Raw genomic sequence first — 288,358 nt, forward strand, 5'->3', positions numbered from 1 at the left:
ATATTCTTAAGCTTTGGGTATTTAGGTTACTGTGTAATCCTGATCTCATTACTGGGTGTAGAGCATTCTGTGTTCGTCCTTGGATGGGTGCTGAGTAGGAGGCCTCATTCAAACGTCAGTGTTTTGGTCAGTGATTTCCATCAGTGATTGTGAGCCAAAATCACGTGTGGCCCTAAACAGAGAACAGGTGCAGATCTTTTCCTTATACCCTATGTCTGTGTAGGCTCCAGTCCTGGTTTTGTCTCACAATCACTGATGGAAATCACTGACCAAAACACTGATGTGTAAATGAGGCTTAACAACTTGAAGTTTCACATAAGGCTCGAGTAGATCAGGATGTTCTCTTCTATCATATAACATATGAGAAGGCGCTCTAAGTAGTGATGAGCGGCAGGGGCAATATTCAAATTTGCGACATTTCGCGAATATTTGGCAAATATTCGTCATAAATTCGCAAATTCGCCATTATTTTCTTGATTGTGAAAATCGGCAATGTAATATGCGCGTATTGCGTTCGCAATACAGCCGTGGGTCACTTTTGCTAGATTTTATAGGCTAGAAGTTTCCTGAGACTGGAGAAAATGGTTGGCACGGCAGAACATCACAATTGCTTTATATGCATATTTTGGCGCAATACGTGCAACTTCACATTTTAGCAGGTCTGACTACATATTACTGATTGGTGCACTAAGTATTGTTGTGAACTTGTGACATCACAGCACTATGTCTGTAGCCTGTATGTATGGACAGCAGAGAAACAGTAATTCCTATCACACTACCTAACACCCTGCACTGGAACCTATCAGCTACACCAGGGATGCCCAACCTGCGGCCCTCCAGCTGTTGCAAAACTACAACTCCCAGCATGCCGGACAGCCTACAGCAAAGCATAATCGCGAGATTACGGCAATCTAACTGTGAAGAAAGGATGCGATTCGGAGGACGCAGGCGGCGCTGGGCTCCTTCACAGGGGGGCATGGCTGGGCACCAAGAAGGTTAGTACAGCGCCTTGGGCACCTTACAAGGCTCATTTACATATCTCTAAAATCATTTTTTAAACTAAATAAAAGGACACAGCCCTATAGGACAGGTAGACTGCGGACATGCTAGCGGCGATCTAGCCGTGCATGTCCGCATCTCTATAGGGTAAAAAGAGGTGACAGAATCCCTTTAAAGCCTCAAGTGAAGCAACGAACAAGAAACATCACACGCAACCATTATGTGATTTATCAAATGTTCTTATTCTGTTTTATTAAAACATTACACAAAAGTCATATTTTTTTATAAAATGTCATTTTAGTATTTCCATTAACAAAAGGCTTCACTTAGGCCTCATGCACACGACCGTTGTTGTGTTCCGTGTCCGTTGTTCCGTTTTCCGTGATTTTCTGCGGACCCATTGACTTTCAATAGGTCAGTTGAAAACTCGGCTAATGCACCGTTTGTCATCCGCGTCCCTGATCCGTGGTTCCAGTCCGTCAAAAAAATATAACCTGTCCTATTTTTTTCACGGAAAACGGTTCAAGTCAATGGGACCGTGAAAAAACGCAGAGGCACACAAGATTGTCATCCGCGTCCGTTTTTTTCCTATCATTTGCATGGCAAACTTGACTTAGATTTTTTTTTTACTTTCCTTCATGTCTGGTGATCCTCCAAAAATAAAGGAAGACACACGGAAACAAAAACGGAAATGGATCACGGAACAACGGAACCCCATTTTGCGGAATGGAACACAACAAAGGTCGTGTGCATGAGGCATTAAAGGGATTCTGTCATCAAGATTTTCAATATGGAGCTGTTCATATCATCCTCTCAGTCTCCATTATCTAATTAAAAATATACTAGTTTTACCCCACCTGTCCTTTCATTTTGGATAAAAATCGGTTTTATTAATATACTAATTACCTTACTAGCGTGCCCAAGGGGCTGTCCTTCCGGGCGTTTGTGCCCAGCCGCTCCCCTTATCTCGTAGCCCAGCGCCGCCTCACTGCTAATTATGCCCTCCTCTCATCGCCGATGGTGCGCCATAATCTCGCGGATGCGCCCTAAATCCACTGGTCAGCGCCTGCGCGGTGTCCTGGCAGCAGCCTCAGCGAACGAAGCGCGCATGCACCAGCTGTCTGCGCACTTTGCCCGCAGGCGCTGACCAGTGGATTTAGGGCGCATGCGCGAGATTAAGGCGCACCATCGGCGATGAGAGGAGTGCATAATTAGCAGTGGGGCGGCGCTTGGCTACGAGATAAGGGGCGCGGCTGGGCACAAACGGCCGGAAGGACAGCCCCTTGGGCACGCTAGTAAGGTAATTAGCATGTTAATAAAACCGATTTTTATCCAAAATAAAAGGACAGGTGGGGGTAAAACTAGTATATTTTTAATTAGATAATGGAGACTGAGAGGATCATATGAACAGCTCCATATCGAAAATCTTGATGACAGAATCCCTTTAAGTAAATCTGCCCAAATAATTAAAAGATAGACATGCTCATGAATTTGCTTGCTGCACTTATTTCACTTTTTATGCTGCAGTTTGTGCTCCAGAGCTGCTCTATTTTTTACTTTGTGATCTAGTCAACCAGCTGCATACATACAGTTAGGTCCATATATATTTGACACAAATTTATTTAATTTTTTTACCTGTTTACTAAAGCATATTCAAGTTATAGTTATATAATAGACATGGACATAAAGTCCAGACTTTTAGCTTTCATTTGAGGGTATTCACATTAAAATTGCATGAAGGGTTTAGGAGTTTCAGCTCCTTTACATGTGGCACCCTGTTTTTAAAGGGACCAAAAGTAATTGGACAATTGACTCAAAGGCTGTTTCATGGGCAGGTGTGGGCAATTCATTCATTATTTCATTCTCAAGTAAGCACATAAAAGGCCTGGAGTTGATTTGAGGTCTGGTGCTTGCATTTTGAAGATTTTGCTGAGAAGTAAACATGCGGTCAAAGGAGCTCTCCATGCAGGTGAAACAAGCCATCCTTCATCTGCGAAAACAGAAAAAACACATCCGAAAAATTGCTACACTATTAGGAGTGGCAAAATCTACAGTTTGGTACATCCTGAGAAAGAAAGAAAGCACAGGTGACCTCAACAATGCAAAAAGACCTGGACACCCACAGAAGACAACAGTGGTGGATGATCGCAGAATAATTACCATGGTGAAGAGAAGCCCCTTCACAGCAGCCAACCAAGTGAACAACAATCTCCAGGATATAGGCGTGTCAATATCCAAATCTACCATAAAGAGAAGACGGCATGAAAGTAAATACAGAGGGTTCACTGCACGGTGCAAGCCACTCATCAGCCTCAAGAATAAGAAGGCTAGATCGGACTTTGCTAAAAAAAAAAAAAACATCTTAAAAAAACCAGCACACTTCTGGAAGAACATTCTTTGGATAAATGAAACCAAGATCAACTTCTACCAGAATAATGGAAAGAAAAAACTATGGTGAAGGCATGGTACAGCTCATGATCTAAACAGCATACCACATCATCTGTAAAACATGGCGGAGGCAGTGTGATGGCTTGGGCATGCATGGCTGCCGGTGTCATCGGGTCCCCAATGTTTATTGATGATGTGACACAGGACAGAAGCAGCCGGATGAATTCTGGGGTCTTCAGAGACAGACTGTGTGCTCAAATCCAGCCAAACTGATTGGTCGGCGTTTCACAATACAGATGGACAATGACCCGAAACATAAAGACAAAGCAACCCAGGAGTTTATTAAAGCAAAGAAGTGGAATATTCTTGAATGGCCGAGTCAGTCACCGGATCTGAACCCAATAGAGCATTTCACTTGTTAAAGACTAAACTTCAGACAGAAAGGCCACAAGCAAACAGCAACTGAAAACCGCGGCAGTAAAGGCCCTGCAGAGCATTAAAGAGGAGGAAACAGCATCTGGTGATGTCCATGAGTTCAAGACTTCAGGCTGTCATTGCCAAAAAGCACCAGCCTACGTGCGCTCCCATGGTCCCAGCCACCAGAGAGGCTGATGCTTTTTCCTATAGTGTGCAAGTACGACCACCATTGATGGATTGCAGGGTGGTCTGTTACCATGGAAACGAGCAGTGTATAATGTGACAGAAAAATTAATCCAGCCAGCAAAGGAAGCAATATCGATAATAACAGTATATTAGTAAGTGGTTTGTATTAACTTTCTCTACATGATAAATGCAACTTACTGAAGTGAGACAACCCCTTTAAGGGGGGGGCGCTCTTTTAATGTTCGCCCTGTTGGTAAAATTCCCTAGAAACAACCAGCAAATAGATATGGACCTAACTTAACTGTATATATGCAAGTATAAATGTCTTTTAATCAGCCTGTTAGCTCCATGGTATGTGTCTAAAGGAGGAACAGGTCGTGCTCCAAAATGCGTCAGCCAAATATTTTACATTGAAAACATTTAATCGACTTCTTCTGTGAAGAACTGTGCATCGTCTGGATTACACATTGTTTCTTCTGAATCTGGTGAGCTATTTACACCCATAACCAATGGATTTGGATATTGGCACTTATCCAGGTCGGCAGATTGTCAATCATAAGCAACAAAATCAGGGGGCGATCAACACAACAAAACCAGCGGAGCGCCTGTCAGCAGACACAACATATCCATTCTTATACACAGTTAACCCCATATTTTGCGCTCCCCTTCTCTCCTAAGGTATTGCCTTGTGCTACCTACTTGAGTTTGTACACAAGGACTCCCTTTGATTGTCAGGGTGCATCCTCCATTTATAAAGAGCATGTGCATGTCTACTTTTAATCGCAATTGCATTATGATCTTGGTCGCTATCATTGTACACACAGGACATATCTTCCATAAAATCTAATACAGTTTAGAATCTGACTATGGAACGCTCTGACTATGGCAGCACTCATACTTCTATTTTGAATAGACAACCTCTGGATATGACATTGAGCACGTGCACTCAATGTCTTTGGTCGACCATGATGAGGCATGTTCTGAGTGGAACTGGCCTTGTTAAACCGCTGTATGGTCTTGGCCACCGTGCTGCAGCTCAGTTTCAAGGTGTTGGCAATCTTCTTATAGTCTCGGCCATCTTTATGTAAAGCAGCAATTCTTTTTTTTAAGATCCTCGGAGAGTTCTTTGCCATGAGGAGCCATGTTGAACTTCCAGTGACCAGTATGATAGAGTGTGAGAGCGATAACACCAAATTTAATTCACCTGCTCCCAATTCACACCTAAGACCTTGTAACACTAACAGGTCACATGACACTGGGCTGGGAAAATGGTTAATTGGGCACAATTTATTGACATTTTCACTTAGGGGTGCACCCACTTTTGTTGGCAGCGGTTTAGACGTTAATGGCTATGTGTTGAGTTATTTTGAGGGCACTCCAAATTTACACTGTCATGCAAGCTGTACACTGACTACTTTACATTGTATCAAAGTATCATATCTTCAGTGTTGTCCCAGGAAAAGATAGAATAAAATACTTACAAAAATGTTATGGGTGTGCTCACTTTTGTGAGATACTGTAGGTCTTTTCTCAATCAACTTTAAGAAATGGACCTTAGAGGGTCGAAAAAGGGAAGGTCATATAGTCAGATTCTAAAGTAATTGTCTTCTGCTTGAACCATTGGGATCATTATTGTGCAAAGTTTGGGCCCTTCAGAAGATCCTCTGGCATTAGTATCAGTCTGGAGTTCCTTGGGCACACCAGAGGAAATTATTCTCTGAACCAAAACCCTATATCATCAACCAAAAAAATTGTGAATAAAATTAATTGACTGTAGTGTCAAGTGATTAGCTTCAAAAGCAGCTCAAATAGGATTTTTCTCATGGACCTTTGGGGGTCCACTTTGGCTTCGGAGACTTGGCCCACCAGAGGATCCTCTCGTACTCCCTTGAACCAGTTCGATCCTGTCTGGCATTCTGGCGAGCCAATCGGATCCTGAAACAAACACCAAAAAATCCACATGTTCCCAAGGAATAAACAAATCACTCTCCTACTTTCTGGTCAAAGGAGGTTGCAGTACTATAAGTAAAAAAAAAAAAATCTTCCTTTTAGGGTTTCGATTTAGCTCAATGGGGGTCATAGTCTACAAAACTGCTTTACAAATATAGTGAGAAAATATGAACCATGAAAATAGGCTGATTTAATAGGCACATCTCTACGAGCAGCAAAATATTATACTGTATATACATTGACAAAACGTAGAAACCGTTAATGTGATATATAACTCACGCGTGGTACGGTGGGCGGCGGTGACATCAGGGACTCAACATCTCCCTCTGTTTACCATTCACTTCTGTGCTCTTATCCAAGTCTCTCATCTGAATTTACATTTGTTGATGCACTTACAATGTACAGGGCTAAGTACCATCCATAATAACGTCTAGTGTAAAAGGTGACCTTCATCCTATTACAATCACTGCTGTCTTTATTATAGTTAGCACAAACCTCCCTTAAACAACAAGATGTATTTTGTGAACCGTGACCCTCTTCTTTGTTCACATCGAGCAGCAATTATTATTATTTTATTCCTACAAAAGCAGCCGGAGAAGGGAGCTCTTAACGGTATTATATAAAAAAATGTTAACAAAAGAGGTCGTGATAATGTCAATGATTATTTTCCCATAATTACTCTAATGACATATGGACATCATTGTAGGAAGCCATCAGCTTATTTTTATCTTATTGCTGTTTTCAATGTCGTCAATCATGTGTTCAATGGCAATAGTATAAAAACATCCCAAACAACAAGCCGGATCCCAGAGTCTCCGTACATCCGCATCAAGCAGCACTGCGGTGCTCCAGCCTCAAAAATGACATCAATAGTTCATGTAGAAAATAAGAAGTATGATAGGCGGCACTCACCGCTGCGAAATAAATGAAGTCCTTTATCCCTTCCAAAGACACAAAAAATACAAGGCCGAGGCACTTTGTGTGTGAGCTGTCTTGCCCCGGCCTTGTATTTTTGGTGTCTTTGGAAGGGATAAAGGACTTCATTTATTTCGCAGTGGTGAGTGCCGCCTATCATACTTCTTATTTATACAAGATCTTTGCCCTTGATTAATGCTATTTCCATGGCATGTTTAAATAAAAAAAGGCCTATTAAAAAATAATCTAATAAATATGATATTGCAAAGACCTTGTTGAAAAATGCAAGAAACCATTGAATGAAAACTAGTTTTTATTTTTTTTGCATACAGTTCCCTCCCTTATGTTACAGCTCTGCAGCTCTGAACTATACTAAAGTGAGTGTACAGGTCACTGCCTCCTCCAAGATCAACACATTTGTCTCCTGCTGTCATCATCATTCCCATGATGTTAATGATGACAACTTATTCTAACTGCTTATTTATGACACTACCTCTGTCACATACAGTCCTGTTCTCATCAACGTAATCCCAAGTGGACTGGTCACTGACTCCCACAAGATCATCACAGTCCTCTACTGCTGTCACCATTCGTCTGATTGTATTCACTACACATTATTCTAATTCTGTTCTCCTCATTATACTGTCACACACAGGTGTGTCCTAACTTATACAGTATCACACCAGTGGGCAGGTCTTGCTCAAGATTCTCTACAAAATACTCTACTGCTGATGCCATCATTGTTACACCAAAAATAAATAAAAAAACCTTCAAGAAGAGACTGTGCCTTGTATATCATCAACAATATAACAATGTTTTATTAGAGACTTCATTGTGATATTTAAAAACCATGGGAAATTATCTCTGATCTCAATCTGGTCAGAGCTCCTCCACTAGGTAATGACAGAAATTATATGCGGCTCCGGAAGTATGAGAACGCCAATTGTCGCGCGTTCCCAGAAGTCTATGTACGGGAACGCGCGACACTACGCCCCAAAGAAGTTCCTGTACTTCTTAGGGCGTAGGGCATTTTACAGCGCGTTCACAGAAGGTTGTGTAGATTGTATTATTTTCCCTTATAACATGGTTATAGGGGAAAATAATTGCATTCTGAATACAGAATGCATAGTAAAATAGGGCTGGAGGGGTTAAAAAAAAATAAAAAATTATTTAACTCACCTTAATCCACTTGTTTGCACAGCCGGCATCTCTTCTGTCTTGTTCTGTGAGGAATTGGACCTTTGATGACGTCACTACGCTCATCACATGGTTCGTCACATGATCCATCACCATGGTAAAAGATCATGTGACGGACCATGTGATAAGCGTAGTGACGTCATCAAAGGTCCTATTCCTCACAGAACAAGACAGAAGAGATGCCGGCTGTGCGAACAAGTGGATTAAGGTGAGTTACATTTTTTTTTTTTTTTTTTAACCCCTCCAGCCCTATTTTACTATGAATTCTGTATTCAGAATGCTATTATTTTCCCTTATAACCATGTTATAAGGGAAAATAATAATGATCGGGTCCCCATCCCGATCATCACCTAGCAACCGTGCGTGAAAATAGCACCGCATCCGCACTTACTTGCGGATGCTTGCGATTTTCACGCAACCCCATTCATTTCTATGGGGCCTGCGTTACGTGAAAAATGCACAAAGAGGAGCATGCTGCGATTTTCACGCAACACACAAGTGATGCGTGAAAATCACCGCTCATGTGCACAGCCCCATAGAAATGAATGGGTCCGGATTCAGTGCGGGTGCTATGCGTTCACCTCACGCATTGCACCTGCGCGGAAATCTCGCCCGTGTGAAAGGGGCCTTAGTCTTCTAACATCCTAAAAAAATGACATTTACAAAATGATGCCAACATAAAGCACACATATGGGGAATGTTGACTGATAACTATTTTATGAGGAATTACTGTCTTCTAAAAGTAGAAAAATTAAAATTTAGAAAATTGTGAATTTTTCTAAATTTTTCAAGGAATTTTTTAATTTTTTTCGTCAATTTGGGATTATTTTATAAATAAAGATGAAATATATCGACTCAAATGTACCACTGTCATGAAGTACAATGTGTCACGAGAAAACAGTCTCAGAATGGCCAGGATAAGTAAAAGTGTTCCAAAGTTATTACCACAGAAAATGACACATGTCAGATTTGCAAAAATTGGCCTGGGATTTAAGGTGAAAAGCGGCCCGGTACTGAACGGGTTAAAGTATAGGTCATGCTCTGCCTATTGTGCAAATATCTGGCTTGTTATATTTGAATCCAAAAGGATTGCTGGGATCCACTTTAGATGAGAAGATTGGATCTTTTTTTTTACTAGACACAGAAAGAGATTTGTATCTCAGTAATAATGCCATTTGCCGATGTGAACGGCTCTTCATAGAAATGTTTAATCTCCCGCCTGGTAGAAAAAAGCGCTGGGTCTGTTCCTGATATTTTTTTAGAATCATTTTACATAAATCATAGGGAGGATTTAATCAAGACAAACACGCAGAAATGATTTCTCTTTAACTCAAGTGGCTTTCCATGGTGTCGAGGCTAAAATGGTAAAATATAAGTATGAGATGTAAAATAAATGATAGGAAATTGTTTTTATATAAGGCAGCATCCCGAATCCTGTTCATGTGATCAGATTAAAGCTCCAGTAAAGAAACCTAAGCCTATGTGGACAAATTCAGACGCTTCAATACATGGCGGACTGCTGACCATATACCCAGGGGTGCACCATCAATGAGGCCAGGTGAGGCGATCGCCTCAGGCAGCACCAGGTAGGGACAAGAGGGGGGCAGCGGAAAGGCCATGGACAATGAGCGCTTTTCATTGTGGCATAGGGGTTAGGTTAAGAAATTGGCGTGCAGTTTCAGTTTTCGCCTCAGGCAGCAGAAAGGCTAGGTGCACCCCTGCATATACCCTACAGGGAAATATCCTGGTGGGCTGATGCCCTTGGGGCCGCCAGAGCCCTCCTCATGGCCGCTGACCAGGTAAATTACTTAATACTAGGAGCTTCAGGTACTTATGCAATGGCCAGCGGCCACAGGTGCCCTCCTGAACTTAACTGTATCGCCATCCTGAATATGGTGATAGGACGGTATTTTATGCTGCACTGTGGTATTTGGTTTTGCTGGGGTGGTAGTTTGTGCTGCACTACGTTATTGCTGGCTCTGTCTTCTTCTGGTGGCTCTGCCTTCTTCTGGTGGCTCTGCCTTCTTCTGCTGGCTCTGCCTTCTTCTGGTGGTTCTGCCTTCTTCTGGTGGCTCTGCCTTCTTCTGGTGGCTCTGCCTTCTTCTGGTGGCTCTGCCTTCTTCTGGTGGCTCTGCCTTTTTCTGGTGGCTCTGCCTTCTTCTGGTGGTTCTGCCTTCTTCTGGTGGCTCTGCCTTCTTCTGGTGGCTCTGCCTTTTTCTGGTGGCTCTGCCTTCTTCTGTTGCCCCGACTTCTGTCATTTTTTACTCACTTACAACTTGCTGCTGTTTTTTTCCCAAGGCCACTTTAAGTTCCCAATCCGCAATGGGTACCATGGGCCCATTTGGTGACTAGTAATGGTAAAATGAGCCTTCCCTGATATGGTACCATATATTTTTTTTTTTATGTTTTCTACAATTTCTGGTGGGGATATAGGAGCAGAGCATAATTTCCACCGTATAAAGGTTCACGTTGGAAGCTGCAAAATCCATTTCACATGTTTTATATTCTAGGCATTCCCTGAGCTGTCAGCATAGTTTAGGAATAAACATTGATTTAATTTACTTCAATTTAATTTACCTGAAAGATACTTCGCCAGTCTGCCGACGACACATTTCATATAGCGGCCGTAAATTACTGTAAGTTACTTACAGCATCAGGAAGAAAGGGAAATAGTCTGGGAAGGAAACACATTCTATGAACCCATCACCTGGACTGACGTGTTATATGGTGGTATTGTTAATATTTATTTTTGTACTAGCAGAAGGACCCGGCTTCGCTCGGGTATATTTCATTTAATGTTTGTGTGTGTCGTTAAAAGATATCAACCGTACCTACTATAGGGGCCATTCACACGTCCGCAAAATGGCTTTGCATCCGTTCCGCAATTTTGCGGAACAGGTGCGGACCCATTCATTTTCAATGGGGCCGGAATGTGCTGTCCGCATCCGCATTTGCAGATCCGCACTTCCGTTCTGCAAAAAAATAGAACATGTCCTATTCTTGTCCGCAATTGCGGACAAGAAAAGGCATTTTCTATTAGAGTGCCGGCGATGTGCGGTCCGCAAAATGCGGAACGCACATTGCTGGTGTCCATGTTTTGCAGATCCGCAAAACACATACGGACGTGTGAATGGACCCTTAGGGCTCGTTCCCACGAGCGGATGTCGTGCGGGTAATCCGCTGCGTGAAAGAGATCCAAGCCCCGTTCCGGACAGCAGAGACACGGAGCAGTAACATGATTGATAAAGCTCCGTGCCTCTCTCTGATCTTTTTACTACAAAATCACGGGGACAACTTTATCTCACTGTGATTTTGTAGTAAAAAGATCACAGAGAGAGGCATGGAGCATTATCAATCATGTTACTGCTCCGTGTCTCTGCTGTCCGGAACGGGGCTTGGCTCTTTTTCATGCAGCGGATAACCCGCACGGCATCGGCTCGTGTGAAAGAGCCCTTAGGGTCCATTCATACGTCAGTATTTTTCTCTTCCAGATTTTCGTTCTGTTTTTTACTGATCCGTGTTTCCGCAAAAACCTTCCATTTTTTCCAATTGCACATCCCCATCCGTTGATTGAAGAGTACAGTCGTGGCCAAATGTTTTGAGAATGACATAAATATTGGAAATTGGAAAAGTTGCTGCTTAAGTTTTTATAATAGCAGTTTGCATATACTCCAGAATGTTATGAAGAGTGATCAGATGAATTGCATAGTCCTTCTTTGCCATGAAAATTAACTTAATCCCAAAAAAACCTTTCCACTGCATTTCATTGCTGTCATTAAAGGACCTGCTGAGATCATTTCAGTAATCGTCTTGTTAACTCAGGTGAGAATGTTGACGAGCACAAGGCTGGAGATCATTATGTCAGGCTGATTGGGTTAAAATGGCCGACTTGACATGTTAAAAGGAGGGTGATGCTTGAAATCATTGTTCTTCCATTGTTAACCATGGTGACCTGCAAAGAAACGCGTGCAGCCATCATTGCGTTGCATAAAAATGGCTTCACAGGCAAGGATATTGTGGCTACTAAGATTGCACCTCAATCAACAATTTATAGGATCATCAAGAACTCCAAGGAAAGAGGTTCAATTCTTGTTAAAAAGGCTTCAGGTCGTCCAAGAAAGTCCAGCAAGCGCCAGGATCGTCTCCTAAAGAGGATTCAGCTGCAGGATCGGAGTTCCACCAGTGCAGAGCTTGCTCAGGAATGGCAGCAGGCAGGTGTGAGCGCATCTGCACGCACAGTGAGGCGAAGACTTTTGGAAGATGGCCTGGTGTCAAGAAGGGCAGCAAAGAAGCCACTTCTCTCCAAAAAAAACATCAGGGACAGATTGATCTTCTGCAGAAAGTATGGTGAATGGACTGCCGAGGACTGGGGCAAAATCATATTCTCCTATGAAGTCTCTTTCCGATTGTTTGGGGCATCTGGAAAAATGCTTGTCCAGGGAAAAAAAGGTGAGCGCTACCATCAGTCCTGTGTCATGCCAACAGTAAAGCATCCTGAGACCATTCATGTGTGGGGTTGCTTCTCATCCATGGGAGTGGGCTCACTCACAATTTTGCCCGAAAACACAGCCATGAATAAAGAATGGTACCAAAACACCCTCCAACAGCAACTTCTTCCAACAATCCAACAACAGTTTGGTGAAGAACAATGCATTTTCCAGCACGATGGAGCACCGTGCCATAAGGCAAAAGTGATAACTAAGTGGCTCGGGGACCAAAACGTTGACATTTTGGGTCCATGGCCTGGAAACTCCCCAGATCTTAATCCCATTGAGAACTTGTGGTCAATCCTCAAGAGGCGGGTGGACAAACAAAAACCCACTAATTCTGACAAACTCCAAGAAGTGATTATGAAAGAATGGGTTGCTATCAGTCAGGAATTGGCCCAGAAGTTGATTGAGAGCATGCCCAGTCGAATTGCAGAGGTCCTGAAAAAGAAGGGCCAACACTGCAAATACTGACTCTTTGCATAAATGTCATGTAATTGTCGATAAAAACCTTTGAAACGTATGAAGTGCGTGTAATTATATTTCACTACATCACAGAAACAACTGAAACAAAGATCTAAAAGCAGTTTAGCAGCAAACTTTGTGAAAACTAATATTTGTGTCATTCTCAAAACTTTTGGCCACGACTGTACATGTTGCTAGGGTACCAAAAAAAAAAAAGATGAAAAAAAGATGTTAAAACAGAGAACATGTGACATTACAGGCGTCATTTTATTGTGCTTTTGGTGTCGTTCAGAGCTGTGTGAGAAAACTCTGCTTGGCTGGCATTGATTTCTTCCTATTACTCAGCGATCATCATGGCAGAAGACCTTTTGGGTAACGTACTATTTCACTGGATTATTTCTCAGCGATTCGGACAGCAGTCAGCGATGCTGGACGAAAAACCGGGGAGGAAGAGGAGACGGCAGTGGGTCTATCTTATTGTCGCTCTGCGCTTTCAGAAAGGGCAGTTCCATACCTTGTATAACGATCTGCGATGTCACCCCATTAAGTTCAAAAGCTATTGCCGGATGTCCATGGAAGCATTTGATCACCTGTTGGTCTGTCTTCATCCTGACCTGACTTGGAGGAGCCACATATCTGCTGAGAAAAGGTTGATTGTCACCTTGAGGTAAGTGAATTTTCCCTATTTAAATACTATATATTGAATATTAATATATTAAAATGAATGTTAAAACGTATTATTTTTCTTTCTTTTTTTTAGATTCCTTGCTACCAGAAACTCATTTGCTTCATTGCATTTCGAGTTTCTCCTTGGGATCTCAACAATCTCTGGGATCGTCTGTCATACCTGCAAAGTTATCTGGCAGCGACTCAGAGAAGCGGTGATGCCCACCCCAAGGAGGAAGATTGGCTTCGTATCGCCCAGGGATTTTACCAATCAGCGCAGTTTTCTACCTGCATTGAGGCACTGGACGGTAAGCACATCCGTGTAAAGAAGCCGCCTCACTCTGGGTCCCGGTACTTCAATTACAAGCAATATTTTTCTGTAGTGCTGATGGCCTTGGCTGACAGTAATTACAGGTTTGTAATTGTGGATATTGGGGCCTATGGGAGCACTTCAGACGCCTGCATCTTTAGTGCTTCCAGAATGGGTGAACGGCTTCAGACAAACCAGCTTGCCCTGCCAGAGCCCAGTAGACTTCCCGGGTCTGCAGGTCCGCCGGCTCCATTTGTGATCGTGGCAGATGAAGGATTCACATTGTCACCCCACCTGATGCAGTCCTTCCCTAGACGCGATCTGGATGACCGGAAGCACATCTTCAACTATCGATTGACTCGCGCCCGTCGGTGTGTGGAAGGCGCTTTCGGAATACTGTCCACTAAGTGGAGAGTGTTCATGTCATCCATACAGATGAATCCGGACAATGCCACCCTGGTGATACAGGCCTGTGTACTGCTACACAACTTCACCAGGGTTCACGATGCCTCCACAGATGCAGAATTGGGCCTAAATATTACATCTTCTGTCAATTTAGACCTGAGCCGGCCTGGACGCCCTGGAACAGCTGGAATAGCTGTTCGGGAACTCTATGCGGACTACTTCTGCAGCCCTGAGGGGGCATTGTCGTGGTAGTTGGATGCCATCCGTGGAAGATGTTGATTTCAGTTGGAATCTGGTTTAAAATTTTAATAAAATTAAATTTTTCTTAGTCTAGTTAGAGCCCCTGTTGTTAGTTTAGATTAGGGACTCGCAAGAAAATGAGGACCCTTGACGTGGGCTTGCGGGCTGAGGTATTTTGTAAAATCAAAATTTTATTTAAAATTTGGTGTAAATACCTTCCATTACCTCATTTCTAATTACGTCTTAAAAAGTAAAAAATTTTTTTATTTTTAATGTAAAAAAAACTTGTTGTCCAGGTTCAGAGCTGAACGCGAACATGTCCCATTTATCTAATCATTCAGGCGATATGTCTGGGTTCAGCTTTGAACTCAAACAACACATGAAGTAATCAGACCCGCAATCCACAAAGAATAAACTTCTATGCAGATAAGGTAAGTATAGAACATCAGCATTTTAAGAGGACAGCACATGATGATTTTTATTGTTTGTATTCAGCTAAATGCTGGTAATGCATTGTCGTTATTGAAACAATACAAGCCACCATGTTCCGTATCATCATAAGCTGATTTCTAGACTATAATAATTAATTTTTTTTTGTTAAATCATTTTATATTGGTGACCTACACAGATAGTAGATCATCAATATAAAGTGCAATTCCACAATTCTTTAAGCTAATTTCATACTGGCGGCAGCATGTTCAGGCGGGGGAACAGCCAGCTGAATCCGTGCTGAAGCTATACTACTGTGCTGCTAGATTTCCGCTCCAGCCCCATTCACTATATTGGGAATGGGCCGGAGTGAATGGGGCCAGAGCGGAAATCAAACGTCATGGTGGGCTACCTTTAGAATGGATCCAGAAGGCTGAGCCCCCGCAGGAAGAGCCAGGCGGACCCTGCTGCCGCCATTGTGAAAGTATACAAAACTATACATTTAAAAAAAAAAATACAGACATTATTTTGAATATGAAACAAATATGAATAATTAAAAGTCATATAATTCTCTTGTAAAAGGGCCAGGGGTCTGGATTATAGGGGGGTCTGATCGACATAATCTAGAGGTTGGAGTCTCGATGTCTAAGATTCCGATCCCAAAGAATTTCCATTGTATGGACAACCTCAATCAGTTCCACATTGCCTGCGAATAGGTCCATTAACAAGATCACCGCAGAGACACAACGTGGTTGCCGTTCATCAGGCACATGACTAAGATATGGCGCAAGACTTCTTAGTGTCCTTTCTTCTTTAGTATCTGACCGATTCTGATTTAGATATTGGAGAACCCGAGAATCAATCAGGCCTCGAACATCCAAATCAGAATCGGCCGCGGGTCTTCGCTGGCATCTGCCTGATGAACGTTCTTCAGAAACAGGAGTTGTTTCAACGTTGGCCTCATTTTTAGGAGGTTGCATAATCTGTGGTTCCTCTTGCGTATCCACTGTCTCTTCTTCTGGCATAGCTTGAGAGGCCTTAGATTCTAATTGGGAAACATTCCCTGCAGACTCTGAATTATTTGGATTAGAATCCAAAAAAAGATTGTCCACAGTGCTGTTGAAAAAAAATTATTATAATTATATCATAATTTTTTATTTACATTTAAAAAAATTAAAAAATAAAAAATTTTCCCCCTTAGTTCCATTATAGGTTTTAAAAATTGAAGTTATTCCTCAATGAGCCTTCCCCACTACACTGCTTTATGTTCAGTTCCCGCCTGAATTGATCCCAGCAGGAATACCATCTCTTCTTGACATCTTTTACTGTTAAAAAAGAGAAAAATTATTTAACAAATATACAGTGGCGTGTCCCCCCCAATACTCAGGGCCGGCGCCACCCATAAGCAGAGTAGGCCACCGGGTAGAGCACTCTGCCTGGGGGCGCCGTCACTCTGGAGTCCGAATCCCAAGCAGTTAGCACCCGACCGCCACCCCCATCTGACATCATCTCCTTCTGTTGCTGTACTTGCCGGCCGGATGCGCTGCGAGTATGAGTTTGTTCAGTCACTTCAGGCAGAGCGATCAGCTGACAGCTATGAGACTGGTGTATTTAAATCTCATTTAGGCTGTCTTTCAGAAAAGTTTCTCCTGGGATTCGAACTCACGACCCCACACAGCTATGAAAGCTGTATTGACAGTTACTTTAAAAAAATAATATATATATATATATAATACTTCTACTGTAGGTAACTTTGATACCTAGTATACATCCATACACATGACAGCTGCTCCAACACACCCAGCTCTGCTACATCCATACACAGTGTACTGGGGCAGCTGTCATGTGTATGGATGTACACTACCAAAGTTATCTACAGTAGAAGTCTTTTATATATATATATATATATATATATATATATATATATATATATATATATATATATATATATATATATATATATATATATATATATATATTTTTTTTTTTTTAAGTAACTGACTATACAGCCCTGATAGCTGTGTGGATAAATGCCTTGCCTCTGATGTGAAAGGTTGTGAGTTTGAATCCCAAGAGAAACTTTAGTGAAAGTGTTGTTTTTTTTAAATACCGGACTGTTACTTTAGTTTTTTGTTTTTTTTTAAGTACCTGGTTATATTGCTCTCATAGCTGTGTGGGTAAATACCTTGCCTCTGATGTGGAAGGTTGTGAGTTCAAATCCCAGGAGAAACTTTTCTGAAAGTGTTTTTTTTTTTTTTTTAAATACCGGACTGTTACTTTACTGCCACGGGGGAGGGGGGGCTATTGGCGCCATGATACTGGCACATGGAGGGGGTAGGAGAGAGGCACTTGATACTGGCACATTAGGTAGCAGGGGGAGAGGATGGCACTATGATATTAGCACATGGGGGGGCAAGAAATGGACATGAATCATGAGGGGCAGAAATGTGAAATGATGGGGGGGGCAAGAAATGGACATGAATCATTAGGGGCAGAAATGTGAAATGATTGGGGGGGGGGCTTGTGTTGACAAAAATCCTTGCACCGCCTCTGACTTCGGGCGCGCAATCCCGCAAGACCAGTGACCTCAAGAGGTGGGTGTCGCGGGATCACGCGCCGAAGACACATGATCTTGGCAAGAGCCAAGGCAATGTGGACCTGGAGCACAGCGAGGAGCAGAACCTGGTGAGCACCCCTGGCAACCGCACTCTGACAACCTGCACTAGGGTGTCAGAGGCTGCAGGACAGTGACTGGCAGCAGGGTGGCACACACTTGTGTACAGGGGTCAGGGCACACCTGCTGCTTGACTAGGGACCATAGATTCGGACTGGCACAGGGTGCCCAGCAGTGGCACATGGAGCCTAATAGGTGGCACAGACTGTCTAAAGGGCTATGAATGGTACAGGGTGCAGGACAGTGCCAGACTGGCAGAGGGCACAAGACAGCATACTGTTTTATGTTGCCCTGGTGGCACAGGATTTCAGACAGTGGCTGAATGGCGCCTGGCAGTGAATAGGTGGCACTGCTCGTGTTTGGTGTGCAAACCTGCTGAACAGCGCAGAGTGATTGGCATCACTGGGATGGTACTAGGTGGCAGACAATGGCTGAATATTATATATACATGACCATAGTCAGACTGACACAGGGTACGCGACCATAGTCAGACTGGCACAGGGTACATGACCATAGACTGGCACAGGGTACACGACCATAGTTAAATGTTGCATGCAATAGGTGGCTGGAAAAGGGGTGGGTAAAAGGGTGTGGACAATGGGCGGAGTCAATGGGCGGCAAAATTAGCTTTTGCCTAGGGTGGCAAAAATACTTGCACCAGCCCTGCCAATACTTGACCACATACCTCATACATCCAGGGACATCTCCTGTCATGTAGACCTTCTCTTTCCTCTTCTCTTTCGTCAGACCGCCATGACAAATTCTTTCAGCCGCATCTCGTCTCTACAGAGTTTGAAATACAGACACGTTAGATTTCTCAGTTTTTCCATCAACCTCCCCATCCTGGTGTCCCCACAGTGTCATCCTGCTGCCACCCCCAAAACTGTGCCCATTGTGCCCCCCATTGCCCCAGGTACTATACTGCTGAAAAAATAGTGACATAATTGGGGTAATTTATCAAACTGGTGTAAAGTAGAACTGGATTTCCAAAAGAGCTGTCAAAAATGAAAGGTGGAATCTGATTGGCTGCTATGGGCAACTAAGCCAGTTCTACTTTACACCAGTTTGATAAATTACCCCAAACGTCCCTATAGTGTCCACAGCAGCTATAATGTCCCCTAGAGTGCCCCCAGTAATAATAACACCCTATATTGTGTTCCAAGTAATAATCCCTGTATAGCAGGGGTGCACAACGTTTCCTGGTTGGGGGCCACATTGCCAGACTGAACCAATGACGAGGGCCGAAATTAAAATTTAAAAGTGTATTAACAACTGAAATATTGTACTTATGGCATATTGAACACAGATTATATAACATTAATGTCTAGTTATACTTCCAGGACTCCCATCTAATGGGAGAAATACATGAAAAATATATGTGAGCAGCCACAAGACATAGGCATATATGTCTGTTACCAGATGGTTGGGGGCCGCACAGAATGGTATCAAGGGCCGCATTTGGCCCCCGGGCCGCAGGTTGTGCACCCCTGCTGTATAGTGTCCCCAGAAATAATAAAATTGCCCCTACAGTGCCACCCAAATAACAACACCCCCATATAGTAATTTCCCCCCACACTGCCCCCATATAGTAATTTCCCCCAGACTGCCCCATATAGTAATTTCCCCCACACTGCCCCATATAGTAATTTCCCCCACACAGCCCCCACACAGTAATTTCCCCCACACAGCAATTTCCTCCACACTGCCCCCACACAGTAATTTCCCCCACACTGCCCCCACACAGAAGTTTCCTCCACACAGTAATTTCCTCCACACTGCCCCCACACAGTAATTTCCTCCACACTGCCCCCACACAGTAATTTCCTCCACACTGCCCCCACACAGTAGTTTCCCCCACACAGTAATTTCCTCCACACTGTCCTCACACAGTAATTTCCCCCACACAGTAATTTCCTCCACACTGCCCCCCACAGTAATTTCCCCCACACTGCCCCCATATAGTAATTTTCCCCATACTGCCCCCATATAGTAATTTCCCCCATACTGCCCCCCACAATAATTTCCTCCACACTGCCCCCATACAGTAATTTTCCCCACACTGCCCCATACAGTAATTTCCCCCACACTGCCCCCATATAGTAATTTTCCCCACACTGCCCCCATATAGTAATTTTCCCCATACTGCCCCCATATAGTAATTTCCCCCATACTGCCCCCCACAATAATTTCCTCCACACTGCCCCCACACAGTAATTTCCTCCACACAGCCCCCACACAGTAATTTCCTCCACACTGTCCTCACACAGTAATTTCCCCCACACAGAAATTTCCTCCACACTGCCCCCACACAGTAATTTCCCCCACACTGCCCCCATATAGTAATTTTCCCCATACTGCCCCCATATAGTAATTTCCCCCATACTGCCCCCCACAATAATTTCCTCCACACTGCCCCCATACAGTAATTTTCCCCACACTGGCAGTGGCACCCCCGTAAGAGCACATGGGGCAGGCCTTATTTATTTTTTTTCTATTTCCTGTAAACGGATCCGCAATTGCAGACGACATGCGAAACACATTGCTGCATTCCGCATGTCAATGGGACATTGACTACAATGGGACCACGGAACGTATTATGCGGACAATATTAGGACAAGGTATATTTTATTAGCGGATCCGCATAACGGAACGGAATGACGGATGCAGACAGCACCCTGAGTGCTGTCCACATTTTACAGGGCCATTGAAAATGAATGGGTCCGCATTACGTTCCGTAATTTTGTGGAACGGATGCGGAATACAAGTACGGACGTGTGAATTGACCCTAACAGTGACATCTACAGCACCCCGCCCCATTGACTCCTTAAGGACACAGCCTTATTTCACCTTAAAGGGAACCTGTCACCGGGATTTTGTGTATAGAGCTGAGGACATGGGTTGCTAGATAGCCGCTAGCAGATCCGCAATACCCAGTCCCCATAGCTCTGTGTGCTTTTATTTAGTGTTGAGCGCGAATATTAGAATATCAAATTTTTTTTGCGAATGTCGGCACTTTCGCGAATATTTTGAATATAGTGCTATAAATTCGATATTTTGAATATTCTTTTTTTTTTTTTTTTATTGTTTCCCACTTCCCAAAAGTAGTTCTTACCTGTCCTTTGGATTCCTGGCTTCCTGGCTGCTCCAGTCAGTGCCCGTTGCCGCTTCTGACGACTTCCGTGCTCATGGAGCGTCCCCGTCACCATGGGAACGTCTCCATACTAGAATGTACTGTCAGATTTGAGAATTAGGTTGAAATCACAATTCGATTAATTCAAGTTATAATAATCGAATTGCGATTTCAACTTAGCACTGCTATATTCCATATTAGGCTAGAATTAACGAATATGGAATATAGCAGTGCTAAGTTGAAATTGCAATTCGATTATTATAACTTGAATTAATCGCATTGCTATTTCAACTTGGACCTGGTTTACTATGGTTGGCTTGGTAGAATTAGCGAATATGACGAATGTATTCGTCATATTCCTCAAAGGAAGATAACGAAGTATTCTCCATCTTCGTTTTAGCTCCATATTCGTCAACTTCGCTAATTCTAGCAATCAAATAGGAAAGTTGACTATAGAGACAGCTAAGTTTAATTCGCTATGCGATTATATTACTTAGCTTTTTTTTTTTTTTATTGATTAGTTAAATACTTGATTATTATAATGATTCTATTTATAAAAAAAAGCAAAGTAATATAATCGCATAGCGAATTAAACTTAGCTGTCTCTATAGTCAACGCATATGTATCAAATCGTTTTTTTTTTACACAATAAAAGCACACAGATCTATGGGGACTGGGTATTGCGGATGTGCTAGCGGCTATCTAGCAACCCATGTCCTCAGCTCTATACACAAAATCCCGGTGACAGGTTCCCTTTAAGGACCCGGCCATTTTTTGCAAATCTGACCAGTGTCACTTTAAGTGGTGATATAACTTTAAAATGCTTTGACTTATCCAGGCCATTCTGAGATTGTTTTTTCATCACATATTGTACTTCATGACACTGGTAAAATAAAGTCAAAAGATGTTATTTTTATTTATAAAAAAATACCAAATTTACCCAAAAATTTTAAAAAATTGCAAATTTCCAAGTTTCAATTTCTCTACTTCTATAATACATAGTAATACATCCAAAAATAGTTATTACTTTACATTCCCCATATGTCTACTTCATGTTTGGATCATGAAGTTTAGAAGCAAATCTTTAAATTTTTCAGAAATTATCAAAAACACAATTTTTAGGGACCAGTTCAGGTCTGAATGTGAGAAAGATTATTACTTTACACCAGTCTTTGTCAAGCCTAATGACATACATTCTGGTAGGCATATATATCCCCCCCACATAAAATACACCCCCCATTACATCATTAGTGCACATCACTGGGCAATAGAATACACATGTTCATATTGTCAATGTCATGTACACCAAGTCCATGTTGTTCGCCTCGGCGTTCCCTTGTCTGTAATGCGCAGCCGCATCTCAATGTATTTGCATACCGGAAGTATCATGCGTCGCCATGGCTCCCGGCGGCGCCCGTGTCTCTAGCCAATGTACTGCAAGAAGCACTCACTGACGTCACAGCCTGCGCGTCCATCCTGTGACACTCATTCTAGTGCGCGCCTCAGTGCGTCGATAGTATTGGTCACATGGGGTACGCGGCCAATGATAACACGGCGCAAACATCGGCGCCATGGCAACGATGACGCCACAGTTACTGCTATTTACTATAAAGTAACTATGTGCAATCCGTATCAAAAAGTGAACAGGTCTATGCACTATAGAACCCCTGCCCACAACGATGATCACCTGTATATATAGGGATATCACTCCGGATTGCACATATTCACCTACATGACAGACATGGAAAAATACATATCATAATAAGTGTGGTTTACATGATACAGTGCCCTTGTAGTTTGATCTACGTGGGGGAGACCACGATGGAATTGAGGGAAAGAATTAACAAACACAAAAGCACAATAAGAACAGGTGCTCTCGGCATATGCTTAGGAGGGTGAGGAGGAATCAGCTCTGGGTACCCAATTAATACAAAGTGCTGCATAAATATACATAAAATGACGTACAAAGACAAAACATTTAACGGTTTCCTCGAGGTTCCTGCCCGCTAGCATAAGGTGTCCAACACACAGTTTCCTTATCTTGGTATAACCAGGTAACCTAATACTGCACAAAGCATGCATCGCTGACTGACTTTGTATGTTCTGGCCCTGAACATCAAAGAAAGCATGGGGGTGTCTTTACTCCGTAATCCCATCATTGTGTAATGCAAAGCCGGCAAATGAAAGGGTGGCTTTATCCTGTATTCCCTTCCCTGCATCATAGCCTGAAGAAATTTGGCTTATAGCACGATCACTATGATGTCTATGAGCAAGATAGAATATATGGCTCTAAGGTTTGAGGCGCCTTACCTTAGGCGAAAAAGGCTCAGAAGGGGAGGTATTTATTGTCTACATGTCTTCTGGCAATGTCACAGGAGGAGGGCAGTACGTTCCCATGGATCTCCTGGAAATGAGACACCTCCGGATGGGAACAATCCAGAACATAAAACAAGCGGGAAGGAGCAGCCTAGGGCTTCTAATGATTCCCGAAGCAGCAGGGGTACCTGTGAAGTAACTAGACCTGTCAGGACTTACCACTTGGCCCTACCCTGGGTACCTATGGGTATATATAACCGGGTGTAGGCCATGGGTGTACAATGTCCCTTTGATGACAGCCCGTATAAGGGGGGAGAGAACAAGAGCTGTGAAAAGGCACAGTTTAGGTAAATTGCGACATTTTTGTTAAGTGCAATGGTCAAGTGCAATTATTGGGAACAGTGCATAAATTCACATTGTGGCATCAAGAATGATAATACACACAATGGGCATGTTACTTTGAACGTTACATAACAGTAAATTAGTACAATAGTGCAAAATTGTCATAGTAGGAAATCACAAAGAGCTCAGGTATCACATTTGAGTCTTTTCTTTGGGTGCAAGATTTTATGTTGCAAACATTTGATATAAAATAGTGCAAATCTTATAAGTGCAAGGATAGGCTCAACAATAACTTGAGTCCTTATTCCTGGAAGTGCTTGAAGTTGTAGAATCCTCTGGAAATTGATAAAAGTTCTTTGCAATGCACAGGGCAAAAGAGTTCATTGTAATCCAAAGGGTTAAAATATTTAATAGTAGCAACAGGCTATCAAGTAACCTGAGAAAGGGGATAAAACTTTCAACTTGGAGGTAAGGGGTTAAGTGCTGATGGGGGGAGTCCTAACTAGCATGACCATCTGAATGAGGACAAACAATGGCAACCTGGAACAAAAGGGTTAAAAGCACACAACAATGCCAAACAGGTCCTCACCCGTCAGGTAGCAGTCCACGGAGTGGCTCCCAGAACAATGTCACTGGTTGTTTTTCTTGTAGTGGGGACACCTTACAGGTAGGTGTCCAGCTCTTCGTCGCTACTAGAGCTGCTGAACTTCATTAGAGGATGTTCTAGCCTCTGCTGGTAGCTCAAAGTAGTGTTGGTGGTGATGCGCCACTGCCCTCTACCGGTTGCTGTAGGGGTTGGCTGTGCAGACAGCCTGGTGAATACTGCTGTTGCTTGCCGCAGACCGGGATCCACAGCCGGTGCAGGTAGTGGCAGAATCTCTGGCTGCAAAGGTTCAGGGAGGCCTGTAGCAGATTGAGAAGACTGCTTTCTGGGCAGCATATAAGGCGGCATAAAACACGGCTGCACCTTAGGATTAAATGTCAGCACACTATTATTTGTCCCACCCTCAGGGTTGGTGGCGGTGACAAGTCCGGTATTAAAGGTGCAGGGGCTGGTTGAACCTTCTCCTTGAAGAGCAGGCGGCCATCCAGGGTTTCCTGCAAACAACGGGTCCTGCCCGCAGAGCCTGGATCCTCCTGCCAGGTCTCTGGGGTGACGGCAGGGGAGAGTGGCTTTTGTAACAGGGTGACTCCCGCAGCAAAGAGTCCCTGCATAGAACGCTTGGGTGTGTATTCCACCTGGTCCCAATATACAAATTATGCCTTTCCTGGGGCAAATAGTGTCGCTTCACGGACCGGCGGCCTACAAACACCTCAGTCCCAGAATAATTGTCCTGGAGGAACCCCACACCTCTCTCTACCGAGAACCATAGAACTGTCCCGGTTCTCCTGGCTAACTTGGGGTCGCCTGGTTGGGGGTCATCGATCACCTGCTTCGCCCATTCCTCAACAGCCGACTTGTACTCCCACGCTGTCTGGGCAAAAGCAGCAATCTCATGTGGGACATCTGGGTTTAGGCTGCGGAGCTTGGCGTAGCTGGGCGGTGGAGTGGAATCTCCAGTCGCCTCCGCCGCACCAGGATGCACAGAGAGCGGTGCATGTTGGGGTCAGGTGACGTTGGCGGGTGTTGTGGGATGAGATGCAGGCCTGGGCCTGACGGCAGGTACTGGGGTCTCAGGACGTGGCGGTGGGACGGACACGGACCGGACCTGGGCCTCAGGGAGCGGGGTTGCTCCTACCTGATGGCGGTTCCGGTGTCCTCTGGTCACGCTCCTGCAGCTCCTTCTTCATCTGCGCCGCAGACTGGATGTTGGTGATGTCAGCGACGGTCCCTGCGGTGGATGGCTCGATGTCCACTTCCATCTTCATGGTTGCGTCGGCTTCCGCGGGGATACTTGCGTCGGAGGGATCCACGGCCTCCAGGTACTTGAACATTTCCTCATCATCAGCATCAGGGATCGGGGCTTCAGTGGCGGCCTTCTCCGATTCCTCAGTGATACTGGACAGGACAGGTGAGACACCGTCTTTGGGCACGAAGGAATCCACGGCCTCCGGCCTGGCACCAAAGATTGACGGTCCACGTCTCTGCATTAGTTGGGAGACTTGGATCTCCAGCAGCTGCTCTGGGTAGACATCCTCTCCGTCAATGGACATTTCGTTCCACTTGGGACGCGGGTACGCCATGCTTGCTTCTCTCCTGCATACACTGATCGTTAGAACTAAGGGAGGGGCGCAGAGGGTGGAGCATTTATCACCTCGGGCCAGGTCAGTGACAAGTTCATGGAGGGCGTTCTCTATTTTTCCCACTCCTGAAGGGGCGCATTCGACATCTTCGCGCCTTTCTTGAGGGGGTGTCGCTAGGTTTTCCTGCTTCTGGGGGGCGTAGACAGCATTTTCGCGCTCCTGGGAGGGCGTTCTTTTGTTTCTTTGTTCTTTGGCATGAAGATGAAGCGCCATTTTAAAACGAATATGGCGAATCTCCACAATGTCGAATTAACTCTTTGTGCTGTAGCGCACGTGCAGCGTTTTCTTGGCACAGCAATACAAGTAAGAAAGTCACTTTTTTAGCGATCTTTGTACAATCTTCAGCCCTTATTATACTGTGAAACATGCGATTTTAAGTCCGTTTTTAGTGCACAATTAGATGCGGTTCTGTTGTTAGGGATGGACACACAATAAAATCCGATCCTGTTCGTGACGCCACTTGATGCAATGAACAGGACACTGGGTCAGTGGGGATGCTATGCAGTGGGTCAGTATTTATGTATATAAGTTCGTGACGCCAGTTGCAGCTTGCACAGGTACTGTAGCAGGGCCCTTTAAGATGTTATGAGCTCACGTACTAGGTAAGGAATGCCAGAGGGGGATAATGTCTCTGTATAGCAGATTTGGTAGTGTCAACTGTGTCTCCTACCTTGGTACGGCTGGACTCCTGTATCCTGGCTCACATGCAACAAAATGAGTGCTGTTAATAGGAGTAGAATGATGGAAATCCACACAGATAATAGGGTCCAACTTGTCTTTACTTGGTAGTATGATATGCAGCTTTTGATCCATACAAGTTACAGCTTCAGTCTAGGGTCCCAGCAGGTTGTGGCAATATGTGGCAGGAATTTATAAGTATTCTGCATCTGATCATACGCCTATTAGAATCTGGCAGGTATCTATCTTCTGCTCTGTCTTTAGTCTGCTTAGTTTGGGCCTGACTAGCTGAAGAGGTACTTATCTTCTCTTTGTCTTTAGATCTTTACTTACAGGACTGCTCGCAGGGTATGATGGTGGCTTCCTGGAGATCTGATAGTTCTGTGAAGGGCTGCTTTCTCTATCCACCAGCTGAGGTAAGGAACTCAGGCTGGGAAGGTTGATCTGGGGCCTCAGCAGAGGCTTGGATCCTTGGTTGGGGTCCCTGTTTCTGGGAGCTCCTACTAACACAGCCTACCCCAGCAGGGGGGCTGGTTACACTGCCTATAACTTTCCTTCCTCCCCCTGAAGTAGGATGTGGGAACTTTCGAATACCTCCTCAGAAAGGGGTGAGCTAGCCTGGAATGAACTATTCCAGTCCAGGTCTATTAACTAGCTATGGTCTACTTACATATTGCTGCCACCTGCTGGTGTACATTGAGAATTACAGTAAATATATAAAATACAGGCATAGAAATACATACATTGGTAATGCACGGTTATATTACATCAGATGGAAATACACATGTACACCTAACATCATAAAGCAGGGTGAAAGAGTTTTAGTGACATACTCTGGGATGTTACATATTCTGGGGGTTGAATACGGGAATCTCACCCCTCGTACACACGAAACTTGTAAGTGTACCCTGAGGTACTCTCACAAAGTTTGTACAGCTTCACGCCATACCTCGCCCGCTTAGAGGGAACATACTGGCGGAAAAGGAGTCTCCCCTTGAACGCAATGAGAGACTCATCAACCGCGACCTCCCTTCCAGGTACATAGGCCTGTACAAATTCCTGCACAAATTTGGCCCCAAAGTGATCGATGACTGGCCTGATTTTGTACAGGCGGTCATAGGCAGGATCACCTTGGGGGGGACATGCTGCATTATCTGAATAATGCAGGCATTTCCGGATGGCCTCAAACCGGGAGCGTGTCATGGCCGTACTGTAAAGTGGGGCCTGGTAGAGGACGTCCCCACTCCAGTAATGCCTGACACTAGGTTTCTTGACTAGGCCCATATGCAGCATGAGGCCCCAAAATGTCCTCATCTCGGCTTCACTGACCGGCGTCCAGCCACCGGGCCTAGCCAAAAAGGAGCCCGGGTGTTGTGCAACAAACTGTTGGGCGTACAGGTTTGATTGCTCCACCATTAGATTTACAAAGTGGTCACTGAAAAAAAGACTAAAGTAGTCGTATTCAGTGAAGCCCACTGTGGAAATCTGGATTCCTGATTGGCCTTCAAAATCAGGAATCACGGGCTCATAACGCTCTGGGATACACCAGACAAGTTAACCGGCAGGGGGCTCTGGTGGACTTAACTGGTGGGCCGGAAAACTAGTACGAGCCAGAGAGGTGCTCGCACTAGGGTGGACCACAGGGTCCCTAGCATGGCGGTCCCCTTGCTCCGCCTGGCGGTGTCTCCGCCACCTTGGGGGCTCATCATCATCACTAGATGATGAGGAGGACACGGATGACAAAAGGAAAGTGGGGTCATCCTCGTTCTCACTGGGACTCTCGGACTCGGAGGCAAGGTGGGCATATGCCTCCTCGGCCGAGAACATACGGCGGGCCATAGGGGAGTGTGTGTCTGCGTGTGTGTGTGTGTGCGTGCGTGTAAATCTTTATTTGGTGTGCGTGTGTGTGGGGGCACGGGTGTTCGCAAACTCACCCTAAACCTAACAGACCAAAAAAAAAAAGACTAACTAAAAAAATGGGAAAAAATTTGAATTTTTTTAAAATTAAATTCTAAATCGCTGATCAACCGTCCGAAGTTGATCAGCGGTGGGGTGTGCAATGCGCTAACAGTGGCCGAACGCTAAGAGTGCTGCCCACAGTCAGCGTACGCACACAAAAAAAAAACTGCCTGCACCCCAAAAAAGTTGGGGGGGGAGTGGGGCAGGGGGGGCAAGCTGCAGCACAGTCACACAGCTGTGCTGTGGACCCCAGACACCCAATTTAGGGTGATGCAACAACCAAAACAGTTTTGTTTTTTTTCTTCAACTAACTTTCCCTAAATATCCCTGCCTAATCTAACTTGTCCCTAGCCTTTCCCTAAATACCTGGGGGTGCTGGGGCACAGATGGGGTGCTGGCTGGAAATCGTGCAGCTCTGGATCCGACCATCCTTAGATCCTGAGAGGTGATGGTGACATCACCTCTAAGGATCGCTCTCATTGGTCGGCTGGGCGGGCGGGTTATTCAAATTATCGCAGCACTCCTCTCCTCCACCTTTTGTGTCCGGGAGCCGAGGAGAGGAGTGCTGCGATAATTTGAATAACCCGCCCGCTCAGCCGACCAATGAGAGCGATCCTTAGAGGTGATGTCACCATCACTTCTCCGGATTTAAGGATGGTGATTGGTGGTGTATTATCACACCACCGATCACCATCCTGTTCCGGGTTATCGGGTCCCCAGAGACCCAAATAACCCGGAAACGCAGCAAACCGCAGGTCTGAATTGACCTGCGGTTTGCTGCGATCGCCTACACGGGGGGGTCACAGGACCCCCCCTCGCATTTAGCCAAGGTGCCTGCTCAATGATTTGAGCAGGCACCGGGTTCCGATTACCGGTGGTGATCGTAAATACATAGAACGTTCCGGTATGTCCTGGGTCCTTAAGGATCGAGAAATCAGGGCGTACCGGTACGCCCTATGTCCGGAACAGGTTAACAGTGACCTCCACAGTACCCTGCTACCTTAACAGTGACCTCCACTGTACCCTGCTGCCTTAACAGTGACCTCACAGCACCCCGCTGGTCCTTTAATAGTGGCCTCCACAGACCTCTCCTCCCTTAACAGTGACCTCCACAGCGGCCTGCCCTCTTAACAGTAACATCCACAGCGCCCTCCCCTTTAACAGTGACCTCCACAGCAGACACCCCTTTATTAGTGACCTCCATAGTACCCTGTTTCCTTAACAGTGATTTACACAATATCCCGCCCCCTTAACAGTGACCTCCACAGAGCTCTGTTCCCTTAAAATGTGACCTCCACAACACCCGCCCCCTTAACAGTGACCTCTACAGCACCCCGCCCCTTAACACTGACCTCCATAGCAGACCACCCCCTTAACTGTGACCTCCACCGTTCCCTGCCCCCTTAACAGAGACCTCCACAGAGCCTGCCCCTTTAACAGTGACTTCCACAGCAGCCCACCCCTTTAACAGTGATCTCCACAGCAGCCTCCCCTTTATTAGTGACTTCCACAGTACCCCATCTCCTTAACAGTGATTTCCACAACACCCCACCCCCTTAACAGTGGCCTCTACAACAATCTGCCCCTTAACACTGACTTCCATAGCGGACCGTCCCCTTAACTGTGACCTCCACAGCAGCCTTCCCCTAGGGTGGCCTAAGGTCCGGTTTTAGGGCGGACAGTCCAGCTTTCAGACTTCCTGTCCTCTGTCCGGTCCAGGGCCTGGACGGACACAGGGATGTCCTTTTGAACAGCTCACTCTCAGACAGCAGCACTGTGCTGTCTGAGCGTGAGCTGCAGGAAGAAAGTCACCCTCCCTCCCACCCGTGCAACTGACAGAAATTGATTTTTACCTTCATTTTTTCAATACCCGTCAGCTGTGGAGTGGGAGAGGGCGTGGCTTAGTGAGACCATGGGCAGAGTTTTTAAGTCCGTCTTTTGAGGGTGGTCTGAATGGCCACCCTACCTGCCCCTGAACTATGACCTCCACAACACTCCGCTAACCTTAACAGTGTCATCCACAGCGTCCTGCCCCTTTAAAATTGACCTACAGCAGTGGAGAAAAATGGCTGGGTTGTTTTGGAAACCTGGTTTAAAACTGTGTGTAGGTAGTGACTAAGGCTACACGCACACGACAGTAAAAAAAAGTCAGTTAAAAACATACATTTTTAACGGACGTTTATTTCACTGATGCCTTTATGAGAAACGGATATTAAAAATGGACCCATTCAATTGTATGGGGGAAGTCTGTCAGTGAAAAATGGACAAGATAGAACATGTTCTATTTTTTGACGTTCGTTTTTCACTGACAAGTCAAAAAAACTGCAGTGTGAATAATCCCATAGACTACCATTGGTCTTAAAACAGACTTGTGATGCTCGTTAAAAAAGTGTACATGCCTTGTCCGTTTTTCACTGTCATGTGCATGTAGCCTAAGGGCCTGCGAGCTTCTATTGGCTGATAAGGGTCATGTGACAGGCTTCTATTGGCTAATGCATTTTTTGGGAATATCTCAGGAACGGTACGTCCTAGAGAGCTGAGACCTGGTCTAAAACCTTCCCGGACACATGATGTACCCAGGGCCGTCTTTAATATTGATTGGACCCTGGGCAAAAATTTACTTGGGCCCCCTGGATCCCGCCTTCCCACACCTTAGCAGGCAATCACGCCCTCCACCACAACACACACACAAAAATTCACACATCTGGTAGAGTACAGTGAGTACAGTGATATAAATACTTCCAGTTCTGAAGACTCCAGCGGCTCAGGATCAGTGCTCTGGGCAGCTGGGCTCAGGCTGGAAGTGGGCACCGCTCTGTAAGAAGGAGACCAGGACTCGGCTCACCCTAGTGTTACAGTGCACCCCACAGTATGCAGTATAGCACCCTATAGTATACAGCAACCCACATTAGGCAGTATAGCACCCTATAGTATACAGCACCATACAGTATGCAGTATAGCACCCCAAACTATACAGTACCCCACAGTACATAGTAGAGCAGTATAGCAGCCCACAGTATACAACACCTCACAGTATACAGTAGAGCAGTATAGTACCTCATCGTATACAGCACCCCAAACTATAGACGATACAGCACCCCACACTATACAGCCCCCCACACTATACGGTACAGCAGTATAGCACTCCACAATATACAGCACCCACTGTATACAGCCCCCCACAGTATACAGTACAGCAGTATAGCACTCTACAATATACAGCACATACAGTATACAGCCCCCCACACTATACAGTACAGCAGTATAGCACTCCACAATATACAGCACCCACAGTATACAGTATACAGCCCCCCACCGTATACAGCCCCCCACAGTATACAGGCCCCCACAGTATACAGTACAGCAGTATAGCACTCCACAATATACAGCACCCACAGTATACAGCCCCCCACAGTATACAGTACAGCAGTATAGCACTCCACAATATACAGCACCCACAGTATACAGTATACAGCCCCCCACAGTATACAGTACAGCAGTATAGCACTCCACAATATACAGCACTATTTAAGAACTATCTTACTTCACTTCAGGGCAGACTCTCACGCTCTATCCCTGCTGTGGCTTGGGCTGGGTCGTGACACAGTGCTGTGCTGCTGCCCGCGCTGCTCCTGGTCTCCAGAGGGTGCACATGTGACCTGACTGCGTACAGCGCGTCAGGTCAAGGTGCTACCAGGAGTGTTGCTGTAGAAGTTTGCCTTAAAGGGGTTCTGCACTTTCATTTAACTGATGATCTATCCTCTGCTGCTCTGGTCTCTGCTCAGTCGCTTGCCTGACTGGCTGCGTACAGCACGCACCTTGACCTGACGCGCTGTACGCAGTCAGGTCACATGTGCACCCTCTGGAGACCAGGAGCAGCGCGGGCAGCAGCACAGCACTGTGTCACGACCCAGCCCAAGCCACAGCAGGGATAGAGCGTGAGAGTCTGCCCTGAAGTGAAGTAAGATAGTTCTTAAATAAAGATAATATTATTTTCCGTCTGATCTGAGGTCTGATGGGGTTCTGGATGGGGTAAAATTACAAGGAACGCCCCGGGAGGGGGCACACTTGGGCAGCTCAGCCTCTGTTGGTGGTGGACCTTGTCCCAGCCCTGCCCTGTAGGCTAAGAAATGGGAGGGGCGTGGCCTAACTGAATCGGGGCGTGGCCTAGCAGGATCTAGAAGTTGATTTTTTACTTCATTTTTTCAATCCCTGTTAGCTAAGTAGTGGGAGGGGCGTGGCCAAACCGGATCAGGGCGTGGTTTAGCGGGACTTGAGGGCGGAGTTTTAAGTTCGTCTTTTAAGGGAGGACACATTGTGGCAGGGGCTGTGTCTGGGTTCCTTCCTGCAAGACTGACGCCCCTCTGGGCACCTTACTGGCTCATTTGCATTTCAAATCAACTGGATTTTCAGAGGATAAAAACATCTATTGTTGGAACAAAGGCAAATCTGGAAATAAGGTACTAAGTGCAGTGGCGACTCTAGGAACAATATACAGGGGGGTCACAAAGATACCACAGTCAAAAAATGGGGGGGGCTCTAATAATTTTCACCACTTAATCATACTACTGAAAAAAATGAAATAAGTATATATAAATAAGATTACAAAATACAAGAATATTGCGGTATGCAGGGATACATTTATAATAAAACAATTTACTTACAAAAGAAGCTGTTAAGTCATCTGCTGTGCCGTCCTCTGCTTGCTTCCGCGGATTCTTCAGCACTTATGCCTCATTAGCCCCCATATGCCTTATTGACTCCCATATGCCTTATTAGCCCCCATTATGCCTCTCATTAGCCCCCATATCAGCCCTTATGCCTCATTAGCCCCCATATGCCTCATTAGCCCCCATTATGCCTCTCATTAGCCCCATATGCCTCATTAGCCCCTATTATGCCTCTCATTAGCCCCCATATGCCTCATTAGGCATTAATAAAAAACCACTTACCTCTCCTTCTCCTGGACGCCGCCGCTCCTCACCGCCCTCACGCTGTGCGCAGCCCTGCACAGCTGACAGTCGAGGACTAGGAAGCAGTGAGTACAGAGCGTTCATCGCTTCCTGGTCCTTTGGTACTAATGAGCACTTCCATAATTAAAGCGCTCATTAGTATTCGCCGGCCATTGGGGCTCAAGAGGCAGCGCAGCTGCCTTGGGGAATCAGCGGGGGGGCACCCGGGGGGCAATTGCCCCCCCCTTGCCCCCCTGTAGCGACGCCACTGACTAAGTGCTATTAGGCCATGGCTTTACTTCAATAGCAATTATCATGGTAACAGATTTTCTTTAAAGCTGACCTACAGCAGTGAAGAAAAATGGCTGGGTTGTTATGGAAACCTGGAGTAAAACTGTATGTGGAGACTGGAGGACCTGAGAGCTTCTATTGGCTGATAAGGGTCATGTGACCAAGCTTCTATTGGCTAATGCATTTTTTGGGAATATCTCAGGAACGGTACGTCCTAGAGAGCAGAGAACTGATCTAAAACCTTCCCGGACACCTGATGTACCTGTGTGCCAAATTTCATGATTGTAAATGCGATGGTGCGGATTCCTTTAGCGGACACACACACACACATACACTCAGCTTTATATATTAGATTTCAGTTATTCAATTGTGGAACAGCTAATACTTCTATGTGACATATTAATACCCTGGTACCCCCTCAGCCTTTCTTATCGAGTCCTAAATCCTCCTTCATGGGGTTACCAGAATATACAGATATTCAGGTGTTAGGCCGGGTTCACAGCACCATTTTGTTTTCTATTCTTTTGATCCATCATAAGAGCAGAAAAAAGAAATACAAACCAGATCCTGTATTTTAAGCATCTGTTATGCATATTTTACATCCATTTTAGCCATTTCCGTCTGAGGATCTGTTACTTTAGATGGAAAAAAGTCCTGCATGCAGGACTTTTTTTTCTGTCTAAAATAACAGATCTCAGACTTAAATGGCCTAACACCAGCAATATCTGTATTGTCTGGTAAGGCTATGAAGAAGGATTTATGACCCGATCAGAAGGGCTGAGGTATGAGAAACAACCCCATATGCCTTACTGTCTTCACAGTGTGCTGGGGCGTGAATCCAGTGCTCTCTGTACTCTGTGGCCACCAGACCCAAAAAAAAAAAATTTTGCTTTCATCAGTCCACAAAATGTTTAGCATTTTCTATTTGGGCCAGTGTGTTCCTTGGTGAATTTTAACCTATTCGGGACATATCTTTTTTTCAATAACGGGACTTTTCAGTGAGTTCTTGCTGGTAACTTGGCTTCGCTACATCATCTTCTGATTGTTGTAGGACTCACTGGTAACTTCGGATCTTCCATGATCTTTCTGGAGATGATTATTGGCTGAGCCTTTGCCCTTTTGGCTATTCTTTGATCACTTCTCTATATGTTTTTCCCTCTCTAATCCACCTTGTAATCAAAGTACATTCTTCATCAGAACAGTACCTGGAACAACCCCAGTATTTCAGAAGGAAATGCACTATAACCAATATGTGCAACGTGTGCTACCCTCCTATCTTAAATAAGGTTAAAAAATTACACTGTTATTCCACAAAATGAATGACTCCAATTTAACTCCTCACTGCTATTATTTTGAGCACGCCCCTTTCAATTAATGATTCAATTACTTGGAATGAGCGGCATGCATGTCTTAATTGTTGGGTCTGTTTTTTTTCTATTACTCTATTACACTTACAAGTAAATTATTTGCTATGTAGAAATATTACTTTTACTGTACCAAAAACAGTGATTTATCAGGTTAATGATGTTGGACGGCTATTTATGAACAGTACTGTACATATGAATGCAATCCCTATAATGAGATCTCAAGACTGCTCTACATCAAGCCAGCATCAGTGCTTCAAAAGGAGAGTCAGCCACAGTATACATGACAGCCTCAGTGCTTCAAAATGAAAGCCTGCAGTATCCCCATAAGGGTTAGTTCACACAGTGGATGTTTGTCAAAAGCCACTGCATATTTCATGGCAGAAATTGTCTGGTTTTGACCATGGTTTTTTAATTTGAAGGCAACGGACCTTAATGGGACTCCATTGGTTCCCATAACCCCCTCATGGTATACAGTCCTGACGAAGAGGGCAATCCAGCCCTCGAAATGCGTAGACTATATTGCAAATAAAAGATTATTCTTTATTATAAACATTACTCCTGAAGCTTTATCCATGCAAGTCCTGGCAGCGCCTTCAAAGATCCTGGATCAACTTATTTTACAGCTACCTACTTAACCTGGAGATCGCTCCAAGCATTACAGAGGACCACGGCCGCAGCCTAGGACAACCGCCCACGGGTCGGGATCCCAAATAACCATTAGTGCAATCTACATTTGTTGAGAAATCTGGTAAGCAAACTCTTGCCTTTTAACCCTCATTTAAACAACTGATACCACACATCTGGCGCCCAATTCTTCCTATTTTTATCTTCACATATTCTCATGTTTTTGTTAGATTTTCCTTTTTTAGAATTAAGTCATTTTTTACACATTAGCGTAAAATGAGTAAACGTGCATTTAATTATAAACATCCGCCCTTTACCCAGCCAATTACAACCTGCAAACGAGATGTCAGTGAGAATAAATTTAAGAAACACGTCAGCATACCTGCATAGCAAAACACAGAATTGTAATAATAAAATTGCCTCAGGTAAGAATGCAATGTAATTCCAAGCTAATCTATGCAAGAGCTCCTGGGACTTGGACTATGCACATATGAACACAAAGCACTAAAATCATGTAAACTAAAATGTCTGTACCGTCTAGGAGGACTGTGTATAATCGGCACCATGTTGTATGTTTTATCATCTGTAATGAGCTAGACCTTACTTTTACGTAGTATAGACGACGCTCAACACACAAGGCAAAAATATAACTCTTCAATAATAAAAAAAATCTAAACGTTTTATTGGCTGTGTTGACTGTGTGGGCGCCAGATGTTGGTATTACTGTGACTCGATTTCCACTGTTTGACTGGCAAGGGCCCAGGAGTTACCTAGAGACTGGACTAAAATAGAAAACTTGGCAAAATACAAAAGATATCACGAATGTTGGAGTTTTGCTTTCACCTCAAGACTGGATTCAACAATTCCCCACATTTATACCGAGATTCTATGAGCGGCTTTCACTCAAGGGCAGGAAGAAAAACTTTCTGTAGGTTTCATCTAAGTCTGCAAAGTATTAAAGCGAACTAGGTGATGGAGGCTTCTGCTTTTTATACCCTCTTTATCTTCTGAACCTGACACCTTTGGGCAAGAGACATACGCTGTGGAGTGTGGAGCCTACAGCTAAATGAAAAAAATGATCCCTCCTGAATTCCAAACACTAGAACACCCATATCCCCGGCAAGCGTAAAAAATAGTCAAAAACCACAAGGCCACCCCTCATCCAGCAAGTCATTACTGGTCTTGATGGAAATGTGTAGTAAATATAGTAGAATGTAACCCCATGTACAATTTACCACATCTTGCACATCTGAGGATGTGAATCCACTGTTCCCACCACCCACAGGGATCAGGAGCACTAAAGGTAATAGGCCAACTCATGGTCAGGAACAGGAAATCCAGAATGGCAACTGTCAGTATACCGACAGGTAGACGGATTATAGCTCAAATAGCTAGGTAAAGCAGAGTAGCAGGACCTAACAGGACCTGAGTTGATCAGACAAGGAATGAGAGAGACAAGTAGCTATTTACAGGGTCATTAATGAGCTACCGTAGATAGTCAGAAGCTGGACAGCAGAACCTGGGGCAAGGTGAGAAAGGGTCGGAACCCCTACAGTGCTGAACCTGAGGTGAGATACACTGAACTAAACTCCTGTTCACACAGACACATGGTGAGTGGAGAAGTGGACACAGACCAGGAGCGTAACAGGTAGGAGCCCAGTGCAGAAATATTGCTAGCATTGATTTCTCACTATAAGAAGGTTCAGCGCTATGGTATGCTGTAGCACACTAGGTTTTAAAAATAAAGGTAGGTTTTAGGGGCCAAAAGTCTTCTTTTAAATAAAAAGTTAAAGGGGTTGTCTCAATAAAGCATATAGCTAACTGGCAAGTGCACACATAGGAAGAACGGGAAGAGCTGGAGGGCACAAGAGATGTCAGAGGACCAGAGCTGAAGTGGAAAGATAAAGTACATTGCATAGTATTTTTCAAATTTTTTTTACATTTTGAGCCCAGAGTTTTTTTATACACAGCCATTTATATAACATGTCTTCTTATGTGGAAACACTATATAATCTGCCCCATAGATTACTGGAGCTGTGGTCACTTAAAGGGGGCGTCCAGCCAGTAAAAAAGTGGTTTTAAAGCCAGTGTAATCAAAATCAAATACATTGTCTAATATGCTTTCTGTAGCAATAGGTGCCCCGTTATCCCCCTGTATGTCCAGTTTGGTTTATGGACTGCTGTAATACTGAACCAGACAACCAGGCCCCTTCAAGTGCTTCACTAGATTCATGTGCTGATACGGGGGAGAAGATATTTCTGTGGCAGAACCTATGGTACAGAAGAGCACTCAATTTTAGAGGCCATTCTTGTGTATAGACTGCATCCGGTTTTGCTTCTCAGCCTCATTCATGGGGCAGATTTGCAGTACCAGACCTAGCGCCATGGTCAAGACTGATGCTGTTGACAAGAAGTGAAAAAAAAAGCAGAAGACTTTTTTTTTTCAATTTCAACCCTTTCAGGTAGAACCGACATCCCTAAGATTATAATTATCTGGACTGGGAACCTTAGGAAAAGCTGATTCTCTTGAAACTATCAAAATGGTTGTTTTAAAAGTACAGTGAAATATTCAGATGTAATATTTTATAGTCTTTCCATAGTTTCCAGCTAACATGCACTTTGCTTATTCTCTCTCTTTTGAATATTCACCAGGCAACTTTGAAGCTCCACTTTGGAATTTTTTGATCTGGCAGCTTTCAGACATTTAATGCATTGGCAGAATAAAATAATGACTTCAGTTACTAAGTACATACATAATAAACTCTGTCTACCCATAAATTCATATACTAGCAGGCCAAATTCATATCCCCATTTGGAATTCTCCCAGTTGAGACAGGTCTGTAAAGTGTTCGCCCATCGGCCGTAAAAACCCCACCAGCCAGCCGAGCCGGACAAGCGTTGACGGATTCTACCCATACAGTTAAGGCTGTAGAAGCAGAAGGAGATTTCAAGGTCGATATTAATAGTTGCCCCCCCCCCCCCTCTTTAGGGACAGCTTTTTAAATGTTCAATATTTTTTACATTAACAAATTTTAAAGACTAATTACAAGCAAATGGTCTCAACCGATGACACAAAATTGGACAGACATGAATACACAACAAAAACCCAGTGATTGCAGGCGAATAAATCACGAGTTCTGGAAAGAAAAAATTCCCCTGATTAGAAAACAGAAGACGTTACAGACTAGAATTGCATCATTTTCTTTTTATTGCATCAATTATACAAAGGGTTAAGTGCATCCAGATGGAAAAAATTTACTGTAAATGCAGAATTCTAGTCAAAGTATTGATTTTATTCCAACTCCATTTTTGCTTTTTAGCCTATCTTACAAACAAGGGCTACATTGGAACATGTAACATACATACAGTTGTATGTACTATAGCTGTAATATACTATACAGCTGTCATCAATGGAGTTTTTTTGGTCCCACAACCCCATTTTAATTATACATAACTTATTTATAGAAGAGAATTTCTAATATACCTACCGCTCCGCAGATGCATGGATTGGCAGCTTGAGAATCCGGTCACACGACCCTGATCTTCTGAAAAACCTGCCTCTGCCAATGTAATGCCCTTTACCAGGTTTCCAACCTGGGCTACAGATAGGACGTCACTCCCACTGTGGACAGGGCCAAAACTATTTATATCTGTCCCTGGTGCATGCACAAAATCATTTTCATCCGTGCATCTGCCCGGGAGAGGAATAGTTCTGGCCCCGTCCACAGCAGAAGTCCTTAGCACTGCTTTTGTAAAGGTTTCCAACTTCATGCATTTCTGTAACACGTCTTGACATCTTCTGAAAATGATTTGTTTCAAGGCATAGTTCATGCTAAGAAGTCTTTCTTGAGAAGAACAAGTATGTCAGTAACCAGGCTTTGTGTGCCTTAATTTAATGAGTAAAGCATAATTTTCTTAACTGAAACCCCATTTGGCAATTAGCTTTTGGAGAAGTCATCAAAGCAGAGGTTCACTTACCTTTCCCACTGAACTGCGGTCAATAACAGGCATGAATGATAAAGCGTTTTATGTGCTATTAGTTTAGTTAGATTCTGTAATTCCAAAGGTAATTTGAGTCCGCAACTGTAGTCAGCAGATTAACTTTTATGTACAACCAAATTGGGTACTGTATCGGTGCTGCTTCTGATGCCGAGTGCCGTGGTCAAGGTAAGGCCAGAACAATGCTTCAGCACAATGTGAAAGAGACCTGTCTGACACACAGGAATATTCTTTCACTAAAGAACAAAAGCTCAATATAACCAATAAGTGCTTCCCTGTATATGTAAAGTGGTGTATTGAAGAGAGAAAGGACTGGGACGCACTGCATATGTTTATATAGTAAAGAATTGAGCTTGTGGAGAACTGAAGGAGTCAAAAGGACTTATCACAGATATGTGGAGGGGTGACCAGCTGGCTTTACGTGGAGAACTGCACATGTACAAGGAATAGAGGCTACTTCATAACCCCCAGTGAATAGAGAGAAAGAGCTGTGCACAAGTGCAGCAACAACAACATTCATCCTCTACTTGGATGCAATGTCCTGTGGTCACCTCCCTGGGCTGGTCAAGGGACCCCATTCTTCACAAAGCTGTGAGTTCCAGAGAAGGAACCCACATTTATCCAACATTTATGGCACAACTTGTGGATATACTACCCATGTTGCAAAAATCACTTTAATTTGGTTCACAAAATAATATTAGGGTAACACTGGTACAAGGTTATATAACATGTATAAAGAGAATTGGTCCATCTGGCAGATTTGTTGGAATGAATAGATTCCCTGATAACAGTATTTTCCTTGGCAAAAGCCTTATTACAATCCCTGTCTCCGTCCCTTATTTAGGCAGAATACCAGTTAAAGGTGCAACTATGGTAAGGGCTCATCAACTGCTGCTAGTGTAGGACTTGCAAACTCTATTTCTAAAGTACTGTAGTAGCGATTGAGAATCTCCTACATGCACTGCTGAATACTTTATACAGAGATGACCCTGGCATAGGTTAGTAGAGAACCACATAGGAGATTCTCATCTGCAACTATTTGCTTCAGAAATTGAGTACATGCAAATACTTGTGGAACCCCTTTCAGGGGGAAACACGAATTGGTATGTCACCAAGCTAGGTGAGATAAATATTACAAAATAATGTAATAAAGAGATCCATTGGTGGTAAAGGGGAGAAACAAAGGGCAAGTAAATGAACGTTTGTCCAAGAGACCCAGGAGGGGTTGCCAAATTGTGAGGCCCATGGCTTGGACACGAACAGAAGCTGTCCCACCTTTGGTTTACAGTGTTAGGATGGACCATGGGTTATTCAGATTTAGTAGTTAGGGATGAAATATTGGTCCACCACTGCGGCTGATCCTTTTTGGACTGTTGGAGGACCGTGTGGAGGCTCTAAAAGGAATACCCTGCCTTGCATAAAATACCAATACACCTTATTTCTGTTGTAAAAATGGTAACAATGTATACCCTGATAATAAAATAAGGTGAAACCGACTTGAGACAGTGCCCAAAATTGCTTTGATAAATGGTCTTCTAGAGAGGTGACCCTCTCAAAGAGGCCAATATGCCTAAGATGTAGGTGAACATCTGGTCCTGATAAAGAGTTTTTTTTTTTTTTTTAATAGAAGTTCCGCTTTATCTGGTCTTTAGTATGAAGTCTTCAGGCTGGACCATCTAGACTCATTACTCATACTAAACATTCAACCCCAAGGAACAGTGCAGTGCAGTGACTCCAAACCTTAGAGCAGTGGTCTCCGACCAAAGGCTGTGCAGCTGATGCCACAGATTTAAGACCACTGCCTTAGAGAAAGGCAGATGATGGAGTTTTAATAGACCTAATTTTCTCCATACAGATCTCCAGGGTGAAGCTGACAAGATTGATACTTTGAAGCACCATGTGAACTTAAAGCATAAATTGTAAGCACGGCCAACACAACGTCCTCCCCCGTGATTTGGTCGGCTCTTTTTTAGGAATGTATTAGTCTTGTGATACCTGTGTACTAATATTTTATTCTTCCATTGCTCTGACAGTTTAATCAGTGTGTTGTGGTGTAGAGAACATTCGATAAACTGGTCCTTTCATGCCGTACTGCAACCGTAATAAATGTGCTCTTGTTTTGGATGGTAATAAGCAGTCTGCTGTTATTGCACTTGTCCAACTGTAATAGACTGAACGAATGTGTATCCCAAAATGTGTGAGAGGCTGCCAGAAGGGAGAACTGTGCTGTGGGTGTAATTGTACTGTTATTGGGAAATATTGGATGCAAACATAACCGTTCTTCACCTTTTATTAAATAAGGCATTAGTATTATCCATATTCTTATGTTTTTTAGGGGGGCAAAATGATTGGTCCTGCAGTTTTGTAACAACATGGGGCACATGGGTTTGTAAAGAGGGTGAGCTACATACTCTCCATGTTTGCAGCAGTATCCATTTCAGATAGTTGGCTATTTCTTTAAGTAGACTGACCGGCTAGCTGAGACATTGCTTGGTAGTTTGTGCTTTGCTTATGGACGTGTATACATTTTATTTTATTTACTGCATATGCATATTGTTTTTGTCACTTTATTTTGAAGGTTGTCAGGACAGAACATGATGATACCCTGCGGCAATGGCTGGATGGGGGTATTACTGTCTTCTTAGATGTTTGCTACAGAGGAGGGAAATCTGGTTGGCCTGTAGGACCAGGAACCAGGTTCTAATGCAGGGTTTTTCAACTCCAGTTCTTGGGACCCACCTACCAGTCACGTTTTTGGGATTTCCTTAGTATTGAGCAGGTGATATAATTAGTGTCCATGCATCAGGACTTTCCACAGGTATTCATTCTGTGGGATATTCTCAAATCCCGACCGGTAGGTGGGTCCCGAGGACTGGAGTTGAGAAACCCTGTTCTAATGGGACATAGGTGTCTGATGATGTCAACAACCTGCACCATCACACAGTGCCAGGAAGCTACTTCAAGGAGCAGTGGGGCCAAAATAATGGGGAGAGTTCTGGGGACAATAGGGAAAAAATTGAAGGCCATCGTGTGGTGCCTATTGGAGTTGCTGGTCTGTGTAGTAGTTAGGCCCCATGGACTGAAGTTGGATTGGAGGCTGAGTGGTGTTTTCAGTCCGCAGATAGCTGCAGTTATCTAGTGTATTGAGGTGAACAGTTCTGCTTTCAACTGGGAAAATAAAACTGAGTCTTTGTGGGAACAGATGGACAACTACTCAAGTAACACCACCATACAGGTTTGAATTTAACCAGGTCAACATCTGCATCTGAGTTTGTCAAGTGCCTCAATATGGTAATGCACACACCTTCAGCCACATAATAAAAGCTAAGATCTGCGTAACATGCACATATGTCTGTTGGCTCAAAAACGTATTTGGGGGGGCTAGGCAGAACCTTGGACTTGTCTACCAATGTTCTGCCCCCTTTCTGACTGTCTTTGCAATACTGGCTGGTAACGTTTTTGGAAATGTCGTGTCCGCCACCACTAGTCCACTATGGCGGCCCTTGTATTTAAAAGGGGATCCCTCCTGACCATCCTGCCATTCTAGAGAAGAAAAAGGCTATTGAATTCACCACCTGGTGACTTTGATTCATCCAGATAAAGAACCTATTTAAGAAATCCCAGAGATATCTCTAGAAATATTGGTTTTGAGAAATGGAAACAAATAGACTGTATTTTCTTGCCTACTAGAAAAACACAACCTAGAAGAAAATGAGATGCGAAAATCTCCTCTAAGCCTGTCCTAACCCAATACTTCACAATTTCACCATTGTGTTAGTCACACACCAAGAATGTAATGCAATTATAGCGAGATTCAGATATCACTGCCCTCCCCGACTCACACAAGCTGACTTTGAAGAGGCAGCTCAGCTCTCGGAAGGCAGAAAAACCAGAACATCTAATTACTTTCCTCATATCTGAAATTGTTTTTTGTTTGGGGTTTCACATATTGTTCACAGGGAAGACAGAGAGGTTGAGTCCTTATTATTATTACTTTTTTATTTTTTAGTTTTTTTCCTGAATAGTTCCCCCACCCTCCAAAGCCTGACAAACGACTCGTGGAGAGGGCAGCAGATAGAGCGAGGATGTGCTGTAATGACATAGCGGGTGAAGTTTCAGACTAACGAGGTACTTTATGAGAAGAAATAGCATCCGATGATCTCAGCCACCAGTCTGCCAGCTGTGCAGAGGCTGAAACTTTTTTAAAACTTGGAAAGAAACAAAGAAGTCGAACAAAAATCTGTCAACTGTAGAAAGTTTATTCTTTACTTAATAACCGTCCTCTTTATTTCTTTTCTATATTTAGAATAATTTTTCATTTTTATTCTGTTGAAATATCTTGATTAAATTTAACTAAAGACAGAGTCACTTGGTTCTAGAGCGCCGCATGTCTGGATCCTGACACCACCAGCAAACATTTGATGTTTTCCGATGAAATCTATGGCCAGACAGACATTTCCCCTGCATCATCCAATGTAATACTTCGGCTGGAGCAGCGCTCCATTCTGGCTTATTGAGGGAGCTGCAGAGTGGGGGATCCCCCTATATAACATCCATAAGCAAACGGGCAGGGCAAGTTTTCACAGGACAATGCCTTAAATATGCCAGTCACATGCAATGAGGTCATGTTGTCATAAAGAATAGTGGAAAAGTTCGCAAATAGCCCCCAAAAAACACACTAATGTATATGAGAATATGGTGCATATTGTCCAAATTTTGCAAGTTGGTTAGAAGAGAAGAGCAAATCAATTCACCAGTCCATACAATGTAATATAATGTGAGAATAGACTCTACCCTGGCTAATAGATTTGGCAAAACCTTGCAATGACTGGATTGTCAGGAAATTTCAAATAAGGAAAATAAATTTATTCATGCTTTGGTTCTTTCAAAATTATGCGAAATATGGCAGGAAAATAATTAGTCATTTATTGACTTAACAGAGTGTAGTATTGGTGAATCTGAGCCATATTACTACCATAACCTAAAGCAGATTCTCCAGTGATAACAGCTGACTTTCCAAGCCACTGGATATTGCCCCTACAGGCAAAAAATTAAAGTACTATAATACTGCCCCCTATGTACAAGAATATAACTGCTATAATACTGCTTCTATGTACAAGATAATAACTACTATAATACTGCCTCAAGTATACAAGAATATAACCAATATAATACTGCTCCTTTGTACAAGAATATAACTACTATAATACTGCCTCCTATGTACAAGAATATAACTACTATAATACTGCTCCTATGTACAAGAATATAACTAGTATAATACTGCCCCCTATGTACAAGAGTATAACTACTATAATACTGCTTCCTATGTACAAGAATATAACTACTATAATACTGCTCCTATGTACAAGAATATAACTACTATAATACTGCTCCTATGTACAAGAATATAACTACTATAATACTGCCTCTTATGTACAAGAATATAACTAATATAATACTGCTCCTATGTACAAGAATATACCTACTATAATACTGCTCCTATGTACAAGAATATAACTACTATAATACAGCCCCTATGTACAAGAATATAACTACTATAATACTGCTCCTATGTACAAGAATATACCTACTATAATACAGCCCCTATGTACAAGAATATACCTACTATAATACTGCTCCTATGTACAAGAATATAACTACTATAATACAGCCCCTATGTACAAGAATATAACTACTATAATACTGCTCCTATGTACAAGAATATAACTACTATAATACTGCTCCTATGTAGAAGAATATAACTACTATAATACAGCCCCTATGTACAAGAATATAACTACTATAATACTGCTCCTATGTACAAGAGTATAACTACTATAATACTGCTTCCTATGTACAAGAATATAACTACTATAATACTGCTCCTATGTACAAGAATATAACTACTATAATACTGCTCCTATGTACAAGAATATAACTACTATAATACTGCTCCTATGTACAAGAATATAACTACTATAATACTGCCTCTTATGTACAAGAATATACCTACTATAATACTGCTCCTATGTACAAGAATATAACTACTATAATACTGCTCCTATGTACAAGAATATACCTACTATAATACAGCCCCTATGTACAAGAATATACCTACTATAATACTGCTCCTATGTACAAGAATATAACTACTATAATACAGCCCCTATGTACAAGAATATAACTACTATAATACTGCTCCTATGTACAAGAATATAACTACTATAATACAGCCCCTATGTACAAGAATATAACTACTATAATACTGCTCCTATGTAGAAGAATATAACTACTATAATACAGCCCCTATGTACAAGAATATAACTACTATAATACTGCTCCTATGTACAAGAGTATAACTACTATAATACTGCTTCCTATGTACAAGAATATAACTACTATAATACTGCTCCTATGTACAAGAATATAACTACTATAATACTGCTCCTATGTACAAGAATATAACTACTATAATACTGCTCCTATGTACAAGAATATAACTACTATAATACTGCCTCTTATGTACAAGAATATACCTACTATAATACAGCCCCTATGTACAAGAATATAACTACTATAATACTGCTCCTATGTAGAAGAATATAACTACTATAATACAGCCCCTATGTACAAGAATATAACTACTATAATACTGCTCCTATGTACAAGAGTATAACTACTATAATACTGCTTCCTATGTACAAGAATATAACTACTATAATACAGCCCCTATGTACAAGAATATAACTACTATAATACTGCTCCTATGTACAAGAGTATAACTACTATAATACTGCTTCCTATGTACAAGAATATAACTACTATAATACTGCCTCTTATGTACAAGAATATACCTACTATAATACTGCTCCTATGTACAAGAATATAACTGCTATAATACTGCTCCTATGTACAAGAATATAACTACTATAATACTGCCTCTTATGTACAAGAATATACCTACTATAATACTGCTCCTATGTACAAGAATATAACTACTATAATACTGTCTCCTATGTACAAGATTATAACTACTATAATACTGCCTCCATTGGGTCCAGTACGTCAGGGGCCCTGTAATAACAGCAGGAATGATACTGGTGTGAACAGAGTCAGGTTTCTCAGTAGGTGGCACGGCTACTGTGGTCACAGGTTAGGAGGCGAGAGATTCTGCCTGGAATGTGTCAGACATGTTGCGAGCAGGCAGCGGGACTCTTGACTAATCAATCAATGTTGTTGCATCTAGTTAACGCCTTTTCTATATTCGCTCACATGCTGAAGTATGGAACTGATTTTGCTCTTAGGTTCTGCCAATAACAGACAGCTTGACATGCCGTCCTCTTAAAGGGAAATTATACAGAGCAAAAAGAGATGGGTGTAATTACTATTTAATAATGTGCATTTTCTCTTGCTGCAGTCTGCCTGATGTGCATCGCTAAAATCGTCTGGCACTGATTCACAAAACCACCAAAATGAGACAGAACTGCCTTGATTGCAGATGTCAATTGATGCAGTCTGTTACTTGTTAAGCATTACACTGACATCTTAAGAATAAAGCTGTGTAAAAATATTACTTCCCCATCTAAATTTATTTTCTCAGCATAGCAGTGATTGAAGTGACAGGTATGTGTTTAGAACTACATATGCTTTTCCACTTGCTAAATGCCTGTACTCAGTGCAAAGGTTTATATCAGCCGCTCTCCAGCACCACCTGGTGGACAGAGAATTAGAGACCGCTGGAAGAACAAGCAAATAGGCTTTGCCATGATCATTAGTGATATAGAAGGTTGCTGCTAATATAAAAAAAAATAAAAAAAACTGGATGGTCATGATGAGAACACTTTTATATTATGGTCACTGATTCAAGTAAACCAAAGTCCGATCACCAAATTCTATTTCCTTGTGCTAGGGCTGCAGCTATCAATATTTTAGTAATCAAGTATTCTACAGATTAATCCAACGAGTACTCTAATAATCAAAAACGAATTAAAAGAAAATTTTCTAATAAAAATCATACCCCCCCTGTCATCAGTTCTCTGTACCATCAGCCCCCCTCCATGCCATCTGTTCCTCCCCGAGTGTCAACAGCTCCCCCTCCTCGCCATCAGTGCCCAGACGCAGCGCCAGTGAAATCAAATACTTACCTTTCCTGCTAGGGGCGCCATGACACTCCACACCTCTTCCATCCTCTCCTTCCCATGATGCACTGGGACCCGACGTCACACAGCGTCAGGTCAGTGCGCGTTTATGTGCACTACATCCTGTCGATGTGTGTATGTCAGGAGGACAGGCGGCGGGAGATCACAGAGCGGTGAGTAATAGCAAGCGCTTCACTCACGCTCCGTGGTCACATGGTACAAACGAATCATCGATGCAAAAAATTAGCATTGAGGATTTTTTTGTGTTGAGTTACTTGATTTACTCGAGTAATCGTTTCAGCCTCACTTGGGGCTGCAATACCGATGCTAAAATGCAGCTGCACCACTGTTATACGAACGAGTCATATCTGCGGCGGGAAAAGATGGATGGCAATCAATATGGCCATCTATACCACTCTCAGAAGGATACTTACAGCTTTTACACCAAAGGAATGAGAGATGAGAAGTTCACTTTGTAGCGGGGGTCGAGAAGTGTGAACAACCAGTAATCCGTGTTGCCTAAAATGCGTATAACGCGTGGGTTGCGGAAAAGGCAGCCTAACATGAAGTCAGCCATGTGTGCCAGAGGCAAGGCCAACAGGCAAGACATCGCTGTCATCATCAGGAGGATCACTCTCAATCTCCTCATCCTCTTCTACCCACCCACGCTGAACAGATGGAATTAAACTTCCATGGGTACTACCTTCTATAGCGGAGGCAACCGTCTCCTGCTCCTCCTCCCCCAATTCGCGCTGAAAAGACTAACTGAGGGTGGTCTGGCTATCACCCTGTGTAATGTCTCCCCACATTTCCATCTCTTCCACATGCAAAGCGTCGTCCTTAATTGTGAGCAGTAAGCTTTTGAGTAGACACAGAAGTGGGATGGTTACGCTGATAATAGCGTTATCGCCGCTCATCATCTGTGTTGATTCCTCAAAGTTTCTTAAAACCTCACAGAGGTCAGACATCTATGCCCACTCCTCGCTTGTGAAGAGCAGAAACTGACTGGAAAGGCGATGACCATGTTGCAGCTGGTATTTCACTACTGCCCTCTGCTGCTCACAACAGCCGGTGTGCTGGCAATTTCAAGCACTGCTGCATCGTTGACAGACCAGCTGAAGCTGTCCATGACTTGCGGAAATGTGCACAAATGCAGCGCTCCTTCACCAGTAGCTCAGGCAAATTGGGGTAGGTTTTGAGAAACGGCTAAACCACAAGGTTGAACACGTGGGCTAGGCATGGAATGTGTCTGAGCTTGCCGAGCTCCAAAGCCGCTACCAAGTTAAGGCCATTATCAGACACAACCATGCCTGGTTCTAGGTTGAGTGGCGAGAGCCACAGCTCAGTCTGGTCCCTTATCCCCTGCCATAGCTCTGCGGAGGTGTGCTGTTTGTCACCTAAGCAGATCAGCTTCAGCTTGGCCTGTTGCTGCTTCCCGACTACAGTACTACACTGCTTCCAGCTACAAACTGATGACTGACTGGTGCTGCACGCGGATAATTCGGAGGTGGATGTGGAGGCGGAGGAGATGTGGGGGGTTAGAGCCACTTTGCTGGCAGAAATCCTGATCGACGTGGGGCCCGCAATCTATGGCTTCGGTAGCACCTGTGCCATCCCAGTGTAAGACTTGCTCCCGGCCTCCACAACGTTCACCCAGTGTGCTGTCAGGGAAACGTAGCGGCCCTGGCCAAATGCACTTGTTCATGTGTCCGTAGTTAAGTAGACAGGGCACGTGTGATGTTACGAGACACATGTTGGTGTAAGGCGGGCACGGCACACCTTGAAAAATAGCGGCGGCTTGGGACTGTGTAAGGTAGGACGGCCACCGACATGAGGCTGCGTAAGGACTTAGTGTCCACAAGCCTAAATGGCAACATTTCCAGTGCCAGTAATTTGGAAAGCTGCGCATTTAGTGCTATGGCCTGTGGGTGGGTGGCTGGGTATTTGCGCTTGCGTCCAAATGCCTGGGGTAAGGACATTTGTACGCTGCGCTGGGACATGGAAGTGGTCGCTGATGGTGCTTGCAAAGGTCCAGGTGGAGGGCAGGAGGCACCCAGGCCTGCGCCTTCGACAGGGGATTGGCCAGCACGTAACACAGGGGAAGAGAAGGCAGTGGTGTGACCCGCAGACAGAGATTGTAGACCCAGGCGTTCATCCCACTTATTACAGTGCTTGGATGCCATGTGGCGGATCATGCTGGTGGTGTTGAGGTTGCTAGTGGTCACGCCCGGCTCATTTTCGTATGGCACAGGTTGAAAACAACTATTCTTTGTGGTCCTCACTTTCCTAAAAAAAAAGCCCCATACTGCAGAACATCTACCCCTTGGCAAGGGAGATTTACGCAAGGGGTTGCTCTGTGGAACAGTTGAAGGCCTGTGTGGTGTGGCCCGTCTTCTCCCTTTTGCCACCCAACTGCCACTTCCAGCCTGTTGCGGTGCTGCAGATCCCTCCCCCTCTGTACTGCTGTTCTCGCTCGGCTTTCCACCTTCCCAGATTGGGTCAGTGACCTCATCGTCCACCACCTCCTCTTCCACTTACTCACTCTGATCATCCTCCTGATTTGTTGACCTAACCACAACCTCAGTGATTGACAACTGTGTCTCAGACTCTTCATCAACCTCTTGAGACAGTAATTGCGGTTGACTCATTGGCAACTGTGTCTCATCATCATCCACCTCATTAAACACTAATTGCCATTCCCCAACGTCATGTTCTTGTGATTGTGAATGTTCAAGAGGTTGGGAATCAGGGCACAAAATCTCATGTCCCTCTTCAAGCGTGCTTGGCGAGAGGGCCAAATCAAGTAATGGTGATTAAAAGAGGTCCTCGGAATATCCAAGTGTGAGATCACTTGTTTGGCCAGACTGTAAAAGGTGGAAGGAAGGAGGATCAGGGTGAGGATTGTGTTGACCAGACTCCTGGCTACTGAGACTGGACTTGGTGGAAGACATGGTGGTGCTTAACTGACTGGAAGCATTATCTGCTGCAATCCAACCGACCACCTGGTCGCACTGGTCTAACTTCAAGAGTGGTGTCCTGCGCTGCCCTGCAAACTGGGACATGAAGCTAGGTATCATGGATGATTGTTTTTCTTGTGTTCTGGCAGCAGACACAGTTTCACAGCGCCCAGGGCCACAGCCTCTGTTGCAACATCAGCATTACGGCCACTGTCCCATCCCTTACTGCTCTCCTTCTTCATATTAAATGTTATATATGATTGAAAGTCTGTCACACGTACAGTAGCGTAGGATTTGGAAGTGTATGCGCAAACAGATTTAAAAAGGTATTTTGGATGTGGAAACGTCACACAGGAGATATCTCACAGGTAATGTCAATGCTGTCACCAGCGGCTAATGAAAAATTACAGGGAATGTCACAGGTGTTTGGGATGTGGAAACGTTACACAGGAGAGGAACCTCCAGTAATGTCACTGTCCGCAGCGTCTACACAAAAAAGTACACTGTATGTCACAGATACATTTTTGCAGCGCACACGTTACACTGGAGATGTGGCCCTGGTAAGGTCACTGTCAGAAGCGGACACAGTCTACGGAAAAAGTACACTGGATGTCACAGATACACTTTTGAAGCTCACACATTACACTGCAGATGTGGCACTGGTAATGTCACTGTCAGAAGTGCACACCGTCTATTGACAAAGTACACTGTCACAGATATTTTTTGGATGCGCACACTTTACACTGGAGATGTGGCGCAGCTAATGTCACTGTCCGCAGCGGACACCGTCTACGGAAAAAGTACACTGGATGTCACTAATATTTTAGGGATGCGCACACTTTACACAGGAGATGTGGCGCAGATAATTTAACTGTCCACAGCGGCCTATTAGATTCTATTTAGTACTAAAAATATATATTGCTGCTGTCACACACAATAGTCCTTAAAAGGACTTTTGGGTCTCTGAAAAGTTTTTCTAATAAAAATCTTCCAATAACACTCCCTACACTGTCTGTCCCTTCCTATGCTCAGCTCACCCTGACTAAGACTGAGCCGAACACGCGTCATTGGGTGCTATATAGCACCCGATGATGAGTTCCGGCCAGCCAATTACTGTAATGCCAGTAACCAACATGGCTACGGCATTACAGTGAGGGCAGTACTTACCTGCACGTTTATTGGCTGCGTAGCAGCCAAGAAAAATGCGGGGAGGAGACTCGAGCATTGCGCTCGAGCACATGCGGTACTCAGCCGAGCACCGCCATGTGCCGAGCATCAAGATGCTCTAGCCGAACTGATGTTTGGCCGAGCATGCTCGATCAACACTAATTGACACCTCTTTTCTACCCTAGATCACAGGGATGCTTGCATTAAACTCTTCAGTAACCTACAGAACCAGGGTTGGCAGCAATAATTCTTTCACCACCCCAGAAGGAATTTATCATGAGGGGGAATATTTGAAGTCAGTTTTGCTTGAGTCTGAGTTGGCGTACTTTATGCCACATTTATCAAATATCACGCGTTTTTGAGTTTTGAAAACATTTGCATAATGGCTGTACTTTATACAATCATGGCTGCGAAGGAACAGGTCTTTTACGGGGTACCTTAAGGCCTTTTTCAGCCATATTATTCCCTGTTTCAAATGCACAGCTAGATGCATTTCACTGAGAAGCAGGGGATGTCTCCCTTCTGTGGAATCTGCTAGCACTGTACTGCTATTGATGTTCTTTTCCTAACTTCCCTTGTTTTCAGCTCTGGAGCTCACAGAACAGATAAGGAGAGCTAGAACACACAGAAGGCTCCTGTGATGTCCATATGCTGTGCAGTAGCAGTTGTTTTATCAGGCTCAGGATCTCAGCTAGCTCTGACATGCTCCCACTTCTTTTCAGCCGTCTTCTGAGTCTGCTACCAGGGGCAGATTTTACTTGACAACAGGCAGTGGACTGCAAATTAGGTGGAAGTCAGACCTCTACTGCCCATGACTTTAGAGCTTTCTTTAGGTGGATAGAGGCACATTTTCTAAATGAAGTGACTTAGAAATGTACTATTTACACCATTCTCTAGTAAATGAAATTGTGTGAAAGTGCAGTGACTCTGTAAACCTGACACTTTTGTTTAGAAAAGGTACTGCTGTTTTCTTATTCCACATTTCTACAAAAATTTATATTTTTTTTTTTATTGGCTAAAAAGTCAAAGTCTCAGTAATCAGGCTGGAGTGGAACTCATTAACATAGCTAAACAAGTCCACTTTCCCACCCGTATTTCAAAACTGGAGTGAGGGGTGTAAAAATGCAATGTGTTGCAAAATGTTTGCGCAAACGAGCCAAAAAAGTAGCAAAATCCTAATTTTCCAACTTTTTGGAGTCAGAATTCTGGAGAGAGGGCATGATAAATCAAGGCCCACAGGTTTTGACATTAACCCATTCCACACCATAGACCACAAGAGATGTATTTATAAATCCCTTCACAAGCTGGGATCACTAGGCTTAGCACCATTAAAGGGGTTTTCCAGAATTAATTTATTCATCACCTATCATGATTATAGATCAGGAATACCCAACCTGCGGCCCTCCAGCTGTAGCAAAACTACAATTCCAAGCATGCCAAGAGAGCCTACAGCTATAGGGACATGTTAAAAGTTGTAGTTTAAACAGCTGGAGGGCAGCAGGTTGGGCATCCCTGTTATACATCATCAATATCAAACCTGTGGGGGTCCAATTCATGGCACCCTTGTGATCAGCTGTTTTCACTGGCTGTGGTGCTGGAACCAGGTACTTTGTAGTGGCAGCTCTACTGCAGTACTGTTACTACACACTGTATAGAGCTGCTTGGTCCAAGTGAATGGGAGGCACGGCTATTGCAGTGTGCATACGGAGCGGTGTATTTCCGATGCTTTAGTGACAAAAGCTGGTCAACGGGGGGTGCCTCTTGGCTTTGATACTGATGATCTATCCTAGGGATAAGGTCATCAGTACTGACGAGTTTACACTGCCCTATTGTCAGGCAGATTATCAGGAAAGAATATTACTATGAACGCTCGTTCCTTATAGTCTGCCCGTGTAAAGAACCTACAGATCACCTGATGAACAAGCAAGACATTTATTGGGTGAATTAATCTTTCAGGAAACCTAAATCATCTTTAGACAGACAGCAGATCGTGCTGTGTGAACAAGCGATAGCAGCAGTGGAAGTGATCGTGGCAAGTAAATAAACTCCACTAAAGAGCAGCCAGTTATTTGGAAATAACACTCCCCCTTCCTGATAACTGTCCTCTCCATTGGGCGTCCACCTTTAGTTCTAGAAGACTTTCTAAGGCACATTTACACTAGCAGACAATTATCAGGAAGGACCCATTCCTTCCCAACGACTGCCTGCTTGACAATGGAGGTGAAGCGATGCATTTACAGTCAGATCCATAAATATTGGGACATCAACACAATTCTAACATTTTTGGCTCTATACACCACCACAATAGATTTGAAATGAAATGAAAAAGTTGTGCTTTAACTGCAGACTGTCAACTTTAATTTGAGGGTATTTACATCCAACGCATAGACATCACCAGACGCTGGGTTTCATCCTTGGTGATGCTCTGCCAGGCCTCTACTGCAACTGTCTTCAGTTCCTGCTTGTTCTTGGGGCATTTTCCCTTTAGTTTTGTCTCCAGCAAATAAAATGCATGCTCAATCGGATTCAGGTCAGGTGATTGACTTGGCCATTGCATAACATTCCACTTCTTTCCCTTGAAAAACTCTTTGGTTGCTTTTGCAGTATGCTTTGGGTCATTGTCCATCTGCACTGTAAAGCGCCGTCCAATGAGTCCTGAAGCATTTGGCTGAATATGAGCGGATAATATTGCCCAAAACACTTCAGGATTCATCCTGCTGCTTTTGTCAGCAGTCACATCATCAATAAATACAAGAGAACCAGTTCCATTGGCAGCCATACATGCCTACGCCATGACACTACCACCACCATGCTTCACTGATTAGGTGGTATGCTTAGGATCATGAGCAGTTCCTTTCCTTCTCCATACTCTTCTCTTCCCATCACTCTGGTACAAGTTGATCTTGGTCTCATCTGTCCATAGGATATTGTTCCAGAACTGTGAAAGCTTTTTTAGATGTCATTTGGCAAACTCTAATCTAAGCCTTCCTGTTTTTGAGGCTCACCAATGGTTTACATCTTGTGGTGAACCCTCTGTATTCACTCAGGTGAAGTCTTCTCTTGATTGTTGACTGACACACATACACCTACCTCCTGGAGTGTGTTCTTGATCTGGCCAACTGTTGTGAAGGGTATTTTCTTCACCAGGGAAAGAATTCTTCGGTCATCCACCACAGTTGTTTTCCGTGGTCTTCCGGGTCTTTTGGTGTTGCTGAGCTCACCGGTGCGTTCCTTCTTTTTAAAAAATGTTCCAAACAGTTGTTTTGGCCACGCCTAATGTTTTTTCTATCTCTCTGATGGGTTTTTGTTTTGTTTTTTTTCAGCCTAATGATGGCTTGCTTCACTGATAGTGACAGCTCTTTAGATCTCATCTTGAGAGTTGACAGCAACAGATTCCAAATGCAAATAGCACACTTGAAATGAACTCTGGATCTTTTATCTGCTCATCGTAATTGGGATAATGAGGGAATAACACACACCTGGCCATGGAACAGCTGAGAAGCCAATTGTCCCATTACTTTTGTTCCTTTGACAAGTGGAAGGCACATATGCAAACTGTTTAATTCCTGCACCGTTCACCTGATTTGGATGTAAATACCCTCAAATTAAAGCTGACAGTCTGCAATTAAAGCACATCTTGTTCATTTTATTTTAAATCCATTGTGGTGGTGTATAGAGCCAAAAATGCTAGAATTGTGTCGATGTCCTAATATTTATGGACCTGACTGTATATGCGGTGATCACCTCCACTGTATGAGGACGAGAGATGGCAACTGCCATACAAATCCTCATACAAAAATATTGCTTCTGTTCAGACAATCGCTGGTTATACAGCACAATCTGAGTGAGGTGAAACTATGAGTGAGGTGTCTGCATCACTGATCATTTCACCCAATGAAGAATCATTTTACACATTCATCGGGGATCTGCGCCACCTTTAGTTTAAAAAACGAGATTTTTGCGGACTTGCCTGTAAAATCTCTTTCTCGCTTAGTTCATTGGGGGACACAGGACAGTTGGTATAGCTGCTGCTGGCACTAGGAGGCGACACTAGGCTGAAAAGTTTTAGCTCCTCCTTTGCCGGCTATACCCCCTCCAGCCAGGAGAGAGCATATCAGTTTGTGCCCAAACAGTAGGAGTAGGAGAAAAAAAACATACATGAAATAAGTCCACACAAATCTCATTTTCTCGCTTGTATCATTGGGGAATACAGGACCGTGGGACATTACAAAGCAGTCCACGGGGCGGGAAGAACACATTCCCATGGAAAACTGCCTCGCAGAAGCTCAAGACACTGCTGCCTGCAAGACCTTGCGGCCCAGCGCAGCGTCCGCTGATGCAAAAGTATGCACCTGGTAAAACTTGGTGAACGTGTGCAAGGACGACCGAGTTGCTGCCTTGCACAGCTGTGAAGCTGAAGCCTGGTGGAAGTGAGCCCAAGACGCGCCCATCGCCCTGGTCGAGTGTGCTGTGATACCGAGGGGCGGCGCCTTGCCCCGGGAGCAGTATGACTCAGTAGTTGGCAAACGAATCAACCTGGCAATTGTGACCTTGGAGGCCGCCAAACCTTTGCAAGGACCTTCCGGAATAACGAACAGAGAGTCCGTATGGCGGAAAGTGCTCGAGACGGATAAGTAAATCCTGAGAGCCCGCTCCCTAGGATGCGAAGGAGAGGGGCAGGACAAAGGAAGAGCAATGTCTTTGTTGACATGGAAGGCAGAGGCTACCTTCAGCTGAAAAGAAGCTATAGGTTGGAGCACCGCCTTATCTTGGTGCAGAATAAGGATGGGTCCCTTACAGGAAAGCACTGCCAACTTCGAGACGCGCCTGATGGAAGTGATAGCCACCAGGAATGCAACCTTCCAGGAGAGAATACGGAGGGGAACTGTGTTTATATGCTCAAATGGAGCCGATTGGAGGGAACCCAGAACCAGGTTCAAGTTGCAAGAAGGCAAGGGGGGACGATAAGGAGGGACGGTGTGGGCCACCCCTTGTAGGAAGGTCTTAACCGGAGCCTGTAGTGCCAGAGGACGGCGGAAAAAAATTGACAGCGCCGACACCTGCCCCTTCAAGGAACTAAGGGCAAAACCCAAATCCAGACCAGATTGCATAAATAAAAGGATGGTGGGAAGGGAAAAGCGTAGTGGGGGGAGGTTACGTTCCGCACAAACGCAAAAAGGACCTCCAATATCTGTAATAAATCCTGGACGACACTGGTTTCCTGGCTTTAATCATGGTGTGGATGACCCTGTCCGGGAAACCTCACTGCTTCAGAATGGCGGTTTCAACAGCCACACGGTCAAATGAAGCGACTCTAAACGCTGGTGGAAGACAGGGCCCTGTGAGAGAAGATCGGGTCTGAGCGGAAGGGGCCACGGTGTGTCTCCTAGAAGACTGATGATGTCTGTGTACTACGCGAGACGGGGGCCAATCCGGAGCGATGAGGATCGTCTGGATGCCCTCCATCCTGATTCTGCGTAAGACTCGAGGCAGGAGAGGAAGAGGCAGGAACATGTACACCAGGGAGAACCCGTCCCATGGTGCCACCAGCTCGTCTACAGTGCATGCCCTGGGATCTCTTGTTAGAGAGAAGAAGACGGGGAGTTTGTGGTTGAGCCGGGACGCCATCAGATCCAACTCCGGTTGACTCCACCGGAGACAGATTGCTTGGAACACCTCGTTCAACTGAGGAAATCTACCGTCCAATTCTCCACTCCCGGAATGTAGACCGCTGAAAGAGCTGAAACATGGGTCTCTGCCCATCACAGCATTTTGGTCGACTCCGCCATCACCGCTTGACTGCGGGTTCCTCCTTGGTGATTGACATAAGCCACTGCCGTGGCGTTGTCTGACTGTACCCGGATCGGCCGGCCCTTCAGGAGAGGGGCCCAATGTAGAAGGGATAGATGAATGGCCCGGAGTTCCAGAATGTTGATGGGCAGTTTGGACTCCGACTGAGACCATATGCCTTGGTCTGCCTAAAGACTGGCGTCGGTGGTGATGACAGTCAATGAGACCGGGAGAAAGGATTTCCCAGACTCCAAGGTTGGGGTCGAAATCCCCCACCTGAGTGCCGAACGCACTCCTGGGGGCAGGGCGATGTGACGGTCCAGGAAATCCAGTGACTAGTCCGACGACGACAAAATTGTCTACTGAAGTGAACGAGTATGAAATTGTGCAAAAGGAACCGCCTTGAAGGAAGCAACCATTGCACCCAAGACCTTCATGCAAAAACGAATTGAAGAGTACCTGTGCCGGAGGAGAAGACGGACTGACCGACGAAGGGCTAGTCGCTTGTCTAGAGGGAGGCGCACCAACACCGCGGCCGTGTCGAGGATCATGCCTAGAAAAGTGATTTGTCTGGTGGGGCGTAGGGAAGACTTCTGGAAGTTCACCAGCAAGCCGTACCGCACAAGGGCATCCAGAGTGATATGCAGACTGTCCTCGTTCTGATCAAAGGAATTCGCCTCGGTCCAGTGAAGCAATCACAGAGCGAAGGGATTCCATTCTAATGTGTTGAACCCGGAGGACCGGTTCAGCAACTTGACGTCCAGCACCGGGCGAACTGATCCTTCTTTCTTGGGGATGACAAACAGGTTTGAATAAAAACCCGTGAATTGTTCCGTCAAAGGAACCGGGAGATCACCCCCCACGCGAGATGAGATTGAATTGGCTGGAAAAAAGCGACAGCCCGACCTGGATCCCTGGGTGGTTTGGAGAGAAAGAAACGTTGTGGAGGAGGGGACGCAAACTCGATCTTGTAACCCGAGGTTACGATTTCGAGTGCCCACACGTCTGAGATGTGGGCCCGCCCCACTTCCTGAAAAAGGAGTAGGCGACCCCCCACCCAAGAGGGTGGGGGCGCATCTTCATGCGGAGGACTGCTTGCCGGTCAAGGGCTGTGCCCGCGGGTGCCAGGCTGGTTGAGGCCTGAAGAATGGCTTCTTCTGCTGGTCCTGCGTGCCCAAACCTTAAGCCAGAGTTCACGCCTTAAGGTTACAACAAGAGCCGATGAGCGGGCAACAAGTGCACCCGCGTCCAAGGAAGCCTCACAGAGGTATTTCCCTGCCTGTGAGATCTGCAGAGCTAAGGACTGGAGGTCAGTTAGCTGGAGGTCCGCCGCTAAATCTTGGTTTAACTGGAATGCCCACGCCGAGACCGCCTTAGCCACCCAAGCGGAGACAAAAATGGGCCAAAGCGCTGTGCCACTTGCCGCGAAAATGACTTCGCCCAAGACTCCATACAGCGATCCACGGGATCCTGAAGGGCTGAGCCATCTGGCCAACGGAATGGCGGTGTGTTTGGCGAGGCGCGCTACCGGAGGGTCCATTTAGCCCCCCAATCTGCCGGAAATATATAAAGCAGATCAAGCCGCATTTATGTGGTAAAGCGATGATCTGGATAGTCCCACGCCTTGGCAATGACAACCGAAAAGTCGTCATGCAAGGGGAAGGCTTTAGGAGTTTGCCTGGAACGGAGAAAAGACACTCCCTGGTGACTCGTGGAGGGGGACTCATCCTGCACCTGGAAGGTGTCACGGACAGCAGAAACTAAGCTGTCCACCATGGAAGCAACCTTGGAAGATTGTTCCGGATCCATATCCGAATCTGAGTCACCAATCTCCCCATCGGACAGAACTTCCCCTGGAAGGAAGGATGCGTCCGAGCGTGACCCATGGGGGGGGAAGGGGGGAGGAGATGCTGAGGTGTCAGAGGAGGAATGATGTCCTGCTCTGGGCCGTTTGTGTGAAGGTCTGCCCCTAAGGCACTTTCCTGAGGAGGGCACAGACTGCGCAGGTGGAGATTTATCAACCAAACGACCCATGAGAGAGAGGGTGGATTGGGATATTTTAGAGAGGTCCTCGATTGCCCGAGATAAGGCACGGGCCCAATCCGGTTCCACGCGGTCATTAGGCTGCATAGGCTGGGGGGGGGGGGCAGAACCTGAGTGGGCGCACAGCATGCGGAGCATACAGAGTCCAGCTGGCCGCGAGGGAACTTAATTTAGCATTTAACACATGCATAATAAGTGGCTGCTTTTGGCATGTGGGGGTCACTTGTGGGTTCGGACATGGCTGCCCACTACTAGTCTCAAGGATGGAGAGGGAGGTAACCGTCCTACCAGCATGCAGGGGATCCCAGGCCCTGTGGTCCCTGAAGAATCGTGCTGCAGGGTGAAGCTGAGTCCACACAGAGCTGCGCTCCTGCTGAGTCTTCTGAGCCGTGTTGGGAAGCCTAGCCCTGCCCCCTCGTGTCACAGTGGGAGGCAATGAGTTGCGGCCTGCACCCCTCTGAAGCCGGGGCCTAAATTTGCGGCACGCGGCCGACCGGGAGGCACTTCCGGTCGGCCGGAGAACAAAGGGACCCGGAGCGGTGTGCGAGAGAAAGAATCCAAAGCAGGCTGGAACTCGAAATCGGGTAGGCCCGAAATTAAGCCGGGGCCTAAAGAGTGGCCGGGAGGTAACTGGGTGAACTATAAAAGTGGGGAATTGCAGGAGAATACTCACCCCATCTTCATCCTCTTCACACCGCCCCCTCAGAGGACCAGCAGGGTCACCTCCTCAGCAGCTGACACCCGAAGTGGCAGGAGCCTGAAATGGTGGTAGGGGGGGGGGTGTCTCACCGGATCCAGGTGACCCTTTGGCTGGCGCGAGGTCTACCTCCTATGACACTAAGCTAAAAAAACGAATATGCTCTCTCCTGGCAGGAGCGTGTATAGCCGGCAGAGGAGGAGCTAACACTTTTCAAAATGTACTGATCCCCTAGGGGACAAAGGAGTAAAACTTAGCATTTAATATAAATATTTCTAAAATAGATGAGCGCTAACAGGAAGAGCCTCTAGAACAAACAAACATAAGACATCCCAATAGGGCCTAAACAAGACATACGCAGTATGGTAACAAAAAAGAGATATAGCAAAACAGGAACGTTCTCTTAGAGAGTTACCCGAATAGGGTGTACTAGGGATTCCGCCACACACAGGGATAGGTATCCGGACGGGGAAGCTCCTTGCGGGGCAAGTACTTTGTATAGACAGGTAGGGCGTTATAGCCCCTGCCCCTCCAGTAGGGTGTTCTAGGGCCTGCTGCTCCCGATTCCTGTCTATGCTGTGGTTTATACGTTGGCACTGATTCGGTATGGTGACACATCAACAATGTTTACCGCCTGATATTTGCAACACGAAAGAGACTCCACCACCCAGGTTTACAGCATACATGGGTGAGAACGTTCCTGTTTTGCTATATCTTTTTTGTTACCATACTGCGTATTAGGGATCGATGATTAATACTGGGGGGTTTGGGGGGGCACACTGCGCCACCAATGAACATAAATCTCTCATTTATTCATATACAGGAGGCGGGAGCTGGCTGCAGAATCACATAGCCGGCTCCTGACCTCTATGAGCGGTAGCTGCGATCCGCGGCACCTGAGGGGTTAACTACCGTGGATTGCAGCTACCGCTCACAGAGGTCGGGAGACGGCTGTGATTCTGCAGCCAGCTCCCGCCTCCTGTTCAATTTGAATGAATGAGTAAGTTAACATCATTGGTTGCGCAGTGGCCACAGCCCCCCCCCCCCCCTCCTCTTGTCTTCTCTACTCTCATTGGCGGCAGCATCATCACAGGGGGAGGGAGACACTGCTTCCTTCTCCCCTGTGCTGCTGAGAGCAGCGCGATCTGTGTTCCCCATACGTTATCGGAATATCGGCAAAATAGATGCCGATACCGATAACTGTCAAAACCCTGAATATCGGCCGATATCGGTAAAACCGATTATCGGTCGATCCCTACTGCGTATGTCTTGTTTAGGCCCTATTGGGATGTCTTATGTTTGTTTGTTCTAGAGGCTCTTCCTGTTAGCGCTCATCTATTTTAGAAATATTTATATTAAATGCTAAGTTTTACCCCTTTGTCCCCTAGGGGATCAGTACATTTTGCCATTTAATTTTTGGGAGTAATTGGTCAAGCCTGCTCACTTGGCCTCACAGATCGTCATATATAGCTAACACTTTTCAGCCTAGTGTCACCTCCTAGTGGCAGCAGCAGCTATACCCACGGTCCTGTGTCCCCCAATGATACGAGCGAGAAAAATAAAAATAAAATAAAAAAACATGTACTACAGGGATTTTTTTTTCCTGTGGAAAAGCCAGCAGAGGTCACTCTCTTTAATGAGAAGGGTGAAATCTGCCGTGTAAATTGACAAGCTGCAGATTTTAACCACCTCCGGACCGCTGTACGCACAGACGCGTCCTGGAGGTGGTTGATTCATTCCTCCTGGACGCGCCGGCGCGTCCTCTCGCGAGACGCGAGATTTCCTGTGAACGCGCGCACACAGGCGCGCGCGCTCACAGGAACGGAAGGTAAGAGAGTTGATCTCCAGCCTGCCAGCGGCGATCGTTCGCTGGCAGGCTGGAGATGTGTTTTTTTTAACCCCTAACAGGTATATTAGACGCTGTTTTGATAACAGCGTCTAATATACCTGCTACCTGGTCCTCTGGTGGTCCCATTTGTTTGGATCGACCACCAGAGGACACAGGTAGCTCAGTAAAGTCCCACCAAGCACCACTACACTACACTACACCCCCCCCCCCGTCACTTATTAACCCCTTATTAGCCCCTGATCACCCCTAATCACCCCTGATCACCCCATATAGACTCCCTGATCACCCCCCTGTCATTGATTACCCCCCTGTCATTGATCAACCCCCTGTAAAGCTCCATTCAGATGTCCGCATGATTTTTACGGATCCACTGATAGATGGATCGGATCCGCAAAACGCATCCGGACGTCTGAATGAAGCCTTACAGGGGCATGATCAATGACTGTGGTTATCACCCCATATAGACTCCCTGATCACCCCCCTGTCATTGATCACCCCCCTGTCATTGATTACCCCCCTGTAAAGCTCCATTCAGACGTCCGCATGATTTTTACGGATCCACTGATAGATGGATCGGATCCGCAAAACGCATCCGGACGTCTGAATGAAGCCTTACAGGGGCATGATCAATGACTGTGGTGATCACCCCATATAGACTCCCTGATCACCCCCCTGTAAAGCTCCATTCAGATGTCCGCATGATTTTTACGGATCCACTGATAGATGGATCGGATCCGCAAAACGCATCCGGACGTCTGAATGAAGCCTTACAGGGGCATGATCAATGACTGTGGTTATCACCCCATATAGACTCCCTGATCACCCCCCTGTCATTGATTACCCCCCTGTCATTGATTACCCCCCTGTAAAGCTCCATTCAGACGTCCGCATGATTTTTACGGATCCACTGATAGATGGATCGGATCCGCAAAACGCATCCGGACGTCTGAATGAAGCCTTACAGGGGCATGATCAATGACTGTGGTGATCACCCCATATAGACTCCCTGATCACCCCCCTGTCATTGATTACCCCCCTGTCATTGATCACCCCCCTGTAAAGCTCCATTCAGACGTCCGCATGATTTTTACGGATCCACTGATAGATGGATCGGATCCGCAAAACGCATCCGGACGTCTGAATGAAGCCTTACAGGGGCATGATCAATGACTGTGGTTATCACCCCATATAGACTCCCTGATCACCCCCCTGTCATTGATTACCCCCCTGTAAAGCTCCATTCAGACGTCCGCATGATTTTTACGGATCCACTGATAGATGGATCGGATCCGCAAAACGCATCCGGACGTCTGAATGAAGCCTTACAGGGGCATGATCAATGACTGTGGTGATCACCCCATATAGACTCCCTGATCACCCCCCTGTCATTGATTACCCCCCTGTCATTGATCACCCCCCTGTAAAGCTCCATTCAGACGTCCGCATGATTTTTACGGATCCACTGATAGATGGATCGGATCCGCAAAACGCATCCGGACGTCTGAATGAAGCCTTACACGGGCGTGATAAATGACTGTGGTTATCACCCCATATAGACTCCCTGATCACCCCCCTGTCATTGATCACCCCCCTGTCATTGATCACCCCCCTGTCATTGATCACCCTCTGTAAGGCTCCATTCAGACATTTTTTTGGCCCAAGTTAGCGGAATTATTATTTTTTTTTCTTACAAAGTCTCATATTCCACTAACTTGTGACAAAAAATTAAATCTCACATGAACTCACCATACCCCTCACGGAATCCAAATGCGTAAAATTTTTTAGACATTTATATTCCAGACTTCTTCTCACGCTTTAGGGCCCCTAGAATGCCAGGGCAGTATAAATACCCCACATGTGACCCCATTTCGGAAAGAAGACACCCCCAGGTATTCCGTGAGGGGCATATTGAGTCCATGAAAGATTGAAATTTTTGTCCCAAGTTAGCGGAACGGGAGACTTTGTGAGAAAAAAATAAAAAATATCAATTTCCGCTAACTTGTGCCAAAAAAAAAAAATTTCGATGAACTCGCCATGCCCCTCATTGAATACCTTGGGGTGTCTTCTTTCCAAAATGGGGTCACATGTGGGGTATTTATACTGCCCTGGCATTCTAGGGGCCCCAAAGCGTGAGAAGAAGTCTGGTATCCAAATGTCTAAAAATGCCCTCCTAAAAGGAATTTGGGCCCCTTTGCGCATCTAGGCTGCAAAAAAGTGTCACACATCTGGTATCGCCGTACTCAGGAGAAGTTGGGGAATGTGTTTTGGGGTGTCATTTTACATATACCCATGCTGGGTGAGATAAATATCTTGGTCAAATGCCAACTTTGTATAAAAAAATGGGAAAAGTTGTCTTTTGCCAAGATATTTCTCTCACCCAGCATGGGTATATGTAAAAAGACACCCCAAAACACATTCCCCAACTTCTCCCGAGTACGGAGATACCAGATGTGTGACACTTTTTTGCAGCCTAGGTGGGCAAAGGGGCCCATATTCCAAAGAGCACCTTTAGGATTTCACTGGTCATTTACCTACTTACCACACATTAGGGCCCCTGGAAAATGCCAGGGCAGTATAACTACCCCACAAGTGACCCCATTTTGGAAAGAAGACACCCCAAGGTATTCCGTGAGGGGCATGGCGAGTTCCTAGAATTTTTTATTTTTTGTCACAAGTTAGTGGAAAATGATGATTTTTTTTATATATTTTTTTTTTTCATACAAAGTCTCATATTCCACTAACTTGTGACAAAAAATAAAAACTTCCATGAACTCACTATGCCCATCAGCGAATACCTTGGGGTCTATTCTTTCCAAAATGGGGTCACTTGTGGGGTAGGTATAATGCCCTGGTATTTTAGGGGCCCAAATGTGTGGTAAGGAGTTTGAAATCAAATTCTGTAAAAAATGACGAGTGAAATCCGAAAGGTGCTCTTTGGAATATGGGCCCCTTTGCCCACCTAGGCTGCAAAAAAGTGTCACACATCTGGTATCTCCGTACTCAGGAGAAGGTGGGGAATGTGTTTTGGGGTGTCATTTTACATATACCCATGCTGGGTGAGAGAAATATCTTGGCAAAAGACAACTTTTCCCATTTTTTTATACAAAGTTGGCATTTGACCAAGATATTTATCTCACCCAGCATGGGTATATGTAAAATGACACCCCAAAACACATTCCCCAACTTCTACTGAATACGGAGATACCAGATGTGTGACACTTTTTTGCAGCCTGGGTGGGCAAAGGGGCCCACATTCCAAAGAGCACCTTTCGGATTTCACTGGTCAGTTTTTACAGAATTTGATTTCAAACTCCTTACCACACATTTGGGCCCCTAGAATGCCAGGGCAGTATAACTACCCCACAAGTGACCCCATTTTGGAAAGAAGAGACCCCAAGGTATTTCGTGATGGGCATAGTGAGTTCATAGAAGTTTTTATTTTTTGTCACAAGTTAGTGGAATATGAGACTTTGTAAGAAAAAAAAAAAAAAAAAAAAAAAATCATCATTTTCCGCTAACTTGTGACAAAAAATAAAAAGTTCTATGAACTCACTATGCCCATCAGCGAATACCTTAGGGTGTGTACTTTCCGAAATGGGGTCATTTGTGGGGTGTTTGTACTGTCTGGGCATTGTAGAACCTCAGGAAACATGACAGGTGCTCAGAAAGTCAGAGCTGCTTCAAAAAGCGGAAATTCACATTTTTGTACCATAGTTTGTAAACGCTATAACTTTTACCCAAACCATTTTTTTTTTACCCAAACATTTTTTTTTTATCAAAGACATGTAGAACAATAAATTTAGAGCAAAATTTATATATGGATGTCATTTTTTTTGCAAAATTTTACAACTGAAAGTGAAAAATGTCATTTTTTTGCAAAAAAATCGTTAAATTTCGATTAATAACAAAAAAAGTAAAAATGTCAGCAGCAATGAAATACCACCAAATGAAAGCTCTATTAGTGAGAAGAAAAGGAGGTAAAATTCATTTGGGTGGTAAGTTGCATGACCGAGCAATAAATGGTGAAAGTAGTGTAGGTCAGAAGTGTAAAAAGTGGCCTGGTCTTTCAGGGTGTTTAAGCACTGGGGGCTGAGGTGGTTAAAGCCGCAATACCGCAGCTTTTCTGCTGCAGTTTTTATGCAGCATGTGGGTGATAATTTGGAAATTCTCATTCACTTTGCTGGTACTTTACAACACTGCAGGGTTTTTAAGGGTTTTTCACATGCAGGTTTTTAGTAGCATTTTTTTTTTTTTTTTTTTTAACACTTTTAGTGGGGTATTTTGCTGCAAAATACCTGCTCTAGATGTTAGCTAAAGGTCTATGGGAGATACAAAACACAGGGCACAAGCATTTTTTTTGCTCCTGGTGTGTTTGTTCATTAAGTGACTTTCTTGATTTATTTCAAAAGCTATTCTTTTCAGATGTCTTGCCAACACTTCTATAGGGGAAAAACACCATGAACAAAATGCTAGTGGCGAGCTACAATTTATGCAAATAACGCCCAAAAATCCCACCAGAACCAAATTCATGTGTGTAAAAACACTAAGGCTGGTTTCACACGAGTGAGTTCAATGCGCTGAACTCGCAGCGTGTGTCTGCGAGAGCTCCTGTCCTGACCCAAGTAGCCCTGATAGGATCGCATAGCATTATATTGATTTATGATGCTATGTATTGGATAAGACTGGCAGCATTATGTCAGTTATACAATACATTCCAGAACTCTATGGATTACATAGCACTATGCGACCCTCATCAGTGTCACGTAGGTCAGGATGGGAGCTCTTGCAGACACGCTGCGAGTTCAACGCATTGAACTCACTTGTGTGAAACCAGCCTTCGGGTTTACACACACACACGACTTTGGTTTTGCTTTTTTGCATAAATTGTCTCATCACTACCAATTTGTTGATGGCGGTTTTTCTTTTTTATAGAAGAAAACCAGCCTAAGTCTTGATAAACTAAGATGGCAAATAGAGTAGCTTTTTATGCAGCCTCGGAGCAAAACATGAAAACACACGCAGCCGTAAATATAGAAAAATTAGAACTGGTTTTCATAGCGGAGTGGCGGGCAGAATACATTGCTGACACTGCTTTTCGACTATAGAAAGTTTCGGGAGCTGAAATGATAGACATTTTTTTCTTCACCAAAAATGATAAAAAATAAAAAAAATAAAAGATTAAAAAATACAGAGCTTTCTAATTTCCAGGGCACAGAAATAATTCTAATTATTAAAGCAGTGCCTGGTTTGTGTTACTGTGGAAATTATTAGGCATTCCGTAACAGGATTTTATTGCTGGGACCTCCAAGGCATTACAGCCGCTCTCCAAATCCCTCTGCTCTATGAGGGAAGGCGCTCTGCTCAAGAGATTAATTTTTCTTTAGTTTAGCAGATATACCTCCAGAAGATATGCACGGAAAGTAATAGGATTGTCAGAGCCACTGAGTAATAGGCACGCGTGCATCCACATTAGCACCTGATGCTGGGATTTACTGCGGTAACATGATGATGGTTATAGTTGCTCGTGACCTGACTATTATCCATGTGCTGTAACAATGATCACGGGAGACTTCGAAATGGTATAAAATAGTCATCGTCAAGAAAATTCCTGAAAAGGGTTAAATGGGTTGTCCAGAAAAACATGGCCGCTTTCCAACAGAAACAGCGCCACTCCTGTCCATGTGCTGGGTCTGGTATTTCGGATCCATACTCGAGAATGGGGCTGAGCTCCAAAACTACAACACACGACCTTGTGTACAAGGTGTGGCACTATTTTTTGAAAGAAAGAAGCCATTCTCTGGGCAGCCCCTTTAATCTAGCTTAAAGAGGACCTTTCACTAGAATAGAAAATCTAAACTAAGCATACAGACATGGAGAGCGGCGCCCAGGGATCCCCCTGCACTTACTGTTATCCCCTGGCGCCGCTCCGTTCGCCCGGTATAGCCTCCGGTATCTTCATAGTTAGGCTCCACCCAGTTGAGCCTGCCGGCGTCTCCTTCTCCCAGGCTGTAGCGCTGGCCAATCACAGCGCTCAGCTCATAGCCTGAGAGGCTTTTTTTCTCCCAGGCTATTAGCTGAGCGCTGCGATTGGCCAGCGCTACAGCCTGGGAGAAGGAGACGCCGGCAGTTTCCCCTGGGTGGAGCCTAACATATGAAGATACCGGAGGCTATAACAGGAGAACGGAGCGGCGCCCGGGGATAACAGTAAGTGCAGGGAGATCCCTGGGCGCCGCTCTACATGTCTGCATGCTTAGTTTAGATTTTTTTATTCTAGTGAAAGGTCCTCTTAAGCTATAGCGCCTTCAAAAAGGGTTCAGGATGCTGCACCTTGTGAAATAGAATGGCCTGCGGGGGGTCCCTACCTGTCAATCAGCACTGCCAATAGTGGTCCTTGCTGTAAATGGGGCAGCATGGTTTCAACCAACGCCAGATATTTTTCACTTCAGTGGCTAAAATGGCCAACAGACTCCCAAAAACTCACAAAAGCAAGTCAATAGGGAAGCAGCCCCCTAGATGCTCATAACTTGAAATTCTCTAAAACTGATTTATGCCCCAGGTTTGTAATTTATAAGGAAACGTTGAATGTCATGACTGGACAAATGAAGACCTATTCCCTTCTAAAGTGACTAAACTGCGTCAAAGTGACCTGACGCTGCAAGTTCCAGCCTGACCGCAGGTCTACTGTCTCGTACTCAAAGGGCATCTGTCAGCAGTTTTGTACCTATGACACTGGCTAACCCATTACATGTGCGCCTGGCACCTGAAGGCCTCTGTGTTGGTCCCAGGTTCATGTGTCCGCATTGCTCAGAAAAATTATGTTTTAATATATGCAAATGAGCCTCTAGGAGCAACGGGGCTCCTCTTTCTCGACAACTGATGCACGCTCTTCTTTGACAGGGCTCGGTGTCACTACCAGGTCCTGTCAAAGTGCAGAGGGCGTGGCAATAGCTGAGAAAGCAGAGGCTCATTTGCATATATTAAGACATAATTTCTCTCAGCAATGAGGGCACATATGATCAGCTGCCAAGCGGACATGCAACAGGTCAGTTTCAAGAAGCCCTTTAAATAATTCTATTTGCACAGTACATTAGACCGGCAGTTTGGCGGGAACTCAAAGCATCATAAATCACTATGATGCCGTGAGTTCTGGTCAGCCAACACACAGTAGATCCAGGAAATGAAGCTGTTAGGGTCCATTCACACGTCCGCAAGTGTTTTGCTGTCCACAAAACACAGACACCGGCCGTGTGCGTTCCGCATTTTGCGGACAACGCACATGGCCGGCCCTATAATGGAAAATCCTTTTCTTGTCCGTGTCTGTGGACAAGAATAGGACATGGTCTATTTTTTGGCGGGGCCACGAACAGAAGAAGTGCGGATGCGGACAGCACACTGTGTGCTGTCCTCATCTTTTGCGGCCCCCATTGAAAATGAATGGGTCCGCACCCGTTCCACAAAATAGCGGAACGGATGCGGACGTGTGAATGGACCCTTAGGAAGCATCTTCTGGACAAAACACACTCATGTAAAACTGGCCTCAGATGGGAGGTCCAAGCAGGTACCCCCCTACTATGATTTGGATATATAACTGATGACCATGTATGGTGAGATCCTCAGCCAAAAAGGTTTGGGGCTCACCACAGAGGAAATTCTAATATACTGCTCATATTTAGGATATATTAAAAAATAAATAAAAAAAAAGTGGACAAGCGTTGACAAGTTGCTGAGTTTACAATTGTCTTATCTGCGCCATATTGCCAGAACATAGCACAATTATAAAGATGACCTTTTTGGATGGGGTCTGCAGAGGTAGAACAAAATCAAAATGAATGACATTTTTACGAGACACGACCAACAAGTTGGTAAATGACGTCTTTATTGAATCTTATGGATAAACTTTGCTGCTATTAAGTCATGGCAATGTTGTTTTGCTTGGTGGCTTGGCTAGTTGACCTGGTCTTGTAAAGCTTCGGCCATGAACAGCTTTCCTAGGTTCTGAGAGGTGAATTCTTTAATATTTTGGATGTATGTGTCAATTTGACCTGTGGACAGAACATAAATTTGGTCAGAAATGGACATTTATGAATGTGTTGGTTAAAAAAAACAGAAGCAATTACACCTTAGTCAAATAGCAAGAAAAAAATAAAAATAAAAATTGCAACAAAACACCAAGGGTAGAGCCACCAGCACCGGATCTTTAGGATTCATTTTAAAATCAAAGGCACTGGTTCATCTAAATTATGCACAGGAGGCACCAGCACTTGGTTCCTCTGGACCATGCATGGGTGATATCTGTACCAGGTCCCTCTGGACCATACAAATAAGCTCCAGCACCAGATCCCAATCAAGATCATGCATAGGAGGGACCAGTAGGGGGTGCTTCTGGACCATTCCTCTGGACCATGCATAGGAGGCACCAGCACTGGAGGGATCATGCATAGGAGGGATCTGTACCAGGTCCTTCTGGTCCATGCACAGAACTACCAGCACAGTGTCCTCTGGACCATGCATAGGAATCCTTCAGATCGTGCATAGGAGGCACCCAACACCAGGTCCTCTGAAACAGACATCAGCACCAGGTCCCTCTAGACTATGCATAGGAGCATTAGCACTGGTCCTTCTGCCCATGCATAGGCGCATTAGCACGTCTCGACCATGCGTCTCGGGTCGTCTTGACCATGCGTAGGAGGCACCAGCACTGAACTCTGGACTATGTCTGATTTAGGAAGGGGCATCATGCTACCAATGCATTAGATCCATGTATAAAACAGAAGTACATCTGTGAGTCTTACATTTTCTTTAGGTCGGCTACCCCCTATGGTTTCTGTTGTGGTGTTGGCAAACGTAACTGCAAGGCTACAGTAATAAGTGTTGCCCACACTAGAGGAAGATTACAGCTCACAGAAATGCATAAAACCAAGCAGTTTTGTTTTTCTTCTTCCACGGAAACTTGTGTGCATCTTAAAGCCCTGAAGTACACACCCAAACTTATGGCAAGCTATAGATGATGAAAACGCACAACCCTTTAAGTGGCAGCTTTACAGCCATTAATACTCTCTCCATCAGCAGATGCCTCGGGAATTGATCCAACGAACCTTTCCAATTTCCTAAGTGATCCAGACCCAGAAACGGTAGTTGACTTTGAGCCTGTGACATCATAACTTTTTCCATACATGTGAAGTCGGGACAATGAGGGCCGTTTTCTCGGTAATGGGCACAGTTGCTAGCAATTACCAGCCATTTGTATATATACATTCAGGATGATGTCACGAGGAGAATGCTTTTTTTTTTTTTTTGAATGGGAGTCTTTGTATTTTTTCTTCCATCTTCAGAAACTTGTCATTTTAGCAGGAAAGCAAATTACCGTAGGTTCCAATTTCTGACTTGCAGGATATGAGAAGTTGCTTTGTCCAGATTTATGAAGAATAACTAGGTGCCTGGAACGTCTTGAGCTCGCACAGGCATAGAACATGATTAATATGTTCATGGCACGAGTCGGACTGTGGGAGTAATGGCGGCTACCTGGGAATAACTGCAGACTCCTTACAGACAACCTGCTCCTACATAGCGTAGATGCCAAACCTATGGTCACAAGACCACATCCAACCAATTCCCCAGGTGGCATGTGCTACAATCAACATTTCCATGGCATGTGTCCAGGATCTCCATAGACGCACCCCGCCACATGCATGGACTTAACCCATTACGCTACATGTACACGTAGTGAAACTGCTGCGGAATCCTGTAAGACTCTGCTGCTGCAGCAAATCTGCACAAAATTATGTGGATTTTGGTGCAGATTTGTTTGCAAATTTCAACAGGTGAGCGACAAAAATAGAACTACAGAATCCTCCCCTCTCTTACCGGGCACTTGTGTGGCTTGTATAACCCGTCCTCCTGCAATTACGTCTCAATCCATGTGGTCGCTGCACGGGAAGAGACGTCATTGCAGGCACCAGGGGAGGGGGTATAGTGTGTTTTCTTTAGATAAAAATGATTTTTTTACTTTTATTTAGGACGTGCAGATTCGCATCAAAAATATTTATGCAGCTATGGTGCAGAAGAAAAGCCTCCCCGGTGAAGTCAATGGGGGAGTTTCTGCATCAAACCTGTAACATAAATCGAAATGCTACGAATTTAAAAACCAGCACTGCGGGTCAATTCACATGCAGATATATTCCGCAATGTGTCACAGACTTTATGGACCTAAAATTTGGTTTAAGGCCTCTTTCACACGGGCGTCCCGGATTTGCTCCGGATAAGTTGCGCGTGCATTGCAGGGAAACCCGCGCGAGTGCGCACCCAATTTCAATCAGTTTGGACTGCGATTGCATTGTTCAGTTTTTATCGCACGGGTGCAAAGCGTTTAATAAAATGTGGCTTCAGGGGTTAAAAAAAAAAAATAATAATTAACTCCCCTCATCCACTTGATCGCGCAGCCGGCATGTCTTCTTTCTTCATCTTTCAGGACCTGCCAGCGCAGTGACGTCAGCGCAGGTCCTGCTGAATGAAGATAGAAGATTCTATCTTCATTCAGCAGGACCTGCGCTGACGTCACGACGTGGTGAGCGAGATTACGTCAAAGGTCCTTTTGCAGGTCCTGAAAGCTGAAGAAAGAAGACGATGCCGGCTGCGCGATCAAGTGGATGAGGAGAGTTAATTATTATTTTATTTTTTTTAACCCCTCAAGCAACATTTTAGTAAACATTCTGTATTAAAGAATGCTATTATTTTCCTTTATGACCATGTTATAAGGGAAAATAATACAGTAAATGGACTTTTATCAATTTACTAACATCTCCTAGCAACCATGCGTGAAAATCGCACCGCATCCGCACTTGCTTGCGATTTTCATGCAGACCCATTCATTTCTATGGGGCCTGCGTTGCGTGAAAAACGCAGAATATAGAACATGCTGCGATTTTCACGCAACGCACAAGTGATGCGTGAAAATCACCGCTCGTGTGCACAGCCCCATAGAAATGAATGGGTCAGGATTCAGTGCGGGTGCAATGCGTTCACCTCACGCATTGCACCCGCACGGAAATCTCGCAGGTGTGAAAGGGGCCTAATGGTCTTAAGACATGGAATCTTAAAAGGCTGCATCCCCCATGATTAGGCAAACTGCGCTGAGGATCTTCGTGCACTGCTATTCACGTAGAGCAGGGATGCCCAACCTGCGGCCCATCAGCTGTTGCAAAACTACAACTCCCAGTGTGCCTGGACAGCCTAAAGCTATTAGGGCATGCTGGGCGTGGTAGTTTTGAAATAGCTGAAGGGCTGCAGGTTGAGCATCCCTGACAGAGCAAAAATAAAATCAGCAGTCACGTCCACTGAACGCACTCAGCCGCCCTGTCGGCCTCTCGGTCTTTACTGTATACATCAAATAAAGGCATGCCCGCTTCTAAATGGGTAATATGGCTGTGATGCCAAGGTGCAGCGTTCTAGTCCGGTCTTCTGTAGAGACAAGATGGGGGTTAAAACCAAGTCCTTGAAGCCTTTTATGTTTCCGATAACCGGAAGAAAACACAGACCCCTAATTCCAAAAATGTTTACCCCCAGTCTGTTTCGCAGCACTGGCTTGGAGCAATGCCATGAGATGTCTAATGCTAAATTATGGTTTATACTGCATGCACTTTAGGGACAAAGGTGCACTGGAATTTGAGGTCCAAGGAAAATAAAAATGCCAATGGTAAAAAAAAAAAAAAAAAAGTGCAAAAAGGGAAGTGTCAACCAAAATGTTCAGTTATAATATTTCCACGGTTTCACACTTGCGGCAGAGGATTCCGGCAGGCAGTTCCATCACGGACGCAAACTGATAGCATTTGTCAGATGGATCCGGAAGCGGATCCATCTGACAAATGCATTGAAACACCGGATCCGTCTCTCCAGTGTCAACCAGAAAAACGGATCCGGCATTAATTTTTTTTCCATTTTTAAATGTCTGCACATGTGCAGATGGGAAAGCCGGTTCAGTTTTGCCGGAACACTAATACACTTGAATGTAAATGAATGCCGGATCCGGCATTCCGGCAAGTGATCTGTATTTTTGGCCGTAGAGAGAATTGCAGCATGCTGCGGTATTTTCTCCGTCAAAAAAACGTAAGAGGGACTGAACTGACGCATCCTGAACGGAATGTTCTCTATTCAGAACGCATTAGGAAAAAACTGATCAGTTTTTTTCCGGTATAGAGCTCCTGTGCTGGAACTCAATACCGGAAAAGAAAAACGCTAGTGTGAAGGTACCCTAAGCCAGTATATTTCAGAAGAGCAGGCGTTCCAGATTTGCTCCTCAGGGAGTACACAGGGTCTAGGGGGTATGTCTAGTAAACGTCCATTTTCTAGTCAAAATACCAATGTCAAGAAAGCAGTACCAGCGATATAAGTCTGCACATTATAGTACCAACACCACAGCGTTACCCCCAGGAGTCACTGGTAAACTGGGGTCGCCCACAAAGCCCTTGTAATACAGCACACTTTCGGAGGGGTGAATGGCCACAACACACAATCAGAAAGAGAACAAATAAAGATCAAATGCGGGGAGGTAAAAAATAAAATCCAACAAGTCCTATAAGGATGGCCATAAATTGTACCGCCACCGGATCCTGAAGGAAACGAGACCTGCCAACAAAATGAATGTGTAAGGGCAGCTCTACAGCCGCGGCACTAAACATTCTCGTGCGATTAGAAAACCTATACTCTACGTGTTGGAAAGCCGCCCACTCCGTCCTCCTCTTCCCCGTGGGGGTCTCTCCTTGACCACACAATGTATTACAAGGCGTCGTTTGTCTCCATCTGTATAGTGAGAGGCGGGCTGCGCTGGTATGATATGTGCTTTACCAGTGTCTAGAATGTAAATACACAATGTAATTACGGCACAATAATTGATTTCACTCACAATGTATCCCGGGGTCTCAGAGGCGCACGAAAAGCACCGAAAGCATAATTGAGATTCTTGTTTTTTGCTTTTTTTCCACTATCCCTTATAAATCCGCAGCTAGAAATCCTCTGTTGCTGCAATGAGTTTTATTTATTGGAAGCTGAATAATAAGTGGTCGTTATTTACCCATAAAACGCTGCTCGGAGAGTCTATCCAAGTAGAAAATGAAGCCTGGGCCTCACAGAGCATCACGTGCAATCCATTTCATTCATGTATCGGCAACACCCCTCGAAGGAAGCCAGCGGATCTAATAAATAAATTTCCTCGCTGACTTCACCCCGTACATAGGAAACGCTACACCGATAATCAGCGCAGGCCTGGCCGAGGAGAAAATCATTACATGCAAAGGGCGAACGCATTCAAAATCATCTGCTTCATTTATACAAGTGATGCTGAAAAGTTTCCTTAACCATTACGTGTAATTAGGCTGCAATTATAGAGGGGCGGCAGACCCCACAACCTTGTCAAGACCAGGAAGAAGCGGAGGAGGGGAAGCGATCTCTCGAGAGGGGCAGTCAGGCCGAGAAATGAGCAGAGGGGGCTCCAGTCCTGTACAGGTGGGTCTTCACCAGTTATCATCATCATCACCACAGGCAGGATCGCAATGACAGGCAACACCTCTATATGGATAACAGGGGATCCACCATTCACAATAGGGGATATCGCAGCTTAGGCTACTTTCACACTAGCGTTAATATTTTCCGGTATTGAGATACGTCATAGGGTCTCAATACTGGAAAAAAAAACGCTTCCCCTTTGTCCCCATTCATTGTCAATGAACAGAACGGAATGCTCCAAAATGCATTCCGTTCTCATACCGGGTCCGTTTTCTCTCACACAATAGAAAACGGATCCATCCACCATTGACTTTAAATGGAGTTCATGACAGATCCGTCTTGGCTCTGTTAAAGATAATACAACCGGATCCGTTCATAACGGATGCAGACGGTTGTATTATCAGTAACGGAAGTGTTTTTGCTGAACCATGACAGTTCCAATGTGAAAGTAGGGCATGCCCAGTAAACTCTCCCATAGAAGTCAATGAGACTTCCTCCTGTCCATTGTGTTTAAGGCTCAAATGAGAGTCTTAACATATGTCAGGCCTAGCGGCTAGTGCGACAGTTTTTTAAATTTAGATAGTGACTTGGAAATTTTAGTAAAAAAAAAAAAAATCCACAGTAATACTACAAAAAAAAAAAAATAATAATAATTTAAACAATAGGTCATTTTTCAGAAGACACATTCCCCATATGACACTGGCGACATGAGGACAACAATTTATACAGTTTGTGTGTTGGAAGACCGTAGCAGGCTCCCTCTAGTGGTAGCTATGGGCAGACAGAAATGTAGGATTTAAAGGATCCTGAGTTTAGGTCATCAGATCGGTGGAGGTCCAACTGCTGCGGCCTCTCCCTAGGCCAGGGACTTCATTGTTCATAGGTTACATGGGTCTAGGTGCAATGGGCCTGGGTTGCAATACCAAGCACAGCAATGTGTGGCGCTGTGTTGGTAAGCTGTGAGGAGGCTGCAGCGCTCACCTCAGTATAGGGCATCAATATCAACGTCAGGGGTTCTATCCCTGAAGACAGTGATCGACTGCTTCCGTTTCTCGTTTTGCCAACAATCAGTGGCAGGAAGATTGGATCAGGCAGAGTGAACGGCGCTGGAGAGAGATCGGTATAGCCTCCTTTTTTATTTTAGGCCATGTACCTGTTCCTAAAAAAAATATATAAATTATATATATATATATATATATATATATATTTAGCCAAAGTATAGACCTTAGAACGTGACGTTCCAAAAGGTGAATTTTTGCTGTGGACATTCAGGCACTGAATGGCGTTGGTTTTGAAGGGGTTAATACAGCAAAATGGTGGCCGGATTTGCCGCAGTTACCCTTGGTTACATTGTTTCTTCAGATTCTCAAAAATTATTATTGATTTCAATTTATAAAACTGGTCTGTGTGCGCGCTGATGACCGCCGAGCGATGGGAGATACCTTCTCTATACACTGTACTGGCGGACTGCCATGGCCATCTATGACCATACCTACCCATCAGTTTAGCATGTGAGGGTGCAACCATTACCTGCAATGAGAAGGGAATCCATTCTGGGTGGAGGAAGGGGCGGCTTGAACAGCTTGCTGACGTCTTCTTCAGGCAGCTGCGGCTCTCCGCGGCTCTGTCGCTGAATGTTTTCCTGCTGCCGCCTCTGAACGTACTGAAATAAAAAAGAAAAACGACATTAATACTACATGAAATGAGTGAATTTCTCAGTGCAGAGCATCATCTGGGGCCCGGAGCCTCCAGCCTTTAATACGGGTGTGGCAGTACTGTGACGGAGGCCTCCGGCTCTGGGAATTCCCTCCGGGGCCTGTGGATCGTACAGCATTAAGAGATGTCACCACTTTATGAAACATAATCAATAGCACAATATGTGCAGATGTCCCTCACCATGATGAACGCATTAACATCAGACACACGTGTGAACGGAAAATGTTAAGACGCCGGCTGGCCACGTGACAGATAGTGGTCAACTGCTTAAGACTGCCCCCAAGTCCACTCCAGACAAGTAGGAAGAACTTCCCTAAACGGGTGGCCCCAACGCCTCACGTCCATATGCACTTAAAGGGCAATTCTCCAGCGCTGGCAGCTCCTCTCACCAACAGCGAGTGATCACCAAAGGTCCGAGCTCCGGGATCCTGTGATCAGCTCATCCTGATGGTAGATTTGGAAATTATCTCCAACCTCCAGGGCCTCCACTGATCTACGCTTCCGTAGACACTACACGCAAATCAAGCATGTCATTGTGTCTCTGTTCACATCTGCATCCTACAGAGCACAGCGCCGGATGCGTCCAACTATGGGAACCAGTGCTGCCGATGGACTGTCCGATTCCTCTTAGGAGTCCCAAATTCTGCCTGGAGCAAAAGTGTGCTACATGCAGGGCTATATATATATATTAAGTGAAATGTGATGAAATCCGCGAGCCTGTGCTGCCTAAGAGCCGTTTCACATGAGCGAGCCCATTGTGGGAATGAAGCTGTCAGTATGATCCTGTAGTAAGATAAAGCAGAGGCACACAGCAGTTGAGAAGGCCTTCTCGCAGCACGTGGCCTAGGTGCAGCTTAGCTCCATTTAAGCAAAAGGGGCTGAGCTGTGATACCAAGCACAGCCACTGTACGGCGCTGTGCTGGGTAAGCTGCAAGAAGGCCGCTGTGCTTACAAGAGCGCCGGCCATCAATTAAAAAGTCTTGGGAAACCTCTTTAATAAACTGAGCCGAGCTGCAATACCAGACACGGCCTATACAAAACAGTGGCACTATTCCAGAAAGTCCCCGTCCCCCCCGCTTTTTTTTTTTTTCTTTTAAAGGGTACCTGTCACTTCAAAAAACCATCCCAAGCTGCCAGCAGTGTTTTTCTGACAATCATTTTCTTCCTGAAGGCAGATGCGGTGGGATTTTCTAGTCCTGCTTCAGGTCACGGTAACCACGCTCCATTCCCTGCCCCTTCGCTGTGACTGACCGCGCTTATGCAAGGAGCTCGGCTTGCTTTGCCGAACTGCCGGCTGTCAGTCACAGCAAAGGGGCAGGGAAGGGGGCGCTTGGTTACCGTGACCTGAAGCAGGACTAGAAAATCCCGCCGGCAGGGGATAAAGGAACGTTTTCAGAGCTTTTGCTGCATCTGCCTTCAGGAAGAAAATGGGATGGGATGGTTTTTTGAGATGACAGGTTCCCTTTAAATTTCATTCAACCACTTAAAAGAGGACCTGTCCCCTCTCCTGACATGCCTGTTTTAATAGCTTCATAGATTCCCTGTGTAATAACAATTATGTAACATCTATGTTGTACATTCCTTTATTATTCCTACTAGAAGTTGTGAATGAATTGCTAGCAGTCTGCAGTAAGGGTACAGAGGGGAGGTAACCAGTTGGAGGTGTGTACCTTCATAGTCTGAAAATGGCAGCACTGATTGGATAGAGTCAGTCTGTGCAGGTACCCCCCCAACTTGTCACCTCCCCTCTGTGCCCTTACTGAAGGCTAATAGCAATTCATTCATAACTTCTAGCAGGAATAATAAAGGAATGGCAACACAGAGCCATAAGAAAGGTCAGAGTGCCAGAGAAGGGAACTAGTTCTTGTAATCTTCGAAAAGTCCCTTTCAATTGCCCCCAGCCTGAAAATGTTTTATCCAATATGGCTACCACTATAGATTTCCGTTTAACCTGGCTGCTGACCTATGCAGGATTGTAATGGAAGTCTTACTGGCTTCTAAGGAACAGATACACAAACATCTAAAACACAACAACTTGTATATAAAATTGAAATGTATTAATTTGCAAGAATAAAAATAAAAAATTATATATTATTTATATATAACATTTTGCAAAAGAAATAAAAAGCATGGCGGCTTCCACGTGGCAGTTACATTAGATCTTCCAGCTAACAGAGCAGTAAAACAGGTTCTTCACCTCTCACCAAATTAAGTTTGATCTTTTAATTACCCTCAATAATGATTTAGATTTCCTTTGCTCGGCTGCTCCTGCAGGGATTGTGCTCGGCTGCTTATTACCTGCCACTGGATGAGAGCGGCAATATTGCAGGAAATGCTGGAACGTGTCCGTGGCTGTGACCGCCGTTCGCACGGAGAAATTGGCCGTACGCACAGCTGCTGGACTCTGCACCTGGCCTGCGATGCGCGGGGTTATTAATGCTCATTTTCAATCATCTATACATTACAGGTCACAGATGGGAGAATTTTTTTTTTTTTCTGGGAAACATTACACAATATAGAATTTCTCATCCGATAATATGGATGTGATTTAACACTAAAGTAGTCGGTTACAGGATACACTCGGGGACATGAAGGAAAGATGGCGCATGGGAATAAAAGAAAGGAGCGCTCACGTAACAGGAGAACATTGCCTCATGGTCTAAACCACCGATGACCAACCTTGAGGCCGGCCATTTAAAGGGCATGTGTACGTCTGCTATTAATTATGTAATTCTCCTAGAACACTATTGCTTTAGGTGTACAGCTCCCATGCAGACTTGTCTCCAGGGTGACAGAAGCATTACATGCCAAGTGTTTATTCTGAACCCGTCACCTTGGCCTCGCACGAAGCTGACTGTACATATTAGACCTGGCAGCATGAGCGGAGCCTTGAAGGGCATCTGTCAGCAGTTTTGTACCTATGACACTGGTTGACCTGTTACCTGTGCGCTTGGCAGCTAAAGGCATCTGTGTTGGTCCCATGTTCATGTGTCCGCATTGCTGAGAAAAATGATGTTTTAATATATGCAAATGATCCTTTAGGAGCAACGGGGGCGTTATCATTACACCTAGAGGCTCTGCTCTCTCTGCAACACCACATGCTCTGCACTTTAATTGATAGCACCCAGCAGTGAAAGCGTCATCACCTCTGGCCCTGTCAAAGTGCAGAGGGCGCAGCATTTGCAGAGAGAGCAGAGCCTCTAGGTGTAATTGTAACACCCCCGTTGCTCATTTGCATATATAAAAACTTCATTTTTCTCAGCAATGTGGACACACATGAACATGGGACCAACACCGACGCCTTCAGCTGCCAAGCGCACACGTAACAAGTCAACTAGTGTCATAGGTACAAAACTAAGGATTCATGTGCGGAGAATCCGCAGGTGTACGCAGGGAAATCCATGCAGTCAATCCGCATCAATTGGTGCGGATTTTACTAAGTGAATGGAGAAATCTGCATTGTGTGCCTTGAGAATGTCTAATTCTCATAGAATACAATGTACATGACCTACGGTGCGGATTTTCTGCACGCAAATCCACAAGGAAAATCTGCACGCAGTCCTGATTATGTGCATTTAGCCTAAAAGGGAAAAAAAAAAATATTCTATCGGAATAAACGGCCCCGGAACAAATGAGAGTTGGGCTGATTGACGCCGGATAAATTAAGCACGCTGTAATAAAGCAGAAACGGAGCAATTAGGAATAAACGAGGCCTGCATGGATGAGCCTTCTCCTCTGCTTTCATACGATAAAACTCTATTCTTCTGAGTGATATTCTGCGAGAGATAACGTTGTAAACATATTTAATGACCGCGGTTCCGCTCGTCTCCTAAGTGCCTTTAAAAGAGGTTGTTGTTCTCCAGAATCAAATCCGGAGAAAAAAAAAAAAGTTTATGGACTTCTGGCGGGATGGCTTCATTATTCCACAAGTGATCATAAAGAGCGAGTGAGGAAGTCTGGACGGCCGATGAAGAAAAGGTCTCCAAATCAGATGTGGAGAGAGAGAGCGCACAAATTCATACAATACTGGCCGGGGCCGAACAATAACTCAAGCCTATGGACACCTCTGACATAGGGTAGGATCTGCCCTATTACATCATGCTGATTAAAACTGTCCCTTTCCTTTGTCTGTATGCTAAACAGCTGCAGAGAAATCTGAGATTTTATTTATATGCAAATAAGCTATTTGAGCACTCAGAGGCGGGGCTGAATACTCGGAGCACTGCTCTGTAACACCCCCTGTGCTCTGCCCACGCCCCCTCTCCAACTGATTGACAGGGCTAGACATACATATCTACTGTATATACAGTCCTGATCAAAAGTTTAAGACCACTTGAAAAATGGCAAAAAGTTCCAAGTAGAGCTTCAACATGCAACAAGAAGAAATGGGAGTGAGACAAAACATTTTTTGAGCATTCAATTTAATGAAAACAACAAATAAACTGAAACAGGCTGTTTTTCAGCTGATCAAAAATTTAGGACCACACCTCCAAAAAAAACTAAACCCCCCCAAAACAGAAATCCAACTTCCAAACATGAACTCAGTAATGAGTAGCTCCGCCGTTATTGTTTATCACTTCAAAAATTAGTTTTGGCATGCTTGATGCAAGCGTTTCCATGAGGCGAGTGGTGAAGACGGCAGCACGAAGGCCATCTACTGTCTGGAACTGTTGGCCATTTTTGTAAACTTCCCTTGCCATCCATCCCCAAAGGTTCTCAATTGGATTTAGATCAGGGGAACACGCAGGATGGGCCAAAAGAGTGATGTTATTCTCCTGCGGGCATTGTGTACTGTAGCGTTGTCCTGTTGTAAAACCCAGTCATTACCACAGACGAGGGCCCTCAGTCATGAGCAATGCTCTCTGCAACATCTGGACATAGCCAGCGGCCGTTTGACGCCCCTGCACTTCCTGAAGCTCCATTGTTCCACTGAAGGAAAAAGCACCCCAGACCATTATGGCGCCCCCTCCACTGTGGCGCGTAGAAAACATCTCAGGTGGGATCTGCTTGTCATGCCAGGACCATCAAGGTTAAATTTTTTCTCAGAGAATAAAACTTTCTTCCACCTTTGAATGTCCCATGTTTGGTGCTCTCTTGCAAAGTCCAAACGAGCAGTTCTGTGGCGTTCAAGGAGACGAGGTCTTTGAAGACGTTTTTTGTTTTTGAAGCCTTTCAGTCTCAGATGCCGTCTGATGGTTATGGGGCGTAAGTCAGCACCAGTCAGGGCCATAATTTGGGTCAAGGATCGTCCAGTGTCTTGACAGACAGCCAATTGGATCCTCCGGCTCAGTGCTGATGACATTTTTTTGGGTCTTCCACTTGACTTTTTTGTTCCATAACCCTCAGGATCATTTAAGAAATTCCAAATGACTGTCTTACTGCGTCCCACCTCAGCAGCGATGGCGCGCTGTGAGAGACCCTGCTTATGCAGTTCAACAACCCGACCACGTTCAAAAAGGGAGAGTTTTTTGGCCTTTGCCATCACAACGTACGACTACCTGACAGAAAATGACAATGAATCCACATCTTTGCACAGATTTGGCCTTTTAAAAGGCATGTGGTCCTAAAATTTGGATCAGCTGAAAAACAGCCTGTTTCAGTTTAATCGTTATTTTCGATTAATTGAATGCTCAAAAAATGTTTTGTCTCACTCCCATTTCTTCTTGTTGCATGTTGAAGCTCTACTTGGAACCTTGTTAAGATCCAACAATGTAAAATATGATTTTTTGCCATTTCTCAAGTGGTCTTAAACTTTTGATCAGGACTGTATGTGTATTATACATACACACTATGTGCAGGATCAACCCTATTAAACCTACTACAAAGACTTGTGTTCATCTGGCAGGGATGCCGATATATTCTGAAATATGATTCTTAGGGCTCATGCACACAACCGTATGTATTTTGCGGTCTGAAAAACACAGATCCGCCAAAAATAAGGATGACGTCCAGGTGACATCCATATTGCATTTGTTTTGTTATTTTGTGGATCCATTGTAACAATGCCTATCCTTGTCCGCAAAATGGACAAGAATAGGACATGTTCTATCTTTTTTGTGGGGCTAAGGAACAGACATACGAATGCAGACAGCACACGGCGCGCTGTCCCCATTTTTTGTGGACCCATTGAAATGAACGGGTCTGCATGTGATGTCCGTGTTGCATCAGGTTTTTGCGGATCCATGTAACAATGGACATGTAAAAAATGGAAAAGGGAGAAAAATATGTTTGTGTGCATGAGCCCTAATACTGAGGTATATATTGGGGTCCATCATTTGGGGATTTAGAACACCTACCTGGTGCTTCTGTTGCGTCTGCTTGCTGGCGTTCCTCAGGAACGTGTTGTACTTCACGATATCCTGGCTCATTTCATCCACTCGGTCCATGAGGAGCTGAAGACTCTTCTCCAGATGATTGCTGTGCAGGGAAATAAAAAGCAGGTATTAGAATTCAGAAGGACTTAGAGGCCAAAGTGGGGCACCTAGTGATTACACAGCCCAGAACTCCAACATTTGATGGGGGGGGCCTTACATGTGATGACGTTTGAACACGCAAAGACACGGTAAAGAGCTCTTCACTGCACATGACTAGACAGAGCAAAGTACAATATGCAGCATTAACGAAGAACGTAAGACTCGGGGAAGAGTGAAGAGACACTTGGCATGAAGGCCGCTGAGCATTATATACCTACAACACAAGTGCTTAACATAATGTGAACTGCGGTGAAGAAAAGGACAAAGCAGCTTCATAAAAGGCAGAAAGCCTTCAGTCTGAGTCATCCCACATCTTGGAGGCAGAGTTTGCATTCGGTGTGGCACAAGGTCGACTGTTCATTTCGAGAGAAGTCGTTTTCTTATTTCTTCATTTCCACTGACATCTGGTTTATTGTTTTGTGATACAGACATAATTCTGGTTCTTCAGCGTTCTTGTGCGTTCCTCAGACCGAGCTTACATAAGGCACGGAGAGATTGAACTGCATGTGCACGGTTGTCAACAGAATCGAGGATCTGAGCCCCGCTCTCATGACTGCACCGAAAACAAACTTCCAACTTTGGGGTAAATTGCCACAAACTCGGCTCCTTCCCAAGCTTTTCCCTGGACTTTTGGCAACTGACAGCAGAGGCAACCCTCCAATGCTCAGAGGATCCTATCGATCAGAATAGGACCCATTGGATGCCCAGGCCATAGGTGCAGTTGTCTCTCCACATCCGTCAGATTGGGGACCTGAACCCAAGCAGGAAATACACACTAATTACCTTTTATTTTTCCTTCTAACCTGACACAGAAGACTATATGAGAGTCCGCGCCCCCTTCTTCCACAAAACACCCATCTTGTCCATTAAACAGAAAGGGGCTGTGCTGCAATTCCAGCGTCCCCATCAGCTTCAAGTGTGAGAATCTCTAAATGGCACACATTAAAGGGGCTGTCCCTTGAAAAATACCCTACCCTTTTTTAAAGTAGCACTTGGATCTACTTTTGTAACTGCATGCAATTTCGTATAGCAACTCAATAAAATGTATCTATATAGTGCCACCTGCTGCTTGGCCTATTCCTTACATCTCTGTCCATCTCAGTAATATTGTTGAGGTGGTCACACGTGCTCAGTTCCATCCTTCAATTGCCATCAGCCAGATCTACTGTTAGAAGCTGTGAGTGGAGAGAACTGCAGCAGAAAGGACACACCTGAGGAGTGATAGGATTGCAGGCTGCAGCAGAAAAGACACACCCCTGAGCTGTAATAGGGAGAGATCTGCAGCAGAAAAGACACACCCACTGAGCTGCGACAGGCAGAGAGCTGCAGCGAAAAGACACACCCACTGAGCTGCGACAGGCAGAGAGCTGCAGCGAAAAGACACACCCACTGAGCTGCGACAGGCAGAGAGCTGCAGCGAAAAGACACACCCACTGAGCTGCGACAGGGAGAGTGCTGCAGCGAAAAGACACACCCACTGAGCTGCGACAGGCAGAGAGCTGCAGAAAAAGAGACACCCACTGAGCTGTAATAGGGAGAGATCTGCAGCAGAAAAGACACACCCACTGAGCTGCGACAGGCAGAGAGCTGCAGAAAAAGAGACACCCACTGAGCTGTAATAGGGAGAGATCTGCAGCAGAAAAGACACACCCACTGAGCTGCGACAGGCAGAGAGCTGCAGCGAAAAGACACACCCACTGAGCTGCGACAGGCAGAGAGCTGCAGCGAAAAGACACACCCACTGAGCTGCGACAGGGAGAGTGCTGCAGCGAAAAGACACACCCACTGAGCTGCGACAGGCAGAGAACTGCAGCGAAAAGACACACCCACTGAGCTGCGACAGGCAGAGAGCTGCAGCGAAAAGACACACCCACTGAGCTGCGACAGGGAGAGTGCTGCAGCGAAAAGACACACCCACTGAGCTGCGACAGGCAGAGAGCTGCAGAAAAAGAGACACCCACTGAGCTGTGAGAGGGAGAGAGCTGCAGAAGAAGAGACACACCCACTGAGCTGTGACAGGCAGAGAGCTGCAGAAGAAGAGACACACCCACTGAGCTGTGACAGGGACAGAGCTGCAGAAGAAAAGACACACCCACTGAGCTGTGACAGGGAGAGAGCTGCAGCAGAAGAGACACACCCACTGAGCTGTGACAGGGACAGAGCTGCAGCAGAAAAGACACACCCACTGAGCTGTGACAGGGAGAGAGCTGCAGCAGAAAAGACACACCCACTGAGCTGTGACAGGGAGAGAGCTTCAGCAGAAAACATCCCCCAAATCTGCCGGCTTGAGAAATCTAGCAAAGCAACTGGAGCAAAGAATTGGGAAGATCTCTGGATCCATGTGTGGTCCAGGGCTGGTTCTAGCTTTGTTAGGAATAGATCGTCATGTGTTATATGATTTTCATTATTTACATTAATTATGGTACAACCCCTTTAACAGGGTAAGGTAATGAAGTACCATAGACCTTATCTGTAAATTTTGATCTTTTAAATCTATGACTTTGGAAAGAAAAGTCAAAGTCGCAGATGTGTATCTCGTCACTATACACGTGATAAGTTGTAGAAAAGAGGTAGGCTCTGTTCACACTTCCTATCTGCTCCGCCATTGGAGCAGAAAACTGATAAGTGTTGGATTTTTATCTACGATTGGCATCAATTGTGCCAGACGGGTCCACCAGGTTTCCACCATTTTGATGGAAATGTGAGCAGATCCTTATTCTGGATTGATACCTCTAAGTTTATACCGAACTATTCATATGACACTTCCATGCCGTGAAATGGCAAAACCAAAAAGAGTACAAAAACCCACGTTTCCCATGACCGGCAGCCCTCCCAGTATAAAGCCACATTCACACGCCCATTACAGAGGACAGCGCACAGCTGTGAGCACATACTACACAGGGTGGACACACGGCTGCACGGTCTGGAGCCAAACACATGCTTCTGGGAGCCAACACAGGAGCCCGTCCAAGCAGGCCTATATAATGTATCCAAAAAGCGGGACAACGGAGGGACTACTGGGACGCACATAAACATTTAATGATGTGCGGCAAGTGGAGGAATGTACTGGTTATTAAGAGGTTTCCCTTGCTCTGAGCATTTACAAGGTAATGACTGTAACGTTGTGCATGTCAGCTGCCAAATACACGCGTCCAATAATGTGATTTTTATATTATCTTAACGTAGGAAGAAAATAATATAATGGGACGCAAATCAGAACTGCAGAGCTTTCCCAGTACACAGAGGGCATTGTACAGAGGTGCACTACTACAGTACTTAAAAAGGAGCCGTCCACTCTCCTGGCACAGCCGTAAAAATTGACATTCACCAGGAAATGTCATTTCTGGGGTATATTTTCTTAGAACATTGTGACGTCCCTCTGTTATTCCTCCTGGAAATGTGAGAAATAAAACCGATCTAGGTGTTGCAGGTATTCTTGTCAATGGGAAGTTGTTTCTTTATGATCAGAGGTGAGACCACACAGAGATGGTGTTAACAGCCGCACGGCAATGAGATTAAAATGGCTGCAAACTCACGCAGCCATTAACGATTAACTTGAAAACCGTGTCGGCATGCTGTTCGGTGAAGTTTTCTGCCACGCGGCTTCCGCTCCATGCAGCATTAATTAGACTATGTAGGGACACACCCTATTACGCAGGGGAATGGAACAGATTGTTCACTAATTTCCAGGAAGAGTAACAGAGGAAGTGGACAACTCCGGCATCTCAACGGTGTAAGGCCGTTGTGCTCCTGTGGCCTTATTAGCGGGCCGCATACATCGGTTCCGCAATACACGGGGCACCGGCCGTATGCATTCCACATCACGGATGCAGACCCATTCACTTGAATTGGTCCGCAATCACGGAGATGCGGAACGGAAGCACAGATCGGAACCCCTACGGAGTGCTTCTGCGGTGTTTCTGTCCCTGCCTCCGCACCGCAAAAAAATAGAACTTGTTTTATTTTTTTTGCGGTGTGGATGGATCACAGACCCATTCAAGTTGAATGGGTCTCGATCCGTCCCGGCCACCGCAAGGACATTGCCCGTGCATTGGGGACCTAAGGCCTCTTGCACACAAACGTATTTTCATTCCGTGTCCATTCCGTGTTTTTTTAGTTTTTTTTCGGAAGGTACTCTGTGCATTCCGTTTCCGTATTTCCATTCAGCAAAAATATAGAACATGTCCTATTATTGTCCGCATTACGGACAAGGATAGGACTGTTCTATGACGGGACAGCTGTTCTGTTCCGCAAAATACCGAATGCACACGGATGTAATCCGTGTTTTTTGCGGACTGCAAAAAACATACGGTCGTGTGCAAGGGGCCTTATGCGGGCACTGTGGGAACACTATCCACGCCACATCTACGTGTCTAGTTTATACTAAAAAGGCTGCGACACGGGAGCCATCAGTTACCATCTGGTTTATTTATACACCCAGGGACTACCCTAGGGACCAAAGCCAGGGGCCCCTCAGTCCAAAACACTACCTTTCCCAAATCTATAAGTGACATCAAATCACCTCCAGACTATTATGTCACGCTGCCATGCTATCGTGTGTGTTGGGGGGTGAGGGGGCTATAACAAAGAGATGCCCTCCCATTGATTGCAAAGGGACTACTCTTACCTGGACAGTTAACCCTTTCAGGACTTACCACAACATGGTGTCTTATGGTCGACCATTCCAGATTTTGATTAATCTGCCCTATATTATTAAATAACTACATAACAAGTTTTATTTCTATTAAAATATATATAGTAAGATTTATACAAGATCGGACCCTTTCTGCAGAACCTCCTGAGCCAGGCGGACACGTTCCACCTGTTCTGACCTCAGCAGATGGCCTGTATGAACCAGATCTGAGGTAAGGCGTCCGAGGAGACCAGGCTTCCTGACGGACAGTCAGCGAGGACCTGCGTCAAGACCTCTTACCACCGCTTGTATTTTCCTGCCTATATTCTCGTCCTGCATCTTAACATTTACTTCAGGAAGACAAGTGACCAGGTAGAAGCGACGAGCCAGCGATCCCCTGTGTGTCACCGCCATAGATCACTTTTTCTTTTTAGGACACCAACACTACGAGAGAAAACGAGCTGCATGAGCGGATTTTATAGGAAACTCTGGGACTCCGGCCGTGGAACAGGGAGTCATTGTTAGGACTTTGTGGTAACGCTGTGTTTGCTTCCATTGCCAGGGAGACCGAGGCCGGGGAACAGATAACTAAAACAGATGTGCTGCGAGACATGAAGTAACTGATAAGTCCGCTCCAAGTGTCCGGGCCCCTGCATTTTCCATAGATCTCAATAGTGCGTTACGCCCCCGGTGCTCCTATACAAGGGGCGCCGTCGATTGTCACCCCACTATTTTATTAAAAGGAGACATGATTAGGGCAAAAAAAAGCAAAAGAGAAGGGACTACTCCCAGACTAAGGCGGGGAAAGTCCTAAAATTCAATACTACCGAAAACGGAAGGAAAATGTAGACACGTGCTATACTGCAAACACACAGATGTAGCAGAGACAAACTGCATTTAAAGGGGTTGTGCAAGCAGTTTATGCTGATGACCTACCCTCAGGATTGTATCTGATCGTCAGGGTCCGACAGCCCTGCTCCATGCGAGCGCCACTTCCTTTTCATTACACTGCCCGACATCTTGGAAGTGCAGTGTAATGACAAGTACTCGCTCCGTTCACTTGAATGGTGCAAGTACTTGTAATTACACTACGCAGCAAGGGAGACGACGCGTAGGATAATGAAGAGGTTGCAGTGCTCGCATGGAGTGCTGCCCCCTATTTAAACAGCTGATCGGCAGGGATGTCGGACCCTCGCAGATCAGGTATTGCTGATCTATCCTGAGGCTAGGTTATCAATATATATCACCGGCATAACCCCTTTAACTCCTATAAGAGACTACTGACAGGAGTCAATGATCCATGCATCAGTTAAAGGGATGGTCCAGTTTAGAAAATCCATTTTTCATATATCCTATTAGGGAGTTCTGAGTTATATATTGCTGACCTATGACCATCAATATCAGATCAGCGGGCATCCCACTGTCAGCACTACCACGGGCGAGTGCTGTGACCTTCCCATAGTACATCAAGCACAGCGCCATACATTGTATAGTGGTTGTACTGGGTACCTAGGCCATGTGACCGACTTATGTGACGTCATAGGGCAAGGAAAAGGTCACAGTGCTCAAAGTGCCAAAGCCATTCACTGATTGGCGGGGTGCTGGGAATCAGACCCTCACCAGTCAGATAGGGCTTAGGCAATGAATATTTAAGTCTCGGACAACCTCTTTAATATGGGGGGGGGGGGGCCTGTTCAGGAACCTCATGTTTTGGTCAAAGTTACCGGTCCACTCCTGTATTACACCAACAAGGTATTGAATTAACAGGGTGTAATACTTAATTTGTCCAGTGGTGGCACTGCAGGGAAACTGAACACTTACTGCCAGGATTCACCATAGACTAAAAATGATCAATGGGGATCCTAGCAGGGGTATAATTTACGATTTGCCCATTTTTAAATCATCCTTCTAACACAAGGATTCCCAACCTACGGCCCTCCAGCTATTGCAAAACTACAACTCTCAGTATGCCTGGACAGCCTACAGCTATAAGGGCATGATGGGAGTTGTAGTTTTTCAACAGCTGGAGAGCTGCAGGCTGAGCATGCCTGTTCTAACAAATAAGGAGAACACGTTTAAACGGGTTTTCCAGGATAAAAAAAAAAATCATATCCTATTCTTAGGGTAGAACGTTGATATTTGAGTAGCGGAGGTCCGACTAACAGGCTTCAAATAGGCGGTACTGCAGCCCATCCCATTCAAACAACTGTAGCACCAGATACAATGGCGCGAGAGCCTCAGCCTCTGCATTTAGCTGAACGGAAGGCGTGTTATATCTGGGGCCCCATCGACCAACGTTGATAGCTTGCCCAGGGATAGGCCATCATGATAAACCTCATTAACAGCATCGACTTTCCCTTTAACACGCATGTGAGAACGTGCAAGTGAAGTCTATACCGTGAAGGAGATGGAGCTTGACAACAGGATTGGAGGGGTAACAATGGAGTCAAGGTCCTCCCCACAACAGTTATACAAGGGACTAAGTAACGTAATCGGTTGGCGACCGTCAGTCGGTAATGTAGATCGTTCCACTGCAAAATATATGTTCCAAATTACTAGCGATTTTAGAAGTAGGACTGCGCTGGTCGGTTTAGGCATCATGCATTTCACAGCGGCCTTACATACCGCCATATAAAAACAAGGCGATACACAGTTATCCCTTATGTCGAGTGTAAAACTTGATCCACTTACTTGAAAAGAATCGATCTGACATTCAGAAGCCCACAAGGGACTATGGGGGGGATTTATGAAGACCGGCTACTTAGACGCCGGACTTTGTCCCTTCTGTGCTTGCGGCCTCTACATAACTTTACACTTCTCTAAGTCTACGCCAGCTTCCTTGTCAGCTTCCTTGTCAGCTTCCTTGCCAGCTTCCTTGCCAGCTTCCTTGCCAGCTTCCTTGCCAGCTTCCTTGCCAGCTTCCTTGTCAGCTTTCTTGCTGGTGTAGATTTAGACCATTTTCTACACCTTAGGCTACTTTCACACTTGCGGCAGGACGGATCCGACATGCTGTTTACCATGTCGGATCCGTCCTGTGGCTGTTCGCCGTGCCCCCGCTCCGTCCTCATTGACTATAATGGGGACGGGGGCGGAGCTCCGGCGGTGCACGGAGAAAGCCGCCGGACTAAAAAACCTGACATGCAGTAATTTTAGTCCGGCGGCCTTAAGCCGTGCACCGCCGTGCTGCGCCGGAGCTCCGCCCCCATCCCCATTATAGTCAATGGGGACGGAGCGGCGGCCCGGGGGCACGGCGAAACAGCCGCAGGACGGATCCGACATGGTGAACAGCCTGTCGGATCCGTCCTGCCGCAAGTGTGAAAATACCCTAAAACAGGCGTAGAAAATGATCAATTAGAGGGGGCCTGCGTTTTGCCTGCCCACCCACGTCACGCCACGCGTGTGCGGCGGAAAAAGTTCCAGATTGCAGCACAAATAATCTTTGCGCATATCTGTTTGTAAATGACCCGCTATGTGGCTTGCGATACAGTTCCAGATCGCACGCTGTGCTACTCGAGGCCTTCGGCTTCATTCACATCCGTCAGCTCTACAGCTATTGCCTCTGTATGAATAGGAGGCCTGCAGTTATATAGCAGGTGTCCCGAGTACCATCGAGTACACTCCTGGAACCACATTTATTTTTATTTTTTTTTTAAATACTTTTGCACCTTTCTTAAGAGTATTGAGAAGCTTTAGAAAAAGGTAGTGGCTAAAACTATTCCTAAATTACGACAAATTTATCAATTTTGTATTTATTTGCAGAAACTATCGGTATAAAGCAAGCAATCCAATTAAATGTATCATATAGCGCCAAAATCTGCACCACAGGTCAATTTCCACATAGATTTTGCTGCAAATCTGGCCAGAAAATACATTTCCTCTGAACGTGAACCTACCCTCAAAGAAAAATCCCCCCCCCCCCCCTCAGTGTCGGGATCCATGTCCGTTTTAAAGTCCTACGTAAAATCACAGATAACACGGAGCTCAAAGACTTACAGCCAAGCTGAACCTGCGTATCTCTATCAATATAGAATATATCTAAAAATAATCCACATCCCACAACTGCTAAACCTGTACGAGTGGCTGTGAGCGCCTCATTAGCTGTAGCCAATTAAACCACGGACCTATGGGAATCCAGGCGTCCTGCTGCAGCTGACGTGAAAACACAGCGAGCGCTAAACAGTCAAACGAAGAAAAAAAAAAAAGAAAAAATTAGAACGAGTCATCTAAAAAAGACAAACGAGTGTAAACGCCGCAACATGACGCGATTCTCGACTCGTCTGCAGTGGCCGGAGAACGGCACTTCGTAAATGATCATAAACATCCTGCCAGAGGGGGTCGTTGCCCCACTTACACAAAACAGCGGCAACATGAAATGCCGTTACGGAGAGCCGGTGTGTGAACACCGTCAATAAAACCTGAAGACCCCGGGGAAGGTTGGAGCTGTAGGTAAAGGGGAACATACAGTAATTAACCCTACAGCTGCTGGGGGAAGTATGTGATTTAACAGAACAATGCAGTTAAAAAAAAAAAAATTATATATATATATATATATATATATATATATATATATATATATATATATATATATATATATATTAAAAAAAAATATTAATAGCATAAAAGTAACCCGCTTCACGTAGAAACCCGAGCACTGGATGTGCCTATAGAAGAAAACCATCCGTTCTGCATTACCCAGGGACACAGACGGGAAAGCTTTATAGCGTGTACCATGACATTATATTAGCTCAGTTTTATAATGTTACCGGATCAGCTGAAGTGTTACGCCTGGCCTAACGCCGCGCCGTACATTCGCAGAGAGAGGCAACCATCTGACATTTCCCAGAGCCAATGAGAAGATATATAGCGTGCCTTTCCAACGCGGCCGTATAACAAGTACTTAATTCAATCTATGCATCTGATTTTCAGAGATCTGAAATGGCAAATGTCTTTGGCAGGCTGCGAAATTGTTCGCTACCACTACAAAGTCATAAACGTGAGCGTTCTGCCCTGAGCTGACCCGCGGTCAGCGCTCCCCCCCGCTTGTTGAGCTAGTGTATAAAAGCTTCATGAATCAGGAAACACATCTGGGACTGTCACGGACGCCGGCCGTTATTCTCAGGTAGCTCGGCCCCGCTTCCCACGGCCGAGGGAGCGTAATAAAAAATAATAACAAGGTGATGCTCAGATGTCTGTGTGATAAGGCGGGAATGTGTCCGGGAGATGATGGAGACTGAAACGCTCGCTGATTGCTGAACATTAACATCCGGCTCAGAAATATGTGGTGATAAAACGTTCTCGGCGACAGACGTTCATAGGAAACTGTACTGCCGAGTGCAGGGACACTGCCCTACAGAGGAGGAAGGGAAGACACCTACAGGGAAACTGCCTTTTTGGGTTGTTAAATGTGTAGGGCAAGAGATAATGAACATTTTTTTTCAATTTATTTTATTGATTTTGCTTTTTTTTTTTTTAAAGGAGCACTCCCACAAAAATGTTTAGTCTCTGACCTGTTAGAAAGGTACATGATGTAATCTGAAGTGAAGGCCATTTTCTGACCAGTGATTGTATTTGTGAGTTATAACCTCCCTTCTGATCCTCAGCTGTGTCATGTGGCCAACACTCTGCGCCCCCCCCCCCCCCCCCCCCCCAAATAACACAGAGTACTTTCACACTAGCGGCAGGACGGATCCGACAGGCTGTTCACCCTGTTGGATCCGTCCTGCCGCTATTTCGATGTGCCACCGGACTGCAGCTCCATCCCCATTGACGGGGGCGGAGCTCCGGCACAGCACGGCGAGAGACCGCCGGACTAAAAGTACTGCATGTCCGACTTTTTAGGCCCGCAGCCTTTCGCCGTGCTGCCCTGGAGCTCCGCCCCCGTCCTCATTATAGTCAATGGGGACGGAGCGTCAGTCCGGCGGCACGGCAAAATAGCGGCAGGACGGACCCGACAGGGTGAACAGCATGTCGGATCCGTCCTGCCGCTAGTGTGAAAGTAGCCTTACGTGTAGACATGAAGCCAGCTTCTCTGTGTATGCCTATGGGGGCCTCAATGTCAGTCTGATAGGAATGAATAGAGAAGTAACGGACTTCCTGTCCCGTGTCAGTTGGAGACACCCCCCCCCCCCCCCCCCCCCCATAGGTCATCAATATTGAGATTACAGAAAATGTACATTTCTGTCTATGAACCGTATATAGTAAGCTCCCTCTAGTGGTGCCTGCAGGTACCCAGTGTCGTCTTAAAGGGAATGTGTCATCAGAAAATCTGCTCTCTGATATATGATTGTTTGAAATATCTATTTTAGCAGAGCACCGCCAATATTACCACATGACCGTCCGCATGAGTATGAATCCTGCTGGATAGTAAATCACATTGAGCAGTGCCGACTGCGTTTCTTTATCTTATGAGAAAATGACCTATTGTTTAAAGGGGTTGTGCAGGGGTTTTACATTGATAACTTATCCTCAGGATAGCAAGGACTACAAGTAGCAGCACACTGCTTTATGCAAAAAGACACATCCAAACATTGAAGAATGACTAAGTGTAAACTGCATTACTGCTATACTTACTATATGAAAATAATAAGTTTTTGATCAAGAATATGTTGGGCCCATCTACAAACGACAAGCTGACCTCTATCAAATAGGACCTACACTAAGACCATAAGAGAGCATTTTTTGTATTTTCTATCCTCAGGATAGGTCATCAATATCTGATGGGTAGGGGTCCGACACCCGGCACCCCCACCGATCAGCTGTTTGAAGAGGGGCTGCATGCTAGCGCGGCTTCCTGTCCCTTACACTGCCCGTCGTCTCCCCTGTAGAAGCAGCGGCGCAGTGTAATTACAAGTACTCGCTCCATTCAAGTGAGCAGAGCGGGTACTTGTCATTACACTGCACTTCCGAGAAAACGGGCGGTATAATTAACAGGAAGCAGCTCTGGCATAGAACGCCTCCTCCTCTTTAAAATAGCTGATCGGCAGGGATGGGAAGTGTCAGACCCCCGCCGATCAGATACTGATGACCTATAAGGGCTGACGTATGAAACGCAGTCTTAAAGGGGGTTATCCCATGAAAAGTATTACTATGTGAGGATTATGGTTTTTCTTATTAAGCATTGTTACAATATGCTTGCAATAAAAATGTTTTTACGTCTATTACATTTTCCTCTCTGGCAGCGCCCCCTGCTGTTCATCATTCAGTGGTGGACTGACATGCTCAGTAGCTTGCTTACATCCTTCCTCCTCTCAGCGCCAGAGTAATGATCGCATAGAGAATCACTTTTCATTTATTCAGCTCTACTTCTAAATTTATACAAACATATACCGGTAGTTGTATCTCTCTCTAGAGAAGGAAATCTTCATGTGCATCTCTGGGAGTATATTCTATGCAGGGGATGAAGGGGTTAACCAGGGCTAACTGCAATGCATCTTGCCAAGCTGCTGCCCACCCACAGAAAGGGAAGAGACAAGTGTCATTGTGTGATAACCTCTTTACTCAGCTCCTCCGTTTAAAGGGTCAATAACTTTTCAAAAAAAAACTTTTGATATGTCAGAGACGTATCAAAAGTTTAGACTGCTGTGGTGTGAGTGCCGAGACCCCCCACCAAACCCTAGAACGAGGGGAGAGATGCTACTGACTGATGGGCCTACAGACATGGATGGAATCCATCTCATACAGCAAGGAGAGAGTGCGGGCTGTGTGCGCGTCTCTCCCTCACTCAGACTCTCACCCATCCAAACTTTTAAAATTTTTATGACATCAAGACTTTATATTTTTTAAGTTAGTGACCCTTTAACCATATTTACACTTCTAAGGCTGGACTCCATTCTCACAGTGTCAGCCTTAGGCCGCATGCACACGACAGTATTTTTTTGCGGTCCGCAAAAAGCTGTTCCATTGTTCCGTGATCTGTTTCTGTTTCCGTGTGTCTTCCTTGATTTTTGGAGGATCACCAGACAAGTGAAAAAAAAAAATCTAAGTCAAGTATGCCTTGCAAATGATAGGGGAAAAAACGGACGCGGATGACAATCTTGTGTGCCTCCGTGTTTTTTCACGGACCCATTGACTTGAATGGGTCCGCGAACTGTTGTCCGTGAAAAAAAAATAGGACAGGTCATATTTTTTTGATGGACTGGAAACACGGATCACGGACGCGGATGACAAACGGTGCATTATCCGAGTTTTCAATGGACCCATTGAAGGTCATGGGGTCCGCAGAAAATCACGGAAAACGGAACAACGGTCGTGTGCATGAGGCCTTAGGGTCCTCAGAAGTTTTTTAGTTGTCTTTGCCGTTTGATGGCTTGTTGTTCTAGTCACCAAACCGTTTAAAGCCTCCAGGGAAGGAGTTCTATGCGAAATCATTTTTTTTATGTGCGCCAAAATGGGGGACAGGACAGATCTGCAATGTGCAGAAGACTGGGAATGACTAGATAAGTTTCAATCAAGGACATGGAGAAACAGACCGAGATTAGGCTTCTGTAGTAGAAAAAGCAGCACCCCTAAATCCACAGCGTACACGATAGGGGTTCACGCACGAGTCCCGAGAGCACCCATACAGTGCCACCCTGAGGTAAAGTGTTCGTCCTGGAAAGATGGTGCCCAGGGACCTGCCCTTACCTGCTGGACAGACTCAGCAGCTCATGCTTCTCAGCTACAGGCGCCTTCTTGTCCAGTTCCCAGATCAGCACATTGATGAGATGAGAGTCCTTGATGACGATGGGAACCTCTTCAAACATGTGCTCATAGGCAATGTTCGCCTTCTTCAATCTGTGGAGAGGATGACATTTACATATCGTGATCAGAAACTGCAGCAGAATAAAAGCCTTATGGTGAATGGAGGTCCTTCAAGCTGCTTTGTGCCCTCAACACAGATGTGAGGTCCCCGGGGATCTGCTGCCTGATCGCACCACAGTCTAAGGCTCCATCCACACGTCCACAATTCTGTTCCGCATTTTGTGGAACGGAATTGAGGACCCGTTCATTTCTATGGGACCACATCATCTGCTGTCCGGATCCGCAATTCCGTTCCCGAAAAAAAAAAAAATAGAACATGTTCTATTCTTGTCTGCAATTGCGGAACGCACATTGCCAGTGTCCGTGTCTTGCGGATCCGCAAAACACATACGGATGTGTGAATGAACCTTAACTTTTAGTAACGAGGCAGACGAACATCGCTGAGCTGAAAAGTGGATTCACATTGTGCAATTAGCTTACATGTAGACAAGCTATATCATTTGTGGTTCCAAGGCAGTGGTATAAATGACAGACCCAAAAAAAAATAGTCCTCAAATGTGAAAAGTCGCCCTGAGACGCCCGGCAAAGAGCAGATTTTGCTAGCAGAAGTCGCTGCAGGCTGGTCATGTCAATGTAGTATTAATTAAATGGATGGCCTCCGAATCTACGCTATGGAAACAAATAAGGGATGTCTTCTATGCGGCCTGTATGGTCTTTTGGGACATATGGTTGTCATTAAAGGGCATCTCTCAGCAGATTTGCAGATGTGCAGCAGTTGCAGTGAGAGCGGAGCCTCTAGGTGTAATGGTAACGCCCCCGTTGCTCCTAGAGGCTCATTTGCATATATTAAAAGTTTTTAAAACAATTTTTCTCAGCGCTGCGGGCACATATGAACACGGGACCAACACAGATGTCTTCAGCTGCCAAGCGCACATGGAACAGGTCAGTGTCATAGGTACAAAACTGCTGACAGATGCTGGATTAAAAGGAGCTGCTATTCAGGATGCATCCAAAGAGCGTACTTTCAGTCCGCATCCGATCTGCATTTTTTTCAGATTGCACGTGGACCCATTTATGTTAACTGGGCCGCAAAAATGCTGACAGCACATGCATGTGGCCCTGTGTGAACACGTCCAAGGAGTGGGGAAAGAATAGGCATTTTTACAACATGGGCTCTAAAAAATGGGGGATGCACACAGACCACATCTGCGACTTGCAGACGGCAAAACGCAATCGGCCGTGTGAATGGACCTTTATCCTGGTCCGATTACGCCGCCCCTCCCTTATCTCACAGGGTCGGAGGAGCCCCTACACGTCTAATGCTTTAGCATTCAGCTCACGTTCCCAGTTTGAGCACGTGGACGGAGCCGGCACATGGTAATCTGCTTACCCTCCGCTGCTGAACAACGTGTTCCCTGCCTCTTACCTTGCACGAAACAAGGCGCTGCCGCCAAGTTCCACAAACACACAAGCAGCACGTACCCTTCCACAGAGAAGTCTTTTTCCTTGCAGACTTCCATCAGTTTCGGAGTCAGTCGATAAGCCTTGAGCGACAGCGAGCCCTGAGCAGTCTTAATGGGATCTGAAATCCAGCAGAAAAATGAAAGTCATCGATGGGCGCAAACAAAACAAAAAAAAAACATTGTAAATGAATAGAAAAAACAAAAACTAAAAAGTTTAATAAATTGTAAATACACATATATAATAAACACAAAAATATTTACTATCGCTGCTAACAACTGATATATATACATTTTTTTAACTCTTCATCCCCCACAGCCCCAACAGTATCCAAACTGCGTATGCGTGTAAGAAGATCCAGTCCGCCCCCCGCCTACCAGTAAATGACAGATGTTAGGACTGTTCACACACTTTAGTAAATAGCAGTAGTTATCCTTGTGCCACCTCTCACCCCGCCAGGCTGAACGAGGTTGACGCGCGCACCATCCCGGGGCAGACAGAGCTGACGAACGTTCGGCCTGACATGGAAACCGTGAACGCGCTCCCCATGGAGGATGAATGGAGGCAAATGGCCTGGGGCTGACCGCGTCCATAATATAGACGTCTATACAGGTCAGGAGCCTGCCCTATGTGCAGCCCCCCCGGCTGCTTCAATCTCCAGGATAACTTGTCGTTTTCTGCCGCTGACGACTATTGGCCTCCCAGAAGTGGATTCTGAAGAGGAGCCCACAATACGGCCAAGGTTTTAGATAAAAAAACGTTCCATGACCAAGTAAATTAAGGCAATATAATATAGGGGTATTTCCCAGTATACAGCAAACTGAATCACAGTGTGTATCCTACATTTGGAGGGGCATTGTAAGAAGAACCCTGTCTTTAATCTTTGATGCGGCGCAAATTTTTATTTTGTTTTTATACTAGATTCACCTTTCACAAAATGATTTCATACCTTGCCTTCCCGGGGAGAAACCTTTTTCATTTTTTTTCTTTTGAGATACCAAACATTGCAAGTTGATTCTCCCACCCAAAAAGGTTTCGAAAAGCCAGCCAATTAAACCTTGCCGAAGGGAAATATGAACTAAAAGCAGCTCTCTGATGAGTCGAGAGCAGTTTACTAGAAGATAAAAAAAAAAAAAAAGGCACAAAGCTCCTCCTAAAAGTCCTCTTCAGCTGGATGCCAGGCACAGGACACGGCACTCTGATGGCCCGTTCACATGGAGTTTTTTTTTGCTGGCACCTGCACCAAAATTATGGAAGGAGCCGAGTGGTTCCTGCCTCCCCATACATTTCTATGGGAGGCAGCGCTGAAGATTGCAAAGCGGTGGTGTACAGACATGTTCCCCATGTAAATGAATGGGACGCAGAAACCAGGCAGCCGCTAGGGAAACTTTGGCGTGGTGTCAGCGCCATAATTCCGCCAAAAATTAACAAAAATAAAAAAGATTAAAAAAAAATAAAAAGCCGAGTGAACAGACCCTTAAGGGGTGTTCTCATTGAGTTTTTTCTGTGCTGAATAAAATTAAAGCTAATTTCACTTTTATATTATAAAGCAGGGAACCTGTGGCCCTCCAGCTGTTGCAAAACTAAAACTCCCAGCATGTCCGGACAGCCTACAGCAGGGCATGATGGGAGTTGCAGTTTTACAACAGCTGGAGGGCCGCAGTTTGAGCAACCCTGTTCTAAATTCTTTTGTAATTGTATGTAATCAATCATTTAGCAGAGCCACTGAGTCATTCAGTAAAATCTGCATAGCGCCACCTGCTGTTTCTTTCTTGTTTCTTTGTCCCGCTCACTGAGATGGCCGCACATGCTCAGTTTCATCCTACTATTGCCTCCCGAGTTGTGATAGGCAGAGCATGGACACACCCCTGATCTGTGATAGGCAGAGCATGAACACGCCCCCTGAGCTGAAGCAGAGAAGACACTCCCCCTGAGCTGCCAGCTTGATATAAATCTAGTAGTGAATGTGGAGATCTCTGGATCCATGTGAGGTCCAGGGCTGGTTCTAGCTTTGTTAGAAAAAGATGGTCATGTACTGTATGATGTCTGATTTTCATTTTTTACATTAGTCATGGAATAACCCCTTTAATTAAATGCACATAAATTGCAAGTGTTTTTGGGCGTGGAATCTGCATCAAAAACTAGGAGCTCTACAGTAGTTTAACCCTTTACTGGCATCTTTTGCCTGACTACATTCTAAATTACAGTTTAGGACTCCAGGCTTTCATGAGAGCATCTTAAAAATCTATATTACAGCGAGTCCCTTTCACAGCACGCACCATGCCGCGCACTCCCTTAACGTGTTCTCTACAGGTAAGCTAAAAAAAAATATATAAAGTGCAAATAAGCAATTCGTTAATCTATTTGTCTCCTGTCTTCAGCTGTTGCTTCCACCGAGGATAAGGAATAGAAAGGCCGGGTGCTGAAAAATGACTACAATTTCAATGCTTGGCTTATTAGCATGCAGACTACAAAGCTCGCCGCCACACTGCATGCCTCCGGTGCATCTCAAATCAGGAGTACAATGGCCGCAGAGCTGTCTTTCTAGTTCACAGAGATACAGATACCCTCCAAGTATACAACGTGAGGCTCATGTCCGCGGGCACAGATAGCTGGCCAAGAGGTGAAGGAGCAGGCGGGGGGTATTTATATGCGCCGTCCAGTTTGGTTTTACAAGGCGCGCTGAGCTTCGTGCAGAATATTTTATGGCATGCGTGGTAAGCTGGAGCGATTAGGGGGCGACGACCCTGTGTACAGGATGAATGCATCTGTATATTCTGAGCGGGACGTCAGCACCTGCAGGCTGCCTGCTCCATTGTGTGCTATGGAAGGGGGGGGGGGCTGATGACTCAATCACAGAAGAGAGAGATGTGGTCAAATACACCCCTCCCTCCTATTCCCAACGGGGGTCTTCTCTGCAGTAGTCAACTGCATTGTACAAAGCTCTACGCCGTCCGGATAAATGCTGCAATTTTGGAAGTGCAAATTTAAAGACTGTTTTATCCATTTACAGACAGTAATTTTGGGGTAAAGTAAGAGGTGAAAGCAAAAAATGACCCCCACCCCCCTCCAAAAAAAAAAAAAAAAAAAAAAATGGTACACTGTAAGTATCATTATGTATGTCCGAAATAAACTGGGAGTCCCACTGAGCTACGGGCACTATATTGTAATACAGCATGGTGCATGATCCTTCTGTCTGAAAAGGGCTATTCTCCAACTAATCACAGACAAAAGAAATAGGATTTTTGGTTTTGACTTCCAAAAAAATAAAAAATAAAAATGTGCATAGACCTGTTAGTATTAAAGTGCATCTGTCAGCAGTTTTGTACCTATGACACTGGCTGACCTGTTACATGTGCGCTTGGCAGCTGAAGGCATCTGTGTTGGTCCCATGTTCATATGTGTCCGCATTGCTGAGAAAAATTATGCAAATGAGCTTCCAAGAGCAATGGGGGCGTTGTCATTACACCTAGAGGTTCAGCTCTCTCTACAACTGCCACGCCCTCTATACTTTGACAGGGTTAGGTGTGATGAGTTTTTCACTGCCTGGCCCTATCAAAGTGCAGCAGTTGCAGAGAGAGCTGAGCCTCTGGGTGTAATGACAACGCCCCCGTTGCTCCTTGAGGCTCATTAGCATATAGTAAAACATCATTTTTCTCAGCAATGCGGGCACATATGAACATGGGACCAACACAGATGCCTTCAGCTGCCAAGCGCACATGTAACAGGTCAGCCGGTGTCATAGGGACAAAGCTGCTGACAGATGCCCTTTAAGAGGAGCAAAAAAAAAAAAAAAAAAAAAAAACACACGAACCGTCCAGCGGATTAGGATGTAGACACATTTTCCGTCTTGTACATTACACCCAATACTAAATCCCCGATTAGAGCGTGCAAAAATCTCTGGGAGTAAGGTGGAAACAAATAGTTGAATACGAATACTCCAGCGCTGGGATGCTGCAAAAAACAATAGCCAACTTTTTAGGGCAAAACGGAAATCTTCAATATGGGAATCCAAGCAGATTGGCTTTTATGTTTCGGACAAAGCCTGGCATATACTGGGAACTGGTGTTCTACCCACACGAGCACTGGTGCGTCAGTTCAAGTGACTATACCTCCACATGGGGCGTAAATCGCAGCTGTCAGTATCTATGCCGTAAAATACAAATGAGCTACGGGCGGAATGGTCGCAGATTTCCCAGCAGATTCGCCACATGCGAATTTCCTTGCCGATTTAACACCTGCACCGCAAACCGTAAAAAATGTACTGTGAAAACCCTCAACAGAAACTGACGCATCTGCGTAGATTTGCAGCGGACCCACGAGAACAATGTTTCATCCGCAAAATCCAGTTGGGAAGTCTGCCCTGTGCGAACATGCGCTTACAGCGGGTCTAATGAACTGAACTAACGTGGCAGACCTTTCTGATGCTGCTCATTAGTGCCGTGGTCAGGCCAGGGGCCAGAATACAAAACACAAGGGCCACGTGGTCCTCTGTCTACTGCCGAACGTGAGCAGATACAAACAATGCCCCATAATAATAACAGTAATAACCAGAATACAGAAATAGTGGAAGCGATCGACACACACGGTCGTTTGCTCCGGTGCTGAAATGTATAGGAAGGCTTGCCAAAATCTGAGCAGATTAAAATGTAAAAAATAAAGAAAAAAAATAAATCTGGGAGTATCCTACAATAATAACACATTGTAAAATGAGGAGTAAATAAAAAAACTACATCTACAGTGCACGGGTGTGGTTCAGCGCACAGACGCCAATTAGAGACTGTTTTACTCATTTTAGACAGTAGTTTTTGTGAGTTTAGGGACAGGAGAAAGAAAAAAAAAAATTTACTCCCCCCTCCTCAAAAACAAAAAAAAAAAATAACAGTCCACTTTCGGTCTCATGCCCTGTAGTGGTATTATGTATGCCCAAATTGTTTGGAAGCACATTGAGCTACGGGATGGATCCACAGGGGGCTATGGCACCATGTTAAGGTTTGGGTGCAATACAAGTCCGTAATTCATGATCTGTGTCTGAAAATAATACCTCATAATACAGAAATATTGGATGCCACTGAACAGGTCAGTGTAAAAAAATACTAAGATATATATAAAAAAAAATACCACCTGCCCTTTGCACTGGTGCTAATATACAGGAAGGCTTGCCAAAATTTTCACACATCAAAAAATCTATATCGTATAATACAATACTTGGCATAATAATAACATCATACTGTGAAATAAGTCGTAAATTTTAAAAATATAAGTACGGTGCGCACGTGCGCGGTTCATTGTACAGACACCGCGTCGTCTAGACCGGCAGAGGCGGAAGACATCTGGCTGCCCCGATACCTTCCCAGAGTACTTTATTTCGAGAATTAATATTAGTTTTGTCAATTACAGCTTCATAAAGTCATAAAAAGCCGAATAAGCACATAATAGATTTTACACATTGTGTACCAGGATGATGTTTTTTGGCTGACTCCCTCCACACAAGCCTGGTCGCAGTTTCTGGAGCCGACCTAAGGAGAAGTTCGGGCTCTCAGTTCCGCTCAAGCGGAAAGGTGACAAAACGAGAGGCAGAACAAGTGGAAAACTCATCAGGCCGCGACGTCACCTTCCCAGCCAACGCGAGTACACGTTAACAACTCGCTCCCCGCTCTAATCCAATTGTTAACATGCTGAAATAATTTGGGGGGCAGCGCGTAAGATTGATCGCGTTCATTAGTCTTTTTTTTTTTTTTTATGACAGATACGTCGGACCTTAACGTTCGCCCCTCGGCTTGAAAGCTTATATGCTGGGCTGCCAGATATGGCGCAGCGAGGGGTGGGATGGGGGAGCCATAAAGCTGTTAAATTGCCTACGGTTCTGATAGAGCGCAGAACATCTGGTCTGGAGAGCTTGAGGAAACACCATTAAACCGGCCGAAAGCGGGAAGAAATAAAAAATAAATAAATAAATAAAAATGTTTGTATTGGGGGAAAACAGGGCTGAGTTTTAAAAAAGATTTTTTTTTTTTATATATATATATATATATATAATAAAAATTCAAGAAACTTGGCAAATTGCATTAAGATTGGTCAGTCACGTATTTCCGAGCCAGACGTTCTAGTAATGGAGGTTTGTGAAGACATCTGGTCTGGTTCCACCAGCCTGCGCAGAGGGAGCGAGGCTGAGGAATAAAAATGAAGCGACCACTCTCCAGCATTCCTGAGCGTACACATCAGGTCTCTGATAGCAAGAAAAATAAACACGCAGAAGGAAACGCTGTCTAGACGCCGCCGCTGCTGCTGGGGCTGCTACACACACAGTTGGTATTTACTTAAAAGGGACTGCCAGGCTACCTCAGACAGCTAAGCCCCCTAACCCCCGGGCCCCATCCCAATCAGAAAGAGAGCACCTCGGCCTGGCGAAGAGAGCAAGATCACGGAAAGTAATAAAGTAGGTGAAAGAAAAAAGAAAAAAAAAAAGACACAAATATAGCCTTTACCGTAAATGAGCACCACAGACTCCTCAATGGCGTGCTGGTAGCTGAACTGGGAGTCCAGGAGGGCGCGGCTGACGAAGGTGCCATAGTAGGTGGACTGGTACCAGCCGACGTGGAGGTGGTCAATGTTGACGTGACGGAGGCTTCTCATCATCTCCATCTGATATTGAACTAAATGGGGAAAGAAGAAAAAAAATATATCAGTCATTAATATTTGCACCAGACCCTTTGCAATACAAAGTGCAGTTAAAGGGGATGTTCCACGAAAAATATTGTAGTTTTTAAACTAGCACCTGGATCGGAACACTTTTGTAACTGCATGCAATTAAAAATGTTGTATAGCTACTGAGTTATTAAATAAAATGTATATGTATAGCGCCACCTGCTGTTTATTCTTTTTTTTTTTTTTTTTCTCGTCCACCTCACTGAGGTGGTCACACGCGCTCAGTTTAAATCTTTTGTCAGAAGACCTGTCTGGTATCGCATTGAAAATGACTGCGAAGGCTTTAGACTTTTTCTGCTGAATCCACGACAAAATCAGCACACGTGACATGCGGATTATGTAGTGGATTACACCCTATGCACTGCATTGACATTCACATCAGCACCGAAGCTCCCATAGAACTGCAGCCGATTTTGCAGTCATCAGTGGCACGCCAGTGGCTGGGGTTCTCAGAATCCGGTACTGGAAAATGTCAGCAAAAGGGAGCATGCTACAGATTCTCAAATCCGCACTCTTGCAGATTTTTATGGCGGGATACCACCTATCGCAATGCAGTCGGGTGAAATCAGAGGAGAATCCCCGGCTAAAGGCTGCATTACTCGACTCGATGAGGCAGACGACTGTCGGGTGGGAAGTGTTCCCTCCCGGTAATCGCCTGCTCGTTCCCCTCCAAATCCTAGGGTGCGTGTTATAGTCCGGTGCATCTTACAGTCCAAAAAATACGGAATATATGCGTGTGATATCTGGGATTGTAATCCTGCCTGTAATGATAAGCAGATAACTGCAGTAAAGTGATCTGCACAGACCAAGAAGCGATGCCTATTATTACGCCTAGTGGCCAATATGAAAACTGCAGGAGTCTAGGATTTCTTTTAGATACCAACATGGAAAATAAAGCAGAAAATCACCAACAATTCTTCAAAAATAGATTTAAACCAGGCATGTCCAACCTGCGGCCTTCGAGCTGTTGTAAGACTGTAGACGGAGAGCTGTAGGCTGTCCAGGCATGCTGGGAGTTGTAGTTTTGCAACCGCTGGGAGGGCCGCAAGTTGGGCATCCCTGATTAAAACAGGTAATTTTCTGATGGCAGTCCCTTTAACAAGATTACCAAGAGATTCTCATATTACTCCGTTAATGAAAAAGGGACATGCTGCTTTTTAAAATCATAATAAAAATAAATGAATCCGCCACTTCCGTGCATAGCCCGGTGATAACACGCACGCCCTACTGACCGCCATTTCCATTCTTTTGCCCGCTGCAGCGGCCAACACGCAATGCAAACTGCATAGCAGTAAGTGTCTGGAGACGGAGCTGAAGTGGTGGCGTTTTTGACTTCTGCCGGCACATTCGGGCAGATAGCTGCTCCTTCTCTACGTAAGGAGCAATCAAAAGCTCATCTAAGCTGTGAATGAAAAGCTTTGTCTAATATTAACAGATCGCAGCGGTGAGGCAGGAAACCAGAGCTAGTCAGACGGAAAGGAAAAATAAAAATGAAAGCCCTTGTGTGATTTCCATCTAGATGTATGGCCATATTGTTACGCAAGTGGCACGGAAAGGTTTTCGCCTTCTTATGGCAAGACAGCAAAGTTTTTGTTTGGCAGAAGTCAGGACTCCAATCAAAGGGGCATCTGCTTTTGTTTATCCTTAATCTCCCCACACGTTTCAGATTTGTAAGTCGCCGGAGGCGGCGAGCGCAGTATCTCAGATCTGTATCATCAAGATGTCCATTCGCGTAAGTGAAGCATAGTCTGTTCCAACTATGTGCCTAGTTCAACTCATGCGGATACTGTAGATATGGCTGCTGGGAGGCCCGGCCAAGTAACACTTCACTTCTTATTGACAGGCACTTCCTAAATTTTTGGATTTTAACAGCACAATGTAAAATCTCCAAGACCGCAAGGGAAAATAATCCCGAGCATGGCTGTCCATTCTATAGGACGTGTTTAGGCCACCAGATGGGGGGGGGCGGGCCACCTGAGGCAACCTCCCTGCCCAGGGTCCACACCAGGTATGGTCACTGATTTCAACCAGTGTCAAGGGGCTGTTCAGGATTGTGATCAGAGGTCGCGCTACATTTTTTCTGGAAGAGTAAAAATACTCCTCTTGCCATTTTTGAGGAGTATTTTTAGCCGATGAGGAGTACGAAAGTTACAGTAATTCAAATCGTTAATACGAAGGCCTGTATAACATTAGGGGGTTGCAATTTATGCAGGGAAACCATTACTAGTATCTAGAACTGTCTTCCATGCATATATGGCAAATTTAGACAATTTTTAATTTAGCTGAGGTCACTGTTGGGCTGAGGGGTGGGCACCACTGAGGTCACTGTTGGGCTGAGGGGTGGGCACCACTGAGGTCACTGTTGGGCTGAGGGGTGGGCACCACTGAGGTCACTGTTGGGCTGAGGGGTGGGCACCACTGAGGTCACTGTTGGGCTGAGGGGTGGGCACCACTGAGGTCACTGTTGGGCTGAGGGGTGGGCACCACTGAGGTCACTGTTGGGCTGAGGGGTGGGCACCACTGAGGTCACTGTTGCAGTGATTTTATGAGGTTTCAAGGGTTTGTCCTAAGATCGATATTTAAAGAGGACCCCGCACCTCTCCGGATTTCTCTGTTTTGGAAACTACTTGCACCCCCCATGTAATAACAATCCTGGAGCATCTATTCTTATGACTTTATGTTGCACAATTCCTCTTATTTCAGCTATTAGTTATGAATGACTTGCTAGCAGTTTGCAGTGAAGGTCCAGATGGGTGTGTCACTGCACAGCCTGATATTCAATCAGTGCTGTCAACTGGTAACCCCCCAGCTGGACCTTTATTTCAGACTACTCGCAATTTGTTCATAAGTTCTAGTAGGAATAATAGAGGAATGGTACAATATAGAGTCACAAGAATTGTTATTGCATGGGAAATGCAAGTCATTACTAAAACAGACATGTCCCCTTCAAGTACATGATCGCTGGGGGCTCCACCTTGGTTACCATGTTCTAGTGTTCTCTGGGTCAAGTATGGATAGGTAAATAGTGTTGATCTTGGAACAATCCCTTAAATATTTGCTGCTGTTTGTGCCGCTGGTCACTGGGGTTTGCCATCCATCACGTGGCCATTGCTGCCCACCAAAGTTACGTCCTTGTAGATGAGCTCTCAGGTGGGTATGTCGGTGCCACCGGAGCTGTTGGTAGACTCTGAAGAGACCTGAGGCACTGGCAGAGCAGGACACAGGCACAATGGATGGTGGTGCATGCTGGTGCCAAGGGAACAAGCGAAAGACCCGGGCACATACCTCTGGTGCCAGGTGCTCGCACCGCCACAGTCACATGTTGTGGATCTGGATGATGACATCACGCAGTGATAACCACCAGGCTCGCCTGTAGATCGAGGGAGCAGCAACCTTCGGCACTCCAGCTGCTGTGAAACTACAACACCCAGCATGCACACTTTCTCAGTTGATCTTGTAACTCCTAAAGAAGTGAAAGGAGGATACTGGGAGTTGTAGTTTCAGCACAGCTGGAGTAGCGGAGGTTGCTGATCCCTGATCTAGAGGCTGTCATTTTGTATTGTGCTTGATCTTGCTATAAAGAGGAGTTCGTCTTCCATGACCCATTGCATCTCATGCCACCAGATAATGCCACAAAATTGCCACCACCGCTGTGGTTATTGGATTATACAGAGGGACTGTATGTCCTGGAGGCTGTAAATGGCCACATGCAGTCCTTGTAGCACCATGTGTCGCCACATTACAGAAGAAATCCTTATAGTACACAATATCCCTAGTTCAGCGTCTGATGGAACCTGCTGCAATGAATTATCCTTGATGGATTCATAGGAAAGCTGACAGGTGACCTAGGTAGGGGTCTACGGGTGACAGGTCGGTCCGTTATGGAGGTCTCTTGTTGGCAGGTCCACCGCTGAGACCCTCGCTGACTTCTATAAGCAGGAGTCTGAAGCGCTCCGCCACTTTTCCTCACTGCTGAGCGCGGTAGTGAAGACGGTCCCCTAGACCTTCTATTGAGGCCGTCTTCAGTACCGCACCCAGCAGGGAGGAGAGAGACGCTGCAGACTCATCATTAGAGAGGAAAACAAGGCGCTCAGACCACCACTAAATTTCACAGCAAGGCCACACTTACCCCGCCAGTGAGGATCGCGCGCCTCCTTCCTCACTTCAGCGCGGTGTGCCATAAGCTCCGGCAGCCCGCTCAACCTGACCAATAACAAAGCTCCTCACTGTAAGGAGCCTTGTCATTGGTTGTTTCAGGCAGCAGCAGCATCACTGCGCTGATGAATGGCAGGGAAAAGTCTAAGGCGTATCGGTACGCCTTAGACTTTTTCCAGGGAGTAAAATGGCCTGAACAGGCGTCTATGACGCTAGTACAGGCGTTATTGCGACCTCTGATTGTGATATCAATGGGCCTATCTGCAGGATAATCCATCATTATCAGACCAGCGGGAGTCCAACAAAGGTCCCTCTACATGGGACGCTACTACAGCTGATCGCAAGCGGAGACGACCGCTGCACTTAATGACATCGCTTTTCCCTATAAGACTTGTTTTTTGCGGGCAGGAGATCGTGTTTACACAGCACTATCTGCTGCCAGTAAACGATCATTTTTGCGCGCCCACAAACGATCGGATTAGCCGATGAGCGAGGGTATATTTACACTGCCCAGTCATCAGTAATGAGTGTTGCTATGAACGCCCTCTAGTGATAATCTGTGCGATTCTCAGCCCGTGTAAAGGGGCCTTTAGTATAATGGTAGATTAGTAGAATTGGGATAACCGTATGACAGCTCTATTGTTCTCTTGATAGGTCTAGATAAAGATGCCCATTGTACTAATCCGTGTAATTGAGTCACCCAACGCCCTTCCCTCTCTGGTCCCAGGGATGGCCTGACTGAGAAAGTCAAGCAAGACTGTTTGTCATGATAAATGTGCAAACAAACACTGTAATTAAAGGGGTTTTCTGAGATTTTGATACTGATGACCTATCCTCAGGTCCGACACTTAGGCCCCCCACCGATCAAATACTGATAAGGATAGGTCATCAGTATCAAAATCTCAGAAGACCCCTTTAAGGAACCAGGACACAAAGTAGAATTCAGGGAGTGACTTCAAAGAACGCGCCATTTTTATTTTTATATTTTTTTGTAAAAAACAAACAAACTATACACATTACTGTTAAGCAACTATCCAACCACTGCATAAGGACTCATGCACACGAACGTATTTTCTTTCCGTGTACGTATGTCAGCATGTTCTATTTTTTTGCGGAACGGACATGTCCTATTATTGTCCGCACTATGGGCCAGGATAGGACTGTTCTATTGGTGGCCAGCTGTTCTGCAAAATATGGAATGCACACAGACGTCATCCGTATTTTTTGCGGATCGTAAAATCCATACGCCTATATTAGAAGCTTCTCACGACTGCTTGGCTCTGTCTTATCCCAGTTTTGGATTCTTGGGCGCCTGACTAAAGGAATTTATTTTGTACGGTGATAGAAATGATGGGATGCACACACAAAAAGAGCGCGGCCTGCAAATTTTGATAGTGCCCTAAAAAAAATTTCTATTAATATCTGCACATTTGCCTGTTCATCGCGGCGATGAATGGACTCCATGAGTAATGGAACAAACGTCATTCCTGTTAATGAATCAACGACGGCTTGGACGGAATCGCTGGTAATAATCATACACTGGGACGAAAATTAAAAAGAAATCCTCATCCCATTAAATATGAGCTGCCACTTTAATGACGCTCATTATCATAAGTACCACAGGACGTCACGCTTATCTCCTACTCCGCGTCTTCCGCTCCGGAGAAGGAATGACATGGAAAGAGTGTCCAAACACATTTCATCCCCCCCCCCCCTCTCCTCTTCTGCTTTTGCTGCAGGAAATGCTTACAGACACTTGTGAGACAAACAATCCCACGCAAAGTTATCAGCGGTAAGGTTAATCCATTTTTAATGATAAGCGGCACATCTGCTGCAGGCATTAAGAGACTTCTCAGCACATTCACTGAAAACGAGGGGAAATCGGGATTCTGTCTACAACACTGATGCGGTCAAAAATGGATGGATGTTGACCAAATCTGCAGGAAATCTCTGCTTGGGATTTGCAGATGTTCCAGCAGACATTTCTTACTACATCAGTAAAGTCTGTATTACTCTGCCCGATTTCAGATAATCGCTAACGAGCGTTCACTTGATCATCTGGCAGTTTAATACTGCCGCCGATTGCTCAATCCAAATCTTTTGACATGTTAAAAAAATTTATCGTTTGCAGGCGGCAGATCGTGGTTTCTAATGACAGTCTGCCACCGGCGAACCACTATACGGCATGGGGACGAGTGATGGCATAGTGATCGCACCTCCACATGTAACAGCAGTGGACGAAAAATGCCTCAAAGTTTTTGAGCAAATAAGTCCAAAAACCATTGGCCTTGTCAGATCCCAAGTCTGGACACTATACTCACTTGAAGAAGTACCTAACTCAGTACAGTACAGATGGTGTATTTTAGAAGGATGCTACATTTTTGCCGAGACCATGCCCAGTATTAATCAAAGGTTGAGCTGTCGCTCCTCAGTCAAATAATTGTTAAGAGTCATCGCGGCTTCCACGAAGCAGGATGTCCATCGTTCTGGGCTTAGCTTCCCGGTTGAAATAATACTCAGCACTTAGAGCTAGAAGGATATGTTCCCCTAGATTTACAGCGATAATGGGGTGTAATATAATCCTACAAATGTCAATACAGAGCTGAGCTGTGTTGCACCACAACTTTCCAAAATGTCTGAGGGATCACAACAGGATCTTTGACCTTCATGCAAATTGAGTACTCATGAGAATGGGACGCTGCAGCTAAGGCGTCAGAGGACCATAGACTAGCTAATACTGGTCTACAGATCTTTCAGCCCTCATGTCCACATTCCCTAGGAACATGTGTGTAAAACTAGGTAAGGCATGTAAGCCAACAGTATGGAGGTAGCAGTGGTGGAGGTGATCATGGTCTCCATTCCCTAAACTCAGAAAACTAGAAGACAGGACAGAAAAATACACGTCAACCTTTTTAATGAACTTGACAATGTAAAGTCTACGATGGTTGTCCATGACTTGCTATAATAGGGTATAAAAGCCCCATCCTGGAAAGCTACACTAGAAGATACGATCTTAGACGTCGTCATCAACTTTGCAACACCCAATGGTCACCAGCAAGTTACGTGGTTATGACACGTCATTACTAAGAGTGCCTGTACATTTTCTACCGAGCCAAAGAAATATCTTCATTCTGCACCATCAGATGTGGTCCAGCCGATCTGGATAAGAGAACAGCTCTCAAAGAAGAAATGCAAAGAACCCATGGGTAGATCACAACTATTCCCTGTGGATAGCATAGACTAGCAACCTCCAGAACTCCAGCGGTTCTAAAACTACAACTCCCAGAATCCTCCTTTCACTTCTGTGGGAGTTACAAGAACAGCTGAGAAAGTTTGCATATTGGGAGTTGTAGTTTCACAGCAGCTAGAGTGCCGAAGGTTGCTGATCCTTGGACTAGCAAGCTACACGTCCAACGAGATGAGCAATCTTATTTTGGATTGACTGCAATGAGTGCTGATGACACTGCAAACAACCTCAAATCACCAAGACTTCAAAGATTTTGACAAGTTCGAACACCAAGAGAGGTCATCACACGGACGAGTTTCAACCATATTGACAGATCCACACAGACTTAAGTTGTATAGGGCCACGTTTCAAAAGATATGTCCAATTTGACACAAACTTACGTGTCAAGCTCTTTGGAGACTCGAATCTTAAAGTGTTTCTGTCACCTGAAAAATGGGTATTAAGCTGGCTGACATTGGCGATGTGCTAATGTCAGCTGAACATAACTACACTGCTCAAAAAAATAAAGGGAACACAAAAAAAACATCCTAGATCTGAATTAATTAAATATTCTTCTGAAATACTTTGTTCTTTACATAGTTGAATGTGCTGACAACAAAATCACACAAAAATTAAAAATGGAAATAAAATTTTTCAACCCATGGAGGTCTGGATTTGGAGTCACACTCAAAATTAAAGTGGAAAAACACACTACAGGCTGATCCAACTTTGATGTAATGTCCTTAAAACAAGTCAAAATGAGGCTCAGTAGTGTGTGTGGCCTCCACTTGCCTGTATGACCTCCCTACAACGCCTGTGCATGCTCCTGATGAGGTGGCGGACGGTCTCCTGAGGGATCTCCTCCCAGACCTGGACTTAAGCATCTGCCAGCTCCTGGACAGTCTGTGGTGCAACGTGACGTTGGTGGATAGAGCGAGACATGATGTCCCAGATGTGCTCAATTGCATTCAGGTCTGGGGAACGGGCGGGCCAGTCCATAGCATCAATGCCTTCGTCTTGCAGGAACTGCTGACACTTCAGCCACATGAGGTCTAGCATTGTCTTGCATTAGGAGGAACCCAGGGCCAACCGCACCAGCATATGGTCTCACAAGGGGTTTGAGGATCTCATCTCGGTACCTAATGGCAGTCAGGCTACCTCTGGCGAGCACATGGAGGGCTGTGCGGCCCGCCAAAGAAATGCCGCCCCACACCATTACTGACCCAATGCCAAACCGGTCATGCTGGAGGATGTTGCAGGCAGCAGAACGTTCTCCACGGCGTCTCCAGACTCTGTCACATGTGCTCAGTGTGAACCTGATTTCATCTGTGAAGAGCACAGGGCGCCAGTGGCGAATTTGCCAATCTTGGTGTTCTCTGGCAAATGCCAAACGTCCTGCACGGTGTTGGGCTGTAAGCACAATCCCCACCTGTGGACGTCGGGCCTTCATATCACCCTCATGGAGTCTGTTTCTGACCGTTTGAGCAGACACATGCACATTTGTGGCCTGCTGGAGGTCATTTTGCAGGGCTCTGGCAGTGCTCCTCTTGTTCCTCCTTGCTGGGTTGTTGCCCTCCTACGGCCTCCTCCACGTCTCCTGATGTACTGGCCTGTCTCCTGGTAGCGCCTCCATGCTCTGGACACTACGCTGACAGACACAGCAAACCTTCTTGCCACAGCTCGCATTGATGTGCCATCCTGGATAAGCTGCACTACCTGAGCCACTTGTGTGGGTTGTAGACTCCGTCTCATGCTACCACTAGAGTGAAGGCACCGCCAGCATTCAAAAGTGACCAAAACATCAGCCAGGAAGCATAGGAACTGAGAAGTGGTCTGTGATCACCACCTGCAGAACCACTTCTTTATTGGGGGTGTCTTGCTAATTGCCTATAATTTCCACCTGTTGTCTATCCCATTTGCACAACAGCATGTGAAATTGATTGTCACTCAGTGTTGCTTCCTAAGTGGACAGTTTGATTTCACAGAAGTGTGATTGACTTGGAGTTACATTGTGTTGTTTAAGTGTTCCCTTTATTTTTTTGAGCAGTGTATATTAGCGCCATCTCACTGCCTAAAGCCTTTATTGAGAAAAACGAACTTTTATAATATGCTAATTACCCTCTAGGAGAAGGGGGGGCGTTGTTCCTGCTCCTAGAGGCTGCTCCGTGGACAAACTGAGCCTCTAGGAGCAGGAACAACGCGGCCCCCCCGCTCCTACAGGCTAATTAGCATATTGCAATGTCAGCCAGCTTAATACCCAATTTTCAGGTGACAGAAACCCTTTAATCCAACAAACTTCCTAAACTAAAAAAATCTACAGTGAGAATTTGCCATGTGTAACGAGGGACTGAGGATAAAGAAACTGAGCAGATCGCGAGCTCCTGTGGCCCCACGTCTTATTTTTAGACTTGCACAGTAATGAATGTTTGTCTAACTTCACCCATTGCCACAAAATATGTCAGAGCTTCATACATAATGTATAAACTTTGCGGTGACTCCTGAGAATATCAACATCTTAGAAGAAAGAGATAGATCCCTGGCTGGCCTCCATAGATATCCCACTTCAGAATATGCTGGTTGAGGTGGAAAGGCCTTCACGTTCCATCACAGAGGACTTGCTCGTATATGTCCCTGATGTGAGTCTCCTCCCAGTCATATATTTTTATAGACACCGCGGCTCGCAGATGATTAAGCGATAACAAAGGACAGCTCTTCTAATTTCCAAACGTCTGTCTTGAGGGGTTTTGAGTTGGACAGCAATCAAAAGGTTCTCCCAGAGAGAGAGGAAAAAATAAAAAATAAAAGTTGCTCCATTCTTGGTTTAGGTGCTTCTCTTTTTGATCATGAATCCCAAAACCCATGTATTGAAAACCATACCGTACATGTAGTGCTGACAAACAGTTCATCGTTAATTTGGTCATAAATCAGCTTCGAAAATTGGTCAGGAGTGGAAAGAAATGGACCAAGCTGTCAAGACAAGCTCTTTGACAGATTTCACTGTGAATGCCGTTCTGCAGCTTGCTACGAACTGTGAAACATAGAAGCTGCATTAGAAAAAGTTTTTAATAAAACCAGAAAAACTAGGACGCAAAGTTGTCCATAGCTTTAAGGGTGTTTGCCAAGATATTTTTGCTGATAATCTAGCCACTGCATAGGTCATCAGTATCTGATTGGTGGAGGTCCAACACCTGGGACACCCGGTAATTGGCTGCTTCAGGATTAGGCCCCCTGCACACGAACGTGTGCTTCCCGTTGCCGTATTGCGGACCGCATTTGCGGATGCGGACCCATTCACTTGAATGGCTCCGCAAATCCGGAGATGCAGAACAGAAGCACTAGGGAGTGCTTCTGTGGGGTTTTGGTCCCGTACTTGTGTTCCGCAAAAAGATAGAACATGTCCTATCTTTTTGCGGAACAGCCGGATCGCGGACCCATTCAAGTGAATTGGTCCGCGATCCGCTGCGGCTGCCCCACAGACTGTGTTCGTGCATTGTGGCCTTAGTGTTGCGGTCTTCTAGCAGCTTTCCCTAGGCCATGTGACATCACGTTCATCGGTGATGTGGCCTAGGCACCCCCCAAACCCATGGAAGTGAATGGGGCTAAGCTGCGATACAAAGTACAGCGCTATGCTTGGTTGGAAGAGAGAAGGCCGTAGAGCTACTGCAGATGACAAGGTCTTACCAAACTGCTGATCGGCTACGGTCCAGGAAGTCAGACCCACACCGATCAGATACTGATAATCTATCCAGAGGATAGGTCAGGAGATAGACTGGCTCTGACCAGCATCACTTATGAAATAGCTCACCCACTCATCAGGCAAGGGCTCAAAAAAGAACTACAATACCAGGCACAACCAAAACATACGTACTGCACCTTGCCCCCTAAGGCCTCGTTCACATTTCCGTGTCAGTGTCACGTCCGTGAAAAAAAGCGTCCGTGTTTCATCCGTGAAGGATCTGTGGATGGTCCATGTGTCATCTGTAATTCACGGAAGTTGCTCAGCTGAAAATTTCCAAAGAATCTCCTAGAAGTCTTCAGTGAAAAACAGACGCAACACGGACAACACAGATGCCATCCATGTTGTGTCAGTGATTTTCACGGACCTATAGACTTCAATGGGCGTGCTTGGTTGGCATCACGGATCACCCACAGTTGGTAAAAAAAAAATACTGAAATTTGAACAGACCTTTAAATCAATGAGTACGTGTGCTGTCTGCAGAAAATGTGGACAGCGCACGTCAGTGAAAAATAGAAATGTGGATGAGACCTTAGTCATGCTGACAATTAGTCTCAAGAGTCGGACCCCCAACAAGCATATATTTTTGCTTAGCCTACGGTAGGCCTATCATTTGAGTCAATCAACAAAAAAAAAAAAAACTGCTTTAGGTCAATTAGGAAAACAACTAACACGATTATAGGTTCTGATCTACAAAACGGATCGCTTAAGACACGTAACGCTTCCGATATTGGCCATGTTGGTTTTCTACTCTGACAATGTACCTGGCCCTAGAGGTCTACAAAAAAAAAAAAAAAAGATTAAGATATTTGGAATTCAACCCAAGTTCTCATCTCAAGCATCTGCAACACACGGCCATACGAATGAGGCGACCAGAAGACACACACGGCTCCATAAGAGCGCAGCAGACGCACACCCCACACCTGGTGACTTTGTATTAACACATCCAATAACACGCACAGTGGCCCCGACCGCTGCAGCCACCCACCTCGGCTTCGTCAGGGTCAGATCTCGCGTAGCGAGGACTGAAAAGCCCACACCGGAGAGCTGCTGTGGATTAATATATCAGCGAGGCGCACAGTCACGCAGCAGACATACGGAAGGATAAGAGATCGGCTGACATTAATCTGCTCATTCGCACTTTTGAAGCATATGGAGCCGAAGCTTCAGCGAGCGCAGAAATGATCTGAGCATACAGCGCTCAATGCACCTGCTAAAATCTCATCATAGCAGTAAAGACCCCCTGCCCGACAAATTCACCGACCGAGGCCGCAGTTCATAGTTCCTGAGCATTAAACCTGGGAGCTGCAGCTTCTTCCAGCACAGGAGACGGCGAGCGTTAATCACAGCAATTACACACCTGGCACAAAGGGGAATGCAAAGGAAAGCCTGCGTAAGGCTCTGTTCACATCACGGCTATACGTGCTAGGTGCACCCCTGATGTATACTCCGACAGTGGCATGCAGCTCTATAGGCATACGTCATCCAATACAGAGTCTTTTAAGGGGGACGTATTCCACTGAATGCCTACACCGCGGCATACACCAGAGGAAACCATGGGGTTGGATGTCAGAAAACCCTCTCGACGAATACCTCTGACATATACTGCAAAGCTCGGGTGAATAAGCTTTAAAGGGGGCTACAGATATTAAAGACCTATCTTTAGGAAAGGTCATCACTAGCAGATCGGCGGGGGGGTCCGACGCCTGGCCCCCCTGCCAATCAGCTTTTCTTCTCATTCAAAGTGAAAAGTCCATGGTGATTGGGTAAACATTTAAGAGGATGCATAACTTGCTCAAGCGTCACAGTCCCTTCAAAACCGCAAATTGGTGGGGGTGACAGGAGTCGGACCCCCACTGATCTGATATCGATGACCTGTCCTGAGGATAGGACAGGTACGTCCTCGCGATTTCCTAGTCATCAACAACCGCTCACCGCAATTACACAGACCATTGTTCAGCAGCTGGCCTACGGGTTTACCGGAAACGGAAATTTGGCAAAAGTTGTGCATGACCATCGTCAAACCGGCTGCTATTCTCCCGAAGCAGCGCCACTCTTGCGGCGGCTCTGTCCTGTTCAGATGAATGGGACTGAGCTGCAATACCGCACCCAGAGTACGGACAAGAGTAGCGCTGTGTCTGGAAGAAATCAGCCATGATTCTCTAATGTTCTACGTGATCTTTAGCATACATTCCACGTTACCGATTCGCCTAAGACAAAAATCAAGGCCTTTTTGCAATTGGACCAGTGTGCTGGTGGATCTGCCTCATTTAAAAATGGGGCTAATCTGAGAAAAAAATAAATAAATAATTATTTTGTGCTCTGACCTATTCCTCAGCGCTTTACAGACATTAGCATCAGGCTCTCCCCAATGGGGCTCACAATCTAAGTTCCCTATAAGTAGGTCTTTGGAGTGTGGGAGGAAACCCACGCAAACATGGGCAGAACATACAAACTCCATGCAGATGTTGTCCTTGGTTGGATTGGAACCTATGACCGCACACCGCTGAAGGCACCAGTGCTGACCACTGAGCCACCGCGCTGCCCCCGTGAGGGCGATTGTTATTTCTAGAGATTTTCCTGCGTTGTGCTTGTTGAAAGAGTTCCAAGAAACTCCGTCCCACTCGCTGGGACTGGAAGTGGATTGCGGTTAGATTTGACGAGGGATTTCGGCATTTCTTAGCGTACGTTCACGTGGTTGTACAGAATCCATGTCAAAATGTCACAGGCTTTCCTCGTGGATTTTGAGGAGTGTTTAGAGGTGGTCTTTCTTTTTAATGGGAATTTCCACGTGGAATCCACAGGATGAAAGAGCATCGCAACGCAATATCCATCAATGTACGGAAGAAAAGCACAGCATTCTCATTGAACGCAAGACCGATCTAGAGAAATCCGCATGGAAAATACGACTCGTATACACGGCCTTAGGGGCTCATTCAGATGGCCATATGAATCAGTCTGCATCCATTCTGCAATTTTGAGGAACAGGTGCGGACCCATCCATTTTAAAAACATGCGGACAGCACACCATGTGCTGTCCGCATCCGTGGTTCCGTTCCGTGGCCCAGCGATAAAAGATAGAGCAAGTCCTATTCTTGTCTGGAGAAGAATAGAAAATTTCTATTATGGCGGCAGCAAATTGCAGACCGCGCTCGGCAAAGCATTACGGCTGTCTGAATGGCCCCGTACTGTAGGTTTCTGGCTGTCAACCCCTTCTAATACTCTGCAGGTAATATGAGGGACTCTCTCTACAAAAGATTACCCGTGAAGATCAGAAGACTCTCTCTACTGTCCGGCTATGCTGTGGTTAATAAAAAGCGGTGATGGAGGCGTGCGTTGGGCATCTGCGCGTCTGTCCGTCACAAGATGCGATCACGCCGTCCCCAGTGTAACGTGTGTGTCGTAACTCTGGTCTTGGTGGACTGGAGAAATCAGCAGCACAGCTGTACGGGGATGACAGAGGAAGGAGCCCTTCCCGAGCGGAGGAATAACTACCATATGTATGCAGTCAACCCAGACAAGAGAGAAAACACACGGCAGAAATGATTTCTCGTTGCTTAGCAGGCGAAGGCTGAGCTGACAATGAGTAATGACATGTCGACGTTTTGTGAGGATTCGCTGGAAAGCGCACTTGTTAACCTGCCACCAGATGTAGATGTTTAAGATAATATCCACCAGCAAAGTAAACACCGCTACTACAAATAACACTAAACCGCCAGGGCGCGCTCACACAGCACCCTGAACTGTGGTGAGCGCAGGTGAGAGGCGCACAGGCTGTCCCTGCCCCTTCGGAAAATGATCCTTGGTTTATTAAAGCAGAAGATTCGCTGTTGTAATCCACGGAGAATAGGACCGCTCATAAGTCTGGGCATAGCAACCAATGGCGCTGTGCACTGCGGGTGTCAGGAGGAGCAGGGGGGGAGGCGGGGGCTGCTGGCACAAGGGGGGAGAGGGGTGGGGGAGAGCTGCTGGCACTGGGGTGGGGGAGAGCTGATGGCACTAGGGGATAGTGGAGCTGATGCACTTGGGCTGGTCGCACGGGGGGGGGGGGGGGGTTGGCGAAGAGTGTTGGGGACTGATGGCAGGGGGTCTGATGAGTTTTTCTAAAGGAAAACAGTCTATTAATAAAAAAAATTTCTTATTAGAGTACTCGATTAATAGTAAAAAATAATCGATAGAATACTCGATTTCTAAAATAATCGTTTACTGCAGCCCTAATGCCTGGCCCCTGTCAATCATAGCAGAGATGGCGGAGCCTCTACGTCACGGATGAGCAACCTTCGGCACTCCAGCTGTTGTAAAACTACAATTCCCAGCATGCAAACATGCTTGGCTGTGCCAGAGGTTGCTGATCCCTGCTCTAGGTGTAACGGCAAGGCCCCCATTGCCAGTTTCACAGGTACAGATCTGCTGACACATGCCCTTTAAATAAGAGTAGTGGCAAATGGGACTGGCCTGTGGAAGGCTCTTCTATAATGTACACCTTTATAGACGAATACCAGAAAAAGTTAATCAGCACATCCTGCAAGATCAAGTAAATGCATGGGTGTAGGTGGCCACAAGGTGTATTTAATAAAAAAAAAAAGAAAAAAAAAGAAGAAGAAAGAACAGAATATAACAGCTCTCTAACAATTGCAGCGGACGTATTTACATGGGTCCTGCTTTCCTTGAATTTAGATATCCATAAGGCATAGAGATGGGTATTAAACGGAGGAGGTTCCCATCCAGACTTAGGTCACCTGGCCGTTGTAGATGGGCACAGAAATTTTAAATAAAAATAGAATTGCTACGTACCTCAAGCTTATTTGTATGGTAAATGTGGTGTTAGTAGTTCATATATAGATCATACACTTTATGTTTATAGAGTGCTGTAATATTCTGTAAATCTATGTATTTAACTAAAATACACCCCCCTAATGCCAGCTACATAAGTGCTAAAATCATCTGCATTAATTTAGTCTGCCATCCTCACCGATCCACTCCGATAAAGCAATCCAATGGATCTGTGACTTTGCTATGGAGTCTTGCTTCAATTTGCAAAAAAGCTAAAACAGGCTCACCGTTCTTCTACTAACTGATGAGTTGTGGTCAAAGCTCTGTGTAGGCTAGTCATAGAAAAATTCAGCAAACTACTAGTTTTGTCCATGGAGTCACTGGTGTCACAACGGTAGACACGCCAACTTTTCTACAAGAGCGTACATGTCACTGGAAATAAAGGCCCAGCACAAGCAATGGAAATACTACAGGCCATTACTTTCCCACCAAGAGTAGCAGTTAGTAAAGTGCACTTGGGCTTAAACCCTACGGTGGGCATCCACCAAAGAGTCTTCCCAAAAGACAGTCAAGTGGGAGGATATCACGTTTCTCCTGCTGCAGAGATTAGCCAGTCTTGTAAGAGGCTAGGGTGTAAGGGCTCCGGGATCGAATGATGATTAGACAAGGGGAACTGGAACCATTAGGAAGGTGCTGCCTTTTGGAGGCTGTGGGACTGTTTTTAAGGGGCTCTGTGTGGGGGTGTTAGGCTGAGAATTGTTGAGGAGATGTGCATGGGTTTACAAGATGTTGTGGGGGCAAGGCAGAACTGTTACTCACCTCACCGATTCCCTGCCACTCCTGTTCCGATGCTGCCCGTTTTCCCGCCTGCCACACAGGAAATCATTACCTGCAGCGGTAACCTGACTCAACGGGTGATTGGCTAATCAGTCACTTCCTGTGTCAAGAAGGACCAGGCAGTACTGACCAAGCATCGGAACGGAAGGATCAACGAGGTGAGCAAAGATTCACAAATCCTTCTCACCTACAAGAAATAATCACGGGGGAACAATTCTCTCGTAGTCCAGGGATCAGCAACCTTCGGCATCCCAGGTGTTCAGAAAATACAACTCCCAGAATGCTGCACTCACTTTTATAGGAGTTATAAGAGCAGCCGAGCAGGTTTGCATGTGGGGAGTTGTAGTTTCATAGCATCCAGAGAGCCGAAGGTTACTGATCGATGCCCTAGGATCATAATGAAGTCTTCGACATAAGGCACCGTACAGTCACTCCAAGCCAAATTTTGAGCTGAAAAACAGAGCTTCACTTTACAGAAACATGATCACGGGTGGGGGGGGGTACGCAGATCTTGTACAGAGTCCAATGATACGGTAAAATTTCCTATTAACACCTTGTTTTATTGAGCTGGGCAGGAGGCCACCAAATCTCTACAAGAGCAGTTAGGTCTCACTTGCTCTATTTACACAAAGCTGCGCTCGGGCTATCTACTCTACGGAAAACGACGTCAATTAAACAGCGGAAAACAACCGAGACTTGAGAATGAGGGAGAAGGGCTATGTAAAGTGAGACAGCTGTAGCGCCGACCATAAACTGAAAGACTTCATAAAACCCTATCCACGGAGCAAGAGACCTTCGCTCATGCCGGAGCGTATCTGACGTGTGGCTTTTTACGGATTTAAATTGAAGGAAAAAAAAAAAAAAACTTTCATCAGCCTTCCGACAATGGCAGAACTTTTGCATCTTTTCTTGGCGGTCAGGACATTGCTTGCGGCTTTTTTCCTCATTGGCAAACATTGACAATGCAATTTTACAAAACAATTGTGACAAACTCTGTACCATGCAGCCCGATGCTAAAGCGTCCGTTTACATTTCTCATTTTATAAAAAAGTACACGACTCAAAAGACTGGCCACTTCAATACAATATAAGCTAAATGGCTACACAGACACAAGTAAGGGCTCACGCACACGTACGTGTATTCTTTCCGTGTCCTTTCTGGGTGTTTTGCAGACCGTATACGGAACCAATCATTTCAATGGGTCCGCAAAAAAACAGAAGTTACTCCGTGTGCATTCTGTTTCCGTAAGTCCGTATTTCCGTTCCGCAAAAATAGAGAACATGTCCTATTATTGTCCGCATAATGGACAAGGATAGTGCTGTTCTATTGGGGCCGGCTGTTCTGTTCTGCAAAAAAGGCCTAACAGAGCTGCTCGTCTGAAAACGCTCGGATGCCCGTTAACGAGCTATGTAAATGGTCCCCTGCTGCAGCCGAGAAATCCAAAATGATGGTGATCTCAGCAGAAGAGTAAAAATAAATTAATAAAAAAAGTTAAAGTTTTCTCTTGTAAAAGTGGTAAAAAAACACATGCTATCAGACCATGTTTGCCACAAATCATGTTAAATCAATAAATCCCATGTATACCAAAAAATGGTACCAATTAAATATCTTGCCCTGCAAAAAAAAAAAACAAGCCCTCATGCGGCTAAAAATGAACAAAAAAATGTTCTGCCACTTGGAATGCAGCGACATAATGAGAATGTACCATTATTGGGCAAAAGTAGTAAAATAAAAAAAATAAAAAGAAAAAAAACACAACTACACATATTTGGTATCACAGTAATCATACTGACCCATAAAATAATAACAGACTAGTAATGCCGCCGATTGAACATTGTAAATCCTAGGGTACTTACACACTTGGGGCAGAGGGTTCTGGCAGGAAGTTCGATTGCCGGATTCGTCAAAACGTATGCAAAGTGATGGCATTTGTCAGACGGATCAGGATCGTGATCCATATGACAAATGCATTGAAATGCCGGTGTCATCCGGAAAAATGGATCCGCTGTAAAAAAAAAAAAATTTTCCCATTTTTTGCGGTCTGAGCATGAGCAGACCGCCATGCTGGATCCGTTTTTTCCAGAACGCTCGAGGATCCGGCATTAACGCATGTCAATGGGAAAAATGCCAAATCCGGCATTCCGGCAAGTGTTCTGGAATTTTGGACAGAGATAAAACCGTAGCGTGATGCAGTATTTTCTCCGTCCAAATACCATAAAAGGACTGAACTGATGCATCCTGAATGGATTACTCTCCATTCAGAACGCATGGGGACAAAACTGATCGGTTCTTTTCTGGTATTGAGCCCATGTGACGTAACTCAGTGCCGGAAAAGAAAAACGCGTTGTGTGGAAAATCTGCAGCATAAGCTAAGTAGGGGAAACGCAATGCGGAACGTGGTGGACTCGGTGCAGACACACAGCGCAAACCGCACGGAAATCTGCATGAACTACACTGCCGTGTGCAAGCACTTGCTAAAGATGGTCACTCCAATTATAGGCAGTGTAGTTAAAAAAAAAAAAAATATATATATATATATATACACAAATCACAAATCAAAAAACTACCTCACTCTGCTAATCAAGGGCACGTTACATATCACAATTACTACTTTACATTACATTTGGTCTCCTTCATTAGACCTACAAAAAAATAAAATATAAAATCCCTTTAACAATCCTGCAAACGGCATGGGTAATCTACAGATAAATTTTTTTTTTTATTCTCTTTGGTCGATTGTCAACCATGTACAGCAAAGTACAAGTAAGTGAGCGCATGTTTCAGCATGTATCTAAGTTTTAATTAAAACAGCCATTGCGCGAGAGTAAATGCACAACTAATACAGAAAATATACAATGGCGACATATGTACCTTGTGGAACGGGCCCGGACTGAAAAACAAGTGAAATCTGTTTATACGGGACAGTGAAATATCAACCGGAGCAGGAGACAGCCTTAAATACAATGAAACATCTGGTGGAACATGCAGAAGGCTCCAGGCTCACATCTGCTACTGGAGCTGCGCTGCTATCATCGGAGACGTGGAGCGCGGCGCGCAAGACGATGGAGGAATTAAACACGGCCTGCGTTCTGAATGTTAAGAGTGGCAGAGCGGGCTCCAGGACGTACATGTCTCTGCTAATGTACAGGTAACATGCTGTCCCGACATCCAGAGGACAATGGAGGTCAAATATAGAGAATATCGGCTTAACAAGAAACCAATAAGAAATATTTCAAAAAGTAAAAACACAAGAGCGAGAGGGCTCGTCAGAGCAGAGGTGGGAAAACGATGGCAGCCAGCCTTTGACTCGATGGGGAACCGTACACTGTAAAAGGGCAAACCACTCTTCGTTCCAAGAACTGACTCTAGGGAAGGAGTCTACGGGAAGGCTCCAAAGGCTCAAGTAGGCATTAAAGATTTGAGAAAGGCTCGCAATGGGAATGAAAATGAAGTATGTGGGTCGAGGGGTCACCCCATAAAGGAGATCAGCACACGAGGTGGACTAAGAGAGGACATTAATTCTGCACTTACTGGAAAGCTGCTAAGTGGGCTTGATCCGGGTTACTGGGCAGTAAAGCGTAATTTATTTCACCTTTTCGGTGAGTCACTGGAGGGAAGAATGTTAAGTCTTGAGTTGTACAACCACATAAAAAATAACTAAAGGAATATGAAGTAGTAATGGTATAGAAGATACTACACTACAAGCAATTTTACATGGGTTGTCTCATGAAGACAGCCTGGAGATCAGCTGATCGCTGGTGGTCCAGCTTCTCCAACCACCGATGGCAAGCTAGTTCTGCTCGAGCAGCTCTTTGCCTCCTCTCAGAGGGGGTCCCCATTTAGGGCATAATGAGGCACACAGACTAATCAGATCTAACACTAAAACAACTGCCTAACTGTGTATTATGCGAGGATATACCATCAATGTCAGATAGGTGCAGGTCCCACCTCTGGCACTCGCTCCCATCCCCAGAACAAGGCCCCCCAAAGTGAAGAGACAGCAGCTGCACATGCACGACCACCCTCCAAATAGAGCTGACTGACTGTTGGCTTGGCTATTTCTGGTAGTCCCATGGCGGTGACTGGATAGGGGGTCGTATATCCACAATATGCTCTCCTTTCACCTATATGGGACCTATGAAAATAGCCAAGCGCACTTGCTCAGCAGAATGTAGCGCATATTGCCCATGTGTGGTGCACTCTCCTTCTGTTCTGGAGATAGGAGCGGGTCACAGAGGTGGGACCTGCACCTATCTGACATTGATGGCATATTGCCAGGATATGAGCTGAGAACATCCCTTTAATACGCCCTCTCCTTTTATGATACACTCCAGCTCAAACAACCTGAATGCGTGGCAGCATCTGGTGGCTTCACATGCCGCAGACTTTGCTGCAGAAATTTCCTGCCACTAAAACAACCCCATTCAGATGCACGGAACAGATTTTCAGTAGCAGAATAAAAAAATTAAAAATGTCACATGTAAAGGAATCCTTAAAGGGGTTGTCCACTCTTACAGGTGTTGGCAATCATGACTACATCGCTGTTCTGCAGTGGTACCGCAACCACACCGCTCTGTCCGTTGTGCAGTCGATAGAGCTGGTTACAGCAGCACTGCTCTCAATGAAGTGAATGGGAGCAGTACTGCAGAAAGCAGACCAGTCCACTGCACAATGGATGCAGATGTATAGTTCCGCTACTGGAGTTAGAGCAGGACATTGATCGGCGGAGGTGTCAGACCCCCACTAATCAGAGAATGACGGCCTATACTGAGGACAGGCCTTGTAAAAAAAAAAAGAAGAGTAGACAACCCATTTAAAGGGGTTTTCCAGATATTTTTTAAAAAAGCTATAAAAAGGGATAAAAAGGGATAAAAAAATAAAATAAAAATAAATAAAATAAAAAACCTCAGCCTCGCAGATCACCCACCACAGCCATTCTGACACTGCTGCTGTTCTTCACTTCCTGGTCCCGGCTCAGAACACCCTCTTAGCCAATTTCTGTCGCAGCGGTGACCCACCTCAGCTATTGATTGGCTGAGAGTACTTTCCCTGTGTTTATAGAGCTGGAAGAAATGAAATGGAGAAAAGCGGAGCCCAGAGCAGCGTATGTCCACAGAAAACTCCTTTTATGGGGCAGCACGGTGGCTCAGTGGTTAGCACTGGTGCCTAGCTGCGCTGGGGTCCTAGGTTCGAATGCGACCAAGGGCAACATCTGCATGGAGTTTGTATGTTCTCCCCGTGTTTGTGTGGGTTTCCTCCGGGTACTTAGGTTTCCTCCCACACTCCAAAGACATACTGATAGGGACCTTAGATTGTGAGCCCCATTGGGGACAGTTGGAAGCTAATGTCTGTAAAGCGCTGCGTAATATAGTAGCGCTATATAAGTGCATAAAAAATAAATAAAAAATGTTACCGATGAACGGTGCAGCCACGGGTCGTCTTCATAAGACAACTCCTATAACTACACAGCTCTTACACTTCACATGCACTTTCCCTGCAGTCCTTCTAAAGGACCTCCAGTTTGCAGGTTTTTTCACTTCACATCGGAGGTATACAACTAAAATGAGATGGCAAGAGCATTAGGAAAGAACTGTGGCACTTCATCTCCGGCTGTCCACCGCTTGGATGGCCATTATGGAGGCCCCAGACAGACATTGCCTCCATATCCTAGAGACACACCCATGTCTTTAAGGAGACAACCCCTTAAGAGGGGCTCTACTGAACCAATCTTCGATCACTAAGCGTTCCATGGTCCAGAACATCCAGCCAGCTGATACCAGACCAATTGCTGGTGACCTTTATATACGTGGCCATGAAGTACATCAGCTCCTGGTATCAGTGGTGTGCTGCAGTAACCTGGACGGCCTCCACGTACAAGGCTTGCAGCACAGTAGTCACACTCAATACCGTCCAGACGCCGGCAGAGCACAGGTTACCTCCAGGAGGAACAACTGAGGGACAGTGTAACACGGTTCTAAGAAAAGATGCTGCAACGTTCCTAATACATGGGGAATAGAAGTATCAGACACGTCAGGAGAGCAGGCAGATTCTCTTCAGGGTACGTTCACACTGGATGAAGGCACTGCAGATTTTCCCCTGCACAATAAGGCCCCTTTCACACAGGCGAGTATTCCGCGCGGATGCGATGCGTGAGTTGAACGCATTGCACCCAAACTGAATACCGACCCATTCATTTCTATGGGGCTGTGCACACAAGCGGTGATTTTCACGCATCACTTGTGCGTTGCGTGAAAATCGCAGCATGCTCTATATTCTGCGTTTTTCACGCAACGCAGGCCCCCATAGAAGTGAATGGGGTTGCGTGAAAATCGCAAGCATCCGCAAGCAAGTGCGGATGCGGTGCGATTTTCACGCACGGTTGCTAGGAGACGATCGGGATGGAGACCCGATCATTATTATTTCCCCTTATAACATGATTATAAGGGAAAATAATAGCATTCTGAATACAGAATGCTTAGTATAATAGCGCTGGAGGGGTTAATTTATTTTTATTTAACTCACCTTAATCCACTTGATAGCGCAGCCCGACATCATCTTCTGTCTTCATCTTAGCTGTGTGCAGGAACAGGACCTGTGGTGACGTCACTCCGGTCATCACATGATCTTTTACCATGGTGATGGATCATGTGATGACCGGAGTGACGTCACCACAGGTCCTGCTCCTACAATCAGCAAAGAAGGAGACGCCGGGCTGCGCGCGCAAGTGGACTAAGGTGAGTTAAAATATTTTTTATTTTTTTTAAACCCCTCCAGCGCTATTTTACTTTGCATTCTGTATTCAGAATGCTATTATTTTCCCTTATAACCATGTTATAAGGGAAAAATAATACAATCTACAGAACACTGATCCCAAGCCCGAACTTCTGTGAAGAAGTTCGGGTCTGGGTACCAAACATGCACGATTTTTCTCACACGAGTGCAAAACGCATTACAATGTTTTGCACTCGCGCTGAAAATCGTGCGTGTTCCCGCAACGCACCCGCACATTTTCCCGCAACGCCCGTGTGAAACCAGCCTAACCGAGGCCTCATGCACACAACCATATCCATTTTGCAGTCTCCAAAATATGGATAGAATGAATCCCACATGTGCCATACTATGTTACAAATGCCTATACTTAAAGGGGTACTCCAAGAGTATAAAATGTCCCCTCATGTGCCGGGCACCCCACATGGAATGTATTCTTACCCCGGTTCCCGGTCTCCGCACCGCCGCTGCTGCTTCTCCCTGCACAAGTATGAAAACATCCGGGTCGAGGGGAGCAGCCAATGGCAGATGGGGACGGGGGACGAGCCTCCCTAGCATCGCTGGTGACGCTACGGAGGCTCATCCCTGTCCGCCATGTTTTCATCAGTGTGCAGGGAGAAGCAGCAGCGCCGGGGCGGGCAGACAGGGAATCGGGGTAAGTATATTCCATGTGGGGTGCCCGGTACATGAGGGGACATTTTATACTCTTAGAGAAACCCTTTTAACGGCAAAATGGACAAGAATAGGACATGTTCTATCTTTTTTGCGGGGCCGCAGAATTGACATACGGCTTGTGGGCAGCACGCGGTGCGCCGTCCACATCTTTTGTGGCTGCATTGAACAAATGGGTTCGTATACGATCTGCAAAAAAAAGCAGATCAGATGCGGACCAAAAATATAATCATGTGCCCGAGGCCTTGAGCAGATTTTGCCGCTGCACTCTATTCCATGAGAACATAGCCTTAGAGCCGTTTCACACATGGCAGATTTGTTGCAGAAACTTCTGCGCCTGAAAATCACTTCCATACATCTAAATAAAGCAGGTGCATGTATCTGTGACCCCAAACACCTTCTGTGGATCCGAGCAGAGCTGATGAAACCCAAAAAGTGCAGAGCGCCCTGAGAAGCGCTGCTGTATGATCGCGATTTAGATCCCCTTTAAGAGGGTTCTCCAATATGAGAAAAAAAAGGTCGGCATCTTTCTCCTTCATGAAAATGCACCACCATGGCTCAGCCATATTCAAATGCATACCTACAATATCGGGCATAAACCACAGGACACGAGTGGAGCGGGTTCTGGTAGACCAACAACAAGACCTCTGTGTTGTGCGAAGAAGGTTGGAAGGATTCACAACATCTCTACAAATCCCTGCGGAGGGAAACATTGAGACGTATATGGAGAAAGCCCATAATATCTAGCCCCCAAAAACAGTCCGCCATGATAAAAAGACAAACTATGACCTACAAATAGAAGGAATAGTCCTCACCACCCTGAGGGCATCTCAAGGGCTTTGAGTAATTGTATTATTATTTTTTTTTTAAGGAAATGTTATGCAGTGCACCATCTAAGTCAGGGATGGCGCAACCTAGACAGTCTAGAGCTATTGGGGCATGCTGGGAGTTGTAGTTTTACAACAGCTGGACGGCCGCAGGTTGAGCTTCCCTGAGCGAAGGCATGCATGTGCAGCGGATGGCGACATACAGCCTACTTTTTGTGCGCACACACTTACCCAGGAACACTTGCAATGGCTAATTGAGTATTACACAAACACAAAAGCCTTCGAGGATCAATACTTTGCGGGAATGTGATTTCATTTAGCGAACGGTCTGACCTTTGTTGAAAGGTTCGCAGAGAAAAGGTAACTAACATCTAGATTAAGGTTTTAACTGGACATCAAGGAGAGAGAGGCTTCCTCGCCGTTCCCTATACGTGAGGGATGGGTTCACTTGCTAGGTTTTCTAAGAAACAGTGAGGAACATCGGAGATTAATGGTCGGCAAGGAACCCGTTTCCATTTACGTGCAGAGTTATTACAGAGCGCTGCTCCTCGGTGCGCTGCAAAATTAATAACCATCTCTTAGACAGTGCCGATACTGTCAAATGGTGAAGATCCCTGGCTCCCCTGCTGTGTCCCTATATAGACGACAGTATACCGGGGGTCAAATATCATCTAAAAGAAGGTTGTGGCTTTCCCCTCATCTATGTTAAAGGGGTTGTCGGGGCATACTACCACATCTGATCTGACATGGGGTGTGGAGAGCAGCTACTCGGGTCCCATTATCTAGAGTAGGACCTCTGCAAACTTCTCGCAGCGGACTGCAGCCTCGCCCGGCGGGCAGTTGCATCTTTTCACGTGAAGCAGAAAATTTAAAAATCGGAGTAAAATGAGCAGATATCTGACAATTTTAAGACTTCAAAAGGGTTTTCTCATCTCAGACAATGGGGGAATATCGCTAGGATATGCTCCCATTGTCTTATAGGTGCGGGTCCCACCGCTGGGACCCGCGCCTATATCGAGAATGGAGCCCCGAAAGTGAAGGAGAGTACACTGCGCATGCACCCTGCAATCCAGGAGCAGTGGCCGTGTTGGCGCACTACAGGAAAAGGCGCTGGCCTCTCTGGTGGCCAGGACCATGGGAGCGTACATAGGCTGGTGCATGCACGCCCACAGCTGCTGGATTACAGGGTGGTCGTAACCATGGATACGAGCAGTGTATAATGCGATGGAAAAATGAATCCAGCCAGCAAAGGAGGAAATATGGACAATCACAACACATTAGTAAGTGCCTTGTATTAAACTCTCTCTACATGATAAATGCCATCCGCTGAAGTAGAAGAAGCCTTCAGCTGAGTGCAGGGCCCTTTTGGCCGTTGTCGGCTTTTCTTGAAGAACCAAAACGAGCGTGTTGGGGCTCTATATACCGCCTCTCTGAAGAGAGCAGAACTACGTGGCTCCGCTGAGCGCTTCCACCTATCTGCTTCAGCAATCGGAGACCACGGATCGAGGGTCACTAAAATTTCAGGATCGACGCATAGACCTGAATAGGGGGAGACTACACTTTTTAATAAAAATAGTACGTTTTTGCAATGGGCGTCTCCAGGTTGACCGTATGGCAGAGCGATATATTCATTTTCGATTGTGTCGAATCTCTAGGACTAGTGCAGGACATGAGAGGAAATATACAGGCTTGTCTATCTTCCAGCAGCACAGGCCTCGTCAATGTGGATAAATTCCATCTAACACAGCGTCCGCAGCGTAGCCTGCATCTGGCTGGCAAGGCATGCTGTGCCATGTAGTTCGACAGCTTGAGATCGCTGAATTGCTTTCCCCTCTGCCAGGCACATTAGGATACGGCATTATGACGGGAGCCGCTGTGATATCCATTTTGCGCCGTATGCTCTGGTTCGCCTCCCCACCTTGTCGTGCTGCAAACATTTGTGCGGCGTTTAAAACAACGGAGAGCGGTGTCATTTCAGACATGTCACTGCAGATGCTGGCTGGGAAAAGGTGAACGGCGAGAGGCAAAGACATTTCCATTGTGCAGCCGGGAAATTGTCAGCGTGCGCCAGGACGCCAATCAATAAAAAGCCTTGATAAAATAATGTATGAAGAATGAGGTCATGTGGAGCGCCTACACTTTACAGCGCACGTCTTGGACTGCTAGGACCAAAGGAAAGAGGAAAAGCTTTCCCTACAGAAGCTGGAAATCATTTATTTGGGGGGGGGGGGGGGGTTTCCATGATAAGCATAAATGGCCAATGGCAAAATAGCTGCGGCAAGGGGTTAGTGACCACTTAAAGGGGTTGCCCAATGGAAAATATTCTATGTTTCAAACCAGCACCTTGATCTGAATACTTTTGTTATTCATGTATTTTTTTTTAGCATAGCCAGTGAGTTATTCAATAAAATGTATCTGTATAGCGCCACCTGCTGTTTGTTTTGTTTTTTCTTATTTCTTTGTCCTGCCCACTGAGATGGCCGCACATGCTCACTTTGATCCTATAACTGCCTCCTGAGCTGTGATAGGCAGAGCATGGACACGCCCCCTGAGCTGCAGCGGGAAAGACACTCCCCTTGAGCTTGTTATAAGTCTTGAAGAACAATGAACGGGGAGATCTCTGGATCCATGTGAGGTACAGGGCTGGTTACATATAGGATGTCATGATGTCCGATTTTCATTTTTTACATTAGTCATGGGATAACCCCTTTATGGCCTCTTTCACATGAGCGAATGTTCCCTCCGGATGTGATGCATGTAGTTTACACATAGTATCCGGACTGAATCCTGACCCCTTCATTTCTATGGCTCTGTGCACATGAGCGTCGTATGTCACACAATATTTCTGCGTTCAGGAAAAAACTAATTGCAGTGTTTTCTATATTGTGCACTTTTCATCTCTGGCTCCAAAGAAGTGAATAGGGCTTGCGTGAAAAAGGAAAGTATCCGGATGAAATGTGCTTTTCACTGATGGTAGATGGGAGATGTACATGGTTATACTTCATGCGCATGAAAAACGCATCAAAACGGATTGCGTCCGCACAGACAAAAATGCACACACGGAACACAATTACAGAGAAACCTGACTGAAGTTGACTGCAAAACCATCAGTGTTCTCCAGAATAGATCCCGACACAATCCATATCATATGAAAGAGGCCTAAAAGGCTCATCCCTTGAAAAAAAAAGTAAAAGGTAAAAATCATACATAATCTAGTAGATGATAATCCCTTTCTAACAAAGCTAGAACCAGCCCTGTACCTCACATGGATCCAGAGATCTCCCCAGTCATTGCTCTGCTAAATTTATTTCAAGCCGTCAGCTGGGGGCGTGTCCTTTCTGGTGCAGCGGAGTGATGGAACTGAGCATGTGCCTCCGTCTCAGTGAGCAGGACAGAGAAATTAGAAAAAGAACAAACAGCAAGTGGAGCTATACAGAGATTTCACTGAATAACTCAGCGGCTAGGCTAAATTGTTAATTATATGCAATCACAAATGAATTTAGATCCAGGTGCTGATTTGAAAACTGTAGAATATTTTTGGAGGGACAACCCCATTAAGCCGTTTTTTAACACTCAAATTAGGAGCTGGCATTCAGTTCTCTGCTTAGCTCACCATGAACAAAAGGATCGAGTAATTGCAATCCAGCATGCCTGATCCTGATCTCCCCTGACACCTGCAATCAAGGGAGGATCACTAGGACCACCTAAACATTAGACAGTTGGCCAGAAACACCAAAATAGTCAGGATCAGCCGAAAAACCTTTGGAGGCTCTTTTTTATTTATAATTACCGCTTACAAATTTTTAGCTAAAAATTTTTTTTTCAATTGGTCTATATTAAAAATATTGAGCTGTTCTGTCACAAAGGGTTACCTGTTTGTCTAGCTGTGTGAATGGTACTTCCACTTTTTTTTTTTGGGGGGGGGGGGGGGGGGGGGTCATCTAATAAAAAACTTCTCTCAAAACTACTAAGAGGTCATACGCATCATTCTTATCAGTAAGATGAGAACTGAGCTATAGTGAGTGTTTATAATGTCAGAGAGCAGAGATAAGGAGCCCGTCAGCTTCCTAACTGAAGGAAAAAAAGAGAAAATCCAGAGGCTGCTACTAGAGCATCTCAGCTCTGTACAGAAAAAAGGATTCCATATTTTTAATAAAGACCAATTTAAAAAATTATTTTAGCTCAAAATGAGTACAATGCAAATAAAAAAAAAATTAAAAAAAAAAAACAAACGCTGCCCCCAAAAGATGTCCATAAACTTAAAGTGTATGGCCAGTGTAAGGAAGGGAGATAAACTGTAATTTACACCCATGCAGAACAAAGGGTCATTCAAGCTGAAACCCATAAAGCCAAAAACCCTTGCACCTCACCGCGGCAGATGTCGAGGAACAGTCTCCCTGACCCACAGGGATTCTGAAAGTGAAAGGCGAGGCTATATTCACACGGCAGAATTTAAGGCTGAAAAATAAGATGCAGATTAGTAAGAGAAGCCGTGGTAGAAATCCGAGAGTCTGCCCTGGATATGCAGTTTGATAAGTGACGGATCCCATACGCAGAAACCATCACAAGTGAGCTGTCACTTGATACCCGCTTGGTGGATTTCACATTGGGAGGCGGTGCTGCGGCAGATTTCATGTGGATATCGGCACAGAATAGTATTCAAAATGTCTGTGAAAAGGACGCGGTGTGAACATAGCCTTAGGGGCAACTTTGACTCACCTGAGACGTCTCCAATTCGCAGTAAGGAAAAGCAAAAACCTCTTTCTTGAGACACTTGACTGCTCTCCCTCCTAACCCCTCAAGACACATGCATGCTCGGTTCGGCCAAACAAGTGTGTATCCTGAGTGGGGAGAGAGGAGCCCCCTCTGCCAGCAGCTCACCTACCAGACATCCGGTGTTGGGGGAGAGTCCGGAGGGACCTCATTGATGGAGTTCTGGGTTTGGATGACATTTTTGGCCAGTTTTACTTTAGATTAGAAAAGGAACATAACTCATCTCTCTCCCCAAATCCACACATGGAAAGACGCCCTCGCGGGTCAACAAATGACACAAATCTCATTTCACACAACACTGCATTCTGCAAGCGGTTGAGAACTAAAAAGGAAGGACACAATGAATAAGGGCCTCAGCAAATCCAAGCTGGCCGGTGACACTGCAGAGAGCCAAAACTGCCGGGCACTGATTGACCTCATGCTCTGCAAGTATCAGATACTCCGCCATGACCGCTCGCCGACCTGCAACGAGCTTTCCAGTTTCTAGATATGGATGACTTATTATCAAAGGGCAGAGTTTTCATTTACCGGCATCAGTGGTGACTAGTGCTGAGTGAACTTGTGTTTTAAGTTCGGCGCCTAAAGTTGGGGTTCGGGTTATTGAAGAATCGAGTTATGGATTCTAAATTCCGTTATGGTCCGTGGTAGCGGAATCCAAAACGCGATTCTTTGATAACCCAAGTTCGCTTAACAATAGCGGTGACCAAAACCAGCTGATCAGTGGAGATGCTCCATGTGGGACCCCTACCAATCTGATATTGATGACTTCTACTGACAACGTCATCAATATGTAGAAATCAGAAAACCACCATATTCACCATGAACCATGATGCTGCGCCCTTTAAGCCATTAGGTCTATAATTTTCTGCGCCCCATTTTGGAGCAACACGATTTTGCTTTGATTACAGACTTTAGGTCCTTTTTCTACAGTCTGACAAAGTATAGAACACACCGACTGAATGTACGCTCAACGCCAAGGAGGAGAAGAGTAATTACGGTATCTCGTGGCCTTAAAAGTTACAGCACAGAAAATCTAAATATACAGTACAAGGAGAAAATAACCCAGCGAGAAAATAAAGCATCAAGCAACGCTCCGTCCTCGCCATTCTGCCCATAATTACGAATGTTCCTGACCTCCCGCTGTACGCCTTTACCTTCTTAGAAACTCGACAGGGCTTATAAACAGCCAAACGAGCAAATCAACTAAATATCAGTAGACAATGTCTAGGAGGCACACAATGTGGACTATCTGCAAAAAACTACAGATGGCACGTGGATGAAAAATATGGTTGTGTGCGTGAGGCCTTAGACTGACGTGTTTCCAAACCAGCAACGAACAATCAGAAAATTACTAAAGAAAATAGATAGAGATAGAGATATATATATATATATATCTAATAAAAAAAAGGGGTCAAAAACCTATACCTTTTCTTTCCTACCCTCTTAGAGACTACAGGAAGGTTAGAATTAGACTCTAATCTAGCTTTAGATATAGATGGCAGGGTGGGTTAGGAAATGGGCTCTTTGTGCCCATCGTCTACCTGACAAGTCTATCAGTCTCCACTTATTTAGCGTCTCCCGAGGATTGGAGAAAATTAGGGAAAGCAGGTGTTCAAACTAAAAACTCCTCAAATCAACCATCAAATTCTTCAATCTGCGAAACCTGAAGCTGTAATCGGAGAAGAATCCTACAACTCGCGAGCCAAATGAAGCTATCAGAGATCTGGATTCTATTACTACCTTTTAGAAATCCCCTGAGGCAAACTCGGGGCAAGAAGCGGCTCCACGCTCTATGTCCTACAATAAAGAGTTATGAAACACGCCATTCACTGCATTCTCTCTACGTTCCTACATACTTTTTTTTATACAAAAGCTTTTTGGCTCGTTTCTGTGGACTAATTAGTCTCTGGGGAATATAGGAAAAGTTGCCCAGACTAGAGATATTTGTAACTAACACAATGGCCATTTTTACTTGGAGCTGTAACACTCTGATAATTTGGGGTTTATTGGGGAGATCTTAAAGGGGTATTCCTATTATATCAAGTTTCCCCCATCCACAGGGCTCACAGGATATGACATCACAGGAAATAAGAAAGAGCGGCACATGGACCTGGTCATGTGACCACAACCCAGAACGGGATATAGGAGCAATAAAAAGGTAAAAGAAATACATTACAAAATTACACAGTGACATTCATGAATGATTAACTTAAAGGACGTTGATGGAAACGAGGGAAAAAAAAAAAAACCTCTTTAAAGGAGTTCCCTATTCGGACAACCCCTTCTATAAACAAGAACATGTTGGAAATCAAGGAAGGAGCGCGAGGCTCGATAAGACTCCTACAGCAGCCAGTACAGGGAAAATGTGGTATTACACGGTGCCCGTTCAAGAATGTCAAAAAGAGCTGGAGTCGTTCTGTGCAACAGCTCTCCGCTATGGCTTATAGAACTGGTTTCAGAAGGATGAACGAGCTTCCAATGGGTTGTAAAGACATACCTCACACCTAATCACATTTTAGATTGGAAGAGATGCTGGTGCACACTGAGCAATACAGCTGCAGGTGGGGGGCAACCTTCCGACACCTGCCAAGCATAGTGCTCACTGGGTATCAAGATGGTTCCCTCAGTAACTTTACTAATCACCGCATGCGCTAACCTCTTTCCATGCCCAGCTGAACATAAGAGTATGCATGGACTTTCCAGGAGCCAAACAGATCTCTTGTATATGGAGCCTAGATTAAATAGGTGTCTTTAGGACACTCTCCAAAACTGCATCATCAAAACCCACCGGGAAAGGAGAAATATAGGGATTGTTCTTTGAGAGCTAAGACATTCCTTCCAGACAATCGCCTGCTCATCAGTGGAGGTGACTGCTGCATTTACAGCAATATCCTCCACAGTTTGCAGAGGAGCGATCACTAATTCCATCGCTCATCCCCATACAGAACCATTGTTTGCCAGCAGCAGAGGCTGTTTGACGCCACGATCTGCTGCAGACAAACAATTTAGGTGTCCCTGTTTGAACGGAGAAGCAAATACGCAAGTAAGTGCGCAACCTCATTAAATTCTATGGCAGACAGCCGAGAACAAGCTATCAGCCCCATAGAGGTGAATTGGGAGGCAGCGCACACTCATGACCAATGCATAGAGTTTTCTTTATTTTCATGACTATGAAGGCATCAAAACTATGAATTAACACATGTGGAATTATATACATAACAAACAAGTGTGAAACAACTGAAAATATGTCATATTCTAGGTTCTTCAAAGTAGCCACCTTTTGCTTTGATTACTGCTTTGCACACTCTTGGCATTCTCTTGATGAGCTTCAAGAGGTAGTCCCCTGAAATGGTCTTCCAACAGTCTTGAAGGAGTTCCCAGAGATGCTTAGCACTTGTTGGCCCTTTTTCCTTCACTCTGCGGTCCAGCTCACCCCAAACCATCTCGATTGGGTTCAGGTCCGGTGACTGTGGAGGCCAGGTCATCTGGCGCAGCACCCCATCACTCTCCTTCATGGTCAAATAGCCCTTACTTTCAAAGTTTTCCCAATTTTTCGGCTGACTGACTGACCTTCATTTCTTAAAGTAATGATGGCCACTCGTTTTTCTTTACTTAGCTGCTTTTTTCTTGCCATAATACAAATTCTAACACTCTATTCAGTAGGACTATCAGCTGTGTATCCACCTGACTTCTCCTCAACGCCACTGATGGTCCCAACCCCATTTATAAGGCAAGAAATCCCACTTATTAAACCTGACAGGGCACACCTGTGAAGTGAAAACCATTTCAGGGGACTACCTCTTGAAGCTCATCAAGAGAATGCCAAGAGTGTGCAAAGCAGTAATCAAAGCAAAAGGTGGCTACTTTGAAGAACCTAGAATATGACATATTTTCAGTTGTTTCACACTTGTTTGTTATGTATATAATTCCACATGTGTTAACTCATAGTTTTGATGCCTTCATAGTCATGAAAATAAAGAAAACTCTTTTAAAGAGAAGGTGTGTCTAAACTTTGGTCTGTACTGCATATCTCTATGTAGTGCTGCACAGGAGAAAAGCAATGTATTGCTGGTCCCCCCGGCTCAAAAGGAGTTTGTGGAAATATCTGCCTTCGTTTGCAGCTGAGGATTTTCATGAGAAACACTTGCTGCTGCTCTATGAATCGTCAGATGTGTAATTAATCACTGTCCTATCGGAGGAGCGGGGAGATGGCTCCCCTCACTTCTGTACGCGGCTCGCAGTACCACAATGACATCACTACATGTGAATGGTAGATGCCCTGAGACACAGCACGGCCGTAAAACCTGCGCCTGGCTCCGCACATGTAATACATGGGAGCGGAAGAATTACATACAACAGCAGTGGTCTCCATCCTCAGCAGGCAGTCTATGATCTAACCACTCTACTGGGATACAGAAGCCTCTGGAGATGTACCCTGGGAGTAGTTCCAGATATATAGGTTTTATACAAAATTTTTAGGCTATAGCGGACCATTAGGGTGTAGCTTTGCAGGAAAGGGACTTGGCGTACGCATAATTCTGGCGCAAAATCAGTCAACCGATAGGTGCTGTCAAGTCAAACAAAAGTGTCCACAGACGCAGCACATTTATTATCCAGCCTGAGCTGTCTATTCTAAGGCCCCATTCACACAAAGTTTTTTGCCAGTGGACTTTGGCGTGCCTTCTGTGCCAAAAAGCCTCCAGGAGCCGCACTGGGTCTGCTTCCCACCGTCTTCGATGGGAGGCCCCCCCTGCACTTCATGCGGCCACAGACTGAGCTAAGAACGGACACGGCAAAGTGTCGGACAGACGCACTGGAGACCTCGGCAGGTGTCCGCTGCACCGCCAAGGAGAGCACTAGATGGATGGTGCACAGGGGATCATCTATACTGAATACTACTGTAGCAAAACACCATTTCATTTGGTTGTCCAGCAAAAAAACATTTTTTTTGTTTTTGTTTGTTTTAAATGGCCTCGAAAAGGCATAAAATACTAAAAGGCATCATAAGACATAGCATCTTACCCATGCTCCGACACTTCCAAGTAACCAGCCAGGAGGAGTGGTCACTTTTCCGTGCTGAGAAGGAAGGAGGACGGACCCAGAACATGTCAGAACCGCAGTGGTGGAGGATCGGTAAGGTGAATACTCTTATTTTATTTGCTGGACAAGCCCTTTAAGCCTCTGGATAAAAACAAGGCTCCCAAGTGAGGGCAGCGCAGTGCAGACAGGTTCCCTTTAAGGGTACTTTCACACTAATGGTTTTTCTTTTCCGGTATAGAGTTCCATCCTAGGGGCTCAATACCTGAAAAAGAACTGATCAGTTTTATCCTAATGCATTCTGAATGGAGAGCAATCCGTTCAGGATGCATCAGTTCAGTCCATTTTACGTTTTTTTGGCCGGGGAAAATAACGCAGCATGCTGCAGTTTTCTCTCCGGCTAAAAATCCTGAACACTTGCCGGAATGCCGGATCCGGATCCAATTTCCTATAAAATGCATTAATGCCAGATCCTGCCCCAAGTGTTCTGGAAAAAAAAAAGATCCGGTTTTGCGGTCTGTGCATGCGCAGACCTTTAAAAATGAGAACAAAAATAAATAAATACCGGATCCGTTTTTCCAGATGACAAGCGGAAAGATGGATCCGGTATTGCAATGCATTTGTGAGACGGATCCGCATGCGAATCAGTCTCACAAAGGCATCAGTTTGCGTCCGGATTGCCGGCGACGGAACTGCCTGCCGGAATCCTCTGCCGCAAGTGTGAAAGTACCCCAAGGTGGTTAACACATGCCACTTGAGTAGCCCTCAGAATGAGGAGTTCACCACTTTTTGAAAACAAAATTAGAGGAGCTTAAATTTATAATTTATAAGTTGATGAAAGCGGACAATTTCAAACCATAAAGGCCATTTGTGGAGTGAAATTTAACAACGAGTGATCATTTAAAGTAGTTCCATTCCGATAACCTATCCCCTGTCTACATAGTAGGTTATAAATCGGGCTGCCTGCAGCCACCACTAGGGGGAGCTCAGTGCATAGGAATGTATACAGTCATCTCTGACAGACAGAAGCTGTAAATCATTTCCCCCTTGTGGTGGCTGCAGGAAATGCAGTCAATCTATGAAGCTAAACATACTGAAGAACCTTACTAGGTTCCAAAAATAAGATTATACTGCTGTCTACTATCCAGGGGACCAACTATAAGCCACCACATTACTGAGCCGTTCTACAGACCACAACCTATACTAGTGCCCCCCACCCCCACAATAGCTACTTGTGTCCATAATGTGGGAAGTGGGTGCTCCATAAAAGTGCTTCCACCAAGCCCGAGTCTACTTGTATTGCAAGGGATAATATTTAGCATAAAAAGGGAGGGGGGGGGGGGGTCCTTACTGAATAAGCAGATTGTAAACCCTGCCATAAAGGGCAGTTAGTCATGATTAGTATTAAATTTGTAAGACATTTAGAGTTTACTTCCATTCCACATGTATTAGAAATTAGCCTCACCGCCGTCTGCGCAGGAAGCAGGAGGGGCGCACGAGAGGTGAAGATAAGGATGATTGATTTATAGGAATGTCCACATTAGGGGCAGAGCTGCAATCATTAGTAAATGGGGCTATTACAGGCACGGCCGGCGGCTCCTGCTCGCAGCCGTGCTCCAGGACATCTCCGCTCCGTACACATGGAACCATTCTAGAATGAAAACGCTGCACAAGGCAAAACACGTGTAAGGTGGCCCCTGGGTTAGAAGCTTAAAGGGGTTGTCTCACTTCAGCAAATGGCATTTATCATGTAGACAGCGCTGATACAAGGCACTTACTAATGTATTGTGGTTGTCCATATTGTTTTCATATGCAGATGTCCATCGAGTTCTAGGCTCCTCTTCATCCAAGATGGCTGCACTGCTCCTCAGATTTCTTGATGCACACTGTGCATTTATAGTCCAAGACACTTTCTGCTTGTCCAGCCCTGTACGTGGATTGGCCAGCACTGCTCATGTGCGAAGTGCTGGCCAATCCGAGGGCAAGAGGAAGTGCCTTGGACAATCAGATGCAGTGTGTATCAAGTAGTCTGAGAACCTATCACTGATTGGCAGCCTTTCCCCTATGAGGAGGCGGTCCTATCACCAACAGGACCACCTCCTCATAGAGGGAAGGCTGTCAGTCACTGATAGGACCGCCTCCTCATAGAGGGAAGGCTGTCAGTCACTGATAGGACCGCCTCCTCATAGAGGGAAGGCTGTCAGTCACTGATAGGACCGCCTCCTCATAGAGGGAAGGCTGTCAGTCACTGATAGGACCGACTCCTCATAGAGGGAAGGCTGTCAGTCACTGATAGGACCGTCTCATCATAGAGGGAAGGCTGTCAGTCACTGATAGGACCGCCTCATCATAGAGGGAAGGCTGTCAGTCACTGATAGGACCGCCTCCTCATAGAGGGAAGGCTGTCAGTCACTGATAGGACCGCCTCCTCATAGAGGGAAGGCTGTCAGTCACTGATAGGACCGTCTCATCATAGAGGGAAGGCTGTCAGTCACTGATAGGACCGTCTCATCATAGAGGGAAGGCTGTCAGTCACTGATAGGACCGTCTCATCATAGAGGGAAGCCTGTCAGTCACTGATAGGACCGTCTCATCATAGAGGGAAGCCTGTCAGTCACTGATAGGACCGCCTCCTCATAGAGGGAAGGCTGTCAGTCACTGATAGGACCGCCTCCTCATAGAGGGAAGGCTGTCAGTCACTGATAGGACCTCCTCCTCATAGAGGGAAGGCTGTCAGTCACTGATAGGACCTCCTCCTCATAGAGGGAAGGCTGTCAGTCACTGATAGGACCTCCTCCTCATAGAGGGAAGGCTGTCAATCACTGATAGGACCACCGCCTCCTCATAGAGGGAAGGCTGTCAATCACTGATAGGACCACCGCCTCCTCATAGAGGGAAGGCTGTCAATCACTGATAGGACCACCTCTTACTTCAAAGTCCAGAATAAGCAAGAATTTATATGAATGAAATACAAATTATACTGAATCTTTTCCGATAAAACTATATACCAATCTGCTCAACTCCTCCTGCTCTGTAACCTGCGGTTTGCAGCTCAAACACCATGTTGAAAGTGACAGGTTCCCTTTAAGATAACTAGATTTATTACAAACACTACATATAGACGATTCTTAAAGGCTATAGACACCTCTGCAACAATATAAATTAAATGTATGCATTCTGGATTAAAAAATAACATCATTGAATTTTTTTTAGAATTTGGAATTGTTCTGCAGCCTGCATGTATCCCAGTACATAGAAGGCTGCAGAATGCCACTGTGTGAGGGCTAGGTCCCCAGCAGTTCCTGTGAAAGCCTGAGCTCTGTTGAATTATGATCAAATCCAACTTGATTGACCAATTACAAAAATGTATTTTATCTTAAAAAGTTAATAAAATAAGGTGTCAGACTTTATTAAAGTTTCTGCTCATTATGATGTCCATTTATTTATTTATGTAAGACTTACATGTTCTTCGGAGATTGCGTCCCTCACATCGTTCCCCATCTCTATTGGGGCTCATCATCTAAATTCCAAAATAACCTAGCAGTACGGGGAGAGGGAGGGTGAAGAACGGGAGGCAACAGCAATGGTCACAGGAAACTTATTCAAGCATGGAAGAACATACAAACCATGCAGATGTGGCTCCGTCACATTCGAGCCCAGGACCCCAGTACTGAATAACCTGCTATGGTGGTCTGGGAGGCACAATTCATATCCCCCTATAGAGGCTTCCAATGTTTCCGGTATAACACAGATATGATAATATTCCTCTAATCACACAAACACAATCATTTGGAAATGAAGAGAATAGACTCCAGGGTCTGCAGGATGTGTAATGAGGCTGGGGCCTCACACACCGTGTCATCTATTCTCTTGATGTTCCTTTCAAAACCCAGTTAAGAAAGGTTTACGAGTGCGGGGCCCGGGCGTCTCTCCTTACACATGTCTCATCTTTCGATAGCTGGCGATGATATACAGGCTTTGTCAAAGCACTTACGTCTTCGATTGCTTCTTCACTTTCGCACACCGCATTTGCTTATTCAAAGGCTACAACTGCACGCTGTTAAGAGGCGGCTTGTTTTGTTTTTGTTTTTTTAACTTGGATGTGAAGACAATTATTCACTTGGCCGAATTTACCCTCCTAAGCGCACACCTCACCTGCCATGAAGAATTATTTATATGAAAACTAAAAATGTCTATTTCTCTAGTAGTCACCCAGAGGCAGGGATGAAAATCTCTGTTCCTACCAACCCCAGAGTCTGTAGAGGTTACCAGATGAACCTTTAATTTAGGGTATCCCCTTCTCCATGTGACCCTGCTAGGGCTTATACTGGCCAAAGTGCAGAGGCAACGCAAAGGACGGCTTCTGCTCTGGAGGACTTGGTATGACAACAGCTTATAGTGGACCACTGTAGATGGGACACCAAGCCTCTCCTGGCTCCTGACAACAGGAGATTACACCAGCCTGACCCCCCACAAGCAGCTAACCACAGGGTTTCTTTCAGCCATATCAAGCCATCCCTCATCTTTGTTAGGGCTCATGCACAAAACTGAATTTTGTCTGCATCCGATCCAGATATCCAACTCTTGTCCACATCACGGACAAGGATAGGGCTGTTCTATAGAGGGCAGGACGTTCTGTTCCACAAAATGTGGTACACACACAGCCGGTATACAGGTATCCATGTTTTGCGGATCCACTATTTGTGGACTGCAAGAACAGCTAGGGCCATATGCATGGGCCCTTACTCTTTTCAAGTAGGTTGGGTTCACGTGCATGGTCATTTCCAGTTTTCTGTTCTGCCATAGGAGCAGGAAACCAAAAATGGGAGTGCTGGATTCTTCACAGGAAGGACACCAAGGGCCCCTGATGCACCATAGCACCCAATCATGGGACTTGCTAGAACTGTAGCTCAAAGGAGAGGGGTCAGGTAAGCCCAGGGTACTGCAGATGACAGGACCAACTCCTGGCACTTGTGGTTGCAGCTTTTTTTTTGGTGGGGGGGGTTAAATAAAACATTTATATCTCAGTCATAACCATCTCTCTAGTTTTGTATTTGCCAATCTTCCCAGAGAAGCCAGCAGACTCCCTTTATTGAAATTTCAAAAGACAAGTGATCACAGTCGTTTCACACAACTTTGAATGAATATGTAATACGGGCAAATATAATGAACTTTGTAATATATCTCATCATAGAGAAATGCCTTGTTCTTCAGTTATCAGCTCGCCCTTCCTAAACTAACTTTCTCTCTGAACCCTTTAATAAATCAGCCTTGTTAAAACTAAGACAAGGAAGAAGCAGTGAGCAACAGAGAGAGAGGCATGATTCAGCAGCTAATACTAAGTGTTATATATCACCCCAAGTGCTTTTTCCACATCTGTACTGCTCAGGACTTCTCTATAACATCCAATGACGCGCTTCTGATTTTGAGTGAATGAGAGACAGATAGTGCTATCACTCATATTTACACATACGTCAGCTTGTTCCGAAAACTTATCTGAAACTATAGGTTAGCCAATCACTAATACAAAGAAGCGATCAACAGAAAGTGCCCAAGCTCATTTCCAGTCTTCTGCAGCAAGTGGAGACAATGCTCTATGTGAGCGCTTCTCTCTCTCCTCGTTCTAGCAATAGGTGGGGATCTCAGCACCTGGACCCCCACCAATCAAAACCTTTGATATGCCACTATGACATTTCAAGGGAGATACATTTTAATTAGGGCCCCCTAAAGAAAAAAATAAAAGTAATCTGTAGAGGTGCTGCAAAATCGTACATTAGAAAGATCGAAGGTCTAAGAAAACCAAGAAGCACTCTGTGGCCGCCATGTTGGTTGCCAGCTGTGTGGGATAGAAATGGGTGAATACAATGTGCACCTACATTTCATCAGTCAGTACCCCAAATAAGCCAGTATGACAAAACACCCAAATAACTCTTGCAATGCAAATCATCCCTCAATAACGCACACTAACATAAGACGCCGGTATCCCCTACTATACAGGATTGTTGCCAAGCAAACCGCCAGCCTTTCATTGTGCATTAGGGATATACTTACATCTACACAGATAAAGCGAAACATGGGGGCGGATGAACTACAGCCGGTTTGGAGGGCCGGCAGGGGAGTCGGATGACAGTGCTCATTCGATTGTAACTCCAGTATATTGATCAGTGGTGCTAAACCTTTTCAGTGATTGTTTGACTCGGATTTTATTACTCCTGCAATTAGAAAAGCAGAGCGGCACCTTTTATTGGAGATGCAATAAAGCGAATGCGCTCAGCCATGTAAGAGCCGCACCATGAACTAATGGCGTAGCGTGCTTCCATTAACCGGTACATGGCTCAGAGCTCCGATGTGTCTGCTTATTGTAACAGAGGTGTCCATGCATAAAAGGCCACTAAGGCAAAGTGTTACAGAGACCTTGCATGCAGCTACATGGCCTGGCACAACTCTGCTGTGCGGATGATTAACGGCAAGAGATAGCTCTGTGGGCGGCTGCACCCATCGTCACAGCGTTTAGGAGTTGATAAGTGAGTAGCATCATGCTGGAGTGATATATGACGGCATGGGACAAAAATCCACACTGGCTGCCGCTAGAGGAGGACAAAAGGAGATCAGATACCTTCATCAATCCCGCCATATGTGGTCTGCTGGACAAATCCCACTAGCCGTGAATCCAACGCACCAATAAACTGCAAGTGGAGTTGTCTGCCATCTTGATTCCTTCCCCTCCAATATGGTTCTCTTGATGCAGCCTGCATTCCCCATCAAGACTCTTGACTAGTCAGAGACAGATATGGCGTCTGCCCTTCTGTCTGGCGCGAATTGCAAGGTTTGGCCTGTCTGTACTGTAAAAGTACCGAATGCTGGCCCAGAAGTGACAGCACGCTGGTCTGCCACTATACTCACCGAAGGCAACTAAGTTCTCAACCTGCGTTACATGGGACTGCCCTAGCAGCCAGCAATGTTTCATCGCTGGTCCCTAGGGACTCTAGATATTTAACAATATCCGCAGACGGGACACGGAGGTTATGTCCCCCTGCTCCACCGATACCTCTCATAGGCTACTAGGCCTGACGCCAATCAGTGGCGAGAGCAGGCAGTGCGATGATGTCACCACTATGGCCCTGGTGGAGCCCCAGCAGAATAAGAGGGCTTTTTTGTGGCACGCATAAGGGGGCATTTTTCCTATTGGTGGCATTAGTACTACTGGGGGAACTGTAAGTGGGAGATTTTTTCCTACCACAGGCATAAGGACGCTTTTTTTTTTCTACTGGTACACATTATGGGGGCTTTATCACTATTAGGGGCAATATAGCAGGAATGATTACTTTTTGGGGCATACTATAGTGGGCTTTATTACGACTGGGAGGCATTAGTACTACTATAGGCACTATAAAGTGATATTTACTACTGGGGCACATTGTGGGGTTTTAATACTACTGGAGGCATTATGGTGGGCTTTATTACTACTGGTAGACTATCGAGAACATGATTAGTAGTATGGGAACTATGGGGGGGGCAAAATTCTGGGACACAAGGAAGCATTATTACTATTGGGGGTACTGTAGGGGCACTATTACTACTAAGGACACTCTGGGAGAGAATTACTACTAAAGGTGGGACTTTCGGGAGCACTAATATGATGGAGGTATCCTGGCACAGCTTAGCACAATTATTTTTGGGAAATACTATGTTTACGGCACTATTACTATCAGGGGCACTGTTTGCTGTGTGCAATTATTTTTGAGGGCACGGTGTGACAATTACTGAAAGCAGCACCATCTGTGTAGTACTAGTATCTTCAGGGGGACTTTCTATTTCTGTAATATAGTATTGAGGGTCACAGTATTTGGGGCACTGTGTGGTACTAGTATTTTCAGTGTATAGTTTCTGCAGTATAATATTACGGAGCACAGGGGGCACGGTATTGAGGTGGCAGGACAGGATGTTCAGAAGGTGAGGAGGAGGATGGAAAAGTAGGAACTTAAGGAGGTGTGTGAGACAAAGACGAGACGTGGCTGCAAGCAGTCATCATGGCGGTCTGGACCAAAAGGAGAAGAGGAGGAAAGAGAATGTCTAAATCAGAGGAGACGTCACCGGATGTAATAGGTATGTGGTCTCGTGTTCTCCTGTATGTTTGATAATGCTAAATGTAATTTAAAAAGTAATAGTCATCCATCATGGGTCCTAATGTGGTATCTGTCATTGTGACAGAAAGATTAGTGCTGCAAGTTGCGCTATTCTTTGTCAAATCTGAAGGAACTGCTGACAGAAGCTTAGAACGGAGCCTATGACCACGGGGTGAAATAGTCTTATTTGGTTAACATTTATCACTATTAGTTTCATTGGGGTTACTCAGTTGCAACTTCTTTCCACTAGGGGGTACTTTCCTTGAGAAGGTTGATAACCAATTTTTTATAAAACGTAAAAAAAATTAAAAAAATAAAAAAAACACATGAAAATTGTAGTTACCTGGATTAGTTAAGTATCACATACAAAGCTCTGCCCATACAGCATTGCTGTGGTAATTGTTCTTGTGTGCTATGCATTGCTTTACACAGTATGGCGCCTGGCCAGAGGACGGCTCGGACCCCCACAGACGAGCGCCTCCCGCCTCTACACTTCACAAAGCTTCCTAATAAAACACTGGAAATGTGATAGTGCCACAGACACACAGATGGAAGGGAGCAGTAAACGGTGCAAGATCACATCCCAGCATGGGCCACGCAGCAGCCGCCTGGCTGTATCATAAAATCAGCCTGGCAGGGGCCATGACTGGTGCTTCATGTTTACACAGCCATTTCGCTCATCTTACAGACGTTTTCAGTGGTCCTTTCCTTTAAATCGCATCATTTGCTTCTTAGCACATGCCAGAAAGTGATAGGAGAAATAAAAAATAAAAATCGGAGCATTCAAGCAGCAACGGCTCGACGCCATCTCAGCTTCTCGTCTGCAGATTTTCTCCGGTGTAAGCAGAGCGGACAGTACAAATCGTCAGCACACACAGAAAGAGACACCTCATCCTAATACCCAAGATGAAGCCCTAGGTGTAGGAACATTGGGCACGGACATCAGATCCGTTCATTTCTGACGCTACTTCAAGTGTAGCTTCACATCTACCTGTACATATTAGAAAATTGCCTAAAAGGGGTTGTCGTAAGAATTATTCCCCACTGGAAACGGCTCAGAGTGGGTTAAAAAAAAATAAAAACTTATCTCAAAGACCCACCACTGGTCTCCACTTCTCGGTCCTTCCTGAAGAACGGCTGGGATACACAACTGCCAAGATTGGAGGAATCTCAGATCCCAGCAGTTAACCCACTCAGTGCCACAATAAAGCCTGATAGTAGCATTGTACAGAGGAGGGGCCCCCCTAGTAGTCATGATAACTGCTGGATCATTATAGAGACAGTCTAAGTCCCCAGGGCTGTCACAGGTACAATTTACTGGGGAACTTAAGAAAAAAAATATATTGTTTGACCGACCTTTTTCTGGTGGTAAAAATTGCAATGCTTTTTGGCAGGATATTTTTTTTTTTTTTTTTTCTTTAACTATATAGTTATTTCATTTTTTTTGTTTTTGTGTTTTTTTTACTCTGAGAGATTACTAATAGAAAAATGTCAAGGGCAAAAAAAAAACAAAAAAACACATCTAGTGTATGCTGAATTTGGACAAAAACACGCAAACAAGAAAAAACGGTGAACTTTACCATGTGCAATAGACATGGAAGTAATGTCTGACAGCATGGGGGGGGGGGGGGGGGACTATAAAAAAGTGCCACCAAAAACACAGCTAATAGTAAAAGCCTGAGAAAAGTGTCACAAAAGCCTACATGTGAAGACAAAAAAATATATAGAATAATAAAGTTCTGGAAAGGCAAGATGTAAAAAAAAAAAAAATATATAAAAAAAAATTCTATGAGGTCCTGAAGGGGTTAAGAACTCCCACTGAAGACCGCTACGGCCTGCTTCTTTTGAAAAAGGCTGATAACGGAGAACAATAACGCCCATTCTCCTGCACTGGGACAGATGTTGGGGTTTGCTCTCCCGAGTCTGAGTGATGAATGAACAATGGGGGCCGGGCAGAGTCGCGCACTGCGCCCATCACAGCAGCGGGCCGGCTCCTGGCTGCTCCTCTGCTCAGCATTAAAACATCTGGCTGACAAAAAAATGACATTCATCTGCCCTAATCCGCATGGTTTCTTCGTCGCTGGAGCGGGAGAAGAGCCGCGTCTTCTAGCCGCACTTAATATATCACGTAACACGCTGTTGATGGTTGATGGCTCTTCTTTTATTGTCGGTGGCTGGAGGAGACCGGGGGCTCGTCTGCTGCAGGTTTCGTGAGGTGTGGTCTCCACAGAGTGGAAAAGCAGAGCGGGTCTGGGGCCAGCGAGCCGGCAGGGGCTGCTTTAACACTTCACATACCAGAGATGTCAAATCTAGACGCTGACCACACGTGGGAGGAATCACTGCGCCCGCGCTGATAGCATCCATTTATTATAACAGCCAGGACGACAAATCCAGGACATTGTGTGCGGGCAGGACGGGTCAGGTGCAGCCGGAATAAGGACCCGTGCTCCGACATTACCAGCCCTACTGCGCTAAAATGTGGATGGAAATATGCAAAATGTTGTGTAATTAAAGGGGCGCCCCATCACTCTACAGAACATGTGCTCATTTATATGCCAGTAAGAAAGGACTGAGTGAGGAGTTACGACATTTCCTTACAGTACATAGTACAGCGCCACCTGCTGTTCATTAACTTACATAGCATGGTCCAACCAGGAGTTCACTTACATAGCATGGTGCACACCTGGAGGTCATATACTTACATAGCATGGGGCCACCTGTTATTCATTTAATTACACAGTATGGCAGCACCTACAAATCATTTAACTACATAGTATAGCGCCACCTAGAGATCATGTAACTACATAGTATAGCGCCACCTAGAGATCATGTAACTACATAGTATAGCGCCACCTAGAGATCATGTAACTACATAGTATGGTGCCACCTATAAATCATTATATAGTATGACGCCACCTAGAGATCATGTAACTTATAGGTGGCGCCACACTATGTAATCATTTAATTATATAGTATGACGCCACCTAGAGATCATGTAACTACATAGTATAGCGCCACCTAGAGATCATGTAACTACATAGTATGACGCCACCTAGAGATCATGTAACTACATAGTATGGCGCCACCTAGAGATCATGTAACTACATAGTATGACGCCACCTAGAGATCATGTAACTACATAGTATAGCGCCACCTATAAATCATTTATTACATAGTATAGCTCCACATAGAGATAAATTAATTATATAGTAACGCGCCGCATAGAGATCATTTAATTACATAGTATGGCGCCATCTATAAATCATTTAATTATATAGTATAGTGCCGCCTAGAGTTCATTAACTTACATAGCATGGCTCCATCTGGCGTCCAATTACTTAGAATGTCGCCACCTGGTGTTCACCAACTTAAGCCTCATTCACACGTCAGTGTTTGGTCAGTGATTTACATCAGTGATTGTGAGCCAAAACTAGGATTGGAGCCTCCACAGACATAAGGTATAAGGGAAAGATCTGCACATCTCGTTTTGGCTCAAAATCACTGATAGAAATCACTGACCGAAAACTGAAGTGTGAATGAGGCATTAAACAGCATGGCGCCACCTTTAGTTCATTTACTGACATAGTATGGAGCCTCTTGGCGTTCATTTAATTACCTAGTATAGCGCCATCTGGTGTTCCGATGGTACAGCAATGTGCACACACCTAACGAGCTGAGTGCTGGTGGACACACAGGCTCAGTCCTTCTCCCCACCTCACTGCTGGGCAGCCCACAGACATGGAAAGAGCAGAACCTCTGCAGGAGCATGGCAGTATAGGTGGGACGGCTCCCCATGACTATGTCAGCTGCCAGAGGGGAAAGGAGACTGATTCTGTCCAGAGAATACCCTAGTGGCAGAGATTAGCGGCAGCACCAAGGAGGACATACGGAAAATAGTAAGGAAAAATGAACAGCACTCCAAAAATATAAAAATAGTGATTTCTTTTTTTTACCCATGTGGTACAATGCAGCAACGTTTCGGCTTATCCATAGAGCCTTTCTCAAGCAAAAAAAGCTTTTTCAAAATTTTTATATTTTTGGAGTGCTGTCCATTTTTCCTTACTATTTTTGGGTTATTAGCCTATACCCTGGGACATAGCACCTATTTGTGAACTAGATGTTCGGTGCTGCTATCTATCCACAGCTGGCTGGCCTCATCCGACCCTCTTAGAGGATTGTGCTATTATTCAACAACATTACATGAACATTCATTGCGCTCTGATTGTTTCGTTTTGTTCAAACATAACATTGTGTAAAAGAAAAAAGGCAAAACAAATATATAAAAAAAAAAAAAACGGCACTAAAACCATTATAATAAATGAGTAGCTGGCTGTCCAGGCATGCTGGGAGTGGTAGTTGTCCGACAGCTGGAGAGCACTGCCCCCTGGAAACCCAGGTAAACATTACATCTACATATGGGCAATTCCTAAAAAGTAAATATGGTGGAAACCAATATATATATTATTTTTTTTAAACTTCAAGGGACTTTCCATAATTCCATTAGCTGATTGAGGGGCGAGCGCCACATTCCCTTAGTTGTCTACCAGGAACCGTAGTGTACATGTAGCGGCAGCTGCGCTGGCATCATAGACCACTGCTGGGTCTTTAGTCCCACCCAGACATTTATGGCCTATCCACAGGACACACCATAAATGTCCGTTAGGCTCTTGAGGCCACAGTGTATGTAGAGGTCGCTGCGCATGCGCCACTCGCTCTACTAACTTCTATGGGAGTCCATAGCTCAGTAAGCGCAGTCTGGAATTTCCACAAAAGTGGATGGAGGGAGCGGCGCCTGCGCATTCACCCCTTCATGCTACTGATCATTGAGGATCCCAATTCCAGGCCCTGCCTACAAGTAGGGAGATTTACTCTTGCACTATTTTGCAAAAGTAAACGGGCATGCTGAGAGTTGTAGTTCCGCAGCAGCTGTAGTTCCTGTGTAGCTGCGTCTAGAAAAGAAAACTGCCGAGTCCCGAATAGACGAGACCAGGAACAGCAATGGCTACATTTCGGGGACCTCTTGTATTTGCAGGCCGGTCTCAGAGCGGCGGCTCGTCCTCATTATCAGCTCCAGCCTCGTCCACTAATCCAGTGGCTGCGAGGAAGACTCCTGCTGGATCTCTGATAACAGCTCCGGGGGTCGAAAGCTAAGCGGGGAAGGTTCTCAGACTGCCAAGGAGCCAACAAGAGCACGGCGCAAAGACTGGATTAGGACGCGTTTTATTCTCCAAGACTTCCTGCTGCTCCTTCCTTCTCTCCTCAGTGACTATAAGGTCGGAGCGGCGCTAACCAGCAACCAGGGCAGATAGGCACCCAACCTGCAAATCACAGCCAAAGCCGCGATGGTTCACCACAACAGCGTAGTGCTTGGTGCTATCCTTCCCGTCACTGTAGAAGCCCATCAGGGCCGTCAGCAGCCATCGGAAAGCTCATCAGTCATAGCTCCCAATCAGCACAAAAGCCACTATTGTGAACAGAACCCTCTCAATGGAGCACATTTATGTCTATGGCATGCTGAATATCTTCTGGGTCCAGAAATGCAACGTGTCAGTCTCCTGTACAAAAATAGGTCATCCGATAATTCAAAAACACTGATAATCTGCCCCGATTTCCACCAAATAATTGCAGAACATGACATTTCTTGAGACATAAATCTGGGCCCAGAACCAATCAGGAAGCGGTTTTAATCAACCATCCCCCATCGAGTGTTCGGCTACTCTATGACCGGTTCAGAATATTTGATAATCCAGCAATTTTACGCTTGCCTCGATGCCGGATTAAAGGAATCTTACCACGTCTCCATCTTTTACTCCACTACATGGATTGCATGGGATGACATCAGTTTGCAGTCACGATGGATCTGTTTGCCCCGTGAACCGACTTTGACGGGAGGTGCCCTCGTTTCGTGCCAGATTTTTCCCCTCTAAAACCCAGAACCATCTTCCTGCGCTGGATAGATGCTCCACACACACACAAACAGGCGACAATCTGCCTGCAGCACATCGCAGAGGAGATATATGCAGCAACACAAACCGGCTTATGATGAATGGGCAGAGCGGAAAAACCCTGCAGAGACCATATCGTCAGCACATCGGATAATCCTCTCCGTGCTTCAAAGATGACAGCCATTCTACACGGCGCACAGGCGTACGGCCGGGCCCTGCTGATGGAGCCCCTCGCTCCTATAAACGTAAGACAGGCCCCCTTTAAATGCAGGACTGGTTGCGAGAAAGGGTTAATAAGCCCCAAAAGCATACAGATACTCCACTGTCTTTTGATCGACGAACTGATGCGTTTAGTGCACGGATGCCGCGACGGGGCGGGTTAATTAATTCCGAGCAGCAATTTGTGTCATCTACGGAATTGGCTTTGGAGTGTGCTTCACTAAGCAAACAGTCTGCCCATTACAGCCGGGGTCTCCGGCAGAGCAGATTTAGCCTGACCCCAAAGAGTCACTCTCCTCCTAACGCTATTTGGACGGTAACGAGGCTCTCAGCGTCAGCAGAGAGTGAGGTGACGGGGGTTAATATTCACGTAACATTGTAAAGTTCTGCAGGATCATTACTGAGGAAGCCGATGTAAGATGCCGTCAACTTGCCATTAAAATAAAGAAATTCTGCCCCCCCCCCCCCCCCCCCCGCAGACTACTTTAGGACACGCTGGAATATGCTTCTGTCTGCAACTGTTTGACAACAGTGCCCTCTAGTGGCAGGACTAGAATTGCAGCCCACAATCGAGTGCAGTGATTTATGCAGATCTGCCAGGATTTAAGGAAAGGCAATATGCGATATTTAAGGAAAGCAAAGCACGCATTTTATATTCCGTTTCAGACAATTGTGCCGTTTTCTCTCGTGTTAAAACGTCCCTCCCTTTAAATCAGATATTTACTCAGGATATAAATGCCCCCAAACTCCTGCGTTGCTAAGTGACACTTAGGCCTCTTTCACACGGGCGTCATTTTTTTGCCCAGATAAGATGCGGGTGCGTTGCGGGAAAATGTAAGATTTTTCCGCGCGAGTGCAAAACATTGTAATGCGTTTTGCACGCGCGTGAGAAAAATCGGCATGTTTGGTACCCAAACCTGAACTTCTTCACAGAAGTTCGGGCTTGGGATCGGTGTTCTGTAGATTGCTATTATTTTCCCTTATAACCATGTTATAAGGGAAAATAATACATTCTGAATACAGAATGCATAGTACAATAGGGCTGGAGGGGTTAAAAAAAAATAAAAAATAATAATTTAACTCACCTTCATCCACTTGATCGCGCAGCCCAGCATCTCTTCTGTCTTCTTCTTTGCTGTGCACAGGAATAGGACATTTGATGACGTCACTGCGCTCATCACATGGTCCAATCACATGGTTCATTACCATGGTGAGGGACCATGTGATTGGATCATGTGATGTGATGTCACCACAGGTCCTTAGCTGGCATTTCAACATTACAGAAGACAGAGATCTGCAACTACGCGATCAAGTGGACTCGGTGAGTTAATTTCTTTTTATTTTTAACCCCTCCATCACTATTTTACTTTGCATTCTGTATTCAGAATGCTATTATTTTCCCTTATAACCATGTTATGAGGGAAAATAATACAGATCAGGTTCCCAACCCGATCGTCACCTAGCAACCATGCATGAAAATCGCACCGCACTTGCTTGCGATTTTCATGCGGCCCCATTCACTTCTATGGGGCCTGCGTTGCGTGAAAAACACAGAATATATAGCTTGCTGCGATTTTCACGCAACGCACAAGTGAAAGCGGGAACATGCGCGATTTTTCCGCGTGAGTGCAAAACATTGTAATGCGTTTTGCACTCGCGAAAAATCGCGCATGTTTGGTACCCGAACTTCTTCACAGAAGTTCGGGCTTGGGATCGGTGTTCTGTAGATTGTATTATTTTCCCTTATAACATGGTTATAAGGGAAAATAATACATTCTTAATACAGAATGCATAGTACAATAGCGCTGGAGGGGTTAAAAAAAAATAATAATAATAATTTAACTCACCTTAATCCACTTGCTCGCGCAGCCGGCATCTCTTCTGTCTTTTTTGCTGTGTGCAGGAACAGGACCTGTGGTGACGTCACTCCGGTCATCACACGGTCCATCACATGATCCATCACCATGGTAAAAGATCAGGTCCTGTTACTGCACACAGCAAAAAAGACAGAAGAGATGCCGGCTGCGCGAGCAAGTGGATTAAGGTGAGTTAAATTTTTATTTTATTGTTTTTAACCCCTCCAGCCCTATTGTACTATGCATTCTGTATTAAGAATGCTATTATTTTCCCTTATAACCATGTTATAAGGGAAAATAATAAAGATCGGGTCTCCATCCCGATAGTCTCCTAGCAACCGTGCGTGAAAATCGCACCGCATCCGCACTTGCTTGCGGATGCTTGCGATTTTCACGCAACCCCATTCATTTCTATGGGGCCTGCGTTACGTGAAAAACGCACAAAGAGGAGCCTGCTGCGATTTTCACGCAACGCACAAGTGATGCGTGAAAATCACCGCTTGTGTGCACAGCCCCATAGAAATGAATGGGTCAGGATTCAGTGCGGGTGCAATGCGTTCAACTCACGCATCGCTTCCGCGCGGAATACTCGCCCGTGTGAAAGGGGCCTTAGGAGTGTTCATCACTAGAACAGGTCCAAACTACAGTCATGGCCGTAAATGTTGGCGGACCACCTTTGAACGTCGCCCACAAAAAAAAATCGCAACCTGGAATTTGGTTGAAATTCCAACAGAATTCATGAATGTGGATACACATCTAGTAAATACCTTCATCAAACTCTGCGTCGTCTTCAGTGTGTTGCGGGAAGGGGAAGCAATTCGTTATTTCCAGACGATCATCGACCACGAGACCCAGGAGCACGCCCTGCACCACCTCACTGCCATGGCCTTCCTCCTGATAGTGCTTGATGATCTTCAGCACCACCTACAAGAGAAAGGCACAATCACTGACCAAACCCAATACACAAGTGCAATCCGAGGGCCCCCACCAATGGGCCGGCCCCTGTCCAGTAAACGGAGAAGTCAGTAGAGCGGTCATGTTCTCCTAAGGCTCAGCCTACACCAGGATATATAAAAGGAGGACGCACAGCGGCTTCAAGAAAGGAAAGCTGGAAGCAAAGGACCGTCCTTCACCATAAGAACCCAGGTGGAGGCCGTCAGATCATGGAGTTTTACTCATCACAACTGGACCTATTGGTGAAATTATGCTTTTATGTTAAACATTTTTGTTTAGAATAGTTACTGTGTGTCGCGGTCAAGGGGGCGGGGCCGCTGTGGCGGTCAAGGGGGCGGGGCCGCTGTGGCGGTCAAGGGGGCGGGGCCGCTGTGGCGGTCAAGGGGGCGGGGGCGCTGTGGGGGGCAAGGGGGCGGGGCCGCTGTGGCGGTCAAGGGGGCGGGGCCGCTGTGGCGGTCAAGGGGGCGGGGCCGCTGTGGCGGTCAAGGGGGCGGGGCCGCTGTGGCGGTCAAGGGGGCGGGGCCGCTGTGGCGGTCAAGGGGGCGGGGCCGCTGTGGCGGTCAAGGGGGCGGGGCCGCTGTGGCGGTCAAGGGGGCGGGGCCGCTGTGGCGGTCAAGGGGGCGGGGCCGCTGTGGCGGTCAAGGTTAAGGGGGCGGGGCCGCTGTGGCGGTCAGGGTTAAAAGGGTGGGGTACTGTAGAGGTTACTGTTAAGGGGATGGACCACTGTGCAGGTCACTGTTAAGGGGATGGACCACTGTGCAGGTTACTATTAAGGGGTCAGGGAGCTGTAGGGTTTACTTTTAAGGGGGCAGGGCACTGTGGAGGTCAGTGTCAAGGGGGCAGAGCACTGTGGAGGTCAGTGTCAAGGGGGCAGAGCACTGTGGAGGTCAGTGTCAAGGGGGCAGAGCACTGTGGAGGTCAGTGTCAAGGGGGCAGAGCACTGTGGAGGTCAGTGTCAAGGGGGCAGAGCACTGTGGAGGTCAGTGTCAAGGGGGCAGAGCACTGTGGAGGTCAGTGTCAAGGGGGCAGAGCACTGTGGAGGTCAGTGTCAAGGGGGCAGAGCACTGTGGAGGTCAGTGTCAAGGGGGCAGAGCACTGTGGAGGTCAGTGTCAAGGGGGCAGAGCACTGTGGAGGTCAGTGTCAAGGGGGCAGAGCACTGTGGAGGTCAGTGTCAAGGGGGCAGAGCACTGTGGAGGTCAGTGTCAAGGGGGCAGAGCACTGTGGAGGTCAGTGTCAAGGGGGCAGAGCACTGTGGAGGTCAGTGTCAAGGGGGCAGAGCACTGTGGAGGTCAGTGTCAAGGGGGCAGAGCACTGTGGAGGTCAGTGTCAAGGGGGCAGAGCACTGTGGAGGTCAGTGTCAAGGGGGCAGAGCACTGTGGAGGTCAGTGTCAAGGGGGCAGAGCACTGTGGAGGTCAGTGTCAAGGGGGCAGAGCACTGTGGAGGTCAGTGTCAAGGGGGCAGAGCACTGTGGAGGTCAGTGTCAAGGGGGCAGAGCACTGTGGAGGTCAGTGTCAAGGGGGCAGAGCACTGTGGAGGTCAGTGTCAAGGGGGCAGAGCACTGTGGAGGTCAGTGTCAAGGGGGCAGAGCACTGTGGAGGTCAGTGTCAAGGGGGCAGAGCACTGTGGAGGTCAGTGTCAAGGGGGCAGAGCACTGTGGAGGTCAGTGTCAAGGGGGCAGAGCACTGTGGAGGTCAGTGTCAAGGGGGCAGAGCACTGTGGAGGACACTGTTAGGGGGGTGAGGTGCTGTGGATGTCATTGTTAAGGGGCAGGCTGCTGTAGAAGTCACCGTTATGGGGAGCACTGTGAATATCCTAACCTCACACACAGACATTAAATGAAATAGTGGAAATCTACCCGTGTGAAGCCAGGTCATCCTGCTAGTATAGATAGAAACATAAAAGAAAAGAAAGAAAAAAAAAAAACTTAAATATGTTTAACATAACATGATTTATACAATAGGTCATTTTCTGATGACGCGTTCTCTGTAATTCTGCAGTCTAACGCGTTTCAGGGAAACCATCCATATTCCACACCAGCACATGCATTTATACTGACAGCGCTACAATCCCCAGCACTGCTCGGATGCTGCAGCGCACAGTGCTGTTCCTAGCGCACAACTCCGCAAGGTGAGCATATCTGCTACTGTTCGCCTTCATTTTACTCAAAAGGTACTACCCCATGAAGGGTTCTTTGCTTTTTTATCTTTTTTTTATACCACGGCACTGGTCACCCCGAGGGATACCCAAAGGACACCGAACTATTCCACTCCCTTTAGGCTTCATCCACAAGACCACAAACCACAGATCCAGAAAACACAGACATCTTTCCCATGCAATGACTACTCATCTGCAATACGGACAGCAATAGGACCTGTTCTGTAATTTGCAGAACAGACATACTGATGCGGACACTTAGAAATAAATGGGTCAGTGTGCGAACTGCAGATAAATTGTGGATCAGACACGGATACAAAATATGGGGGCCTGCATGAGGCCTTACTGCGGGCCTGCATGAGGCCTTACTGCGGGCCTGCATGAGGCCTTACTGCGGGCCTGCATGAGGCCTTACTGCGGGCCTGCATGAGGCCTTACTGCGGGCCTGCATGAGGCCTTACTGCGGGCCTGCATGAGGCCTTACTGCGGGCCTGCATGAGGCCTTACTGCGGGCCTGCATGAGGCCTTACTGCGGGCCTGCATGAGGCCTTACTGCGGGCCTGCATGAGGCCTTACTGCGGGCCTGCATGAGGCCTTACTGCGGGCCTGCATGAGGCCTTACTGCGGGCCTGCATGAGGCCTTACTGCGGGCCTGCATGAGGCCTTACTGCGGTCCTGCATGAGGCCTTACTGCGGTCCTGCATGAGGCCTTACTGCGGGCCTGCATGAGGCCTTACTGCGGGCCTGCATGAGGCCTTACTGCGGGCCTGCATGAGGCCTTACTGCGGGCCTGCATGAGGCCTTACTGCGGGCCTGCATGAGGCCTTACTGCGGGCCTGCATGAGGCCTTACGGGGGTCTGCATGAGGCCTTACGGGGGTCTGCATGAGGCCTTACGGGGGTCTGCATGAGGCCTTACGGGGGTCTACAGGATCTCTCCCAGTATCCACGCTAAAAGTACAAGAAGCTTGACACGAACTTAATCTAAGAGCAGAAGGACAGTCATGAAATCCACCTTGACACCATATTCTTTACTACTTTCACACTTGCGGCAGAGTGATCCAGCAAGCAGTTCAGTCGCCAACTGATGGCATTAGTAAGACGGATCAGGATCCTGATCAGTCTTACAAATGCATTGAAATGCGGGATCCGTCTTTCCAGTGTCATCCGGAAAAACAGATCCGGCATTTTTTTTCAATTTTTTTTCGGTATTTTGAATGCCGGATCCGGAGGCAATACATTCCTATGGACAAAAAAATGCCGGATATGGCATTCAGGCAAGTGTTTAGTTATTTTGGCCAGAGATAAAAACGTAGCATGCTGCGGTTTCATCATCTCTGTCCTGATCAATCAAAAAGACTGAACTGAAGACATCCTGAGTCTCTCCAGTCAGAGTGCATAGGGATATGCCTGATCCGTTCTTTTCCGGTATAGAGCCCTTAGGACGGAAGTCAATGCCGGAAAACAATAACGCTAGTGTGAAAGTAGCCTTACTGCACAAGGTTATGTATCGGAGGTGGTCCACAACTACAAATATCTTTAGGGAATAGGACGACGGCAGGGTCTGAGCTCGCACATTAGCCATTTTCCCCCGCTATAGAGGAAGGGCAAGTCAAGTGGTGGATTTTTCTATAGAAAAATCCCACTATGGATTTGCATTTGTACATAATGCATATCTGCATGCAGTAATCTGTACAAAAATCACTGCAAGAATGGACGTGTCAATTGTTTCGGCGACATTCACACAGCCTTTGGATGTAGCGTCTGTCCGAACACCCTGCCAAGAAGGAATCTGCACCAAAATTCCAGAATAAGGCTACTCTCACAATGGCGTTTTGGCTTTCTGTTTGCGAGATCCGTTCAGGGCTCTCACAAGCGGTCCAAAACGGATCAGTTTGGCCCTAATGCATTCCTAATGGATAAGGATCCGCTCAGAACGCCTCAGTTTGCCTCCGTTCCGTCTCCATTCCGCTTGCAGCGTTTTGGTGTACGTCTGAAGAAACTGAGCCAAACGGATCCGTCCTGGATCACAATGTAAGTCAATGGGGACGGATCAGTTTTCACTGGCACAATAAAAAACGGATTCGTCCTCCATTGACTTTCAATGGTGTTTAAGACGGATCCGTTTTGGCTATGTTACAGATAATACAAACGGATCCGTTCTGAACGGATGCAGATTGTTGTATTATCTGAACGGATCCGCACAAAATGCGAGTGTGAAAGTAGCCTAACACAACAGCCCCCTGAACGGGTCCTGCAGATTGTAGGCTCTTACAGCATGGATTCCCATTAAAATCAATGGGGCGCTAAAGCCATTATCAACAAAGATTTCGAAGCAGAAAACATGCTGAAATCTTTATATTAAAAATAAAAATAAAAATCACGCCAACCACAAACCTGAGGGGGGGGGGGGGGGTGGACAGGGGTTGTCAGACAGAGCTGAGGAGTAGCTGGACACTGCCATTCAGGAGTCAGGAAGAGCAGAGTGAGGAGACCACCCCTCTGGGTCCCATAGCAGCAGCCGTTAGCGTTTTTTTCTATTTACAGAAATTTAAAATTTTGCTCCAAATTTTTATTTTCTTATTCATATATTTGGAGGGGAGGGGGCTCTAATCTACATAGTAACGAAGAACAAAAACGACGCACCCAAAGACATTTTCAGTCGGATGCTGCGTCCAGGCCGGGCAGAGACACATGAGGAATCACAACCTCGCAGATGTTAGGAGGCTGAGTGATGGGTGTTGTGTCAGGACCCCCCCCCCCCAGAAACAAGTGGCTGTTAACCGAGGCCTCATCTATCCGAGCGGGTCAAGCAAGAAAACGCTTTACCGCTAACAAAGCACTATTGATCGCCAGGTCTGTGGGCGCAGATAATGGATTTCCGTTCGGCAGAAGAGCTTTCGATGTCACAACGCCAGGCTCGCATGAGGACTGACCTCCACACATACATCACGGGCTTATATAGCAGAGGCGGGAGCGCGGCGCGGCCTTGGAGAAGATAATGGACGGCTCTGCTCTGTCAACTTTCCACATCAAAGAGCATTTCCCAATCAAAAGAAGAAAACGACTCCAGTCCCTACACCGCAAAATGATAGAAGAACCTGGAAAACTCAGGGTAACTGCTCACGTTGCGGATTACGTGTGTGTTTTTTCTGCGCCGAATTTCGTGTGAAATTACAGCAGCGTAAAGGCTCATGCACACGACCGTTTTGCGGTCCGTTTTTCACGGATCCATTGTTCCGCATCTCAGTTGTTTTTTTTCTCTGATTTAAGTCCTCTCCCGTTCCTTTATCGCACAAAACATATCCATATGGTTTCCGTATTTGATCCGTTTTTTGCGGATCGGAAACAGTAACTTATCACCAAACACATGAGCAATATGGGCTGGGCCTAGCATTTCTACAGTATGGATCCACAAAATACGGATGTGTTTTCCGTGTGCGTTCTGTATTTTTTGCGGACCCATTGACTTGCATGGCACCTCGGATCGTGATTTGCGGACAATAGGACATGCACTACTGTCAAGCAGCGTTTTTGTGTGTGGCATTGGAAAATGAAGAGGCTGGGTCCGGCACCAAAAACCATGTAAGTCAATGGTGCTGGATCTTTTCCCAGACACGAGAAAACCAGATTCGGCGCCCATTGATTTTTTGTTTTAGTGTTGGATCCGATTTCTTCATTTTCGATGTAATAGAAACGGCTCTCTTCTGAACGGATGCAGCCGGTTGTATTATTAGTACCAAAGCGGTTTGCTGTGGTTTTAAGATCCCATGCCGGATCTCAAAACCAGACAGCAAAAACAAAAATATCAAAGTAGCCTTAAAAAAAAAAAAAAAAAGCACAAAAACCAAGAAAAACACCAAGATAAAAATTGTGAGAGCGTCCGTTTCTTTGCTAGTTAGGAGGCAGCTTGTGGTAGCAGAGAGCTCCCTGCTATCAGGCAATGTACTGTCCCTTTACCGGAGGTGGTCGCAGTGGCCCTATTCTGGGGTTGGGCTCCAGGATTTTTCTCCCTTGTTTCCTACGCTGATCAGTTACAAAAAATACAATAAAAAAAAGCTGTAAGAAGAGCAGCAGGAAAGCTGGCAGCGATAACGGATTCCAATATTGTGATACAACGCAGTCCAACACCTCGTGTGCGTGTCAGGGAAGTCACGTATATGTGAACGGAGGTCCGTACGGCGCTCTCCACCTCCCGTGACCTGTAGTCGCGCGGCTGCCCTCCCGCTGAGCTGAAAATAAGCAGAGCCCCACATATGAGACACCGGAGGGTACGAACGCCTCGCTCCACCAGAACTCGCATAGATGGCTGTGAGAATAGAGGGATTTAAAAATCAAGCAGGAAATAAGCACACAGTCACAAAAAAACGTACGCAGGTACCCAGTGTCTAGAATGTCCGATGCACGACCAGGAGTGCGGACTACTCTACACACGGCAGACGTATTAAAAGAGGCTCTAAAGTATAAAAACCCCAAAAATGCCACACACACACACAGCGCCTCCATGTTGCACAGGCTGTGTCTGGTATTGCAGCTCTCGAACAGTTGCGAAACCATACTCAAGCAGCCAGGTTTTGGAAGAAAGCAGCCAGGTTTTTTCAAATCGCAAACGACCCCTTTGATCATAGCTCCTCCCATTTGGCTAAGCCCCTCCTACATAGTCGCCAACACAATGAAAACAAAGGGGCGGGATGGTCTTTCATTCACAAATTTCTGCACAACTTTTATTCAGACGCTTGCAGACTAAGCTGCAATACCAGATTCAGCCCAAGGAGATCAGTGGCGCTGTTTCTGAAAGCAGTCTGCCTGGTCATCTGGCCCTTCTCAATCAAGGAGGAAAAGGAGGGAGAGGCTGGCGGAGGAAGCAGGAGGTGCACAGAATGGCTTGGGCCCGCCCTCGGTGCACTTAGCAGCTCATTTGCATATAGATTAAAAGTACTTTTTCTCCAGCATGAAGCAGCAGATCTGCGAGTGAGAGGTATCCGCACATTCACCTCAGCAGGCCCGACATCATACAGGCCCAACGTGCGCCGCTCTGCACGAGGTCCTACCCTTTGCGGCCTGTGAACATACGCTAACGTTCTGTCCAGATTTGCAAACGGAAAATGGCCAACATCTTCCAGCTGCAGCAAAGTGGATGAGATTTTAACCCATTTCACCCACATGCTGCAGGAAAGCTGGGACGCAGATTCTACGCGGTCGTTCTTGCGTCGTGTATTGTCACCGAAGTCGCGCTCCGTCCACTTAGAAACACCTTAGTGACTTCAGTCGAGCCATTAACCCCTCGTGGTCTGGGTCTAATTATGCATGCAGCGTGCGATGCTGGCAGCGTACGCTGAAGGGGTCTCTATGGCAACTCCGAGAAATGGAGGGGAAAAATAAATAAAAATCAGAGGCAATTTCTTTAGTGTCGAGGTGAGAAGCCCGCTATTATTCCCTCTAACGTATGTGGGGTTTGCTATTGTACCCCGGTAATTCGCCCCCGTCCCGGTCTCTGTGGCTGGCGGGCACCGGCTGGTTGTGTTCCTCCGCAGCTTTCCAGTCTGCGCCACTTCTGCCTCGTACATCGCTCTTATACGTCCCTCTGCTCTCAAACAACTTGATCTCAACACCTGCAAATATGATGGGAACGTCAAAAACAGAAACCGCTGCTTCGTTGTCTTCTGGGCTGCTGCCTCCTTCATCAGGGTCCTTGTCCAGTTATTGGTCAGAAGTGACCAACGCTGATGCTCCCCAGTCATGGCGCACCCTGGGGCAAGGGTAAGGGCCCCCCTGGGACATGCACTGCGGCCTCTTGTTGGTATATCAAGCACAGCGCCATCCACTGTATAGTAGCTGTGCTCGGTACTGCAGATTAATCCCATTTACTAGAATGGATGTGACATCACACGCCGACGAAGAATACTGGGTGACGCTGCTCCTGCCAACAGTTGATCGGGTGGGGGTGCCGGGAGATGGACTCCCACCAGTCAGATCTTAAAGGGTTTTTCTGAGAGATAAATATTGATTTTGCCTCTCCTCTGGATAGGTCGCCATTATCTGATCAGTGGGGGTCCGACACTAAGGACCCCTGCCGATCACTGCGGCCTTCTCTCAGCTCACCGAGCACAGTGTTGTACATTGTATAGGGGTTGTGCTTGGCATCACAGCCCAGTCCCATTCACTTCTATGGGCTGAGCTGCTCCTAGGCCATGTGACCGATGAACGTGATGTCACTGGCCTAAGGGAAAGTTGAGAGATCGCCGCGGCGCTTCTGCGAGCGCCACTGCCTTCTCAAACAGGTGATTGGCGGGGGTCCCGGGTGTCGGAGCCCCACAGATGAGATACTGATGAGGGCTTATCGCTAGGATATCCCCCCGCCCCCCCCCCCCATTGCCTAATAGGAGGGACCTGCACTTATCAGACAATGGGGGCAATATGCCCCCATTGTCCGAGATGGGAATACCCCTTTAATGACCTATCCTAAGGAAAGGCAATCACTACATAAATCTCTGAAAATCCCTTTAATTCTATAATGAAAAAATACCAGCTTTCAATATGACTGTTTAAGGGGGTTGTCCAATATTAGAAAAACATGGCTGCTCTCTCCCAGAAAAAGCACCACACTTTGTCCATGGGTGTCTCTGGTATTGCAGCTCGGCTCCATTGAAGGGAATGAAGCTGAACTGCAGTACCACACATCACCTGTGGACAGGTGTGATGCTGTTTTTGGAAGAAAGCAGCCATGTTTTTCTAATCCTGGACAACCCCCTTAAGGTTTCTGCTTTCTAGCGGTGAATGGAAACATTCCCCTGATATAGCCCACCCCTTGAAACCTCTCATTTTCCTAAGGAGCTCTGAAAAATGAAATGTGGAATCTGATTGATTGCTATGGGCAATAACGCCAATCTTCACCAGTTTTGATAAATCTCCCCCTTCTTTACACAAATGCGGACTTCAGTGCACCAAGTGTTCGGGCCTTGCCCCTCCGTATACTTCAGCTCCTCAGCTTTCCAGAGCTGGCCACGCCACTTGGTGTATTTAAAGGCTATGTACACCTTTACGGGCAATTTTTTTTTAAATTATTGCATTGTATTCATTTCGCACTAAAAATCATTTTTGCAATTGGTCTTTATTAAAAATTTGAATCACTGTCTGTGCTGCCTGGAGTTTACCTAGTAGTTGGATCTGAATTTCCTCTCTGTTCCATCAGGCAGCTCAGCTGACGGCTCCTTACCGTACTGCAGTTTTCTCTCCGGCCAAAAACCCTGAACACTTGCCGGATACGGCATTAATTTACATTGAAATGTATTAGTGCCGGATCCGGCATTAAGTGTTCCGGCAAAACGGATCCGGATTTCCGGTCTGCACATGCGCAGACCTTTAAAAATTTTAAAAAATAAATACCGGATCCGCTTTTCCGGATGACACCGGAGAGACGGATCCGGTATTTCAACGCATTTATGAGACGTATCCGTCTGACAAACGCCATCCGTTTGGGTCAGGATTGCCGGAATCCTCACCCTTAGCATTTTAGAGATAAGGGTTCACTATATGATTGGCACAAAGTGAAAATTACCATTCACACGGCTAGAAAGCAGTTAACCATTTGTGAGAGAACGGCTCAATATTTTTAATAAAAACCAACTGAAAAAAATATTTTTAGCCCAAAATGTTTCAAATACAATCATAAAAAAAAAAAATATGTCCCCCGAAAGTGTCCATAGCCTTTAAGCCCTCATTTGCATGAAGAATAAAAAATTTTTATCCCCCTAAGGAACACCACAACTGATTTTCAAAGAACAGGTATTATTTTAAATCACCAGGACCAGGGTTGATCCTGCTGATAAATGGCCTAATCATGTCATTGCTATGTACATAGGCAATGTTAGCCCATGAAGTTTGACATGAAGGGTCACTTACTGTAAAGCTAGGTTACCCTACTAAAAACTTAGCAGCCGCCAATACAGGGACCTGTCGAGCTGCCAGAAATCCAACGAAACATCAAAAACGTGTTGTCACGGCGAATCTCAACTCTGTGGAATAATTAGGCTGAATCTCCATATTATCTGATGATTTTTGCAAAGTTCAAGACAACACCATCCAAAACTAGAGGCCTAAAAAATAAAAATAAAGTACAGCCAACGGCAGCAGAACACCGAACCCTCTGGAGAAACAAGCTAAAAACAAAGTAAAAGTAACAGTCAGCGTAGTGGCGCAGGCATCCGATGCCAAATGGGCAGGCGAGGCACGGTGTGGAAAGGGAGTTAATTAAGCTAATCACCACCATGTGGTCCAATGAGCCGACACAAAGCCAGACCCAGGAGCAGCTGTTATCACCGCTGACGCTCAACTGAGACCTCACACCTCACCCAAACCCCCCGAAGCTCGAGACGTGAAATCTCTCCATATAAGACATACAATGTAATGCAAGGACCATTCTCAGGAGCTTCAATTTACCTTACAGTGTGTGAACAAATCAAAAGGCTTCTTTAATTATCCAATTAAGCTTAATTACGGGAGGAACACAAAGGAGTCCTCGGGGTGTTTTGTGGGTTGAGGGCTTTGGAGAACCAGAGGATGAGAGATGCATTATATGAAAGCAGGAATACTGTGCGAGAATCCGCTGAGCAATGAGATGGTGACGGATACCCAATCCGGGGCCAACTATGGCCAGCAATGAGCAAGACGCCGGAGACTTCAGGACTCCAGGAGCCACCTAGAATTTGAACAAAAACCCCAAGGCGTCATGCACACCACCACATTTTTGGTCCACATCCGATCCATTTTAGCAGATCGGATGAGAACCTGCAAAAGATGTGGACAGCACCCATATAATACATAATCTCTTTATTCACATGGATCCCCCCCCTCCCATTCATTGCTCGGCTAGATTATTTCAGGCTGGCAGCTCAGGGGTGTGCACTTTCTGCCACAGTTCTCGTCCTATCACGGCTCGGGCCTTGTGACAGCCACTCAAGTCTATGGCGCTATTCATTTTTTAACGGACTGCATTTGAGGCAGCAGGACCTGACACTCCCATGACAGCAAATGATCACACTTGGTGCATCAGGTCCTGCTGCCTCCTGATTTGTTAGGGGGGCATTATATATACTGGGAGCACTACAGAGGAGCATTATTTATACTAGGGGCACTATAGGGGCCATTATATGTATTGGTGGCACTACAGAGGGTCATTATATATACTGAGGGCACTACAGAGGAGCATTATTTATACTAGGGGCACTATGGGGGTCACTATATATGTTGGTAGGACTACAGAGGGTCATTCTATATACTGGAGGCACTGCGGGGGGCATTAGGCTAATTTCACATTAGCATTAATATTTTCCGGTATTGAGATCCGTCGTGGGGTCTCAATACCGGAAAAAAAAACACTTCCATTTTGTCCCCAAAAACGCAAGTGAACAGAACGGATTGTTCCAAAATGCATTAAAATCTCATACCGGAGAGCAAACCGCAGCAAGTTGTGGTTTTCTTTCCGTCCTGGGATGCGGAGCAAGACGGATCCGTCATGACCCCCAATGCAAGTCAATGGGGACGGTTTTCTCTGACAATAGAAAACGGATCCATCCCCCATTGACTTTCAATGGAGTTCATGACGGATCCGTCTTGGCAATGTTAATGATAATACACCCGGATCCATCTGTAAATGGTTGTATTATCGGTAACAGAAGCGTTTTTGCTGAACCCTGCCGGATCCTGCAAAAATGCTAGTGTGAAAGTAGCCTTATTTATACGAGGGGCACTATGTGGGCCATTATATGTATTGGTGGCACTAGAGAAGGTATTATTCATACTGGGGCATAATATATTCACAGGAGAGGTTGGGGTTTATATTAAAAAAAAAAAACGCATCCATTTTTAACAGATCAAAAACATAAAAAAATGGCCAGGAAATGAATGCATCTCGGATGCAAAATGGCCATGAAAAACTGACGGTTTACCAGCGCTCCTGATGGCGACCAAAATGGTCGCCAATGCACCTTAAAATTTGCAGATGACTTTTTAGCCTTATTGCCATTTGCGACTGGGCTGCCGCCCTGGAGCTGAATATTGCGGCGGGCCAGGGGAGCCAATAATTCCTTGCCTCGCCGCCCCAGTGCAGGCGTTCGCTCAGCTGCACAGGGGAGAAGGAAGCAGTCTCTCCCTCCCTCCCCCCTGTGCCGCTGCCCCCAATGAAAATACAGAGGTGTAGAGGAGGGAAGGGGCTGTGGCTGGGTATCGGCAGCATAATCACATAGCCGGCACCCAGCATCTATGACAGGAAGCTGTGGTCAGCGGCAGTTAACCCCTCAGGTGCAGCACCTGTGGGGTTAACTGCTGCGGATCACAGCTCCCCGTCAGAGAGGTCGGGTGCCGGCTATGTGATTTTGCAGCCAGCACCGCCTCCTGTATTTGAATTAATGGGCGAGTTAAAATCCTTGGTGGCGCAGTGCGCCCCTTCCCCCAATATTAAAGACAAGTATTAAAGTCATTGGTGGCAGTGGCCACAGAGTCCCCTCCTCCTCAGTGGCAGTTCCCATCGGAGCCCCAGCAGTGTAATCCTGCGGCTACAATCGGTTACCATGGCAGCCAGGACGCTACTGAAGCCCTGGCTGCACTATGCACAGGGCAGCAGGGAGAGTGTGAAGTCCTATTCACCTAATTTTTTGGCGTCGTATCGAATATCGCAATACTTTTTTGTGGTATCGAAACCAAATCAAAATTTTGGTATCGTGACACCCCTAATATGTAGTATATGTAGTGCTGGCTCATTACTGTGACCTGCGTCTCATCTCCAAGTGTTTTTTTTTATTATAATTGTATATATTTTCAATTTGGCGACTAAAAATTTAATTTGGCTTCTAAATTATTGAGTTTAGGATCCAATGGCTCCTGCATATTTTTGGTCTGGAGCATTGGTTATCCATTTGTAAGGCTGGGTTCACATCGAATCTTTCCCATCCGATTATTGTATACGTTAAACTAATGCCTCAGACGGACGCCATACAGTGACATCTGATCCCCACAGAGTTCCATGGTAAAAAGAAAAAGTATACTTAAAGTTTTTGGTTACCGTTTTCAGATTCTGTCCTAGCAGAAGATAAAAATTCAAGCAATGGACATGCCCAGTACTCGATGAACCCCCAATAACCTATAATGGGGTCTGTGGGATTCAGTTTTTGATATTTTTACCATCAGTCTACGACAGAGCCTTGAACACAAACCTGATCATAGCCTAAGGAGCAGCTGAAGACTCCACGCAAGAGGACAATTCATGGACTTCTTTTTCCATGTCTCGCCCCGTCATTCCTTTTAGGTAAAGCTTTATGAAGTTTCATGAATTCTCCGGATCTGAAAGCATGAAATTCCGTTAGCCGGAAGAAATGAATGTTTTCATTGCAAGACACTGAAGCGATGAGATGCAGCTAGAGAATGGCACACTTTGTAGGCCTGTGCATAGCCTGACCCTGGGCAGCGAGCAGAAAACGACCCGGAAACCCGTATCACCGGCCGCAGACAGGACGGATAGGATTAACCACCGGCGAGCCACAGCAGCTGGAGGGTTAAAGGAGCGAGAGCGATTATTCCGACATCCAAGCAGACAGGAAGACAGTGAAATAAAGACCCGGACAGAGAGAGCAGCGCTCTTATTTCTGTCGGAGCCAGCGGTTGTAATTCTTCTAAAAGGCTTCGCCGTCACCCATCGAACACACTCAAGGACAGCGGCAAAGAGTTTTTACAGTCTGGAAGCGACCAGGCCAATCAATCATGCTTTACACTGCCATGGCGAGTGCAGAACTTAACCAAGGATGAAGTCTATCAGAGGCTGCGGCAGCAATATCATCTGACCAAACAACGGGGAACGCACCGCTCCTACTCCGCTAACAAGACCGTGGCGGCGATAAAGGAGAAAATATACAAAACGCTTATATATAAAAGGAAAAGGTCCACCACATACAATATATTATACAGACTGGGGGCTGCACCGTGGCCGTGTCCCCATTGTCCGTCTTGCTCCGCACCACATCCCGGACAGAAAAACGCTGCTTGCAGCATTATTCTGTCCGCGATGGGAGCGCAACCAAACGGAAGGCATTCTGGTGCACTCTGTTTCGTTCAGTTTTCTCCCCATTGACAATGAATGGGGACAACGTTCCCCCCCCCCCGCTATTGAGACCCTGTGACGGATCTCAATAGCGGAAAGCGAAAGCGTAGCCTTACCCCACACTGTCAATTATCCACCGCTGGGCCTGTAGCGCTCACGTTACATAAGTAGTATGATGGGACCGCAGCAGCAGGACATTTACAAGGAAAGGTTTTTCGCAGGTTTTAGGCAGTCCTCCTCCGGGACACAGAATATATTTTTTTAAAGTTCCCTTTCCGCCCTAATCTGGGTGCAGCAATGAAGGATGAACAGGGGACCAGAATGTCTGACTGGTGGGAACCCTGCCAATCACAAGTACGGGGGCCCCGTGTTCCCACCTTGGAACGGTGGTCACACGTGTGCACTGCCGCACTTTTCGGCTCTATGAAACAAGCGCTTGTACCGTAGATTGTTTTTGTAAAGGATCAACCCCATGAAAGCAAGAGTGCATTAAGCCCGAGCCCCCGTCCATAATTGGATGTGTTCTGGATGTAATGCCAAAACCAGGCGACTGCCACGTAGCGATCAGGCTGCACGAGTCCAGGCAGAATGGACGACAAGTGCCGTTTTCTGCAGTCCAATAGAAGTGAATGGAACGGTGGTCGCACATGTGCAATGTGGCTCCATTCACACAGGGGGCTCTAGTTCTCATGATTGGTGGGGTCCCAAGAATCAGACCCCAGGAAGTTATACACTTAGCACTCATCCTGTAGATAAGGGATATTCGTGTGCCGACCCTGTAATGGATGTTGCTATAGAAACCAGTAGAGTCCTGCAAAATGATAAGACGCAGGTAAGAGAAGAAGAAAACTCTATACCAGGGGGACTCAACTGGCGGAGCGCGGTGGCTCCTCTCAACTGTATCTGTGCCCTTGGGGAACAGATACAGGTGAATAAACTGGTGAAGCAGGAGGCCATCGGCTCTCCACTTCACTGTTCACCTGCCACCGGTGATTCAGTCCCGGCAAGCGCGATGATGTCATCATGCCTGCTGCAGCGCAGAGTGAAGGTCTGCTCCGCACTGTGCTGTGGCTCAGGCTGGCATCGCGCTGGCCGGGACTGAATCACTGATGAAGCAGCGGAGAGAATATAACGTGGAGGCAACGTGGGGCGTCAGAAGAGGATCATATTGTGAGAGGAGGCACTAAGGGGGCATCATACTGTGAGGGGAGGTACCAAAGGGGCATCATACTGTGAGGGGAGGTACCAAAGGGGCATCATACTGTGAGGGGAGGTACTAAGGGGGCATCATACTGTGAGGAGGCACTAAGGGGGCATCATACTGTGAGGAGGCACTAAGGGGGCATCATACTGTGAGGGGAGGCACTAAGGGGGCATCATACTGTGAGGGGAGGTACTAAGGGGGCATCATACTGTGAGGAGGCACTAAGGGGGCATCATACTGTGAGGAGGCACTAAGGGGGCATCATACTGTGAGGAGGCACTAAGGGGGCATCATACTGTGAGGGGAGGCACTAAGGGGGCATCATACTGTGAGGGGAGGTACTAAGGGGGCATCATACTGTGAGGGGAGGTACTAAGGGGGCATCATACTGTGAGGAGGCACTAAAAGGCATCATATTGTCTGAGGGGCACCATTAGTGGCACTAAGGGTACATTCTTATTGTGTTGGGGCTCCAAAGGGATTGGGTGGGAGTAAAGGTATTGCTATTTTTCAGAGGAACAAAAAATAGCCGTACACACCACTGCTGTCCCTCAGACCTTCACCTAGTATGTGGACTTTTACAAAAAGTATTCGAGTACCCCTGATCTATACTGTGTCTTCAGTTGTGACAATGGATGGCATTAGCGGGCTGTCACAGGAGCAATGCTCTGCAAGTCCTAAACAAGGAGCCAGTGACTTCCCATCAATAGCCGTCCATGTGATATACGGATGGAGCAGAGCGGGGAACCTCCCCCATATTACCCAAAAGACACAAAGAAAGGGGATGGCAAGACAGGAGTATTAAAGGGGTTCTCCCGGAAAACTTAAAGGGGTTATCCCATGAGTAATGTGAAAAATTAAAATCTGGCATCATATAGTACAGGGGTCAGCAACCTTCGGCACTCCACTCCCAGCCTGCTGCACTCACTTCTGTGGGAGTTCTGAGAACAGTCAAGCAAGTGTGCATGATGGGAGTCGTAGTTTCACCACAGCTGGAGAGCCGAAGGTTGCCGATCCCTGATATAGTGCACGACTATTTGTAACAAACTTAGAACCAGCCATGGACCTCACATGGATCCAGAGATCTCCTCATTAATTGCTCTGCTAGATTTATATCATGCTGCCAGCGCAGGGGGGAGGGGCGTGTCCCTTCTGCTGCCAGCTCGGGGGGGCGTGTCCTTTCTGCTGCCAGCTCGGGGGGGGGGGGGGCGTGTCCTTTCTGCTGCCAGCTCGGAGGGGGGCGTGTCCTTTCTGCTGCCAGCTCGGAGGGGGGCGTGTCCTTTCTGCTGCCAGCTCGGGGGGGGGGGGGGGCGTGTCCTTTCTGCTGCCAGCTCGGGGGGGCGTGTCCTTTCTGCTGCCAGCTCGGGGGGCGTGTCCTTTCTGCTGCCAGCTCGGGGGGGGCGTGTCCTTTCTGCTGCCAGCTCGGGGGGGGCGTGTCCTTTCTGCTGCCAGCTCGGGGGGGCGTGTCCTTTCTGCTGCCAGCTCGGGGGGGCGTGTCCTTTCTGCTGCCAGCTCGGGGGGGCGTGTCCTTTCTGCTGCCAGCTCGGGGGGCGTGTCCTTTCTGCTGCCAGCTCGGGGGGCGTGTCCTTTCTGCTGTCAGCTCGGGGGGCGTGTCCTTTCTGCTGCCAGCTCGGGGGGCGTGTCCTTTCTGCTGCCAGCTCGGGGGGCGTGTCCTTTCTGCTGCCAGCTCGGGGGGCGTGTCCTTTCTGCTGCCAGCTCGGGGGCGTGTCCTTTCTGCTGCCAGCTCGGGGGCGTGTCCTTTCTGCTGCCAGCTCGGGGGGCGTGTCCTTTCTGCTGCCAGCTCGGGGGGCGTGTCCTTTCTGCTGCCAGCTCGGGGGGCGTGTCCTTTCTGCTGCCAGCTCAGGGGGCGTGTCCTTTCTGCTGCCAGCTCAGGGGGCGTGTCCTTTCTGCTGCCAACTCAGGGGGCGTGTCCTTTCTGCTGTCAACTCAGGGGGCGTGTCCTTTCTGCTGTCAGCTCAGGGGGCGTGTCCTTTCTGCTGTCAGCTCAGGGGGCGTGTCCTTTCTGCTGTCAGCTCAGGGGGCGTGTCCTTTCTGCTGCCAGCTCAGGGGGCGTGTCCTTTCTGCTGCCAGCTCAGGGGGCGTGTCCTGAGCCTGTATGCCAACCTCAGTGAGGTGGACAGAGAATTTAACAGCAGGAGGCACTATACAGATACATCTTATAGAATAGCTTACTGGCTATGCTACATTTTTAATTACATGCAGTTATAACAGTATTCAGACCCAGGTGCTGGTTTAAAAAAAAAACATGTCCTATTCTTGCCCGTGTTGTGGACAAGAACTGACATTTCTAAAAGTGGGCAGGACATACCGACCCACAAAGTGCGCAACATACATGGCCGGACTGCAAAAACGGATATGGTATCTGATCGGTGCGAGTCTGACACCTGGGATCCCCGCGAATAAGCTGTTTGAGAAGGCACCAGCTCTCCTGTGAGCACCGCAGTCTTCATCGGTCACATGTCCTAGGAGCAGCTCCGTCCCAAAGAAGTGAATGGGGCTGGGCTGCGATACCAAGAATGGCCGCTATACTATGTACGACACTGTGCTTGGTATGACGGAAGGAGGTCACAGCGTCACAGGAGTGCCGATGCTTTCTCAAACACCTGATCGGCGCCCCCCCACCGATCAGATACTGAGGACTTACCGAGAAGATAAGTCATGAGTATTAAAATCTAGGCAGAGGTCGCAATAACGCCCGTTCAGGCCATTTTACTCCCTGGAAAAAGTCTAAGGCGTACCGATACACCTTAGACTTTTCCCTGCCAGCACCGATGCTGCTGCTGCCTGAAACAACCAATGACAAGGCTCCTTACAGTGAGGAGCTTAGTGATTGGTCAGTTTGAGCGGCTGCCAGAGCTTATGCTACACCGCTCGGAAGCAGGCGCACGATCCTCACTGGCGGGGTAAGTGGCCTTGCTGTGTAGTGAAATGTAGTGGGGGTCCCGGATCTGAGCGCCTTGTTTTTCCCTATAGTGATGAGTCTGCAGCGTCTCTCCTCCCTGCTGGGTGCAGTACTGAAGACGGCCTCAATAGAAGGTCTAGGGGACCGTCTTCACTACCGCGCTCAGCAGTGAGGAAAAGTGGCGAGCGCTTCTGACTCCTGCTTATAGAAGTCAGCGGGGGTCTCAGCGCTGGACACACCAACTGGAGACCAGCAGCAAGCAACACCAACCTCAGACTTGGGTCTGACCGCCAGCTGCAAGACAGCGAGGACACGGGAGGGAGACCCTCAGGGCAGGTCATTCTATTGTCCCATAGCCATAAAAATAAAGGAGGAGCAGTATATAGGTGCAGCACCCTGTGATGTGCCTGTGTACCCGGTGCGGGGCCCAGCACATGCCTCCTGGCTGATACACAGAATGACTGACTTACAGATACCCCTACTCTCATTGCCAATGCAAGTCCTGGAGATAACAGGGGAGAAGAGAGGAGGCTGCATGAGGGGCAGGGTCGGGTTCACACACAGACAGTCACTGTCCCACTATATACCGTACACTATTAAACAATGTGCACTATCATCCAGGACACTCACACTATATACCGTATACTGTATCACTATGTACACTAACAGTATATACAGTACATTATCACACTATGTACACTATAATAGTATAACAGTACACAATCCCACTATATCCCATGTGCACTACATACAGTACATTATCACACTGTGCTACCCTAAGCCTACCACCCTGACCCTACAGAGCTCTGTGCCACCCTAAGCCTACATAGCCTCATACTGTGCCAACCTGACCCTGCAGAGCTCTGTGCCACACTAAGACTACATAGCCTCATACTGTGCCAACCTGACCCTGCAGAGCTCTGTGCCACTCTAAGACTACATAGCCTCATACTGTGCCAACCTTACCCTGCAGAGCTCTGGGCCACACTAAGCCTACATAGCCTCATACTGTGCCAACCTGACCCTGCAGAGCTCTGTGCCACACTAAGACTACATAGCCTCATACTGTGCCAACCTGACCCTGCAGAGCTCTGTGCCACACTAAGCCTACATAGCCTCATACTGTGCCAACCTGACCCTGCAGAGCTCTGTGCCACACTAAGCCTACATAGCCTCATACTGTGCCAACCTGACCCTGCAGAGCTCTCTGTGCCACACTAAGCCTACATAGCCTCATACTGTGCCAACCTGACCCTGCAGAGCTCTCTGTGCCACACTAAGACTACATAGCCTCATACTGTGCCAACCTGACCCTGCAGAGCTCTGTGCCACCCTAAGCCTACATAGCCTCATACTGTGCCAACCTGACTCTGCAGAGCTCTCTGTGCCACACTAAGCCTACATAGCCTCATACTGTGCCAACCTGACCCTGCAGAGCTCTGTGCCACCCTAAGCCTACATAGCCTCATACTGTGCCAACATGACCCTGCAGAGCTCTGTGCCACACTAAGCCTACATAGCCTCATACTGTGCCAACCTGACCCTGCAGAGCTCTGTGCCACCCTAAGCCTACGTAGCCTCATACTGTGCCAACCTGACCCTGCAGAGCTCTGAGCCACACTAAGCCTACATAGCCTCATACTGTGCCAACCTGACCCTGCAGAGCTCTGTGCCACCCTAAGCCTACGTAGCCTCATACTGTGCCAACCTGACCCTGCAGAGCTCTCTGTGCCACACTAAGACTACGTAGCATTAGCATCCAATCTGAGACCACTATTAACTGCCTGAATAAGGTACGTTAAAAATAACCTTGTGTTCTTTAATGAATAAAAAAAAATCGGTTCTCCACCAAATCTGGCGATCAGGCCAGTAGTGTGAACTGGTGTATAAAGGATATTTATAAATACTTCACTCTGGTGTGAGTTGAGGCGGAAGTATTTATAAATATCCTTTATACCCCAGTTCACACTACTGGCCTGATCGCCAGATTTGGTGGAGAACCGATTTTTTTTTATTCATTAAAGAACACAAAGTTATTTTTAACGTACCTTATTCAGGCAGTTTAGTTTTCATAGCAGTGCGTCCATTTTCTATCAGAAAGCAGTTCACTACAATCCGAGACCACTGCAGAGGGGGGCGCTCTCATGTAACAGTGTCCCCAGCTTTAGGCGTTGGAGGAATGACTGTAATAAGGAGTCTACTGTTCGCGTCTATACCAGCAAAAACTGGTGGCACTGTTTAGGTGGCCGTGGTCTTATGTTTAGTATATGATGTCAGCTAGATTTAAAATGGTCTAAATTTGCTATTTATGCATGGACGACAGTTCTAGATACTAGTAATGGTTTCCCTGCATAAATAGCAACCCCTTAATGTTATACAGGCCTTCGTATTAACGATTTGAATTACTGTAACTTTCGTACTCCTCATCGGCTAAAAATACTCCTCAAAAATGGTAAGAGGAGTATTTTTAACTCTTCCAGAAAAAAATGTAGCGCGACCTCTGAATCTAAGAAAACCCTTTAAACCATGCCCCCTTGTCTTTGCTTTCTCGTACAGAACATTTTCCAGATGTAAACTCTTGGTCCATCGTGAAGAAAATTCAGGGTCACCTTTCAGATTTTCATTTCGACGGAGGAGACGGCTATACTAACAGCTGTCTGTAACTGGGAAACCACAGCGCAACGCCTAGCTGGCAGCCGACGCAGGAAACCTCGCCTGCCTCGTGGAGGGTTGATCAGGATAATAAGTGGAGCGCAGAACATGAATGAGAAGGATGGAAGCGGGAGGGCGGCCGAGCTCCGTGAGCTGGCATTACAGGATCTGGAAATGATCCTGACCTTTATCTTCTAGCACACAGCAAGCACTCTGCGAGGAGGACCTGGCCGCTAAATGTCAGACTCGCCACATAGGAAATTGTAACTATTAGAGAGAGCTGCTGCTGAACGCCGAGCGCCAACGTACCACACCGCCACTCGCTGCAGCTCTTACCGGTGATACACGGCGCTCTGACCACCAGCCATTATATTCAATTAGGACTCTACGGCTGACCTTCAACTAAGAAGTTTCCTCGGGATGCTGGTAATTAAATACCACAATTTACTCAAAAGTTTGCTGAACTTACATAGAGAAGAGGGAAAGTGAGATCACCTTGATGTTTACAGCAGAAACTTCTTTTCCGCGTCACCATTTCCAACCATGTGATTGGGGCGGTCAATGACGCAAATGGAAGAAGCTTCCAAGAAACCAGCAAATCGCTAATTCTTGATCTGTAAGGGCCATGGAGACTTCCAGTCATGAAGTGTTATGTCCAGTGCAGGGACGGAGGTGCAGTGCAGGACACAGATTCTCTCCGGTGTCCTTTAAAGGGGTTGAGCAAGAACTGGCTGGACCTGCAAAGGGAAGACGACTTATCTGCTTGCCGTCGCTGGCTCCCCACTTCTTGTCCTCCAGGCCTACGATGCTCCGCTGGGCTCCCTCGACGTCCACATCCGGTTTGACATCGCCGCAGTCAATCCCCTTGCATCAGGTGACCATTTGTCATGGCGTAAGGGGATCCCGTCTCAGCCGTGGCCAGTGATTGGCTGTGTGCCAATTTCAAACAAGATGTTGACATCGACGGAGCATCAGAAGCCGGGAGAAGGAGTAGGTAGCCAGCGCCAGGTGGCAGGCAAGTAATTTTTCTTTACAGGTCCGGCCAAGTAGTAGGGGGAGCCGTCATGCATCGCTCCTCAGCTACCACAAAAAGTACTAGCTTCTTTTACTAAACTGGCGGAGTAGGCGAGGTTTCATTCAGTAGACCACCCTGCCCAACTGGATGACATTTTACATAAGATGGACAATGGTTCATTAAATATAAAAATAACACCTCACCGATCCCCTACTAGGACCCCATTGGTCTCTGCATCCTGTTCCAGGGTAGACAGAGGAAATGGGTGGAAATGCCAGCTCAGCCAATCACTGACCACAGCACTGACCCACCTCAGCCAGTGATTGGGTAAGAAGGAATCTCCAGGCATCCCCTCTGAGCGTCAAGCTGGAAACAGGAAGTGGAGATCGGCGGGAGTCTATTAGGTGCAACAGTGGGGGGGGATCGGTGAGCGATGAGCACTTTTTTAAACCCATTTTGCTCCTCATGTAAAACACATGTCAGACGACCCTCAACCAAGGGTCCTCAAGGGCCATCTTGTGCCCATCGCCAGAGAACCCTGCCCTTTGCTTACATCTTGTACATACTTTAGGTGGTCAAAGAAGGGTTTTGTTCTGGCTGTCTACTAATACAACAATGTGAAATTGAGATTTGACGAAACACAACTGAATGCATGGTTTTTCACAGGAGAACAACCTTTGACAGGTAACCGAAACACTAGATGTCAGACCCATCCATAGAGGGAGGTGTCATCACTAAAGTCGATGACAAGGAAGCCACCAGTCTGGAGCACAAAGGCCACTGATCACGAAAGGAAGCATTTTCAGAATTTCCCATGGAGGAGTTGCGAGTAGCTGCCTGGAATTTCTCCATTGTCCTAAATCGATGTCCGAGAGTTTCTTCAATCAGTATAAAGCACTTGTGCTCCACCAATTCACCTCGTCAGTTCCTCATCAGAGAAATTCCAGGTGACAGAAGTCGGCGCACCGCCTGATGTTTCCAGATGCCTTGACTAATGACTTTTTGCAGGATTCCTCAACTATTTGAAACCATTAGAAAAGCTGGTTTAGGTGAATAATTGTAGATGAACTTCAGCAATTATCAATGTTTCTATAGGCGGAGAGCGACTGGTTGATTTTTACACCGAGGACATTTTGGCTAGTCATTGAATAAAGTACCATAGCCCATGGCACCGACAGGCAGAAGAAAAGTCAATGGGACCTTTCAGGCAGAATTAGCATTCACAATATAAATTGTGAATGTCGTGTAGGGCTAGCTCAGCTACATGTAAAGATATCCTTCACTTACAGTACATTCACACAACAGTGGGGAAAAAACGGACATGTCCTATTTTTCAACAGCTGTTATTCGCTGTCTGTTAAACAGCCAATTGAATAGCCTCAGACTTTAATTGGTTCTGAATTAATTGGGGGGGGGGGTGTATAGAGAGGGGGCGGGGGTGTATAGAGCGTGCTCTGTGTAGAGGGGGGATGCACGGAGAGCGGTCTGTGTAGAAGGGGGGGGGGATGTATGGAGAGGTCTGTGTAGAAGGGGGGGGGGGGGGTGTATGGAGAGAGGTCTGTGTAGAGGGGGGATGCACGGAGAGCGGTCTGTGTAGAAGGGGGGGGGGGGGAGATGTATGGAGAGAGGTCTGTGTAGAAGGGGGGAGATGTATGGAGAGAGGTCTGTGTAGACCCTTTTAATCTGCGTTCCACTTCAGCCGTGCTTTCACGTATTTTATCAAAGTCATGCCGTAGACAGCTGAGACCAGATTGAAGATGGTCAATTTTTGCTATGAGAGCTGCTTGACACGTTGCGATTGCCTTCATAATTTAGGAGGTCTCTGCTGAAGCGACCACAGGACTAGAGCCTCCGTCTCCCTGTTTGACTCATGGCATCCATGTAGATTTTGTGGCCCATATAAAAAACACGTAAGTGCCAGTCTAATGGAGTATAAGCAGAGGTAACTCTTGCAGCACAGAAATTAATTTTATGAGACTCTTCAGGGTGTTATCTAAAGAAAACGAACCGTCAAACTTTTATAAAACAGCAGAGAAATAGAGAATGGAGGTGAACTGATAGGAGGACACCACAGTGGCTTTGACTGCACCAACCCTTTTGGCCTAGGGATCCTACAGGAAGAGAATATACCTCCCAGGAGAAAGCGAGTCAGGAGGTCCTGCGTTTGGCAGTGGAGCAGTAGGACCTCTGCAAGGTGTCGGGGTTGTAGCCTGAGGAAACCTGTCAGGGATCTTCCCTCTCCTCCATGTTGCAGCCTAGTTCCTACCCTGCTGCCAAGATGGTGCCTGCCACGTGTTTCCACCCCACCACTGTCTCCAGTCTTCTCACTTCGCTGCCGACCGCCCCGGTCATCAGAGGGACTCTCGGAGGTACCGCTCTTCAGATGGCCCTGGCAGGTACCTGTATGGGCTCCTCGCTACCCGCTTCAGTACGTAACAAGCTGCGCTGCTGTCTCCCTCCATCAGGGCTCCGGTCTCCACCATGCATAACCGATCCCACAACACTCTCCTGGGCCCCGGGGTTCAGGGAGAAGGATCTGGCCGGGTATATACAAAAGCCGCTGGGTGTTACAGGACTTTTCAAAGGATACGGGAGCAGCTCTTCACTCTTGCTACCTCACGCCATGTGAGCTAGGCCACACCCCCTGGAACACCTCCATGTGATAGTGATGATGATCAGCTGATTGGAGGGGGTGCCGGGTGTCAGACCCCCACTGATCTGATATTGATGATCAGCTGATTGGAGGGGGAGCCGGGTGTCAGACCCCCACTGATCTGATATTGATGATCAGCTGATCAGAAGGGGGTGTCAGACCCCCACTGACCTGATATTGATGATCAGCTGATAGTAGGGGGTGTCAGACCCCCACTGACCTGATATTGACGATCAGCTGATAGTAGGGGGTTCCAGGTGTCAGACCCCCAACTGATCTATCCTGAAGAAAGGCCACCAATATCCAAGTACCGGAAAAACCCCTTTAATTTGAAGGGCCAGTTTTAGCTACTGATTTACGAGAAGAATTCCTAACACCCAGCTTCATGCAGAAAGTAGAAGAAAAGAAAAATAATATCACAAAGCTGCCAAAATGAACATCCCTAATCATTAGTTAACAATTGTGAGAGAACCACACAGGAAAACTTCATTATACAAGCAGAAACATCACCTTTGGCAATTTGTTCACAAAATCCTGGCAGAACGCGCGCACAGCAATTGATGGATGGAAAAAAACGAAACCTGGACGCACAACTTGGCGCGGCTTCCACGATCATTCACATTGATCTGTTACAAGCCAATTCTCAATCCATCTGCTCCGCCAAGCCGGCCCCAGAGTGCACTTCTCTAGTCCGATGGTGGAACGCTGGTCAGAAGAAAAAAAACAAAAAACAACCGTACGCATTTCTGTGGAACATCTCCTAAGGTAACATGGACAGCTGTGTATATTCAGATACATGGCCGCAGGGGACCCAACCAGAACGGCTGTAAGTGCTTTAGATCCCTACAGCCATCACACGCTCGTCATGTGGCCCCGTCTACACCATCGCCCTCAAACACGAAAGCTCCTCTCCCCAAATTGACATACAGGTTTTTTTACAATGGGGGGAGATGAGTGGGGAGAGGCTGTGGAGGATCGACCAGATTTCATCAGGATCCCACAATATCAATCTAATGTCTATGGGAGGCATTATGGCCTTTACACTGCTCTACTCTGTGGACAATTGTCGGGAAGGAAGACTTCCCAGGTGTGCTGGGAGTTGTAGTTCCTGGAAAGATTAAAATTCAAGTGTTGGGGACCACATCCCTAACACCAAACTACATGGTCATAGCGCCAGCGGTTTGAAGACACCCCTCCGATGAGCGCGGCAACCTCTTCCGAGGCCAGTGAAGTCATGTTCCTCAGCCACTTGGCTGATACACAGCTCAGTCCTGGGATGCAATACCAAGCATAGCCACTATAAAATGCCCGGCGCTGTGCCTGGTACTCTGAGGCGGCTGCAGCGCTCCACGAAGCACCACAGCCTCTGCAGACAGCTGATTGGTGGGGTGCCGGCAATCAAACCCGTGCAAACAGTGATCTGTAGCGCAGATTATTATACCCACTAAATTTCAATTTCTGCTGTAGATTTTTACCTTCGATTTTAACCCCTTTCAATGTAAAAAAAAACAAAACTCATCAATAGCCGTTAAGTGCATTAGGGACCGAAATTTGCAGTCCTCAATGCACGGGTGCCATCCGAGTGGCAACCACAGACAGATCCAGACCCATTCAACTTGAATGGGTCCGTGATGTGTCCGCACCACAAAAAAATATATATATTTTTTTTTTACGGTGCAGAGGCACAGAGAGAAACCCCATGGAAGCAATCCACGGTGCAGGCATGCTCAACCTGCGGCCCTCCAGCTGTTGTAAAACTACAACTCCCGTTATGACCTGCTGTAGGCAGACAGGTGTAGGCTGTCTGGGCATGTTGGGAGTTGTAGTTTTGCAACAGCTGGAGGGCCGCAGGTTGGGCATCCCTGCCGTAGTGCTTCCATGGGGTTCCATTCCTCTGTTCTGAACCGCACCTTCCGGATTGCGGACCCATTCAAGTGAACGGGTCCTCATCTGTGATGTGCTGCACAAACGACACGCTGTTTGCGGGCCACAATATGGGCACGGCCACGCAACGGCCGTGTGCATGAGGACATATACTGTATAATGCAAGCAGAAACTCCATAGGCTGCAATATTCTTGTCCATCATCAGCTTTTATAGATCCATGTCGTATTAGGTTCACTTCTATGGGAGCACGAATTACCTTGTGGAGGGACTATGGGGCAGCAAGCTGCGTCCACTCCAGAAGAGGGGCCCTGGTCGGGTGCAGGGCCCGACGGAGCAGGTTTACCAAGTGCAACAACCCGAACTGTAAGTCGATCTCTCAAACCTATTCTTCCAACATACAGGCGAATAGATGCCCGGCAACAAAGCTAATGTACAACGACAGAAGCCAGGATACAATGGGGGAGATTTATCCGGACTGGTGCTCTCGGCACCCGTGTCCGTATCCCCTGCGCCGATCTAGAACCAGACACAAACCGCGCGCCTAACCAGATATCTACCACAGCTCAGAGGAGATTTCTGGCTTCACTTACACTAGAAAACTGGCGGATATGAAGGTAAATCTGTCGCAGCGGCTGACCACGCCCCCTTCAGAGGGGCACTCAGAGCCCTCTATGTGGGCACCCGCACCCTGGAAAAAGTCTATGGTGTACCAATATGCCTTAGACCTTTCCTGCCATTCATCAGCGCAGGGCGCACTATGAACGGCACAGGCAGCGTACTGAATGTAGGCAGCTGTTATAGCTAGATGATAAAGTACGTGGACGATCTACTATACTGGTATTCAGGTTAAATTGCCTTTTGGCGCTTTTCAATAAACAAGTGGGTTTTGGGTTGCAGTTTGGGTTCGCCATCACTGCCCTATATGTATTATACATGTGTCACTTCAGCGCCCACCAAGCATCGGAGAGTGAAGCGTCAGAAATACACATCTGGCCTTGGTGCATTTCCTCGGCGTTCCCGACCAGACTGTTGTATTTGTTAACTTTACAGCCCTTTTAGCAGAAGCGCCACGTTTTGTGCTGATTAAATCAGATTTTTTATGGGCCTGTTGGAACGGCAGAGATAGCTCCACAGTCAGCACTTTTACGATGCTGTAACTCCATTTTATCCAGTAATATTTTAGCTCGGAATGAGCAGTGCAATCTGCCGCGCAACCCGGGAGCCGAAGACAAGAGGAAAACTAATCAGTTGTAGGATAAGGTGCTGGGATTGTATTCTGGGGCCGTGCAATCTATAAGCCTCCGTCCTGACACCCAGTCGGGGGTAATAAAACACAGCTCCCGGTCTATCACCTGTACTCCTTCGGGCGGCGGGTGACTGTACGTGGTCATGTCACACCAGCGAGTCCCTGTGTGAGCGCGATCCTCCGTTCTGGACTTGCAGGAGCGCACGGCATTATACTGATTTATAATGCTGCGTGCCTCTGCTTGACCTTACTACTACAGGATCATACTGACGGCTTTATGTCAGTGTGATCCTGTAGTAAGTACGGTCAAGCAGAGGTCAGAAGACTTTCCCAACGCACACACATTACTCACGTGATAAATCTCCGACCGCTCCAGCACCTCTGTCTCAATGGCCGTCTTTACGGATTTTACTGCAGCGGTGACGCGTTCTAAGCCCATGTGACCGCTGCAGCCAATCAATGGCCTCAGATCTCTTGTTCTACTACAAATGCTCACATCACAAGTAACGTGGATGTACAGCACATCACCAATACAGTGGGGGGGAAATAACCAACAAAGCTGGAGGAGTGGTGGCTCTGGCGATACGGGATTTCACAGGTTCATCATCGCCTTGTGTTTTTATTTTTTATTTTTTTCCTCAAATCCTGAAAACCACCGCTACTGATGGACTAGTCTGAATGCTGCCAAATAGGTCTGGGGCATCAGCAGAGGCGACTCTTACAAATTCCATGACGTGATCTACTGGCACGTCAAAAACAGAGGTTCTCCAGGAATTAAATGGGCCGTCTCATCTGGACAATTAGTATATATATCCACAGAATACACCATCAATGTCCAAATGGAGTCTCTGGGACCCAGTACTATCTCAAGAGCGGGACCCCGCCGTGAATGGAGAGCCAGATGCGCATGCGCAGTGTCTTCTACATTCACTGCTATGGGAAATCAGAAACTAAACACATGAAAGAGGACCTGTCACTATCTGCAGCTATCGGCTAATTTTGTAATAGAGTATTCTATCGATTAATCGAGTACTCTAATAACAAAAAATTAAAAGAACGTTTTGCTTTATAAAAACTCATCAGCCCCCCCCCCCCCCCCCCCATGCCACCATCTCCCCCTCCTAGCCATGTCCCCAGCGCCAGTACTTACCTTTCCTGTAGGGGCGCCGCTCCACAGCTTATGTGCACTATGACCTGACGATGGGTCAGGATACAGTGCAGCGTGGTGTGGGCCGGCGGGTGACCACGGAGCGGTGAGAAATAGCAAGCTCTTCCCTCCCGTTCTGTAGTCACATGATACAAACGAATCCTCGATAGAAAAAACTTGCATCGAGGATTTTTTGCGTCTAATTACTCGCCTGTTTTATAAAACTTCCTGCCTTCCCCACGTAATAACAATTCTGTAACATCTATGTTCTGCCATTCCTTTATTATTCCTACTAGAAGTTATGAATGAATTGCTAGCAGTCTGCAGTAAGGGTACAGAGGGGCGGTAACTAGTTAGGGGTGTGTACCTGCACAGTCTGAAAATGGCAGCACTGATTGGATAGAGTCAGACTGTGCAGGTACACCCCCCCAACTAGTCACCTCCCCTCTGTACCCTTACTGCAGACTGCTAGCAATTCATTCATAACTTCTAGCAGGAATAATAAAAGGAACGGCACAACATAGAGCCATAATAATAGATGCTCCAGAATTGTTATTACATGGGGAATGCATGAAGCTATTAACCATGTCAGGAACGGTGAACGGTCCTCTTTAAGCATGCTTGGCTATTTACTGAGGCCCCATAGCAATAAATGAAGCGTGCGGCTGGCCCGTGGCTTGATCTCCATTCACATTGGGGCCTCACTCTTGAGACAGGAATGGGTCCCAGAGATGCAATCCCTAACCTATCGATAGGTCATAAAAGCCCAGGAGGACTGGGAAAATCCCTTTAAGTATTAATTACCAGTCCTCAGGTGCCAGGAATCGGACCTCTGCCGATCAGCCAAACTTCTGGGCCAGGAGCCAGAACTGCACAGCTTCATCCACTGGTTACTGCAGCCCCGCTCCCAATTACCTGACCCATAGCCCCGTACATACAGCCTGCGGACTGCACCTACCACAACTAGAGAGGAGCCAATTTCAGATTTAGAAATTTGTTCACACTTCGTTTGGTGGTAAAAGGTGAATTGCGCTATGGATTCCGTTACCACGGACCATAAGGCGATTCTATGACCGAATGCCTTTATAGGCGTTCCGTTATTCGTTCCGTCATAATAGAGAACGCCACTACGTCTCATGTACACATCCGGTTTATTAGGAGATGCTAAATGGGTACAAGAAAAAAAAAAAAAAAAAGGAAGAATCTTGTGGATAAGAATGGATTTCGCGCTTGGTGCATTTGCAGATCCATGCTTCTTCCTAGGAACCATTCAGTGAAATTGAAGTTTGCGCAGAGTTCACCCGAGGCCTCTGTAATCTGTCCCGTCTTTTGAGAGTCGCTTCCATCAGGGCTGTGTGTGACAGAGCAGCACAGCTTTCCCCTGCAGCGCTTCGGCGGTGGCGGCTCTCGCTGCGTGCGGAGCTCAGCGCCGGATTCAATCCTGATACTTCAGCCCATCACAGCAAATTGTTCTTCTGAACACGACAGCGGCAAATAAGAAGCTGTTTAATTCCGCCCAGCACGGGTGCGCGGTCGTTACAAGCTGACAACATGGCAGTTCTCAGGTGCAAATGAAACTCTGGCTTCATGCGAGGCATATTGGGCACGGCCGCCATATCGGGAAATTATCCGCCTGGGCAATTTAAAGGTGCCGTCTCCCTTCAGCAAATGGTATTTAATTTATCATGTAGACACCGTGAATACAAGCCACTTACTAATGTGTTGTGATTCTCCATATTGCCTCCTTAGCTGGCTGGATTCATTTTTCCATCACATTATGCGCTGCTCGTATCCAGGGGTTAGGACCACCCTGCATTCCACACTACAGGAAGTAGTGCCGGTCTACGAGCACTCCCACAGCCCCGACCATTCAGGTCAACGGGGCCGTAGAGGATGCGGACAGCACACCGTGGTTCCGTGGCACCGCAAATATATTCAGCATGTCCTGTTCTTGACAAGAAGAGGCATTTTCGATATAGCGCCGGCTGCGTGTGTTCCGCAAAATGGTGAACGAATACGGCCAGCATCCGTGTTTTGCGGATCCGCAATTTGCAGACTGCAAAACACTTCTGGTCATGTGAATGTAGCTTACGGGGTGTATCAATAAGAACCGCCAGCTCCCAGGACATGCCTGCATTAGTAAGTACCTATACTCCCAATTCTAGAGTACCGTGACTTAGAAATGTACTGTTACTCCTCCTGGAAATGCAGGAATAAACTGACAACTGGGTGTCTACTGTGTAGAGAGAAGCCATTTCACAGGACTCCCCTTGTATGATGTGCGTGATGTATGGAAAGAGGGGAGCGAAAGGTACTAAAGTATTCCAGTCCAGCACTGACCTTGTATGATGACGCTGGGTGCACGTTCCCCACTACAGTGCAGCCTCTCCAGACGACGGGCCAGAAGCGCGATACGCCGAGGAACCAGCATCTTCAAAACAGCCGGACGCAGGACTATAGAGTCTGAACCATGGCTATGCAAACCTAATCTGCTCCGGGGGGGCCAATAATCCAAGTCGGAGGTGATGCTCGCATTGGGGGTGAGGGGGGATTCCAGGGGTGGCTCCTTGGCATGTAATGGGTCAAGATTTCGACAATCTGTGGTTACGTGCAATCTCCTATGACGAACGTTCATTGCAAATCTTTCCTATATATTTTCTACATTACAGCGCTCATCCATCAGCGGCGGTGAAAGAATCGGACACAATAGGCCCTCATTAAGCGCAAGGAGGATTAACAGGAGACGAAACTGGAGACCCTTGAAGGGAATTAAAGAAGCAAGAAGAAATGCTACACAGACGTGTAATTACTGCTCGGCATGGCGGTTTTACTAGGAGTCAGTCAACGGGAAAGGTCAGAAGGAAAGAAACGGTAAAGTGCAGAGCGAGGCGTTCTACACGTCAGTGAAGACATCAAGACTGTAATCCAGCAACCAGGGCAGTACGGCGCGCACCAAGGCGCGCAGCGAGGCCTCATCTTACCATTCAGCGCTGCTCTTCTCAAACAATTACTTGGTTTTCCAAGACTGTAAAGCCGCATGCAGACGTCCGTGGAACACGGTCCGTGAAATACCGGACTGGCATTGCAGGAGCGCACGGCGTCATTGGTTGCCATGACGCTGTGTGCTTTGTGCCGCCGTACAGCAATACCCTCGTATGATCTATACGACGCCGTGCGCGCCCGCAATGACAGTCCGGTATCTCACGTTCCGTGTTCCACGGATGTCTGCATGAGGCTTAATACTGATGATCTACCCGAAGGCCTCATGCACACGACCCTATGCGTTTTGCAGTCCATTCCACAAGTCTAGCCCTGTTGTAAAATAGACAAGAACAGGACTTGACACACGACACACGGGACGGACACACGGCTGTGGACAGCACGCGGATGACGTGTCAGCTTCCGCATTTTTCGCGGCCCAGCAAAAATGAAAGCGTTTATGTGCGAGCCGCAAAAAAATGCAGACCAAAAATACGGTCGTGAGCATGAGGCCTTAGGATGAGCCATGAGTATAGGATCAGCGCCCCACCAATCAGCTGATTGCAGGCGCCACAGTGCCGTACACCGCGTTCACATAGCCAAATAAGGGCTTATTTTTTGCAGGAAACGTCTTGTTTTAGAAAATGGGAAAAAAGTTCTTTGTGAGGTAAAATTGAAAAAAAAAGCCATACCAAATTTGTATAGTTTTTATTTTGTTTTTATTACTTAAAAAAAAATAATAATGGCCGCCATTTTCTGACAGCTGTAACTTTTTTATATTTCCATCTACAGAGTTGTACGAAGGCTTGGTTTTTATTGGTACCATGTTTTTTGATAACTGATTAAAATTTTTATTTTTTGTTATAATTTTTTTGGGGTGGGGGGGGGGGGGGGGGGGGGGGGCAAGGTGATTAAAAAAATGGAAAATCACCAGGCAGGAAACATATTTTAATAGTTCAGTCATGGCGATACCTCTTAAATTTTTTATTTTATTTGTGTTTTTATATAAAATTGGGAAAGGGGTGATATTTGAATGTTTTATTACTCAGTAACTTAGTGCCCTTAGGGGGCTATAACACGTGACCTTCTGATCGCTTGTCTCAGACCATAATAGACAACGATTATGTTCTATGCAATTTTCATTGTCTGTCTGTAGAGCTGTGCCTCATGGGGTTAAACGACTGGCTTCCGCATCATCGCTGACCCCGGTCATTGCGGCCAGGTGCCTGCTGCATTATACAGATGGGACCCGCCACAAATGGAGCGGCATTATGCATTAAGGAGTTAAAGGGGGTTGTCTGGGTTCAGAGTTGACATACCCACAATTTCACCCACGCAGCCGCCTGTTATGAGCATCAGAGCATGCCATGCTCCCCTTTGCCCTGCACTGGGCTCTCCATAGGGACTGCTAGGCGGAGGCTTCTGCCTAGCAGAGAGCCCGGTGACGTCACCAGCACTAATGGGCGGGCTTTAGCTCGGCCCTAGCCTTGTGCAATCCAGCGCAGGTCAAGGGAGAGCATCGGAGCATGAAGTGCCTGCCTGGGTGAAAATGTGGGTATGCTCGGGTTCAGCTCTAAACCCAGACAACCCCTTTAAAGAGGTTGTGCAAGAATGGGGGAAGAAAGGGCAGGGGGGGTTGGCAAACGGTCTTACTTACCTGCTCCCCACTCCTCCTGGCTTTTGGTGCTCCCTCGCTAAAAACTTAGTGACCGCCCCTCTTACGTCATGACAAATGGTCACATGACAAGGTGATCCGGTCACCGCTGCGGTCAGCGATCGGCTGCAGGAATGCAGAACCGGATGTTTTCAGAAAGGGAGCCCAGCGAAGCATCGCAGGCCGGGAGCAGGAGAAGCGAGGAGCCAGCACCAGAAAGCAGGCAAGTAAGCTTCTCCTTAAAGGTCTGGCCAAGTTTGGGGGTTTGCCTAACCCCCTCCCGCCATTTTTGTACAACCCCTTTAAGGACTCTGCAACTGAGCCTCCAATGGAGAGGTAAACAGAGCCTAAAAGATCTGACCTACAGCCCATATCTGCTGCCAGCGTATCCTGGGTCTTCTACTATTCCTCCACATCGGGATTGTTGAAAACATCAAACAGACCCTGCAAAGTTTATAGTTCATTTTTTTCCAGTTTTTGACCCTTTTCAATTCAGATCACAAAAAATCCAAACACCCAAGGCCGGCTTTCTATAAAGACGACTTTACCGATTTTTTAACTCCAGCGGCAGATTTTCCGCCCCCACTCTTTATGGGCTTATCTTCCAGAACAAACCCTTTTCCTCCTACTGGAAGCTACAAGATTAAAAGAAAAAAAGAAAAAGAGAACCGGAGTCGTGAAAAAGAAGAACCTGCTTCATACATTGTGCCAACCTTATGTCATCCCTGGAGGATCCCCGCCGAGAGCCAACCATGAAATATCTCTGCGTTACAAGGATAAGAACCGTCTTGTACACCCGAGGAGCAAGGCATCGAGGGTAAAGTGAACTCAAGAAATGTTCCGACACCAGAAAGACGATCCCGCTGAAACATTTCTCCACTGCAGTCAATGGAATAATTTCTCGTTCTGGAAGCACAAGGGCCCCCCCCCCCCCCCCCCCCCCCCCCGCAGGATGCAGAGTCATTTTTATAAGAAGGTGTGGGTTGAGCTATGACTCGCTTGTCCTCCTGGACAGGGGTTCGCTTCCAGCGAGTGCTCCTCTCCGGATGGTGCGCCATTTATCTGCCGGACACGTTGTCCTCATCCTGCTCCCCGGAGTTGTCAGAGGACAAAAGGCTCAATTCATTCTCGTGCACGGAGAGGAGGCCTCTGTAACTGCGTCCCATCGCTCAGAGATTTTGGCAAGCCGAGGAGGGAGAATCTGTCTTGAAGTTGAGAAGCCATGTTCTTCATCTTGCTAAGACAGCCTCCCATGCTCCCAAAGCAGTAAGTAACAGCGAGGGATCCGAGTCCTGCTAAACCCATCAACCCATTTAGCAGGCACATCCGGCAGGAGAGCAGTAGCTGGGCCTTAGGGCTCGTTCACACGTGTGCTGCCCGTTGCCGTATTGCAGAGCGCATTTGCGGATCCGTAATACACAGGCACCGTTCCGTGTGCATTCGGCATCACGGATGCGGACCCATTCACTTCAATGGGTCCGCAAATGCGGAACGGAAGCATTGAACGGAACATTGCGAAGTGCTTCCTGGGGTTCCGTTCCGTGCCTCCGTACACCGCAAAAAGATAGAGCATGCTCTATCTTTTTGCGGAACGGAGGGATCGCGGACCCATTCAAGTGAATGGGTCCACGATCCCCATGCGGCTGGGCCACAGTCAGTGCCCGTGCATTGCGGACCGCAATTTGTGGTGCACAGCATGGGCTTCACACGGTCTGGGGAACGAGCCCTTACACAGACAATTATATATTCTGGAAACTTATTTTTTCGGACAAACTACGAGCACAGCCAAACAGGCAGATCTGTACCGACAAGGGTTACTGCACATTAGGCTACATGCACACGACTGGTTTTGTTTTTTTGCGGACTGCAAAAAACAAACAGATGACATGCGTATGCCATCAGTTTTTTGTTTGCAGATCCATTGTAACAATGCCTAAAACGGACAAGAATAGGACATGTTCTATTTTTTTTGCGGGGCTACGGAACGGACATACTGATGCGGATAGCACATGGTGTGCTGTCTGCATTTTATGCGGACCCACTGAAATGGATGTGTCCGCATCCTATCCGCAAAACAAAATGGAACGGACACGGAAACAAACAAGGTTCGTGTGCATGTAGCCTTAGACGGAGATGAAGGACGGGTCTGATGATCACACAGATGGGCGCCTCTCCAAGGTTTACATAAAAAATCATCCCTCAACTTTTTGGACAATTTTCTTAAAATGTTCATCTCAAGAACATAAAGTAAAGCAGTAGATATGGGACGGTCCTGAAGAGATCTGACGGATACAACAGTAATACCCGGTCACCAGCCCTGCGCCCCTCAGTCTATTACAGACCAGCTGACACCTCTCCTGAGTCTTGTTGTACTACTTGCATTCCTGATGTAATGGTAATTCTGGAGGGTCCTCTCTTAGAACTCTATTCCTTTATTAATCCTGCTAGAAGTTATGAATGTGTTACTAGCAGTTTGCAATGAAGGTCCACATGGGTGTTACCAGTAGGAGGCGTGCAACTGGTGACACCCATCTGGACCTTCATTGCAAACGGCTAGTAATACATCCACAACTTCTAGCAGGAATAATAAAGGAATAAGAGTAGATCCTCCAGAATTACTACTGCACTGGGAAAGCAAGTAGCAAAAGAAAAAAGTCAATAAACCCGACAGTTCTGAACGTTGGCGTCCGCTCAATACACGCCACATGTTCGGAGGTTCTCACATGCACGAGCTCCGGGTCCTCCCGCCGGCGAGTGACAGCAAACAGCAAAACTGGGGCAGGAAGAGTCAGAAGCTCAAATGTTGGGGCTCCTGAGCCCATGCAGGGTACTGAGCGGACTGCAGCGCTCAGAAAGCATTTTAGCCGAAATTCCAGTTGAAATCAAGAAAATGAGCCAGCGTGTTGCTCGTGTCCTCTGTCCCCAGTTTTAGCGACCCTCCTGTGGGGCATCTCTATGGGCTCCCTGGTCCACATTCCTCCACCAACCACGGCCTTGCAGGTTACCGCACCACCATGAACACTGAATAAGCTGCAATCGGCTACTGCCCGCTTCACACTTGTGTTGGCGTTTTCCGGTATTGCGATCCGGCAGAGGATCTCAAAGCTGGGGGGAAAAAAAAACCTTTCCGTTTAGTCCTCATACATTCTGAAGGGAAAGAGATCCGTTCAGGATGCATCAGGACGTCGTCCGTTCCGGCAGCATTACGTTTAGCGACCGGGCGTGAAATCAAAACGGAACAAACGGTGAAGACATCACTGCCTGGTCCTGTCAATCATAGCGCAGAGGCCGCAGCAGTTGCAGAGAGAGCAGAGCCTCTAGGTGTAATGGTAACGCCCCCGTTGCTCCTAGAGGCTCATTTGCATATATTAAAACATCACATTTCTCAGCAATGAGGGCACATAGGAACATGGAACCAACACAGACGTCTTCAGCTGCCAAGTGCACATGGAACAGGTCAGCCAGTGTCATAGGTACAAAACTGCTGACAGATGCTCATTAAATAATGCAATCTGAATACCACAGAGGTATAGGGTCTATATACACTGTATACACGGTGCATGCATTTCGTAGCTGACCGGATCAATCACCCTATACTATTTAAAGGGGTTATCCAAGGCTGGAAATGCCCCCCCCCCCCCCCCCCCACATGCCCCTCGTCCTGATTCTACATACCTGGCTCCGTGCGCTGCTCCTGGTCCCCGCATTGCCACAGCTGCTTCTCCCTGAAATCATCCAGTGTCGGAGGGGAGCAGCCAATGGCAGAAAGGGACGGGGACGAGCGTCCTAGCCTCACCCGCGATGCTAGGGAGGCTCGTCCCCACCTGCCATTGGCAGCCCCCCCGACACCAGATGTTTTCATCCGCACACGGGGAGCAGCAGCTGTGGCAATGTGGGGAGCAGGAGCAGCACAGGGGGCAGGGAGCAAGGTAAGTATATTGTGTGTGGGCGGCCGGGGGGGCATTACCAGCCTCCGATAAACCCTCTACCAAACACCAAAGCCTGAAATTCAAGGGAAAAAAATAAAAACGATGATTGTCACGAAGCACCTCAATAAAAGTTCTCATCACAATAAAAAGCTCCAACATAAAAACCACAAGAACTGCAGCTTTTAGGACACAGATAAAAAGGTAAGCTAACGTTTAGCGCTGCCGAGCGGTTATTGCCCAAAAGAGAGCGGAGGCACAAGGGACGGACTTCCCTCAGCCGGAATGTTAAGCACCGGCAGTTTGGGGAGCGGAGGGAAGGAGGCGCCGCAAGGTCGTTACCAGCTGTAACTGGAAAAACGCCTTGTGATTTTATTTTTTTTTTTTTAAATAAAGAAAAAACTGCTCATATAGAAGAAAAGCAATAAAGCGCCAGGTCACCGCCCCCCCCAAAGAGCAATAACAGGTACTGGCCAGATACGTTAAATCTTCGGTTTCATAAAAGCAGGTACTCGGTGCCTCTCCGTGCGCAGTGGGACTACTGGGCTGACTTACATTTCACAAGGTTTTAAAAGGTATTTTCCAGGAAAAACCTATTGCTGGCCTAACTTCAGGACAACATAGCGCCATAGTCAGAGGTCACCCGCTTTTCAGATACCGCAGGATAGGTCATTAATATCTGATCAACGGGGGCCCGACTCCGCCACCCCCACCCATCAGCTGTTGGAAGGGGCTGCCATACTCTGAGCACTGCAGCCTCTCCATAGTACACCGAGCACAGCGCCGGACATTGCATAGTGGCGGTGCTTGGTACTGCTGCTCGGTCCTATTCATTTCAATGGGATGGAGCAGCAGAAAGTCCACGTGACCAATGGACGTGGTGTCACAGGCCGCAGAGGAGGCCGTGGGCTTTTCAGGCAAGTGACTGGTAGGGTTTCCGAGCCTCAGAGCCCCATTGATCAGATACTGAAGACAGGTCATCAAGGCCGTCCCAAAGCAGGGAACGGGGGCAGTGTAGTTGTATTTACACCGGCTCTCCACGGCAATTGTGCCCCGAAGAGAGGGGGCAGCCCAAGAGAGGGGGGGCAGCCCTGTCTTCACACAGCAGATTGGCGGGGTCAATCTGATTACAAAAGTGGACAGACCCTTTAAGTACCAGAAAACACCCATAAGGCTACATGCACGTGACCGTTGTGTGTTTTGCGGTCCACAAATTGCGGATCCGCAAAACACAGATGGCGTCCGTGTGCGTTCCGCAATTTGTGAAACGGCACAGACAGCCAACGTTAACTGCCTATTCTTGTCTGTAAAACAGACAATAGGACAGGTTATATTTTTTTTTTCGAGGACCACGGAACGTTGCAACGTCCGCATCATTTGCGGCCCCATTGAAGTGAATGGGTCCTCATCCGAGCCGCAAAAACTGTGGCTCGGATGCGGACCACAACAACGTTCGTGTGCACGAGGCCTAAGGCTCATGCACATGGGCAGTGCTCGGCCGTGCCCGCATTGCGGCCCGCAGACAGAGGGCCACAATATACGGGCACTGGCCGTTTGTGCTCCGCATCACGGATCTGGAAGGTGCAGTGCGGACCGTAGGATGCAGATCGCGGACCCCATTCAGGTCCCATTCAACTACTAGGACACAGCTGTGAACCTGGCGCCACCACAGGAGAAACGATGCATTGCACCCATCAGATTCCCTCCCCGCCCCCATTATACAGGTTAGGGCAGTACAGGGGACAGACCAGGCAGACCTATGGCTGTCCACCTGTTGTAAAACTACAACTCCCAGCATGCACTCTCATCTACAGAATACCAGGGGATACTGGGAGTTGTAGCGCAAGTCACCGCACTAGTTTTTGTTTGCACTCATCAGTGCCAGCACTCCCCCGAGCAGCCACTCACCAGCCCGTCGATCTGCACTTGCTTCACGGGGATCTCCGCAGCGGCAGCGACAGGGGCCGGGGCCGCGGTGCCGGGTTCTCTGCGAGTTGCCATGTTCTCAGCTGCCGGGGAGAAAGAGGGAGAAGGAACACGCGCGGCGGAAACCGGAAGTGGGCGCGTGCGTGACGTCATTCTCGACGGCGGCAGGACGTGCGGACGCCATCTTAGTTATGGGCACGTCCTGGTAACATAGATGTAAGAGTGAAGTGCAATGATAGGCCAACAGTATGGGAACGTGTGTGTGCATGGCATCAACATATCTTGAGTGCTGTAGCGTATATTGAATAGAGACTCATTATAAAATTAAAAAAATTAAAAGTTGTAAAGTTAAAAAAATAATAATAAAATCCCCCTTAGAGAATGTCCACGCACAGTTTTTTAGTTTTTTTCAACGTTGATTTTGACACGGATTCCATTCTCAAAAACTATCCAGGAAACACAATTCATCTCCATCATGGGGAAACCGCTTGTTAATTCGTATGGCACTTTTTTTTCAGCGACGTGTCCGTTCCTGACCGGGGTTCCGTGTGGAATCCACATCCAGAATTTCCATTGAAATGGGCAGGATGAAAAACCAAGTGAAAACCATAAATAAAAGAATGAAAAACCGCATCCTAAAAAAACCATGAGGAATCCTGACGCCTGAGTCCGCTGTATGTGAACATACCCTTAACATGTTCTGCCGGTCCCCGCCGCTGTGCGGTCTGCTGGACCTGCACCGATGGACGCCATGTTCTAATCCATACTTGGTGGTTGGCTTTTTAGTTCTGTTGTTTTTCTCCGTTTACCGACAAAAATACCAGAAGCCACATTTCTGTCATATGGTGGAAACGAACTCCACCTGACGGATCCGACTGACTAGAACGGGCTCTGGTCTCCATTAGGAAACACGGTATTTTACAGACAAGACGCGGAGCGTGCAGCACTGTTCGTCCTGTCCTGTATATTTGACAAAATGTGCAAATTATTCTCCTGACGGAGCCTCCGATCTAGATGTGAACGAAGCCTAACGACAACTTCTGTGCGTCAGTTGTGCCCAGTCTGACTCCGTTCTGTCATGTTTCCGTTATTTATGATGGGAGGAAAGGTCCAGTCTGCAGGAAATACCGGAAACAGAAAAGAGCTTTCCTTTGAAGATTAGTTCAATGAATAATGGACAGAAATGGAAGGTGTTCTGTTTGTTTCCATTTTATTCATTCTAAGGCCTCTTGCACACGTTTCCGTTCCGTTTTTGCGGATTCCGTTTGCGGTCCGTATGCGGAACCATTCATTTCAATGGTTCCGGGGGAAAAAAAACGGAATGTACTCCTCCGTATGCATTCCTTTTCCGTATTTCCGTTCCGCTGAAAGATAGAACTTGTCCTATTTTTGCCCGCAAATAACGATCCGTGGCTCCATTCAAGTCGATGGTTCCACAAAAAAAAACGGAATGCATCCGTATGTCTTTCGTATCTGTTCCATTTTTGTGAAAATTTTATCCCAGCCCAATTTTTTTAATGTACTTACTGTTTAAACATTATTGTAGGCTTCTGTTTCCGTTTGGGATTCGCAAAAAATGGATCACAAACGGAAACCAAGCGGCAAAATGGAATGGAAGTGGAATGGAAACGGAAACAACAAAAAACGGATCCGCTTAAAACGAACTGCAAAACCGTACGGTCGTGTGCAAGAGGCCTAACGGACCCAGAATCCCGAAAAGTCAGCGCAAATGTGAACTCAGCCTAATCAATCCCCCATCAATCAGATTCAGAAGATAATTACTCGCCATCTTATCCCCTCTCCGTCTAATTGGGTCATTTTATTGATGCCACGACCCAGACATTTACCAGCATAAGATTAGTGACCACAAACACCCCGGGGACGTTCACTAAGGGACTTGCAACTGCTTTACACATAAAAAGAGTGACAAGCCCCTTTTCTGTTCAGCCGTGTGACAATATTTTGTCGCATGTCCGGTTTTGCGCCGTGTCCGTCAGTGACAGGGATGGGGGCGTGTCAGGGGGCGTGTCAGGGGCCTTGCCGAGCCTGGGACTCCCGCCCTAGAATATTTACTTCCATCACAGGCACACAGACGGCCACAGCTGCGCCTAATTTATAACAAGGTACATTAGACGTATCTAGCGGCAGCACAGAGGGGAAAACTTAGACCGGTGTAAAAAGCTGGTCAGTGCCCCACAGACATCAGTACACTGTCCTCTTTTTTCCCTAGTAAGGGCTCATGCACACGACAGTATTTTGCGTTCAGTATACTGGCCGTTTTTTGAGTTCAGTATGCGGTACATATACTGAACCATTCATTACAATGGTTCAGCAAAAAATGCTGAAGTGTCTCCGTGTGCATTCCGTTTCAGTATTTCCGTACCGTGAAAAGATAGAACATGTCCAATTCTTGTCCGCAAATCACGGTGCTTGGCTCCATTCAAGTCAATGGGTCCGCAAAAAAAAACGGAACACATACGGAAATGCATGTTTTTGCGTAACCATCGATTGAAAATGTTATGCCCAGCTCAATTTTTTCTATGTAATCACTGTATACTGTATATGGCATATGGAAAAAACGGAACGGAAACACAAAAAAAAACGGAACAACGGATCTGTAAAAAACGGACCTCAAAACACTGAAAAAGCCATACGGTCGTGTGCATGAGCCCTAAGGCCGAATGCACACGGCCATGGAACACGGACGTGAGCGGTCCGTGGCATCCCGGCCTGGCATCCTGCTGACAGCAGGAGCGCACGGCGTCATTGATTGCTATGACGCCGTGCGCTTCATGCCGCCGCTGCACTACAGTAATACTCTGGTATAGATTATACGAGTGTATTAGGCCTCATGCACACGACCGTTGTTTTGCAAAAGCAGCGGCTCGGATGCGGACCCATTCACTTCAATAGGGCCGCAAATGATGCGGACAGCACTCCGTGTGCTGTCCGCATCCGTTGCACCGTTCCGTGGCCCCGCAAAAAAAACATAGCATGTCCTATTCTTGTCCGTTTTGCGGACAAGAATAGGCATTTCTACAATGGGCCGCCCGTTCCGTTCCGCAAATTGCGGAAGGCACACGGGCGGCTTCCCTTTTTTGCGAATCCGCGGTTTGCGGACCGCAAAAAACGGCATGGTCGTGTGTATGTAGCCTTACTGTACTGCAGTGGCGGCATGAAGCGCACGGCGTCATAGCAACCAATGACGCCGTGCGCTCCTGCTGTCAGCAGGATGCCAGGCCGGGATACCACGGACCGCCCGTGTGCATTCGGCCTAAAACACAAGAAAAGCTATATAAATGTGGTATCGCTGTAATCGTACTGATCCAGAGAATGAACATAACAGGTCAGATTTTCCGCATAGGGAACACCATAAAAACAAAATCCATAAAGCCTTTACGGAATTGCGTTTTTTTTTCCAATTCCACCCCATCTGGAACTTTTTTCACACTATCCTCCTGTCCATACTGGATCTTTAGCGTAGAACCTGTGGAGCGCTTCTCTAGCGATACCGGTTGCACGCCGCTGTAATGGCGACTATCACTAGAGAGGAATATCCTATATATGTCTGACAGATGGAGGCTTCTGTCATTCAGAGCAGACATTTCTCTCACCGGCTGCCACCATAACCCATCATTTTCACCTCATTTTACAAAACAAACCAATAGGATGAACCAGGGCAAACTGGGCTCCTGAATAGGGCATCACAGTTCAGGGGGAGCACTGAAATAGAGGGGAGGGATATTTCCTGGCTTTCTCCATAAGAGCTCATTCAATTGCAGTGTTCACACATTTCCACACATTTTGGCTGCATTTTATTTTAAAATTCACTGGAAAAACTTACTCAAGTGTGATAAAACAATTGGTGTCAAGCCACACCCCTAAGACCCCCCACCCCCGTTTTACCTGTGTAAACGTAGGTGTTATTTTTTGTGTTCATGACACGTCACGCCCCCTCAGAGCACATGCGGCCTAATGACGTAGAATTCTGGCCCCAGATATAATTGGAGCCCATGGAGAAAACAGCCCTCTGTGTGCTGCCAGTTGTGACCATGGCATCTGAAGCTGCTTTCCCCAGAAGCACTGCTCTCCCAGGACCTGAACAGCTCCCCAGCGTGGCGATCAGGGGAGCCATTGGCTGAAGAAACCACAACTTTTGTAGCTGTAGTGCCTATGGAGCCCTGCAGGAGGCAGAGCTCCAAAAGAACATAGCAATTCCTTACAATTAGGCTACATGCACACGAACGTTGTGTGTTTTGCGGTCCGCATAATAAGCAAAACACGGATGGCATCCGTGCGCGTTCCGCAATTTGCGGAACGTCACGGACAGCCTTTAATATAACTGCCTATTCTTGTCCGCAATGCGCGGACAAGAATAGGACATGTTATATTTTTTTGACAGGGCCACGGAACGGAGCAACGGTTGCGGACAGCACACGGAGTGCTGTCCCCATCTTTTGCGGCACCATTGAAGTGAAGGGGTCCGCATACGAGCCGCCAAAACTGCGGCTCGGATGAGGACCAAAACAACGGCCGTGTGCATGAGGCCTTAGGGATGAGCGAATCGACTTCGGATGAAACATCCAAAGTCGATTCGCATAAAACTTAGTTTCAATACTGTACGGAGCTTATTATAGTCATATAAGGTGACTTAAAAAAAGGTTTTTAAAAATAGAAAAAAATATTAAAATTCATATCACTCCCATTTCCCCGAAATTAAAACACAAATAAACAATAAAAAATAAACATCATAGCCATCGCCACATCCCCCACATCCCAAAATTAAAATATAAAAATATTTATCCCATAAGGTGAACGGCGTAAAGGAAAAAAATTTTAAAGGGAATCTGTCATCGGGATTTTGTGTATAGAGCTGAGGACATGGGTTGCTAGATGGCCGCTAGCACATCCGCAATATCCAGTCCCTATAGCTCTGTGTGCTTTTATTGTGTAAAAAAAACTATTTGATACATATGCAAATTAGCATAAAAGAGTCATATCTTACTTGTGTGACCAGAGACTAGTCATATTTTCAAGCTCTGACTCATCTCAGGTTAATTTGCATATGTATAAATAAAAGCACACAGAGCTATGGGGACTGGGTATTGCGGATGTGCTAGCGGTGATCTAGCAACCCATGTCCTCAGCTCTATACACAAAATCCCGGTGACAGGTTCCCGTTAAAATATCAGATTTACTATTTTTTTTGTCTTTTCACCTCCCCAAAAATGTAATTAATTAGTGATTAAAAAGTCATACACTCTCCAAAATGGTATCAATAAAAACTACAGATCATCCTGCAAAAAAATGAGCCCTCGCACAGCTCCATAGACGTAACTATAAAAATAAGTTATGGGGGTCAGAATATGGTGATGAAGAGAAAAAAATAATTTTTTCCAGGTTTTTTTCCCTAGTAAAACACAAGAAAAACTATATAAATGTGGTATCGCTGTAATCGTACTGATCCAGAGAATGAACATAACAGGTCAGATTCACCGCATAGGGAACACCATAAAAACAAAATCCATAAAGCTGTGGCGGAATTGCGTTTTTTTTTCCAATTCCACCCCGTCTGGATCTTTTTTTCTGCTTCCCACTACTTGGACAATATGCAATATTAAATGGTGCCACTAGAAAGTACAACTTGTCCCACAAAATATAAGCCCTCATACGGCTATGTAAATGGAAAAAAAAAAAAAATGATGGCTCCGGGAAGGCAGGGAGTATATACGAAAATGCAAAAACGGAAAATCGCTTGTCATGAAAGGGTTAATTTCCCAATTTCTCAGGTTTGTTCTGTTTTTTTAAGGGCAATCCAAGCAATTTATCCAGGACATTGTCCTGAAAACACAGGAGTGGATTTAGGAGGGAAGGGTACAATGAGGACCTCAGTCCCCTAAGACCTCCAGCTTTTTCTTGTCTTCATCTCTTTCAGCCATTATCCATTGCTTCTACAGATATTGGGTATTACTCACCTCTCCTCGTTCCCAGATCCTCTTTTCAGGATGTTTTTTGCAGAAGCGTCTGGCACCGAGAAGGAGCTGCCACGATGCAGCATTGCCGCAGACCGGTGCACCTGGTGACCACATTCCAGTACCTACAGTTCGCTTGTGAGCATCAGAACTGGACCATGAATAAATGGAAGAAGGTAGTGAGGTCTGATGTATCACCTTTACTTCATGTGGACAGCTGGGTACAGGTGTTGCGGTTACCTGGGGAAGAGATGGCACCTGAACGCACTATGGGAAGAAGACCAACCAACTGGGCCACGTTCTGCTGGGAAACTTGGCTTCTGGCATTCATGTGGATGTGACATGTACCGTCTATCTAAACATTGTACAGACAAGTACCTCCTTGATGACAGAGGTATATCCTAATGGAAGTGGGCTCTCTCAGTAGGATAATGCCCCAGCCACACTTCAGAAACTGTTCAGATATGGTCTGAGGAACATGACAAAGAGTTTAATGAGATGCCTCCAAATTCCCCAGATCTCAATTTGATCGCATCTGTGGGCTGTGCTGGAAAACAAGTGTGATCAATGGAGGCCGCAACCTCACAAATTACAGGATCTGCTGGTAACATCTCGATGCCAGACTCCTCAAGAGTTCTGGTGGACCCCATTCCTCGACAGGTCACAGATATTTTGGTGGCACAAATGGAACCCACACAATATTATCAGGGTCAGACTGGGGTTCCTTGGGCCCACCATAGGAAATTATTCTTGGAGCTAACCCCCATATCATCAATAAAGTCTAATAGGTTTTGATTTAAAGAAATAGACCCTAGTTATAAGCATTAAGCTCCAAAGGCAGCGCCAAATGAATGTTTCTACTGGACTTTTAGGCCCACTATTATATCAGACCCTGGGCCCACCAGAAGATGTCCTCTGGTCGTCGGTCAGTCCGACACTGAATATTATGATGGTGGATTTAACGCTATGGCTGACGAATGTCTCCTGTAACTCCTCGTCTGATACCAGCCAGGTGCAGAGAAATAATGTGCAGACATTTTTGCTGTCTGTATTGAATTAACCCTTACATGCACCATGCAGCTGTACGTCCTTGGCGCAGTAGAAGTGTATGGAGGAGGCTCACGCTCTGAGCCCACTCCATATGTGATGAGTGTCAGTTGTGTCTTACAGCTGACACCCGGCCAGAATGACCGGGATCGGAGATAACACCGATTTTTGTACGACTCCCCTATGAAAACTAAAAATTACAGTAAAAAAAAAAAAAGGAAAGAGAATGTTTTAAAAATTTTAAATTAAAAAACATAAAAATATTAAACATTCTAATCATCCCCTTTACCAAATTTACATACAAATGCAAATAAACAATAAAAAATCAGAAAATGACTAAACTATTAAAATAGTAAAAATATTTTCCTGGGAGGTAAGTGCCACAAAGAAAAAAATTTTTTATTTTTTTTTGGTCCTCTCACCCCCCCCCCCCCAAAAAAAGTAAAAAGTGATCAAAAAGTCATATTTACCACAAAAAGTTGCCAATAAAAACTACAGCCCAGACATAGCTCTGCAGAAAGAAATATAAAAAAGGTTATGGGTGTCATCATACGGCAATGCAAATAAAAAAAAAATTCTAAAGATTTTTGTAGAAAACATAACATAAACTGTATTGCCGTAATCGTATTGACCAGCAGAATCGGGTCGTCATGTCATTTTCAGTCCATAGTGGAAAAGAAAACCAAAAAAATCTTGGTGGAACTGCCTTTTAAAAAAATAATAATTTTACGCCGCAAATAATTTTTTTTCCCCGTTTCCAATACAGGCTATGGTAAGCTATTAAAAATACAGATTGTCTCATGAAAAAACAAGCCCTCGTATGGCATTGGCTATGTGAACAGAAAACTAAAATAATTATGGCTCTTGGAAGGCAGGGAAGATAAAAAACGGAAAAAAAAAAAGGGCTTGGTCCTGAAAGAGTTAAAAGGCTTTGAGATTAGTAAAAAGTCAGCTACCATACCAGACGTGGCCTGTGGACAAGAGCAGCGCTGCTGATAGGAATAGAATTCCCTTCTTTCTAATCTCATCCAGCCCCTTTAACACGAACGTATGTCTTTTTCAGTGTTTTGCGGGCCATTTTTTCCCGGATCTGTTTTTCCGGTTTTTGTTTCCGTAGTGTTTCCGGTTCCATTCGGTTTTTCCGTATGGCATATACAGTAATTACATAGAAAAAATTGGGCTGGGCATAAAATTTTCAATAGATGGTTCCGCAAAAACGGAACGGATACCGAAGACATACAGAGTACATTCCGTATGTGTTCCGTTTTTTTGAGGACCCATTGACTTGAATGGAGCCACGGAACGTGATTTGCGGGCAATAATAGGACATGTTCTATTATTTCAACGGAACGGAAAAACGGAAACGGAATGATACGTTTAATTTTTTGCGGAACCATTGAAATGCATGGTTCCGTATACGGACCATATACGGAACTCAAAAAACTTTCGCGTGAACGAGCCCTAAACTTGTAAATGTGCCAGTCTGTACAGGCGCACGCAGGTGCACACTTTATTTCCGCATCATGTCCCATGTGATGCGGGGGACAGTATGTAATATTACACTGACCCCACAGGATGTGAAAGATGCGGGTCTCACATGGCGTACTGTCCACATTGAAATGAATGGATCCGCATCCGATCGGTAAAAAAATGCGGGCCGAAACTATGGTCGTGTGTATGAGGCCTAATCCAGGTGAGGCGGCCACCACATCCAGGAGGAGAATGATCTGCAGCTCCACAGCTCTCTCCGTGCACTTCTATGGGACACCCAGATGTGGGGCCCGAACCAGACATTCATGGGATGTCCATATGTAGGATGTGAGATGGAATACCCCTTTAATAACTCATTCTCCAATGGGGCTTTTTGCTAGTGTCTGAGTTTCTGTGTTGTCAGAAGGAAAAGGAGAAGTTAGTGTTTCCATTCACTGACAGCAAGCAGACATGTATGAAATGGTGAGGAATGTAAACATAAAGTATGCTAGAACATTGCAAAAATGAAAGGAGTAGTCTGTGAATGTAATAAACGAGGTTACCAGAGGCGCGTATATGAAGTTATCCCCTGTCTACAGGATAGAGGCTATTAGGGCCCCTGCAGACGAGCGTGTGCCGATTAGGTCCGGATGCGTTGCAGCTGCGTTCAGTGAAAACTGCGCAATTTCGCAAGCAAGTCCATTCAGTTTTGTTTGCGGTCGCGTTCAGTTGTTCAGTTTTTTCCGCGCGGGTGCAATGCGTTTTGATGCGTTTTTCACACACGTGATAAAAAACGGAATGTTTACAAACAACATCTCTTAGCAACCATCCATTCACTTCTATGGGGCCAGTGTTGCGTAAACTATAGAACATGCTGCGATTTTCACGCAACGCACAAGTGATGCGTGAAAACCAATGCACAGGTGCACAGCCCCATTGAGATGAATGGGTCGGATTCCGTGCGGGCGCAATGCCTTCGCATCACACATTGCACCAAGCGGAATACTCGCTCGTGTGAAAGAGGCCTTAGATTGCCCCCCCCCCCCATTCATTCCTACTGGAGACAGCCGCGTAGAGCGCTCAGCTATTTCCGGAGGTCCCATACAAATGAATAAAGCCAGCAGTGCGGGGACTGGAAGATGGAGACAGCGGGGGCAGCGCGGCATAGAGCATGTAAGTATGAATCTTCAGTTTCAGGGGCCGGCTGCGGGCACTTAAAGGGGTTATCAGAGACAAAAAAATGTCCCCCATATGCTGGGGCCCCTTACACTGAATCTACTTACCTTGCTCCCCGTGCCGTTCCTGGCCCCCGCACCGCCAATGCTGGCTCTCCCTGTACGTGGATGAAAACATCCGGTATCCGGAAAGATGCAGCCAATGGCAGGCGGGGACGGGGACGAGCGTTCCTAGCCTCGCGGGTGACACTAGGGAGGCTCGTCCCCGTCTGCCATTGGCTGCTCCCCCTGACACCGGAGGTTTTTATCCGCGCAGTGGGCAAGGAGCGGCGCGGGGAGCCAGGTAAGTATATTCACTGTGAGGGCCGGGCACATGGGGGATCTTTTTATAGTCTCGGAAAACCCCTTTACTTATTATTATCGAAAAAAAAATTAAATGCCTTGCAGGAAACAGCGCCACCCCTGCCATAGGTTGTTTTTTGTTTTGCAACTCAGCTCCATTCACATCAGTTTAGCTGAGCTGCAATACCAGATACAACCCATGTACAGGTGTGGCGCTGTTTCTCTAAGAATGAAGCCATGTTTTTCTAGTCCTTTGACCACTTTACGACATGCACCGTACATGTATGGCAGATGATGGCGCCTGCTCCGGAGTGCCATAGCTAGCTGATGCCTGCTGTTTTATACAGCAGACACCCACAGCTAATGTCCGCAATCGGCAATAATGACGATCACAGACATTTAACCTCTCAGATGTCGTGGTCATCTGAGAAGCCAGAAGCTTGAAAGCCCCCCCCCCCCAGCGGAGATCGTAATTAGCTTGTATTAAGCCTCATGCAGACGTCCGTGGAACACGGTCCGTGAGATACCGGACTGGCATTGCAGGAGCGCACGGCGTCATTGGCGTCTATGACGCTGTGCGCTTTGTGCCGCCGCCGTACAGTAATACACTCGTATGATCTATACGAGTGTATTACTGTACAGCAGGTGCCGAAGCGCACAGCGTCATAGCAACCAATGACGCCGTGCGCTCCTGCAATGCCAGTCCGGTATCTCACGGACCGTGTTCCACGGACGTCTGCATGAGGCTTAATACAAGCTAATTACTTGCATATTACAAATCAGGCCACCAGCTGAATGGCAGCACTGTAATATACCTATAAATAAAGAAAAAGTAAAAAATAAATAAATAAATAAAGTTTAAATAAAGAAAATAAAAACTTAAATCACCCACCTTTCCCCAAAATCAAAATACATGTGCGAAAACACTTGAACTATTAAAATATAAAAAAAAAACTTATCCCATACAGTGAATGGCGTAACGGGAAAAAAATAAAAATGGCTGATTCGCAGTTTTTTCATTACTTCACCTCCCCAAAAAATTGAATAAAAAGTCAGACACACCTCAAAATTGCATTATCAAAAAATACATATCGTCCTGCCAGAAAATGAGCCTTCAACTATAAAAAAGTTCTGGGGGTCAGGATATGGCAATGGAAATAAAAAAAAAATTGGTAATTTTTTAAATCTTTTTTCAGTATTAACATGCAAGAAAAACGATATGGCTTCTTTCACACGGGCGTTCCGGATTTGCTCCGGATGTGTCGCGTGTGCATTTTCACTGCGATTGCGTTCCGATGTTCAGTTTTTTCTGTGCGAGTGCAATGCGTTTTGCACGCGTGTGAGAAAAAACTGAATGTGGTGCCCAGACCCGAACCTGGACTTCTTCACTGAAGTTCGGGTTTGGGTTCGGTGTTCTATTCATTTTATTATTTTCCCTTATAACATCGTTATAAAGGAAAATAATACCATTCTTAATACAGAAATGCTTAGTAAAATGTGCCTTGAGGGGTTAAAAAATTAAAAAAAATAACTCCCCTCATCCACTTGTTCGCGCAGCCGGCATCGTCTTCTTTCTTCTTCTTTCAGGACCTGCAAAAGGACCTTTGATTCTTCTATCTTCATTCAGCAGGACCTGCGCTGACGTCACCGCGCTCACCATGAGCGCGATTACGTCATCAAAGATCCTTTTGCAGGTCCTGAAAGAAGCAGAAAGAAGACGATGCCGGCTGCGCGATCAAATGGATGAGGTGAGTTAATGTTTTTAAATTTTTTAACCCCTCAATCGACATTTTACTATGCATTCTGTATTAAGAATGCTATTATTTTCCCTTATAACCATGGTTTAAGGGAAAATAATACAGTAAATTGACTTTTAGCAATTTACTAACATCATTTCCTAGCAACCATGCGTGAAAATCGCACCGCATCCGCACTTGCTTGTTATTTTCACGCATCCCCATTCATTTCTATGGGGCCTGCATTGCGTGAAAAACGCAGACTATAGAACATGCTGCGATTTTCACGCAACGCACAAGTGATGCGTGAAAATCACCGCTCATTTGCACAGCCTGATTGAAGTGAATGGGTCCGGATTCAGTGCGGGTGCAATGCGTTCACCTCACGCATTGCACCCGCACGGAATTCTCGCCCGTGTAAAAGGGGCCTATAGGTGTGGTATCGCCGTAATTGTACTGACCTGGAGAATGAAGAGTACAAGTCAGTTTTACCGCATAGTGAACACCGTAAAAACAAAACCCGTAAAACTGTGGCAGAATTGCGTTTTTTCCCCATTTGGATTTTTCCCCCCGCTCACCACTACACTGTATGCCATATTAAATAGTGTCATTAAAAAAAGTGCAACTTAGGGGGGGGGCATGGCCAGCTATGCAGGAGTGAGGACGTGTGTGCTACGAGCTCCTCCACAGCACCGGAGAAAAACCACCTCCAGATACCCACCATCAATGGGCAAGGTGACCAAAAAGGGCAGGGCCCGCTCTGTGGCCCCCCCTGACATCCTCACAAGGGGACTTACCAAGGCTCTTTGCCAGACAGCCTGCGACTTTGGGCCCCGACATGGTTGAGCGCGCCTAGCGCTTCCAAGATGGCGCCGCCTGCCCTGACGCGAATCCGCCTGCAACAACTTTAGCGGCACCAGGATCTCCCCACCACTCACCGGATTGGCGCAGATCCCGGTCCGCATCAGTGCCGACCCTGCGCAGCGATCCTGGTCAAGCCCAGACGCCCCATAGCCTGGAAAAAGGAGGCCCTGGACCGCGCCCTGAGCTCCCACCTCCGGCTCAGAGAGAAAGCCTGACAGCCGCCCCGCTGTCCCCGCGCTCTCCAGCAACGCAGGTCAGTGCAGAGGACTTTCCCCCATTACAGAGGGCTCCTCAGACAGCCTCTCACCCCATTACCCAGGGACATGGAACCTCCAGCCCATCAGTGGCCTCACTGCGCCCGGGGACAGGATCTCCTACTGGGTCCCCCTGGTTATGTGCTCCAGCCAGCCACATGGGACATTCCCTGATGCAGGCTGAACCCGGAGAGGCTGACAGGGAGGCCCGAACTCACTGCGGATTATGGCCTCTCCCCCGTACCTGTTGCGGGAACCCCTCTCGCCCCACTCTCCTGGTCCATCCCTGGCGGCATCCCCGCACTGGTCCACAGGCTCATCATGGGACGGATCCCATCCACGCCACGATGGCGCTGCTTCACTAGGCACACAGACCCCGGCCGCCTTGGCAGCGATAGCCCCCCAGGGCTTCCCACAATCATTCCAGAGACCCTCTTCCCCTGCTCCTCAGTTTGATGAGGACTCTCGGCCACCCACTATGGCGGACCTACGCAACCTGATGTGTTCGCTACCCACCAAGGTGGACCTCTCCAGCTTTGCAGCTAACATCTTACAAGAATGTAAAAGAGAATTCACACAAGTACGCTCGGAGATGGCCCTGATTGATACAAAGGTGGACGCCGTTCAACAGGACCATGCTCCCTTGTCTGCAGATGTGCAAGCCTTGAAAGACAAAATACAGTCCCATGACGCGCAACTGCACACCTTGCAATATCACCTGGATGATGTTGAAAATAGAAGCCGTCGCAACAATATTCGGATCAGAGGCCTTCCTGAGTCGATAACGCAGGCGGTACTTTTACCCACCATTGTGAAAATCTTCAATGATCTCCTGGGACGTCCACCAAGCTCCAACATCTAAATCGACAGAGCTCACTGGGCACTGAGGCCCCCCAACCCGATTCCTCGAAGCCAAGGGACGTCATTTGCAGAGTCCACTTGTATGCTATCAAGGATCAGATCCTGCTCAAAGCCCAACAGATGTCGTCCCTGTCCTATGAAGGTGCCCCCTTTATTTTACTACAGGACCTATCCTGCCATACCCTAGCCCAGCGTGCTGCCCTGCGTCCACTTTTGAACCTCCTCAAAGAGCGAGACAATCCTTACCGCTGGGGCTTCCCTTTTGCTCTACTTGCGGGCCCCAAGGAACAAGTTGTCACCCTCTGGGACCCTACAGATCTTCCCCACTTTCTGCAGCAGCTGGACTTGCCGCCGGTGGACTTGGGGCCCTGGCCGTCTCTTCTTCCGCCTGTTCCTGAGTCGTTGGGACGACGACGCCCATCACCTGCTGACGGCGCTTCTAGATCCTCTGCACCGTCCTCAAGAGGACGACGCCAGAAAAGACCAGGCAGCCTGAGACACGGATCCCCACCCCACCTCACCACCTGAGGGGCTCCCTGCGTAACCTGCCTGGGACTACTAAGGCCTCTATATACTAAATGTTACATGCTGGTTCTTAGATACTTGCCTATCCTCTTTCCCTGCCTTTATGCTCTCAAACTGCTGGTGATCATAATTTTCTATCTGCATCTGCCGGTGTTGTGGTGGGTCAGCTCCTGTCTGGCTGCTACTTTCTCCCCCAAATAATTAGAGACTCTCCCTGGGGGTAACTTAACCCTGAGTGATAGCCTCTTTGGACCTTTTGGTCATTCAAACCACTTTACCTTTCTTTATCTGTCTTTCCCTTTCCTTTTCTTACTTTTAATCGTTTCTTCTCTTTGTTTTTGTCGGTCGTCTCCCCTCTCCTCCCTTGCGTTTTTTTCCCCCTCTCCTCACAGCAATGGGGTCATTAAAGATCGCATCATTCAACGCGAAGGGTCTCAACACTCCCGAAAAAAGGGCCCAGGTACTTCACCATTTTCATCGCCAAAAGGTACATGTTGTTTGCTTCCAGGAAACACACTTTAAGGAGGGTAGCGCCCCGAGCATACGACATCGACACTACACAACCTGGCACTTTGAAAACAATCCGGTAAACAAGACAAAAGGAGTCGCCATAGCGATCCACAAGTCCATACCTCATCAAGTGCTGGGATGTACTGCCGATCCAGATGCAAGATACCTGGTCCTTGCACTACTTATTGGGGGACAAGAACTAACCTTCCTTAACGTGTATGCTCCCAACCAAAATCAAGCTCCCTTCATCGTAAACCTAATTAACAAAATCATACTGTTGCTCCGGGGGACTGTTATACTATGTGGTGACCTCAACCTGACTCTTGACCCCACACTTGACAATTCGACTGGACGTGCTTCCCTCACATACTCCACTATTAAAAGAATCAAACGGGCGCTGCTTCAACTACAATTACGTGACCCCTGGCCTCTCCAACACCCAGCTGACAAAGATTACACCTTTTACTCTGCCCCTCATTGACCATATTCTTATTCAGCAACCGGCCCTATCCTGGCTTGATTCCACACAAATAGGAAACATCCTATGGTCGGACCACGCTCCCATATACTGTTCCCTGAATCTGCCCTTTCTTACCAGACAGGAGTGGACATGGCGGTTGAATGAAAACCTCCTTCTTGACGTGCTGCTGACCTCACAAGCAGTATAACGAACTTCTTGTCGGATCACAAGGAGGATACTACCCCATTAGCGATCCAATGGGAGGCCTTGAAATGTGTTCTTCGAGGTGTTCTCATTAAACATGGATCCCGTCTCAAGAAGGAGAAAGCCCAATCTCTTAAACTTGCTCTACAAAAAGTCACTTCCCTGGAACTTGCCCACAAACGAGCACTTACCCTGCAAACTCTCCATGATCTCCAGCATGGAAGCTAAACGCCTCCTAGAAGCATCCTATAAACGCATGATACAAATATGCAGGAGTAAATTCTATTAATATGGAAACAAAAGTGGCCGTATGTTGGCAAGGGCTCTAAGGGGAAGACTGGCATCCTCCCACATTCCCGCTATCAAAAACTCCCAAGACCATATGGTACATACCACCACGGACATCGCGGCCGCTTTCCACTCTTTCTACTCAAAGCTCTACAACCTACCCCAAACATCCCCTCAAGCAGTGAGTAAATCTCCCGACCCTCCTCTCCTACTTCCCAAATTATCCACGCTTGACTCTTCCACTCTGGAGACCCCATTCACGGACACTGAACTTCAAATAGTTCTTAAGTCGCTCCCGGGTGGTAAGAGCCCTGGCCCGATGGGTTTACAGCTAGGTTCTACAAATCCTTCACTTCCACCCTCTCCCCTATCTGGAGTGTCTCCTGGGCTCCCCTTCCCGGCGCAGACCACCGAGGCTCATATCACTGTTATCCCGAAATCGGGAAAGGATCCGCACCTGTGTGCCAGCTACCGTCCTATCTCTCTTTTGAATGTAGATCTTAAGATTTTTGCCAAATTAATGGCAAATAGATTGAATACTTATCTACCTTCACTAATCTGCGATGACCAGGTCTGGTTTGTGTAGGGGAGGGAGGCCTGGGATAACACTCTTAAAACCTTAGATATAATCCATTATGCCAAATCATAGAAGATCCCCCTCATGATACTTTCCCTAGATGCAGAAAAGGCCTTCGACCGGATATCTTGGCGCGCCATCCGAGAGGCTCTCTCACACATAGGCCTGGGCCCGATATTCCTGTCAAAGATCCTGACATTATACCAACACCCCACTGCTAGAGTTAAAGTAAATGGAGCCCTTTCCCCCCCCCCTTTCCAATCCACAATGGGACACAGCAAGGCTGACCATTATCCCCCCTGCTATACGTCCTGGTCATGGAACACCTGCTGGCCTCCATACGCGCCAATCCAGATATCTCAGGAATAAAGATTGGATCACAAGAATATAAATGTGTGGCGTTTGCCGATGATCTCCTTCTCTACATAACCAACCCACGCATTTCTCTGCCATCTTTGCTTCGGGAGATATCTCACTTTGGTGCTTGGTCCAATTTCAAAATTAACATGTCTAAATCGGAGGCCCTGGATGTCTCTTTGCCAAACAACCTGACCCCCGCCCTTAAGGATTCTTTTCCCTTTGCTTGGCCACCAAGTGGTATAACATATCTGGGGATAAAGGTGACAGCAGATCTCTCACGACTCCATAAACTGAACTTCACGCCCCTTCTACTACAGTTCCAAAAAGACCTAGATGGATGGCGCAAACGAGACTTCTCCTGGTTTGGTAGGATCAGTGTCACGGCGGGGAGTGGGGAAACCCCCCATCGCGCAATGCTCTGGCTACCAGGCCGCAATGCAGGGAAAAGGGAGCTGGTCACCTCCTAATGCTTCCCTCAACAGGCCCTAGTCTCCTAACTGTATGAGCCCCCTTCAGTGGTAAGAGGACTCATACCCACGTGCCTAGAGATCTAGGAATCCCTGCATTGCCCTACAGATGATGACAGGGCAGAGAATACCTGTGCATCCACGACATGGATGACAGGCGTCTCCAGAGGCCCAGTAGCTGACACTATGCAAGACTGTGAGTGAAATAGTACGGCAGGTAAGTCACACAGCAACATAACAATGCTATCTACACTTACCTGCCGCAGTCGAGATGGACGGAGGCTTCAGGCTGGGAAACCCACAGTCTTGCCTTCGCTTAACCCCTCCGGGAAAGCACGCCCCTTTCGGAGCCATCACACCACCATGCGCACCTCCAAACAGGGACCACACCAAAACTACATACACCAGGTGGGGGAGGGAAAACAGAAACACACCGGAGGGGACAAACTGACACAGCAAAGGAAACAGAATAATAAATAAGGGTGACTCACACAGACATAATCACAAACAGCCCAGGAGCAGAGCTCCACACCAAGCTGACAACCAAAATCAAACTGACCTTCAGGCTCCACCACACCAACATATAAGGAGGCCTGAGGTCACACCCACCACACCTACCAGACACACCTTAACCCCATGCATACCCACATCCAAGGAAAAGTGCCTCACATGCAAACCACGTTGCCAAAGGCAACCGCATGTGAAAACACAGAGTCACGACCTAACCACAGGTCGTGACAATCAGTATATTAAAGATGACCCTCTTACCAAAACGACTGTACCTTTTACAAACCATCCCCCTTCGCATCCCGTCCACATTCTGGTCCCAACTTCGCAGATGCTTCACGCAGTTTGTGTGGGCTCCTGGCCGACCGCGGATAAAATGGGAGATAATGACTCGCACCAAGGAAACTGGAGGGGTGGGTCTCCCAGACTGTCGACTATACTACCACTCTGCAGCCTATGCCCGACTGTTGGACATGATGCGTACTGACACATCCAAATCATGGGTGCAAATTACACAGGACACCTCACCGTGTTCTGTAACAACCCTCCCATGGTTGGTGGGCTCTCCACGCCATACGTTATCACAATTGTCCTTCTCTGCCTATCATACCCTTGCAACCTTAGCATCCATAGGTCGCCCAACTTCATTGATTGACCCCAAAGGCCCTCTAGTACCGGTAACTGACCACCCCAGATTCCCTCCAGGCCGCTCACCCAGACCCTTTCTTCAGGGCACAAGAATCCGCCCGATCAGGTTCTACCATGTCCTTTCCGGTCCCACACTGAAACCTCTGTCCCAAATACTAGAAACTCTATTAACTCGTAATTCCTTTGAGTATCTGCAGCTTCAGCACTTTTATACCTCTTTAAGCAAAACCCACACTCTAGCCCGAAAACTCACTGAGTTTGAGCAGATGTGTGTTTCCCCCTCAGCGGTCTTACACCCCATATCTTCTGTGTACAAGCTGCTGATACACCAGCGATCCTCATGCCTTCCTCCATATTGTCAAGCCTGGGAGCGGGATCTGGGAAACCACTATACCCCAGCCCAGTGGAACAGATGCTTCCTTCTATCGCACAAATCAACAATTTCGGCCAAAGCTCAAGAAACGAGCTACAAAATTGTATCTAGATGGTACAGAGTACCAGCGTTACTCCACAAATGGTTCCCGTCAGTGTCGGACCGTTGCTGGAGGTGTCTCACGGAGGAGGGCACGATGATCCACACGTGGTGGAATTGTAGCGGCTTACGGCCTTTCTGGAACTTTGTTCACAAAACAATCAAGGAAGTCACAGGTGTCCCCATTCAAAATTCTCCAGAAGCCCTCTTGCTGTTCGACTGTGTCCTGAATGTCCCAGCATATAAGAAATCCCTCCTAAAATACATGGTACAGGCAGCGAAGGCGGTGATTCCCAGGCATTGGAAATCCACCTCTCCCCCCTCGCCTGAGGAGGGGTTTCATGAAATCACCCTGTATCAGAGACTAGAAGACCTCATTAGTATTACACCCGCTGACACCTTATGATATGTGAAGACATGGAGCCCCTGGGAAGCCTTTCGCTCTTCAGCCTCATTTCGGGATGCGCAGGTCTAACCTCTTCAAAAGAAGCTGCAACCCCTTTCCCTTCTCCCCCCTGCCCCCTTGTCTAATGTCTCGTCTGTTTGTCTACTATCATAATCTACATGTCCACTTGGGCATTTCTACCTCATATTGTCCCGTGGTTTATATTGTCTGATGTCGGGTTTTATATCCCCATTACAGTCCTATAGACATCATACTTGAAATGTTCATGTCACGTGATTTTGCAACTGTTTTATATTGTTATATTGCAAAAACTCAATAAAACCTAAATGAAGGAAAAAAAAAAGTGCAACTTGCCCTGCAAAAAACAAGCCCTCAAACAGCTATGGAAACTGAAAAATAAAGAAGTTATGGCGCAGAGCGAAAAACGAAAATGCAAAAACTGAAAATGGCTGCGTCAGGAAGGGGTTAAAGCAGAAGTCAGCAAGCTGTTGTGAAACTATAACTCCCAGCGTGCTTCATTCACTTCTAGGGGAGTTCAAAGAACAGTTGTGCATGCTGGGAGTTGTAGTTTCACAACAGCTGGAGGTGCTAGAGCTTTCTGACCCCTGCTTTAAAGAATAACCTCAGCAGGACCAACTGCCTGTCAGGGTTGATCCTGCCTATTAAAATGATACCTGTCTTGTGAAAATTGCTTGCGGAGTTCCAGAGAAAAAAATACTTTATTCTTTCTGCAAATGAGGGTTTCAGTACACTAAGGGGCGTGGCCAGCAACGGAACGCTACGGAACTGAGGTGCACCGAGGGGGCCGCAAAAGATGCGGACAGCACTCCGTGTGCTGTCCGCATCCGTTGCTCCGTTCCGTGGTCCGCCAAAAAAAAAATATAACCTGTCCTATTCTTGTCCGCGCTTTGCGGACAAGAATAGGCAGTTATATTAAAGGCTGTCCGTGCCTAAACGCACACGGACGCCATCTGTGTTTAGCGGATCCGTGATTTGACCGCAAAACACACAACGGTCGTGTGCATGTGGCCTAAAACTCTTTTTTTTTCTTGGCAACACCGCAAACCGAATTTCACAAGACGGGTACCATTTTAATCAGCAGGATCAACCCTGCCTGACTAACCAGGGTTGATTCTGCTGACAGGTGCCCTTTAAGTAAAACAGGCATTTTCTTTCCTTCTTTTCTCCGCTTTGCCCATCACTCCGACTGAAGGCATTTTCTGCCGCCGCACACGATGTATTACTTACTGTAAACATGAATACGTCCCGGATAGAACAAATGTAAAAAACCGGCGGCAGAGGCGGCGCGTCCTGACACAATCTATCATGGCTGCCGGAGCCTTGTTCTCGCTGAGATCTATAGCTCTATAGATTACCGTGCTCTGTATAATACCCGGGGGATTTACAAGAAATGAAATCAGCGCGGGCGGCGAGGTGGGGGGAACATCCAGGAGCTTTAGACAGATATGTGAAGTAGGGATCAGCGTGATCCATGGAGCCTATGTGAAGCGCTGACCGTCTACGGTTAACCCCTTCACTCCCGGCCTGTCAGGATTTGGTGTCTGTAGCAGAACGTATTAGTATTATTACTCGTGTGCACATTAAAGGAATCCTTACAATCATCTTTACAGCCCTCAATACGTTTTTTCGGCTTCATATTGAGCGCCAGCTTCCATATTTTATTATTTGAAGCTAGACAAATTATATTTCTGGCTGCGCCGGCTCGACTGTATAACCAATCTATAATGATGAAGTGCACAGCGCCATACCAATCATAGCTACAAAGAGACAGACTCCCGGAATGTCACGGCCAATTGACACCCAAGAAAATAAATGACATTCTCCCCTCCTGCTCTCCACACACAGGCGGCCTCTGTTTCCGGCTTCCTTCGCTCCGTATACGTATACAGCATTGTAGACTTATCTGCTGGCGGTAATATACAGTATGTAGGACGAGACAATGGCAACTTTGGGGGCGTTCATTCATTACTCGTTAGGACTAGTGTCGAGCGAATCCAAAGTATCCGAATTTCAGGAAAAATTTGATTCGCCTTGAAGCCGAATTTCCTCGTGCTTCGCGGTAACGAATCAATTTTTCCTAAAATGGTGGCTGAAGGTAAAAAACATTATACTCACCTCATCCACTTGAGGCCGTCCGCTTCCGTCTTGATTGAAGAAAACCCGCCAAAGGATGTCACCGCGAGATGGAATGGTACCTGTCACGTGGGGACGTCTTCGCGCTCGTCGCAGGTCCTTTGGCAGGTTTTCTTCAATCAAGACGGGAGCGGAGGCACTCTGCACAATCAAGTGGATGAGGTGAATATCTTTTTTTTTACCCCGGATTAATCCCTGAGCACCTGACTCTTAGATGCCGCGATCAGTGTTGAACGTGGCATCTAAGAGGTTAAATGACGGGGGGAAGGGGGGGGGGCGTCACGATCTCTGTTCCCCATCATTGCACTCGCTCCATACAATGGAAGGCGATTCGTGACCAAGTTATTTGTAATGAATCCAATTTCTTGATGAAGTTTGGCGAAGCAGGCAAATCAAGTTCCTCAAAACTTCGCTCATCTCTATGGTCCGGTTTTCATAGATGATTATTTACAATGTTTTTAAGGGGATGCGCCGACCGAATACACTGCCGAACACATTAGAATAAGGTGTCAAAGATGTGGCCCTCCAGCGAAACTACAACTCCCAGCGTGCCATGATAACTGTGGGTAGTCGGGGCATGATGGAAGTTGTAGTTTTGCAACAGCTGGAAAGCCGTGAGCTTGACATCGCTGCGTTAGACGGTGGGTCGGTGCCGCCAAAATTGCTAGGGTCTGGCTACATGACGATATAACGCATTTTAATGGGGCCGCAATGCGACATGCTACATGCTGTGACTGCGATGCGACAGTCGCAAAAAATCCATCCAAGTCGCGTCGCAGTTATAACATGTCGCCTTGCGCCACTATTGAAATGAAATGTATCCAATGTGTGAATTTCTTGTCCCGTTGCACAGGTCGCCATGTAGCCAGACCCTAACATTGACCAAATCTGACAATTTTGGCGGGACCGACCCACCATCTAACACAGGGATGTCAAACCCGTGGCCTTCCAGCTGTTGCAAAACTACAACTTCCATTGTGCCTAGACAGCCTACAGCTATAATGGCATGCTAGGCGTGCGCACGCGGCGTGCTCGGTGTGCCCGGGCACACCCTAATCAAGCCTGCTGGCCGGTGAATACTAATGAAGCACTTCCATTTTGGAAGCGCTCATTAGCACCGGAGGACCAGGAAGCAGTGAACGCTCTGTACTTACCGCTTCCTGGTCCTCGGCTGTGCACTGCTGCGCACAACGTGAGGCGCTTTATGACGTCACGCTGAGCCCGCCAGTTCAGACTGCACAGCTGAGAGCCGACATCAGGAGGAAGAAAATCGCGGGCAGCGAGGAGTGGTGGCGTCCAGGAGCAGAGAGGTAAGTGGTTTTTTATTTGATAAAAAATGAGGCTGCTGGGGGCTAATGAGGCATAAGGGCTGATAATGGGGCTACTGGCATAAAGGCGATATATATATATACACACATGCACAGTGTGTGTGTTTGTGCTTTAGGGTGCACACTCTAATGCAATAGGCTGCGCACGCCTATGATGGCATGCTGGGAGTTGTAGTTTTGCAATAGCTGAATGGCCGTGAGTTTGACATCCCTGATGTAACTTACAGTGTATTCACCCCTCTTGGCTTTTTTCATATTTTGGTGCCTCACAACCTGGAATTAACATGGATTGTTTGCAGATTTGCATCATTTAATCTACAGAACATGTCCACAACTATGAAGATGTTGTTTTTTTATTTTTTTATTGTGAAGCAAACAACAAATAGGACAAAATACCAGAAAAAGTCAATGTGCAGAACTATTCACCCCCCTAAGGTCAATACTTTGTAGAGCCACCATTTGCGGCAATCACAGCTCCAAGTCGCTTTGGATAAGTCTCTATGAGCTTGCCACATCTTACCACTGGGATTTTTGCCCATTCCTCCTTGCAAAACTGCTCCAGTTCCTTCAGGTTGGATGGTTTGCACTTGTGAACAGAATCTTTAAGTCTGACCACAGATTTTCTATTGGATTGAGATCTGGGCTTTGACTAGGCCATTCCCACACAATTACATGTTTCCCCTTAGCCGTGTGTTTGGGGTCATTGTCCTGCTGGAAGGTGAACCTCCGTCCTAGCCTCAAATCACGCACAGAGTGGTACAGGTTTTGCTCAAGAATATCCCTGTATTTAGCACCATCCATCTTTCCCTCAACTCTGACCAGTTTCCCAGTCCCATCCCCACAGTATGATGCTGCCACCGCTATGTGTCAAATACCCCCTATTCCCAAGATGAGAGGTGCCCACCCGCGGCAGCTGTATGAGACACAACAAGTGAGACGTATCGACTAGCCGCCAAGGCTGGAGCGCTGTACGCGGATATCTCTGGCGCTCCCATAGAAATGAATGGAGGCATTTCCGACCAGCCGCTCCGTTCATTTCACGGGGTACAGGGCTCCTGTTCTCGGGATCAGCGGGGCTCCTACCCCTGGGATACCGGATAACTTTCTCTCACTAGAATACCTCTTTTAAAATACTGTAATTTAGACAATTTGCTGCTTATCATCTAAACTCAGGGGATGGTTTGAATAATGGCCCCATATACAATAAATTATCATCAATCAGATCCTCTGCCTATCCTGATGGACTCTCCCATGATGATGAAGATGTCGGGAGAAAGAAGGATCGGGCAAGATGAATTTCAATGGCTGATCCCTTTGTTCTCTCAGAGCAGCTTTCTCCATACTTGTCTGGGCTGAGCATGCATGTGTCTGGGGGCGCGTACGGAGGAGGAAAAGCTGACATCCCCTATATGACCCTCAGCAGTATATAAAGCTTCAGGTACAGATATCACTGGCGCATTTCTTCGGAGCCGTCGCTTTACCTGTGCAGTCACGGCCGGGTCAAGCGCATTGACCTGTTCTGCTGTTATACGGAGATACTGAGCAATGATTACTTCTATAGCTGCAGTAACGAGGCCGCCATTAGCGGGAGCAGTGCTGGATATTGACTTTGCTCCAGGCTAAAGCTATTAGAGATCCACAACATGAGCCGTATTGACGTACGGTTCAAAGCTAGCAGACAGCAGATACTAATGCAAACTGCAGCCCCATACGTGAACACGAGTCCCAGCAGGAATCCAATAGGGCATACTGGGGGTTGTAGTTTAAGAACCACAGGTTGCCTAAGGAAACGTCCTCACAGCGGAACAAATCCGCAACGCGTCAGTAAAATGTGAAAATGTTCACACCACTGTTCTATCATTCGCTTAGCAGATCCGTTCAACATACGCCAAAAAGATGGATGCCAATGGACGGGAATCTGTGTTAGAAATACTGTATATATCTGTGCCCAGCAAAAACACTCACCTGTCCACAGTGACCTACCGTTCCTGCACAGCTGCCCGATTCTGGCTTTTTAAACATCCGTGCAACAATATTTTGTCCATGGCCATTTTTACGCCGTCTTAGCGGCGAGGGCCGGGTCATCGGTAAATCATTTATGCCTGAAAACAGGCGTAAAAACGACTCCATCACTGGCTACTAGTGATGAGCGAGCATGCTCGGCCAAACTGCTGTTCAGCTTGAGCATTGCTTTGCTCGGCAGATCCGAGTGCTCGGCCGAATACTTCAGGTGCTTGAATACAATTGAAGTCAATGGGAGAGCCACAGGCACCCCCTTTTTGGAAGAAAAGAGGGTGTCTGGTTCATAAAAAAGGTTAGAAATTGATGGAAACCCCATCAAAATGCTTTGGGAACAGCATTAAGAGGATAGCTGGATGTGTCTTAGACTCCTATTATCCACGACATACAATAGACAACCACACAAAGGCTATATGCCAAAAGCCAGGTATGTGGAAGCCAACAATCTATCCATGAGACAGATAACAGTCAGCATACCTTACTATGGCAGCCTTGTGCACTATGAGACATTCCAAACCAGCTCTCATCTGACTGAGAGCCAGTAAGCCTCAAAGCTATTTGGCATCTGTTGGATTGCTTGGGTGGACCTGCACACCTAGATCAATATCATTAGGGTGACAAAAAGTTTTCTGATTTTCCTAACAATATTCAATAACCTTTCTATACAGTTTTGTCATATAAAAACTAATTTGCATAAACATAAGCATATGGGAAAGACATGCAAATGAGCGGAATCTCTCGTAAACAGCGCCCACTATCAGCTGCATAGTGTTATGACAAGACTATTCACTGAGATCATATTCGCTATATTGCTCTATATTCGTTTTTTAGAATATTCGTAATATTCTAAAAAAATGAATATATAGCAATATAGCGAATATTACGTAATAATTATGTAATAAGTGAGTGATAATATCTGACACTGGAAAAGCTGGGTAATAACTCAGTGTAGATCGCGAGTTATTACCCAGCTTTCCCAGTGTTAGATATCATCCTAGTGTAGATCGCGAATATTCAAATCGCGAATTTTTATCCCGACTTTTCCATGCAAAAGGCTACACTAATAAGCTTATCATAAGACTCAGTCTAATATTCTTGTCGGAAGACTATGAAACCAATAGAGGGCGCTGTTCATAACTCAATATCGCCATCAATTGGTTTTCATAGTCTTATGACAGCTAAAAAACAAGGCAGATTCTGCTCAGTTGCATGTCTTCCCCATATGCCCATGTTTATGAAAATGAGTTTTTACATGACAAAACTGTATAGAAAGGTTATTAAATATTATGTTAGGACAATCAGAAAACTTTTTGTCGCCCTAATGATATTGATCTAGGTGCGAAGTTCCACCCAAGCCATCCAACAGATGCCAAATAACTTTGAGGCTTACTGGTTCTCAGTCAGATGAGAGCTGGTTTGGAATATCTCATAGTGCACAAGGCTGCCATTGTAAGGTATGCTGACTGTTATCTGTCTCATGGATGGATGGCTTCCACATACCTGGCTTTTGGCATATACTGTGTGGTTTTCTATTGTATGTTGTACATAATAAGAGTCTAAGATGCATCCAGCTATCCTCTTAATGCTGTTTCCAAACCATTTTGTTGGGGTTTCCATCAATTTCTAACCTTTTTTTTATGAACCAGACACCCTTTCCTCTTCCGAGCAGGGGTCTCTCATTGACTTCCATTATACTCGGGTGCTCGGCCAAGCGCAGGAATATTGCTATGTGTTCGGGCTGAACACCCGAATACTTTGGTGCTCGATCATCACTAATGGCTACTCCTGGCGAATGGACTACCAATGTGCGCCTAATTTATGACAAGGAGAACGTCTCGCCATAAATTAGGCGAATCCTCCAGTATCTCCAGGGAATCAAAGACAGGCATGAAAAGCGTTTGTCTTTGTAAATGACCCCCAATGTTTCTGCAGTGCACGCCCGTCCACCATCACGGCTGCTTTTATAGGAACAGCAGGAGGGGACATTTGGGAAAAGTGTTTTCCTGGTGAGCAGAAGACTTCACTCTCATCAGAGCAGTCATATAGCGGTAATTATCTCCGCACCACGCTCGGCTCTCCTCGGTTGGACGAGAGATATGATGCATCACTTTTCTCTGCAGGAGAATGAATTCATAGATTGCTATATACAGAGACTGCACAGGGTCGGTGGTCGCATGACATGAAGATCACACGGTCACGTAGGGCTGCAGCAGCGATTATTTTAGTAATCGAGTATTCTACCGATTATTTTTACGATTAATCTAATAAGAAAAAATGTATTCATAGACTGTTTTCCTTTTTAAAAACTCATCAGACCCCCTGCCATCAGTCCCCAACACCCTTCGTTCCCCCCTGTGCGATCAGCCCAAGTGCATCAGTTCCCCCAGTGCCATCAGCTCCTTTCACCACCAGTGACATCAGCTCCCCCCCAGTGCCATCAGCTTCCCCCCCTGTGCCATCAGCTCCGTTCCCCTCAGTGCCATCAGCTCCACTCCCCCCGTGCCATCAGCTCCCCCAGTGCCATCAGCTCTGTTCGCCCAGTGCCTTTAGCTCTCCTCCACCCCAGTGCTATCAGCTCCACTCCCCTAGTGCCATCAGCTCTCCCCACCCAGTGCCATCAGCTCCACTCCCCCTTGTGCCATCGTCTCCTTCCCCCTTGTGCCATCATCTCTCCCCCTTGTGTCATAGTCTCTGCTCCCCTTGTGCCCTCCTGCCCCTCCTCCAGACACCCGGAGTGCACAGTGTCATTGGTTGCTATGACGCTGTACACTATGGGTCCCCGGCCTTAGTTGCACCCCCTCGGTGTCACCAACTTACGTTTCCAGCAGGGGCGCCGCCGACACTCCATCGTTCCGCGCTGCTCTGGGCCTGACTTCACACAGCGCGTCAGGTCACAGCGTGCGTCCGTCCGTCCGTCAGGAGGTCAGTGCAGCGCGGGACCATGGACGTGCTGTGGAGTGTCCGGAGACCCCCTGCTAGAAAGGTGAGTATTCCAAGTGCATTGCAGGCCAGCGGGAAACCACGGAGCGTGGGTAATAGCAAGCGCTTCACTCCCGCTCCGTGGTCACGTGACACAAACGAATCCTCGATGCAAAAAATTTGCATCAAGGATTTTATGGTGTTGAATTACTCGATTTAATCGAGTACTCGTTGCAGCCCTGGACTCGCTATGGTATGATTGTATGCATACGGCTATATGTGGTGGATCCACGGCTGAGACACCGACTACAGAGCATGCAGGGGACAATATACGGCTTACAGTGCGGAGGAGGAGATTTAGGCTAGGGCTACACGGCGACGTGTTGTGTGGCAAAAAGGGAGCAACTACATCGCGACACGTGTCATTGCACCAATGTTGCGCAACGTTTTTTGCTATAACAGTCAATGGTGTGACAACAGACGCACGAAAATCCAACTTGTGTGACACCATTGACTGTCATTATAAAAAATGTTGCGCAACTTTTATGCGACACATATCACCGTGTAGCCGTAGCCCTATGGTCGACACAACTGCATAGCGTATTCAAAATTCTCTGTACGGAAGAACCAATAATTCGAGGACTGATGAGAGTTGGGACTCTTCAGTTCTGAAAATCTGCGTTTTGCTAGTGTTTAAAGCGTTTCCGGTGACTTTTCAGAGTCGGCTGTTGTACCTGTATGAGGAATAAGGCTAGGGCTACACCGGTCACCGATCCTATTCATTTCTATGGGATCACCGCTACTCAGCGATCCTGGCCGTGGCCGGTGTCGCTGTGGACACTATACCTGGCCACTAGGTGACTTGACTTGAAAAGGGAAATGAGTCTTTTCGAGTCCGGGAGGCTGACCCTTTCCTCCCTGAAGTCAGACATTCCCTGCCCGAATCCTGCCTCTTGCACCTTGATTGATGTTCCGTGTCACAGGAAATATCATCCCCTTGCCCCTGGCGATTTCGCAAAAGTGCATTTTTGCAGCAGGACACCCCCCTCCGAGCTGCCAGAGACTGAAGAGACTCTAGCGCCTAGTGCAATGAATGGGGGGCTCACATCACCCCTAGAGAGCAAAGACAGTCTGTCACCTGTGAGCGTACCGCCGTGCCGGACAGTGGGCCCCAAACATAACCGAACCTCCTCACACCCGGCCCTGTCAATCAAAGTGCAGAGGATGTGGCAGAGAGAGGAGCCTCTAGGTGTAATGGTAACGCCCCCGTTGCTCCTAGAGGCTCATTTGCATGTATTAAAACATCATTTTTCTCAGTAATGAGGACACATATGAAGATGGGACCAACACAGATGTCTTCAGCTGCCAAGCGCACATGTAACAGGTCAGCCAGTGTCATAGGTACAGATCTGCTGACAGATGGTCTTTAATGTCTCAGATGACACATTTTAACGAGGCTGAAGTTGGTTTCTTATTCGTCCAGTTTCTTATTCACTGAAGTTGGTTTCTTATTCGGCAGTTTCTTATACATTACTATGACAAATAAACCTTTTTTCCTCTTATTCCTCTGCAGTAAATCTGTTTTTTTCTACATAAATGTTAAATATTATTTGTGAACAATCAGATTAATAAAAAAAAAATCTACATTATTGGTGTTTTTACTGAAAAAAACGATAGTGAAAAATGGATGAAAAAATATGCATTTTGAATAAGTAACTGAGGAATATAAGGGGTTAAACGCCGTTGGGCCACTAATCTAAGGGTGGAAATATAAAGAGTAAGGACCCCTCCATAACACCCAACTGTATCCAGCCTGGCCCAAACTGTGGATTGGCAGGAAAACAGGTGCCAACCTTGCCAACTATACACATTTTCAACATTTTAAATAAGTAACTGAGTAATTTAAGGGGTTAAATGCTCTTGGGCCACTAATCTAAGGGTGGAAATATAAAGAGTAAGGACCCCTCCATAACACCCAACTGTATCCAGCCTGGCCCAAACTGTGGATTGGCAGGAAAACAGGTGCCAACCTTGCCAACTATACACATTTTCAACATTTTAAATAAGTAACTGAGTAATTTAAGGGGTTAAATGCTCTTGGGCCACTAATCTAAGGGTGGAAATATAAAGAGTAAGGACCCCTCCATAACACCCAACTGTATCCAGCCTGGCCCAAACTGTGGATTAAAACAAGACCTATATTGTATTGTTGTAAATATATGGACCTACAGATAACGGGGGAGACTTATCAAAATCTGTCCAAAGGAAAAGTTGATGAGTTGAACATAAACCAATCAGATCGCTTCTTTCATTTTGTAGAGTCCTTGTTAATAATGAACGAAGCGATCTGATTGGTTGCTATGGACAACTCAGCAACTTTTCTATGGACAGGTGTTAATAAATCTCCCCCAACATGTTTTTTTTTTTTTTCCAGAGAAATGCATTACTCTTTATATTTCCACCCTTAGATCAGTGGCCCAACAGCATTTAACCCCTTAAAATCACCAGTTACTTATTCAAAATGCTGAAAATGTGTATAGTTGGCAAGGTTGGCACCTGTTTTCTTGCCAATCCACAGTTTGGGCCAGGCTGGGTACAGTTGGGTATTATGGAGGGGTCCTTACTCTTTATATTTCCACCCTTAGATTAGTGGCCCAACAGCGTTTAACCCCTTAAATTCCTCAGTTACTTATTCAAAATGCATATTTTTTCATCCATTTTTCACTATCGTTTTTTTTTTTTAGTAAAAACACAAATAATGTAGATTTTTTTTTATTAATCTGATTGTTCACAAATAATATTTAACATCTATGTAGAAAAAAAAAGATTTACTGCAGAGGAATAAGAGGAAAAAAGGTTTATTCGTCATAGTAATGTATAAGAAACTGCCGAATAAGAAACCAACTTCAGCCTCGTCACATTTTAAGGGTTTTCTGACAGGTTCCTGACATGAGGGACGTCACCCACAAACCATCTCATTCTCCTTCACATTGATAAGAAATATGGACTGAATTCACACCTGTAAAAGTATAATCTGCAGTGTCAGAACTTTTCAGCAGGTAGTCACCAGGAGGCAGTCAGCCGGCAGCAGTCAGTCACCAGGAGGCAGTCAGTCACCAGGAGGCAGTCAGCCGGCAGCAGTCAGTCACCAGGAGGCAGTCAGTCACCAGGAGGCAGTCAGCCGGCAGCAGTCAGTCACCAGGAGGCAGTCAGTCACCAGGAGGCAGTCAGCCGGCAGCAGTCAGTCACCAGGAGGCAGTCAGTCACCAGGAGGCAGTCAGCCGGCAGCAGTCAGTCACCAGGAGGCAGTCAGTCACCAGGAGGCAGTCAGCCGGCAGCAGTCAGTCACCAGGAGGCAGTCAGCCGGCAGCAGTCAGTCACCAGGAGGCAGTCAGCCGGCAGCAGTCAGTCACCAGGAGGCAGTCAGCCGGCAGCAGTCAGTCACCAGGAGGCAGTCAGTCACCAGGAGGCAGTCAGTCACCAGGAGGCAGTCAGCCGGCAGCAGTCAGTCACCAGGAGGCAGTCAGCCGGCAGCAGTCAGTCACCAGGAGGCAGTCAGTCACCAGGAGGCAGTCAGTCACCAGTCAGTCACCAGGAGGCAGTCAGTCACCAGGAGGCAGTCAGTCACCAGGAGGCAGTCGGCCATCAGCAGGTTGTCACCAGTTTATATTTATGTTACATGTCATGTAATGGACAATCACACGCAGACATTCTTTGTGGGTGGCCTCATGTTCTCTGACAGGAATGTGCTCCCACTGTGCAGCCGGGGATGTGTGTGGCCACAATACAACTGCTGAGCCTTGTAGTTCTTCCACTCTGTCTCCCAGGTCACGTGGCTCCTGTATAACGGACGCTCATTCCTATGGTCGCGCCTTTACCGGGTCACATGATCAGTCAGCCTTTAGGGGGCGTGTTTTGTTGTGGGAGATCGGTCGTGACGTAATTCCGGGACACGGCGCCCACGTGTTGAGAGCGCTGCTTCTCGGGTGTGCGTGACGTCACTGTACGGGACCGGGTGAATTGCCCGCTATGAAGATCACCAGGCAAAAACATGCCAAGAAGCACCTGAGCTTCTACAAGCACAACTTCCGCTTCCGGGAGCCGTACCAGGTGCTGGTGGACGGGACCTTCTGCCAGGCGGCTCTGAAGAACCAGATCCAGATCAAGGAGCAGCTGCCCAAGTATCTGATGGGGGAAGTGCAGCTCTGCACAACCCAGTAAGTGCTGACGTTTTTGCCGCAGCCTGTCCGTGGCGGTGCCGCAGCCTGTCCGTGGCGGTGCCGCAGCCTGTCCGTGGCGCTGTTGCGTCTTGCCGCAGCCTGTCCGTGGCGCTGTTGCGTCTTGCCGCAGCCTGTCCGTGGCGCTGTTGCGTCTTGCCGCAGCCTGTCCGTGGCGCTGTTGCGTCTTGCCGCAGCCTGTCCGTGGCGCTGTTGCGTCTTGCCGCAGCCTGTCCGTGGCACTGTTGCGTCTTGCCGCAGCCTGTCCGTGGCGCTGTTGCGTCTTGCCGCAGCCTGTCCGTGGCGCTGTTGCGTCTTGCCGCAGCCTGTCCGTGGCGCTGTTGCGTCTTGCCGCAGCCTGTCCGTGGCGCTGTTGCGTCTTGCCGCAGCCTGTCCGTGGCGCTGTTGCGTCTTGCCGCAGCCTGTCCGTGGCGCTGTTGCGTCTTGCCGCAGCCTGTCCGTGGCGCTGTTGCGTCTTGCCGCAGCCTGTCCGTGGCGCTGTTGCGTCTTGCCGCAGCCTGTCCGTGGCGCCGTTGCGTCATGCCGCAGCCTGCCCGTGGCGCCGTTGCTTTTTGCCGCAGCCTGCCCGTGGCGCTGTTGCGTTTTGCCGCAGCCTGCCCGTGGCGCCGTGGCATTTTGCTGGTTTGTGGCACCTCTGTGTTTTGCCGCTACCAGTCCACGGCGCTGTGGTGTTTTGCCGCTGTCAGTTTGCGGCACTGCGGCATTAATTACCGCCATTCTGTAGTGCTGTTGCATTTTGTCGCTCCCGTTATCTAGAGCTGCACTCACTCTCCTGCTTCCTATTGGAAACCACCAAGCAGTCTCTTGTCAAGACACGCCCTTAAAGGAGTGGTCTGAGATTTTATTTATCAATGTGATGGTAGGACCGGTATTGGCCGCCAGGACCTTCTCTATACCTCTGCAGCCAACCATTGGCCTCAGCGGTCTTGCTCCATACACCGTATAAAGAAGACTCTTCCCAGAACTAGATCTGTGCCCACAGGGACTAAAGAGAAACCTCAGCTCTGAAGTCTGCAGAATTGTGCATGCAGCTCTGGAGTCTATGGCTCAGTAGAAGATGCGCAGTGTCCGTATTCTGTCCAGTGTCTCTATATGACCTGATGTTTCTTTTCCTAGATGTGTTATTAAGGAGCTGGAGTCCTTGGGGACGGAAGTGTACGGAGCCAAATTAATCGCCCAAAGATTTCAAGCGCGGAGCTGCGGTCACTCCCAGAGCCCTCTTGGCGGCTCGGCGTGCCTGTTATCCATGGTAGCAGATGACAACCCTCACCATTATTTCATCGCCACCCAGGTATCTGTGAGACCACAATCTATTGCACCGGCGGCTCGCTGCCCGCTTCCAGTTTAGTTGCTATGGAGAAATGTGAGACTTGCGGATGACGCTGGGAGCACTGGGGTGGGGGATGTGAAAGTATAATGGTCAGCGGGGGTTGGGATATACGGTAACCCTGAGGAACGTGGACATGAAATTAGGGGTGTCATGACACCAACATTTAGATTGGATTTCGATACCATAAAAAAGTATTGCGATACTCGATACCACTCGGAAAAAATAAAACACCAAAAAAGCCGTGTGCATTCCGCATTTTATGGAACATCCGGCCCATAATAGAACCGTCCTATCCGATTTTTTTTGGGGGGGGACAAGGTGACTAAAAAATGGCGAATCGCGTAGTTTTTTTATATATTTTTTTCTGTTTTGGCATTCACTGCATAGAACATATTTCTTAATGTTTTAATAGTTAGGACTTTTCGGACGTGGCGACTGGCGATATGTAGTATGTTTATTGTGTATATATTTTTATATGTAAAATTGGGAAAGGGGGCGATTTAAACTAAACTTTTGTACTAACTTTTAATATGTTGTCCCTAACCCCCCTAAAAAAATCTTTTTCTAATATACTTTATTTATAAATGTTTCTATTTTTTTGCAGCAGTAGGGAGCTTACCATGGCAGCCATGAAAGGTTTCAGTAGCGTCCTGGCTGCCATGGTAACTGATCAGAGCCCCGCGATTACACTGCTGGGGCTCCGATCAGAAGCTGCCACCAATGAAGATACTGAGGGGGAGGGGACCCTGTGGCCACTGCCATCAACATGGTGTAGCGCAGCCTAGTATTGGTAAATGGCAAATCCCGGTATCGAATCGATCCAGGTACAAAACTATCGATTGGGTATCAATAATTCGATACCCGGTGCAGCCCTACATGAAATACTGTTAGGCCCCATTTATATGACCCTATTTTTGGTCCGCATCCGATCCGCATTTTTTGCAGATTGGTTGCAGACCCATTCATTTCAATGGGTCGTCAAAAAATGCAGTCAACAGTCCGTGTGCTGTCCGCATCCGTATGTCCGTTCCGTAGTCCCGCAAAAAATAACATGTCCTATTCTTATCTGTTTTGTGAACAGGAATAGGCATTGTTAAAACGGATCCGCAAAAAAAAAACACGAATGTCACGCAGATATCATCCGTATTTTTTTTTTGCAAATCCACATGTTACGGACCGCAAAATACATACGGTTGTGTGGATGCACCCTTAGGGGCTCATTTATGACCAGATATACGCCGCTTTTGTGGCATATATCTGGCACAGATTCTGTCACACGCCATGGTGCGGCAGAATCTGCGACCTCTTTTTTGCTTACGCCAAGTAAAAAAAAAAAGTGGAAGGGGCCGGAAGACCCGTCTCATTTACCTTGTTTAAGGAGTAAATGGTCTAAATGTAAGACGGCAAGGAATCTGTGGTGGAGAGTTTGGCGCATCTACATAACGCGGATCCACGGACAGGTATAGGGGATATTAAGACCTGCATCTAAAACGCCGGTCAATGTGCCCCTTAGGCCCCTTTCACACAAGCGAGTATTCCGCGCGTGTGCAATGCGTGATACGAACGCATTGCGCCCGCATGGAATCCGGATCCATTCATTTCAAGGTATCTGTGCACATGAGCGATGGTTTTTACGCATCACTTGTGCGTTGCATGAAAATCGCAGCATGCTCTATATTCTGCGATTTTTCACGTAATGCTGGCCCCATAGAAATGAAAGGGGCTGAGTGAAAATTGCATCCGCGAACAAGTGCGGATGCGATGCGTTTTTCACGGATGGTTGCTAAGAGATGTTGTTTGTAAACATTCCGTTTTTATCACGCGCGTGCAAAACGCATTAAATTGCATTGCACCTGCGTGATAAAAACTGAACGCGATCGCAGACAAAACTGAATGAACTTGCTTGTGAAATCACGCATTTTTCACTGAACGCATCCACAACGCATCTCGTCCTAATCCGCTCACGCTCGTCTGCAAGGGGCCTTAGTCTGGGAAAGTTGGGTGATCATTGGGAGGGTCTCAGCTTTTCTTTCTGAGATGTCAAATCTAGGAAAAGCTGGAGAACAACTACAGGCGTCACAATCGCTGGCCACAGCAGTCCTTAAGGAGTTAACCAGTTGGGGAGGAACAGTGAATAGCGGCTATCAAAGAAAAGGACATGTCCTATTTTTGTTCATCTTCACGGCCTGGCGGAGCCTACAGAAATCAATGGGCCCTTTTATAATTGGTCTAATGGTCGTTAAAAACTGTTTGGAAAAAAAAAAGAGGTTAAAATAAAAATATATAGTTTTGTTCAGGGGCTGCGCCAGCACGAAAAATCGTAGATTAGGTTAGGGCTGGGCAGGGTGGATTTGATTTAAATCCTAGTTTTCTACATAAAGACTCATTCTTGCAGGTATAACTTATAATATGCAAGTAGATGAAGATTTTTAGAATAACAACTTGTCATATAAGGCTACTTTCACACCTGCGTTAGGTGCGGATCCGTCTGGTATCTGCACAGACGGATCCGCACCTATAATGCAAACGCTTGTATCTGTTCAGAACGGATCCGTCTGCATTACCATGAACAAAAAAATAAATATATATTTTGTTCATGATAATGCAAACGGATCCGTTTTGACTTACACTGAAAGTCAATGGGGGACGGATCCGTTTTCAATTGCACCATATTGTGTCAGTGAAAACGGATCCATCCCCATTGACTTACATTGTAAGTCAGGACGGATCCGTTTGGCTCCGCATCGCCAGGCGGACACCAAAACTCTGCAAGCAGCGTTTTGGTGTCCGTATCCAGTGCGGAATGGAGGCGGAACGGAGCCAAACTGATGCATTCTGAGCGGATCCTTATGCATTCAGAATGCATGGGGGCAAAACTGATCCGTTTGGGACGCTTGTGAGAGCCCTGAAACTGATCTCACAGGCGGACCCAGAAACGCCAGTGTGTAAGTAGCCTTAGTTTGATTAGGTTGATTCTGTATTCATGTTATAACATTTTTGCTGTGAAGAAGAGGCATGTGATCTCTGCTGAGTCAAATTCAGTTTTGAGAACTGCAAAAGTAAACCAAGCATCTGTGATAATATCTTGTAGGCAGAGAAACTGCCCAATAATCTTACAAAAACCTCTGGAAGAGCATGACATTGTGAATGGTTAATGGAATTTATTTACCCAAAAAATTAAACATATACAGCCTTATTCTACATAATTAAAAAACAAATCTTTATTTCATGATGGAATAACGTTTGGATGGTAATATATTTTCCTCAAAAAGCATTTTATATATAAAAAAAATAATCTTTTTTTTAAATCATTGATTTTTATCCACCCTGGTGCTGGGCGGATATGGCCTAAAATCTATATCGCAATATAATTTGAAGCATGTGCGATATATTATTTTCTTCTGTATGTATACAAATTACATGGCCAACTTTATCCACGTCCCCCAGCCAGCGCCATCAGCCCCATGCAATTGCCACCATCATCCATGTCATACAGCCAGCGCCATCAGCCCCATGCCAATGCCAGTTTGCCACAATCATCATGTCCCCCAGCTAGTGCCATGGAAAAGCTGTTCCTTTCTGCAAAATACAGAATGCACACGGATGTCATCCGTATTTTTTGCGGATCCGTTTTTTTGCAGACCGCAAAATACATAAGGTCGTGTGCAAGAGGCCTTGTGCTGTACAGCCTCTCTGGGGGGTGTATTTTCCACTGTAACTGGGGCTACTATGTCAGCCCCAGTTACAGGAGAAATCAATAGTAAAAAAAATTAATTAAGTTATATATCCCCCATAGGTCTTGTATGACCTTATGGGGGACACAAAGTGTAAAATTAAAAATAAAAAATAAAAATAATAATCACCCCCCCCCCCCCCCCCCCCCAATCCTTTATTTAACAATTGTTAAAAATAGAAGAGAAAAAAAGGAAAATAGACATATTTTGTATCACCGCATCTGCAACGACCGGCTCTATAATAATATCACATGATCTACCCTATCAGGGGAACGTCGTAAAAAAATAAATAAACATTGCGCCAAAAGTTACTTTTTTTTTTTTTTTGTGAGCTCACCTCACAAAAAACATAATGTTAACCAGTCAAAAAAGTCGTATGTACCCCAAAATGGTAGCAATAAAAACGTCACCTCATCCCGCAAAAGATGAGCCCCCACACAAGACTATAGCCAGAAAAATAAAAAATAAATATGGCTTTAAGAAAATTGCAACACAAAACATGATTTTTCTTTTTCTAAAAATGCTCTTATTGTGTAAAACGTAAAAAATAGACATATTTGGTATTGCTGCGTCCGCAACAATTGGTTCTACAAAAATATCACATGATCTACCCCATCAAGAGAACGGTGTAAAAAAACAAAAACAAATAAAAATTATGCCAAAACAGCTTTTTTTTTTTTTCTTAAGTCACCTCACAAAAAACATAACAATCAATCAAAAAGTCGTATGTACCCCAAAATGGTAGCAATAATTACGATACCTCGTCCCGCAAAAAACAAGCCCTCACAACAGACTATAGGAAAATGAAAAAAATATGGCTCTAAGAAAATTCCAACACAAAAACATGATTTTTTTTCAAAAAATGTTTTGGTGTAAAACGTAAATTTTTTTTTACATATTTGGTATCGTTGCGTCCGTAATGACCGGATCTATAAAAATATCACATTATCTACCCCATCAAGTAAACGGTATAAAAAAAAAATAGAAAATTACACCAAACAGCTTTTTTTGTGACTTCATCTCCTAAAAAAATCAATCAAGAAAAAGCAACCAGAAAGCCAAATGTTCCCTAAAATGGTGCCAATAAAAACTACAGCTTGTCCCGCACAAAATAAGCCCTCACGCAGCTTATTCAACAAAAAATTAAAAAAAGTTATCGCTCTTAAAAACCATGAGAGAAAATTCTATGTTAGAAAATCCAGATGCCGCTCCTTCCCTTCTGAGCCCTCGCGTATCCCCAAATAACAGTTTATGACCACAGTTGGGGTGTTACTGTATTCAGGAGAACGTGGGTAGCAAATTGGGTGGGGGGAGGGGAGATATTCTCCTGTTATCTTTTGTGAAAAAGAAAGTTTGGGCCTAAAGCACCATTTTCTTGTGAAACAGCTGATGAGTGAAGTGCTTGCTACACCCCTTAGGGTACTTTCACACTTGCGTTGCTGGATTCCGGCAGGCAGTTCTGTATGCAAACGGAAATAATTTGTAGACTGATCCGGTTGCGGATCTGTCTCACAAATACATTGCAATACCGGAACTGTCTCTCCGGTGTCATCTGGAAAAACGGATCCGGTATTTTAGATTTTTTTTACATTTTTAAAGGTCTGCGCAGACCGGAAGACCGGATCCGTCAATTTTGATGCAATGGAAAAAAAATGACTGATCCGGCATTTTGGCAAGTGTTCAGGATTTTTGGCCGGAGAGAAAAATGCAGCATACTGCAGTATTTTCTCCATCGAAATACTGTAAAAGGACTGAACTGATCCATCCTGTACGGATTGCTTTCCATTCAGAATGCATTAGTATAAAACTGATCAGTTTTTTCTGGTATTGAGCCCTTAGGACGGAACTCAATACCGGAAAAGAAAAACGCAAGTGTTAAAGTACCCTTAAAAATTCCTTGGGTGGTGTAGTTTACAAAATGTAGTCACATTTGGGGGGTTTCACTGTGGGGATACCTCAGGGTCTCTTCAAATGCAACATGGTGCCCAAAGACCATTCCAGCAAAATCTGCCCTCCAAAAACTATATGGCGCTCCTTGCCTTCTGTGCCCTGCCGTGTATCCATACAGCAGTATACGACTACATATTGGTTGTTTCTGCAAACTGCAGAATCAGGGTAATAACTTCTGAAGTTTGTTTTGTTGTTAACCCTTGATGTGTTCCAGGAAAAATTGATTAAAATGGAAAATCGGCCAAAAAAAATAAATTTAGAAATTTCTTTAATTCCTATGGAATACCTAAAGGGTTAACAACATTTCTAAAACCAGTTTAGAATAGTTTGAGGGGTGTCGTTTCTAAAAGGGGTCATTTATTGGTTGGTTCTATTATGTAAGCCCCACAAAGAAACTTCAGAACTGAACTGGTCCTTTAAAAAAGTTGACTTTGGAAATTTTCCTAACAATTTCAAAAATTGCTTTTAAAATTCTAAACCAGGCATCCTCAAACCTGCGGCCCTCCAGCTGTTGTAAAACTACAACTCCCACAATGCTCTGCTGTAGGCTGATACCTGTAGACTGTTCGGGCATGCTGGGAGTTGTAGTTTAGCAACAGCTGGAGGGCCGCAGTTTGAAAATGCCTGTACTTCTAACGTCCTAAAATAATAAAATTACATTACCAAAATGATGCCAACATAAAGTAGACATATGGGGAAGGCTAATTAATTAATACTTTGAGGCATCACTGTCTGTCTTAAAAGCAGAGAGATTCAAATTTAGAAAACAGTGAATTATTTTCAAAATTTCGTTAACTTTTGTTTTTAAAATAAAAGTAAAACATATTGACTCAAATTTACCGTTAACATGAAGTACAATGTGTCACGAGAAAACTATCTCAGAATGGGTTGGATAAGTAAAAGCGTTCCAAAGTTATTACCACATAAGTGACACATGTCAGATTTACTAAATTAGGCTCTGTCAGGAACGGGGTAAATGGCCCGGTCTGGAAGTGGTTTAGTTGCAAAAACTAGAATTGTGCATCTTGGGATCTACTATTTACTGGTAACTTTTTATTTATTTTTTTCCATTTTTTATTTTTTTGCACTTTTTACATTATGTAACACATTTAAATTTTATTTCCCAGGACCATGAACTTGCAAACAAAGTAAAAAAAAAGGCAGGCATCCCCCTGATGTTCATTATTCAGAACACAATGGTGCTGGACAAACCGTCCCCCAAATCTGTGGCCCATGTCCAAGCTGTGCAAGCCGGTCAGCTACTCCCCGAGCATCATAAACACAGCATTGAGCATTTGAAAGACGAGCAGGGGATCCCACTAATCACAGAGCGCAGGGGGAGGAAGAGGAAACGTGTCGGGGGTCCTAACCCCTTGAGCTGCTTGAAAAAAAAGAAAAATGATCCAAAACCCACAAGACCAGCTCCTGAGCAACAGAAGAGAAAGAGGAAAAGAAAGCGGAACAAGCCCTCAGGAAATCCCACTCCACAGACTGCATAACGGAGCCGAGACCCCCAAGTTAACAGCTTTTGGTGTTGATATTTTTTAAAACAAATTGTATTAGATTAGAAAAACATGGCTGCATTTTTCTAGAAACAGCGCCACTCTTGTTCATTGGCAGTTACTGGTATTACAGCTCGGCTTCGTTCACTGGAATACCATACACAACCCTATGTCACGCTTTTCTAATCTCGCCCCCATAGTTTTTATGGAGTTGTATTTATTTCAGTAAAGCAAGGCCTTGTTCACTCTAGCCCTGACACTGTGTACACAATTATGGTATTTTGCTCATTCTGTGCCCATTACTAATGCATTTTGCTTCCTCCATGGTCGTGTCCATTTGTCTCCAACTGGTATCCTGCGGCTGGGAGTCGTAGTTTCTAGTTTCACAACCTCTGGAGACGCCACTGGTTTAGACAATCCTCTGGGAACTGAACAGTTTGGACTTCAGGCTGATACATAGGTTTTAACAGTTTAACCGTATAGATATAAGCAAAAATCTTTTCTTTCACTGAATGCAAGCAGAGATCTTGACTGTGGTGAGTAATTAAAACACAAAGTGGTATGAGAAAGTTGAAGAACTTTTTATAATACATTTTAAAGGGGTTTTCTGGGATTCAATATATTGATGGCCTATCCTCAAGATAGGTCATCAATATCTTATCTGTGGGGGTCTGACTCCTCTCAGGTTAATTTGCATACGTATCAGTTTTTTTACGCAATAAAAGCACACAGAGCTATGGGGACTTGGTATAGCGGATGTGCTAGCGGACATCTAGCAACCCATGTCCTCAGCTCTATACACAAAATCCCGGTGACAGGTTCCCTTTAATGTTAAAAGATATCAACACTATCCACTATAACAGTGACATCTACAGAACCCCGCCCCCCAAAACAGTGCCCCCCGCAGTGCCCCGTCCCTTAAAATCTTAAAATTGGACCTCCACAGCAGCCCACCCCCTTAACTTCAACCTTTACAGCAGCCTTCCCCTTTAACAGTGATTTTCACAGCATACCACCCCCTTGACAGTGACCTCCACAGGGGCCCGCCCCCTTAACAGTAGCCTAACCGAATTAGGTGCGTGTCCTTTTGAACAGCTCACTCTAAGACAGCAGCACTGTACTGTCTGAGTCACCCTCCCTCCCACCTCTGCAGCTGACAGAAGTTGATTTTTACCTTAATTTTTTCAATCCCCGTCAGCTCAGGAGTGAGAGGGGGAGTGGTCTAACAATTCTGGGCGTGGCTTAGCGGGACCTAGAAGTTGATTTTTAACTTCATTTTTTTCAATCTGTCGGCTGAGGGGTGGGAGGGGGCATGGCCTAACTGGATCAGGGAGTGGCTTAGTGGGGGCTGGGTTTTAAGTCTTTTGAGGTTGGACACATTGTCTGGGCACCTTCCTGCAGAGTGACGCCCCTCTGGGCACCTTACTGACTCATTTGCATACCAAATAAACTAGATTTTCAGAGGTTAAAAACATCTATTGCTGGAACAAAGGCACATCTGTAAATAAGGTACTAAGTGCTATTAGGCCACGGCTTTACTTCAATAGCGATTATCCTGGTGACAGATTTCCTTTAACCCTTTCAGGACCAAGCCATTTTTCAACTTTAGGACCAGGCTATTTTTTGCAAATCTGACCAGTGTCACTTTATGTGTGAATAACTTTAAAACGCTTTTACTTATCCAGGCCGTTCTTATATTGTTTTTTCGTCACATATTGTACTTCATTACACTGGTAAAATGGAGTAAAAAAAATTCATTTTTATTTATAAAAAAAATTACCAAATTTACTTCAATTTCTCTACTTCTAGAATACATAGTAATATCTCCAAAAATAGTTATTACTTTACATTCCCAATATGTCTACTTCATGTTTGGATCATTTTGGGAATGACATTTTATTTTTTGGGGACGTTACAAGGCTTAGAAGTTCAGAAGCAAATCTTGAAATTTTTCAGAAAATTTCCAAAACCCACTTTTTAAGGACCAGTTCAGCTCTGAAGTCACTTTGTGAGGCTTACATAATTGAAACCACCCAAAAATGACCCAATTTTGGAAACTACACCCCTCAAGGTATTCAAAACTGATATTACAAACTTTGTTAACCCTTTAGGTGTTCCTCAAGAGTTAATGGCAAATGGAGATGAAATTTCAGAATTTCAATTCTTTTGCAAATTTTCAATTTTAATCCATTTTTTCCAGTAACAAAGCAAGGGTTAACAGCCAAGCAAAACTCAATATTTATTGCCCTGATTCTGTAGTTTATAGAAACACCCCATATGTGGTTGTAAACTACTGTACGGGCACACGGCAGGGTGCAGAAGGAAAGGTGCGCCATATGGTTTCTGGAAGGCAGATTTTGCTGGATTGTTTTTTAGACACCATGTCCCATTTGAAGCCCCCTGATGCACCCCTAGAGTAGAAACTCCAAAAAAGTGGCCCCATTTTGGAAACTACAGGATAAGGTGGCAGTTTTGTTGGTACTATTTTAGGGTACATATGATTTTTGGTTGCTCTATATAACACTTTTTGTGAGGCAAAGTAACAAAAAATTTTAATTCTGAAATTTCATCTCCATTTGCCATTAACTCTTGTGAAACACTTAAAGGGTTAACAAAGTTTGTAAAATCAGTTTTGAATACCTTGAGGGGTTTAGTTTCTAAAATTGGGTCACTTTTTGGAGTTTCTACTCTAGGGGTGCATCAGGGGGGCTTCAAATGGGACATGGTGTCAAAAAACTGCCTTCCAAAAACCATATGGCGCTCCTTTCCTTCTGCACCCTGCCGTGTGGCCATACAGCAGTTTACGACCACATGTGGGGCATTTCTATAAACTACAGAATCAGGGCAATAAATATTTGAGTTTTGTTTGGCTGTTAACCCTTGCTTTGTTACGGGAAAAAATGGATTAAAATGGAAAATTTGCCAAAAAATAGCTGTTTTGGCACTGTTTTTATTATTTACAACGTTCATCTGACAGGTTAGATCATGTGCTATTTTTATAGAGCAGGTTCTTACGGATGCGGCGATACCTAATATGTATACTTTTTTTTATTTATTTAGGTTTTACACAATAATATAATTTTTGAAACAAAAAAAAAAATCATGTTTTAGTGTCTCCATAGTCTGAGAGCCATAGTTTTTTCAGTTTTTAGGCGATTGTCTCAGGTTGGGTATCATTTTTGCGGGATGAGATGACGGTTAGATTGGTACTATTTTGGGGTGCATAGGACTTTTTGATCGCTTGCTATTACACTTTTTGTGATGTAAGGTAACAAAAAATAGCTTTTTTGACACCGTATTTTATTTTTTTACAGTGTTCACCTGAGGGGTTAGGTCATGTGGTATTTTTATAGAGCAGGTTCTTACGGACGTGGTAATACCTAATATGTCTACCTTTTTTTAATTTATCTAGGTTTTACGCAATAATATCATTTTTGAAACAACAAAAAAAAATAAAGATCTGTATAATACAATACACTATAGTGTACTGTACTGTATTTTTTACTTTACACTTAGTGTGAACAGACATCTGCCTTTAGCAGAAGTCAGTTCAGTTATTACCACTACCATGGCAACAGGACGCCTGTGAAAGCGTCCTGTTGCCATGGTAACCATCACCCGCTGCCAGGACAGAGCAGCGGGTGATGGGGAAGGATCCCTTCCAGCAGCTCCCTGACTGTTAACCTCTTCCATAGAGCGGTCCCCCGGGTTGCAAGCGGTGCGGCAGGCGGGATCGTGATCCCCCGCCCCCCCTCCTCTTGAATATTCATTGGCGTTCAGTGGGTATACCAGAGTGTCAGCACATTGTTGACACTCTGGTATAAACGTCTGACATCTGTGCTGTGATGTCAACCGTTTAACCCTTTCCATACCGTGGTCCGTACGGACCGCTCTATGGAAGAGGTTAACAGTCAGGGAGCTGCTGGAAGGGATCCTTCCCTATCACCTGCTGCTCTGTCCTGGCTGCGGGTGATGGTTACCATGGCAACAGGACGCCTTCACAGGCGTCCTGTTGCCATGGTAGTGGTAATAACTGAACTGACTTCTGCTAAAGGCAGATGTTTGTTCACACTAAGTGTAAAGTAAAAAGTACAGTACACTATATAGTGTATTGTACTGTATTATACAGACATCAGACCCACTGGATCTTCAAGAACCAAGTGGATCTGGGTCCAAAAAAATGTAAAAAATAAAAAGTGAAAAAAAGTAAAGATTAAAAAAAACACATTTATCACTGAATATAAATAAAATACACTACACATATTAGGTATCGCCGTGTCCGTAACGACCTGATCTATAAAACGGTCATGTTACTTTCCCTGCACGGTGAACCTTATAAAAATAAAAACTATGAGGAAATTTTAATTTTGCCCACCTTACTTCCCAAAAAAGGTAATAAAAGTGATCAAAAAAGTTGCATTTACGCCAAAATAGTACCAATCAAACAGTCACCTCATCCCTCAACAAATGAGCCCCTACATGAGACAATGGCCCAAAAAATAAAAAAAACTATGGGTCTCAGACTATGGAGACACTATAACATGATTTTTTTTTTGTTTCAAAAATATTGTGTAAAACTTAAAAAAAAGTATACATATTAGGTATCGCCACGTCCGTAACGACCTGCTCTATAAAAATATCATATAACATAACCCATCAGGTGAACACTGTCAAAAAAATAAAAAAAAAATTGTGCTAAAAAACATTTGTTTTGTCACCTTACGTCACTAAAAGTGCAACACCAAGCGATCAAGCAAGCGTATGCCACCCACAATGGTGCCAATCCAACCGTCATCTCATCCCGCGAAAAATGAGCCCCTACATAAGACAATTGCCCAACAAAAAAAATAAAATATGGCTCTCAGACTATGGAGACACTAAAACCACCAGCCGGCATAAAATCATTCAGGGGTGCAGGGGGGGGGGGTGAAAAATCTTTATTTTCGGCATTTTAAAGTTTCTGATACCCGCGGTCAGAAACTGCAGAAAGCACTGCAAACCGCAGGTCTGAATTGACCTGCGGTTTGCAGCGATCACCGATACGGGGGGGGGGGGGGGTCACAGGACCCCCCTCGGAATTAATCCAAGGTGCCTGGCTGTGTGTAAAGGCCGGGGTCTCAGCGCTGTCACCATGTCTGCAGACATGGTGACAGTTTAATGCCATGACGTGTATACTCGTCATGGAGCTCTAAGTAGTAGTGCTCCATGATGAGTATACACGTCATAGGTCGGGAAAGGGTTAAAGCTGACCTACAGCAGTGAAGAAAAATGGCTGGGTTGTTATGGAAACCTGGAGTTAAACTGTGTATGTGGAGGCTGGAGGACCTGTGAGGTTCTATTGGCTGATAAGGGTCATGTGACCAGGCTTCTATTGGCTAATGCATTTTTTGGCAATATCTCGAGAGCGGTACGTCCTAGAGAGCTGAGACCTGGTCTAAAACCTTCCCGGACACCTGATGTACCTGTGTGCCGAATTTCATTGTAAATGCGACAGTGCGGATTCCTTTAGCGGACATACACACACACATACACTCAGCTTTATATATTAGATTGCAGCTGTTTGTGACGGTGCTGCCTAGAGAATCTTATATGTGTGTATAGCGTATAATGTCCATATTCTGTCTGCTCTAGGCTTTCAGCAGTACAGTTGAGCTGTTATTTAACCCCTTTCCTTCTAACGATAAGGAGCAGACTCTGCTTGTTCTGCCTCAATCTGTACAGCAAAGCTCCCAAGTGACCTATAGAAAACAAGAAGCATTAAATGTGTGCCCTCGATTTCTAATGGTAATCTGTTTTCCCTTAGTCTGTTCCCCCTTAACAGCAGCACAATATGCGGTGTAAAAGTATCGCTGATTACCTGATGAACGAGTGCAATGCTTGTTCATCAGGTAATAGATTATTCATGCGGACACAAAAATCGTTGTTTGCCGGTAGCAGATTGTGCTGTGTAAACAGCCTCTACTGCTGGCAAACAAGAGTCTGTATGGGGAAGAACGATGGCATTAGTGATCACTCCTCCCCATACTGTGGAGGAGATCGCTGCATGTAAATACAGTGTTCTTATTCAGCAGGCACTGGTTGGTAAGGAACACTTCCCTCCTGACAATCGCCTACTGTATCGTCCCATGTAAAGTATGCACTAAACTAAAGCCTTTATCCAGACTGTCTTGGAGGAAGCTTAGTACAGATTGTATTGGCGGATCTGATCCATCAAATAGCGTAAAGATAATTATGAGGAACTGGCCAATCGTGCACAGAGTGTGTTCAGAGGGCCTCCAATCCTCTTGTGACAGCCCAATTTAACATGAAACGGACATATCCAGATAACGTAATTTCACTGATTTTATATTATATATCAATCACGTAACCTCATCGGAGCGACCTATAAAGTGATCGGCTCAAAAAAGCAACATCCAATGTATGATCCAATACATCAATATTTTATGTCAGTGCAATGTCCAGCTCAAAATGCGGGACTGAGTAACCCTGACGCAGGAGATCTGCTGGATTGCGGAATGTGTACTGCAGAGAGATGAATTAAGGCCTCTTTCACGCAAACTATACGGATTGGCTCAGGATGCGGTCAGTGAAACCATTTCGCAAGCAAGTTCAGTCAGTTTTGTCTGCAATTACGTAAAGTGTTTCCATTTTTTCCGCGCAGGTACGATCAGTTTTGATGCGTTTTTCATGCGCGTGAAAAAAAACCTGAAGGTTTACAAACAACATCTCTTAGCAACCATCAGTGAAAAACGCATTGTATCTGGATGCAATGTGTTTTTCACTGAAGCCCCATTCACTTCTATGGGGCCAGGGCTACGTGAAAAACGCAGACTAGAACATGCTGCTATTCTCACGCAACGCAGAAATGATGCGTAAAAACAACGCTTACGTGCAGACCCATTGAAATGAATGGGTCAAGATTCGGTGCTGGTGCTATGCGTTCACGTCACGCATTGCACCCACGCGGAAAGCTCACTCGTATGAAAGGGGCCTAAGTTTTCCTCTGCCCATGTGAGAATCAACCCCACTTCCTCTAGAAGAGGTAATGATTTGGTGCATCTCTGTTGCTATATCAAACACACGTCATGTTGTCTGTCCTTCTCCTTAGCGCTCTTTCACTCGAGCGTGTCCCTTGCGGGAATAAGGCTCCGTGTGAGAGGAATCGTGCGTTCTGGACTTAGGAAGCGGAGGGCATTATCATGATTGATAATGCTGTTCACTCTGCATGAACTTTCTATAATGGAATCATACTGACAGCAGATGATCTCTTAGCAGTTCCATAGATGACTCCTTGATGAACCAATCGTCTAAATATGGGACGACCGTTATTCCTTGGATTCTCAGTGCAGCAGCAATTGGTGACAACAGCTTTGTGAAGATGTAGGGGGCTGAAGAAATTCCAAAGGGTTGAGAAGTGAATTTGAAGTACCTTACTGCATTAAAGTTGCACCTCAATTCTCAAGAACTTTCTGTGTGGAGGAAAGATGGGAATATGCAGGTACGCATCTTTTAGATCTGGTGTCACCATGAAGTCTCCTTTATCAATAATAGCGATTACAGACCAGATAGTTTCCATGCAAATTATTTTTTTCTTTAATATAACAATTGAGATGTCTTAGATCAGTGGCGGATCCAGAGCCTGGTCTCGGGAGGGGCATTTCCAGAATATTTTCTGTTCGCCGCCACAAAACAATGGTGCTTATAGAACAGACTACACAGTGTAGAGGTATACTGTAAAGAAAAAGGGGGTCAGTCAGCACATCCCAAAGCGCAGGGGCACGTTGCTATGGCTGAGAACAACACTGTAAAACAAAACATGCAATGCAACAGCTCTCTGCAAACCAAATAAAGTACAAAAATGCATAATAATTGCTAGTGCTATACTTATAAATTAGAGATGCTTGGCAAATACATTTTGTACAAAATTATTTGAGCCCGTCTGCCACACGTCAAGGCGATCTCTGTAAGACAGGTTCCGAACACTAAATTCTACCTGTTATGTGCCATGACGGCTACCATACAATTGGAGGAGCTGATGTTGTGCTTTATCCTAATGAGAAAGATTTCATAATAAGGATTTGGAGAAAGGGCAGAGGGATAGCAGAGCAGGGAGAGGCTGGTGCTTCTACTAGGGGGTCATACCATGGGGGAGTAATAAAGCCCCCCCCAGTAGAAATAATTCTCCTTATAATGTGACAGTGCAAAAAATACCCCCTTGTAATGCCCCCGGTTGAGCTAATGTCCCCATGATGTGCCAGTATAAAATACCCCAATATAATGCCCCCAGTAAATGCCTCCATAGTGCTCCTCTCCCCCTTCCTCCTAGTGCCCCCCATAATGTACCAGTATAAAATGCCCCAGTAGATGCCCTCAGTGTCCCCCATAATACTCCTCTCCGCCCTCCCCCATAGTACCCACCATAATGTGTCCCAGTATAAAATTCTACTGTACAGAGCCCCCCATATAAAATACCCCTTCTTTGTGGCCTCAGTAGATGCCCCTATAGTGCCCCCAATCATGTGCCAGTAATAAAAGCACTCCCTCCCAATCATGTGCCAGTAATAACAGCCCCCCCAATCATGTGCCAGTAATAACGGCCCCCCCAATCATGTGCCAGTAATAACAGCCCCCCCAATCATGTGCCAGTTATAACAGCCTCCCCATTATGTGCCAGTAATAACAGCCCCCCCATTATGTGCCAGTAATAACAGCCCCCCCCCCCCCATGTGCCAGTAAAAGTATTATATATATAAAAAATAAAATAAACACTTATACTTACCTCCTTGGCAGCGATGCGATGCAGGCCTCTTCCGGCCTGTGTCCCGCACTGTACGGCCTAGTGCCGGCAGCCTATCAGAAGAGCAGGGAAGGGACACACCTCTCCCCTGCTCCTCCGCACAGCCTTCTGTATCGCTGTCCTGAGGACGGCAAAACAGATGACTATGGAGATGAGCGCTTCCACAATGGAAGCGCTCATCTCCCTGTGCCCTGCCGCCACCACCTCTGAGCAGCTCGGAGGGGGGTCAATTGCCCCGTTGCCCCCCCTCCCCCTGGATCCGCCACTGTCTTAGATCTATAATGGTTCTTCACTACCTGGAGGGTTTTGAACTAGAAATATCGGAGAATACACCCCTCTTTCTTCTTGAGGTTTGGGAACCTCCTTCACGACCTTCTACTGAATAAATTGTATCACAGCTTCTTCTAAGATCAGGTGGGGGGAATCTTCTTTGTTTAATAATTAATAAACTTGTCCACCGAAGTAAAGCAGAAGTCAATCTCATAACCTGAAATGATCTTTAGGACCCATTGATCAGAGGTTACCAGGAGCTATTCTTTCAGAACGTAAGACAGTCAACCTCCAACAGTAATCTCTGGAGAATGACACCTCTGGAGTCAGAAGCCTGCTTTCATTTCCCCAATTTCCTCTCCTGGGTTCACCACCACTTCCTGATTGTGTTCTGCATTCTTGAGACCTCTGCTGAGTTCTATAGCCTCAAAAGGGATTGCGCCTTCCCTGAAAGAACTGCCGGATAGACCTTTCATGATCTTGTCCAGCTCAGATCCCCAAAAAATGGGCCTGGGTCAAAAGGAAGGCCGCATAAATTATATTCAGATGTGTTGTTTGCCACACAGGGATTGAGCCATGGCGACCTTCTACCCGCAGTTGATATCTCCATGGCCCTGGCTGCTAATTGACTCGCTGGAAGGCATCAAACAAGAAGTCACAAGCAAGTGTCCATGTTTTTAAATAACGATTGTAAATCATCTCTAGGGATTTCTTCATCTATAACCTTCTGGATAGACTGGATCCAGTTATGTAGCTTATTTGCAACCTCACTAGAAGCTACAGCAGCTGAACCAGAAGCTGAGGCTTCAGCGTAACTAATGCGCAGAGAGGCATCCATGTGCCTGTCCATTGAATCCTGTAGATTAGCACCATACATCTGGACAATTTGGCGACAGCCATGTCCTCTTGTGGCGTAGTCACCCATTCGCACTGATCCTCCTTAATAGAAAATATCTTCCTAAATCTTATTCCATTCTTCCTTTCCTTTTTTAAGGCTTCATCCACTTTAAAGGCCCTCTGCCCCTAAAGGTAGATTTTGAGGCTTCACTTTTATCAACATCATGGTTCCCCGACCTGATGTATTAAATTAATTTCTGTATCTTCTCTAAGGGAAATAGAGGCTTTACAATATCTTCGCCCTGTTCTTCTTCAGATGGTGATGAGAAACTTTCGTCAATTATCTGGTATTCCTCCTCTGACCGGATAACCAAGCTGCAATGCTCTGGGCAAACAAGTTAGCACTAAAGATTATAATGTTAAAACACAGCAGACATGAGCCCCAACCTAACCCCCCATCCCCTCCCACATGCCGCACCCGACCGGGAGCCAACTAAGCCGGCAGCATAAGGAAAGAAAAATAAAAACACACTGTAGGTAGGGAGAGCGCACCTCTTATAGGCAGGTTAATTGTTTAATTATCTCATTAAAAACTCCATCTGTCCTACTACTTCACAGGGGCAGAAATACCACATATTGTGATGCTGTTTAGGACGTAAGGGAAACAGTGTAGCAAATGGAACATTTCAAGATTTAATTTCTTAATAGGTAGACATATAAAAAATTTATTTAATAAAACATCAAAGCGTCTTCAAATATTTTATTGATTACTGTAGGCTTTGGAGCTGATTACTGAGCCTTATCTGTGAGTGAATAGTATACGATACTCCTATCCTGCCTTATCTGGACAATAAAGCCGTCATTAAATGCCTTGCCCTCTTATGATAATGAGATAACTCTGCTCAGTCTGCCCCAATCTCTACAGCAAGTCTGAAAAGTGAGCTGCAGAAAATAGGAAGCATCAGCTTATTGCGTCTTCTCGATTTAAAGTGGGTAGTCGTATAAAAAACAGCAAAAATGTGTAAACATTACGTCTGCAACGATTAATCGACTTTATCGATAATATTCAATAATGGGATTCGTTGTCGACGAATCCAGTTATCGAAATAATCGCTGATTCGTTGCTATGCGGGCGGGCGGTTTACTTTAAATCAGCACATCTTTATTTTACCTTACAATGAAGCTCCAGTAACAGGCAGAGCGGACGGCGGCGTAACGTCACTTACTCACGTAATGCGCCTGCTCCGCCTCCTTCATTCATAAAGTGGGCGGAGCAGGTGCGTCACGTGAGTGAGTGACGTTACGCCGCTGCCCGCTCTGCCTGTCACCTGAGCTTCATTGTCAGGTAATAAAGATGCGCTGAGTAAAAGTTACTGCCAGAATAGTCTGCTGTGAGCAGCGGGGCCGGGGCTGTTATGGGAGGGGGATCTGTGTATGGCACTGCTATGGGGAGGGGCATCTGTGCACTGTTATGGGGAAGGGGATTTGTGCACTGTTATGGGGAGGGGGATCTGTGGATGACACATATAGCATAAGATGCTATATAATGTCATCTATATATCCCCTTATATCAGTTTCATCCACAGATCCCCCTCCCCATAACAGTGCCATCCACAGATCCCCCATAACAGTGCCATCCACAGATCCCCATAACAGTGCCATCCACAGATCCCCTCCATAACAGTGCCATCCACAGATCCCCCATAACAGTGCCATCCACAGATCCCCCATAACAGTGCTATCCACAGATCCCCTCCATAACAGTGCCATCCACAGATCCCCTCCATAACAGTGCCATCCACAGATCCCCCATAACAGTGCCATCCACAGATCCCCCATAACAGTGCCATCCACAGATCCCCCATAACAGTGCCATCCACAGATCCCCCATAACAGTGCCATCCACAGATCCCCTCCATAACAGTGCCATCCACAGATCCCCTCCATAACAGTGCCATACACAGGTGCCCTCCATAACAGTGCCATCCACATATCCCCTCCATAACAGTGCCATCCACAGATCCCCTATAACAGTGCCATCCACAGATCCCCATAACAGTGCCATCCACAGATCCCCTCCATAACAGTGCCATCCACAGATCCCCTATAACAGTGCCATCCACAGATCCCCTATAACAGTGCCATCCACAGATCCCCATAACAGTGCCATCCACAGATCCCCTCCATAACAGTGCCATCCACAGATCCCCTCCATAACAGTGCCATCCACAGATCCCCTCCATAACAGTGCCATCCACAGATCCCCCCCATAACAGTGCCATCCACAGATCCCCTCCATAACAGTGCCATCCACAGATCCCCTCCATAACAGTGCCATCCACAGATCCCCCATAATAGCGTCATCCACAGATGCCCCATAACAGCGCATCATCCACAATTTGTTTTAATATGGCCTTTGAACATAATTTTTCAAGTAAAATCATATAAACCTCTTTGTTTTGTAATTTTGGTGTTTTTTCCCAATTAATCGATTAAATTATCGACAACTAATCGATTATTCAAATAATCGTTAGCGGCAGCCCTAGTAAACATGTTTTTATTGATAAAAACCTGATGTAAATAGTATGTAATCTTTTTATAACATGGTCCCTTTAAATCAGTTTAGGATTTTAGAACATGAAGCAAGAATTCTTTTGTACTTTGAGAACAGAAATTTGGAAACATATATTTTGCTGTAGTTTGGTGAAAACTTGATATGTAGACTCAACAATACAATGAACCGAACCTTGAAAACTACTTTCTACTTCCAGATTAATGTCACAGTACAGCGGTTCAAGGCCCAGCAGTAAGTCTGCGTGTCTGCGCCATCAGCTGGGAAATAAAGTTTGTTTGTTGAGATGACCGCACTGAAATGCTCAATGATTAAATGAGCACCGTGAGCGCAATAAATCTGAAAAACAGCGTAATTACTGTCTATTAGGGCAGTTTAAATTCAGGCCGCCTGGCCACAAATTACCGGTACATTGTACAGATGGAGTTTTATTAGGGTACTTTCACACTTTTTCTTTTCCGTTATTGAGTTCCGTCCTAGGGGCTCAATACCAGAAAAGAACTGATCAGTTTTATCCTAATGCATTCTGACTGGAGAGCAATCCGTTCAGGATGCTTCAGGATGTCTTCAGTTCAGTCCCTCTTGCTGTATTTGGCCGGGGAAAATACCGCAGCATGCTGCAGTTTTATCTCCGGCCAAAAATACTGATCACTTGCCTGAATGCCGGATTCGGCATTAATTTCCATTGAAATGTATTAAAATTGCCGCATTGACGGATCCCCTCTTCCGGTCCGCGCATGCGCAGACCTTTAAAAATGTGAAAAAAATAAATACCGTTTGCATCCGGATTGCGATGGAACTGCCTGCCGGAATCCTCTGCCACAAGTGTGAAAGTACCTTATATGTTTAGTATGGAATAGAGATGAATGAACCTTTTGAGACTTTTGTTTAGCCAAATTTTTTTAAAATTTCGGTTCGGACCCGAATCCCGAAACAAACTTGCTTTAATTGCCCTGAAAATTGGTATATAGCATCCTCTAGTCTCCTAGGAGAAGATGTTATCTCTTTTAATTAATTTTTTAAAATACATTTTTACTTTTTCTCTCCCCCCCTCCCTAAGATTTTGAATGCAATGATAGAAGTATAAAATAATGTCAGAGTGACACTGACATATATAGCTATGGGTAAACACATGGTTGGTATGTTATCAAAGAGCGTGTTTAAAAGTGCACCACGTCATAGTCCTCACCCTCCCGGACACTTTTATCAGACTGTGATATACCATGGTGGACTTCTTGCCCCTGCTCCCATCTCCCTGATATAAACTTGCCTAGAGTGCCACTGTTGCTACCACTGCCCCCACTACCAATACCGTGGCTACGGGTGGCACTATTACTACCACCACCACGGCTATGCATGGAGTCCCTTGCCTCCCCTGAACCACCTCCTTGACTATCTGCTGCAGGGTGTGGTGGGGTTTTGTTGCCTCTTCTTAGAAAAAAAGGCAATGCACTAGAAGGGGACAGTGAAGGCACGGTGTCAGACTCAGAAGTCACCTCCACGTCATCCTGCTGTGACTGATAGGGGGAATGAGTGAGCCATCCAATCCACAGACTCATCCTCTTTCTCCTCAATGATAATGTTGTGCCTTTCCGAAGCAAGGGAGAACTGTGGTCCGCTACTACTACTTCTAGCCGGATAGCTGGTGCTGCTACTACCCATATTCTGGCTCTGAGAGAACAAGGCCTGGGTCTTTAGTTTTGAACCCTTCCTTATTCCAGACATTTTATTATGAGGTCTAATGTAAACTCAATTTAAACAATTTAAACAATTTTTCTAAATGAAAAGTCACGGATTCGTTACACAGTCACACAAAGTATTGAATGTTTATAGCATAATTGCAAGGGTGTTGTCTGTAACTTAAAGACAGAAGCGAAATTAAATGTCCTTCCCCTTTTACAAACACAGTGAACACTGGTATTGACAACTTACTTTGGGAATAATGCAGTATTGATGCCAGTAAGATTTCTGTCTGCTGTCTTATGTTCGTTTAAATACACAGAAATAAAAAAGACCTTTATTGTGTGAAAAACTTGTTGTAAACCTGGTATGAGATTATTCCTACCTGCAACAGCAATATAAGGATATAAAAAAAGGCTGGTAAAAGATTTCTGCCTACTGTGCATTTAATTTCACTGGTATAAAAATGGTATTATTGGCATAAATTGCTTCTGCTTTAATGTAACACGTTTATTAACTCCAGACAGATACAACGCACTGAAAAAAAGTGCAGTTGCTCAGTGTTTGCAGCAGACTGTTAGCAATAAGCCTATGTAGAAACTTGCTCAACAGTTTGCAACTTTTTGGGGATTTTTCACCCTTTTCACCCTCAACACTTTTTCAAAAAGTGGGCGGTGCGGTGCTGTACCTATCTGGGCCTATCTGGTGAAATCTACACCGGCTACCTTGCTGCCACCTGTGATATCACCTCTGGAGCACAGACCTGCAAAGATCCACCACTTAATAATTGTGGCACATCTCACACCAGCAGGGCTAAGATTAATATCGATAAAATGTTGGTCTTAATAAATATCTCCCATAGTTATCTGGACCAGAATACCAAACTGAGAAAATTCAGCAGCACTTCCGCAAAATCTTCTCATTTATTAGATCACATTAAAAGTATAACATCCAAGTAGTACATCATGGCCTACGCATTTCGGACAGACGCATTCTATTCTTAGTCATTGCATGTAGAAACTAGTTTTAACTGCATTTTGGTGCTCCTACGCTCCCCCTAGTGGTGACTGCAGGCAGACAGAATTTGATCATGTAGCTCTATAGCTATACCAAGGATTTGGAGCTCTGTATATCAGACACATGGTGGTCCAGACACTATAAAGATATATTAATTAGCCACTAATGACCAGCCTGTTTTTGGTCTCATTGACCAAGCTATTATTTGTTTTCTTTTTTTTCATCATCCCATTCCAAGAGCTATAACTTTTTTTTATTTTTCCATCGATGCAGCCGTATAAGGGCTTGTTTTTTGCAGATCAAGTTGGAGTTGTTAACACCACCATTTTGGAGTACACATAACTTACTGATTGACTTTTATTAACTCTTTCTGGGGTGAATGGGAAAAACAGCAATAATGGCACTGAGTTTTTACACTATAAATTTTGCGGCATAAGGCTACATGCACACGAACGTATTTTGTTTCCGTGTCAGTTAGTTTTTTTTTGTGTGGATAGGATACTGTTTGCATCAGTATGTCTGTTCCGTAGGCCCGCAAAAAAAAATAGAACATGTACTATTCTTGTCCGTTTTAGGCATTGTTACAAAAAAACGAATGGCATACGGATGTCATCCGTTTTTTTTTTGCGGATCCGCAATTTGTGGACCGCAAAACACATACGGTTGTGTGCATGTAGTCTAAGTAACATGATACCTTCACTCTCTGGGTCAGTAAAATGACAGCAATACCAAATATATGTATTATTTTTTTTTTTACTTTTTACTACTTTTGGACAATAAAACCACTTTCAAAAGAAGAAGCAAATGTTTTTGCATTACCACCTTCCAAGACCCATAACTTTTACATTTTTCTTTCTTTTTCTTTCTTTTATTTATTTTTTATTTCTAAAGAAATAGGTGAGGGCTTGTTTTTTGTGGGACGACTTGTAGTTTTCATTGGTGTCATTTTCGTTTACATACTTTTTAATGCTTTTCATTCCATTTTTTTTGGTGTTGAATAAGCGAAAATCATTTTTTTTTATTTTTTTTTTTTAACAATTTTTTTTACAGCTTTCACAGTGCCCGATAAATTATATGTGATAATTGTATACTTCCTGTAATTAAAGATGCAGCAATACTAAATATGTGTGTGTGTGGGGGTATTTTTTCATTTTTCCATTAAAGGGCATCTGTCAGCAGTTTTGTACCTATGGCACTGGCTGACCTGTTACATGTGCGCTTGGCAGCTGAAGGCATCTGTGTTGGTCCCATGTTCATATGTGTCCGCATTACTGAGAAAAATGATGTTTTATTATATGCAAATGCGACTCTAAAAGCAACAGGGGCGTTACCATTACTCCTAGAGGCTCTGCTCTCTCTGCAACTGCCACGTCCTCTGCACTTTGATTGACAGGGCCAGGCAGTGAAAATGTGATCATGCCAGGCCCTGTCAATCAAAGTGCAGAAGGCACAGCAGCTGCAGAGAGAGCAGAGTCTCTAGGAGTAATGACAACGCCCTTATTGCTCCTAGAGGCTCATTTGCATATATTTAAACATCAGTTTTCTGCGGGCACATATGAGGATGGGACCAACACAGATGCCTTCAGCTGCCAAGCGCACATGTAACAGGTCAGACAGTGTTATAGGGAAAAATCTGCTGACAGATGCCCTTTAAAAAGCATTTTTTCAATGGAAAAAGGTGCATTTTTTTAGCTTGGAGATTTTTTTATTTAAAATTATTTTGATGCGATCCTTTGATTGCTCACATAGTCCACTGTACTACTTATGTAGTACGATGTACTATATATTGTCAGAAAATGCCTCAGCCTGATAGCCATGCACAAAGGGAACACCTTGGGGCTTTCATTAACCATACTAAGACATTAGCACCCCACAATCACTGATGTCTGAGAGAGGGAACCCCTACTTCTAAACCACATAGATTCCACATTCGATATTGACTGCGGCATCTAACGGCTTGGATCAACGCTTCTGCTGACGTCCTAACAGAGCCGAGTGCCTGGTCTTCGCTTTATGGGAGACTTGTACAGCGCTTAGACTAGTCGTCCGTAAAAAAGCGGCAGCCTGGCCTAAGGCCATTTAGTGACCGCCATAGAGAGTTGCATTGGCACTCACTAACGGGTTAAGGAATCGGCACAGAAGGTTGGACCTAAAAGCAACATGGTGACAGAATGTGGAGATTCAGCATAAGCTTTGTGAACTACCGACCTCCAAAGCCCCTGTCCTGCTTCGTCAGCAGTTTATTGCCCATTGTCTGTGGATAAAGTATAGACGCCATGCATTATCATCACCATCACTATGACTTGCAGGCCGTATAAATCATACTTCCATTTCTCCAAACCCATTAACAGAATGAAATGGATAAAATGCAATGAATGGGATTTGTGTATGGGAAACAGGCAGGGGGGGGGGGGGGAGACGTCAGCGTCAGCTGCATGGTAGATGTTACTGGGTGACATATTTCAAGCAAGGCCCGAGTCGCTTGTAATAGATTTACTGCCATTGGCAATGTTCATTGCGTTTACTGGACTGATCAATCCTGCACGCGGTGACAGTCCTTTTAATGCCATGTGCTCTATTAATACACTGCCATCACCGCTCTGCACTTGGAAGGTCTTTGCAATATATGGCATTGCTGCTTTTATTTTATTTTTTATAATTCCTAGTGCAGAAGGGGTTAAAAAGAGACGGATTTTCTTCCCCGTCTTGCTTGTCAGAGCTGTCTCCTTCTTGTGCACTTGTTTAATGCTCTCTGTGCTGCGCTGCATCCTGGAGAGAGGCGCCGGCGCGTTACAAGTATACATCTTCTGCGCGGGCTCAATGTTAAATAAGAGATGCCATTATTTGCAGACAGTGTTATATGGCGCGGGGCCTTCTCCGGGGTAATTTACACAGTGTTCCCCACATTGATTCAAGCTAATTGAGTTATAATTCTCGCCGTTAGCAGGCAGAAATCCCACCATGTATTTATCCGCTTGTCATAGCCCAACACAAACCGCATATATTGTGGGTGAATGTCATCTCTGTCCGATTGCAGGGAAAGGTGTAAATCACGGCCTGGTGATTCCTTCTGAGAAGACCCGTAATTCAGAGGTGACCATTGGATTCTGATCTTTTGTCCTCGCGGTTTCTTGATTACTTCTGAGTCTATATAACATTTGCACCTGCGCAATTTAGCGTGTCCTAATATATGATCAGATACACCACCTATTTCCCTGTACATTTTTCAAAGAGGGGCGTATATGGGGGCGTCACACTGCAGAAGTATGTGGACACCTGGATGTCACATCCATGTGTTGACCTTCTTTCCAAAAAGCAGATATGGTGGCCGTCGATCAAGTTTTTTTTTTTGGCAGGACGGGCTGATCGTCTAATGTCTAAGGGAGTGTCACGACTTTTCCTCGAAGGCAGATGTTGGGGGAAAGAATGGTCAGGCATGGTGGATTTCAACATCTCCCAATCCATTTGTTCTCAGCAAAGGTCAACTTCGGCCAAAGGTGTCGGGCAGCGGCTTAGGGGGTGTTGGGAGGAATAGTCCTTTTCAGCTGCTAAAACATCCTCCAATGTGGTTGCAGGAATGTGTATACAATGAAACTAGCCATACACATTGCCACAAAACATGGCCACGCGATTCCAAAAACAGCGCCATACCGGTCTATGCGTCGTGCTTGGTACTGCAGCTCAGCTCCATTGAAGTGAGTTGTAATACCTTTGGACAGGTGTGGTGCTGTTTTTGGAAGAAAGCAGCCATGTTTTTCAAGTCCTGGACAATCCCTTTTAAGTCTCCCCTGATCCTCATGTCACAATAGGGAGAGAGGAATAAGAAGTCTGGCACGACTAATCTTCCATGAGAATGAAGGTTTGGGAGTAATGAAACCCAACACACTCTTTTCTCCTGTTCCCTGACATCTGCCATTATGGGCAAATAGCTAGGGAGGTTGGCAGGAGATGTGTCCCCCTGGGGTGAAGTCAGGTTATTGAAATACATGGCTAGACCAACAAACTTAAAGGGAATCGGTGACCATTGTATGGTGCCCAATCTGAGGAAATTATAAACTGGTGAAAGAGACCGCGCATTAAACACTAGGACACTTACCTTTTTGTCCCATTCTCCATAGGATCCGTCATCAACATGAGAACCATGAGAGTCCGACACCCGGCACCCCTCCGATCCAGAGGTAAACACTGTCCGAGCCAGAACACCACAGCTCCATACACTGTGTAGTGGCCATTCCCAGGTACTGCAGCTGTCACTAACAGGTGATCGGTGGAGATGCAGGGTGTCAGACCCTCACTGATCTGATACTGATTTATCATCCTGTGGATAGGGCACTATTAATCTTCCTCTAACATGCTTTGTTAGGGTATGCTCACATGTTGGGTTTCACATGGCTTTCAGCACTGATTCCGACCCTAAATCTTTGTGAAATCCACTTCCCATGCATGTGAATTGAGTTTCCACAATGTATCTCAGTTCTGCACACCTCAGTCCAGGATCTACAGAAGGACTTAATAAGACTATCATTGCAGCCTGTGATTCTGCTGAGAGACTGGGAGTACTGTAACCACCATCATTGCTGCTGTGCATATATTGCTATTGAGAGAATATTGCACTGTTGCATACCATGGGACTGTGCCTTGCTGCCATTTGTACTACAACTCCTATCATCAACTTAGTTGAATAAAGCATCTCTTTACTAACAGGCCTGATCATTGTCTCCATAGTTCTCCGATCCTGCCTTGCACGCAGCAGATTATCCACTATCAAGGGCACCCCAACCAACATCAGGCAGGAGCCCCAACACCAGGGTGAAGAAAGGGTGCATCCCCCTGTCACTGCACAGCCCTAGGGAGCACAAAAGTGGGGATTTCCACCATGATCTGTGACTACTACCACCACCACACTCAGAGCCACAACTACCACTCCTATCCTCCACTCATTCCTCCTGGGTATCTGCGATTCCACACCAGAAATTCCAGGGTGCAGCTCCAGATTTTTGTCAATGAAAAATGCATTGGATTTTAATGTGACATGTGAACGTACTTTTACATTTCTGTCTACCTGCAGCCACCACTAGGGGGAGTTTAGAGTGTACAGATTTATACAGCTAATATTGACATGTCATGGGGGCCAAGAGGATCCTCAGTCCACCTCTGACTTGATGTTTTTTCCTACACAAGCCTACTTCTGACCAGATCTTTACACCAGTCTTACTGGGGGTATTTTGGATCTCTATAGAAGGGCTGTTCCAGGGGTGGGATTCTAATTTTTAACAACATGCTCCCTACTCAACGGCGGACACGCGGCGTCACAACACATGTTTACATATTCATACACCACAAATATGCAACACACATACAGGGAGTGCAGAATTATTAGGCAAGTTGTATTTTTGAGGATTAATTTTATTATTGAACAACAACCATGTTCTCAATGAACCCAAAAAACTCATTAATATCAAAGCTGAATATTTTTGGAAGTAGTTTTTAGTTTGTTTTTAGTTTTAGCTATTTTAGGGGGATATCTGTGTGTGCAGGTGACTATTACTGTGCATAATTATTAGGCAACTTAACAAAAAACAAATATATACCCATTTCAATTATTTATTTTTACCAGTGAAACCAATATAACATCTCAACATTCACAAATATACATTTCTGACATTCAAAAACAAAACAAAAACAAATCAGTGACCAATATAGCCACCTTTCTTTGCAAGGACACTCAAAAGCCTGCCATCCATGGATTCTGTCAGTGTTTTGATCTGTTCACCATCAACATTGCGTGCAGCAGCAACCACAGCCTCCCAGACACTGTTCAGAGAGGTGTACTGTTTTCCCTCCTTGTAAATCTCACATTTGATGATGGACCACAGGTTCTCAATGGGGTTCAGATCAGGTGAACAAGGAGGCCATGTCATTAGATTTTCTTCTTTTATACCCTTTCTTGCCAGCCACGCTGTGGAGTACTTGGACGCGTGTGATGGAGCATTGTCCTGCATGAAAATCATGTTTTTCTTGAAGGATGCAGACTTCTTCCTGTACCACTGCTTGAAGAAGGTGTCTTCCAGAAACTGGCAGTAGGACTGGGAGTTGAGCTTGACTCCATCCTCAACCCGAAAAGGCCCCACAAGCTCATCTTTGATGATACCAGCCCAAACCAGTACTCCACCTCCACCTTGCTGGCGTCTGAGTCGGACTGGAGCTCTCTGCCCTTTACCAATCCAGCCAAGGGCCCATCCATCTGGCCCATCAAGACTCACTCTCATTTCATCAGTCCATAAAACCTTAGAAAAATCAGTCTTGAGATATTTCTTGGCCCAGTCTTGACATTTCAGCTTGTGTGTCTTGTTCAGTGGTGGTCGTCTTTCAGCCTTTCTTACCTTGGCCATGTCTCTGAGTATTGCACACCTTGTGCTTTTGGGCACTCCAGTGATGTTGCAGCTCTGAAATATGGCCAAACTGGTGGCAAGTGGCATCTTGGCAGCTGCACGCTTGACTTTTCTCAGTTCATGGGCAGTTATTTTGCGCCTTGGTTTTTCCACACGCTTCTTGCGACCCTGTTGACTATTTTGAATGAAACGCTTGATTGTTCGATGATCACGCTTCAGAAGCTTTGCAATTTTAAGAGTGCTGCATCCCTCTGCAAGATATCTCACTATTTTTGACTTTTCTGAGCCTGTCAAGTCCTTCTTTTGACCCACTTTGCCAAAGGAAAGGAAGTTGCCTAATAATTATGCACACCTAATATAGGGTGTTGATGTCATTAGACCACACCCCTTCTCATTACAGAGATGCACATCACCTAATATGCTTAATTGGTAGTAGGCTTTCAAGCCTATACAGCTTGGAGTAAGACAACATGCATAAAGAGGATGATGTGGTCAAAATACTAATTTGCCTAATAATTCTGCACGCAGTGTACACATAAATACACCATATATACACTACACACACATTCCACCCAACTTTTAAAAAGCCTAAGGGGCTAAACTATGGAATGGAAGCGTTCATCTCCAGCTGCCGCTGTAATTTTAACAACCGGATCTGGAGAACCTGAGGGAACTGGCTGAATCCCATGCCTGGGATGTTCCTCTGTGTACTTCACATTTGTACAGATACATAAAAGATGATTAAAACCCCTAAATATGATACAAACACACACACCAAAATCCGCTTATTTGCATACTTTTCCCAGGAGGCATTGTCTGTAAGGCTGCCTACCCTAGCTGGATCTCCATAACGAAAACTAGCATCTTCTAGGACCCTTCAAGCTCCTAACAGTTCTTCCGGCTTCAGGCCATGTTTTAATGTCAGTTAATGTGGATTAATTGCCGAATTATAATAACGTAAACATGTGTTAGAAGAATTTTGCAGTAATCATCTTCCTTAATAAGTAGATGACAACATGAATCCATCAATACTTCTGATCAGGACTGGTTGCTGTCAGTATTAGGCATGGGGGAGGGGGCGTTGGGATGTTTATGACAGAAAGAAATATGATTGATCCCTGCTATAGTATCAAAAGAAACTAGTCATCATCCATCACCTGTAGTCCCATTCATTACTGGGATATTTAGCTTGTATGCCCCATTGTCTACATGGCCTTTCTTCAGAAACCTCAATTTCCTTGGAATGCTCTAAATATTAAACAATCTATCAATTAATTTTTTAAGAGTTGTTCAAAGGGGTTGTCCAGCTTTAGCAACCTTTCTGCTGCACCCTCTACCTTGCCGGACTTTGGAGGAAAGCATATTTACCTGCTCCCCGCCACTGGGTTCCATCTCCTTTGGTCTACCACGGTGGCCTTGGCACTCTGGACTCCGATTGTCAGCTTCTGGAGTTGAAGATGGTCACATGTGCCTCTCCAGCCAATGACTGGCTCCCGATCTATACATCACTGGGTCACATGCTGCGTGGAAGACACATCACCAATGAAGCCAGTCATTGGCTACAGCGACACACATGACATTTGTCCACTCTAGAAGGTGACAAGCAAGGACTGAAGCACCGAGACTGCAGCGATGGATCAAAGTAGAGAGAACCCAGGCAAGCTTCCCTCCGCAAGTTTGGCAAGGTGGTGGAAAACCCCTTAAAAGATTAGAAAATATTATTATTTTCCAGAAACAGTTCCACTTGCCAATAGCTTGTGCCTGGTATTGCAGTGAATCAGGCTGAGCTGCCAAACTGGACACAGGCCCTTAGACTTCACTGACAACCACACATACCATGATGGTATTGTCCTGGGGTTCCTTGGGTCTTTCCAAAAGAGATGATTCTGAAAGTCCACCCTCGATCTATACAGAATATGTATGTCCACTTATAATAAGTCTAATCATTGTACAGAACATCATTCACAGGATCTAATAGGTTATCACTGAATCATCTCATAAGAAATAGACTCTAGAGGTAAGTGATTGGCTACAAGGTCACCACCAAATGGGACTGTCTTCTGAACTGAGGCCTATGAACACTGGAAGATCTTCTGGTATTCTAAACCAGTCCAACTTGGTGCCAACAACATCTCCCATTAGGTAAACATTGATCAGACAAGTTCTTATGTTTTGTTCAGACAAGTAGCACCAGATGTGTCTCCTTCCCTCAATAGAAAGAACGTGTTAACCAATAGCTGCCTTCATAGTTGCCAAAAAAAATCTGGAACTTTTGCCCCCTCCTCGGGACTGCATGGGCTACCCTCACAAACTGCCCACTTTTGAGTAACTTTGCACAAACCTCACCCCTTTGTGTTTAGCCCTTCTACCCATTTGACTAGTCTGTTGACAACTATGCATCTCACATCTAATTAAAAGGGTTTTGTCACTTCAGCAAGTGGCATTTATTATGTAGAGAAAGTTAATACAAACCACTTACTAATGTGTTGTGATTTTCCATGTTCCTTCCATTGCTGGCCGTGATTCATTTTTCCATCACGTTGTACACTGCTCGTTTCCATGGTTATGTCCACCCTGTAATCCATCAGTGGTGGTCGTGCTTGCACACTATAGGAAAAAATGTCGGCTTCTCTGGTGACCGAGACTGTAGGAACTCACAGGGACTGGTGTTTTTTTTATAGTAATGTAAGCACGACCACCACTGATGGATTGCAGGGTGGTCGTAACCATGGAAATGAGCAGTGCATAATGTGATGGAAAAATGAATCCAGCCAGCAAAGGAGGCAATATGGACAATCACAATACGTAAGTGGTTTCTATTAACTTTCTTTACATAATAAATGCTATTTGCTGAAGTGACACAACCCCTTTACGTCGTTAGGTCACATTGACCCCATAACATTGTCAGTCATACAGTGCCCCCGTAACTGTGCTAGTAAGAGGGTTGAAACTGATATGGCGTCTGAGTATACCTCACCTCCTAACCACCCTGAGCTGTGTCCTTTGACAATAGTCATGTCATGGGGGTGCTACGTGATGCACTACTTGTACATTGCACTGGTTGAGAGTCGTAATACTTTATTCGCAGTCTCTGGTATCTGTGATCAGGAGATAGAACAGAGCTGCCATGTGGTGATGGCACTGTCTGGGGGCTGCAAAACAAACCTGCAGGTTGTAGATACCTGGCCTTATTTGGGGCAAACTGACTTCTTGGAGCTGAATAGAAGATGGTGTTTGGTGACCTGTGGTGTGCAGATCAGAAATCCTGAAATGGTCAAATCAAGAGGAGCTCAAGCAAAAGACAGAAACAGATCAGATTGCCAAAGACTATAAACCATTAGTGATGAGCGGCAGGGGCTATATTCAAGAATTCGAGATTATTATATTGAATGCGAAAAATCGGCAATGTAAAAATCACGTAATGCGAATTTGTAACGCGAAATACAGGCGTGGGTCACTTTGGCTACATTTTTCAAGCTGGTATAAGTTTCCTAAGACTGGAGAAAATGGTTGGCACGGCAGAACATTACAATAGCTTTATATTCAGATACAGTCAAGTGCTCCAATATATTTGCGATTGCGCTAATCGGCAGTGATTAGAATATTTTTTCGCACTACGCGCAACTTCACATTTTAGCAGGTCTGACTACAGATTACTGATTGGTGCACTAAGTATTGTTGTGAACTTGACATTGCTTCCTTCTCATTGGCCCACAAGCAAGAAGCAGAGAGGAATCATGTGTTCAGATGGAAAATAATGCGATATTCGCGATAAAAATTTGCAATTCGAATATTCATGCTCAACACTATAACCCATATATAAACCCATAAATCAGATACAGCATAACTGATAACAGACTTCTAGTGCAGCCTTAAAGAGGACCTTTCACTAGAATACAAAATGTAAACTAAGCATACAGACATGGAGAGCGGCGCCCAGGGAGAAAAAAAAACTCTCAGGCTATGAGCTGAGCGCTGCGATTGGCCAGCGCTACAGCATGGGAGAAGGAGACGCCGGCATATGAAGATACCGGAGCCTATGCCGGGAGAACGGAGCAGCGCCCAGGGATAATAGTAAGTGCAGGGAGATCCCTGGGTGCCGCTCTACATGTCTATGTTTAGTTTACATTTTTTATTCTAGTGAAAGGTCCTCTTTAAGCTTGAAGTGAATCTCCATTTTTTATCTTCTGGTTACCTTCTTACTATATTAGTGGTCGGAGTGCTGCTTTTCTGATAGAGAGTGTCATGGCAGTGGTCTGTTGCCACCGTCGCTTCTCTCCTCCTCGTGGGCATGACTACCACCTTCCTCACCTGCTCCATAGCTTTGTGGCTCCAGGAGCCCAGTCCCAATGGCATCCCTCTCTCCCTGTCCAGCAGTCCCAGCCGCTAGAGTAACGATGCTCCTCCAATGCAGGATGAGGCCTGCTTCCTGCTGGCAATGTCTCTCTCTGTAGTACAGTTGAGGCACACAGTTTTCAGTATTGCAATTTCAAAAGGATTTATTCATTCAAATCATATAGTAGTTTCATCCGTTTGCCCAATATTTGTATTAGTGAGTATGAACAGTATTCTTAGAGCGGATGTTTCGGTCACATAGGACCTTCATCTGCGGTCACATTTTTATCTATAACACAATCATTAACATGAGCTGGATTAGAACTACTGAAACAATCAGGCTGGATACATACAGTACAGACCAAAAGTTTGGACACACCTTCTCATTCAAAGAGTTTTCTTTATTTTCATGACTATGAAAATTATAGATTCACACTGAAGGCATCAAAACTATGAATTAACACATGTGGAATTATATACGTAACAAACAAGTGTGAAACAACTGAAAATATGTCATATTCTAGGTTCTTCAAAGTAGCCACCTTTTGCTTTGATTACTGCTTTGCACACTCGTGGCATTCTCTTGATGAGCTTCAAGAGGTAGTCCCCTGAAATGGTCTTGAAGGAGTTCCCAGAGATGCTTAGCACTTGTTGGCCCTTTTGCCTTCACTGTGCGGTCCAGCTCACCCCAAACCATCTCGATTGGGTTCAGGTCCGGAGACTGCGGAGGCCAGGTCATCTGGCGCAGAACCCCATCACTCTCCTTCATGGTCAAATAGCCCTTACTTTCAAAGTTTTCCACATTTTTCGGCTGACTGACTGACCTTCACTTCTTAAAGTAATGATGGCCACTCGTTTTTCTTTACTTAGCTGCTTTTTTCTTGCCATAATACAAATTCTAACAGTCTATTCAGTAGGACTATCAGCTGTGTATCCACCTGACTTCTCCTCAACGCCACTGATGGTCCCAACCCCATTTATAAGGCAAGAAATCCCACTTATTAAACCTGACAGGGCACACCTGTGAAGTGAAAACCATTTCAGGGGACTACCTCTTGAAGCTCATCAAGAGAATGCCAAGAGTGTGCAAAGCAGTAATCAAAGCAAAGGTTGGCTACTTTGAAGAACCTAGAATATGACATATTTTCAGTTGTTTCACACTTATTTGTTATGTATATAATTCCACATGTGTTAATTCATAGTTTTGATGCCTTCAGTGTGAATCTACAATTTTCATAGTCATGAAAATAAAGAAAACTCTTTGAATGAGAAGGTGTGTCCAAACTTTTGGTCTGTACTGTATATTCAAACATATTACAATGTGTTAAATAACAAATGTCAATATGGAGTGAGAAATCCACAGAGTCCATAATGGGGAATTCTATTAGTACTAGGTACTTATAATGCACGTCTATATTTATCAAAACCATGCTAATATACTTAATACTGGTTCATGAGTAATGGAGCATTTGTCTATATAGCGCCCCCCAATCTCATAACAAATACCTGCTACATCTGTGTATAATAACGTGTAAAATGCCACCTGGTGAGCGATAGGGTTTGAAGCATCTGAAACTGGTTTAACCACATATATGCCAGAATATATAGTCTGAATATTGGTTACATTAAATGAAATCCATATGGTCTGATGAGGTATATGTGATTTATGTTTGGATTACTGCAGCTATGTCAGCAGGTTCTCCAATCACACCACATGTAACTTTCTCCCAAATGGACGTTTTACATTTGACACTTTTGCCCCTTGCAGCCTGATATGATCCACTCATATCATAAAACGCATAGTAATAATTTCTCCCCCAGCGGCCGCTCTGCGATCCTCTATGCTGGTCGAATGCTGAATATCCATAACCTGTGGGGAATAAAAGTCTTGTTAGGGCTGGTTAGTGTCGGCGGTACCTGTTCTGACGGGTATGGAGGCTTGTGGGGCGCTGGATGCATGGCGTCTGGATCGCACTGGCGCGGTTTAAAATCGTATGGGCTAATGGTTGTTCCGGTCATGTGATCGGAAGTCACGTGACGCCTGGGACGAACGTGTGCGTTCCAATAGCGACGTCACGTGAGCGCTACGTTCCACCATTCTGCACTATGGGCACGGCGCTAATCTTGGGAGAGGGAGGTTTCTATCCATGGCGAAGTCACATGAGCGCTGCGTACCACATTCTATACTATGAGGACTACATTCATCTTGGGAGAGGGGAATTTGTAACCAATATAACGGAAATAAATAGGAAATGTAACTCAGCATAATCAGATAGCTAGTAAATGCATGATAAGGTGATAAATAACTACCATGTGGAAATATATCATATGATAAAGGTTAGTTTACTATAAATGGGAGATAAAGGGCAGGTAAAGCAGGGTGGAAAAAAGAAGGGAAATCAGGCACAAGCAGTGGGGGGGGGGGGCAAAATTATTCTCAGCGAGTCTGTGGAGAAAATAGCATAGTATTTAGACCATATTCTTAACATTAACCACGGTACAATCAAGTATTGATAAAAAAAAGTCACATTCGCGATTCAGACCATTAGGTGAAAGTGTCCCTAACTTGTGGATCCAAAAAGCCTCCCTTTGTTTCAGGAGGAGTGTCCGGTTAACACCTCTCCTGGGCCGATCCACTTGTTCCAGGATCTGGAAGCGAAGTTGCGAGATTTGGCGTTTTTTGTCCGAGAAATGGTGTGGTATCGGCAAAAAATTATGACCAAGTCTAATGGTTGATTTATGTTTGCTTATTCGGTCTCGCACATGTTGAATAGTCTCTCCAACATATGCGAGGCCGCACGGGCATTTTATCAAGTAAACCACCTAACTGGAATCACAGGTATAGAATCCTCGGATTGGGAAAATCTGTCCGGCACGTGGATGCGGTGCATATTCCCCTTTCATCACACTTGAGCATTGAGCGCAGTGTAGGCAGGGATATGTACCGTGTCGTCTGCTCCGTAAATGGGTCTGTATCAGTGGTTTAGTGAGGCTCCCTATGTCAGCCTTGACCAATTTGTCCCTAATATTGGGGGGTCTTTTGTAGCAAGTTAATAGGGGTTGTTTAAACTCCTGTATCCCGGGATAAGCTTAAGCCAATAATGGCCAATGTTGTTTAAAGGCCTGTTGGATCTTTGGCATTAAAGGGTGGTACATGGTTATGCATGCTATTCTCTTTTGACAGGTAGGTTGCGGCCTACGGGTCTCTTTGAGACTATTTAAGGCCCTTTTTAGAGTAGTCTCAGGATAGCCCCTGTGTGAGAATTTTTGGGTCATCAAGTCCAGGCGCGTGATTTTGGTCGTGTCGTCAGTAACGATCTGATCAACTCGCGTAAACTGTGATCGTGGTAGGGAGTCCTTCATGGCTCGGGGGTGGCAACTCCTGTAATGTAAGAGACTGTTGCGGTCAGTAGGTTTATTGTAAAGGTCTATTGATAGTGCTCCTGTTTGGTCAATTTTTATGAGTGTGTCTAGAAAACTTATCTTGTCTTTGCTAGTATGTGAGGTGAAGCCTAGCTTAGTATATTTAGCGTAGGTATGTGGAACCTACACTCCCTGAAGTGTATGGTAGCCGTCATGGCACCTAACAGGTAGAATTTAGCGTAGGAACCCGTCTAACAGAGATCGCCTTGACGCTCGGCAGACGGGCTCAAATAATTTTGTACAAAACGATTTGCCAAGTATCTCGCACTTATAGTGTAGCACTTGTTATTATTATGCAATTTTGTACTCTATATTGCAGTTAATTGTCACATTGCATGTTTCTGTCTTTTAATGTTGTTCCCTGCCATAGCAATGTGCTCCTGCGGTTTCGTATGTGCTGACTGACCCCCTTTTTTGTCTTTCTTTGCAGTTTGTACTGGAGGTGTGGCTGCCTCCTCAGTCATGCACTCCTGACCACCCTGTCTGCCCTATAGGCTGATTTTAATTAGTGTTAGTACATAGTCAGGCCTGCTCCCCCTCACTCACTGAAGCCATGGCACCAGGAGTGAGATAGTTTGTGGACTCTCACTGCAGTCCTTGGTAGCCATTTGGCGCCCGTGGTGTTGTGGAGTGGGCCTGCTGTGGAACCTACACTCCCTGAAGTGTATGGTAGCCGTCATGGCACCTAACAGGTAGAATTTAGTGTAGGAACCCGTCTGACAGAGATCGCCTTGACGTGCGGCAGACGGGCTCAAATAATTTTGTACAAAATGATTTGCCAAGTATCTCGCACTTATAGTGTAGCACTTGTTATTATTACGCAATTTTGTACTTTATATTGCAGTTTATTGTCGCATTGCATGTTTCTGTCTTTTAATGTTGTTCCCTGCCATAGCAATGTGCTACTGCGGTTTGGTATGTGCTGACTGACCCCCTTTTTTGGCTTTTCTTTGCAGTTTGTACTGGAGGTGTGGCTGCCTCCTCAGTCATGCACTCCTGACCATCCTGTTTGCCCTATAGGCTGATTTTAATTAGTGTTAGTACATAGTCAGGCCTGCTCCCCCTCACTCACTGAAGCCATGGCACCAGGAGTGAGATAGTTTGTGGACTCTCACTGCAGTCCTTGGTAGCCATTTGGCGCCTGTGGTGTTGTGGAGTGGGCCTGCTGTGGAACCTACACTCCCTGAAGTGTATGGTAGCCGTCATGGCACCTAACAGGTAGAATTTAGTGTAGGAACCCGTCTGACAGAGATCGCCTTGACGTGCGGCAGACGGGCTCAAATAATTTTGTACAAAATGATTTGCCAAGTATCTCGCACTTATAGTGTAGCACTTGTTATTATTATGCAATTTTGTACTCTATATTGCAGTGAGTTGTCGCATTGCATGTTTTTGTCTTTTAATGTTGTTCCCTGCCATAACAATGTGCTCCTGCGGTTTGGTATGCGCTGACTGACCCCCTTTTTTTGTTTTTCTTTGCAGTTTGTACTGGAGGTGTGGCTGCCTCCTCAGTCATGCACTCCTGACCACTCTGTCTGCCCTATAGGCGGATTTTAATTAGTGTTAGTACATAGTCAGGCCTGCTCCCCTTCACTCACTGAAGCCATGGCACCAGGAGTGGGATAGTTTGTGGACTCTCACTACAGTCCTTGGTAGCCATTTGGTGCCGGTGATGTCGTGGAGTGGGCCTGCTGTGTAACCTACACTCCCTGAAGTGTATGGTAGCCGTCATGGCACCTAACAGGTAATATTTTGCGTAGGTATGTGGAACCTACACTCCCTGAAGTGTATGGTAGCCGTCATGGCACCTAACAGGTAGAATTTAGCGTAGGAACCCGTCTAACAGAGATCGCCTTGACGCTCGGCAGACGGGCTCAAATAATTTTGTACAAAACGATTTGCCAAGTATCTCGCACTTATAGTGTAGCACTTGTTATTATTATGCAATTTTGTACTCTATATTGCAGTTAATTGTCGCATTGCATGTTTCTGTCTTTCAATCTAGCTCAGTATATACCTGATTAAGGTCCTCTACAAATCTGTGTATAGTAGATGTCGGTCCCCTCCAGATGCAAAAGACATTGTCTATAAAACGATACCATACATCGGCGTATTGACAGAACAAGGGATTTGTGTAGACAAAATCCTCCTCGAATGCTATCATAAAAGCATTTGCATAAGATGGGGCCACATTGGACCCCATAGCGGTACCCCTTCTCTGGCCATAGTAGGTGTCACCAAATAGGAAGAAGTTTTTCTTGAGTATTATCTCAAGGACCGTGAGGCAAAATTCCTGCTGTATGGCAATCAAGTTGGAGTTATTTTGTAAAAGTCTTGCTGTTGCGTGTATGCCCTTGTCGTGCACTATAGATGTATATAGGCTATTGACGTCTAGAGTAAGTAGGGTACTGTCTGGTGTTAATGTTGTTCCCTTTAGTTTTTTAAGGAAGTCAGATGTATCCAGTATGAAGGATCTAGATGTCTTGATTAATGGTGTGAGGATTTTTTCCATGTAGATAGCTAGAGGGGAAAGACCACGCTACCAAAGATTCATAAAAGTCTCATTAACCCCACGGGGCGTCCAATAGTTGCATCAACTGACTCTATACTTTCCCCTCTAGCTATCTACATGGAAAAAATCCTCACACCATTAATCAAGATGGTCTGAATCACGAATGTGACTTTTTTTTTTTAATCAATACTTGATTGTACTGTGGTTAATGTTAAGAATATGGTCTAAATACTATTCTATTTTCTTCACAGACTCGCTGAGAATAATTTTTGTCTGCATTGGGTGTGGGTGAGATCCCCCCCCCTCCCCCCTTTCCCCCCTTGTTTCAGTAGTTCTAATCCAGCTCATGTTAATTATTGTGTTATAGATAAAAATGTGACCGCAGATGAAGGTCCTATGTGACCGAAACGTCCGCTCTAAGAATACTGCTCATACTCACTAATATAAATATTGGGCAAACGGATGAAACTACTATATGATTTGAATGAATAAATCCTTTTAAAATTGCAATACTGAAAACTGTGTGCCTCAACTGTACTACGTGTATACTGGCTGCTTGCAGTCCTTGGTTGGCACCAGAACCTATTAAGTATAGTGCGGTTCTCCATCTTCTCAAAAAAAAATAAAAAAATATCTCTGCAGTACGACATGCACATGCACCCGCTCCAGCCCTTAAAGGGCCAGCATGCACACCCTAATATTCCCAATGGCTTGTTACCCTGGGGTATTCAGGCCTGAGCAATGAGCGATCTAATTTTCTAGTCTCCTGCAAAGGTGTCTTTGTTCGTTTGCCTGTTCCATGTAGCAACTTCTGCCTGTTTCCTGGATTTGACCCTTCACTGCCTGATTTGACCTTTGCCTTATCTCTGCTCTGACCCTGGGCTGCCAATCCTGATCTTGGCCTGTCCCTGACTATAGTTTTGCTTGATCCTGATGTCTTTTGACCCCCGTTGGTCAGCAGTCACTTGAACAGAGACTACTCCAAGAGGTAGCAGCCTGGTGGTTCCCCTGCAGCAGATTCCAGATCCCTATGCAGGGTTTAAAGGGTTAAGCCCCAAGTCAAATTGTCGCGGTGCGGTTCACTGTGACAGTTGTGGCCGTGCAGGCTGGCTGCATGCTCCCTCGCTTACTGGCTGCAGGCTGATTCCTGTGTATGCTGGTTGCTTGGGGCTGCGTGCTGGCTGCGGTGTTGTGTGTGTGTGTGAATTGTTGCCTGTGTTTGTGTCTGCCCACGTCCATATCTCTATGGTTCCTGTCACCGGTGCTGTGCAGGCTGGCTACATGCACTTTGTGTACTGGCTATGGGCGTTCCCATGTTTGTTGGTTCTGTGATGCGTGCTTGCTGCGGCCTTGTGTGTGAACTGGGTCTGAGTATGGATGCTTTTGTGTTTGGGCGTGCTGGCTGCAGCATTCTGTGACTGTGTGAACTGACACTTGTGATTGCATGTTTTATGCTTCTGGGTGTTCCTGGTTCTGAGAGATCTGACGCATCTATTTCTACCTGTGAGCTGTAGGGCTTGGGGTCAGTCCGTCTTTTGGCTTGCTTGGTGTAGTCCCTTGCTGCTGAACCAGGGGGTTTTGCCATCTGCCCTTCTATGTGGTGTCGCCTCGTAAAGCATTGATGTTGATGTTGTATCCTGTCTGTTCCATGTTTTGCCTGGCAGTGCCTTACTGCTTCTGTTCCTGTCCTGTGTATGTCCTGCCTTCATGAGAGGGCTTCTGGGTTCTCCGGAGGGAGGACATCTAGTCTGTGTGCAGCTCTGCCTGTGACTGCCATTTTTCCGTTCCGCATGGGGTTCAGGCATTTGCTTGTGTGCTGGTTCCCGTCTGTCTTGTCTGATCCATGTCCTGACTTTGTTTAGGTTCCAGTCCTGTTGTTGTCTGTGGTTCTCTGCAGGTAGTGGCCAAGTGTACCAGGACCTTCCTGGAGGTGTGACCAGCGAGCCCTCGGCCAAGTTCATCCCCACCACCAGGGACTCTGTGAAGAACAGGGCTCTCTGGTTCTCCGCCCTCTGGGTTTTACCTCCTGCCTTGCCGGTGCACTTGGTTACGTGGTAGCGCTACCACTATACCCTTGCCTGCTGTTCCTGTTACTGTCATGTTCATTTATTACATGTGTAATAAAGTATTCTGATGGTCCCTAGTCTGTAATCTACCAGTCTTGTCCTGTTTTGCACGATGTTCTAGAAGTCTTCCTGGCCCCCGGAACGTGACACAGCAGATCCACATCCACTCTATTGCAGAGAGCTCTAAGTCCCCTGCATTGCTGTAGGTGTAAAGGGTAACATTCTGGCTGCCTGCAGCCTCCACTAGGGGGAGCTTAGCAGCTTACTACACCAAAATGTATAGCTGTATGCAGTAAACTCCTCAGCTCCCTCTAGTGGTTGCTCTTTCATGTTATCTTTAAAATCTATGTTCATGCAGGAGATTTGGAGCTCTGTACCAGACATATGCTATAAAGATATAGTAAGAAATAATCAGCAAAGAATTTGAACCTATTTTGATTAAAAAATGGTATTGAAAGGTAATCATTCATATTAAATCCTGAACTTTCCCTACTTACACTCCAGCATACATCAGGCAAGGGTAACCCAAAAAATTTATGTTTCTGATGTTCCTAGACTTGCCCCAAGTTCCTCAGTTTCTTTGAATTTGTTGTAGTAATTATAATTTTTCTTAACGAAGGTATAAATGTATTAATATTACCTGGCATACTTATACAGGGCCTTTTTTCTTGTAGATCTGTATCATCTTTAAAGTGGAATCTGTCACACTGAACAGGGCGTCTGAGCTCCAGGCAGCTGGTTATAGAGCAGGAGGAGCTGAGCAGATGGACGTATAGTTTTATGGGAAAATATTCAGTAGAACATAATTTATTCATTTAAAATCTTGCTCCTTTCATGCTTAGGAGTCCTGGGGGCGGTCCTATTATTATTGCCATTTTTGCGATTTTCGTCTTCTATGTGTGTGCCAAATCAATTAGGATTGTAGGTATGAGCTCATACAGCTTTCACAATGAGACCAGTACAAGATGGTATCATGCAAAATATGTGTGTTTTATTAAAGTTACATTCACTTATATAAAAGGTATGAGGTAGACAAAAGGGGTGTTCCTTAAGAAAAGATAATTGGCTCCTTATCTAGATGGGAGTAGTTCACCAACTTCAATCATGAGTGTGTTGGTACATTTGAAAGTGGCAAACTAAACTTCCATCCTCCGTACAGTGATCTTAGAACAAAGAAATGTACATGAGCTAATTAGCTGCCCTCCAGTGGTCAAGAGTGAATAATGCAATATATATATATAAGTATATTGTAAGGGATCGCTCTCTCACAGGGGGTCGCAATCACAGGCTTCTACTCTGACAACGGGTCAGAATGGTGTTTTATTTTGGCACTTCAGCACCAGCACAAACATAAACATAATGAAATAAACACCTGCTGTCACGGCCTATGGTGTACGCTGTGACACTGTTGCCACACTTGCGGTTGCCCGCGGCAATGTGTTAGAGCATGCGGTGCCAGTGTCTCGGCCTTCTGGGTGATTGCCATGACATGGTTGCCACGCATGCTGTTGCCGGCGGCAACTTGTAGCTTCCTATGCTTGTGTGTGCACTTCCCCTTTAAGTGGCTTCCTTCCCTTGTCTGGTGTTGGAAGGGTTAACTCCCTTCCTGGTGTTTTGTTAACACTGTGTTTGTGTGTGTGGGTGCGGCTGCTTGGGCTATTTAGCCTCTGCTGGATGCCTGAAGCTGAGGGGTACTCCAGCCATGGTGTATGCTGGAGCTATCCTCCTGGTCTTCATATTCCATCTGTCCAGTGAGGGCCACCCTTGTGGTCATAGATGTTCTTGTGGTGTCTCACGTTATTGCAGCTATGGTGTCCTGGGTTCCTGTGTGCTTTGTGGTGTGTGCTGTGTCCTTTTATGCTGGTGTGGACATCAGCACTTGTGCACGGGTTCCAGTCAGTGTGTCTGTGGCAGGTAGGTGTGTTATGGGTGTCGCTTACCTGCCATCTCCATATGCTGTATGTGTTCCCCTCTCCTTGCAGCTAGCCTTTAGAGACTCCTGTTCCTCCATGTTGTGGAGGAACAGGTTGTCTTTACCCTGCTCCTAGTCCAGGGATTTCTTGAGGGTTAGTAGGGCCCTGAGGTTCCGGAGTATGAGCCCTCCTACCATCTGGGTTGGCTCATACGGTTAGGAGCTAGGGAGAGGATTAGGGATGCAATAAGAGGTGACCTGCTCCCTGATTCCGGAGTCCTGGCCTAGCAGCTACCCTTTATCCCTTTGATACCGCAAGGTGGGGGGTTTCCCCCACTCCCCGCCGTGACACCTGCACATCTAGGCACTAGCTAATACAGAGGTCTTCTCCCTGACTCACCTCTAAAGCACAGTTTACACACGGAATTAGATTCGGATTTCCTCAGCCAAACAGTCTAGCAGCCTCCAGGCTGTGACCACACCAGTACTTTTGGGGGGATTATGGTACAGAAGTCCTCCCGACTCTGACCATGTGACCCTCTTTCCGCAGGTTTCGCTGGGCCCCCCCAAAACTCAGGCTTTACACAGCCTCGTGGCCCCTCAGCCCTCTTGGCTGAGACCACACAGAGCCTCTGCAGGCTTTTTTTTCCAAACTCTCTCTCTCTCAGTCATACACAGAGGGTTGTTTTATCCCTCTGTGATTACAACAGCATGCCTCACCTGCAATCTCCTCAGCTAAAGGCAACACATGTACTGGAAGGGTGTGGACTGGGAGATCCCACTACCAAACCTATCCACCATTCCAAATAAAATCTGGCCCAGAACAAAATCTAGACAAAACTGTCTCAGCAAACTACACTTTGCTGAAACCACTGCAGCTTTCTGGATTTTAGTTATCTCACCCAGCTGAGGTATCTGGGTGGGATATACACACCTTCCAGCACTGTACACATTACCACAATATATATACAGTATATATATATATATATATATATATATATATATATATAGAGAGAGAGAGAGAGAGAGAACCCCTATTTCTCAGGGGCGGATTGGCCATTGACCTTACAGGGAAATTTCCCGCTGGGCCGATACTCATGGGGCGACCCAAGCCTTCCTCTTTGCCGCTGGCCCGGTACATGATGAGCTCGCCTCTCAGCGGTAATTAACCCTGTAAGAATAAGAAAATCATGTACTCCACCAACGACATGCCCTCTGAATTCAACTTCTGTGGCCCACATCTCACCTCCTAAGCCCCCTGATCCATATATTAATCAGAAACAAATGGAGGAGGAGACAGAAAATGTCATGATGGCCACAACAGATGGACAGCTTATGGGACAATATATTGTGCTGCTCTGTGGTATATGTTTCTTCTGGGACAGTATTTTGCGCTATGGTATTGCTGGCCCTGCCTATTTGTGTTGCCCCACCTTCTGTCAATTTGGACACCCCTACAACATGGGGCCACTTTTATTTTTATTTATTTTTTTCCTGTGCCACTTTACGTTCGCAGTCTGCCCCTGTATATAGTATATACACAGGAAAATCCTTCAGCTTTAGATTGAATGTGAAAAGTCGAGACGAGGAGAGCCTGGCGCTATGGAGTACAGTAATGCAGGCTTATTGGTAGAGCCGCACATAATCTCATCACCGGGAGAGGGAGATTGGAATTCTAAATTGCTCTCCTGGGAGCCCTTTATGATTTAATCCGATGCCATTAGATACAGAGCTTTCAATGGCTATTGATCAGATGTCTCTTTTTTGAATCTATGTGTAATGAAGGCCATTGTTACCAGGCTGTTGCTCCGTTTTGTTGCTCTTTGCTGCTCATTGCTGTCTTCTTGCTTCATATGGATATCTAGAGGAATTCTGTTTGTGCAAAAAGGACAATAACTGTTATTTTAGGAGCTCGGTTATTTATGATGAATTCTGATTTATTTGCAATAAAATATTCGCTACATGTTAAAATCACATTCGAGCCAACACTTCAGTTGTTCTCTATGGGGAAGGAGCAAATTTATGGCGTAAGAGTCCAAAGGTTGCAGGTGACTTTTATTTTCTTAGAGAGCAACACCAATTGAGACAAAGATTTACAGGTACATCAAATCTAGTCTAGTCCAAAAATTCTACTCTACCGACGGCAAAGACAGAAATGTTTCATTAAAATACTATTATTCATTAAAATCTATCTATCCATCCTTGATGATATAATATCAGTGTAGCGTGAACTTTACGTTTTCCATAAATTTCACCCAAAAGCCAAATATTCCTAACGTTTTGTGAGTAGTGTATGTTTAGTGTGTAATGTCTGCATGATTTCTGACTATACGCTGCTGTTCTGTATATATAAGTTCTGCACAGCACTACTTCTGTCCTGTATACTGGGTGTAATCATCAGTATCTGCTCTTATTCTGTATATATGGACACTGCACAGTACCACTTCTCCTGTCCTGCAAACACTGATCATTGATCGAGCACCACCACTGACTTAGTCAGTCGAAGCTAAATCACCCTAGATTTTACAAATGTTCTTTTTCAATTTCCAGTAATGTGTCTATCTATCTATCTATCTGTCTTATTTGTTTAGCTGTATGACTCTTTCTATGAATCTGCACTATATTTGAATACATAGGTACATACATGTTGATGTTATAAGTAATAGTAGTAACTGAGTATTTATTACTGTATAGCTTTGTCAGGTGCACATCGTATATTTCATCCTCCCCTTTAACCAGGGTAAGACCTCTCGCTTGTACAGTCGTGGCCAAAAGTTTTGAGAATGACACAAATATTAGTTTTCACAAAGTTTGCTGCTAAACTGCTTTTAGATCTTTGTTTCAGTTGTTTCTGTGATGTAGTGAAATATAATTACACGCACTTCATACGTTTCAAAGGCTTTTATCGACAATTACATGACATTTTTGCAAAGAGTCAGTATTTGCAGTGTTGGCCCTTCTTTTTCAGGACCTCTGCAATTCGACTGGGCATGCTCTCAATCAACTTCTGGGCCAATCCCTGACTGATAGCAACCCATTCTTTCATAATCACTTCTTGGAGTTTGTCAGAATTAGTGGGTTTTTGTTTGTCCACCCGCCTCTTGAGGATTGACCACAAGTTCTCAATGGGATTAAGATCTGGGGAGTTTCCAGGCCATGGACCCAAAATGTCAACGTTTTGGTCCCCGAGCCACTTAGTTATCACTTTTGCCTTATGGCACGGTGCTCCATCGTGCTGGAAAATGCATTGTTCTTCACCAAACTGTAGTTAGATTGTTGGAAGAAGTTGCTGTTGGAGGGTGTTTTGGTACCATTCTTTATTCATGGCTGTGTTTTTGGGCAAAATTGTGAGTGAGCCCACTCCCTTGGATGAGAAGCAACCCCACACATGAATGGTCTCAGGATGCTTTACTGTTGGCATGACACAGGACTGATGGTAGCCCTCACCTTTTCTTCTCCGGACAAGCCTTTTTCCAGATGCCCCAAACAATCGGAAAGAGGCTTCATCGGAGAATATGACTTGGCCCCAGTCCTCAGCAGTCCATTCACCATACTTTCTGCAGAAGATCAATCTGTCCCTGATGTTTTTTTTGGAGAGAAGTGGCTTCTTTGCTGCCCTTCTTGACACCAGGCCATCTTCCAAAAGTCTTCGCCTCACTGTGCGTACAGATGCGCTCACACCTGCCTGCTGCCATTCCTGAGCAAGCTCTGCACTGGTGGCACTCCGATCCCGCAGCTGAATCCTCTTTAGGAGACGATCCTGGCACTTGCTGGACTTTCTTGGACGCCCTGAAGCCTTCTTAACAAGAATTGAACCTCTTTCCTTGAAGTTCTTGATGATCCTATAAATAGTTGATTGAGGTGCAATCTTAGTAGCCACAATATCCTTGCCTGTGAAGCCATTTTTATGCAACGCAATGATGGCTGCACGCGTTTCTTTGCAGGTCACCATGGTTAACAATGGAAGAACAATGATTTCAAGCATCACCCTCCTTTTAACATGTCAAGTCTGCCATTTTAACCCAATCAGCCTTACATAATGATCTCCAGCCTTGTGCTCGTCAACATTCTCACCTGAGTTAACAAGACGATTACTGAAATGATCTCAGCAGGTCCTTTAATGACAGCAATAAAATGCAGTGGAAAGGTTTTTTGGGGATTAAGTTAATTTTCATGGCAAAGAAGGACTATGCAATTCATCTGATCACTCTTCATAACATTCTGGAGTATATGCAAATTGCTATTATAAAAAAATAAGCAGCAACTTTTCCAGTTTCCAATATTTATGTAATTCTCAAAACTTTTGGCCACGACTGTATATTGAGATACCATGTCTGTGATTTCACGTGTGTCACTGGATGTAAGTGCGGCGTCACAAGGCGTCTTGTATGGTGGATTTCATTAGAATGACTCTTCGTGACGTCATTATGAATGTGATATCTTGTACATTAGATCTTGTCCTGGGACGGTGCCGGGTGATCTGCTACCTGTGCTCTGAACACATTACATAGATGGATGCTTAAACCTCTTCTCTGTTTTTCCCGTATTGCATTTCATTAAATACCCTCAGTACTGTGCCTGCTGTGTTACAGGAGAATGCAGCGTGGAGGTCTACTGCCCCCTGTAGGCTCGACTGTGGTACTGACATGCCTTAGAAGTCATTCTGTCTGTCTGCAGATTAGTGATGAGTGGCATGGCAATATTAGAATTCGCGATATTTTGAGAATATTTTGTAGAATATTCATCATATATTTGAGAATTTGAGATTATATTCTTGATTGTGAAAATCAGCAATGTATTATTTGCGTAATGCGCACGTAATACCGGCGTGAGTCATATACCAAGCTGGTATACGTTTCCTGAGACTGGAGATAATGGTTGGTACGGCAGAACATTAGAATAGCTTTATATACAGATAGAGTGCTCCAATATATTTGTGCTTGCAAATTTTCAGCAATTAATGATGCTCATATTTTTTAGCAATACGTGCACCTTGTGACATCACAGCACTATGTCTGTAGCATGTATGTATGGACAGCAGAACCAATCAGCTACACTATATCAGGATATACCCTACACTGACTATCTCCAACTAACTATCTGTATTATATATACAGGGAGTGCAGAATTATTAGGCAAATGAGTATTTTGACCACATCATCCTCTTTATGCATGTTGTCTTACTCCAAGCTGTATAGGCTCGAAAGCCTACTACCAATCAAGCATATTAGGTGATGTGCATCTCTGTAATGAGAAGGGGTGTGGTCTAATGACATCAACACCCTATATTAGGTGTGCATAATTATTAGGCAACTTCCTTTCCTTTGGCAAAATGGGTCAAAAGAAGGACTTGACAGGCTCAGAAAAGTCAAAAATAGTGAGATATCTTGCAGAGGGATGCAGCACTCTTAAAATTGCAAAGCTTCTGAAGCGTGATCATCGAACAATCAAGCGTTTCATTCAAAATAGTCAACAGGGTCGCAAGAAGCGTGTGGAAAAACCAAGGCGCAAAATAACTGCCCATGAACTGAGAAAAGTCAAGCGTGCAGCTGCCAAGATGCCGCTTGCCACCAGTTTGGCCATATTTCAGAGCTGCAACATCACTGGAGTGCCCAAAAGCACAAGGTGTGCAATACTCAGAGACATGGCAAAGGTAAGAAAGGCTGAAAGACGACCACCACTGAACAAGACACACAAGCTGAAACGTCAAGACTGGGCCAAGAAATATCTCAAGACTGATTTTTCTAAGGTTTTATGGACTGATGAAATGAGAGTGAGTCTTGATGGGCCAGATGGATGGGCCCGTGGCTGGATTGGTAAAGAGCAGAGAGCTCCAGTCCGACTCAGACGCCAGCAAGGTGGAGGTGGAGTACTGGTTTGGGCTGGTATCATCAAAGATGAGCTTGTGGGGCCTTTTCGGGTTGAGGATGGAGTCAAGCTCAACTCCCAGTCCTACTGCCAGTTTCTGGAAGACACCTTCTTCAAGCAGTGGTACAGGAAGAAGTCTGCATCCTTCAAGAAAAACATGATTTTCATGCAGGACAATGCTCCATCACACGCGTCCAAGTACTCCACAGCGTGGCTGGCAAGAAAGGGTATAAAAGAAGAAAATCTAATGACATGGCCTCCTTGTTCACCTGATCTGAACCCCATTGAGAACCTGTGGTCCATCATCAAATGTGAGATTTACAAGGAGGGAAAACAGTACACCTCTCTGAACAGTGTCTGGGAGGCTGTGGTTGCTGCTGCACGCAATGTTGATGGTGAACAGATCAAAACACTGACAGAATCCATGGATGGCAGGCTTTTGAGTGTCCTTGCAAAGAAAGGTGGCTATATTGGTCACTGATTTGTTTTTGTTTTGTTTTTGAATGTCAGAAATGTATATTTGTGACTGTTGAGATGTTATATTGGTTTCATAGAAACATAGAAACATACAATGTGTCGGCAGATAAGAACCATTTGGCCCATCTAGTCTGCCCAATATACTGAATACTATGGATAGCCCCCGGCCCTATCTTATATGAAGGATGGCCTTATGCCTATCCCATGCATGCTTAAACCCCTTCACTGTATTTGCAGCTACCACTTCTGCAGGAAGGCTATTCCATGCATCCACTACTCTCTCAGTAAAGTAATACTTCCTTATATTACTTTTAAACCTTTGCCCCTCTAATTTAAAACTGTGTCCTCTTGTGGTAGTTTTTCTTCTTTTAAATATGCTCTCTTCCTTTACCGAGTTGATTCCCTTTATGTATTTAAAAGTTTCTATCATATCCCCTCTGTCTCTTCTTTCTTCCAAGCTATACATATTAAGGTCCTTTAACCTTTCCTGGTAAGTTTTATCCTGCAATCCATGTACTAGTTTAGTAGCTCTTCTCTGAACTCTCTCTAGAGTATCTATATCCTTCTGGAGATATGGCCTCCAGTACTGCGCACAATACTCCAAGTGAGGTCTGACCAGTGTTCTGTACAGCGGCATAAGCACTTCACTCTTTCTACTGCTTATACCTCTCCCTATACATCCAAGCATTCTGCTGGCATTTCGTGCTGCTCTATTACATTGTCTTCCCACCTTTAAGTCTTCTGAAATAATTACTCCTAAATCCCTTTCCTCAGATACTGAGGTCAGGACTGTGTCAAATATTCTATATTCTGCCCTTGGGTTTTTACGCCCCAGGTGCATTATCTTGCACTTATCCACATTAAATTTCAGTTTCCAGAGTTCTGACCATTCTTCTAGTTTTCCTAAATCCTTTTCCATTTGGCGTTTCCCTCCAGGAACATCAACCCTGTTACATATCTTTGTGTCATCAGCAAAAAGACAAACCTTACCAGCGAGGCCTTTTGCAATATCACTTATGAAGATATTAAACAAAATCGGTCCCAGTACAGATCCTTGTGAAACCCCACTGGTAACAAGACCTTGGTCTGAATATACTCCATGGACTACAACCCTCTGTTGTCTGTCACTCAGCCACTGCCTAATCCACTCAACAATATGGGAGTCCATGCTCAATGACTGCAGTTTATTGATAAGTCTTCTATGTGGGACAGTGTCAAAAGCCTTATTAAAATCTAGATATGCGATGTCTACTGCACCTCCACCGTCTATTATTTTATTCACCCAGTCAAAAAAATCTATAAGATTTGTTTGACATGATCTCCCTGAAGTAAACCCATGTTGTTTTTCATCTTGCAATCCATGGGATTTTAGATGTTCTACAATCCTATCCTTTAATAGGGTTTCCATTAATTTGCCTACTATTGATGTCAGACTCACTGGTCTATAGTTGCTCGATTCCTCCCTACTACCTTTCTTGTGAATGGGCACGACATTTGCCAATTTCCAATCTTCCGGGACGACTCCTGTTACTAATGATTGGTTAAATAAATCTGTTAACGGTTTTGCCAGCTCACCACTAAGCTCTTTTAATAATTTTGGGTGTATCTCATCAGGCCTCTGTGACTTATTTGTCTTCACCTTAGACAGCAAACTTAGAACATCTTCCTCTGTAAAGATACATGCATCAAACGATTTATTAGTCATTCTTTCTAGTGGAGGTCCTTCTCCTTTTTCTTTTGTAAAAACTGAACAGAAGTATTCATTAAGGCAGTCGGCTAGCCCTTTATTCTCTTCTACATACCTTCCGTCCTTTGTTTTTAATTTAGTTATTCCTTGTTTTAATTTCCTTTTTTCATTTATATATCTGAAGAATGTCTTATCCCCTTTTTTCATAGACTGAGCTAGTTTTTCTTCTGCCTGCGCTTTAGAAGTTCTTATAACTTGCTTGGCCTCTCTCTGCCTAATCTTGTAGATTTCCTTATCTTCATTGCTCTGGTTTTTTTTATAATTACAAAATGCTAGCTTTTTATTTTTAATGATTTGGGCCACTTCTGCTTAGTACCACAGTGGTCTCCTCCTTTTTTTGCTTTCACTGGTAAAAATAAATAATTGAAATGGGTATATATTTGTTTTTTGTTAAGTTGCCTAATAATTATGCACAGTAATAGCCACCTGCACACACAGATATCCCCCTAAATCAGCTAAAACTAAAAACAAACTAAAAACTACTTCCAAAAATATTCAGCTTTGATATTAATGAGTTTTTTGGGTTCATTGAGAACATGGTTGTTGTTCAATAATAAAATTAATCCTCAAAAATACAACTTGCCTAATAATTCTGCACTCCTTGTATATATAAGTTAACTGTCTCATGTAATACAACAAAGCACAGAACACAGCAATCACACTGCTCTCTCTTTCAGAACTGCAATAAACTGTAGAAAACAGCTGCTGGGGAGGTTCTTATATACTATGGGGCAGGCAGCTTCTCTATTGGTTGCTAGGGATGTTGCTAAGCTGTGACAAAGCCTTCTCATTGGCCCACAAGCTAGAAGAAGGGAGGGATGATCACCTGATGTGTACTGTGTTAAAAAACAAAACGAATATTCGTCATTGCGAATATATAGCACTATATTCTAAATATTAGCGAATTCTCGAAGTGCCGATATTCGCGATAAAAATTTGCTTTTCGAATATTCGCGCTCAACACTTCTGCAAATCACATATTTATGACATTTTACAAGGTCCGGTGATTTGGAACAATCCGACATCTCTCACTTCCATCATCACCGCGGTGTTGTATGAATCGGGCAAGGTGCCCGCTGACTATGGGAATGGTGGAGATAGCAGAGGACAGAGCTCGACTGTCTCCATCAGTCCCATAGACCGGAGTGGTAGAACATATGTATGACTATTGCTCCAGTCAAACAGGGGACACAGGACCCCCATTCTTATGATCGGTGGAGATCCCAGCGCCCTAGTGATCCTACCTATCCTGTGGAATGGCAATAAATGCATTTCATGGGCCAACCCCTATAAAGTGGTTGTACACGGAGAAACACGGCTGCTTTCTTCCAGAAACAGCGCCACACCTGCCCATCAGTTGTGTCTGGTATTGCAGCTACGCTCCATTGAAGTGAATGATGCTGAGCAGTTTTAAAGGGACTGTGCCTTCAGAACATGGCCTATTATTTAAACAAAATTTTGCCGGTTAGTTTTATTTTTCCATATCACTATTTAAAAAAAAGAAACAAATAAATTGCAGTTTCCACCCTGAGCCTCACTACAGGCTGACACTTCCTGTTCCATACAGATCACTTCTCAGCAGTCATCTCATTATCATCACAGGCAGGATTACAACGTCAGGTAACACCTCTGTATAGAGGGGCAGAAGGTGCAAAATGTGCAGTCTTTTAGCACCAGAAAATGTACAAACTGAGATATAGAAAAGAAATATGACACAGGGGAATAGTGATGCACTAACATAGTGTATTTTTTGGAATGCGGTTGCGGCCAGTGAAATATTGACTGCAAGGACGCAAATTACAAAACATCTTAATATAAAATAGAGACTTATGTCGACTTATAGTATGTCGGCACATTTTTGTATCAAACATAATAAAATAATAAAAATCGTGGGTATACAGTATTTAAATTGGAGAATCATTGTAGGGCTGGGGATATTGTAGTAAAACTTTAGCAAAAAAACGGACCTTTCCCTCTTTTCTGGGAAGCCACACTCCGTCAAACAAAGACACGCCCCTTGGCACACTCACTTTAATAAATGCGGGCCTAAAAGGGTATGAATATAGAATTAAACCAAAGGGTATGAATATAGAATTAAACATTTTATTTTATTTTTTTTATGATTTTTAGAAAAGTTTTTTTAATATTAAATGACATTATTGGTTACTTCACCTTGAGGCAGAGAATAACGTCTTTTTATTGCAATGAGATCCATAGATGTTTGACCCTTGACGAAGCCGGAATGGCGACCCCGGTGGGACACCATCTGTGATACTGATCTGCTTTTACAAAAGCTATTGTTTTTGTTTTTTTTGTAGTATAAGGTCTCATGCAAACGACCGTGTCCATTTTGCAGTCCACAAATCGCGGATCTACAAACTACAGATGCGGTCCGCTTGCCACCCGCATTTTTCTTTAAGTCAGCGGGTCCTCTTTCTGCATTTTGCGGACAAGTATAGGACTTGTTCTATCCATTTGCGGAACGGACATACGGATGCCCAAAGCACACAGATCATCAGTCACAGTGTGATTTTCTTCATCCATATGTCCATTGCGCAATAAGATAGACTATGTCCAGAACACACGGACCCATTGAAAACAATGGGCCCGCAAATAAAATGCAGGCGTATTATGCGAATCTGCGATTTGCAAGACTGATACGGTCGTGTTTATGAAGACTAAAGCAGTGCGGTTTTCCTCTTTTAGGCTCGAGTTACACAAGGATCACCCGTTGCATTACCAATAATCTCTGTGTAGCAGTGCAGCCATTGACCTGAATGGGCTCACAGGGGAAATCGCAAGTTTCAGCGACCTCAACCTAAGAATGGCAATCCTCCATTGCTGTTTTTTTTTTTTTTTGGGAGATTCAGGGATCATGGCAACTTGCAAGTCTGATCCCATTAAGTTAAGACCAATGGTTGCAATGCAACATAGCAATTGTTTGTCGTGCAAAGGGGGTCGAGGCAAAGATTACCGTGTAGCCCCTGTCCTTATCTAAAGCCATGTGTAATATGACTGCTTGGAGGCACCTGGAGCTTCAACTTGGACAAGAGCACTTGGCCAACAATGAGACAGAGTTCTGGGCAGCATGGAAATTCTAGATGAGTGGTGAGAGAAGCACTCCTTGATGAGTAATCACAACAATATTTGAACAGTCCGAGATTGAATATACTGTATACTTATGACTATGTATAGTCTACGTATAGGACTGTCCTTTCCCCAATGACCACCTGGATAACTATTTCCTATGTATAATGTACAGGGATGGATTTCTGATGGTTGTGGAAAGATGCACACTCATTTATGACCTCCTGAAGAGCAAGTTATATCACAAAAAAGTAAACATAACACAAGAAAAACCCTAAGTAGACTTCAACAACATGTCTAACGCCTTAGTCCAGACACCCGTCCACTAACCATGTTGTTTTATATATTAAAGGGTCACTGAGTTTTCAGCAAACGTTGATGTCTCATAGAGACATATCAAAGGTTTTAATCGGTGGGAGACCTCACCGATCCCTAGAACGAGGAGAGAGAAGCTCTCACATATGGCACACACTGTCCTTGCTGCAGGGTAGGGAACTGAGATGGGCCCATAGACTTCTGCAGCGTCCCACTCCAGAGTTGCGGTACACTGCTAAGTGCAGAAGAAAGTGTTTCTGTGTAAAACATGCATTTGGTGTATTTTTTAGGCACCGGGCATTGACAGGCCGTATCCACAGCCACCATTAGATGAGGCTGGGTCATCCTCTATATATGGAGAGGGAGGAACATTCTAGTCAATCACTCTAATCGGAGAGTTCACAGTTCAGGTAGAGACTAGTCAGACAGTCTAAACTTAGTCTCAGCAGTGAGAGGAGCACATGTTGCTGACTGTTGAGACAGCCTGGACTCAGATCCATCCAGAGCTGGGCCAGAAAGGACAACTACAGAAGCAGGTCAGATAGAACACAGAGGTTTGGAGAAAGCCCAGTAGTGATAACTTGTCTGCAAAGGACGTACTAACTCTACAGCATCCATGTCAAGGAATTGTCACCAGATAACAGTTTGACCCACTGTGAAAGAATCTCCACATCCCAAGGTGGATTTTATGGACAAACCTGTTCAAAAAAGGAGCAGAGTTTTTGCCTGCCATTAGTGGTAACCGCCCTGATTGTTGTATCACGTTGCCTAAAGTGTACACCCCATGCCTGGATGCTTATGTCAGAGTCAGGTAGTGAAGTGCAGAGTAAGGAAGACTATTTTAAAGATACACTTTGGCCTGTCAACTATATGTAGAGCCTGTGGAAAGTGCATTCTGTGTAACATCTACCAGTCAATTGTATAATAAGAACTGTCCTGATCTGTTTGCATTTGAATTCTTCAGTAAAGAACTGTTCTCCTGCCCAATTGACCTATCATTGCGTTCTGCCCTACTACACTGAAAAGTGTTGGTGTCATGAACTGGGACCCTGCCTTGCACCTCAAAGCCTTCAACACCAAGGGCACCTCAACCATGATCAGGCAGGAGAATCCCAGAACCGAAGTGTGCGCCAAAGGTAAGAAAGGTGAGCTCTTCCACCACCTGCCCAGAACCTTGAGTACCAAAACTACTACCCCATTCGCCCACGCACAAAAACGCCCCTGCGGCCTGGTCCCTGCACTTCCATTGAGTGTCTCTAGCATCCTCTCCTGCAACAGCGAAATGCGAGCGCTTCTCTCACCTCGTTTCAGCAATTGGTGCGGGTCTCGGCACTCAGACCACCACCTATCAAAACCTGATACAGAGGTGTCTCTATGTTATTTTAAAAGTTTTATGCAAATTCAGTGACTGTTTAAAATAAAGATTAGACATAAGCAGATACAGATATGTGATTTAAATTTTTTTTAAAAACTTGATTTTTTTTAATTGAAAATACAGTAATTATAAAATACAAACCCAAATGTATTTAGAAATGCCAAAAAAATAAAGCACTATCTGTCATGAAAATAAGGATGCAAAAATGACTTTACTAGCCTAAAGAAATAAAAAACTTATACCAGTTGAATCGGCATGAGGAGAAAATAGCTAAAAATGGGCTGGTCATTAGTAGGGATCTCCACTCTTTATGATTGATAGCCTATCCTCAGGATCGGCCATCATTATCTGATTACCAGGAATCCTACACCTGCATCCCTGACGAACAGCCGTTTCAGAGTAGGTTCGGTGCAGGAAGTCATCACCAGGACTGTACAGCGCCATCTATTGTGTAGTGGACAGATCTGGTTACTACAACGCTGCTCCCATACAGTTCAACAGGTGGCAGATAAATGGGTAACGAGAAACAGATCCCTCACTCACAGGCTATCATGACATCTATTCAACGTATACATTGTGAAAAGCCGATGCAAAGCTTATGACGGGTGTTATGCGGATGCCATTATATCCTACAATGCGTTTAACGGATGCGTGTGGCATTCGTCACCCATAGGCTACCCTGTAAAAAAAAAATATATGTTTAACAGGTACATTTTTTACTATTCTTTCCTGGAAGGAATCAGAGAGGGGGGAGAGAATATAAAATTTCAATCATCCTAGATTGCAGAAGCAGTTACAAGCAATATAAACCTAGGAGGGAAGGTGTATATGAGGAATCCGGACTTAGGAGGATGAGAGGAATCATATTCTCGCTCTTTCCAGATGAATCTCTTCATAATCCGCTCTTCAGATATCTCCTGTGATAGAAAGATCGGAATCTAATGCCGCCCTTTAAGCTACTTCCCCAAGAAGCCATTAAATATCTGCACAAAATATCTGCACACCAGAGAGAAGGGCGAAAGGTGACATCACAACCTCAATGATGCAAATGCATTGATTGTCTTCAAAAAATGCAGACAAAAAGTGGGCGACATTTTGCCAGAATGGAGAACGCTGCCTCCTGCTGTCTCCATTTATTTTAGTAAAAGATATCGTGGTCAAAAAGTGGCCACTTCCTTTAATTAGAGGGGTCAGCCACCTCTCCCAGGTACAAAAAAGTACCGTGCACTATTGATGTTTAAAGTAAAATTGTCACCCAGGGATGGGATGAGCAGGTAAAGGAGTAGGCAGGGGCCTAGGGCCACAATATGGAGGGAACTATTTAAGAATTTCTCTTTTTGATTTAAACCGTATTTGCATCCCCAGGACACAGATATTATGGTGTAGCAGGGTGACATCAGGTGGAATGCAGTGACATCATCACACCTGCTGCACCAAGCCGCAGAAAGCACAGCCTGGAGAAGATCTGCACTGATCTGCGCGGTTCATCATGGGACAGGACTAGGGGAGTATTAATATTAGAGGGGGCATCTGTGTGGGGGTAAGCATTAAGAGAGTATGATACTGTGAGGGGGTATATAGGGGGACTCTTTACTGTGATGAGGTACTAAGGGGGTGTCTTTACTATCTGGGGACACTAAGGGAGCATGGTTAATGTATGGGAGCACTAAGGTGCATCATTATTGTGTGTTGGGGGGCACTAGGGTGATGTCCTTAATGTGTGCAGAGACACTACTGAGGGGGCACTAAGGAGACATTTATACTGTATGAGGGCACTACTGAGGGTGTACACCTGAACGGGGCGTGCATACTGTGTAGAGGGCACTAAGGAGGCATAGTCACTGTGCAGGAACACTAGGAGGGCAGTCTTCCTGTGGGTGCAGTCCCCAGAGCAGGGGACATCTGCCAACGGCTTGTCATGTAATAAATTATTATGTATTCCTTTGTAATGTATTGCACCCAGTATAATTATGGCTGTAGGAGGTTAGATGAGGGCTGTCCCCACCCCTAACATTGAGTCAGTCTGGAGGGTCTGCGGGGTCATTTTGCGACCCAAGTTTCCCTATCACCCAAGCCCTTGGTTCTGGGCAGACCACTAGAAGTCTGGCCTGAAGAGCGGGAGGGGCCCTCTGTCTCATGAGTCTTGCGGGAGTCTTCCCAGAGGACTCCCGGTTCTGGGCCTCTGCACAGCCAAAGCTGGAGCCTTTGATCCCGCAATTGCCGGACTCTCCTGCAGACGGAGGAAAGGGTGCCCCTCCTTTCACTGCATTGCCCTAGGGAGTAAAGGTGTGAGGAGAGCCACTGTGATTGAATGTGACAGCCAGAGCCACTACCGCTCCCATCCTCCGCTTCAGTTCCGCCTGGGTTCACTGCATGGGGAGGTGGCAAAATCAGCCTGGGAGGACAATATTACTGTGTACCACACAAAGGACATTAAGAAAGCTGTGGTGCACAAATTTTCCCTCTTTGCATTCCTTTAAAATTAGTAGGCATAATCT

The 288,358-nt window shown here is 45.7% G+C and overlaps 2 protein-coding genes and 1 long non-coding RNA gene across 3 annotated transcripts; 2 read left to right on the forward strand and 1 right to left on the reverse strand.

Moving 5' to 3' along the window:
- Positions 1-70,127: 70,127 nt before the first annotated feature.
- On the reverse strand, positions 70,128-196,998 carry EIF3H (eukaryotic translation initiation factor 3 subunit H). The gene is made up of 8 exons (XM_040432287.1): positions 196,842-196,998; positions 157,216-157,372; positions 105,279-105,446; positions 98,812-98,911; positions 97,213-97,362; positions 83,781-83,901; positions 77,299-77,431; positions 70,128-70,313 (listed from the first exon to the last, which is right to left on the reverse strand). Exons 1-8 carry the CDS (start codon positions 196,932-196,934, stop codon positions 70,216-70,218), a joined length of 1,020 nt encoding a protein of 339 aa, XP_040288221.1. The 5' UTR covers positions 196,935-196,998; the 3' UTR covers positions 70,128-70,215.
- LOC121001288 lies at positions 173,278-187,487 on the forward strand. Its single transcript, XR_005779022.1, has 3 exons — positions 173,278-173,288; positions 184,316-184,318; positions 187,342-187,487. It is a non-coding gene; the product is annotated as an uncharacterized LOC121001288 (long non-coding RNA).
- A 31,323-nt stretch (positions 196,999-228,321) lies between the features above and the next one.
- On the forward strand, positions 228,322-237,435 carry UTP23 (UTP23 small subunit processome component). Its single transcript, XM_040433167.1, has 3 exons — positions 228,322-228,641; positions 229,779-229,953; positions 236,804-237,435. Exons 1-3 carry the CDS (start codon positions 228,454-228,456, stop codon positions 237,173-237,175), a joined length of 735 nt encoding a protein of 244 aa, XP_040289101.1. The 5' UTR covers positions 228,322-228,453; the 3' UTR covers positions 237,176-237,435.
- The last annotated feature ends 50,923 nt before the right edge of the window (positions 237,436-288,358 follow it).

The sequence above is a fragment of the Bufo bufo genome, chromosome 5 (assembly GCF_905171765.1).
Source record: "Bufo bufo chromosome 5, aBufBuf1.1, whole genome shotgun sequence".
In the NCBI taxonomy this organism is placed as follows: Eukaryota; Metazoa; Chordata; class Amphibia; order Anura; family Bufonidae; genus Bufo; species Bufo bufo.

Coding starts and splice junctions, on each gene's coding strand:
- EIF3H (XM_040432287.1), bottom strand. CDS start 196,934: ATGGCAACTCGCAGAGAACCCGGCACCGCGGCCCCGGCCCCTGTCGCT. Junction 157,373..196,841: donor AAGTGCAGATCGACGGGCTG/GTGAGTGGCTGC, acceptor TTTCTCTTGTAG/GTGGTGCTGAAGATCATCAA. Junction 105,447..157,215: donor CGACGCAGAGTTTGATGAAG/GTATTTACTAGA, acceptor TTCCCCATTTAG/TTCAATATCAGATGGAGATG.
- UTP23 (XM_040433167.1), top strand. CDS start 228,454: ATGAAGATCACCAGGCAAAAACATGCCAAGAAGCACCTGAGCTTCTAC. Junction 228,642..229,778: donor GTGCAGCTCTGCACAACCCA/GTAAGTGCTGAC, acceptor TTCTTTTCCTAG/ATGTGTTATTAAGGAGCTGG. Junction 229,954..236,803: donor ATTATTTCATCGCCACCCAG/GTATCTGTGAGA, acceptor TTTATTTCCCAG/GACCATGAACTTGCAAACAA.